Consider the following 231,150-nt stretch of genomic DNA (forward strand, 5'->3'; position numbering starts at 1 on the left):
CCTGGGTCTCTGGAGCTGTGAAGCAGCAGTGCTAACCACTGTGCCACCGTGTCACAACAAATAGCAATGCCCACATCCCATGAATGAAGAGCAACTGAACTGAGCAAAACATTGACGTGAGAATCGAGGATACCACCATATGCCACACTCATGCTGTAGATTGCACCAACTGCAAACATCAAAAAAACCCCAAACACTTTTACTAACTTAGCAACATCCATTAAAAATAAGTTCAGCAGCTATTCTGTTAAATATAACTGGTTTGCAGAAGCACATTCAGCTGTGAGAGGTTAAGAGTTTGTTAACTGAAGTGTCGATGGCAATGCTTCTACCAAATTAGCATTATGCATTGAATGGTGTCACAATAAACCTTGTCTGAACTCTTTCACATCCCAGCTAACCATGCCCCCAAAATATTATCTGGCATGGCCAACTCAAATAGTGTGTGCATGCGGTGCAAATGCCAATAGAATCACACACATAAAGGCGCCACACAACCCTTTTGCAATCGCAGTCTTATACAGAATCACATACAGTGAAGGTTCTTTACAGAGGAAACATGTTTGATTCACCCAGCAAAGAAAAATTCCTTCAACCTTTCTAATTGCAAATACTTCTGAGAATTTGCTGAGTGGCAGTGTGAGGGAGCTGGATTAACATCAGTAGAGATACAGTCAGTAACACAGGGTGCTGGGGAGAGTAGTTATTGAGTGGCAGTGTGAGAGAGCTGGATTAACATCAGTAGAGTTACAGTCAGTAACACAGGGTGCTGGGCGGTAGAGAGGTGTTACTGAGTGGCAGTGTGAGAGAGTTGGATTAACATCAGTAGAGATACAGTCAGTAACACAGGGTGCTGGGGAGAGTGGTTATTGAGTGACGCTGTGAAGGAGCTGGATTAACATCAATAGAGATACAGTCAGTAACACAAGGTGCTGGGGGAGAGGATTTACTGAGTGATAGTGTGACAGAGTTAGATTAACACGTGGAGGTACAGTCAGTAACAAAGGGTGCTGGGGGAGAGGGGGGTTACTGAATGAGAATGTGAAAGAGCTGGATTAATATCAGTAGAGACACAGCCAGGAGCAGAGGGTGCTGGGGGAGAGGGGATACTTAGTGACAGTGTGAGGGGGTAGATGGAGTGCAAGCTGCAGAAGGTGTAAATCTGGAATTTTGTTAATTGTGGAAGTTTAAGAAAAGTGGGCCAGGGAAATATTGCTGTGTCTTGTTTCCCTTACTATGTGCAGAGGGATCAGGAACAGACCAAGGCTGGAGAGCTGGGAGATAAGCCACAGCAGGCCTACAACACTGAGTGAACATACTCATATAACACCACAGATAAGTGTTTGGTGAATGAGTATGTCTCTCTTCTACCTTTTCTGACTTGCTTTTGGGATAAGAAAAAATAGTTAATGTGAATACTAAAGATCACAAATAAAAGTAAAAACAAACTGAAAACTTAATTAAGTAAAATAGGAATGAGGAACAGGCCATCTGTTGTAGCTGCAGCATGTGTGTGTTGGTAGACCCCATAGTGGTTCATGGTGACCACATCAGTCACATATGCTCAAGAAAGTTCGGCTCAGAGTTAATGATGTGGAGGCCAAGCTTCAGTCATTGCCATGCATCAGGGAGGGCAAAAGTTGTCTAGACGCTATGTTTCAGGAAGCAGGCACACCCTTAGATTAGTTACCTCGAATTCAGCCAGTGGTCAGGGACAGGAGAGTGTGACTACACGTGAGGAAAGTAGAGTGGTCCAAGAGGTAGCATTGAAGGAACTTCAGCCCTTGTCCTTGTCCAACAGGTTCGAGATTCTTGCTCCCTGAGTGGGCAAGAATGGGGACTGTAAGGATGAGCATGGCACTGTGGTACAGGGAGTCATTCAAGTGAAGGGAGGAAAGAAAAATGTAGTTGCAGTAGGGGATAGTATAATCAGGGGAATAGGCACTGTTCTCTGTAGCCAGAATTGAGAGTCCCAAAGGTTGTGTTGCCTGCCTGGTGCCAGGGTTCATGAGGAATCTGCAGTGGGAGAGGAAAGATCCCATTGTTGTCATCCACGTAGGTATTACTGATATAGGTAGCACGAGGGAGGATGTTCTGTGTAGACAGCTTGAGGAGCTAAAGCATTAAATTAAACAACAGAACCTCCAAGATTATAATCAGGGGATTATTACCTGAACTGCCTGAAGATTGGCATAGGGTACATAAAATTAGAGCAATGAATCTGTGGTCCTAAGATTTTTCTTAAGGACAGACAGGAAGGAAAGAGTAATGGGGTAACTTGGTTAGTACGAGATGGAGTATGATAGCAAGAATCTATCTGAAAATGTAGAATGTACAAGGGTTGAGGTAAACAATAACAGGGGAAGAAGACACTGGTTGGAATATTCCACAGGACACCTTTACAGAAGCTATACTGTAAGACAGAGACTAAATCAGGAGATGACAAGGACATGTAAGAAAGGCAGTACTTCAACCATGGGTGATTTTAACCTTCATGTAGATTGGGAAAATCAACATGGCAGAGGTAGTCACAAAGAAGATTTCACAGATTGTATTTGGAACAATTTCCTGGAACAATAAGTTATGAATCTAACCAGGGATCAGGCTATTTTAGATCTGGTAATGCATAATGAGGCAGGTTTATAAACAATCACAAAGTAAAAGATCCCCTAGGAAACAGTGACCATAACGTGGCAGAATTTAGCATTCAGTCTGAGAGTGAGAATCTTGGGTCAGAAAGCAGAGTTGGCTGAAGTGGATTGGCAAAAGAGTTTGAACCCGCATCTCAAAGCATTAGTCTGGATTACTAGTCCAGCATTATTGCCACCAGGCCAACATTTCTCCTAAATATTGTAATTGAGTGGCATTTTGATAGCCAACCCGCTATTAGAAATCATGTTGTAGACTTTCTGACCTTCTAACTGGAAGGTTAGTCATGATAAATTGTTCAGGAAATGTTCCAAACGGAGTTCAAGCATTCACCAATAAATATTTAAATCGCAATGTCACATTCTGCCTTTAAATTGCCGGACAGCCTATTATCCTGCGGAAAGAAAGACCTGATTTCATAATAAGAGGCGTTACATTGAAAATTGTCTTTGAAGGGGAGCAGCTACCTTGAGACATACAATGCAAGAAGATTGCTACCAATAGTGTGCAGAATCCCTTCTATAATTGCTGAGCTTTAATGTGCAGCTGTTAAGTATCCAGTGTCAGTTTAAAAATGATAAACAGGCATTTGACAGTGTTCATCGTTTATATATAATGAGATTGACAGAATATAGCAAATTTAGCTGAAAGTTTAAACGCTGTTTATCTCTGCTTGCGAAAGTGGATTAAAAATGATTGAGTAGTATCCACTCAGCCACAATTAATTCTTACAATGTAATTAAAAAAAAACTCTGTACTCGCGGATTCTGGCATTTAATGAACCGTGACATTGCTTTTATACTAAGTACAAGAACAGTTCATTAAAAGTGAGAGGAGCCCCAATCAAATATCCCTTACAGGGCTGAAATAAAACCAAAGGCTGGTGGTGGATGTTCAGAGAGCTCGCTGCTAAAAATGAGAAGCGAGAATTTCAGCGAAATATTTCCAATGACCTCCTCAAGCCCCATCCATCAGTCAGACGAGCTCATTATTCTAACTAGAAAATTCTTTGCTTCCACATTATGGCAGCATCAGTTGCAATCTGCATGCCAATTACTGGGACAGACCCCATGATACTGGAAATGGAAATGAGCTGTCAAGGAGGCCCTTCCGAACCCAAGGACCGGTCTCTCAACTCCGTCACAGACCGCTGACAGGGCCCACTGGAAAATTAATCTCGCAAATAAATGTAGCAACTTTCCACGATTTTCAGCACAATTCCTAATCCACCAGAGGGCAGGTTCTGTAAAGTTTATGATAATTGCCAAGGAAAGAGCAGATACCAACGATAACAAAAGGACACCGTTTGTGAATGTTAGGCTAAGGGCAAGCTCGAGAAAAATGAAACAGGGGCCTTTCATTGCACTTTTCTGGATCTTTCCATCCTCATGGGCTGAAAGAATTCTGCCTCCTCTCAGTGTTTGTCTCAAGAACTTTCCCTCAGTGGCACTGCGTATGATTGAGTGCTGGTGTTGTAAATACACATCACAAATTATTCCCAGACACAATTACCCTTTATGGTGCTAATTAGTCTTCTTAAAAAGGCTGTCAGCACCTGCAAACACTTCATATTTAACAAGGCTGGATGAAGGATTGTGTAATAAAGAGTATAAAAATAAAATACCAGTTCAAAGTCACACAATTATTATCGGTACAATGTTATTGGTTGCAGAACGCTGAGTCCTGAATGAAACTTTGCAGATTCATAGGCAGTTAGGTTCGCACCCACCGTTGTCTAATTCACACCGAGGATCCAGAGGTAAGAAATAAAGTCCAGAGCTTGTATTTTATAAACCTTAGGATGTTCTAAAGCACCTTCACAGGCAATGCATGTTCTTGGACTGTAGTCACAAAAGAAACTCAGCAGCAAGGTCCGGTCCATTCTGAGCATTGGCTTTGTAACTCTAAGGATGGAGTAAAAATTATGTTTAAAAATATTAAGGATGGGCAACAAACCCTGACATCTCATGAAGGAACAAAGAATAAAAAGCACTCTGGAACCAGGGACATTTTAGGCTGTGTCCCTTTTGAACGGAATTGACTGGCCTTCACTCAGAATCTGTGCAGGAAGGGTTAATTATAGTTGGGTAAAGCACCACGGGATAGGGGAAGGGAAACCAACTGGTGACTCCTGCACTAGTGATTCTTGGTGGATGTGTGAATGGGCAGACAGCATAGGAAGGCCCAACTGCTATGTTCCCAGGCTTGACCTTCTTGTACTCAGGCTCACACCTAAGCAGAAACAACTTTGGCAAGAGCTTGGAGCAATCATTGACCTTTACTCTAAAACCAGTTAACATCAGCCAAATGGTGGACTAAACTATAGAAGAGAAACTGAGGGAGGAGAAAAATCGATCACCGGATAATCAAATTAATTTGAGATTGATTGTGTGTTCTGTCCCTGCGATCCAACTAAACAGGAAAAAAATAGATTATAAATGAGTGACTGACCACCAAAAATTAATAAACTCATTTTGAAAGCTTGCAGTGTCTTCAAATTCTCCATGAGGATCATGTGCAGGCACTTTCCCACTGTATCTAAATAAAATGATTTGTAAAAGGTGTGAATCAGACTCCATCTAGATTACCGTGCGGTTCAGCCTCAAACTGATGCCAAGAAGAGGAATGGAAATTGAGGTCAAGGAATTGAGTTTATGGCAAAGGCACGAGATGATGGCCAGAATTCTCTGGTCTCACACACCCTACTGCCACTGCCAGCAAGGACAGAGAAGTTGGGACCCAGCCAAATCTCCGTTCACAGCTGCGGGACTGGAAAATCCCAGCTGCGGATGAGGTCGGAGAGTCCCGCCCATTGATGTCTTTGGCCCTCCTGGTTCTCAGTTAGAAATTTCTGCCTGTCCAGTACTGGATGTCAGGCAGGCCTGAAGCATCTTACCAAGGGAATATATTAATCTCCTTAAGATGCAGCAGAGAGAAGAAATTAGGAAAATGTAATGCTCTGTTTTCTCAGAAAAGTTTTCTTCAAGGGAACCCAATTGGACTTTACTAAATTACGAAGAAAACCAGTGAAGTTGATCCAAGTAAATTGTTCACTGTGATGAAGGACCGAGGCTCAGAGAGAGGTGTTACAGAAAACACAACTGCCCCAACATCAGCCTTCTCTAACCCTGCCTCAACTGCAATTGAAACCTTGGCTCATGCTTTTGTTACTCTTTAAGCTCAATGATGCCAATGCTCTCCTGACTGGACTCTCCATCAATTTGAGCTTATCCAAAGCTTTGATGCCAGCATGTCCAAATTTACAAGAACCATATCATCACTGCAGTTGCTGATCTATATTGGCCGTTCGATTGTTAAAGCCTCATTTTAAAGTTTTCAACCTCGAATGTAAATCACCGTACAGCCACGTCACTCTCTATCTTTATGGCTACACCCCTCTGCTCATAAACTTCCCCAGAGATCCCTCCAATTCTGGGCATCCTCAATTTCCAGCTCCCCACCACTGTCAGTTGTGCTTTAGCTGCCTACAACAACAATGTGCATTTATATAGCACCTTTAATATTACAAAACATCCAGCTAGTGCCGTAAAAAAGGGGGCGTCTCTTCCTTCACTGCGCTCTATTTTCATCTCGCTGCTGGAGCCCTGGAGCTGCTTCACTGCTCCTATCTCAACATGCCTGAGTGCGGCAGCTTGAGCAAGGCAGGCCCTTTGAAACTCCAGCAATAGTGAGTCACTACAGAAAAGCAGTTCACTGGTGATTGCCACTCTGAGGAAGTTACAGGCTAATAAATCGTCATGTAACAAAACATCTTGTAAATATGGAAATCTGTGTTTGTAAAGCGCTATTTAAAAATTTAATTTTTTTTATGTGCTCATGTACGTTTCAGCCAAACTCTACATATTCCCTATTGACAGAAAGTTCTCTGAAAACCCTCAGTCCCTCCACACACATCGTAATCACCTCTTTGCCTCTACCCAACACACACACACACACACACACACACACACCTCTCCACTATGCTCATCAGTGTCTCCTGCCAATACCTGCTCCACTCCACTCAGTGACTGACGAGCCCCTTTTTTCTCCTCTAGATCTAGTTGCAGGTGCCTGTGAAACGGAATTGCTAGCCTCAGATAGGGAAACTGTAATAACTCAGGAAATCAGACTGCAAAGGAACATCATTTAGAACAAAGAAAGAAAATTACAGCACAGAAACAGGCCCTTCGGCCCTCCAAGTCTGCACCGACATGCTGCCTGGCTTAACTAAACCCCTTACCCTTCTGCGGACCATATCCATCTATCCCTAGCCTATTCATGTACTTGTCAAGATGCCCCTGAAAAGTCACTACCGTATCTGCTTCCGCGACCTCCCTCAGCAATGAGTACCAGGCACCCACTACTCTCTGTGTAAAAAATCTGCCTCGTACAACTCGTTTAAACCTTGCTCCTCACACCTTAAAACAATGCCCCTTAGTAATTGACTCTTCCAGCCTGGGAAAAAGCTTCTGACTATCCACTCTGTCCATGCCTCTCATAATCTTGTATCAGGTCTCCCCTCAACCTCTGTTGCTCCAGTGAGAACAAATCAAGTTTCTCCAACCTTTCCTCATAGCTAATGCTCTCCATACCAGGCAACATCCTGGTAAATCTTTTCTGTACCCTTTCCAAAGCCTCCACACCCTTCTAACTAAGGTTCTATAAAGCTGAAACATGACTTGCCAATTTTTAAACTCAATACCCTGGCCGATGAAGGCAAGCATGCCGTCTGCCTTCTTGACTACCTTCTGCACCTACATTGCCACTTTCAGTGACCTGTGTACCTGTACACCCAACTCCCTTTGCCTATCAATACTCTTAAAGGTTCTGCCATTTACTGTATATTTCCTATCTGTATTAGACCTTCCAAAATGCATTATCTCACATTTGTCCAGATTAAACTCCATCTCTCCACCCAAGTCTCCAACTGATCTATATCCTGCTGTAACCTCGGATGGTCCTCATTGCTATCTGAAAATCCATCAACCTTTGTGTCATCTGCAAACTTACTAATCAATCCAGTTACACTTTCCACCAAATCATTTATATATATTACAAACAGCAAAGGTCCCAGCACTGATCCCTGAGGAACATCACTTGTCACAGCCCTCCATTCAGAAACGCACCCTTCCACTGCTACCTTCTGTCTTCTTTGACCGAGTCAGTTTTGTATCCACTTTGCCAGCTCACCTCTGATAACGCAACTTCACCTTCTGCACCAGTCTGCCATGAGCGACCTTGTCAAAGGCCTTACTGAAATCCATGTAGACAACATCCACTGCCCTACCCTCATCAATCATCTTTGTTACTTCGTTGAAAAACTCGACCAAGTTCGTGAGATGCGATCTCCCCTTCACAAAACCATGTTGCCTCTCACTAATATGTCCACTTATTTCCAAGTGGGAATAAATCCTGTCTCGAAGAATCCTCTCCAATAATTTCCCTATCACTGATGTAAGGCTCGCCAGCCTGTAATTACCTGAATTATTCTTGCTACATTTACTTACAGAACATGAAGTAAGTTCACAACCATGGTGTACACACTACAGTTCATCAGGCCCAGTCCTGAGCCTGCTGATAAAAGGCTTAGGTAATGAAATCCAGTTGAGCAAACCATTACTGGTTACCAGGGGAACCCATATTTAATGAGCTCCACAAGGAGATGAATGATTCTCAATGGGCCTTATGGGAGTTATCACACCCCTTACCGTTTCATTCCGATGGAGCCTTCTCTGTCTCTTTGCCCGTGGTCTCGTTTCCATTGTTGGTAGGGTATGATTAGAGGGCGCATGTAACAGATCAGCACACACGTCTTTCACACAGAGTGCAAAAGACCCACTACATGGGGCACGTGCTCAGTGCCGCCCTCTAATTTTGCTGCTTCTTTCTCCATATCTAAGCCAGAATCAGCAGCGTCCTGAGGACTGGCTCTTGAGGTTATAGTGGGCAGAATGTCCCATTCACAGGCCGATGTGAAGGATGCTGATGGTGGTGTGGATAGTTCCTGTTGCCTCCACGGGAGTTTTGTATCCACTTTGCTAGCTCACCTGTGATCGATGTATTTTTTGAAGGTCTGCTCCCTGGTTTGCGCCTTCCTGTTGTTTCAAGGATAATTCTCAGAATCCAGAGAGAGCCATCACCAAAGTTCATCATGAGGATCGTATCTCCTGGCTTGAAGACTATCCAGTCTCTGACCATTGTGGTCCCTTTTCAGGGCTTCTTGTTTTAACACAAATTTGGCGCCCAGATTTGGGAACGTCAGGCTAAGCCTAGTCTGAAAGTGTCGGTCCATCAATAGCTCCGTCAGGGCTATCCCCATCGTCTTATGTGCCACAGTCTGAAGAGTGTGAGCTTTGTTTCCAGGGAACTTGTGGTTTGTTTCTTTATGCCACTTTTGAATTTCTGGACTGCCGGCTTAGTCAGGACATTTGTGGATGTGGGTGCCATGTGGGTCTGCCTTATTCCTTTTTTAATCATGAAGATCTGAAACTCCCCCTTAGAGTCCCATGGTCCGTTCTGAAAACCTTGAGTATGCCATGCATACTAAAAGATTGATGCAGTTTCTCTATGGTATTGCAAAAGATGCTAAAGGCCATCCTGTGCATGTCGATCAATTTTGAATGGCCATCGATGAGAATTAAAAGCATGGAGCCAATAAATGGCCATGCGAAGTCTGCATGTGCTCACACCTACGGTCTCCCCAGCCATTCCCAAGGGGACAACAAGACTGCTATTGGGGCTTCTGGTTTTCCTGGCAGGTTTTGCACCACTTGACCAGGCTTTTTATATCACTGTCAACGCCAGACCACCAGACATAAAATGCTCCTTGCGAGCATTTTCATTTTACAAATTCTTGAGTGACCATTGAGCAATTCTTTGAAGTATTAAATGCTGGCCTGAACACAGGACAGTCACCTAGGCTTTCCACAAGATGATGCCTTCTTCCGCACTCAGCTCCTGAGAGGTAGGGTTTCAAATCCTCCGTAAGATACACTTGTGGTCCACCACTTAGGACAACATGGCATAATTACGCCAACTGGCAGAGTGTCCATAAAGTTCAGAGTCGTTACAACTTTGTCCATCTTCGGAGGAGCAGATAGGCTGATGGGTAGCTGCAGGTAGCTCAAGGCATCCACATTGGCTATATGTCTCCTTGGACAGTGGTCTAAGGTTTATTCATAGGCACACAATAGCAGTGCCCAACGTTGGATCCGGGCTGATGCATTGACTTCATATAAATTGCCATAAAAATTCAAAATAGATTTGTAAAAATCCAGGTGTGTTTTCTGTAGCCAGTCCCTCCCCAAAAGGCTGGGCCCCTGTCCTTGCGTCACTATTAGCTGGAGTTGGACTGTCCGTTGTTCATGTATAACTGGGGTTACAATGGTCCCAACAATATGTAAGGGCACCCTTCGTGACTTGTCGAGCCTTTGTGTCCCACAGACTTAAGGGCAAGATGCCCCACTGAAGCCATTTGCTCCCCAGTAATAGATACAACAGCTCCTGTCTCTACCTCCATGTCTAGGGGATGGCCATTTACCTGGAGTTTAATCTGGATTGGAACCATTTTAGATGTGGTGGTGCAATTTAGGTGCCTCAATTCCTCATCCTTGGGCTGATTTATCTGAAAAGCTCTATCCTGAGGTGGTTTCACCCTTTGGCCTTAGCTGTATGAGTTTTGGTAGTCTTGTTTTGGGCAGACTCCATGATCACAAGTGCAGCATGGATGTGCTTGCTCCTTACTGTTGTGGAAAGACTTTCCGTCGAGTTCTGGAAGCCTGCAGTTTCCAAGTCCAATTACCCTCTTTTGGCAGTAAATGGGAGACACTGGGGATTGGGTTCTGCAGTGTGCGGGTCACCCAAGGCTGAGGATGTACAGTCTATGGACCCGTGAGGCTCCTGGGCCCCTTTTCCCCTATTTTCATGGGAGATGGCCAGGTCTTTGGCTCTCTCGAGTTGGTTCAATCAGTAGCTTCCTCGCAATGTTATTAAGTTTATTTGCCGTGTTAATCCTGTAATGTTGGTATATAATAGACTGCTTAGGGTCAGAGTGGTCTGATACCATCTCTATCAATTTGTCAAATGATTTAACCTGCCGGGCAGGTTAAATCTTTTATGATGTTGAAAGTCAGGGTCCACAAGCGGCCAGGAGATGACTTTTTGCCGGTTATCCCCTTCTATCCCGTTTGCACAGAAAACATATCTAATTCTTCCAGTGTACTGGGGCCAATCCTCCACACCAGCGTCATAAGTTTCCAGTTTCCCAACCAGCAGCATTTTCAGTAGCCCCCTGTCACTGTCTTACCGGATTTGTTGAAAGCTAAGGCTATTTCATGCTCCTCGTCACCAATGTAATAGCTCAGGAAACCCGATTGGAAAGGACTATCATTTATTTACAGAACATAAAGCAAAGCCACAACCATGATGTGCACACAGTAGCAGGGAGATCAATTATTGATTCTCAATGGGCCTCCTGGGGGTTATCACAGAGACTGTACGACAGACAGATTGGAGCAGAAGCGTGGCAACATTTAAAGATGCCACTCACCCTCCCCATGACCAGTTTTTCCCTATACGCCAAGCTAACTCTCCAGTCTCTGCTGACCTTTTCCTATACCATTCACACACCTCCCTTTTATTAGGGGAGGAATTGAACATAAAAGCAAGGACATTATGCTTCAATTTGCAGTACATTTATGAGACCACATCTTGAATGCTCTGCAGATTGGTCTCCTTATTTAATGATGGATACAAATGCAATGAATGTTCAGAGGAGGTTCATTAGGTTGATACCCGGAATGTGCAGGTTGTCTAAAAAGGAAAGATCAGACAGACTGGGCTTTTCTCCACAAGAGCTTAGAAGAGTGAGGAGTAACTTGATTGAAGTATATAAGTTCCTGAATGGTCCTAATGAAGTGGACACGGAAAGGATGTTTCCTCTTGTGACTGAGTCCAGAAGTAGAGGGCACTGCTTTAAAATGAAGGGTTGTTCCTTTAGGACAGAAATGAGAATATTTTTCTCTCAGAAGGGTTGTGCAACTTTGGAACTCTTTACCGCAGAAGGTAGTGGAATATTCTTAAAGCAGAGGTAGATAGATTCCTGTTAGGCAAGGAGATCAAAAGTTATCGGGAGTAGATGGGAATGTGGAACTCAACACAAACAGATCAGCCATGATCTTATTGAGTGTCAGCCGAATGGCCTACTTCTGCTCCTATTTTGTATATTTGCATGTTTTTATAATCATCAGGGGCATGATTTTCCCAAAATAAATCTAAGTGCCCAATGGGTGGAAAAATGCAAAGTTTTCCCACCTGTTTTTTGAGTGAGCTGACTTTTGATCATTTATGGCACTCTGTGCACTACAGAGGCCATCAGGAGATTGATGCCAGTGGGGGAGCCGGGGCCTAATCCCGCTGGAGAGGCTGGCAGCAGAGTGCTTAGTGGGTCATTGGGCATACATTGACATGTCCCCCTACCCCCAGTCTGCAGCCCTTTGTAAGCCCACCCCGGCTTCCAATGGCCGGCCCTATGTCAGCCCCCACTCCCTGACATACCCAACAATATGTTAACAAATACTGCTGAAAAAAGTGATATTCTGTTGAAGCTTCTTGCCTTGTACGTATCAGAACGGATTCACAAGTATACCAATTCTCAAAGGGAAAAGCAATCTGTTCCCCTTGAGATTTGTTATCCTTGTAAATCTGTCCTGCTGAGTGTAAAATGAAAAGTTTCATTAGCATATTTCTTTTTTCAAAAACACTCAATTTCAGTATTGCCAAGTGGCTAAGCAATAAACTACAAAGCAATACCTGGAACACCTGGATAACAAAGACAGCTATGTCATGCTCCTATTTATTGACTACGGCTCAGCCTTCGACACCATTATTCATAGAAACTCATCTCCAAACTCCGTGGCCTGGGCCTCGGCTCCTACCTCTGCAACTGGACCCTGAACTTCCTAACCCACAGACCACAATCACTAAGAATAGGCAACAACACCTCCTCCACGATCATCCTCAACACCAATGCCCCACAAGGCTGTGTTCTCAGCCCCCTACTATACTCCTTATACACCAATGACCTATACACCAAATTCCCCTCCAACTTGATTTTCAAGTTTGCTGATGACACCACCATAGTGGGTCGGATCTCAAACAATGATGAGCCAGAGTACAGGAATGAGATACAGAATCTGATGAATGTTGAATGATGAAGGAACAATGTTCCTTCCGTCAATGTCAACAAAACGAAGGAGATTATCATTGACTTCAGGAAGCGTAGCAGAGAACATGCCCCTGTCTACATCAAAGGGGGTGAAGTAGAAATGATCGAAAGCTTGAAGCTTTTAGGTGTCCACATCGCCAACAACCTGTCTTGGTCCCCCCATGGCAACAGTATAGTTAAGAAAGCCCACCAGTACATCTACTTTCTCAGAAGACTAAGGAAGCTTGGCACGTTAGTTATGACTCTCAACAACTTTTACAGATGCACCATAGAAAGCATTCTTTCTGGTTGTATCACAGCTTGGTATGGCTCCTGTTCTGCCCAAGACTGCAAGAAACTACAAAGGGTCGTGAATGAAGCCCAATCTGTCACGCAAACCAGCCTCCCATCCATTGACTACCTACACTTCCCGCTGCCTCACCAAAGCAGCCAGCATAATCAAGAGCCCCATGCACCCCGGGCATTCTCTCTTCCACTTTCTTCCGTTGGTAAAAAGATGTAAAAGTCTGAGGTCACGTACCAACCAACTCAACAACAGCTTCTTCCCTGCTGCCATCAGACTTTTGAATGGACCTACCTTGCATTATGTTGATCTTTCTCTACACCCTAGCTATGATTGTAACATTACATTCTGTATTGTCTTCTTTCCTTCTCTATGAAGAGTATGCTTTGTTTGTATAGTGCACGAGAAACAATACTTTTCACTGTATACTAACACATGTGACAATAATAAATCAGATCATATCAAAATATCACAACCACTCCAGAGGACAGAGTCAGCAGCAGTGGAAATCCATCTTTCAACTAGTCTGGCACTTCATTTAAACATCCAGTTTGAGAGCTTGTTCAGTCCCTGTTGTGCCATGGTGTATGAGACTGGATTCTGGGAACCCACTGGAGCAGCTAAGGTGGTCAGTGGGTGCAGAGAATTGTGCGGGAAGCCTCTTGTCGAACCTGGTGGTGGGAATTTGGTTACTGATTATGTTGGTGGCGGAAAGCTCATCGACAGCTCATAAGTCTTATTCGCCCAGATTTGGTGAAGCCTCCCTAATTTAATGAAACTGACACAAGTCTCTTATGCCTTCAATAACCCACCCATTGAAAATTGGCAACTTAGCTTGATTCACTGTGAGAGGTCTTTTGACTTGCAGGAGAGTGAGTCACCCGGGAAGCTGCATTGTTTTTGTAGAATTTTCCTTTAAATTTCGATAATTTTGCACTCTGAAGAGCAGAACTCAGGCAGAAAATGCAGAATCCAGTTATTTCCAAATGTTAAAGGGACAACGCAGTGAAGATAGAGAGAGGAAGCACTCATTACAGTGGCATCATGTATCTGAGTCCTTAAAGGGACACACTTTGCAGAAGTGGAGAGGTTAGGACACATTGGGAATCATTCATCTTGGACTCCGTCATCCTCAAGCTCTAGAGGAGATGTGCAATGCTGATGCCACATCCACTGGTGTGGGACACCCAGCAGTGGCAATAAGAGACCGTACACCAGGAGGCCAGGCTGCAAGGCAGAGGCAGACACAGCTCCCCACATTCCCAAAGGTTTACAGGCCTAGGGTGTCAAATATCAAAGAGGCAACTCCTCTCAAGGGAAACAGTTACAGAACATTGCACACTAATGCAGGATGACCTGTACCCGTGGGGATATGGTGAACACCCAATGCCAGTGGCTTTAAAGACCCCTGTAGCTCTGAATCTCCACGTGTCTGGTGCCTTCCAGGGTTCTACGGGTGATAGTTGCAGGATCATCTGAGCAACTACTCACTACTGCAGCAAAGAGGTGACATGTCTTCAGAGGCTGCAAGTGAAGTATAAAAACAATTACAAGAATTTGATGTGAAGGTCCCGTAACATTCAGGGACGTAGCAGGTTACCACAGTAGCCACAGTAGCCAGCCCAATTCCTCCTGACTCTCCAAGTCTGCCAATTCTAACTCAATCTCCAATATGAACCACCCAGCCTACTCTCCTGTCAATTACAGTACTTCCAGCTCTGCCTTGGTCAGTGGACGTATTGTTGGTACTCCATCTTCATAGCATCTATACAATGCAGAAGGAGGCCATCCAAGCCATTGAGCCTGCACCAACTCTTTGACAGATTAGTTTACGCAGGCCCTCTCCCCTGCCCTATCCCTGCATCCCCACACATTTACCATGGTTAATCCACCTGACCTACACACCTTGGAACACTAAGAGTCAATTTAGCACGGCCAATCTACCCAACATGGACATCTTTGGACTGTGGGAGTAAACTGTAGCACCCAGAGGAAACCCATGCAAACACAAGGAGAACATGTCACCCAAGGCTGGAATTGAACTTGGGTCCCTGATGCTGTAAGGCAGCAGTGCTACCAACTGTGCCACCATGCTGACCTGGATATCTCCCTGACACTGCGGACTTCCATCCTGCAGGGATATGTGAGCTTTCCAGTGATGCTGAGGAGAATTCCTGACTGCCAGATGGTCTTTTGAGGTGTCAGATTGTCCAGCTCTATTTCCAATCCTCAGACTCTGAGGAAATCTGGATGAGTGCAGAGGATGGTGCAGATTTCAATGATGTGGTCACGTACAGCCAATGCCACTATAATGAGGAAGCACACTTCAACACCCACCCTAGCCCTTAACTATTCCATGCTCATTCTTCCCTCACTCATATTTCACCCAATTATTGGGCAGAATTTTCCTGTTCCGCCTGCCACAGAAATCATAGCAGGCAGATCAGGGCCATGCAAAGGCCTGTTGACATCGGGCAGGATTTTCCAGTCTTGGGGTGAATACGGCCAGAAAATCCAACCCACTGGCCAGAATTTTACCATCGCAATTACAGTAATTGGAATAGGTGAGGGGCGGACGATGGGGAGGTTCATTGACCACGGGCGGGATTTTACGGTTTCGGGATGAGTGAGGCTGAAAAATCTTGATCATAAAACTCATCCTTACAGCACAGATGATCCTTTCTTGACTCTAGACATTGGATGGAGCCGGTCACTTCTATGGCAACCTCCAATCAGATCACACTTGGTCATTTGTGAAGTATTTTTGCTGGAAACAGCCTGTCTCTTACACGCTTGGCAGGCCCAGAGAAGATCATAATGAGCTTTCACTGGAGTGATGTGCTGGATGGATTGTAACATTGATGTCACCACCAGGAGAATAATAAAGGAAATAAGAGAAGAAAAGAGAGAGTATGAGAAGAGACTGGCAGCAACAAAAAGATTAGGTAGGTTTAATGTAATACTGCAGTGCCAGGAAGAGAGCTATGGATAGATTTCAAAGAACAAAGACCAACACAGCACAGGAAACAGGCCCTTTGGCCCTACAAGCCCACGCCGCCCATTTTAACACTCAGTGAGTGCCTCATTCCAATCCTTCTTCTACCTACGACTTTTGTCTACATCTCGTGGACTCCACAGTAAAGAGGTGCAAATTTAGAGAATTATATGTGCGCCAGATTAAGGGAGATCCAATTTAGGGACAATTTATTAACACCAATCAGCCTAAAAGCACGTTTTTGGGGTGTGGGAGGAAACCGGAGCAAAACCCATGCAAGCACGGGGAGAATGTGCAAACTCCCACAGGCATCAACCCAAGCTGGAGATCTGACCCAGGTCCCTGTAACTGCACAGCAAACAGTGATAGTCACTGAGCTGTCGTGTTGCCCGTCACGTTGAGAAAAGTGTTTTGCTATTTAGGGGTTAACTTTAGTTCCTGTTGAAGTTCAAAGTTATCTGCCCCAATTACAAGGTTAGAAATCAGAGAGAAAGGCCAGAGATTGCTGTGTTCGTATGCATAGCAAAGGTGTGACAGTTGTGTTTTTGAGAGTTGTGAAGGAACTGGGGAACCATCTCTCTCTCTCGGTTCTGCTCAAGGTTGAGAAAGTCTGCAACAATGGAGTAAACATAAGCCAGCTCAACAGACCCAGAGAAGTGATAGAAAATAGACGTCAGAATGCTGAAGCTGAGTGAATGGAGAATAACATGTGCTCCAGAAGAAATGAAGGAAGGGAGAAATAAGAGGGCTTTGAGTTAAAGAAGCCATTCTATTTAGCTAGATTTATAATTGGGCGATGACTTTCAGAGTCAACTGAATGTTTTGAAGTAATTCTATTGAGAAGCTGGTACTTGAAAGTTAAAGCAATTGACAGTGAGAACAATAAGTCTGTCATGGCAAAGAAAACCGAATGGGGTGGATTCGAAATCCTGTCAGAATTATTGTTATAAGTGAAGTGAAAACTTGCCCATGAAAATTATCTGAGGAAATTCTAAGGAAGAATCGATAAACCACAAACTTGAGTGCTGATGAGACCAATGTAGCTTCGAATGTACTTTGTCATCCATGTTAATCTTAAAACCTGTGTGCATTTATTGAGCTAAGGATAGAATAAAGGAGTATTGTATCATAATCCATTACTTTTATGTTTAATAAATGTTTTCTTTTGTTGGTAAAAGTTAATTAGCAGTCCGGAGGCTGTTTCCCCCAGGCTTGTTAAAAAAATTATAAAAGTTACAGTCTTTGAGCCAGAGTTCTTGCAATCCAGTTATAACACAAACTGAGATTGTAACAATGTATTCTAAGTTTTCTGGAAGGGTGGGAGTAGGGGGGATTGGGCTGTGATTTCGAATCCATTCATTCTTTAACCAAAAATGATAGAAAATTATTAAGCTAGATGAAATAGAGAAATAGGCGTTGGGGACGATAGATTAATAATGGAATTTTTTTAGAAAATAATTTTTTGATATGAAGCATTAAAAAGAGACATCTTTGGAATAATGAGTATTAAGAAGGTTAGCAACAATCTAAAACTTAAGAAGAAAATACATTGGGGTGGAATAAATATGAGAGAAAAATAAGGAAAGTGCTTATAAGAGAATGAGGGAAGAAAGGAATGAGAATGTGCAGAGGATCTCAAAATTTTTTTTCAGTTTGCAATGTTTTTTTACAAATGCACATTAGTAAAAGGAGATAAATTGTTTCATATCAGAGCTTACAAAACAGAAGGATAATGTGCAGCTGCTAAATCTTGAATTGGTTAAAAATAAGGCGAGTAATGTAATAAATACTTTAAAGATGTTAGCTAAACTAAAGAAGGGAAAAGTTTCAAAACTTGATGAGGCACAGCAAAGGATCTTGAGGGAAATGGGATGAAATAGCAGAAGTTCCAGACATTATATTGCAAGGTTCTATTGCAACATGGCCAACTAGCCCATCAATGTGGATGATTACTCAGCCAAACCAAATAACAGGATGAATCTAAATCAGACATTTTTCCCTCTAATTCACTTTCTTATCAGTAAAGCAATGGAAGGAGTCACAAAGTAACACCTACTGACCAATAACCTCACTAATACTTGAGTTTCAGATCTAATCATAATCTTGATCAGACAGACATGCAGGAGCTCAATGCCAGAGGAAAGAAGAGTTTGGCTGTCCTTCTTCACATCAAGGCAGCAATCAATCAAGTATGATGCCAAGAAGCCCTAACAAAACTGAGGTTCACCGAGGTCAAAGAGAAAATATTTAAGTGACTTGTGTCAGAACTGAGTCAGTGAAAGTGGTTGTAATTTATAATTGGAGACCAGTCAAAGCCCTGTAGGAGGCCTACCAAGAAGCAAGAGATATCCTCTGTTGCTTTGTCAATGGCCTACCCTCTATAGATTCATAGAGTCATAGAGGTTTACAGCATGGAAACAGGCCCTTCGGCCCAACTTGTCCATGCCGCCCCTTTTTTTAACACCTAAGCTAGTCCCAATTGCCAGTGTTTGGCCCATATCCCTCTATACCCATCTTGCCAATGTAACTATCTAAACACTTTTTAAAAGACAACTTGACTACTACCTCTAGCAGCTTGTTCCAGTCATTCACCACCCTCTGTGTGAAAAAAATTGATCCTCTGGACCCTTTCATATTTCTGTCCTCTCACCTTAAACCTATACCTCTAGTTTTGGACTCCCCTACCTTTGGGAAATGGTATTAAGTATCTAACTGATCTATGCCCCTCATTATTTTATAGATCTCTATAAGAACACCCTTAAGCCTCCTATGCTCCAGAGAAAAAAATCACAGTCTATCAAGCCTTTCCTTATAGCTCAAACCATTAAGTCCTGGTAGCATCTTGGTAAATTTTTCTGCACTCTTTCTAATTTATTAATATCCTTTCTATAATAGGGTGAACAGAATTGCACACAGTATTCCAAGTGTGGCCTTACTAATGTCTTGTACAACTTCAACAAGACCTCCCAACTCCTGTATTCAATGTTCTAACCAATGAAACCAAGCATGCCAATGCCTTCTTCACCACTCTGTCCACCTGTGACTCCACTTTCAAGGAGCTATGAACATGTACTCCTAGATCTCTTTGTTCTGTAACTCTCCCCAACGTCCTACCATTAACTGAGTAAGTCCTGCCTGTTTCACTTGATCAAAATGCATTAGCTCGCATTTGTCTAAATTAAACACCATCTTCCATTCATTAACCCATTGGCCAGATTGATCAAGATCCAGTTGCAATCCTAGATAATATTCTTCACTGTCCACTAGGCCACCAATCTTGATGTCATCTGCAAACTTACTAACCATACTCCTATATTCTTATCCAAATCAGTAATGTAAATGACAAATAACAGTGGACCCAGCACTAATCCCTGAGGTAAACCACTGGTCACAAGCCTCCAGTTTGCAAAGCAATCCTGTACAACCACCCTCTGTCCTCTGTCATCAAGCCAATTTTGTATACATTTGTCTACCTCACCCTGGATCCCATGAGATTTAATCTTATACAACAACCTACTATGTGGTACCATCATATGGTTAGGACTGTGCTGGCTTGCCATTAATTCTGAATCACTCACTTTCATTGACAAGTCTGTCAATAACAAAGCAACTCATGCCAGCCTACTCCAAGGCCTGGATAAAAGACTTACACTGACAATTGCAGGCAATATTAGGTAATGACTATCTCTAACAAGGGCAAGTCCAGCCATATCCCCCTGATCTTCAGTGACACTACTATTGCTGAGTTTCCAACTATCAATACATTGGGATTCACCGTTGATCAGAAACCAGACTGGATGAGCCATTGTGACCACATGAGCAGGATAAAGGATTCTGCAATGAATCTCTCAGCTCCTGACATTTAAAGCTGCTTCAGTATCTACAAAGTTCAGGTGAAGAGTGTAATGGAATATTCAACACTCAATATACTCAATAGCTTCCAGGATAGAACGCTTTGCTTGATCAGTGCACCAGTTAATGTACTTAATACCATCTGCTCTGTTATTGCCCCACTGACTTGTACCACTGAGGAGAATAAGAATAACAATGCCATGTGACCACCATAACCTTCAAGTCACCATCCTGATTTGTATATATTTCATGTTATTTATTCAATCACAAGAGAAGAATGTCCCTGACAGGGCCAGTGTTTATTGCTAATCCATAAATCCCCTAAGTGGCATTTCTGAGGGCATATCACAGTGGGTCTGCTGTGACGTGTAGACCAGGAAGGATGGTGATTTCCATCCTAAAGGACATTAGTGAACCAAATGGTTTTTACAACAGCCCATAGTTTCACAGAGAATAATACTGATCTCATCTTTTTAATTGCAAACTTATTTAATGAACTGTAATCCCAGGAGCTGTGATGGGATTTGAACTCATGGGCTAGATTTATGCGTTGTGCTCAGGAATTGCACACACAGTTCCTGAGATTTGAACCATGAGCCCATCACCTTTGTTCATAGCCATTATTTTTTCATCTCCTGGAGATGTGGGTGGGCAGGGTTCAGGTTTTCCAAATCCCAAGGCAGTTTTGGAGGGTGTAGATACCAAGGTGGACTGATCAGAAGGCTATCTTAGTTCATTTGGTCATCAGCCTCACTCCCCAATATAGCTCTTATGGCCGCTAACTCTCATCCTCACCCTTCCTCAAACCCATGCACTTCAAATCCTCTTTGCCCCTTACTTGACCCCTCATATTCCCCTTGCCCCCTTCATGCTCCCGAAGTATCCTCAAAGCCACCTCATCCATTATCCAATCAACAGACCTCAGGATATCTTTAAACTGACATTAAAACAAAATAAGTGCCTAAAAATCTAACAGAGCTGTTATATTCAAGGGAATTTGTCCTGTAAAAAATCTCTCATCCATAGAAGCCATTCAAAAAAAATGTAAATCCTTTCAAGTGGTCAATCTGATGTAAAATCAAAGTAATGTTTATCCACTTACAACATCAAAGGCTTTACAACATCCTTTAATAATCCATTCTGGCAATCAAAACATGGACACAATGCCATTGTTGGGATTAGTGGTTCTAGACCGATTGAAGTTCAGCCAAGCATTCATTATAATCCTAGCTATCAAAACAAACATTGGAAAATGTCAACAATGAAGTTAATTGAAACTGTAACTTTAGGTAGCCTTTCTATCAGCTGCCAGTGGTATTCTATTCTAGATCAAAGCAGATTACCTGTCAATCAATGGAGTGTAGAGGGACTTAGATTTGTTTTTGAATATTCAACAGCGGGGCTAATTTTTCAAAGCTAAAGATCACTGGACATCTAAATTTCAGTCCAAAACATGACAGACCTTTCCAGCGCATTTTTCTGCAACTGTAATGCAGAATGTTACTTTCTCCATGAATAAAACACTATAATGTATACCAATTCTTCAGTGATGATAGAGTTCAGAGCCCTATAATGTATCACTGCATTAAAAACATACAAATTACAATACAGCACCTAATAGTAAATTTGAAGGTGTGAAAGCATTTTACACTTGCCCATCAGGATGGTCCCAACTTCTCAGCAGGCTTTCCTTCAATGGTCTTAAACTTGCCAACACAGCGTGTTTTGGTAGCGCTTCCAAAACCTGTGACACAAATGAAAAAGCAGGGGTGGGGGAAGGAATTTCAGATAGCCTATGCTCCTGACAATGGGGACCCTAACCTCAGAAGTGCTGCATGTACAGTTTGTGCTCAAGCTCTTCCCAAACCTTGAAAAGGCTAAACTAACATAGTACATGGTCAGGAAGGTGCCTCAAACTGAAATTTGCAGTCAAGAAATCGACTTTCTTTTACTTTCCTGACCCCATTATTGCCTCCATCAGTGGGTTGAGCCCCACATCTCCTAATTATTAGACCAGACTTCTAATTTAAAAGCCCAATTCAATAGCCATTATACTACTTTCATCATCACCATTACGGGATCAATATACCACAATTTCCTGCTAAATGCCATTCTGAAAGTATGGTCACTACTAAACCTTAATAAATCCAGAAGTAAACCTACACAATACTCCCAGGGAATCTAGGGCACGGCATTAGGTATAGTCTTGCTCACATCCTGAGGATAAATTAAGAAAACACCCTCATCAACACCCTGATGGACAGTACAGTGGCACAGTGGTTAACACTGCTGCCTCATAATGCCAGGGACCCAGATTCCAGTCTCGACTTGGCTGACTGTCTGTGTGGAGATGGCATGATCTCCCTGTGTCTGCGGGGGTTTCCTCCCACAGTCTGAAAGATGTGCTGGTTAGATGCCATGCTAAATTCTCCCTCAGTGTACCTGAACAGGCGCTGGAGTGTGGCAATTTCATCACAGCATTAATGTAAACCTACTTGTGATACTAATAAACATACTTTCACTGTTAGGCTATTGATTACTGCGCCGTCTGTTAGAACCTAGCCCATTATAAGGTTCATCGGGACATAGTAACAGGTGTAGCTCCATTTAGCACCTTGAGTCTGTATTCAATTCAATATGGCCAATCTTAACTCCATGGTGATTCACTATCTTCTGTTTAACACAGACCTATCAATATGAATTTTTAAACCTTCAATTGACCCACAGTGTTAAGAGTTTTTTCTGGGGAGGAATATGTTCCAGAATTCCAACGCCTATTTTGTGAGTAAAGGTTTTGTCCTAGGTCTGATTTTAAGTTTATTTATATATGCACCGAATTGAAATGCATACCGCACCCCATACCACTGAACCCGAGGTGTGATTACATCATTGATGGGATCGGAAGATCCCGCTGGCGTGAATGGTTAACAACTTCCAAACAGTTTCTCACCTGTTTGCCTATTAAATCTTTTAATCATCATAAATACTTCAATTAGAATTCAATTAATCTTCAATTCTCCCGAGAGTGCGCACACAGGGCTTGATTTTACCATTTTCAACTGGCATCACTCCTTCCCCTCCCACAAGAGAATGATGTGGCCTCACTCAATGCCCCCCTCCCATACAACAATCTGGCTCACTCCCCTCACCAACCCCGCCCCACCCCAGACAACGATCTGGCGTTACTCTGCCCGCCCCCAAGAGAATGGTCTGACCTCACGCAACCCTCCCCCCATACAACAATCTGGCTCACTCCCCCCCCCACCCCACCCCCCAGACAACGATCTGGCCTCCCTCTCCCTCCCCTCCAGAGGAACATGTGACCCGCCTCCTCCCCCCCCACCACCAGACAACAATGAGCCCTCCCCCCCCCGCCGCCAGAGATGCATCTGACCCACCTCCTCCTCCTCCTTCCTCCCAACCAGACAATGCTCTGACCTACCACCCCCCCCCCCCACCCCCCCGACCACTCATCTGAGCCAGGGAGCCGTTGGAAGCTCTGAGCGTGCTCTTCAGCAGCTGGAGCGCCCATTTCAGACTTTTATTTAGCAGGTCCATTACGGTGTGGTTCTGCATTGGCAAACGTGGTGGTAAAGGGGGAAAAGCTGATAAAGTTGGGCCGGCAGTTCATTAATTCAATTTAAATACATGCAAATGCATTTAAATCGCCGTTGCGCCCATTTTGGGCGCGAAGCAGATCGCCGCCATTCCCGGGTTTCGGTAAAGTGGCAATCTGCGCAGACGCGGGTGTGGACCGCGTTAACGGCCTCACACCCAACTTTACCACATTTTCATGCCCGAAACTGCAGGCGTGAGGTAAAATAGGGCCCACAGTCTGTGCAACATGTCCACAAGATTTAACTCTTTTTGTCCCAGTATCATTCTGATCAATCTGCACATTCCCTCCTACTCCCCGCAACCCCCCCCTACTCACCTCACTCCAAAGACAGTTGCCAAAATCTTGCTGTCATGTACACTGGTGGGCTCTTACTATCCTGCCAATGGCGTACCCCACCACAGGTCACCTGATACCAGCAAGTGGCACAGCATGGAGGGAGAGGAAAATCCTGCCCAGTCTATCTTTCTGTGGTGCAGTGCCCAGGCAACAGTACTCCAGAATCACAGGATTGTTACAGTGCAGGAGACCACTCAGCCCAATGTGTCTATGCCAGCTCTCCAAATGAGCACTGCGATTTAGGGCCATTCCCCAGCCTTACCCCATCCCTTGTCTCTAAGGCTGGAATCAGCGCACTACTTGGCATGTTGTATCTATATTACTGTGACACTCTCCAATACATGGCTTAGGGTGTTGATTTAAGTTTATATTCTTCACAATGGTTTCTGTGGCACATGCCTTGCAAGGAAATCTGGACACAGTGACTCCTGAAACCACAGCTTTAATTTTAAAAGATCTCCCTAGTAAGAGAGAAAGACAAGACTAATCATTAATTTTAGCAGCAGCTTCAAGACAATTCCTTCGAACCTTGGACATAAAGATTAATTATAGTCAGGACTTTTACAGCATAAGTGCCCCACGTTATTAATACCGCGTCAGACAATATCTAATTCTATGTAATTTTCAGTCACCTCTGATCTGCTCCAATAAAGGAATAGTCTTTTTGAAATTAAAATTTGAGGTGAAATAAATTCTGTGAATAGTTACACTATCGCATGATACAAACCCAGCCTGAAATACATTTAGAGGTTGCACAAAGGAGCTATTGTTCGACCCATGACGGGTCTCTCCCCATGAGAACTCTCCCCATGAGATGCTCCCGAGGTGGCTCAGTGACTGCAGGGCACCACTCCTCAGCTGAGCTGCTTACAGGGGGAACGTCCCAAGATACGATCCTCCCCCTCAATATGTGCCATTCTCCAGTAGCAGCAAAGTCATATCTTTGTGTCTCTGGGTGAGGGCAGGGGTTGGGCTGGTGGAGGCATCTGTTCCTACTCCTGGATGCTACTTTGAGAGTTCTGCTGGGGCATTATAAAAGGAAAGGGCTGAGAACTTGCTTGTGATGCCCCCACCCATGATTGAGCGGTCAAGCAGTTTGGGGTAGGGTGGCATGGTGGAACAGTGGTTAGCACTGCTGCCTCACAGCACTGGGAGCTGGGTTTGATTCCTGCCTCGGGTGACAGTGTGGAGTTTGCACATTCTCCCCATGTCTGCATGGGTTCCCTCCAGGTGCCCCAGCATCCTCCCACATTCTGAAGATGTGTAGGTTTGGTCAATTGGCCCTTAGTGTCAGGGAGATTAGCAGGTTAAATATGTGCCTTGACAGCGATAGGGCCTGGATGGGTTTGTTGTCAGTTCAATGGGCTGAATGGCCAATTTCTGCACTGTAGGGATTCTACAATTCTATAAACTCATGTTGTTTGGATATAGCAGAGAGGGTTACCAATACAGGGCCATGTTGTATACTATAAGAGGGAAGAGTATTTGAAAACCAACAGGTCTGCTATCATATGAAGGCCTGATAGTCAGCTTTAATCACAGGCTTTCAGGGAAGGAACTTGCTCTAAACGTTAACTCTCTTTCTCTCTCCACAGATGCTGCCAGATCTGTTGAGTATTTCCAACACTTTCTGTTTTTATTTTAGATTTCCAGCTTTCTCAGTATTCTGCTTTTAACCTATTGTTCACTCTATTATTTCCTCAGTACATCTGAAAATCATGAAGATACAAATTAATGAATTAACACTTTCAGCCATAGAGGCTGTTTTGATTGGACAGAATTTCATATGAAAGGGAATAGGTGGTATGTGAGTGGCATGGTGGCACAGTGGTTAGTTCTGTTGCCTCGCAGGGCCAGGGGCCTGGGTTCGATTCCTGGCTTGGGTCACTGTCTCTGCTGAGTCTGCATGTTCTCCCTTTATCTGCGTGGATTTTCTTCAGGTGCTCTGGTTTCCTCCCACAGTCTGAAAGGTATGTTGACTAGGTGCATTGGCAATGCTAAATTCTCCCTCAGTGTACCCAAAGAGGCATCGAAGAGTGGCAACCAGAGGATTTTTACAGTAATTTCATTACAACCTTCTTGTGACACTAATAAATAAACTTAAGCTCATGTTTGACAAATTGGTTTTTTGAGATTGTAGCTAGTTGGATGGATAAGGGAGGTACTAAATGTTCTGTATTTGAATTTCAAAACATATTCAAAAAAGAGCCACACAAGAGATTATTGCTTAAATTCAGAGCAATTGAGGATAATATATTAGTGTAACAAGTCCACAGTGGCTCAGTGTGGCTCAAAGTAACAAAGGATTATTGCCAACAATAAATAAGTATTTACAATAAAGGGTCAAATACAATCAACTATACAACTCTCCAACGGAGGATCCTCCCTGAACCAGGATTCGTGCCCTTGCTCCCAATTGGTTCAGTTTCCTGTCTCAACACTCCATAGGTCCAGCCCGATCACATGGCCCTCAGGGACTGCTCCCTTAAAGGGGCCACGCTACCACACCACAGCATTTCCACCCCCCCCCCCCCCCCACCCCCCCGCCCAACTCCAGAATTCACCAATGGAAGAAACAAAAAGAACATCAATAACAAAGATAACAATTTACCAAAGATATCAGAAATGCCCCACGGTAACTCATCATAAGGTTAGTCAATCCAGACCCTGGTAGAACACATCACATCTGTGCCAGGCTTTTCTGGAAATGAAGAATCAGCTCGGATAGATATAAAAAGCAAACTCATCCATCTGGGATCGAGATCCTCCTCTGCAGCTGTTGTATCCTCAGTTACAGAAACTGCCGGCTGCTCCAGTTCCATATTTATAACAGGGATCCCTATAACCAGTCCTGGTGAACCCAAATCTACTGCAGCGTTGCCTGTTGATCCCCTGTACCAGGCACTGCTCTCCTCCTTGGGGTGGCCAACATGTTTCTTGACATGGCAATCTCATATCTATACAATGTAGGAAAACTGTCCTGTTCTTTCCACAATCTTACCAGCCACCCAGACCAGTGCTGTTGCAAAGTTTCTGACCATGACTAAATCCTCAACTTGAAAAACTCTGTTGATTCATGATTTGGAGGGCGGTGGGTGTGGGGAGGGAGTGGTGGAACTTGCCTCTCTGCCAAATCTGGAAACATCATGTCCAACCATGTCCTTAAACGGTGTCCCATTAGTAGCTCTGCTGGCATGACCCCTTGGTCACACCTGGCATGATGTTTTAAGGCAACAAAAAATTGGCTATACGTAGAATGGAGGCCTATTGAATTGTCTCTTCAGCGATGATTTGAATGTTTGTACAGCTCGTTCCACTCACCCATTGGAGGCTAGATGGTAAAAAACTGACCAAACATGGCGAATAGCATTCAATATGACATGTTCTTGAAATTCCTCTGTCATGAATGATGTGCCATTGTCCAACACTAATGCATCTGGGGTGCCATGAATGGCAAAAATTTTCCTCATTTGTTCAATGATGGCAGTGACCATTGTGGACTTCATCAACTGGACATCTAACCAATGTGGTGTCTACTAATATAAGAAATCTATGACCCATAAATGGCCCTGCAAAGTCAATGTGCATCATTGCCCAGGGTCTACCTGGCCGCTCCTAAGGATGCATATTAGCCAGCAGCAAGGCCTTTTGGGCTTCACAACTGGGACATTGACTAATTATCTTTTCAATTTCTTTATCAATGCCCAGTCACTAAACATAACTTCTGGCAAGAGCTTTTAACCTGCTTTGCTCCAGATGAGAAACATGAAATTCCTGTGTCAAACTTTGTCTCCTTTGGGGCAGCTCTATAACCCTGTCCCCCCACGGCAACACACCATCCTTACACGTTGGGGTGAATTTTCCCATTCCGCCCACCACAGGAATCATAGCAGGTGGGAAACGGACATGGAAAGGTCCGTTGAGCTCGGGCAGGATTTTGCAGTTTCAGGACAAATGCAGTTGGAAAATTCTGCCCATTATCTCCATTCTTCTTTTTTGGTAGGGTTTAATCCGCTCTGACTTATCATATCCTGTCCTTATATCACCATCTTCTTAACATTGGATAACACTGGGTCTCTTACTGTCCACATCTTTGTGTTTAGCTGAAACTGGCAAAGATTCTGTCGAGTGCAGCATTATCTTTTGTAGGACCAGTGCTGATGCTACAGTCAGCAGCAAGGACAACTGGCTGAGTATATGCATACTTGATATTCATGCCCCCCGGTGATGCTGGAATGTATGTATAACTGTATAGTGCCAACAAAAGAGCCCATCTCTGCACCCTTGCTGAGGCAATCAGTAGCATTGGCTTATCTTCTCCGAATAAATCTAGCAACCCTTATGATCTGAAACTATTGTGAAGTGCTGTCCATAAATGCACTGATGAAACTCTTTGACTGCATAAATGACAACCAAGCTTTCTTCATCTAACTGGGAATATTTGTTTTCAGCAGCTGATAACATTTCTGATGCAAAGCCAATTGGCCTTTCCGCTCCATCAGGCATTCTGTGGGACTTGAAAACATAATTTTTAAAATACTTTTATGGAATATGAGCATGGATTACTGGGTCAGGATTTATTCCTCATCCCTACTCACTCCTTGAACTGTGTCTTGTTGAGGGCACTAAGGAGTCAGGCACAATGTAGGCCAGGCCAGCTATGGATGGCAAAGTTCTTCCCCTAAGAACATTAATAATGGGTTTTCACAACAATGGTTTATGGGCATCATTAAATTTCTAATTCCAGATTTCTTTAAGTTAAAATTACAGCATCTACTGGGGTGGGATTCAAGCCCAGGTCCCCCAGAACATTACCCTTGGCTCCTGGATTATGAGACCATGACAACAACACTGTGTCACAGCCTCTTTGGAGAATCTTTGGGTGTAAGCAGGCTAAAGATGGTACTGAATGCTTTTGTTCCAGTGATTTTTGAAGAAAAGTGAGTATAACAAATCTGTTGAGTAATTAATAGTTCTTTATTGGGAAAATGTGCCTGATATTTTCTTACAGGAAATGCATTTTGGGCTGTGAAAGTGATAACATCAGATAACATCAGAACTCTCACAAAGAATGTTACATCTGTTTTGAATACCTATTCAAAATGAATTGCTGTCATTTCTCACAGAACCTCTCAGCCTCGTGTAAAGTTCATTAGGAGCATGGTGTGGTTCTTTACGAGCAATGCTGTCTGGTTCAAAAGAAAGGTACCCAATAAACAATTGGAGGTTTTATGGCACAGTGTGTAAGGATACCTGCCTCTGAGCCAGATTTTCCAGTTTTGAGTCCCACACCAGGACTTAATGCCTAAGGAAGGTGGGCTGACAACACATCTGCAAACCTGCAAATCTTCCCAAACACACCAATGGCAGGTGGTAAGAGCAGGAGAGACTTGATGTGGGGTAACACCCCTCAAGCTAAAAGCCCCTGGTGTCAGACCAGTGATCTGTTGCAGGAATCTTAGCTTTGGAAACAGACAAAAGTCTGCCTTAGTTCACCACTAAGTGCGGGAAGAAACTTGGAATGGAAATAATTAACCAAGGTCTAACGAAAAAGCAGAAATGTTGAACAGGCTCAGTATTCGTGGAGTACAAAACAAAGTTAACATCTCACATCAACAACCTATCATTAGAACAGGAGGATACTGGAGATTAAACAACTTTTACACAAGTACTAGAGGAGGAAGACTGGCTGGCAGCGAAGGGGCAAGATAGATGGTCCATGATGGAAAGTAGGAATAAGAATATGACAAGAGGATTACATGGCAAATGATGCGAGGCCAAAGGAGATGACAATGACAAAAGTAGGTTATTGTGGATGCTGGGAATTTGAAAGAGAAACAGAAAGTGCCAGAAGTACTCAACAATACTTGGCCAGCATCAGTGGAGACAGAGAGAGACAGAGTTAATGTTTCAGGTCTGTGATCTTTCATCAGATGTTGCCAGAGATAGAGACAAGTAAAGGAACCCACCAGCTCAGAGCAGGTGGAAAGACTTGCAGCAGAATGACAGAGAGATGCATAGAAAATATGACCGGGTGACCAGGAAACGTAATGGAAGAAAAGCAGGTAAAGCCTGGAGATTCTGACCATGGGCAGGAAATGCTGCCCACAGCTCCAGCACTCACTCCCCAGGAGTTCTGGTGCAGCTGTTAGTATAGCTGTCAGCAGCAAATGCTGGGTGACAGAGGTTGGTGTGGTAAAGATCTGAAATGGTTAAACTCCAGGGCAGTGGAAACTTGCCTCAAGTCTGGAAAATCCTGCCCAAGGTCAACAGACCTTTTTGCATGGTCCGTGTTCCGCCTGCTACGATTCCCATGGCAGGTGGGACTGGAAATTCCTACCCTGGGTTTTTACAGGAAGAAATGGCAGAAGGGAAAGTTTGAGTGGAGAGTGAGATACTTAGGGTTACTGTAGAATGACAACTGAGAATCAGGGAACATATTGCCCAGATTTCCTCTCTGTTGAGGGAATGATATGGACTGTGTACATGAGCCTAAAAAGTGAATAGACCTAAAACCTAAACAATTCATTCTTTTTTAAGTAAACACTTTATTCAAAAATTAACTGTCCAATTATCCTAGAATCATATGGCACAGAAGGAGGCCAATCTGCCTATTTTTCAAGTGCTAACACAATCAATAATAAATATATATTGTTGCTGCTGATTATTAGAGCAGTATCCTTTACAGAGCAATAGTGTACAAGGGGATAAAAAGACCATTCAGCTCTCTCCCTGGGACATTGAGTGCAATAGCTGACACTCTCATCAAACGTTGCATCGCTTCTAACAGCAGAATTCCTTTCCTTCGGAAACTCTGGCCAAAGCACAATCCCTGCAAATTCCACCTGACAAGTTTTGTCCTGATAGTTGTTAGTACATGTAGAGGCGCTGGATTCCAGCCAATGTCTTAATGCGGACACTCGGCACGTGATCTGACAGTAAGTTTATCAACTCCTTGCACATCTGATTGGCGGCGGGGGATTTGGGGTAACCCGGTGGAGCATTCTGCATGAGAAAACTGGCAAACGTGACTGCATTCTCCCGCAACTCGGTCTGGATGCTGCTGAAGAAAGGAGTGCAGCTTCTGATGTAGTAGATGGTCCTGTCCGACCAATCTTCAGCCATGTGCCGGGAGGTCACCCTCAAGTAATTCTCATAATCCAGGGCGTCTTCCTCCAGCCCTAGCTCTTGGAGGTGTTTGCACATCCTCTGCGATGGTATCAGTGGGCCCAACAGGGTCAGCACCTGTCTGGAGGCCTTCCTCACCTCTTCGCTCTTGTCATTGAGATGCAGCAGCAGGCAGGTCAAGGACGAATACACGTGCTCCATGTATGCCGGATTCTGCTGCATGCTCCCAAACCGGAGCAGTTTCCCCAGGACGCTGAAGGCAGCAGCTCTCACCTTATCCTGCCGATTCTCAAAGAACGGCTCCATTGCCTTGACCATGTCAATCAGAATGCTGTCTGTATAATCATGCTGCAGACTATCTAAGATCTTGGAGACACTTGCCATTGCCTCAACTGTCAGCACGGTGTTGACTTTGGAATTCTGATCCATGACAGACACCATTGCGGGCAGCATCTTGGTGACATATTTTTCAACCTTTTGAGAAGCTCCGATGCCAGCGTTGCCCAGGCCTTTTACAGCCAACCACTGGACCACAGGAGAATCATCAATTAGACATCGAAGCAAGCTGCCTACAAGTGTATCCGTCAGCATCAGCTCGGAGACCACTGAGTGATGGAGCATCTCTGCGAAATAGGCAGTGGCTGTGATTCTCTGACTCTCGTGTATGTTGGCCAGCACAGGCGTGAGTTGCTCAACAATGCTGATCAGGTGAGGGGCCGAAATGCTGGCCATTGCGCTCGCCAGCAGCATAATCCCCTCATGGTGCTTGTCTGGCTGTTTGATCAGGTCCCAGCCTCCTTTCTGAAACATCTCTGCAGCATTTCCCTCTCCCTCTCCCAGGAGCGCTTGAAGTATCTCAATAGAGTAATGACAGGCGGTGGCATTGCACTGCTTTTGATTCATGCCAGAGGGCTTCCTATCGATCTGAATTCGAAAAAAGTCCTGAGGCAATCGAGCCTGGACACTGGAACTGAGATGAATCAGAACAGTGCTAAATATCTGAGGGTAAAGTGTCTCAATCACACCTTTCGAGCCCCGGGTACATATCATTTGGTGAAGAGCACAGATCACAGCCTGAGGCTGATGAGGTTCTGCGTTGGTCACCTGGCCGAAAAGGGACTCTTTGCTGCTCTCGTACAATAGCTTCAAATTGTCCAACAAATACTTAACAGAGTGCACGGCGACTGAACTGGTTTTGAGTAGGGACGCCCACACCTCTTTGATGTAATCGTCAAACGGAACAGGGTACCATAAAAGAGAGGGTAGTACGACGGGCACATGCTGGCAGGCCAGGTTGCAGATAGAACGCATCACCATCTGGATGATGTGCACCTGGGTAATAGATTGCAGCTCTTTGTGAAGGGCTTTGATAATCACAGGGACTTCAGTGAGGCTGCCTCCACATTTTGTGATGAGGACATTGGTGACAATTGAAGCTGCGTAGGCACCATTGGCCTTATCATCAGCAAAACCCAGGAACAACGTGAAGAGTAAACTTAACAACTGGTGCTGAGGCATGCATTTTGAAAGAACTTTGCCAATATCAGTGCTGACTTGAAACAAGGACTGGCAGTTACCGTGATGCAACCCTTCTTTGATGGCTTTCAGGTGTTCCACCTCTACGTCTTTCAGATTCTCAGGCTGCCCCTCAAAACGCAACTGGATGTAAAGTAGAACGTACAGGCATTCAATGGCTGTTTCCCTGACAACACACGATGGATCTGTGCAGCGAAGCACCATGTGCCCAATAAGAACCGCCAGGTTATGCGTTGGAACCTTATCTTTGGTGCCATTTTGTTCCAGGTAAAACACCAGGAGTTGTAGTGTGGTCTCAATCGCCATTTCTCGTGTGTGGTCTTTCCTGGATTGGATCCAGATTTCCATGTTGGTGAACACTGATTGAAGCCCAGCGGGCGACATGTCGGAGAGCAGAAGCTGCTTCAGAAAGTTCAGCAGTGACACCACTGTGTCACTAAACAGCACTTGCCTCTCTGCCAAGCTGACATTTGGGTGCTCATTGATTGCGCTGGCATCCAATTGTGGCAGATGGAAAACACTACTCAGGCACGTTTGAATCAATTGCTGGTTCTCACTGAATTGGGGCTGGAGTTTTAAGAGGGAGGTACAGGCATCAAAAGCGGACTTCCGCACAGAGGTCAAGAGTGCGTCTGTAGGCTCCGCCTTGATGAGCTCCTGCATGTAGGCCAGCAGTTCAGCCTTCCTGCTGAAACTGTAGCCAGGCATTTCACCCGATTGACTGGCTCTGGCTAACTGAGTCACTGCCTGGATCAGGCTTAACTTTAATGTCAAGTCCCGGACCTCAATCTTCATTCCCAAAATCTTGATATTGTAATGGTTGAGGACGTTCTCTATAATTTCAGTGTCTATTCGAGATGGAGTGAGGTCCTTTGGAGAGCAGAGCACAATGTGCCCATAGCACGAGATGAGTGTACTTTTCACTTTTATTATTTCAATGTCCTCCTGATCCTTAATAATCTGAAAATAACTTGCTGTCTTTTTAAAAATGTTTAACTTTGCAAATTCCTTCAGCAGATTCAGTACAGTGTCCAAATGGGTTACAGCACAGTAGCCAACCCCAGTGGCTACCCCCTCTTTCTCCAATGCTTCATTGTGTCGGACAGTCTGTAACATCTCCTGTAGACTCCTTTTTACCACTTCTTCACGCCGGCTAAGTTGCAGCACTGCGCCCAAACATTTGTACACGAACCCTTTCTCCTGGGGGAAATTATAATGGCTGTGAAGGTGGTTAAGCAGTTCTTTACCAAGCTGGCTAAGCCAATCTTCATCCTCTATCAATTCCAGTGTCTGGAACAAAACGTTCACCAGTTTTTCTTCCCACTGGCTCTGGAGCAGGGTCTTCTCGGCATTCTCCTGCAGGTAGTCAAGGAGAGTGGGAAACTCCCTTTCCCAGACTTGAGGAGCTGCCAGGTGGATGTCTATGCCCAGAACCTGCAGTAGAATCAGAGCTGGGGTGCACCTGCCTTTCCCCTGATGCAGAGATGACGACATGATCAGCAACCTTGTCAGCACAGCGTGATTCCCAGGCATATTCGGATTCTCCTTGTAACTGAGGAAGCTTTCCGTTGACCCCGCTTCTATTTTCTTCATTGCAAGCAACACCAGGGAGCTGCAGACTGTCGCTAATGCATTTGTGTATCTCACTGGAGTAATAAACTCAAAGAGGAGAGGCCAGAGAACGCTGTCTATCGGTAACGCGGTCAACAACTTCATCAGATCTTCGCACCACCTCCTCAGATCGCGATCCGTGACCACATCTGCCGTGATGTTGTAGGGCTCCTCAATGTTGTCCTCATTCTCCGTAATGGGTAGAGCACATTGCCGGATGATAAACTCCACCATTTCCTTCCCACCCTCCAAGTGGAGGTAGCTGTGGCGGGCCATGGTATATATTATCTGCCCAAGCTTCCCCTTCACTCTGTTATCACTGGCTAAGACCAGTAGCTTTATCCCAGCCAGAATCTGATTCTTCTGACTGGCCATGTAAAGTGGGACCATATTGATAAGGTGATCCAGCACAGTCAGCGTCCCGAGGTGAATTTGGTTGTTGGTGCTTTCCAACTTCCGCAGAAGGAATTCTACAGTCTGATAAGTAAAGGAAGGTGTCAGAAGCTTGAAGCAGCAAAGGACTTCCTTCTGCTGCTTCTGAGAGTAGGTGTTGATGGGTTGCTCCACGGCAATGCAAATCTGATTGTGCAAATTGACAAGCAGGCTGTCAATTTGCAGCACCAGCTCCTCACTGTTCCTCTCCACGGCAGTGTGCAGTACCCCATACAATCCCTGAGTGACACAGAAATCACTCGCCGTCTCCTGGTACATGGACAAGATAGCCGGAATTAACCTGGGTAATTCGTTCTCCAGTTTGTCAAAGGGAATCAGGTGCGTTATCTGGCCAAGAGTCTCGATCACTGCTGTGCTGACGTTGTGTTCGTTCTGGGGCAGCCACACATCAAACAGGATGTCGTAAGCATCAGAAAACTCCTGGAAAAATAAATTCTTTTTCACTGTAGGGTCTGGGGCCTCCTCTATGTCAAATAGGTAGGCAAGGATGCTCTCACTAAAAATTCCCAAAGCAAAGCAGAACACCCATTTGGTTTTCTCTTCTGTTACTGCAGGAAGCATAGACAGCACAGTATGGAGGACAGGTTTCAACAAGGGGACCATGAAATGCACATGCTCCTTACAGAGGTTGGCTAGTGCCAACACCACAAAGAAAAAGGGACACATCTTCGGCTGGAACATTGACAGCAGCTCATCGAAAGCCTCTTTAGTAAACAAATGACCCACATTCAATAGGAGCTGACTGGCAACCTCCTGATGCTCATCGGACACATCTTTTGATTTGGTCATTTCTATGGAAGCCAGCGTGATGAGCTTTTTGGCTGCCATCCGGCCCAAATCATCGATGTTATCCTTCACCAGTTGTGCCATCACCTTTAACAATGCAGTGCGGCGCTCCAGAAGCAGCCGCTTGTGGTGGTTGACGTACTTGCGACAGAACATCAGGACTCCTTCTGGGTCCACGTGTCCAAGTTCCTGCAGGGACTCAGAAACTGCCCCCTTAACCAAGCCATATTCATCCAAAGGCACCTCCATGATTGAATTCAGCAAAGCCTCCATTTTGCTACTCGCCATTTTTACTTTGAGTCACTCTGGAATCCCAGATGTTTACATTCTTTGCTGCAATTCCTGTAGTGATCCCTTTCTGCCTTTGTGTCCTGGAGCAGGGCTCCCAATCTTTCCTCAGGATTCCTTTGTTGGTAATTATATTTCTTCCTTTCTCCCCTACAGAACAAAACCACTTCAATATTGATGAATGCAATCACGGCTCTTTACTTCAAATTTCCTACTCTCTGATTCTATCGATGTATTAAATTTGGTGGATATTTTAATGACTTCTGCCATTGATTTACTCAGCGCAAAATGTTTTTGAGCGGAACAGTGAGAAGTTTGTCTTGTGACAAGACAAGAGCACAAACGAGGAACCGTGCTCTCAGCTTTCCCTCACAAATCCTTCACAAGATCCATCGAGTTTTAAAGTTTAGCTTCTTTGTGACCCTATTTGCTTCCTTTTATTTCTCTATGATACAGGTGTCTCTGATGATCGGTGCAATTCCCTGAAGAGGGCTTCCAAATCAAGTAAATTCTTCCTCAGATTGTTTCCTTCATTGTGTTGTTAAAAGAGGCTCCAAAACACTTAATTGTCTTAAAAATCCCAGAATTCTCCGAAATTGATGACAATTTCGTTCGGAGATGTAAGAAGATGAATCAAATCTTCCTATTGTCTCACCATCTTTTAGTCAATGTTTCAACAAATGACAGAAGTTATTTGGAATTACAATATCGCAGCTATGAAATTAGCTAATTCCCTCACGATTGGTCTGACTCCTGTTTCACACGAGTCCTCCTGTTTTACCTCTGTTCACAGTAATACTGGCTGTTGAAAGTTCCGAGCAGATATTCACGCTCTCTTCTTGTTAAATTTCCTCTGCTCTTGGAATCCAATTCTTTTCTGCATGTGATTTCAAACCCTCAACTTAATACCACAAGGGACTAAAGTATTTTCAATGTGTCGCTCTGCAAATCTTTGTTAATGCAACTGGTGCAAATGAAACCTGTCCTGGACATATTTTGATTTCAGACGCTGTTCTCTGATGATAAATAGTGTTCACTAAAGGCGGACAATGCTCTCAGCATGTCTTTGTAGATCTTCAAAGTGGTGATTGAGTTTTGAACCCGACTCATTTCTGATATTGAATAGTCTTCTTCATTCAGAATACAAGGGCCTGATCCTTATTTCAGATGATTAATTCCAACAAATGCCGATTATTCTTCAGATTACTGTTGTCAGCGTTTCAAACTATTTCTATCTTTTGTTCGAAGGTTTCGCCTACTTGTTTTCAGGTTTTCCAGCCAGCTCTCCCCCCAGGTGAAAGCTGGGTTGATCAGCAATATATCAGATTGCAACCAAGCTTGTTTTTGAAAAGCCGATTATGCCATCATTTCCTGCCCTCATACAGTCATGTGTTTCATTGTGATGACTGGTGACCCGAACTGCCAGCTAACCAGCATGTAAGGGAAAGTGAAGACTTCATCAATGTTAGCCCCTGTAGTTTATGCCAGTCTCCGTGCCCTAAGGTGCACACCCAACACCTAGCATCCCTTTACTAAAAATACAAACTTGCAAAATCTACTTTTGCCGGTAGCATTGCATAGCTTTGAGTCAAAGTAGGGATGTAGCAGTTGTAAATCATGGTCAGAGCATCAGCTTAATGGAAAATTTCAGTACAGATGTGGTCCATTTGTCTGTTTCCCTATCACTGTCTCAATTATTTATAAGTTTTAACTTTAATTCATATGGGTGTTAAAAATTAAACGAGAGTTGTTTCCACTGAACTGCACCATTATTGAGCCATCTAGTGTGCATCAAAAATGTCACATTAATACATGGCTCTCTCACTACCTACTAAATGTACTTCCACATCCTTGAATTAAAAATGATGTTTCTTGACTCAATTCTTACTTGTAAAACAGCACATGTAGATCGAGTGCAGAGGAGATCGACTGGATCTAGGACTTCAGTTCACAGAATCGCTGTTGCGTCACAGAAGGGAGCCATTCAGCCCATTGTATCTGCACCAGTTCTCCATAATGGGCATCATGACGTAGGTCCAGTATTTTGCCTTTCTCTATTCAAATTATCATTTAGTGTCCTCTTGAATGCCTCAGTTGAATCTGCCTCTCCACCACACTTCCTGGCAGCGCATCCAGACCCAAACCTCTCATTGCATGAAGAAGTTTTTTCTCGTGCATCATATTTGCTTCTTTTGCAAATCACTCTAAATCTGTGCCCTCTCGCTCTTGATCCTTTTGCGAGCAGGAACAGTTTCTCCCTATCTACTCTGATGAAACTAGTGAAGCTGTCATTGTCCTTCTGAGATCAGTAGAGGAGAATTAATAGATGTTTAATTAAATTAATTGGTGTTTTGAGGCATTTTGATAGCGTAGATAAAGGAAAAACTATTTCCACAGCAGGAGGTTCAGCAAATAGAGAACATAGATTTAAGGTAATTGGTAAAAGAACCAGAAGGGAAATCAGAACTTTCTTTTTTAACACAGCAAGTTATTACGATCTGCAATGCACTGCCTGAAAGGATAGTGGAAGCAGATTCAATAATACTTTTCTAAAGGGAGTTAGCTAAATAGACTTGAAAAGGAGGTTATAAAGAACGATCGGAGGAGTCGGGCCAATTGAATCTTTCAAAAAGCAGTCCAAACACAATATGCTGAAGGTCCTCCTTTTGTGCTATAGAATTCTATGATTGCATTCTCTGATTTTTTTTGTGGCCAGTACTATTAAAGATCCATTAGTTAGTGACTAAATGCTGTAAAGAAAGGAGGTAGAACTGTCTAAAGGAAGCTTTTGTTTCCATGTTTAATGCAGTTGGGATGATATGAATTGTTGTGAAATGTCCTTACAATCACCTGGCCACCATAAATCATTCTTTGTGCTCAAAGATAGCTTACCCCACGACCTCTGCCAGGTAGAGACCATGGAACCACGTAGCAGACAGTCACAAATTGAAAAGCATTGACATTAGACCATAAGACCATAAGATATAGAAGCAAAATTAGACCATTCAGCCTATCAAGTCTGCTCCACCATTCAAAAATGTCTGATATAATTCTCATCCCTATTCTCCTACCTTCTTCCCATAACCCTTCACCCTCTTATTAATTGAGAACTTATCTATCTATGTCTTAAAGGCACTTAATGATCTGGCCTCTACAGCTCTCTGTGGCAAAGAATTCCACAGAATCACCACCCTCTGGCTGAAGAAATTTCTCCTCATCTCCGTTTGAGTTTTAGAGGTCAAACATATTTTCATCCATGTCTCATCTCATGATGTTTTCCCTGAAGACACCACTTGTCTATTGTGTCACATCTCCAAGCTGTTCCTTTGGTAATCTGAGAATGTTTGGTGACAGGCTACTGATACTCAAATGTGGCTACTTGTGGTCAGTGACCTCTAGCTTAAACCAAAGTCATATCAATAGAACATCAAAGGGGAAAATTGTTTCGAACATTGCCATCTTCTCTCAATGCAAAAAGTGGCAGATATGAAAGCATGGAAAATTGATTTGTATCACATCAACTAAAGCATGGATCACATTTTTACTCCCTAAATTAATCAACATATTTTCTTCCAATTTCAAACAGAGCTTCAGACGTCAGTATTCTGTCTTAACGGTTCCTTTTAGATATCCTTTGTGATTATCGACAGTTTTTGAGGAGGGCCATGGTGAAGGAGGCCATTCAGATTGCTGTAGCAATTTGTAAAAAGTATACTCAAGAACATAGATATTGTTCTCACAAGCTGGGAGTTCTGAGGGGTTTGCTGCCTGACTGATGGCAGGTTCCCTGAGAATGGAGATGAACACGGGGCTGAATTTTCTGACAGGATCTTCCAGTTCCACTGATGGCCACCCCCTGCCCTCCTCTCCCTAACAGCATTGTTGGTGTACCTACACCACATGGACTGCACCAGTTCAAGGAGTTAGCTCACCACCACCTTCTCAAAGGCAACTCAGGATGGGCAATAAATGCTGGTCGAGCCAGCGACACCTGTATCCCATAAATGAATTTAAAAAATAGAATTAAGCAATTCAGTTTTTCAAAGCTGTTTTATCCCTTAGTCTGATAATGGCTAACCCATGCCTCAATTCTACTTAGCAGCCTTTGCTCCACATGCCTTGTTACACTTGACAGATAAATATATTTATGTACATATATAATATATATGCATACATACACATGCAAATATATACTGGTAAAAAGCTTAAAGGTGGAGAATAGCCACTGAAACTCAGTTTACATTGCTTCTAGGCAGCACTGAGTGAGTTAATGCTATACAGTACACATCAAATAATACTTCAAGTTTCAGCACAGTTTGACCTCCCTGATATTTTGTCAGTTTGATTCGCGACTTCCCCTGCTGTGATTTAGTCAAAGACTGACTCCAAACTGAGGAATAGTTTGTTTTCCTCCATCGTCTGCTGTGCTTTTGGGACTGTTTGCTGATAGTGTCATGTAATGTCATGTTGAGAAATGGCACCATTTCCGTACATCATAAATCAGAAGATTACATCTTTGAAGCATTTCTGCTTTGATTGGGTTTCGCACTAATAACACTCCTCACTACACCTGCATGGTACAAACAAAGTGTCCTGGATTTCTACAGGGAGGTTGAAAAGGAGCACCATAAATTACAGTCTATAAGTTGACCGGCTATATAAGACTGCCTCATTTTCTTGGCACCAATAATCATGCTTTTGCCAACACAGTGTATAGGCTGACCCTCCTTTTCAGCTATGAAGTGTAGTCAGTTCTTTACCCCACAAATACTTACCTCATACTGTAAGTTGGCACAGGGGATCAAGCAGGTGATATGAGCTGTGTTGCAAAAAAGACGCACAGGACTTTCAGACACATCCATACATAGAACAGGCCATACATAGCCTGGCAAGTGGCGAATGGAAATGGGTCCTCAGTAAAGTGACTGAAGCACGAAGATACTTCCCAACTAAAAGCTGTAACTTATGCTCAATCATCAAATAACTGCGCTGCAGCGAGGGAAGTCAAGATTAGAGAGAAACTGGTGCGAGATTGAAAGAAGAAGGGATCTACCCTGAAAAAAATGCATTAGACCAAAAGTGCCGTGAGAACAAGGATCAGCTTCTGGCCTGGTCATGACAAGCTTGTGTCAGAATGGGTCCTTAAAAATCAGCAGAATGGTTACACCAGAAATGAAGTGCATACATACGCACTTAAGTGGATCAAATCAAACCCTCAGTCGCCAAAGAATTCAGACTAATAGCTTGTTGGGGAGCTGCTTTGTGGAACAAAACAGTCGCATGCTGTGACATGTTGGTTGGGTTACTGAAATGGCCAGTGTTACCTTTAGACAATACAAGACTCACAAAGCCAGTATCTCTGTTTAAAGATGTAACTTTATTTAAAATCAGCGGTGACTCAGAGTTCATCAAAAGGATCACAGCAGCTCTGACATAGAGCACCTGGACCTCTTTGATGAATCTGACATATACAATTCAAAACACATCAATTATAGTTTTCCTTATGAATGACAACACACCTTCATTAATTCAAAAATCAATCATCTTTAATATACACAAATCAACAATAATACCTGTCATATACTTTAGCCAATTGCATCTTACTTTCTGGCATAACAGCATTTTATTAGTCCAGAGAATCTGGAAGCTAACTCCTGCCTTGGCTGATCCCACTCCGTCTGAGTTTGCCTAGTAACCTCGATGCTTAGCTCAAAGTTCAAATGAACATTCCCATGAGTTCTCTTAATGGTCACTGCCAAACCAGATTAACCGATGACTCCACGTATGAGCATTCATCCATCTTGTCTGGACAGTGAATAAACCTGATTCATGAATATGATTAGATGTTCTATATGTTCTTTCCATTCAAAACTTTACTGGTAAACCTTGCATATTCTCAAGGTTCAAACATTCTCTTGGAACATGGCTTCTCTCTAACGCCTGTTACCATGATACTTTGCAGCAAATTGTTTTTGACTAAAGTGAACAATATACCTTAATACATTAATACATTCAAAAGATCAGTATATGTGCTTTGAAATAATAATCACTCACTTAAATATTTTACTGCATCTCATACTTGTAACCTGCTTTCTTGTTAGCTTATAAACTTGTTTTAAAAGTCATTTAACTGAACGCTGGTAGTTCTGTAAGTGCCTTAATGTCTAAGTTTAAAAATCTTGTTAACCTATTAGGGTTTCCCACCTACATGGCAGAAGGCCAAGATTGCTCAAAGACGATCAAGAGACCTCAAAGCCAAAAAGACCAGATTCCAGCAATTCCTCACCAGCTGGCCACAAAACAACAAGGACCCATTGCGTCAGTTTGGCAACATGGATAAAATGTCCATAAATTTCAATGTATCCAGCAGCCAAACTGCAGATGGGAAGGTTCAAAAACAATTCTGGTGATACAGATAAGGATTGGATAAAGATATGAGAGGACAAGATTCACGCGTCACTTCGTCTGCAAAGCTAATGGACAAAGTTAAAACTTACGGTAATTTTCAAATGCAAAACTATGCCTAACATCAAGATCCCTGCAAGAGATTTTGTACATATTTGTGACAATGGTTGAATGATTGAAAGTGGAATGAAGTTATGCGTGGAATAAGATGTGATAATTCTGTGATTCTGTAATCCTGGTGAATTATGTAAAAAAAATTCAGTTTATCAGTGTGGAGCTTGTTCATTTCCCATGGGGCTGCACAGTGGCACAGTGCAGCCCAGTGCAGCCCAGTGCTGCTGCCTCAGAGTGCCAGGGACCCAGTGTCGATTCCTGGCTTGGATCACTGTCTGTACAGAGTCTGCACATTCTCCTCAAGTCCGTATGGGATTTCTTCTGGGTGCTCCGGTTTCCTTCGACAGTCTGAAAACGTGCTAGTTAGGTGCATCGGCCATGCTAAATTCTCCCTCAGTGCACCCAGTGTGGCGACTAGGGGATTGTCACAGTAACTGTATTGCAGTGTTAAAGTAAGCCTACTTATGACATTAATAAATAAACTTAAAACCTATAACCAATGAGATTGAGAGGACCTGCTGAAGAAATAACACCCAAATTGCAGTTATACCAGGGAGTCTAACAGTCCTTAATTCAACCTTTGTGTGTGTCCTTTGACAAAATATTCAATGTTCACAGCAAGTAGAATAGGTGGATGGTTGAGGGAGACGAAACCTTCATAAGGACAGGAAACACGTGTGTTGCCACTGCTGAATGTTTTGCATGGTTCCAGTATCAAATCATGAGATTCAATTAGTGCAGAAAGTGTCAGAAGATCATTCAGAAAATGTAGAGTATCCAATTCATTGGATGGGGAGGAAGATGACTTGTTGTGGAGGGTGATCTTGAACAAAATCATCAAATTTGATCTAGATTGGGACCCTTTTGATCAGTCATAGCCAAAGTGACTCAGAATGAATTTGATGAACTCTTTAGCTGGAATTCTTCAAGCTTGTCCACAGTTGGGATTCTCCAGTCCCACTGCACTGAATGATGGTTTAGCTGAGTGTCAAATTTGCCGTTCTCACTAGCAGCGGTGTATAAGATCGGAGAATTTAGAGAATTCCAGCCTTTGTTTCAGACACTGAATACTGTGAACTGAATTGGACAGCCTTCTAATGCTTTTACAGTGGTTAGAGGTATATTTGCATGATTAATTCATTCAATAACTCGTGCCACATTGATTTAATATGAATTATCAGTCTTACGCATTTTTCATATTTCAAAATGGTGACTACGAACATCCATACATATATTATTTTTATACTCAGCATTTCAGCCAATGGCTTGTTTTGGATGGATCTATAGAGGCTTCAAAGTTTGACTTAAATTGTCACGATCTACAGTATTAATCTGAACTAAACTGAGAACAGATTACTGGGAATGAGTTACAGACTGGAATATCATCAAAGACATTGGGTACAGTGCTCATCCAATCTCACTGAATCTCATCAAAGTCATTGAATGAGCATTTAGCACGTCGTAACATTCAGGGCTATGGGCCAAGTGCTGGCAAATGGGATTAGGTTGAAGTTCAGGTGTTCTAATGTGTTGGCGTGGACTCGATGGGTCAAAAGGTCTCTTCTGTTCTCTATGATTCTATGACATGTTAGGAATGGACACATATTCAAGTGTGAGTGTCAGGCTGGGTTATACTAATTGATATCACACTCGCCTCTGAGCCAGATGTCATGAGTTCAAATCCTACCCCAGAAATTTGACCATACAGACTAAGCTGGCAAGGTTAGGAGCGCGAGCCTGAGAATGGGGTGAAGGCTTTCACAAAGGAATTGGATAAGTGCCTGGTAATAAAATAATTGCATGGGTAGTGGGATAAGATGGGGAATTGGAGACAAGTTGAGTGTTCTTGCAAAGAGTTGGCATAGACAGGTAGGGTTGAATGGCCTCCTGTGCTGTAATCATTCTATGGTTCTATGACAGTGCAGTACTGAGGGAGTGCTGCACTGTTGGAGGTGCATCCTATCAAGGTGAGATATCAAACTAAGGCCTCAGTTATCTGCCCTCTCAGGTCAATGTAAAACATTGTACAGCTCTTTCTGTGTCAGTACAGAGGGGTTCTCCCAGACTACTGGCAACATTTAACCTTCAAACAACATCACCACAAATAGATGATCTTCTCATTTGTCTCATTGCTATTCCTGGGAGCTTGCTGTGTTCAAATTGACTGTGGTGTTTCCTACATTACAATACTAAGTACGCTTCCAAAATATTTATTTGATTATAAATGCTTGGATTGTCATGAAAAAATGCTATAGAAATACAATCCTTTCATAACTAATGGTAAAGGTATAGAATAATACATAGAATAATGTATAAAATAATGCATAGAATACATAACTTCCTGGGAGGAAGTAACAGACTTGAACAAATGCTAGCTGTGGCGGTTATATATAGAATGTTGGATAATGAATAAGATAGCTGGGAGGGAGTTATAGGCTGGAATTTAATGGATAGACTTCAGCCATTCTGGGATTGGAGGTATAAAAATAGAATTAAACAGAAACAGAAAAATACTGGAAAACCTCAGCAGGTCTGACAATATCTGTGGAGAGAAAATAGAGCCAACATTTCGAGTCTAGATGACCCTTCATCAGAGCTGAAAGGAGAGTCAGCAGAGATTTACCCTCATAATAGAAATCCCTGCTGCCTCTCTTTCCTCAGCTCTAATGAAGCATCATCCTGACTTGAAACGTTGGCTCTATTCTCTCTCCACAGATGCTGTTAGACCTGCTGAGGTTTTCCAGCATTGTTCTGTTTTTGTTTCAGATTCCTGCATCCACAATATTTTGTGTTTAGCTTAGAATTAAACAGATAAGTTTGAAAAGAAACCAGATTTAGAATTGGAAAGGCAAACTCTGAAGACTGTGAGGATTTTCAACAGAAAGGCTTTTGACTCTTGGGACTGAAAATTTTTCAGTTCGAGGGGGAATGGGTAACACCAGTCATAGGCAGAAGATCCTGGGCTCCTCGGGCAAAGTGAATTAACAAGGGGGGATACAAGGTGAAGTGCTCATTCAAACAGCAGACACAGACAAGAAGGACCAAATGACTTCCATGCAAATGCTAGACAATGAGCATATCCATCAAAAGAGAATCAAACCATCTCCCCTTGACATTCAATGGCATTACCATCGCTGAATCCCCCCATTGTCAACATCCTGGGATTATCATTGACCAGACTCTGAACTTGACCAATCAGCTAGAAGGGAAAGGGCAGCTGATACATGGGAACACCACCACCTGCAATGCCCCCTCCAAGCCACACACCAACATAACTTGGAACTATATTGATGTTCCTTTTACTGTCACAGGATCAAAATCCTGGAACATCCTTTGCAATATTGCAGGCTGTTGGTTACAGTTTAGTAGGTCTGAGTAAGGCTTTATAGACCTTATTGGCTCTTGAAACTAATTACAGAGATACAGTGAAGGGTAAAAGCTCATAACTGTCTCCATGGTGGCTGGCACACATGGCTCTGAGTGCCACTAGACTGACGTGAAGTGTAGTTCATATCTTCTCTTACATCACTATGTAGACGCTACTGTACTCAGTCCAACATTAACCCTATATGTGTCAGATCCTTATACTATATTCGTTAAATATCCTATATTTAACAATGCTGTGGATTTGCCTACACCACGTGGACTGCAGCAATTTAAGAAGATGGCTCACCACCACCTTCTCAAGGGTAATTAGGGAAGGATAATAAATGCTAAAGTAGCCAGTGACACCCACATCTGGAGAAAAAAAATGAAAAAAACAACTCTGTGATTCTGTGTCTGGGAAGTTGGCAAGCACCCGTCACAATGGGGAGAGCTTCCCAATGGTGAAAGAGCTCGCCATGCCACCAAGAATGTTGGATTAATACAGTTTGAAGAACAAGTCAGATAACCATCAGCAAATCCACAGCACGACAGGACAAGCATTGGTCAAACATGGGGGTTGTGCAGGAGAGAAGTGTTTGGGGATCTCATGAAGACAACTTCCCCTGTAAGAGATGAGAGAAATTATGAAGCAGAAGTAAAAGGCTTTTCAGATGGAAGGCGAACAGCCAGAGCTTCAGGACAAATTATACAGGAAGGAATAAGAGAGAAGGTGCACTCATGTGGCACCTTTACTAGGGTTGCCAAGAGTGTTATGGGGATAAGGTGGGAAAGTGGAGTTGATGATTATCATTTCAGATTAGTCGTGACCTCATGGAATAGTGCAGCAGACTCCATGGTCCAAATGGCTTATTTCTGCTCTTACATCTTCTGGTAACAAGCAAGGGGAGGAGGCACCTCTTTCTTCAGAACTTTGTGGACGTCTGTGCCACAGAATATGATTGCACCATTTAAAGTTAAATTAAATAAATATTTAAAAGTGAGAATGATGCAGAGACCTGGGGAGGGTGCAAAAAACTCAAATGACTTCTGGATTGTCCCAGGAAAGAGCTTGGTACAAAACTGATGGGACAAATGGCCTCCTCCTCACTGTTAACTTATTTGCTGAAGCTCTGTCAGTATTTAACAGCAGGGAAACAGGAGGAGGCTGTCTAATTCCTCTAGCCTGTCCCACCAATCAATTAGATCACGGCTGATCCATGACCTAACACCATTAACCTGTCTTGGTCGCATGTCCTTCAATATCCTTATCCAACAAAAAGCTATCAACCTCAGTCTTGAAAGCTCCAATTTGCACAGTATCCACAATCTTTTCAGGCAGAGGATGCCAGATTTCTGTGACGCTATGTGTGGGAGACAGTAATGTGCTCGCTGTCAGTATTTCGGGCCAGTTCTTTAATTGGCTTCTTTGCGATGCTTTCATGGGCCTCTGCCGCCACCTAGTGTACAACACATTTGAATCACCCATCTCAAAGCATCCCAAAGAATCTTTATAGCAGCTCCTGTTGGTAGTGAGACATGCAGGCTCCATCTGAATGGCAATGATTTTCCTAGGTGTGACTGCAGGCAGTGAGTATCAGAAGGCCATTAACAGGGACAATCTTTCCATTAGCTCAAACACAAACGGAAAATGCTGGAAAAATCTCAGTGGGTCTCACAGCCCCTGTGAAGAGGGGACAGAGCTAATGATTTGGATGATCCTCCATCGGAGCTCAACAGGTACATCCAAAATTGTCTTCCTCCATCCTGAATCCAGGAGCACTGAAGTCAATTGGACTTTCTCTCCATTGGCTCAACGCTCATGCAGTGCTAACATCCACCCTTTGCAAAGTATCACAGTGCTCCCCATTGACCCTGCCCGTGTCTATAGCGATCATCCAGCATTGTCCATTTCCCATCGCCATAGTTCATTACAAAGGCACTGGTTATGATGCAATAAACCAACTGACTGTCATGTGATTCAGTGAGCTCTCACCCATTTAGAACACTCTGCTCTAATCCGTCATACCTGAGCTGCCAAAAACTTGGGTTTCGGTGCAGCCGAGAGCAACGAGGTAAGACCATGGCTGAGTGAAGGGTTCCAATTGTTGAAAAAATTGTGAGAATCACTAAGCTCAACCACACCCTGAGTCTGGCAGAGAAAGGAAGTTAACACCCACAAACACCCCTTGTAAGCAGTATGATCTGGAGATGTTATTATTGACCAGAAATTTACCCAAACCCGCCATATGAATCTAAAAAGCCGTCAACACAAGTAAATAGTTAGTGGACAGCAATAGGTAGGATGTGTCTTACTCAGGTCAAAGTGGGTGATATATAACTGGAAGTACTGGACCAGGCGAGATTACAGAATGGGTACTTGGTATTAGCGATTACTGAGTAAGACGAAGCTGGCAAGATACTGGTAGCAGTGAACAAGGTACTGGAAAGGATGGTGTAGCTCAGACTAGATAATTAGCCTGTTCTCCGTGGATCAGACCCCAAGTTGTTACAGATCAGGAATGGGGTGATGCAGTGGTATTATCACTGGATGAGAAATTCAGAGACCAGATAATGCTCTGGGGATCCGGGTTCAAATCCCACCAACCAGAAAGGATTTAGGGAATAAGTCTGATTGGTTTGCTCAACAGCACAGAAGAGATGACACGAAAGGCACTGAACCTTTACACACAGCCCCTCACAATAACCCTGTACACACAGCCCCTCACAATAACCCTGTATACATATCCACTCCACATGACCCTTTACACAATAATCCTGTATACTCACCTGCCACCTCCTCCCAACACTGACCCTGTACACACACAACAACGACCCAGTACAAACAAACCCAACCATGGTTCTGTACTAACACATCCCCAACACTTACCCTGTATAAACACATCCTCCACGGTGCTCCTGTACAAATGCATCTCCAATACTGACTCTGTACAAACACAACTCATACATTGACCCTGTACACACACATCTCCAACTCTGATCATGTACAAAGACATTCCCAGCACTGACAAAGTGTATACACATTGTCAGCACTGATACTGCACAAACACACCCAGGATTGACCCTGTACAAACACAGCCCCAGCACAAACACACACCCAACACTGACCATGTACAAACACACCCAGGACTGACCCAGTATAAACACAGCCCCAACACTGACCCAATACAAACACATCTCCAATATTGACCCAGTACAAACACATCCCCAACACTGACCCTGTACAAACATATCCAGGACTGGCCCAGTACAAACACAGCCCCAACATTAACCCAGTACAAACATAGCCCCAACACTGACCCAATATAAACACATCTCCAATATTGACCCAGTACAAACACAGCCCCAACACTGACCCAATATAAACACATCTCCAACATTGACCCAGTACAAACACAGCCCCAACACTGACCCAGTACAAACACATCTCCAATATTGACCCAGTACAAACACAGCCCCAACACTGACCCAGTACAAACACATCTCCAATATTGACCCAGTACAAACACATCCTCAACACTGACCGTGTACAAACATATCCAGGACTGGCCCAGTACAAACACAGCCCCAACATTAACCCAGTACAAACATAGCCCCAACACTGACCCAATATAAACACATCTCCAATATTGACCCAGTACAAACACAGCCCCAACACTGACCCAATATAAACACATCTCCAACATTGACCCAGTACAAACACAGCCCCAACACTGACCCAGTACAAACACATCTCCAATATTGACCCAGTACAAACACAGCCCCAACACTGACCCAATATAAACACATCTCCAACATTGACCCAGTACAAACACAGCCCCAACACTGACCCAGTACAAACACATCTCCAATATTGACCCAGTACAAACACATCCTCAACACTGACCCTGTACAAACATATCCAGGACTGGCCCAGTACAAACACAGCCCCAACATTGACCCAGTACAAACATAGCCCCAACACTGACCCAATATAAACACATCTCCAACATTGACCCAGTACAAACACAACCCCAACACTGACCCAATATAAACACATCTCCAACATTGACCCAGTACAAACACAGCCCCAACACTGACCCAGTACAAACACATCTCCAATATTGACCCAGTACAAACACATCCTCAACACTGACCGTGTACAAACATATCCAGGACTGGCCCAGTACAAACACAGCCCCAACATTGACCCAGTACAAACATAGCCCCAACACTGACCCAATATAAACACATCTCCAACATTGACCCAGTACAAACACAACCCCAACACTGACCCAATATAAACACATCTCCAACATTGACCCAGTACAAACACAGCCCCAACACTGACCCAGTACAAACACATCTCCAATATTGACCCAGTACAAACACATCCTCAACACTGACCGTGTACAAACATATCCAGGACTGGCCCAGTACAAACACAGCCCCAACATTAACCCAGTACAAACATAGCCCCAACACTGACCCAATATAAACACATCTCCAATATTGACCCAGTACAAACACAGCCCCAACACTGACCCAATATAAACACATCTCCAACATTGACCCAGTACAAACACAGCCCCAACACTGACCCAGTACAAACACATCTCCAATATTGACCCAGTACAAACACAGCCCCAACACTGACCCAGTACAAACACATCTCCAATATTGACCCAGTACAAACACATCCTCAACACTGACCGTGTACAAACATATCCAGGACTGGCCCAGTACAAACACAGCCCCAACATTAACCCAGTACAAACATAGCCCCAACACTGACCCAATATAAACACACCTCCAACATTGACCCAGTACAAACACAGCCCCAACACTGACCCAGTACAAACACATCCCAACACTGACCCGGTACAAACACAGCCCCAACACTGACCCAATATAAACACATCTCCAATACTGACCCAGTACAAACACATCCCAACACTGACCCGGTACAAACACAGTCCCAACACTGACCCAGTACAAACACAGCCCCAACACTGACCCTGTAGAAACACATCCCCAGCACAAACATATCCCCAACACACATCCTGAACAAACAACATCTATAACACTAATCCAGTAAGAGATACATTGAACAGAGAATCCCGTTGATCACAGCTGGAGCAGATGATTCTGGTGCGAGCCAATGGTGGGAAGCCTCCCGCCACCACAAAACACATGGCAGATTGTTTGGTAAATCCCAACCTATCCCATTCAGCACAATGGGAGCACCACACAACACAACAGAGAGTATCCTTGATGTGAAGACGGAACATTGTCTCCAGAAGGACTGTGTGATGGTCACTCTTACTGATTCCATCATGGACAGATACACCAGCGGCAGGCAGATTGGTGAGTGTGATAATTCCCAGAAGTTCCATGGGGAATCTCTAATTAATCTCCCTGTCGGGCTCATTGAACGGGAGTTCCCTTGGTAACAGACCAGGTACAACTCATCACCCGAGCCCTTTATAAGCCAGACCCGGGAGGAGATGTAGAACTGTTGTCCCGACTGGGGCTTGTGTATGTACGCCACGGGGCAGCAGCTTAATTTATTGTTTGACAATAAATACCATTCCTTTCCTGTCAGGCTTCCTGAGTTATTATTGTGAAGGTGAGGTCAGGTATATTTTTCCCTCTTGTTCATTCCCTTAGCCCTGCCGCAGACCCAGTCTAGCAGGTACGTCATTTAGGATCTGACCAGCTCGGTCTGTGGTGGTACTACCGGGCCGCTCTTGGTGATGGACATTGAAATTTCCCAACCAGACTACGTTCTGCGTCCTTGGCACCCTCAGTGCTTCCTTCAAATGATGGAGCAGCTGTGGGGGAACGGTATGTGTTTATCAGCAGGAGGTTTCCTTGCCCATGTTTGAGAATTCATGGGGACCAGGTTCAATGGTGATGACACCCCAGGCCTCTCCCTCCTGACTGTGCCACCACCACTACTGGGTCTGTCCCACTGTTTGAATGGTAATGTAGTGTCTGGGGCATTATCTGGAAGGTATGGGGGATTTCTTGGGACTCTGTTAGATTGCTGCTTGACTAGTCTGCGAGACAGCTTTCCCAATTTTGGCACAAGTCCCCAGATGTTAGTAGGAGGACTTTGAGGGTTGACAGGGCTGGGTTTACTGTTGTCATTTCTGGTGCCTATCTCAATGCCGGATGGTCTGTGTGGTTTTGTTCCTTTGTGCTTTCCATGTCGTGGTTGAACACAACTGAGTGACTTGCTGACCATTTCAGAGAACGTTTAAGAGTCAACCATATTACTGTGGGTCTGGAGTCACTTATAGGCCAGAGCAGGTAAGGATGGCAGATTTCCTCCCCTAAAGGACATTAGTGAACCAGGTGGGATTGTTAAATAGTCAACAATCATTTCAAGGTCATCATTAGACTTTTAATCCCAGATTTTTATTGTGGGATTCAAACCTATGGGCCCAGAGCATTACCAATGAAGTTGCCACTGTATACCTGTGACAGGAAGAAGGTACTGCTGAGGTTAGAGTGAGAAAGGAGAAAGTCAATATTCTGGATGGGCTAAAAATTATTAAAGAGAAGGCATTAGAAAGTTTCTATGTGCTGGGATTGGATGTGATGCATCCAAGGATAAGTTTTAAGTGTATTTATTAATATCACAAGTAGGTAACGCTGTAATGAAGTTATTGTGAAAATCCCCTAGTCGCCACACTCCGGTGCCTGTTCGGGTACAGCGAGGGAGAATTTAACACGCCTAATGCACCTAACCAGCACATCATTCGGAGGAAACCGGAGCACAAAGAAGAAACCCATGCAGACACTGGGAGAATGTGCAAACTCCACACAGATAGTGACCCATGCCAGGAATCAAACCCAGGTCCCTGGCGCTGTAAGGCAGCACTGCTAATTACTGTGCCACCGTGCCCCCTTCTAAGGGAGGTAAGGGAGGAAATTGAAGAAGACTTGCCATAATCTTAAAGAAGCTCCTTAGATTTGAGGAGGCTACGGGGTTTGGGGGTGGAGATTGGGGATGATGTGCATTGCCTGCTGCCAGAAGATTGGAGATTTGTCAATGTTAGAGGGACAGTGGCAGCATAGATATGAAATTGGCTGGGTTATAGGCAGCAGAGAGTAATGGCAAACCATCATTTTCACCATGGAGGAACTGTTGCTGGAATTGTATTAAATGTATAGCTGAACAACTTATACAAATTGACACAACTACAAATAATCAAAGTGGTATTTCAAAAATTGAACTCTAATTAGTTAAGTTAAAGATAATAAAGATGGCAGCTTACATGGCTAAGTCTTTGGGTGATGAGGTGGTCGTATGACAAAAGGTTCTGCAGGTTGGGCCCGTGCTCACTGCGGTGCTGGAATGCCAGCTGACACGGAAGGATCTGAGGGGGCTTGATAGGATGGTAGTCAAGAGAATATTTCTCTATAATAGGGAATCAAAAGCTGGGGAGAAGTTTCAGAATATGTATTAAAAGTGGAGGTGGATAAATACTTGATAAACCGAGGAGTAGAGGGCAGTGGGGAAGTAGCATTGAAGGGGAGTTGAGGCCGGTATAGATCAGCCATGATCGTATTGAATGGCAGGGGTAAGCTTCAAGAGCCTAGTAACCAAATCCTGCTTCTAGTCCTTGTATTTTTGTGTTCACGTTGATCCGATACAACTACAGCACACACTGATCCTGACAAACACGGTTACATACTGATCAAGTAGAAAATCTGCCCCAAACTGATCTTGTACAAACACAGTCTCATGCTGATATCATAGAAATACAGTCTCACACTGACCCTGTATAAACACAGTCCCATGCTGATCCTGTACAAACACAATCTCACACTGATCCCAAAGAAACACAATCCCACACTGATCCTGTACAAACACAGTCTCACACTGATCTCATAGAAAGTCTCACAGTGATCCTGTACAAGCACAGTCCCACATCGATCCTGTACAAACATTGCACCACACTGATCCTGTACAAACACAGTCACACTGATCTCAAAGAAACACAGTCCCACACTGACCCTGTATAAACACAGTCCCACACTGATCCTGTACAAACACAGTCTCACACTGATCTCATAGAAAGTCTCATATTGATCCTGTACAAACATTGCACCACACTGATCCCGTACAAGCACAGTCCCATACTAATTCTGTAAAAACACATAGGATCCCTACAGTGCAGAAGAAGGCCATTCAGCCCATTGAGCCTGCAGCGACAACAATGCCACCCACACCCCATCCCTGCTCACCTCTCTAACCTATCACATCCCAGGATACTAAGGGTTAATTTAACATGGCCAATGCACCAACCCCACACATCTTTGGACTATGAGAGGACACCGGAGCACCTGGAGGAAACCCATGCAGACACGGGGAGAACATGCAAACTCCACACAGACAGTGACCCAAACCAGGAATCGAACCCAAGTCCCTAGCACTGTGAGGCAGCAGTGCTAAGCACTGTGCCACAATCCCATACTGATCCTGTACAAGCACTGCACCACACTGATTCAGTATAATACTGTCCCATGCTGATTCTGGACAAATGCCACATCACACTGATCCTGAACAAACACAGTCCCACACCGATCCTGTACAAACACAGTCCCATACCAATCCTGGACAAACAACGCACCACTTTGATCCTGTACAAACACTGTCCCACACTGATCCCATAGAAACACAGTCCCACACTAATCCTGTATAAACACAGTCCCACACTGATTCTGTACAAGCACTGCACGACACTGATCCTGTACAAACACTGTCCCACACTGATCCTGTACAAACACCACACCACACTGATCCTGTATAAACACAGTCTCACACTGATCCAGTACAAACACAGTCCCACACTGATCCTGTACAAACATCACAAAACACTGATCCTGTGTAAACACAGTCTCACACTGATCCTGTACAAATGCAGTCCCACACTGATCCCGTACAAACACATTCCCAAGCTAATCTTGTATAAACACAGAATCATACTGATCCTTTACAAACACTGTTCTGTCCCACACTGATCCTGTACACTGTCCCACACTGATACTGTACAAACACAGTCTCACACTGATCCTGTAAAAACACTGTTCCATGCTGATCCTGAACAAACATGCAGTAATTGTGTGCATGACACTGATTTCATGATAAAATTAAGAAATAACCCAGAAATGAAATAATTACAGACTCCGCCAACATAAGGTTTTCTCCTTTCCCCTTCATATAGAATTCAATGTGTGGAATGGAAGAGAACAGGCACTGTGATTGTGGCATTTTAATGGAATAACCACCTCAATGGTAATATCTCACTTAATTCAAAAGCTGTCATAATTTACAGTCTATCGGTGGAAGCACATTTCTCGATTATTAATAGGGAATCATTAATCAAAGCGTAATCACCCACTTGCATCTGTAAGAGTGTTTGATCAAACTTGTATAAACTCTCAGTCATAACTAATTGGCCAATATATCTCTGCTTGAGTAACTGTACACAGAAATAGGGTAGCCAATATTTTTACTCAATTGTCATTAAACTCACTTTCTCTCATTAGTTAATTTGTCTGTTCCTGTTTTAATGCATATGGTTTCCACACGTAATTACATTCTGCTGAAACACTTCCAATTTGGTGGAAAAGTGGGCCTGCAGGCTTCAAAGATATGGGTAGGCCCCAATGTTGAGCCAAGCCACCTGGGACTGACCATCCTTCCAAGCTGAGTGAGCTTATTGCAGCTGAGAAGGTTGTTAGGGGGCACTTTGATTGATTGTACTGTCCCAGTAGGTGCAAAAGAAAACACCATGAAGCTCGTTGACTCCTGGGAAAATAGTAGGTAGACATCCTGATGGCTTTTGATGTCAATCACATTATTTGATAGCTGCCATTTCTGATTTTATTCCAAATTTATTTATTAACAAAGTTAAACTCCCCCAGCTGCTGTGATGGGATTCAAACTGATTTGGTCCCACTTCCCAGCTCTATTCATCCTGGACGCAAATCCCATTATGACCATTAAATCACACAAGCGCCAAGAATGGGATTTACGCCAACAAGATCTCAGTTTGAGACCTTCCCTGAATCCCACTGGTGATGTGATCAGGTTCATGGCCAGTGAGAGCATAAAGGTGATTTCCGTTCATTTAAATACATTTGAATATAATTAATGGGCTTTAAACCATAACATCCACAAACAATATGCCCTCTGCCCCAGCCGTGTGATGTCACGCCAATGTGAATGACTACTCCTTTGCAAAAGCAAAAACCATAGTGACCATATCGGGGATGTCAAGGTGCTTGGAGGCCCTAGTAGTTGAGGGACAAGGCTGGGCATTGCCTCCTGGCACTCTGGAAGTGGCACTAGCAATGCCTCTGATAGGTTGCAATGCAAAGTAGGCATTGCAATGTGGGCAGTGCCAAGTATGTAGTACCAGGAGGGTACACAAAGTGGGTACTGCTAAGTGTGATCTGGCAGGTGTGATAACCCACCTCCGTTTGAGGCAGTTTCCCTATGTATTGTGGGGGGAGAGGAGAGAGAGCACCCCCGCCCCCCCCGGTTATTTCCATGGTGTGGGGTGGGGGGAGGGGTACCCTGACGCTTGTGATGATCATTGAGGTCCGTTGCTATATTACAAATGCAGATCAGTAACCCTTTAAAGATGGTGCCAAATCTCTGTGGAGCCAGCCTTGCCAGGCTCCACCCTGCTAGAATGAAAGTGTAAACCACACTCGGACATTTTCTGTGCACTAATGCCAAGGAATGAGGTCTCAAAACTCAAGTGTGCATCTGTGGAGAAACAGGCTGGTTTTCACTTAGAGCCTGAAACTCTGATCGGCTTTCAGAAAATCCCACTCATTGGGCACAATCTTACAACCGCATCGTGCCCACCAATCAATAAGGCTAATTGGCATGATTGGGTGAAAAGCAAAATATTGGGTTCTTGCCCAGTTTCCCACCTTTCTAGGCCATACTGGTCCTGTTTTACCAGTGAAATCAGCATCGCACACAGAAAGGACATGAAGCTGATTTAAATATTTATGACATGTTTAACATGTGATTAGTGAAACCCAGGTGCTGTCATCCAGGCTCACTTGCGATAACCCCCTTGCCAATTGAGCTTCCGACCAGCTGGTCTCCAATGGTGGAGACCAGACATGATGATCTTGCCAGGGAGATCAAAGGCGTTTGAAGCCCATGAGTAGTTGGTTGTAGAGCCAGGGCTGTGGCAGCCAGGTAGTGTCCATCTAGCACCCTGACACTGCCTACTGGGCACCTTGGCATTCACTGCCCACCAGGCACCATAAAAACAGTAAAACAGTCGTGTTTGTCCGCACCCTCAAATCATGTGTTCAGCTATTAAAGCATTCATGCAACCCTTTTAAATAGCGAAGACTCCCTAACTGTTGGTACCAGCTCCTAGACAGCAACTCCAAAATACTACAAAATACTTGCAAATACTTTGCAAAAACAGAAGTCCCTCAAAATTACCTTATCTGAAGGTTCTGTGTCTATCCCTTTAAATGTGCTAGCCTGGGCCCCTCTCACACCTAAAGCCTTGATCTTTGGTGACTGATGGGCAAATTTATTGAATGGACTGGCATGGTCCAAATTAGGAGAACGGGCATCACATTCAGCAGGGTCAAGATGTATGACATCAAGATAGCACCAGGTTTATTTCTTTCAGGAAATGCCCACATGAGCATCTTCTCGTAACAATGCATCATGTGGGCAAGGAGGTGAACAGATGGAGAGATGCCTCTGCTATAGGCTATGCAGTTTATGCCCCCTTTTTGATATAAAACCTTTGTGCTCTCTATTGACAATTTTTGTCTTACCCTCATTGGCACAGATGCAAAAATGCCAAACCTCAAAGAGAGCGTTTGGCATTTTAATAAGTCTGTCCTGATGAATACAGAATGAAAATCTTTGACAGTGTGTCTCTTTATAGAAATACTCAAATTCTATACTACAAAGAGACTATTTTCATGACCTGTCTTAGTTCATACAGTTAATTGTTCTCTCTTCCCAGGTATTAAAGAACAAAGAAACAAAGAACAACCCAGCACGGGAAACAGGCCCTTCGGCCCAACGAGCCCGTGCTGCCGCATCTTCCTACACCTACCCTGCCCTGTGTGTATGTGAGTGGAACCCCTAATGTAGCCAGATTCAGGGGAGAATAGTGTCAATTTGGTACACCAATCAGCCTAAGAGCACATCTTTGGGGTGTGGGAGGAAACCGGAGCGCCCGGAGGAAACCCACGCAACCACAGGGAGAATGCACAAACTCCCACAGACACAGGCCCAAATCCATGTATCTGCACAGCTAGCAGTGCTAGTCACTGAGCTGTTGTGGCGCCCGTATTGTCCCCTTCAAACCTAATATCATCACCCTCTGTTCAGAAAGGTTTGAGCCCTCTGTCCATGCCAATGACTTCTCCATCACCAACTTCTCTTTCCTCTCCAAAGCCCTTAAAGATGTTATTAGCTCCCAATTCCATGTCAGTTTCTCCCCCCATATCTCATCTGAACCCTTCTAATTAGGTTTCCATCTCTGCTGAAGTGGCCTATATCAGGGTCACACATGACATCCTACGTTAATGCAGCTGTTGTAAACTATCCCTTACCTTGACTGCAGCCTTCGACACCATAGGCCACATCATCCTCCTCCTCTTGTCTATCTGGGCGAGAGAGTCTGGTGTTGTTATCCATCATTGCCAGAGCATTGTCAACAATAGCCTGCCACACTGTTACCTCAGGTGTACCTAGGAATTTATACTTGGCCCCCTATTTCCCATCCACATGCAGTCCCTTGCTGTCACAATCTGAGAAACATTAACATCCACACACTGATGAAGCCCAGCTCTCCCTCACCACCATCTCACTCAGCCTCTTCACTCTCACTAACTTGTTATATTGCTCATCAGACATCTCACATTGAATGTGGAAATTTTCTCCATATTAAATGGTGGGAAGAACCAAAGCCATTATGTTTGGTCTCTGCCATACAGTACAGTCAAGCCACTGGCTCAGTTCACAATCTTGGTGTCTAATTGGAGCTCAGGTTGAACTTCCAAACACATGTTTATTTTATCAAGATCATCTCCCATTGTATCTGCCTAGCTCTCCTCCTGCCCCAGTTATCGGCTGCTGAAATCCTCAGGCCTTCCTTTGCTATCATCTCAATGCTCTTTTGGTTGCTGTGCCACCTTTCAGCTTCCATAAATAGAATCATAGAATCCCTATAGTGCAGAAAGAGGCCATCCTGCTCATCAAGTCTGCATGGACTCTCCGAAAAAGCCTCTCCCCTGTCCTGTCTCCATACATTTAGCATGGCTAACCCACTTAACCTACATTTCTATGGGGACACTAAGGGGCGATTTAGAATGGTCAATCGTTGTGAAGTTAGTGTTTGAAAATTGCAAATCATTGCAAAATGCTAAGAGTTATAACATTGTCTGTTTAAAAGATGGTTTAGTTTTGTCCTGTGCTGGGGAGCTGCAGGTGCATCCAATACAGACTAAAACAATGTATTAAGCAAAAACAACAGCATTGCTTTGGTAACGGGCTTCAAGTGTGTGAATCTGAACATGTTTTTAAATTTAACCAATCAATGGGCGGCACGGCAGCACAGTGGTTAGCACTGCTGCTTCACAGCTCCAGGGACCTGGGTTTGATTCCCTGCTTGGGTCACTGTCTGTGTGGAGTTTGCACATTCTCCCTTGTGTCTGTGTGGGTTTCCTCCGGGTGCTCCGGTTTCCTCCCACAATCCAAAGATGCGCAGGTTAGATTGGCCCTTAGTGTCCTGGGTTGTGTAGTTAGAGGGGTTATATGGGGTAATATATGGGGGTAGGGCCTGGGTGGGATTGTGGTCGGTGCAGACTCGATGGGCTGAATGGCCTCTTTCTGCACTGTAGGGTTTCTATGAATTTGAAACAGGCATTTGAATAGCATCAGCCTAACAAATTTTGTGTTTTGATAACCCGTAAACCAATCCTATTGTAGGGTTTTTGGTACATCATAAGAGGTATAAAACTGCTCCCAGTTCAAAACAATTTACAGAAAGATAGCTACTGCCTCTACCAGCAACTGCCACAGTCACAGCTCTCTCAGAGGGAGAGAGAGAGGCAGACAGATACAGACAGACAGCAACTTTCTGTCAGTGTGACAGCCACATTTATGTCTTAAGAGAAAGCCTCATTTCATCTAGAAGAACAGACCAATGGGACACAGGAGAAATAAACAAAGAAGAACATTCTAGAAGTCAACAAACCTGACTGCATTTGAGTGTGACTATAAATTCTACTTTCTTTTTGTTAATAAGTGGGAATTGTAATTATCTAAACAACATTCCATTAGAATAGTGTTTTATTTCTCTTGCTAATATTTAGTTAACTTGTTTACTGTTAGTTGGAAGAATAAAATGTTACTTGTTTCTTTTAAAGAGAGTCTCAGGTAGTCATTTTGATATAACCATTAAAAATTGCTATAGGCAGATTGGACTATTTCTCACATGCTCTAATAGATTATGAAAGGGAGGTACTTCTCTTTGAGTGGCTGAATGTTAGTTCTCATGAGAGGAGATAACCCTCCTCTTCGTTACACAATCCACTTAACCCGCACATCTTTGGACTTTGGGAGAAAACCAGTGGAACCAGATGAAACCCATGCAGACATGGGAAGAACATGCAAACTCCAAGGGCAGAATCAAACCCAGGTCCCTGGTGCTGTGAGGCTGCAATGCTTACAGCTGTGCCATGCATAATCTGAGTTCTCCAAAGTTCTGCTGCCCATCTCCTGACCAGCACCATGTTCCATTCCCCTCATTGACCTGCGTTTGGTCCTGTCTTGCAAAGTCCTCCATTTTAAAATTTTCATTCTCATTTTCAGCTCCCTCCATTACCTGGCCCCTCATTACCTCAGCCCCACAAATCCATGTGATCTCTATGCCCCTCTAATTTTAGCCTCTTGCACGTCACCAACTTTAATCGCTCAACAGCTGTACCTTCAGTGGCCTGGACATCAAACTGGAATTCCTTCCCTGCACTGCTTTGTCTTTCATCCTCTCTCTCCTTCTTTAACACTCTGTCTAAAGTCTACCTCTTTTAACAAGCTTTTGGTTCCTTGTCCCAATATCTCTTTATGGGGCTCTGTGACCTTGCTTCTTCAAAAATGTTTCTGTGAAGTGGCTTGCAAGATACTGATTTAAAGGTGCTACATAAATGCAAGATGTTCTATGATGCCACCGTTGGGTCTGATTGATCTCTGCTAATAGCAGGACAAATAATTCCATCCAGGTTAGAACACAGTAGCCAGAAAGAAACAGGGATAAACACACAACTTTATTTCATTGCAGATCAATTTATAAAAATTAAAATGGAACATTTGGCTAAAAATATAGCAGTGAGATTACAATATATTACAAATAATAAGATGTCTTGTATAACATTTGACATATACATTTAACATGAAAATAAAACTTCTAAATATTCAATTATGACAAACTTTTGAACACAGAACCCAATGAGCAAATTTGGTGAGTCGAGTTTCCACTTCCATCACTGGGAGATGGAAAGGTGCGAGGTTTGCACCTGCTGAGAGGGCACTTTTAGCTAACTCGCATGAGTAATTATGGAATTGGGCGCAGCATTGTGTTTCCCAGGTGCAGCCACAAGTAGCGACTTACTGCCACCAGACTGGCTTAAGTTCAGCTGGAAAGGCGCCCATTCTATGAGAGGTCTGGTGGGAACAGTTAATGCTTGTCTCAGCCACTACCTGCAGGCAGGAAACGGAGAGCTCCTCTACTGCATACCTGAAATAAAAGAGCTGCAAATACAATTCCACCTGCATCTGCAAAAAGAGATAGGACATTGAGTTGGAACCTTCCAACAGCACGGGCCAAGGAGATGATAAAATAAAATCCTAACTGATTTTGTTTTTGAGTTGATTTTCCTTCTCTCCCTGCAGCTCCTATACAAAGCAGAGCTTTTGAAATGTTTGATAGAAGATTGGCTGTTGAAATGTTCAATTCGTAACCACATGGCAGAGTCCAGTGAGCAGTGATGAACTGTGTATGTGTGAGGGAGTTTGGTATTCCCTCACTAAGGCTGAGAGCCAGCAGCCTAGTAGTCAATAAATTTGAATGGAGGTTCACAATCTGTGTTGGAACACTGACTAATAGAATTTGTCAGTGTTTCAACACAGATTCCACCTCCCACCATCCCCACACACCACCTCCACCACCCCTACTCCAATATGTAATGATTAGTGGCTTCTTCCTCAATGGGTATGCTTCTCACTTGGGACATCTCACTGGTTGAAATGCGAGAGGATCTGGATTCAAATTTGGATGAGCCCTTCTGTGTTTCAATGTGCACAGATCTTTAAAGGTGGCAGGACACACAGAGTGGTTAGCAAAGCACTTTATATTGTGTTAACAAATAGACATTGAGTACAAAAACAGGGAAGTTATGTGGACCTTTATAAAGCTTTGGTTAGGCCCAACTTAGAGTACTGTACCCAAATTCGGACCACTACATTGCAGGAAGATGCAAGGGTCCTCAATAGGGTGCAGCTGGGATTTGTCAGAATAGTTCAATGGATGGAAGATTTTAGTTACAAGATTAGGTATGAGAAGCAGGGATTGTTTCCTTGGAGCAAAGGAAATTGAGGGAAAATTTGATAGAGATATGATAGATTTAGATAAGATAGACAAAGAAAGGCTGTTCCCATTAGCTGACAGCATAAGGTCTAGGTGGACGCAGATTTAGGGATATGCAGTGGGGAATCGGAGGAAAAACTTGCTTATGCAGTGAGTAGTAAGGAGCTGGAACGTGGGAGTACTGTGTGCAGTTTTGGGCGCTGCACCTGCGCAAGGATATTTTGGCCCTGGAGGGAGTGCAGAGGAGGTTTACTAGGCTGATACCGGAGTTGAGGGGGTTGAGCTATGAGGAGAGGCTGAATAAACTAGGCTTGTACTCGTTAGAGTTTAGAAGAATGAGGGGAGATCTCATTGAGACGTATAAGACGATGAATGGGATGGATAGGATAGAGGTGGAGAGACTCTTCCTGCTCAAAAAAGACAGTAGGACTAGGGGGCACAGCCTCAAGATAAAGGGGAGGCGGTTTAGAACGGAGTTGAGGAGGAACTTCTTCACTCAAAGGGTGGTGAATCTCTGGAATTCTCTGCCCGTTGAAGTGGTGGAGGCTGCCTCGCTAAATATTTTTAAGAAGCGGGTTGATGGGTTCTTGATAAGAGAGGGGATTAAGGGTTATGGGGAGAGGACGGGAAAGTGGAACTGAGCCACGACAGATCAGCCATGATCTTATTGAATGGCGGTGCAGGCTCGAAGGGCTAGATGGCCTACTCCTGCTCCTATTTCTTATGTTCTTATGTTATCCACGAGGGCGGTGTTAGAGGAGACAGGCAGCATGGTGGCACAATGCTGCACTGCGGCCTCACAGTGCTAGGGACCTGGGTTCAATTCCAGTCTTGGATGGCTGTGTGGAGTTTGCTATTTCTCCCCGTGCCTGCGTGGGTTTCCTTCTGGTGCTCCGGTTTTCTCCCAAAGATGTGCATTTTAGGTTGATTGGCCATGCTAAGTTGCCCCTTAAGGTCGGGGTATTGGGAATGTAAATATGCGGTTAAGGGGGTGAGAACTGGGTAGGAGTGTTGTCGGTGCAGGCTCAATGGGCCAAATGGCCTCCTACACTGTAGATTCTATGATTTTCAAACTGAAACTGAGCGAAATAGACTTGCAGAGCGACGGAGATAGAGTGGCGGAAACCTGACATACTGGATTGCTCTACAGAGGGAAGGCAGGGCCTCAATGGGCTGAATGACCTCCTTCTATGTCTATGCAACCTCCAGGAATTAAAAATTAACTTCCCAGTCAAGCCAGTTGGGAGGGAAATCATTAGACCATTAAAAAAAGTCTTTTTGTTTTGCATTTTGCATGAACACTTTTGTTAGCTGTCTGACTGCAGATGTTATGGAGCTAGGAATAAACAGCTGTTGACTAAGAGATCAGTAGCATTCAACGAGTGAGTAAAGAGTCTATTCATTTCCCATTTGCAGAAGTGTGCCACAAGGACAGCAATGTCGGGTAGCCAATGGCAGAAGTATGGAAAACATGGTGGTGAGAGGTCATGAGCTGGAACCTTCTAGAAGGTGGTAAACCAGAATTGCTCAGCCTAACTGTTAGACAGTGCAACAAAGAACACAATTGACAGTTTAATTCTTCTTTCTGCACCCTCCCCAAACTATTTCCCTCACATTGGGATTGGGAACAGGAAGTGCTATGTGAAGGCCAGGAATCTCCATCCAGGCAAAAAGAAAATCAAGTTCTTAATGGAAAACCTCCTCTAGCCTCCTAGGACCCCACAGAACCTCTCCAGTGCAGAAAGACGCCATTCAATACATTGAATCTGCACCGACTACAGGCTGATACAGAAGGTGAAGTCACATGGGAACCACAGTGAGCTGATAAGATGGATATGGAACTGACTTGGTCACAGAAGACAAAGCGTAGCGGTGGAAGGGTATTTTTCTGACTGGAGATCTGTGAGCAGTGGTGTTCCAAGGGGATCAATGCTGGGACTCTTGGTGTTTGTAATTTATATAATATAAATGATTTGAAGGAGAATGTAGGCGGTCTGATTAGTAAGTTTAGCAAGACACAAAGACTGGGGGAGCTGTGGATAGTGAGGAGAATTGCCAGAGGACACAGGAGGATATAGATAGGCTGGAGACTTGGGCAGAGAATTGGCAGATGGAATTTAATCTGCACAAGCGCTAAATTATGCATTTTGGAAGGTCCTAATGCAGGAGGGAAGTATACAGAAAATGGCAGAACCCTTTGAAGCATTAACGTACAGAGGGATCTAGGTGTGCAAGTCCACAGTTCCCTGAAAGCAGTAAAATAAGTGGATAAGGTGGTGAGGAAGACGTATGGCATACTTCCTTCGTTGGTCAGGACATAAAGCATAAAAAGTGGCAAGTCACGTCACAGCTGTATGGAATTTTAATAAGGCCACATTTGGAATATTGCGTACAGTTCTGATCACACACTGCCAGAGGCTGTGGAGGCTTTGGAGAAGTTACAGAAAAGGGTTACCAAGATGTTGCCTGGTCTGGAGGTTATTAGCTATGAGAAGAGATTGCACAAACTTGACTTGTTTTCACTTGAATGTTGGAGGCTGAAGGCCGGCCTGATAGAAGTTTACAATGTTGTGAGAGGCATGGATAGAATGACTCGTCGGATCCTTTATCGCAGGGTAGAAATGTCATTTACTAGGGGACGTAGATTTAAGGTAAAAGGGAGAAAATTTAAAGAGATGTGAGAGGCAAGCTTTTTACACAGAAGGTTGTAAGTGGCTGGAATGCGCTGCCAAAGGAGGTGGTAGAAGCAAATACAATAGCAACATTTAAGAGGCATTTTTGACAGATAATGAATAGGCAGGGAATAAGGAGATGTGGATCGTGTAGAGGCAAAATGTCTTTAGAAAGGTGTCATGTGTCAGCACAGGCTCGGGAGGCCAAGGGTCTGTTCCTGTACTGTTCTTTGACTCTCCGAAAGAGCACTTTACCCAAACATATCCCATACTATCTCCACAACCCTCCATATTTACCATGGCTAATTCACATAAGCTAAACACCTTTGGAGTGTGGAGAGCACCCGAAGAAAACCCACGCAGACACGGGGAGAACTTACAAACTCCACACAATCACCCAAGGTCAGAACTGAACTCAGGACCCTAGCGTGGTGAGGCAGCAGTGTCTTGTATAACATTTGACATATACATTTAACATGAAAATAAAACTTCAAAATATTCAATTATGACAAACTTTTGAACACAGAACCCAATGAGCAAATTTGGTGGGTCGAGTTTGCACTTCCATCACTGGGAGATGGGAAGGTGCGAGGTTTGCACCTGCTGAGAGGGCACTTTTAGCTAACTCGCATGAGTAATTATGGAATTGGGCGCAGCATTGTGTTTCCCAGGTGCAGCCACAAGTAGTGACTTACTGCCCCAAGCAGCTAACAAGGAGCAGCCTGGGTCGAGAAGCTTTAACAATCCTGGGCTGATGTAAATTAAATTCAGGGAGGGACAATGAGAGCGAGTGCGTGTGAGTCTTTTCACCGCTGCAGTCCCAATCATCAGCCAGGACTGAACTGAATGGTGGAGTCAGGCCCATTGGCAGCTCGAACCATCCTGCAAGCTGCTGGAATAAGAACATTCAGGTTTTATGCAATGTACAATCCTGTACTATTCAACAGCATCACCAGCAGCAATTTCAGGTCATACGACTGACGATCACCAAATCAGGCAATCGGATCAATAGAGCAAAGATCAAAAATCCTCAATGGTCATGATTTGGAAATTAGCAGCCAAAAAGGGGAAGTCGGGTAGAACATTTGTTTTCAAACACATGAAGAACAACAACAACTTACATCATATAGTACCTATAATGCAACAAATCCTATGCTGCTTCACAGGGACATTACAAGAATGAGCTAATAAGATACTATTAGTTGTAGATAACCAAAGGCTTGACCAAAGAAGCCTGAAAGAGTGTCTTAAAGAAGAAAAGGGAGGTGGAGAGATATAGGAAGGGAATTCCAGAGATTGGAGCCTTGATAGCTGAGGCACGGCCACCTATGGCGAGAACAATTAAAATCAGGAATGCTCAACAGTTGCAGTGAGAGAGTTCCAGAATAAAATTCCAAGGTGTTAAAGAGAGATTGTGAATTCAAGAGACAGATATATTCCTGGAGCCAGAAATAAAATTGTTGGGATGTGATCAGAAGTCCATCATAAAGGAATGAATTTGTTTGGGGTTGACCACTGTCCTATAAGATTCCGATGATCTAATACTTGGAATTCCAAAGGTGATTCTCTGGTAAAGGGTAGTCACAATCCCCAGGGGTGGTACTGTGGTCAAATGGGCCATCTAAAATGGCGATTTGTAAAGCACTCTGGGACAATTGGGCAAGAACTAAAACGACAGTCTGCAGCCTAAAAGACGGAGATAAACAGGCTGCAGCCCAGACGGGTGAATACACAGGATATGGGTCACCTCCAGGGCATCTCTGGGTTGTTTACCAGACACAAGGGCACAGTAACCCCTTATTTGGGAGGGAGGTGTGAGCTCTACATGCCCCCAGCACCTGCAGACTTGGCCGTTGGGGACACACCCAGAGATTGATGTGGCAGCACCTGATTGGACTTTATCGATCAGTGTGATCAGGTCCTGATCGATTGATTGGTACTGACCAAAAGGAGCGCGAAACCCAACGGGGGGGGTATAAAGGGTGCTGCACAACCAAGTATCTCACTCTCTCTCTCTCTGACCCCACGGACGAGCTACAACACCGGTGACCATCGCCAGCGACGACCAGCACGAGGAGAGTCACCGCGCCCGAGAAGGAAGGAAGACCAGAGCCAGACCAGACCAAAAGACCAGACTACACAGAGGATGGCCGAGACCAGCGTACAGATAAAGGCCAACATCTGCTTGGGTACTTGCCAGTCACACAAAATTAAATCAAAGTCTTATACTGGACTTGAACTCTAGTATTTTCTGTAAGATAACTTATTGTTGGTTGGGTGGGTGATTATTGGTTGTGTGTCTTAAATAAATATTGATTGAGCTAACCAGACGTGTACACGCAGTTATTTGTCCACTGTATAAGGGTTAAAACAGACTGTGCAGCAGGCACAACATTCCTGGGGTCTTTCTGATGTCCTGCTGAAGTTATAGTGATCAGGAGAACATTGTGGAAATTCAGGGATGAGCATCTTATAACCACAACAGGAAAGGTTCTGCACTAACCTCTGAAGTGGGGGCCTGTCAGACAGGTTTACATTGTTGTATCTCTAAAGATACAGCAGAACATAGTGTGAAGAGTAGAGTTGTCAGTCTTCTAGGATTAATTGAAGATTAATCTCCTGAATTAAACTTTAATCTTCAGGAGACTGCTGTGAGGCACCTAGGGGGTGTGATATGTGTGATTGTTATGCCCTTCATTACAACACTGATTACTCTTCAAAGGTACTTGCATAGAAGCATAGAGAATAGGAGCCAGAGTAGGCCAATCACCCTTCAAGCCTGCTCTGCCATTTATTATGATCATGGCTGATCATCCACCTCAATAGCCTGATCCCACCTTCCCCCCCAATCCTTTGATCCCCTTCACCCCAAAGAACTATATTTAACTCCTTCTTGAAAACATACAATATTTTGGCCTAAACTGTTTGCTGTGGTGGTGAATTCCACAGGCTCACCGTTCTCTGGGTGAAGAAATTTCTCCTTATTTCTGTCCCAGAAGCTTTACCCCATATCCTTAATTGACTGTGGAGTGCTTTGGGATGGTGATTGTGAAAGGTGACAAAGATATGCAAGTCTTCAGTTATTTTTATCGTCTTCTTTGAACACTGATGTTTATCAGTTATGAAATTTTACAGCATGAGTAAACAGTAGAGTTTGTTTGACTGACGATAAAGAATCGGCACGGTGGCACACTGGTTAGCACCGCTGCCTCACAATTTCAGGGACCCAGGTTCAATTTCGACCTCAGGTCTCTGTCTGTGTGGAGTTTGTACATTCTTGCTGCATCTGCGTGGGCTTCCTCCGGGTGCTCCAGTTCCCTCCCACAGTCCAAAGATGTAAGGGTTAGGTTGATTGACCACCCTAGTGTCAGGTAATTAGCTGGGAAACTATGTGGGGTTATGGGAATAGGGCCTGGGTGGAATTGTGGTTGGTACATACTAAATGGGCTGAATGGCCTCCTTCTGCACTGTAGGAATTCTGTGATCATATAATCATCCAAACTCAGCTATGGCATCTGTTTGTTTTCCAAATGGCGCCTCAAAGTGGCACCCTGTGGCAGTGGATGGGTTGGCTGACCATTGGGAAAGGACACTGGGACACTGGAGACCAAGCCAGATGAAGCCTCTAGGATTATGCTCAGAGTTGACAACTATAAGAATCGCATTATCGAGTTAATAGAGAGGCTCACAATGAATGATCTCCACACAGCTGTCCACAAGCCCCATACGTCCATAATGAACAAAGCCTGCAAGGGCGAGGCTGAAAATCAGCATCTCTCTGCAGCAAAGCAGGAGCCGTCGGTACTCATGGGAAATTCAACTCAGAATCACTGATGTCCGTCACCGTGGCAAAGCTGCTGCTCTTCAATGATGTCACAGTGCCCGCCTCCTTCAGCCCTGAAACAAGAGGAGAGACAGTTCAAATTTCCTTCTGATCTTTACAGCAGGTGATCAGTCCTACCCTCCACTCACTAGCCACAGTGTGCCAGACATGGCTGCGCTAAATTAAACCTTCTACCAATGACACCTTACTTTTCTGAAAATTACCAGACTTTTGAAAGGTAAATGAGGAAAACACTCAGCATTAACTAATTAACTAGTGAATTTACGCTTGATTTTTCCAGAGCATGGCCGCTCCCATTTAGAGCTTCTGGAGTCTCCGAATGCCATTCTCACCCCTTGTTACAGATTTGCCCGTTCCCCATTCTTACTCCCTCTTAGAGTCTCCCGTTCTCCATTCTCCCCACGTTACAGAGTCTCCTGTTCCCCATTCTCACTGTTACAGAATCTCCTGTTCTTCATTTTGTTATAGAGTCTCTTCTTCCCATTCTCAAACCTTGTTATAGAGTCTCTTATACCACATTCTCACCCCCTGTTACAGTCTCCTGTTCCCTATTCTCACCCCCGTTATAAAGTGTCTTGTTCCTCATTCTCACCCCTGTAAGAGCCTCCAGTTCCCCATTCTCACCCCGTTAGCATCTTATGTTCCCCGTTCTCACGCACTGTTATAGAGTTCCCCATACTCCCCCTATTATAGAATCTCTTGTACCCCATTCTCATCCCCCCATTACAATCTCGTTTCCCATTCTCACCCCTTGTTACAGTGTCTGCTGCTCCCCATTCTCACCCTGTTAGACTCTCCTGTTCCCCATTCTCCCCCATTACAGAGTCTCCTGATCCCCATTCTTACCCCCGTTACAGAACCTCATGTTCCCCATTCTCACCCCCGTTATAGTCTCATGTTCCCCATTCTCACCCCCGTTATAGTCTCCTGTTCCCCATTCTCACCCACTTGTATAGAGTCTCCTGTTCCCCATTCTTCCCCCAAATTACAGAATTTCCTGTTCCTCATTCTCAACCTCATTACACAGTCTCTTGTTCCCCATTCTCACCCTATGGGATTCCTTGCTCCCCATTCTCACTCCCTGTTATAGAGTCTCTTGCTCCTGTTGTCAGCCCCATTATAGAGTCTCCTGCTCCTGTTGTCAGCCCCATTATAGAGTCTCCTGTTCCCCATTCTCACCCCATTGCAGTCTCCTGTTCCCCACTCTCACCCCATTGCAGTCTCCTGTTCCCCATTCTCACCCCATTGCAGTCTCCTGTTCCCCATTCTCACCCCATTGCAGTCTCCTGTTCCCCATTCTCACCCCATTGCAGTCTCCTGTTCCCCATTCTCACCCCATTACAGAGTCTCCTGTTCCCCATTCTCAGCTCCTGTTACAGTTTTCTGACCCACCTTACTCACACACTGTTATGAAATCTGTTTACAAGGCATCTATCCTTTTTTCTTTAGTCTTTCATGGGATGTGGTAAGGCCTATATTTGTTGCTTATCCCTACCTGCCCTTAAAGTGAGCAGTTTGATAACCCATGTTACAGGGCAGCTAAGAGTCAATCACATCATTGTTGGTCTGGAGCCACATGTCGGTCAGACAGATTAAGGACAGCAGATTTCCTTCCTTAAAGGATATTAACAGACCAAATGGGATTTTACAATGATTGGTGGTAGTTGCATGGTCATCATTACTTACATCAGCTTTATATTCCAGATTTAGTAACTGAATTTAAATTCCACCAGCTGTTGTAGTGATATCCGAATCCCCAGAACATTAGGCTGTGCCATGTGAGTCACATTATCACCACAGCACCATTTCCCCAAAGTGTTCATTTAGATAAACAGCAGTTCCTCCCTCACTGCACCAGATTCCCCTGCTCACTCTATGAATCAGTGATAAGTTTCTGGCCTCATTTGGTGCCAATGAATGCACCATTGGGAGTTCTACGTTCATCACAGGACCACAACAAACACAGTATAGGTGGGCGTCTGATTAAAACAAGGGTGCATTGGAAGGGACCCTAAACATAAATCCAAAGAGGGGACCCAGAAATTAAGTACATCACTGTGGCTTTCTGAATAATACAGTTCCCATCCTGCTGACCATTGAGACCATGTTTAATCAAAATGCAGCTCAGACAACCAGCGTTTCTTTTAGGTAGATCAGCCAAACTGGAATCTGGTGGAATGTGTCATGTTCCAGGGATTAGAGGAACTGGGGCAAGCACCTGGAGGCCAAGCCTGCAGTTTCTATTACAAAGGTGGGACAAGATAAATATTTCCACTCATTATTTGCTCATTATTTCTACGGGCAGACACGGGAATCAGATTAGCTCCGCATGGCAACAGTTAATTCTTCCTGTTTGATCTGTGAGACAGGAAAGACAAATACCCTGTCAGGGTTTCACTTAGCCTCCCACTCACACAGCCCTTTCAATTTAACCTAACCTTTTCTTTCCCCAGGAACCTCAGCTGAAAATGAGGGAATGAGATTCTTGGAGCCCATGATTTGCCATGTGTACGAAGATAATGAGAGGGAATGTGCCTTTATATAGCACCTCTTGTGGTCTCAGCTCATCCCAAAGCACCTTATAGCCGATGAAGCACTTTTGAATCGGCTTTTGTTGTAATGTAGGAAACCCAACAGCCAATTTTACACACAGCAAACTCCCACAAACAGCAATGAATAAATAGATCATCTATTTTTCAGTTGAATGTTAGATATTGACCAGAACACCAGGAGAGAGCCCCTGCTCTTTAAATGGTGGCATGAGATGTCTTAGAAAGCAGCCGTTCCTGTTGACAGGATCTTTCGATACATCCCATGGCGATACCCCTACTCCCCCCGGCACGGGGGGGGTGGGAGGTAACTGAGAGTGCGAACAATGGGAAAACCCCATGACAGTGGCAGGAACTGGGAGACTCTGGGGCCGGCCAATGGCAGACTGCCTCCACCACCTCAAGACATGCCGTGTAGCAGATGGAAATCCCCGCCCTCAGCTTCATGTCTCATCTAAAAGGTGACACTAACAGTGCAGCACTCTGTCAGCTGAGAGTGTTTTTGGCCAGGTCTCTGCAATGGGACATGAACCCACAAAACCTCTGACTCGGAGGCGAGCGTGCTAATCCTGAGCCATGACCAACAATGAAAGCATGCCTTTCAAACTGGTGTCAACTTTCCAAAACATTTTGAGAAGGTAGAGATTTGTTCTTTAGCATGCAAGTGACTGACATACCACAGTGATAAGGAGATTGCCACATTCCTGGCACACCTTAACTGACTGGAAGTGTTCACAAAGTCACGCAGAAAGAAGCTGACGTATTCTGGCAATATCTGATTCATACCCACTCTCTACTCTTTTAAGTTAAAGCTCAAGACTAGTAAGAAAGAACTATGCGCGTAACAAAGGGACAGGCTAGCATTATCCCACTCCTCCAAAAAGAGTCAATGGATACAAATTGAGATAATCACTCTCGTTATAACTTTTGTTATCTGCGAGGTTTTATTATTTATTATTGATTGTCCTATAGATTGGAAATAATTACTGGTAATATCGGCGTACCTGTTCACATGGTATTCCAGCTACTTAAACAGAGGCATTGCCTTCTTTATTTTAAGTAGGTTAACACCAGCATTGCAACAACAGGCAAAGGAACATCACAATATTAGAAACTCCAGTATTGGTTGAGCTATGAGGAGAGGCTGAATAAACTAGGCTTGTACTCGTTAGAGTTTAGAAGAATGAGGGGAGATCTCATTGAGACGTATAAGATGATGAATGGGATGGATAGGATAGAGGTGGAGAAACTCTTCCCGCTCAGAAAGGATAGTAGGACTGGGGGGCACAGCCTCAAGATAAAGGGGGGGCGGTTTAGAACGGAGTTGAGGAGGAACTTCTTCACTCAAAGGGTGGTGAATCTCTGGAATTCTCTGCCCGTTGAGGTGGTGGAGGCTGCCTCGCTAAATATTTTTAAGACGCGGGTTGATGGATTTTTGATAAGCGAGGGGATTAAGGGTTATGGGGAGAGGGCGGGAATGTGGAACTGAGCCACGACAGATCAGCCATGATCTTATTGAATGGCGGGGCAGTCTCGAAGGGCTAGATGGCCTACTCTTGCTCCTATTTCTTATGTTCTTATGTTCTAAGGTCAGGTCTAGGCTATTTTATTTGTTATCTTGCTTAGTTTTGTTGTAATTATCCAATCTCTTCATCGCCAATGGGCAGTGGCAGCGGTGCCCACCATCTACAAGGTGCACTGCAGCAACTCACCAAAGTTCCTTCAATTGCATCTTCCAAAACCATGACCACTATCATCTAGAAGGACAAGGGCAGCAGATACCCGGGAATGCCACCACCTTGGAGGCTCCCCTCCAAGTCACTCACCATCCTCAAATATAATCACGTTCTTTCACTGTCATTGGGTCAGAATCCATCAACTCCCTCCCTAACAGCACTGTGGGTGTATCTACATCTCAGGGACTGGAGCAGTTCAAGATGACAGCTCACCATCACCTTCTCAAGGGCAATAAATGCTGGCCTAGCCAGCAATGCTCACAGCCATGAATATATTTTTACAAGTTAGGTACATTAGCACACCACTTGTGGTATTTTCAATACAAGTGGGAGGTCAGAAACTGTTTTAAAGGCAGGGGTTCTACACCATAAAATGTACAAGCTGCTTCTTCATTCCCAAGAGGGGGCTGCATTTTGAAGTAACCTCATCATCTAGATCAACATAGCATAATTACTGGCACATTGTGAGGCAAATACAGATTACCAAAGAGAAATGAAGAGGATAATTGCTTTCCTTCCAGCTACAACTCTGAAACTCTGACTCATGAAATTTGCATGTATTGGAAAAGTATTTGTGACAGGACTGCAACATTAATAATGAAGTTCCTGCTCTAGCTGTAAGTGACTTTTCCAACCATTGAACCCTTTTGAATTCCTAAGAGTACAGATGGAACCCTGAGCAACATCCTTATGATTTTGCAGTATTAAACCATGAAGTAAAAGGATTATTATTACACAATAGGTACAAAGATTCAAAAACAAATTCACAGAAGTCTTTCCTTTTTCTTTTCTGTATATGTTCTCTTATTCAAGAAATACAAATGTCTTACCTACTTTTTAATCAATTTTAATTGGAGCAGTGATGCTGATCTTTTACTCTCAAATGCATTTAATACTGGGAGTGCTGTTGGACAACTGGATTCTCATTTCAGACACACACTCAAAAGAAGTACAAGCACATACACACTCACCTCTGACAAACATACACACACGCGCGCTCACCTCTGACACACACACACACACTCGCCTCTCACACACACACACTCTCACCTCTGACACATACATACACACGCACACACCTCTGCCACACAAACACGCACACACTCACCTCTGGCACACACACACACGCACACTCACCTCTGACACACATACACATGCTCAACTGACACACACACACACTCACCTCTGGCACACACACACACACTAACCTCTCACACACACACACACACACACTCACCTCTGACACACACACACACTCACCTCTGGCACACACACACACACACTAACCTCTGACACACACACACACACACACACTCACCTCTGACACACACACACTCACCTCAGACACACACACACACACACTAACCTCTGACACACACACACACACACCTCTGGCACACACACACACACTAACCTCTGACACACACACACACACACACACACCTCTGACACACACACACACACTCACCTCAGACACACACACACACACTCACCTCTGACACACACACACACTCACCTCAGACACACACACACACACTCACCTCTGACACACACACACACACTCACCTCTGACACACACACACACACTCACCTCTGACACACACACACACACTAACCTCTGACACACACACACACACTAACCTCTGACACACACACACACGCACACTCACCTCTGACACACATACACATGCTCAACTGACACACACACACACTCACCTCTGACACATAAATACACACGCACACACCTCTGCCACACAAACACGCACACACTCACCTCTGACATACACACACACTCACACACATTCAGCTCCGACACACACACACACACTCAGCTCTGCCACACACACACACACACACATATACACCCAGCTCTGACACACACACACTCACCTCTGCCACACACACACTCACTCACCTCTGACACATACATACACAAGCACACACTCACCTCTGCCACACACACACTCACTCACCTCTGACACATACATACACAAGCACACACTCACCTCTGCCACACAAACATGCGCACACTCACCTCTGACACACACACACACACGCTCACCTCTGCCACACACACACTCACTCACCTCTGACACATACATACACAAGCACACACTCACCTCTGCCACACACACACTCACTCACCTCTGACACATACATACACAAGCACACACTCACCTCTGCCACACAAACATGCGCACACTCACCTCTGACACACACACACACACGCTCACCTCTGCCACACACACACTCACTCACCTCTGACACATACATACACAAGCACACACTCACCTCTGCCACACAAACATGCACACACTCACCACTGACACACACATGCCCAGCTCTGACACACACACACACTCAGCTCTGAGACACACACATACACACTCTCAGCTCACACACACACTCAGCTCTGAGACACACACATACACACTCTCAGCTCACACACACACACAGCTCTCACACATACACACACACTCACCTCTGACACACACACTCACCTCTGACACACACACACACTCTCACCTCTGACACACACACACACTCTCACCTCTGACACACACACACACTCTCACCTCTGACACACACACACACACTCACCTCTGACACACACACACACACTCACCTCTGACACACACACACACACACTCACCTCTGACACACACACACACACTCACCTCTGACACACACACACACACACACTCACCTCTGACACACACACACACACTCACCTCTGACACACACACACACACTCACCTCTGACACACACACACACACTCACCTCTGACACACACACACACACTCACCTCTGACACACACACACACACTCACCTCTGACACACACACACACACTCACCTCTGACACACACACACACACTCACCTCTGACACACACACACACACTCACCTCTGACACACACACACACTCACCTCTGACACACGCACACACACACTCACCTCTGACACACACACACACTCACCTTTGACACACACACACACTCACCTTTGACACACACACACACACACTCACCTCTGACACACACACACACACACTCACCTCTGACACACACACACACACTCACCTCTGACACACACACACACTCACCTCTGACACACACACACTCACCTCTGACACACACATACACACTCACCTCTGACACACACACACACTCACCTCTGACACACACACACACACACTCACCTCTGACACACACATACACACTCACCTCTGACACACACACACACTCACCTCTGACACACACACACACACCTCTGACACACACACACTCACCTCTGACACACACACACACACTCACCTCTGCAACACACACACTCACCTCTGACACACACACACACACTCACCTCTGACGCACACACACACCTCTGACACACACACACTCACCTCTGACACACAGACACACACACTCACCTCTGACATACACACACACCTCTGACATACACACACACCTCTGACACACACACACACACACCTCTGACACACACACACACACACCTCTGACACACACACACACACTCACCTCAGACACACACACACACTCACCTCTGACACACACTCACCTCTGACACACACTCACCTCTGACACACACACACACACTCACCTCTGACACACACACACACACCTCTGACACACACACACACACCTCTGACACACACACACACACCTCTGACACACACACACACACACTCACCTCTGACACACACACACAGACACACTCACCTCTGACACACACACACACTCACCTCTGACACACACACACACAATCACCTCTGACACACACACACACTCACCTCTGACACACACACACACACACTCACCTCTGACACACACACACACTCACCTCAGACACACACACACACTCACCTCAGACACACAAACACACCTCTGACACACACACACACACTCACCTCTGACACACACACACTCACCTCTGACACACACACACTCACCTCTGACACACACACACTCACCTCTGACACACACACACTCACCTCTGACACACACACACTCACCTCTGACACACACACACCTCTGACACACACACACACCTCAGACACAACACACACACACCTCAGACACACACACACACACCTCAGACACACCACACACACACCTCAGACACACACACACACACTCACCTCTGACACACACACACTCACCTCTGACACACACACACACACTCACCTCTGACACACACACACTCACCTCTGACACACACACACACCTCTGACACACACACACACACCTCTGACACACACACACACACTCACCTCTGACACACACACACACACTCACCTCTGACACACACACACACACACTCACCTCTGACACACACACACACACCTCTGACACACACACACACTCTCACCTCTGACACACACACACACACACACTCACCTCTGACACACACACACACACCTCTGACACACACACACACACACTCACCTCTGACACACACACACACTCACCTCAGACACACACACACACTCACCTCAGACACACACACACACTCACCTCAGACACACACACACACACCTCAGACACACACACACACACACACTCACCTCTGACACACACACACTCACCTCTGACACACACACACACGCTCACCTCTGACACACACACACTCACCTCTGACACACACACACTCACCTCTGACACACACACACACGCTCACCTCTGACACACACACACACGCTCACCTCTGACACACACACACACGCTCACCTCTGACACACACACACACGCTCACCTCTGACACACACACACACACTCACCTCTGACACACACACACACTCTCACCTCTGACACACACACACACTCTCACCTCTGACACACACACACACTCTCACCTCTGACACACACACACACTCTCACCTCTGACACACACACACACTCTCACCTCTGACACACACACACACACTCACCTCTGACACACACACACACTCTCACCTCTGACACACACACACACTCTCACCTCTGACACACACACACACTCTCACCTCTGACACACACACACACTCTCACCTCTGACACACACACACACACACACTCACCTCTGACACACACACACACACTCACCACTGACACACACACACACACTCACCTCTGACACACACACACACACTCACCTCTGACACACACACACACTCAGCTCTGACACACACACACACACCTCAGACACACACACACACACACACTCACCTCTGACACACACACACTCACCTCTGACACACACACACACGCTCACCTCTGACACACACACACACGCTCACCTCTGACACACACACACTCACCTCTGACACACACACACACGCTCACCTCTGACACACACACACACGCTCACCTCTGACACACACACACACGCTCACCTCTGACACACACACACACACTCACCTCTGACACACACACACACTCTCACCTCTGACACACACACACACTCTCACCTCTGACACACACACACACACTCACCTCTGACACACACACACACTCTCACCTCTGACACACACACACACTCTCACCTCTGACACACACACACACTCTCACCTCTGACACACACACACACCTCTGACACACACACACACACACACTCACCTCTGACACACACACACACACTCACCACTGACACACACACACACACTCACCTCTGACACACACACACACTCTCACCTCTGACACACACACACACTCTCACCTCTGACACACACACACACTCTCACCTCTGACACACACACACACTCTCACCTCTGACACACACACACACTCTCACCTCTGACACACACACACACTCTCACCTCTGACACACACACACACACCTCTGACACACACACACACTCTCACCTCTGACACACACACACACACCTCTGACACACACACACACACACACTCACCTCTGACACACACACACACACTCACCACTGACACACACACACACACTCACCTCTGACACACACACACACACTCACCACTGACACACACACACACACTCACCTCTGACACACACACACACACTCAGCTCTGACACACACACACACCTCTGACACACACACACTCTCACCTCTGACACACACACACTCTCACCTCTGACACACACACACTCTCACCTCTGACACACACACACTCTCACCTCTGACACACACACACACTCTCACCTCTGACACACACACACACTCTCACCTCTGACACACACACACACACTCACCTCTGACACACACACACACACTCACCTCTGACACACACACACACACACTCACCTCTGACACACACACACACACTCACCTCTGACACACACACACACTCACCTCTGACACACACACCTTTGACACACACACACACCTTTGACACACACACACACCTCTGACACACACACACACACACACACACACACTCACCTCTAACACACACACACACTCACCTCTGGCACACACACACACACACACTCACCTCTGGCACACACACACACACACACTCACCTCTGACACACACACACACACACACACACACTCACCTCTGACACACACACACACACACTCACCTCTGGCACACACACACACACTCACCTCTGACACACACACACACACTCACCTCTGGCACACACACACACACACTCACCTCTGACACACACACACACTCACCTCTGACACACACACACACTCACCTCTGACACACACACACACACACTCACCTCTGACACACACACACACTCACCTCTGACACACACACACACTCACCTCTGACACACACACACACTCACCTCTGACACACACACACTCACCCTCACCTCTGACACACACACACTCACCCTCACCTCTGACACACACACACTCACCCTCACCTCTGACACACACACACTCACCCTCACCTCTGACACACACACACTCACCCTCACCTCTGACACACACACACTCACCTCTGACACACACATATATTCAGCTCTGCTCACCTCTCCCATGCACATACACAGTGGATGAGCAGTGAAACAATAAGGACATAGGAAATGTGACAAAGTGTGACATCAGTGAGGGAGATGGCTCCCTGAATTCTTTTTAAAACCAGTAAATCCCATGTGACACTATACAATGAACAACTGGAAATCCCTTGACCAGCATTGGAAAGTTTTATCTTGGGGGTGTTCTCAAACAATGGGATAAAGAATGCAGTCGAAAACATTAGAACTTAATAGGTTTTATTTAATGAATGTTAAACATGCATGTACTGAAGGTAAGAAGATGAATAGGTCCTGGAGGTTGCTTTATTAATTATATATAATTGTATATAAGGCAGAGTTATCTAGCACTGGCTGCCTGGTGTGGTGAAGAGGAATGAGCTGGGAGAGTTTGTCTCACTGCCTAATGGGCCTGAATAAGGGGAAACTAGCATTGGATTCATTCTTCTGCAATATGCATTTCCCAGAGCTAACATTTAACAGTGGATAACAAAAGCTGCTCCCAGAATTACATGGGGATTCAAGTTCATGGGGTAAACCAAGAACTTTACGTAGACCACAATAGTTTGAATCAAATATCACAATAGGTATATCAAACACGCTAACTTCAGCAGAAACCCGATGGCTCCTGACACACCGACTATACTGACTAATAATGTTTATGCAGCCAAGCAGGTATGAGAGAATCAATAAATTCATAGAGCAACAGTCACATGAACAAATCAATAACCTAATGGGGTGCTGAGCACAGGTATAATGAATAAATCGATGCAGTAACGGATACCAGTAAATTCAACAACTGCTGAAGCAGTGGGCTTACCAACAGATCAATAAGTTAATGGAGAAATGCAGGCAGCAGTGAATTAATAAGTCCACTGGGCAGGAGACACACCAACAGATCCATTTCCTTGTGCACTTAGTTGACGAATGTGGTCGGCCATAGCATTGGGGAACTCTCTCCTCCCCACTAGAAAATATCAAGAGATGGTTAAAGTCCATGGGACCATTATGTAGGTGGATAGGGGGCCTCAATGTCACCATCTATCATAAAGACAAGACTTGCCCTTTGAAAGGCTTGGAGGATAGGAAGAGAGGTAACGAGGCAAGGGGATGGAGAGGGAAAATGCCAAACGATAGGGTTGCATAGACTGAAGGATGGGTGTTTGAACTCAAGCTACATTATGAAAACTGGCCGTGACTGACTGACTGCCTGCAAACTGGTTTCCAAAGCTGTTTAGATGACTAATCAAGATCTAGAATTTTAATGATTAGTATTGTCCAATATGAATCTAGCCAAATCAATCTCTGCCCCAATCATAAAGTGGTCATTCATAGTGGCTGCAGAATTCAAATTCTATTTACCAGTAGAGAATTATAACACAGCTAATGGAAGAGGCTCTTCAGCCCCTCAAGAAATGCTCACCATTCAATTAGATTATAGCTGAGGTGCACCTCAACCTTATTTACCTGCCTACCCTACGCTGTTTTACCTCACAATCTATCAAAGTCGGTCTTGATAATTTCAATTGTATTCTCTGCCTTTTAGGGACAAAAAAGTTCAAGATTTCTACAGCACGTGAATAAGTACTTCCAGACCAGAGCAAGCTGGGGTTGCTAAAGGGAAGCTGTTGAGAAAGTGGCGATCCAAATCACTGCAACATCGGAACATTATCATCAGTTCATCAATCTCTTATCATCGCTGCCATGTAGAGCATCCCTTGGGATTTCCTGGAAGAATACACCCTCTGGCAGATGAACGAGACCATGGTCTATTCCAGCAGAATAACCAGCCAACCCACAGATTGTAAAGATCTTGTTAAGAGTCTCCAGACTCAGCCCGATGTCAGTGGCGTATCAGGTCATAGAATTACATTTATCATAGAGTCCCTACAATGCTGAAAGAGGTAATTCAGCCCATCAAGTCTCTCTCACAGAGCATCTTACCCAGGCCCACCCCATCTCAGTAACCCGCTAACCCCCCTAACCTACATACCATGGTACACTAAGGGGCAATTTAGTATGGCCAGTCAACCTAACGCGCACATCTTTGGAGTGTGGGAAGAAACCAGAGCACCTTGAGGAAACCCACGCAGACATAGGGAGAACGTGCAAGGCTGGACCCAAGGCTGGAACTGAACCCGGGTCCCTGGCACTGTGAGGCAGCAGTGCTAACACTACGCCGATCAAATATGTTGGCAGTCTGGACTTGACACCCTCTCATCACAGTTCTTGAGCTGTCCTGCAGCTGCTAATCTGATGGATTATCAGATTTCCAGAGCTCCAGCCCCATTTCAAAACCTCCAACTGGTGCAAGCCTCAAAAAGGCAACTTTCAGTGGCTTGCACCAGTTGAAAAGCCCAGTGAGAGATCCATCATCAAGTGCAAATAATAATAATCTGAATCCCTCTAGAAGAGCCCAAGTCATCAGCACAAATGAAGAGGAAGGAGTGTTTAGCAGTAATAAGGGAAAAGCAGTTGGAGGAGATGGTTTTCTTTTCATTGATGCAACTCAAAGTTACTGCAATAGCTGCTGAAATAGTACATTGTTACTACAGAATGGGGATGCATCCCAAATGCAGGTTGGAGACAATGGTCATTGGCATACTCATACCGGGCAAGTAGACCAACAACCCAGAAAACTATAGGGCAATTATCCTCTGGATAATCAGCAATATGCTAAGTCAACAATCCCCAAAGAACAAGCAAGGTTCTGACAGCTGCAGCAAAGTGCGATTCCCACTCAGCTCACATTTCTGGGGAAATCCAATGCTGCAGTTTTTGTAAGCCTGTTGTCAGCCTAAAACATGGTCTGTATTAAGGGACTGGTGCTGAAATTTGCAAGGCTGACCCCCTGCCCTTTGAGTGAAGAAGTTCCTCCTCAACTCCATTCTAAACTCCCCCACGCCCGCCTTATTTTGAGGCTGTGCCCTCTAGTCCTGCTATCCTTTCTAAGCAGGAAGAATCTCTCTACCTCTACCCTATCCATCCCCTTCATTATCTTATATGTCTCTATAAGATTCTCCCTCAGCCTTCTAAGCTGCAACGAGTACAGACCCAGTCTATTTAGTCTCTCTTCATAGGCCAACCCCCTCATCTCCGGTATCAGCCTAGTGAACCTCCTCTGCACTCCCTCCAAGGCTAAAATATGCTTGCGCAAGTGCGGCGACCAAAACTGCAAACAGTACTCCAGCTGCAGCCTCACCAGTGCCCTGTACAGTTGCAGCAACTGCTTTTATATTCTATCCCCCTCGCTATAAAGGCCAGCATTCCATTCACCTTCTTGATCACGTGCTGCACCTGCAGACTGGGTTTTTGCGACTCATGCACAAGGACCCCCAGGTCCCTCTGCACCGTAGCATGCTGCAGCTTTTCGCCTTTTAAATAATAATCCCTCCTACTATTATTTCTACCAAAGTGGATAACCCCACATTTGCTAACATTATACTCCATCTGCCAGGTCCTTGCCCACTCGCTCAGCCTATCAAGATCTCTCTGTAGACTTTACTGAGTCTTTACAGACTTTATAGAGCCTCCCCCTAAATGTATCGTTATTACTCACCTCAAAGGTAGTACTATTGTGTTAGCAGTGGTAATGTCATTGCACTAGTAATCCAGAGGCCCAGGTTAATATCATAGTGACATGGGTTCAAATCCCATCATGGGAGCTGGTGGAATTTAACTGAATTAATCAATCTGGAAGTGAAAGCTAATCTCAATAACAATGACCATAACAACAAAACGCATCTAGTACACAAATGCCCTTTAGTAAAGGAAATGTGTCCTCTGAAATGACCTATCAAGCCCCTCAGTTCAAGGGCAATTAGGGATGGGCAACAAATGCTGTAAACACCCATATTCCATGAAAGAATAAAGAAATAAAAATAACTCCCTGTGATAGCAAATTCCACATTTTCATCACTCTCTGGGTAAAAGGTTTCTTCCAAATTGCTGATTTAAATTTCTTGGTTTCTATCCTATATTGATGGCTTCTAACTTTAATATAGCATTATATAGTTATTATATGTTATATTAATGGGGAGATCTTGTGACGCGGGGGTTAGCATCCTTGTCTCTGAGCCAGAGGCTGCAGGTTCAAGTCCCACCCTAGGATTTGATGGTCAGTGAAGATGCACTCACAATGCAGCCAAATAGGTTGATTATCAATCCACTAATCCTTCCAACACATACCAAGGGTAGGCAGTAAAAGGAGTGGGAGAAATTTCTGGTCAGCTACGTGATGGAAAAAAAAAATTGGAGCCTCTACCATTATTATCCAGGCGACAACATGCCTGGAAAAGTGCCGGTCACCACAGACACCCTGGGGCCCTATTGGCTCAATGGGCTGAATGGTTGGTGTGGATCAGATTGGTGCCAACAACAGGGCTTGATCCCCATTCTGGCTGGGGTGGATTAGGGACCTGGTTGGATGGCTGGTTTGTGGTGCAGAGCAATGATTGAGGTTACTCATGAATGCCCTGCCTTTTCAACTTTGCCCCCCCGCAGGGGTGATCTTCCAATTAAATCACCACCAGTCAACTCTCCCACACAAAGAGGGGAGCAGCTGGTGGTCATCTGGGACTATTGCAACTTCACCATAGTACATCTTCATAGTTCTGGTATCATGCTGATGAATGTTTGCACCCTCTCCAATGCTTTTATATCTTTTTTATAATAAGGCAAGTGGAACTGTTCACACACCCTCCATGTATGGTCTAACCAGGAGTAGAAACAAGGTTTGAATTCTCACCCTGTAAAAATGAATCAGAGTGCTTGGTCTGCTTCTGTTCACGCTTTATTGACTCTGGTGATTTGTGCTTTTACATTTCCAAATCCCTGTACCCCATTTTCACATAATTCTCCTTACTTTCCTTATCAAAATACAGTGCGTCACACTTAACTATGTAGAAATTCATTACCTAATGATATACAAGTTCAGCCAATTCATTGGGTTTTTGTTTGCAGTTGTACTCGCACATTAAATGTTAATAATTTATGTACGTAAATACCCAAATCCTCTTGCTTCATCACCCATCATTTAGTAAGAGTATCGAGTGTCTTCCCTTGATCCAAAATAGATGACATCAGCCTTTCTCACCTTGAACTCCATTTATCAGAGCTCTGCCTACTCACTTGATCGATTAAGGTCCTCCTATAATTTCCTGCTCACCTCTGCATGATTTTCTGTGCCTCCTTACTGAGTGTCATCTGCAATCTGGGACTTACAAATCTCTACACCTTCATTCAAGTCATTGGTAAATATAGCGAAGAGTTGAAGGCCCAAATGCAAATCCATGAAGAACACCACTCATCATGTCAAACCAAACAGACTTTACTCTGACTCGCTGGCTCCAATCTTCCAACCAATTTAAAAACACCTATTGCAAAGTTGCTTCCGATCCTGTACTGTTTGATTTTTGCTAACAGACTTTTACATGTGTTAATGATTGACTATTAACACAACACAATTACACCAGAGTGGGTGTGAAGCAACTGATTTATAACTCCAATATCCAACCCTACCCAAACCGTGGAGTAAATACAAAAATAAAAGCCAAATAATGCGGATGCTGGAAATCTGTAATAAAAACAGGAAGTGCTGGAATACTCAGTGAAAAATTGTGAAAATGGGAGTGGCAGATTTAGGCTCAGACGTTTGGCAACTCAATGCCTTTTCACATCCCCATACCCCAGCAATGTCCCTTCACATTCCATATACCTCCTTAATGTCCTATCACGTTCTGCATACCCTCTCAGGGTCCCCTCATATTCTGCATACCCTCTCAGGGTCCCCTCATATTCTCCATCCCCTTTCAATGCCCTTTCACATTCCTTATATATCCCCTCAATGCCCCTCATATTCCACCATGCTCCAGTAAAAGTGGCAGGCTGGACCAGATTCTGGGTATCTTGTGCCCATTCCCATTACCAGCAATATTTACCAGCAGGGGATGAGCCTGAGTATGTTTTTCCCTTGCCAGCTCCATTGTGGGCAGTTGAAACCACACTGCCCAAAACTTGAGTGCCCCTTCAGTAAGCAGACATGGTTCATGCCCAGAAGATCCCAAAGCCACAGGGAAAACCCTGTCCCAAAAAAAACAGTCACCTGCTCCTGAATTTCATTCATTGGCAGTCTTTAAATACAAAAATAGATGTTCTTACAATTGTTAGAAGCTGCATCATAAGATGATGTGTTTTACTGAAGTGTTTGATTATATGGCTCTGTACTACAAAGATAAGTTTGACCATTAATAATAATAAACTAGAAATCTCCAACAGTGTATTTCCATTTGGTAAAGAGCTCTCATGCATTCAAAACTAAAAAAGTACCATTTAGGGTGTGGAATGATTTTAATGCCAAAAATTCTTTAAAAATGAAAAAGAATTCAGCAGATTTCACTTGGGAAAATAAAAGCTCCTACCTGTTCTTAGACAGAATTTTCCCAAAGATTGGCAAAAAGTCAGGATCTGACTGAAAGTCTCTCTTTCTGACTGAAAGAAACAGTCTCTCCAGATCTTCTGGCACTTTATGAAAGAAAGGGGGTGGGGGGGCGGTGTTTTGCACCATCATTCTTGAGGGCCAGGGCCTAAAGATATCGGCAAGGCCCATTCCAGAGAGATTGGGGTGCTGTTTGTCAAGGGCATCCCAATCTCAAAGTTATAGTTAAAGACCCCCCCTTCCCCTGGCATTGGGACATCACAGACCCTCTTCACCAAAGCAGGCATCACTCCCCACCATAATGGGAAGCCCCCAGAGGAGTTTTCTAAGAGGACCCACTCCAGGCAGGGCCCAGCCAATTTCTCTATCACCTCGGAGCTCCTAGCATAGTTACCATATCTGGTTTCTACCGGCAGAGATGTGGGGGGCGGGGAGGAGGTGGGAAAAACATATGGGGTACCCAGAAGCTATAGTGTAAAGTCATTTCTGCATATATAAGTATATTTTAATTGATAGAAATCAGATTTACACACATGCACCCTGGGCATTCTCTCTTCCACCTTCTTCCTTCGGGAAAAAGATACAAAAGTCTGAGGTCATGTACCAACCGAGTCAAGAACAGCTTCTTCCCTGCCGCTATTAGACTTTTGAATGGACTTACCTTGCATTAAGTTGAACTTTCTCTACATCTAGCTATGACTGTAACACTACATTTTGCACTCTCTCGTTTCCTTTTCTATGAACGGTATGTTTTGGCTGTATAGCACGCAAGAAACAATACTTTATAGTAATAAATCAAATCAAATTTCATTGGGCATAAGCCTGATTATGTCACTGGTAGGGGGTGGGGGGGGGAATCTCAGACCTCCCTGGCACAAATCCCATTATAACCCTCGTGACTGTTAGTGGCCATAACGTGATTTGTGTCCACAGAAAATGGAGCCAAAGAATTGACCCGTCTGGATTGCTTTGATTGATCAAACATCTGGTATAACTTAGAAAAATTACCCTTTTTTTTCCACTTTCAATAGACACCATTGTTTACACTTCCCATGGTTTGTTATTACAACTAAGCTTTATTATGAATGCTTGGCTGAGTTTTAAGAGCACAAGATCCACTTACTTATTTCTGCAGAGGTACTGTGTTCATATTTGGACTAACAGTATTATGAGATTATTGAAGGATTATCTGCATTTGATGTAGTTTGTGAAATTGACTTTTTTTTTACAACTAATAGAGGTTTATTTTATAACTACATTGTTTTAAAGTGGATTTTATGAATAAGTTTTTTTAATCAGAGGTTTTTTGAGTGAGAGCTCTTTTAGAATGTTGGAAGTTTAATTTTTATTATTTCTATTTCAAATGCATGGCTCCTGAGGTCTAGCCATAGTGAGTGAGTATGAAGGATACATAGGTTACATGGAAGGATGGGGGAAATGAGAGGAAAGGAAGAAATGGGGGAGCATGAGAAATATTAAAGAACATGGGGCTATGAGAGGTTGAGGGCTGAGGGGATGAGGAGGGTATACAGGGGATCACAGAGGGGTGCATGAGTGGTGAGGGGAGAGGGATCGATGGCTCTCCCATCATCAGAAAAAGTGGGTCTGTGTCTTTGGAAGAGGTTGCTGTTCTAATCTGCTGGCCTCACCATCTACCTGCCTTCCTAGTCACCCCAGGTCTATGAGAATAGTGAGTCTGCCTCCAGGAGCCAAACTCCATCTCGTCTCTGCCTCCCCAAACAAATAGATGATGAGTGGGAGCCTTTTTAATGGAGGTGGTTCTGCCAGGTTGGGATGTTTACCACCTCCTCCACGAAAATCCAGCCCTTGGTGTTCTGATGCAATGGTATCCTCTATGTTACTGGGAGTTAAGATGTGTTAGTTGGGAGAAGAACAATGAGTAATATTAAATCAGCAGCAATGGGAATTTGCAGGCTTGAGATGGAGGAGGGGAGAAACGAAGAAAATGGAGATTGTAACAGGAGATAAACCAGTTGAAAGTTATTTTTTCCTTTATTTTTTCATGGAATGTGGACATGGCCAGCATTTGAAGCCCACCCTAACTTCCTTCAAACCAAGTGACTTGCCAGGTCACCTTAGAGGGAAGTTAAGAGGCAACCACATTGATTTAGAGTCACAGGCAGGCCAGACCGGGTAAGGATGGCAAATTTCCTTCTGCCAATCAATGATAATTGTCACTATAACTATGACTGCTTTTCAATTCCTACCAGCTGCCATGGTGGGGCTTGAGGCATTGTCCTCACAGCATTAGCTTTGGGGAAGAGGAGAGAAAGTTCTTGGACATAAGTTTAATTTCTCCAATCTGGTTGAATTTCAAGTAACTAATTGCCTTTTAGTTGGCGACTCACTGAGGGCCTAAAGGCTATTTTTTTTTTACAAGGGCAGAACATTAAATTGCAGCAGGTGTGCACACTCATGGAAAAAATACACAAGCCCATTTTCCTTTATCGCTTAGCAACAGGTTTATCCTCATTTACAACGGCCATGTTTACCATTGCATAGTAAGGTGAAATCTGCTAATCACAGGTTCAGGCGTTTGATTATAATTTCTACCCTGGATCCACCCTTCTCGCTTGGTACTAGGAGGTACAGGTATGTATATCCAGTGCTGTTAAATGTGTATCCTTATCAGCCGGAGGCCTGAATTCATAGGCCTGAACTTGAAAGGTGTTGTTTTTTCCCAACTGAAGATCATCGTATTTACTCAAGCTCGATTAAAAATTTGCAGACTTCAGCTAGGAATAGTTTCAATAAAGAAAGTTTTCTATTAACCAACTGAATAGGAAATACAAGCAAAAAAAGAGATTAAAAGGGGAGTGGGGGGAACACAGCCAATGTAGAAGTACAAAATACGACAGGCTCATGGCATCCGAAAAAGAGCTTCAACATTATGTGCATGAAGTTTTACCTCCAGATTCACTCATAACCTTCACTCAGTATTGAATTTGCTTCCATCATCCCTTCAGGCCATGTATTCTGGAGCAAAACAGTTCACTGCATAAAAATTTTGTTCCATACCTTGCCTCTGCTCATCTTAAATTTGCATCATCTGATGAGAGAGCCATCTGCCAGTTTCCCCATACTGTATCAAGGTTTTGAACACCGCTATTAAATCTTCCTTTCACCTCTAAGGAAAAACATCCCAGCTTCTCCAGTCTCTCCACATATCTGAAAACCAGATATTTTTCTGGTAAATCTCTTCTGCCTTGACACACTAAAGTTTGGCATCCATAATTGGAGAATTTAGGGTGAATTTTGCTGTCCGCCTGCCACAGGAATCTGAGCGGGCAAGGGATGAACCATGGCAAGGTCTGTTGACTTCCAGCAGGATTTTCCAGTTCCTGGGCGAGCAAGGCTGGAGAATCTCGTCCTACGTTTCAACTGAATCTAAACTGGTATTGCTGGGACCTGACTGGTTGTTAGGCTGGTTTAGCATAACTTCCTTCCTTTTGAATTCTATGTCTCTACTTCTAAAAACTTGGATCTGGCAGGGTTCTTTTCCTGCCATCTTCAAAGATGTGTGTACACATTCCACAGTTTAAAACTGTGCCATTTAGGTTCTATTGCCTTGCTTCATTCTTGCTATTAAAGTCCATTAAGAACCTTTTTTTGGGGGAAGGTTCTAAGCTGGATCAGAGTGTCAGGACAGTTGCTACAGAGATATCTGGCTTGTGTTATTTATGGTGGTGTTGCTTCTTGATCCTTTGCTGTTGGCTCTTCCTACTCAGAAGGAAAAAAAGCACAATTCGAACCAGTATTCTTATTTCTCCATTTTATTGGAGTCCCATTTTAAAGTATTCAAGACTGATTCAGACCAGCATTCTTATTTCACCCTTTTACTGTGTTTTCCTCTTGGATATGAAGCAGAGTTCACCAAATACTGCACTGTTCATCCATCAATTGATCTCAGATTAAGTGTGGCAATGGACTGAATCTAAGTAAATCACATAGCAGAGGAAAATAAACTACCAAAGGTACCTCCCAGCCTGTAGCTGTGAGTGCAGAGGGAGGAACACAGCATTGAATGCCTGCTGTCTTAGAAGCAAAGTGTGGAGAGGACCTCTTTCTCTGACAATGCTCCAGTGTCCATGTATCAATGGATATTATAATGGACGGGGACAATGAGATATGGATGAATAACTTTGAACATACTCAGATGGTTGGAGCAGTGAGGTTAATGGAGAAACAGATGACTGAGCATAAAGTGACGGCTAAAGAGAATGGGATGGTTGCACATCAGGAGAGAGACTTTGCAAAATGATTTGCCTGGATTGAGATTGTTGCATGTCGACAGGGAGTTACCACAAAGTGAAAGGTAATGAGGTGCCACTCTTGTAGGTTAAAGTCAAACATAATGCAAGTTTATTTAAGAGACGTTACTTGTTCCAAATCCGAGATCCACACTTTGCTTCCAAAACAGCAGGCATTCAATGCTGCGTTCCTCTCTCTGCACTCACAGCTACAGGCTGGGAGGTACCTTTGTTAGTTTGTTTTTCTCTGCTATGTGATTTACTTAGATTCAGTCCGTTGCCACATTTAATCTGAGATCAATTGATGGATGAACAGTGCAGTATTTGGTGAACTCTGCTTCATATCCAAAGTCTCAGATCAAAAGTCTGAGAATCCTCTACTAACATCACTGCAGCTCATGTGGCATCATACCAGCAGAGATGTAATCACTTTAAATACATAACAGTGGTGCAAAATAAGATGACTGGGCAGAAAGATATCACAGGATATAACAAGATGGATGACTTCAATGAGATGAATGGGGACAACCTGAGATGGTTAAGTATAATTGAATTAATTCACACAAAGAGATGACACCACAAAATGCCACGGATCATAAGAACATAAGAACTAGGAGCAGGAGTTGGCCATTTGACCCCTGTAGCCTGCTCTGCCATTCAATAAGATCATGGCTGATCTTTTTGTGGACTCAGCACCACTTGCCCACCCACTCACCATAACCCTCAATTCCTTAACTGTTCGAAAATCTATCATTATCTGAAAAACATTCAACAAGGGAGCCTTAACTGCTTCACTGGGCAGGGAATTCCAGAGATTCACATTCCTTTGGGTGAATAGGTTTCTCCTCAACTCAAACCTAAATCTGCTCCCCTTACTTTGAGGCCATGCCCCATAGTTCTGGTTTCATCTGCCAATGGAAACAACCTCCCTGCTTCTATTTTATATGTTTCTATAAGATCCCCCTTCATTCTTCTAAATTCCGATATGTATAGTCTATTCAGTTTGTCCTTATAAGCCAACCCTCTCAATTCCGGAATCAACCTAGTGAATCTCCTCTGCACCCCCTCCAGTGCCAGTATATCCTTTCTCAAGTAAGGAGACCAAAACTGTACACAGTATTCCAGATGTGGTCTCACCAGCTGCAACATTACCTCCCTGTTTTCAAACTCCTTCTCTCTAGCAATGAAAGATAAAATTCCATTTGCCTTCTTAATTACCTGCTGCACTTGCAAACCAACTTTTTGTGATTCATACACAAGGACCCAGGTCCCTCTGCACAGCAGCATGCTGCAATTTTCTACCATTTGAATAATAGTCCATTTTGCTGTTATCCCTACCAAATGGATGACCTCACATTTACCAACATTGTACTCCATCTGCCAGACCCTCGCCCCACTTACTTAGATTATCTATATTCCTTTGCAGACATTCAGTGTCCTCTGGACACTTTGCTCTGCCGCTCATCCTAGTGTCATCTGCAAATTTTGACACACTACACTTGGTCTAAATCAACTCCAAATCATCTACGTAAATTGCAAACATTTACAGTCCCAACATTAATCCCTGAGGCACACCAGTAGTCACTGATCACCAATCAGAAAAACATCCTTTTATCTCCACTTTTTGCCTTCTGTTAGTTAACCAGTCCCCTACCTATGCTAATACATTACCCGTAACGCCGTGCACCCTTATCTTATGAGATGTCTAGATACAGTAAGAGAACTAGGCACAACGGGATAGTTCAAGACAATGAGACAAATGACTAAAAATGAGTTGAACAGAGACAGTGAGCTGACCAGGACAATAAAAATGCTGGTCATAGGAGGTGGCTGGCCATGCAATGGCTATAAAGAATGGTGTTTCTGGGCCTGATGATATGACTGGGCACAATGAAGAATCTGCACACAATGTTGCAAGCAATGAGGGGTCTCATAGGATCCTACGGTGCATAAGGAGGCCATGTGGCCCATCAAGCCTGCGCTGGCAATGATCCCACCCAGGCCCTACGTCCATAACCCCATGCATTTACCTTAGCTAGTCCCCGACACTAAGGAGCAATTTTGGATGGTCAATCCACTTATCTTTGGACTGCGGAAGGAAACCAAAGCACCCAGAGGAAACCCACGCAGACACGGAGAGAATGTGCAAACTCTGCACAGACAGTGACCCAAGCCAGGAATCGAAGTAAAGCAGCAGGGCTAACCACTGTGCCACCATGCTGCCCCCTAGTCTCAACATGACAAGATGGAGAACATGATGGCTTTGCACAAAGATATGGACAAACACAATGGAATGACCAAACACGTCGAATTAGTCAGGTGCAGTGAGATGACAATGGAAAGTGAGATAACAGAATAAAATGAGAAGGTCGGGTGCAGCAGGATGGCCAGACACAATGAGATGACGAGGCACCATGAAATTCCTTAGAATTACACTGAAGATACAGCATAGAAACAGGCAGTTCAGCTCGATCAGTCCATCTGAGCATTCAAAGCTCTGCTCAAAATTTCTCCCTTTGCCCATCTAACTCCAACAACTTAAACATCCATTCCTTCTCCCACATATGATTATCAAGCTTCCCTTTAAATGCAACAGTATAATTTGCCTTAATTATGTCCTGGTGTAGCAACTTCCACATTCGCACCACACTCTGGGTAAAGAGGTTTCTCCTGAATTCCCTATTGGGTTTCTTGGTGACTACCTTATATTGATGACATCTAGCTTTGCTCTTCCCCACAAGTGGAAACACATTCTCTATGCCTTCTTGATCAAACTATTTAATGATTTTAAAGACTCTGTTTTGTCACCCCTCATGCCTTCCCTTCACAGTGCCTCTGTATCCTTTACAAAAGACAATGAAGTGAACACTCCAATTGTGCTCTAACCAAGGTTTGATACAAGTTTGGCATATCTTTGTGCCAAGCCATTATGTTCTCCATCTTGCCAAGTTGAGACTAGGGGGCAGCATGGTGGCATAGTGGTTAGCCCACCTGCCTTACAGCACCCAGAGACCCAGGTTCGATTCCTGGCTTGGGTCACTATGTAGAGTTTGCACATTCTCCCCATGTCTGTGTGGGTTTCCTCTGGGTGTTTTGGTTTCCTTCCACAGTCCAAAGATAGGTGGATTAACCATGCAAAATTGTTCCTTAGTGTCGGGGAACTAGCTATAAAATCAATTTATACTTCGCAATTCTATCTCCTAGAAATAAATCTCAGTGTGTAGTTCATTTTTTTAAAATGGTTTTCTTAGTTAATGCCTGCCACAACTTCCAGTAATTTCTGTATTTCTACTCCTTTGTTCCTTGGTTCATCTGCTCTATTTAGATTCACGTTCACAAAAGAATATGAGTATACGCATTAGGAAGAGAGATCATTCAGCCCATTGAGCCTGCTCTGCCATTCAATAAGATCACGGCTGATCTGACCATTGGCTCAACTCCACCTTCTGCCTATCACAATGACCTTTGACTCCTTCATTGGTCAAGAATCTATCTACTTCTGCCTCTGAATAAAATAAGATTTCTGGATGCAATAACATCTATAGAAACAATGATATGGCAGGACACCGAGAGGCAGAAGGACACCACGTTTGATAGGATTGACTGGTTCATTGATTCTTGTACATTTGCTTGGTTGCTTAAGTGAAGCAAGAGAACTGACATTACTGAATATTCCAGAAAGGATCTAGGAAAGACCATGTGTTTTGGAAATCCTGTAAATTCTGAGATAGTTTGAATTATTATGAATAAATATTTAGATCTAGATCCATCTCTACATTGTTCTGAGATAAACATAATATTCAGAAGCCTGATAAATATACAACATATCCTTCCTCACCTAATTCATTCAGCATAAACCCCTATTCTCTCCTCCCTCGTATGGGTGTTTAACAGTCTCAAAAATGTACCCATAGTAGTAGTCATTACATCTCCTCCCTGTGGTAACGAGTTCCACATTCTCACCACTCTCTGGGTAAAATGTTTCCTCAGGATTCTCTATTTGATTTTTTTGATGATAATCTTATAATGATGGCCTTTAATTTTGTTCTTCACCATAAGTCAAACTTAAAACATAAAGCTAGCATTCTCTATTGCGCAGAATTCTCCAAAAAAGTATTCATGCCTTCAATTTTCAGTTTGTCAATTTTTCCTTCCAGCCTGAAATGAGGTACTGGGCACAGTTTTCGGACCCACACACTGAGTGGAAATTCCTAACCAAGCTCAACAGACCTTTAAATGGTCTGCCAAATTTTTTGCTTCGTCAGCTATGATTCCAATAACCGGACAGGAAATTTCTGGCCATTATCTCAGGCCCTTCAGCTTCTCCTTTGTTGTTCTCTCAACGTGGTCTTTGACTTTCATATGGGCAGGTAGAAGGGCCTTGATTTAACATTTAACCCAAAAAGATGGAATCTCTCTGACAGCACTGCACTCCCTCAGTACTGCACTCAAGTGCCAGTCAGGATAATGCATTACAGTCTCGGGTCCAAAACCCACATGATTTGGAAGCAAGAGTGCTACTGTACTGAGCGACGTGGTCATCTCTTTTGAGTATCAGGAAGAAAGAAGAAAATATGGGACAGCACAACATATGGGAGCTCAAAGAAAGAGAACAAAAACAAAATCCACAGATTTTAAAAAAACACAAAAAGAAGTTTGATATAAAGCAATTTTCCTGTTCTTAAGATGCGCAAAGTGCTTCAAAGCCAATAAAATACTGCTGAAGCATTGCAATGCAGCTAAATACAGCAGCCAATATGCACATTGCAGTGTTCAATAATTGTAACAAACTAGATGACCAGATGACTAGGTTTATGGGTGTTGATGGAAGGATTAGTGTTGGTAATGGCACCAGAAGACTTGCCCTGCTTTTCTTCAAATAGTTCCACGGGATCTTTTATGTCATCTATCTGAGGGTCCAGATAGGATCTCAGTTCTTCAGCTTTCATTCAAAATATGATTCCTGCAACAGTGCAGCACTCCCTTTGTACTGCACTAGAGAGTCAATCTGGATTTTCGACTCAAGCCTCTAGAACCCACAAACATCCGGCTTGGAGGAGTCATAACTGACGCACAATCTTTCAATAATTTATCATAGTTTCACCCACGAAAGACTAAGCGAGCAGGAGAGGGAAGCAGCTGGATTTTCCGAGTAACAAAAGATCACAAGAATTGGTCTAGGTTTCACCGTCTATCTAACGAAAACAATTTAAACAAATAAGTGACTCACTGATTTGATGCTAACAAGTACTACAGTTACATAGGTTACATCTATAGGGAGCACAGGGAACCAGGTCATTTGATCAACAGCAGACCAACTGTTCAGACGTGTTGTGTTTGTTCACTGTAACAACGATGGCTACTACAATGTGCCAGTGCCTGGGCTTTGGCGTCTCTGCTCTAGGCTTTGCCGGGACCATCGCTGCCACTGCTTTGAACATGTGGAGCACACAGGACTTGGGCCAGGATCTGGTGACTTCGGTTTACAAATACATGGGTCTTTGGAAAACATGTATGCAGCAGACATCTGGCTACACGGAATGCCGCCCCTTTTATACGGTCCTGGGGCTTCCAGGTAGGAACAAATGGACGAATGCTGTCAGGAGTGGAGGGGGGTGGTATGAAACAGAGGGGTCTGTCTGAAAAACAGTGACAGCATTTCAAAAACAAACCATATTGCAGTAAATGTGGTGCACCTGCTCATATTATTAATACCGCTTTGAATATATTGCATTGCTTGCAAGACAAAAAAGTTCCCTAAAATCTCCTTTGTGACAAAATGGCACTGGTCTAGTACGTGTTTCTTGTTAAAACTGCTTCACGATAAATGTCTGCTACAATCAGCTTGGCCAAATATTAAAGAAAAAATGTTAATGGTTATTTAAAACAAAATTATGGTACCAAGGTGGAAAAATTAACAACATCGAATAATAGAATTTAATAGGAAAGTTTATATCTTGGAAGGATATATTGGAGGCTTCAATGGTAACATTAACTTTTGAAGAGATGGGCTTCAAGGGAGGTTGCTATATTCACAGAGTGGGTTTCGATGGAGGAATTAATGTGCTAATCAGATGAGTATCGATGGGCGTGTTCATGTACTTAAGGGGTGGGCTGCAATAAGAGTGTAAATTTACTCAAAGGATGGATTTCAAAGGGGAAGTTGCTATGCACAAGAAATGGTTTTTGATGGCAGATTAATATACCAAGAAATGAGTTTTGATGAGTAAAATGGCCTTTTTTGAACTCATCTACTGTAGAGGTATCAGTTGTGGCTCAGCAATAGCACTCTGCGTCCTGAGTTGGAAGGTTACAGATTCAAGCCTCACTCCCAGGTTTGAGTCCATAATCTAGAATGGTATCTTAGGGGAGGTCTTCCAGTGTCCAGACCAAAAATTTAAGCAACCCCCCAAACAACACCACTAAAATAAATAGATTATAAAGAGAACAAAGAACAAAATCAGCCCGGGAAACAGGCCCTTCGGCCCAACGAGCCCGCGCCACCATCTCAACACCACCAGTCCCCCTCTCCACCCACGACCCCTGTCTAATGTTTTATGGCCATCCAGATTGAGGGAATCTGATTTAGGGACAATTTATTCCTGCCAATCAGCCTAACAGCACATCTTTGGGGTGTGGGAGGAAACCGGAGCACCCGGAGAAATCCCACGCAAGCACGGGGAGAATGTGCAAACTCCCACAGACACCGGCCCAAATCCATGTGTCTGCACAGCAATCAGCGATAGTCACTGAGCTGTCGTCTTGCCCAGTATCTGGTCCAGTTTAGGCACACACTAACGACATGAAGCACTAGGCCAATCTCGAACAACCAAGAGCGGCCCCAGTACAACCCATCGTGTGTATGCCCCTCGTTGGACACGAGGCGGACCGACTTAAAACCTGTGAATGAAAAGAGAAAAAACATTATTATCATACTATACCCATTTACATTACCAGGGACGCCCCAACGCTAATGACCCTTATTTAAAAGGTTCTCCTATATCCACCCATCTCCAACTCAGTCATGTGCCTGTCTAAGTTACTCTTAAATGACTCTAGCGTGTTTGCCTCCACCACCTTACTTGGCAGAGCATTCCATACCCCCACTACCCTCTGTGTGAAAAACCTCCCTCTAATATCTGTGTTATACCTCTCCCCCCTCACCTTAAGTCCATGGCCCCTTGTCCTATGTGTCCCTATCATAGGAAATAGCTTACCTCTGTTTACTCTACCTATACCGTTCATAATCTTATATACCTCTATTAGATCCCCCCTCAGTCGGCATCTTTCAAGGGAAAAGCGCCCCAATTTCTTCAATCTTTCCTCATACCCCAGTCCTTCCATACCAGGCAACATCCTGGTAAACCTCCTCTGCACTCTCTCCAGAGTCTCCACGTCCTTCCGGTAGTAAGGCGACCAGAACTGGACGCAGTACTCTAAATGCGGCCTAACCAACATTCTGTACAACTGCAACATTAGATTCCAGCTCTTATATTCTATACCCCTTCCTATAAAGCTAACATACCATAGGCTTTCTTCACCACACTCTCCACTTGCACTACCACCTTCAAAGACTTGTGCACTTGCACCCCCAGGTCTCGCTGCGATTCTATACTCCTTACGGGCTTACCCTTTACCATATAACTCCCCCCTACTTTTTTATTTCTTTTTTTCACTGAGACCCTGAGACATTATCTGGTTATTTGTCTCATTGCCTTTTGTGGACCTTGCTGTGTGCAAATTAGACACCACGTTACTCTTCATCACAAGAGCTACTACATTTCAAAAGCGCTTCATTAACTGAAGAGTGCTTAAGAAATCCTGATAATGTGAAAGACAATACAAATATGCCTTCTTTCGTGACCTGGTTGGTTATAGATGGTACTTCTTGTTTGCAAACTGCTATTCTTGAAGAGTGAGCAAGATATAGAGCACTGAGAAACAGGAGTAAGACATTCGCCCCTTCGAGTTTGCTCTACCATTCAACTAATCTGTATTTTTTGATATTTTCAGTTTCAATTTTGCCACAAAGAGATCATAATCTGAATTTATATGCATGCCAAGATGCATGTGAATGTTCTTTGTACTATTTCTAAAATGTTGTATCACCATCACATGATATATTTGATTTCTACAGACATTACCTGGACTTCCAAAGTGTACAGTTTTCCTTTAGGCTGATAAAAGATCAAATAGAATCTTTACAGTGTAGAAGGAGGCCATTTGGCCCATTGAGCCTGCCCCGACAATGATCTCACCCAGACCCAATTCCAATGACCCACGTATTTACACCCTGCTTATCCCCCGACACTGAGGAGCAATTTAGATTGGCCAATCAACATAAACTGTACACCTTTACATCATTTTCTTGTCAAAACTGTATCAGTGTCTTACCTCTCATATTTACCAACATGCCTTACCGATGTTCTTTGCAAATTTTAACCTTTAAGTCGCCCGTTGCAATTATTACAAGAGTTTATTTAACTTGATCAGAATACTTCAGTATATCACCATAAATTGTCTCCATTTGCTGCTCACTGCGATCTTGTGTCAGGATATAAACATGTGCGACAACCAAGTCAAAAGGCTTTTCTTTACATTTAATCATCGTCACTCTTTTGAGATTGCCCTGTAACCTTAAACCTTTCCTAACCTTTTATATCTTGTATCTTATATTTACTCAGATTTCTAGTCCTATGTTCCTCATCTCCCATCTGACCAGATTCTAAACATTTCACCCCTCAAGTCCAAATAAGTCAATGTAGTATTTATCCCTTACCTGTACATGGTTATCAAGCTTTCCTGCCTGCTATGAAGTCCTTATTCCGTGTTCCTATTCCCAAGAAGTTCTCTTCCTTTATGTGATGAGCTCATAGGTTGAGCTCTCTTATGAGTTTAATCAACTTTGTCATGAATCTGTTGGTTACTCCACTGGGCACAGGTTTCTCCTTCCCAACCCCAGTGGCAGGGGTCCCAAACTCTTTTCTATCTTCTGCTCTTCGATTTTGACTTTCCTCAACTAACTACGGGACTTATACTGCACAAGACTCCAGGCTCTTCACAGCTGACTGGCAATGTGGTGTTACTAAGCATCACGATCCTGTGCTTGGATATGTCAGCCATCTTGCTGGTCTCCACTTTCTGAGCCATTGCATTAATTTTTAAAAGCATTAGCAGAAATAAACACATCTGAGGCAGAAATTGAAATGCAATATAGATTTAGACCTGGAGTAGAAACGAGAAAATGAACTTTAACCAAAGAACAATCTTTGATAAGTATCTAGAAATAAACAAGAACATTCAGATATCCTTCATAGGCTATTGGAAAGTATTCAATCATTGAAAGAATATGATTGACGAAACGTGATATTGACAGTAAAGATGTGAGCTTTATACGGAGCCTATACTGGGACCAAATAGTGAGCGTCAGACTGGAAGATGGACAAGCAGACATGTTTCAAGTGAAGAGATGAATACGACAAGACTAAGTACTGTTGCTAAAATTATTCAATCTATACACACAGCAAACATTCAGTAAATTAGATGCATCTTCAGGGGCACAAGCTGGAGCCAAGAACATAGCAAACTTGAGATACACTGATAGCACAGCACTACTCGCAAAACTAGAAGAGGCCCTAAAAATCTCATGGATCAAGTAAACTCTAGAAATTTAGAATATTGATTATGAACACAAAAAAGATAAAAACAGTCAGTAGGAATACATAGGAAGAAACTAGAGTGAAGATTGAAGTGAGTGTTGTCACATTGGATGAGCCATGATCATACTGAATGGTGGTGCAGGTCCCAAGGCCCGAATGGCCTACTCCTAGGCCTATTTTCTATGTTTCTACAAACAAGTAAATAAGTTTATCTATTTAAGACAACGGTAACAATGCAGCAGACGTGATTCACAAGTTAGAAGAAAGATTGGGATAGCCGGAAGTAATTGATGATGAAAATGAAGAATGTGCTTAGAAAGGAAACACAAGTCTGCAATGAGGAAAAACTCATAAGATGCTATATTTTCTCCACATTTCTCTATGGCTCAGAGATCAGGTACAATAAGTAAAGTTCTGTGGAAGAGACCTTTGAAATGTGGATGTTTAGACACATTCTTAAAAATTCCATTAGCAGACCATAAGACAAATGGAGAGTTGTTTGAAATAGCAAAAGTAAAGAGAACTCTCACAATATGACATCCAGAAAAACGAAATGGCTGTATTTGGGACATCCGATCAGCGCTGAACACTACAGCAATCTCTCTAGAGGGGAAAGTGGACGGAAGCAGAAAGTGTGGTCAAGCTAGGCATAGTTGGATACTGAATGTCTCAGAGTGGTTGCAACGAGCCAAAGTGGATGTGTGAGGATGGAGCAAGACAGACAAGATTGACACACCGTGACTGCAGATCACCTGTGTAATAACTCGACAGAGGCAAAAGTCCCATCACCAAGTTATTTTATTTACACCATACATCTGAGCACAACCAACTCACCAGTTGCTCCCTACAGCTGGAAGTCTGACACACCTGCTTTAAATATGAGAATGAGGCTGCCTGATTTAACCATCAATTAGGACTCAACAGGTACCTTTTTCAGGTTATTAATTGAATTCAAATTCTACCAGTTGCCATGGTGGGATTTGAAACCACACCCCTTGAGTCACAGCCTACGCCTGTGAATCACTAATTCAGTGACAATACCACTATACCACCAGCAGTGGTAGACAACCTGATAGCGGTGGTAGCAAGCCAATCTGGATCTTAACTGCCCTGGTTCCATAATATCCTCGCTTAACAAACATCTATCAATCCATCCTAGATTTGAAGCTTTCAATTGATCCTCAAGAGTTTTTTGGGAAAAAGAGGTCGAGTTCCACTGCCCTTTGTGAGAAATAAAGTTTATAGAATTACTGCAAATTTTAAAATGAGATGTAAGGATTTGAGATTATGGAAATTGAAACCGACGAAAAACAGAAGAAAAAAAACTAAACCCCAGAAATATCCAAGATTCCAGCAAGTCATCATCCTGTCAAGAAGGATTAAATAGTGCCTGACGAAGACAACAAACATTCTTAACTGTTCATATGGAAGCCATTTTCTTATACAGATACAATATTTATGAGGAAAAGAATTTAGCTTAATGTTTGCTGAATAGGTATATTCTGTCGTGAATACCACAAGCCTTATTTAAGTACACCTATATTTTTGTGTCTTCCGAGTATTTTGCATGCCCAGATTTAGCATAAAGTTGCATTTAAAGGTTTTCTTGTGTGCCTTCACCTACCTCTACTAGAAGTACAACGTAAATTTAAGTGACAGGTAAAGGAAGAGCATTCTACAGGATAAGACAGCGCACTATTATTCATTGGCTATCCCTCACTAGTGAAGGTGATTAACTTCCAAAGATGAGGCCAATTTAAGATCCGCAGACTTTATGTCATATAGGGCAGTTGTCATCTCACGTGTTAGTCACGAGTTATCAGTTCAGGTTCTTTCACTGTGTTGGCTTTTCCTCTTCATTTTGTCCCCGTTGGGTCTCCAAATGCAGCAATGCTTCCCACTAATTCTGCTGTCTGTTGGTTCAGTCCAAGGCGATGGTCTCCCAGCATTGATGTCAGTGTTGCATTCACGTTGTTTTAAGCAAATCTTTGAGGTGTTTCTTTTGTCCTCCTCTGGTGTATCTGCCCTGGCTGAGCTGGAAGGAGACCACCTGCTTTGGGAGACTGGTATCTGATGTCTGAAATATAGGACCAACCCTACGATATTGATGGCAGTGGATGATCAAAGCCTCGATGCTTGTGAGAGGACACTGATGTCAATGTCTTCCCAATCATTATGCAAGATCTTCTGCAGGCAATATTGATTGGATGACTCCAGTGCCTTGAGGCATTTCCTATACATTGTCCATGTTTCAGCCCTGACCAATAAGGAAGGGTTCATAAACACATGGCAGATCATAACTGGTTCAATTTTAATGTTGCAATCGGCAAACACAGATAGTCAAAGTCTGCATCATCAGATTTCGAGCAATGCTGGATTTCTTCATCAATGTCAGCCTTCTGTGAAAGATAACTTCCAAGGTACAGGAAGTGTTCCATATTTCCCAAACGCTCATCTTGAATTCTAATCAACGGGCTGGATGTGTGCATTTGGAGCTGCTGCTGCTTTAATCTGTTGAACGTTGAGCATAAGTCCCATCTTCTCAAATGCTTCAGTAAATACATCAACAATTCCCTGGAGATCCATTTCCAACACAGCGCTTACTGCGGTATCATCAGCTCAATGGCAAGGGTCAGCATGGTCTTTCTGACTGGAGTTGTCAGAGATTATATAACTTACAGACCCTTTTAAGGTTAAAGCAGGAATCAAACAAGAATTACCCCAACTCTTTGTTCTATCTTCCTTTTTGCCTGAGTGTCTAGAAACAAACATCCTACTGAAGTGCAGTTAATATATCAAACTCACTACTACTTATTGACAGAATAAGATGCCTTGCCAATACTGCAACTAAACCCAATAATGCCATGGCAAATCTAAATCATGAGAGTAAAACAGAAAATGATGGAAAAACGCAGCAGGTCTGATGGCATCTGTGGAGAGAGAAACAGATTTAAGATTTTGAGCCCAATATGACTCAAATTCTGTGACCTGTCCTGACACTGTGACAAATTTGTTAACACTGTGACAAATACATCACTGAGGCAAAGCAGTAAATCTGAGTCATTCCTGCTAATATTGCAAAACTCAACTAATGCTACAACATACAAACAAATTTGGAGGAGTAGGCCACTCAACCCCTCAAGCCTGCTTCATCATTCAATAAGATCATGGCTGATCTAATTTTATCTTAACTTCCTGACTGTCCCCAACAACCTTTCTATCCTTGCTTATCAAGAGTACATCTATTCCTGCCTCAAAGATATTCAGACAGCACCTTTTGAGGAGACCATTACTGTACACGATACTCCAGATGTGGTCTCACCTATGCCCTATAATAACTAAAGCATAACCTCCCGACTCTTATATCCAATTCCCCTCACTTAAACAGTAACATTCTACTCGCTTTCCTAATTACTTGCTGCACCTGCACACTAACCTTTTGCGATTCATGCACTAAGACATACAGGTCCCTCTGCATCTCAGAATTCTGCAACCACTATTTAGATAATATGCTTTTTTTGGCATTTCATCATGCCAAATGGACAATTTCACATTTTCCCATTTTGCCAGATCATTGCCCACTATCTATATCTTTTTGTAGTCTCCTTATGTCCTCTTTAGAATTTACTTTCTTACCTATTTTTGTGTCATCAGCAAATTTAACAACCATTCAATGAGTCACTTCATCCAAGTCATTTATATGAATTGGAAAGAACTGAGGCCTCAGCACTGATCCCTGTGGCACACCACTTGTTATATCCTGCCAAACATTATTAAAAGATTGACATAACTCACTAATGTCGTGGGAGGAATGACTTAGTTTGAGGAGTTAAGCAAAAATTAAACCTAACATATGTACAACAGCAGGCAGGAGAAACTTAGATAATTATTCTAGAATGTAGACAAACACTGGCAAAGCTGTCTTTATTGCCTATCCCAGTTGCCTTGTGGAATTTAACAGCTAGCTGCATACCTTAGCCACACTCTATAAGGATGACAAGTTTCCTTTCTTGAAAGGCTTTAGTGAATCAATTGGGTGTTTAACAACAGTTCCACAGCTTTTGTGATCAATCTGTTTGTTGCCAGCCCAGAAGTCATCCAAACGTACTGATTTCAGTTTCACGATGTGTGATAGGCTCTGGATTGCTGATCAAATCCATAACCACTAGCCTACCACAATTGCCATAGAGCGTTGGGAGATTATGGAATTCACTACCAGGCAGGCACCAGGAACAAAGTGGGCAAGTGTGATCAGAATTAGTTATTTATGTGAAGGGTAAAAAGCAACAATGACCTGCTGTGCAGTATGGCCCAATTCCTTGTTGCAACTTCAAATTCCCTCCAATAACTGTAACAATGCCCAATAATGCTATTAATCCTATAAATACTATGCAAACCCACTAATGCTGTGACATACATTATTAATCTAGTGGTACACCCCTCTAATCCTGTGACATCTCCTCCTGACACCACAACAAACTTTACTAATGCCAGAACATACACCTCGACTAAAATGGAAGCACTGTTTGCATTTCACCAGTGTAAGTGTTTACCCAAGTATCGTTAAGAAAATGAGGGCTTTGCATGGTCAACATCAGTGGCATATTCTTGAGCATACATAAGGCTTCAATTGACCTTGGCCATTCTTTGTAACCCAGATAAAGGAACTTACATTGACACAGCCCTGCACATGATAAATAAAACACCTGCAGTGTGGGAGAGGGGGCAGGGTGACGACTGGGAGCAGGAGAGAAATGAAACAAAATAAAAACAGAAAATGCTGGAGGGGTGGGAAGGCCAATATAAACTGCCCTGATTCCCCACTCTCTACCCATTCATAAACAGAAAGTTTTTTTTATTCTGACTTTCCCTACATGAATGGTGCCGTATTTTGCCTAACCCTTAAATTTGCAATGTACCAATTTCTATTAATATCTTGCACAGCAAACTCGAGGTAAGATCAAATAAAGAGGGTTGGTTTATTTTTTTACACACACACACACACACACACACACACACACACACACACACACACACACGAGGGGTTTCATAACATCCACCCACACAATAAATGGGAGATAAGGGAAAAGGGAGAGGATTTGAGGCTTGCCTTTATTTGAAGTTGGCTGGAGCTGACGGATTGTCTGTGGGCCCACTGTTACTTTGAAAGTGACGAAGGTGTGAAGTGACCAGTTGGAGACATCTTGTCAGCTCAGCCATTGTCAATTATGAAAAGCACCAAAAAAAACTTGATAAAATAAGCCAGCTGATGAATAGATCTATTTTTTCTTTCACGTCTTGACCATGACATGGTGGCAGTGTAGTCAGGACTGCTACCTCACGGCTGTCTAGTGACTGCCTATGTGGAGGTTGCACATTCTCCCTATGTCTGCATTGGTTATCTCCAGGTGCCCTGGTTTCTGCAAAGATGTGCAGCTTAGGTGGACTGACGATGCTAAATTGGTCCTTAATGTCCCAAGATGTGTAGGTTAGATGGATTAGCCATGGGAAATGCACAAGGCTATGGGGATAGGGTGGGGGAGAGAGCCCGGATAAGATGCGTCGTCAGATTCGCTGCAGACCCAATTGGCTGAATGGCCTCTTTGTGCACTGTAGAGTTTCTATGATTCTACGATACATGCAAACTTGAAACGTTAACTCTTTCTCGCTCAACAATTGCCACCAAATCTGCTGAGTCTCTTTCGAATTTTCTGTTTTTATTTCAGACTTCCAGCATCCGCACTACTCTGATTTTATTTCAGAGAAATGAACCGAGTTGCCCAAAACCATAAACAAAGAAATTAATGATGATGAGGCATTTTGAGTTGAGTCAAAGTAGGGAGGCAAAAAGGAAATCAAGGCTCGGGGGGAGGGTTGTGGAGGTGGGACTAACAACTGAAGGCTCATCCACTAATCGTGGAACAGAGTGAGGGGTTGGAGGAGGATCCAGCAGAACAAAACTGAAGGAATGAACGATCTGAATTGTGTTGAAGGACTGGAGAAAATGAGAGAGGCCGGAAGCACTGAGGCCATTTGAGGATATGATTGATGATAATTACAATGATGTATGGAGGATGAGTTGGGGGGGTGTTGCATGAGGCTGACACACAACCGCCACAGTTATAACACCCTTCCCCATCCTGCACTCCATCATAGGCCACTGTACCTTCAGCAATCAGACCCCAAACTCTAGAATTCACTTCCTAAACTCCTCTGCCTCTCTGAACCGCCTCCCTTTAAGGCATGCCTTAAAACCCAGCTTTTGGTCATCTGTCTCACTATCTCCTTTAGCTGGGTTTAAATGTTCGTTGGACTGCACTCCTGCAAACATTGGAACATTTTGCTACATTAAAGGTGCTGCATTAATGCAAGCTGTTGTTGTAATCCACACATCAACTTTCTTCAAGTCTAACAGCTTTACAAATATTTATTTCTGTTTGAAGTCTCCCTTAAAGTGAATAAAACATACACAAACTCCAGTGCAGGGACATAGTCAAGTTATAATTTTGATACATGTCCAGAAAAAGAGAGAATAACAAAGCAAACTTGTGTCATAGACTCAGCTGAGTAAGGGCATCATGTTTGATAATGGACTATACAGAGTGAGAGAGACAGCCACAGAGAAATATCCCATAACGTTAGCCCTACTTCTCGTCAGCCTCATGCTGTAAATTAGCAAATGTTCACGCAAGCCTGATTTTGTCTCCGGCCATTTGCAATGAAAATTAAACCACTGAACAACACAGAGACTGATACTGTGGTGCAGCAATGAGGCAATGCTGCATCACCCAATGTGCCATTCTTTGGTCAAGAGACAGCACATTATGCCAATTTTGCTGATTTTGGTCATGCTTAACATTCCAAAATCTTCTGAATCAGAGGCGTGTGTGCCACCACTGAATCATGCTGACATCATCTTTCACCAGGGTCTGTGGTTGGCAAGCATGTTTCTGAACTGCCTTCTGACCTCTGTCTATGCTTTGATGACATGGTGAAATCCTTTGCCAACTTTGAATCTGACCTGGACTAAATAAATCACGTCTGGTTATAACCAGCGATGCACCAGACCATAGACATGTTGACCTCTGACCAGAAACTGCTTTTGTATCATAGAAACACCAGGTAGTCACACAATTCCTGCTCTTTAATACACAATAATAGAATGTCCTATATGGGTTTCATTCATTCCTGGGATATAGGCATTGTAGGTACAGCTGCACTTACTGTCTGTCCAAAGCTGCTGCATTCTTACATCAATGTTACCCCTAAGTGCTGGAGAATTCCAGGATCTTGATCCAGCAATAGGAGAAGATGACATGATAGGGTCCAAGGCAGGATAATATGTGATTGGAAAGGGAACATGGAGGGAGTGGTGTTCCCATGACATCTGGGATGAGAGCAGCCAATTAGTCCTGCGTACTGAGACCCGTCATTGGCCTGGGTTCAACCTGAACTGAACAAAACACCAACGCACGAGGGCGGTGCATTCACCCACTCTGTCATTTCACAGACCAGAGGGACGAGATTGGAATTGGGCACGAGTACAAAATGGGTGGGAATCGCATCAGCATCCTGTTATACACCCAGTCCCATATTCAACCACTTTTATTATCAGACATGTGACAAGATGCACAGAAATTGTGAGCTGCATTCCCTATGTCCAATTTCACCTCCCCACGATTCCTTCATCCGCTATAGCGATTCTGCCAAACTGCACTGGTTGGCTGTTTTGCTGCACACTCACTTCCACCAGGTGAGCCATCACAAAACACAGCGAAAGGCCGAAGGGGAGTGTTTGAAAGACATTGTATTTGGTAGGTTCACTAACATCTGTATTTCTTGCCAACAGCCATGTTACAGGCCGTCCGTGCACTGATGATCGTCTCCATCGTGCTCGCGTTGATCGGTTCAGGTGTCTCCATCCTGGCCCTCAAGTGCATTCGAATTGGAGGCATGGATGATGGTTCAAAGGCCAACTTAACGCTCACATCCGGGATCTTGTTCATCATTGCAGGTACAGCATCCTATCAGGAGGGAGGGAAAGCCTTCACCACGTATGGGGAAATTGAGAGCAGACACTATTCCTCACCCTCCATACCCTACACCGGTTGTAGACAATGAGTATATCAATCTTTCCAGCTTTAATCCCCTCAGTGTGTCAGTAAACCTCATTCTCTTTCTACTACTTCAAAGATGTGTGCATTCCTATTTCTCTGGGGGTTGATGGGGTTCAGTCACACAGGGATCGACAGCTAACGTCAAGCGGTGGTGGGGTATTCAACTGTGGAGGGCATCATAGCTGCATCCAATCCTACTCTAAACCACACACTATGGCTTTCTGGCAATGGAGATAGCACTGACTTACAATCAGTAATGGGGTTCTCCTATAGTCCAGGCCTCCAGCTGGAGCTTTGCCCCTGATAACTAGCCTGTCTGGGGCACTACTGCTCCTCGTGATGAATGCTTTCACCACCTAGGCCATCCAGGCAGCACGCTGTGCAGTACTCTGATATTTCAGTCAGACCAATGCCCATCTAGTGTTGACTGGACCATCTACTCCTTGCCCATGTTGTCTAGGAAGTAGCCTGGAATGCACTGGCTTTCTCTTCGACTTCTCAGCATGATCGGAAGACACCAAGAACCTTGATAACCAACGACTGTTCAACAGGGAGGGAAAAAAAAAATCAATAGAAGTCATGCCACAACATATCCCCCACTCCGCCCCCACCCTCACACACCGCTGCTATCGTGCTCTCTTTCCAGGAGTGCACTGGGCAGCAGGTGGAGACTCTGTGATGTACATGTGAGAACAAATTAAAAGGGTTGATGTCAGCAATGAATATGGGAAACTTCAGGGACGCAGAGTGCTGTATTAGGTTTCCTAACAAGAGTCCCCTTCTACTGACCGACAGGTGCTGGTCTGCAGCACAGTTCTTTCCCTAACATGGGGCTAGTCAACGATCATACTAAGAGCAGTCATATTGGCTCTAGTGTGTGTGCAACATTGTCAGATGTGCTCCTCTGATAGATAGCAGGGCATTGCTAGAACACTGAAGAGAAATCTAACTATAACTGTACCTGAGCAGACTGCACCTGGTGCTCACAGCAGCTAACTGAAATTGGTAAATGGCCTATTTGCTGGGGAAATTATCACTTACTTTTATGAACACAAAAGTAGCTCCCCAGAAAAGAAAAATCTCACTTAAATCAGTTTTGATTTTGAACATCTTTATTTAGTCTCCCCTCAACCTCTCTGCTCTAAGGTCTGGTCTCTCCACAAAACCAAAGCCCCCTCATCGTGGGTACCATTCTGGTAAATCGCCATCTTCTCCATGGCTTTGACATCCTTCTTTGAATATGGTGCCCACAAAGGGACACAATACTCCAACTGAGGCTTCACAAATGGTTTATAAAGGCTTGGTTCTGCTGTCCTTTGACTAACACATTTTTTGTTTAAACCTGGATAGGGATTTGTTGCATAGCTGGAGTATCAGTCTACGGAAACATGTTGGTGACAGACTTCTGGCAGAACAACATATCGATTCTTGGGGGTCAGGGGTCAGTTCAGCAAAGGTAAGGCTCAAGGATATAGCTCAAGAACTGGAAACTCTTTGCATGATAATAGTTTTCATGGTTTTTCCCTGGATTTGAGAAAGGGAAATTCCTATATTTATAGAACAGCTTTCACACCCAAAATGCTCCACAGTCGATGAAACCTAGTTACTCTTGTTGGTAAGCTTAACAGACAGGTTCCAGTACTATATTACCACAATGTCACTGACTCAATATTCCATAACAATAAAACGCATGAATTGTGTAAAGGCCATTTGCTTCCCCCCGCAATGGGTCGTTTACAATTTGTGCTGTTACAGATTTAGCCCCTCCACTATGGGTCCTGAGAAAAGTGACCAAAGGTCATGGACATAAAGGTCAGTAACATTTCTCCCCAACTCCCTCAGGCTACTCAAACAAGACTCCAAATATTGATTCAATGTGCCTCACAGCACCAGGGACCCGAGTTCAATTCCAGCCGTGGGTGACTGTCTGTGTGGAGTTTGCACATTCTCCCCATGCCTCCATGGATTTCCTCTGGGTGCTCTGGTTTCCTCACACATTCCAAAGATGTGCCAGTTCAGTGGTTTGGCCATATTAAATTGCCCTTTAGTATCCAAAGATGTGCCGGTTAGGTGGATTGACCATCATCAATGCACGAGGTTATGGAGATAGAACAGGGGAGTGGGCCTAGGTAGAGTGCTGTTCGAGGGTCAGGGCAGACTCCTTCTGCACTGTACAGATTCTATTGGAAAGGAAGGTGGGGTAGGGGCATGGAGGTGGAAAGAAGGGGAACTAGTCGAGGCACTTCTGCAGAGAGGGCCAGCTTGGACACAAATGCTGTAACCGTTGTATGATTCTATGACATGACGACACTTTTTGGACTAACGAGCTTGTCCTTCCCCACAGGTACACGTTTGGCGCTGCTTTATTTGTGGGCTGGGTGTCTGGAGGCCTGCTAGTTATTGGTGGGATAGTGATGTGCATTGCGTGCAGAGGGATGGTACAGGAGGAGCCTCGGTAAGTAATTGAGTGTTCAGAATAAGATGATAAATTATGGAGAGGTAAAAAAAAGTGGTTATTCAATGTCAAGCACTTGAATCTACAACATTTGGAACATGAGCTTTTCTAGTCTCCACTCATTCTGGCTCATGGTTTTTGTGGCTTTCTGGAGATGTTCCGATTGGAGTATTTGCAGCACAGAGACCCAAAAAAGAATGCTAACCTTTCATATCCCATGTTCTCTCATTCATTGTTTCAACTTTCTTTTCTCAGCTTGTTCTGTCGAGGGCAGGGGAAATATCACCAAGATGCAATAAGGTTTATTTTCAAATGCACAATATCATTGATAGCATTCCTCATATATTTCTTCTAAGTTCAAATGTGTTGCCCCCTACATCCTTATTCTGTTAATACATAATCAAACACAGCCCACTTGACATGGCATCATAAACATTCATTCTCTCCACCAACCAGGCACAGTGGCAATAGTGTGCCAACTACAAGATTCACTGTGGCAATTTCCCAAGCCTCCTGCTGTAGTACTTTTCAAACCTGAGACTGCTATCAGCGAAGGGCAACAGGGACATGGGAACATCGCCAAGTTCCCAAAGACACTTACCATCCTGACTTAGAAATATATCACCATTCCTTCATTGTCACTATATCAAAGTCCTGGAACTCCCTCCCTAACAGCACTGTGGGTGTACCTACACCATGGACTTCAGCAGTTCAAGATGGCAGCTCACCACCATCTCAAGGACATTTAGGGATGGCACCAAATGTTGGTCTAGCCAGTGATTCCCACAAATCATGAAAGAATAAAAATCTTCCACGTTCCTCTTTTGAACCCTGATGGTATTCTGCTCTAAGTATCTTGGTCCTTTCTTTAAAGTTTTCTACATATTTAGCTCTTCAATCCTGTTCTGCTATTCACTGAGATCACAGCTAATCTGTGACTTAACTCCACACACACACCCATTTGCCCTACATCTCTTAACAAAGTCCAACAATAAGAGTAAATAGAAATAGCAGCACATGACATTCAACAACGATCCAATTGCTTTCTTTATTGCCGTTTTCTCTACATTTCCTGAGCAGTATACATTGATTATGTTTTTTGTAAGAACTCACTGTGGGAAGATACTGTGCCCAGAACCAGCTTAATAAGGTCACAGATACACTTGGCAGCTAAGATGCAGAATAGTGTCTTCACAGAAATTTATATAGTATAAAAGGGTGCTCTGGGGGAGAGGGTTACTTAGTGACAGTGTGCGGGAGCTGGATTAACACCATCAGAGATACAGTCAGTAAGGCAGGGTGCTGGGGGAGAGGGGTTACTGAGTGACAGTGTGAGGGCACTGGATTAACGTCAGGAGAGATACAGTTACTAACACACAACATGGATTATTCACACAAGCTGACGAGGATGGGAACCATTCAATTAGCAGAAAAATTCCAAGTTCAATCCCTTAATCAGCTGACCACAGATAAAATGGCATTTGGAGTGCTCGAATTAGCCTTAACACCATTTGGCTACACTGTTGACAACACGGAGACTGCCCTGGGAGCCATACTGACACTGGATACAGGAATGAGGTCAGCTCTGATGCCTTACCCCATGAAATAATATACAGAATGAATGGCTGCCTAAGTGTGGAGGTGATAGGAAGGATACAGTAAACCGGAAGGGATGAAACACAATTTTTAGAAAATGAAAACATAACCGAGATTGGCTTTTAGATTTAACAATAATCGGAGCTTCCAGAGAAGCAAAGACCAGAAGGAGCTGTTATTCAATGCAGATCATCTTTTTGTGTAGGTACAATTCTACCATCTACAAGGTCCCAAGTCGTGCAACTGGCTACAAGACAGGTTACAAGGCCAACACACACTACGACACAGAAATGACCCACGTCAGGAAGAACTATCCTGAAGATGTTGAATCGAAAAGATCTGCGTACAACCGAAGCACCAACGAGGATTCCAGACACGGGAAATACGATTATGTGTAAACTTGCTGGTTTTATCAGGGAACCATAGGGTGAGATTCTGAAATGCTGCCAGAATTCCAGTCCTTAAATATTATTCCGGGTCACATTTGCACAGCTCCCATTCCTAACCAGCCACTCTTGCGTGTAGTTTAGATGCTAACAAGGATGATCAGTCAGAATTTTAGAAGATGCGATCAATTGATTAAAGGTGATAGCCCGTTACTATGGTGACTACACTTGGGAGGGGTGTTCAAATCCAACCTCAGTGGAGGCTCAAAGTGGATAATGAGAAATTGGTTGGGGTCTAAACCGTGCAGACAAACACACGACCACCATTTTGCTCCTTAATGTAAACTTTTACCCCCATGGATGGGTTTGAATCCAGCGCTAACCAACATACTCATTCATATTCCACCACCCCTCCAGGAAGAAGTAGGAATACCCCTAAACCACTCAAATATTCCCACAAACACCAGGATATAGAATCATAGAAACCCTGGCCCATCGAGTCTGCACTGACCACAATCCCACCCAGGCTCTACGCCCATATCCCTACACATTTACCCACTAATCCCTCTAACCTACGCATCCCAGGACACTAAGGGGCAATTTTAACATGGCCAATCAACCTAATCTGCACATCTTTGGACTGTGGGAGGAAACCGGAGCACGCAGAGGAAACCCACGCAGACATGAGGAGAATGTGCAAACTCCATACAGACAGTGACCCAAGCCAGGAATCAAACCCAGCTCCCCGGAGCTGTGAAGCAATAGCGCTAACTACTGTGCCCATGGAAGGTATATGGAAGGTAATTAGATAGAAGTCTCACACTTGAAGGATATGGAATGTGGTCTCAGCGACCAGTGAGTCAAACAGAATAAATGGGTTCAAGGAGCAACAGAATGAGGTTCCTCAAAGATGAGGGGGAAGGAACATGTTGCGGGGCACGTCGGTGGGAATGGGCTTACCAAAAGGGCTGGAATTATTGGACCCTAATTAGCAGAAGGATTGATGTTTTATTTCTTAATTTCATTGCAATAGAGTCACTAATTAGGAACATTTCACAATCTCACCCCTGAAGTTCAGTAGGATGTACACATTTTGTGCTCTTTTTTAAACTGTTATATGGATGTTTTTTTATTATGCATAAATGTTTTACACGGATGTGTGAGGCATATTATCCGAAGAAACAATGAATGTTGGCTAGAATTCTGGAAAATTCCAGAGGCCTTTAACAACGTCAGGTGGTACCTGGATTGGAAGCCCTGCCTCCCCCTTCCAATAGACCCATCTTTTGCCCGTCAAGTGAAGGGGGCGAGGCATGATTCACACAGGAGGGAAACTGGAACACAATGGGCTCATGTGATATTAGTGCTGAATTGAAACAGATCTCATTTTGGCTTTTCCCCAAGGCATTAACACAAACTGTGAGAGTCATAAATTGATACAGCAGACTAAACGGTCTTGAAAGACAGATAAGGTCTATTTGATGGTCAAGATCCAAAATTTGTTTAAATCTCCTGTTTTTTAAACTTAGGAAAACAACAGGGCCAAACTGTCAGTGAGTTCAAAATCATTGTCTGCTAGATTGTTTTGATTTGCAGGCCATCTGGGTAGATTAGAATAAAATTTACCATCTGCTCCTGCAATTTCAGTAGAATTCTTTGCTGACATTTCACAAGGGTACTATTATGTTATTATGAATGCATGGCTGAGTTCCAAAAATAATTATCTCAGCAGAGGGTTCTAGTTTATGATTTTATTGAATATGTAATGAGGTTATTAAAGGATCAGTTGCTTCTGAACAGTAGTTTGTTTTTATAGAAGGTAGAAAGCAGAGAAGATATAAAATCTTTGAATGAGTTTCATGAATTGCTGAGTTTCTTTTTATTTCTATGTGGCTTCTGAGGTCTGCCCATGGTGAAAAGTAGGAGAGTGGCTACGGAGGTGGGATGAATCGGCATGGGGTGGGTGGGGAAGAGGTTCATGAGTTGGCATGGAGCAGGCATGGGAAGTGGCATAGGGAGTGAAAAGGTGGAAGGAGTGAAAGATAGATGAAAAACAACTGGCACAAAGTCTCAGAATATGTATCATCTATGATTCTAAACCTGCATGGCTGCCCACTATCTTCTTCTGGACTCAGTGGGCCCAACTCTATCCCACCCCTGACTTCCCAGAGCAAAAATTGCATTTCACTGGGCCCTTTAAACCAAAGCAGGTCCATTGAGTCAGATTATTTAGGTAGCGAAAATCAGGCCCAATGTTTTGGAAGGTGATGCAAAATACACAATGGAAAGACTGTACTTTTATACCTTGTGTTTACTGGCCTCAGTCACTGGTTTCATTTTCTCTTGCAATTTGTGCAACTATCCTCGTAGATTAAGCACATTTGCCAAACAAGTTTGTATTCGTATTATTTGCTTTGATTAAATGTGATTCTATCCTTACAGAAATACCTGACTGCACAACTCTATTTTTCACAAGACTCACACACCAATCCTGACATGGAAATATATCACTGTCCCTTCACTGTCACTGGCTCAAAATCCTGGAGCTCCCCCACTAACAGCATTGTCGGTATACCTATACCAAATAGACTGCAGCAGTTCAAGATGGTGGCTCACCTTCTCAAGGGGCAATTAAGGATAGCCGACCAATACTGGCCTAGCCACTGATGCCCAGTCCTCTGGACAAAAAAAAAACTGAGCTAAATTCAGAGTATCTTGGGCTCTGAGCTCTCATCTACTTGGTACAGTGAGTTTCCAAATCTGTTCCTCACTGTCAGAAAGTTGAGACTTACATCACATCAGTCCAATTCCCTAAAGTCTCAATCTAACACCCTACATTTAGAACATACGAGTTCTCTTTCACAAAGTATCGTGCTAAGCAGAACTACAGAATGAATAGTTGAACAACACAATTGTGACATGTCACACACAGTGGGTAGCTGGGTTCCACACACGTGGAACTCAAAGCTCAGAAACCTATCTACTTAATGTACCCTCAGTGTACACAATATGTAAGGTTCTTGGCATGTTAGTAGCATTGGAATAGCTGTGTGCATTGTTCATCCATTCTTTCCCTGAAGGAAGTAAGAGTCAACTATATAGAGGGGAGTACAATTTTAAGGAGGGCAAGCCAAGAGATTTCCTTCCTTGAAGAATATCAGTAAATCAGCTGCGTTTTTTTTACAACAATCAACTGGTTTCCCAGCAACAAGCCACAAAGTACCAGCTTTGTTTAATTTTTGTTTAAAACAGTGGAACCTGAACTCAGGGCATCTGGGTTGCCACAACCAGTAGGCTACTTCACCAGGTCACCTGGAGGTGCTCAGAGCGACTGTCAAATTGTCTCAATCTCTGATGTGTTTAGATCCTTGGCTTTGTGTTAAGAACCTGGGGCATCCTCGCTTAAAATACAATTCAAGTGTCACATTGTGACTGAAAGCGAAAGTCCTAATGCTCTCAACTAGCAGGAAATGCTGAGAATTTTTCTTTAATCATTCATGGAACATGGGTGTTGCTGGCAGGCCAGCATTTATTGCCCATCCCTAGTTGCCCTTGGAGGGCTGTTGAGAGTCAACCATTTTGTTGTGGCAGCAATACTTAGCAGGTCCGGCAACAGCTGTATTTCAGATTGATGGCCCTTCATTATAACAGGAGAAAGTTATAGATGTGTCTGGTTTTAAACAGATGTACTGTCAGGGAAAGGTGTTGGAAAGAATAGAAATGAAGATCTGGGATAGGGTGGAAGGCAGGAGAGATAAAATGGCCAATCTGTTGCTTAATCGGGGATTTATCAACTCTTTTGCCATTCAATCATTCCTGCTTGAAATGGGAAACTTTGCTGGCCAAGAAAAGGACCCCAGAGAAGACAAAGGCCGGTGTGCTGTGCCTCTTCACAGTCAGGCAGGGGGACAGAGAAGGGGAAGAGAATTAAAGCAATAGAAGGATGGAAGCTCAGAATTACTACAAAGACTAAACTGAAGTGTTCCACTGAGTTTGTTCAAAACGGTAATGCCTATTCAAGACACGCAAGTCTCCTCTGCAATGGGTAAACTGAGTGAGTGTTTTGTGGAACACCTTCATTCAGTCTGGAAGTGTGACCCTGAGCTTCCAACTGCCTGTCAATTTAACTCACCACCTTGCCCTTTCTGTTGTCCTCCTCACACACTGTTCCAATGATGTTCAACACAAGTCAGAGGAACAGAAACTCATCTTTCGATTGGTCACTTTACAATCCTGCATTCAAATGTTGATCCAACAATTTCACATTACAACCGCTGCTCTCATTGTGGTTTTTCTTTCTTGGTTGGCAGCTGTTTGTGATGATTCTTTATTTGTTCAATAACTCCTCCTCAAGGCCCATCTTTTGTTTCTTTATTTATTCCCTTTCATCTTGGTCTATTATCCCTTTTGTCATTAAATCTCTCCTATCCTATCACAGATTTTCCCCGTTGTTCTATCCCCAACCCTGTTTCTCTGCCTCGGTATTTCCTTTTAAATTTATTACATTTATAACTTTTCCAAGTTCTGATGAAGAGTTGTCAACCTGAACTATTAAGACTGTTTTTACCCCAACAGATGCTGCATGACTTGCTGAGTTCTTCCAGCTTTTCCTGTTTTTATTTCTGATTTACAGCATCCATAGTATTTGGATTTTTTTGCGAAGAATAAGTCTCCTGCTTTTTTTTCTAGCCAGTCCCATGGCTGATAGGAACAGGTTCGGTCTTGGTTAAATGTCTCAGATGGCATCTGTGACAGCCCTTAAACATATAAGAAAGAGGAGCAGGAGTAGGCCATTTGGCCTCTTGAATCTGCTCTGTCCAGTCATTAAGATGTGACTGTGGCCTGAACTCCACTTTGCTGCCTGTCCCCATAACCCTAACTCTCTTACAGATAAAGCATTTTGTCTAATTCAGCTTTTGAACATATTCATCAACACAGTCTCCACCCCACCCTGGGAAGAAAATTCCACATACTAAACGCTGAGAGAAAAAAAAACCCATCTTTGTCTTAAAAATCGGAAAGCTTTTATTTTGGAACGGTGCCTGCCGGTTCCAGGTTTCCCCTCCAGGAGAAACTTCAATAAGATCACCTTTCATTCTTCTAAACTCCAATAAGAATAGGCCCAACTTGCTGAACCTTTCCTCATAAAACAGACCCCTTCATCCCAGGAATCAGCCTACTAAACCTTTCCCAACTGCATCAAGTGCAAGTATGTCCTTCCTTGAGGAAGGAGAGCAAAACTGTAGGCAGTACTCCAGGTACAATGCTCTGTACAGCTGTAGCAAGAATTCCCTATTTTTGTACTCCATCTCCCGCAATAAAGGCCAACATTTCATTTGCTTCTCCATTCCTTTAGTTTCGCACTGGAATATCGGCTTAGATTATACATACTCAAGTTCCTGGAGTGGTGGGGGGGGGGGGGGGGGTGAGGCTTGAACTTACTAACATTTGACACAGAGGAGAGCACTACCAGTATGGGCTTGGCTCAATATCTGTTCCACAAAATGGAGGCAGAGTCCAATAGAAATTGCAATAAAAATTGAAAAGGGAAATAGTTACTGACTAGTAAAATTACCTTGTACCCTGCGATCTGCCCAAACCCAGTAACTTGCTTTCTGTCCTTTACATTCAAACACCTCAGCAATACAGATCACTCTACCCTCACTCTGTACAAACAAGCCTCTGCTGAATGGAAACAAAAAATGCGGGAAAAACTCAGCAGGTCTGGCAGCATCTGTGGAAAGAGAAATAGAGTTAAGGTTTTGAGTCCAATATAACTCTCCTATGGAACTGGTTTTTTAAATACTTGTGCCGTCTTGGGTTTTAGCATTTGGCTTGAAGAATAGTGGTGCAATGAAATTCTGCAACGGGCAATTTTGTTGACCTTTTCTGCGTTACGAACTGATCTCTGATTATTGACCAATTTGTCACAAGTTCATAGACACTCAAGTCCAAAAGGAAGTGCCCACATCCTTCACATGGAGGATCTCGGAATGTAAGTGCAGGAGCCAGCACTGTATAGAGCCTCACATCAAAACAATGTGTTTGGATGCTGACCTGAGCTACTCACCCCTTCTCAGGTTGAGGCTATTATCTGGGCTGGTCGCCTTGTGTGAGGGAAGAAAAGCAGGCTCCCTGTACCCTGATCACTACCTGGGGCCCATGCCATGAACCGCTTGTCCACAGTTATGCAAGGGCAGATTCAGGGTGCAGCCTCCCACAGTCAAATATCCCAGCTGGCACTTCCAATTCTGTCTTACACACATGGAATAGGTGGGACAGAGGTAAATAATACAAGTGTTTCCCTGCATGCATAAGAGAAAGGCTGAATGCTGAGAGGGAAAAGAGGACATGGGAAGACACTAATCCAGTCAAAGCCTGGGCTGTTGTCATGCAGCACTCCAAGATAGAGCAGCCCCATGGTATCAGCACCCCATCCACCACCTTAAACATTCACTCCTGCCACCACCGGTGCACAGTGACAGCAGTGTATAATATGTACAAGAGGCACTACAGCAAATTGACAGCACCCTCCAAACCCATGGCCTCTACCATCTAGAAAGATATGGGGCAAGAGCAACAGACACATGGGAAGACCACCGCCTGCAAATCCCCCCCTCCACTATCCTGATTTGGAACCATATTGCTGTTCCTTCAGCGTCGCTGGCTCAAAATGCTGCAATTCCCTCCCTAACAGCACTTTGGGACAGCAGCATTTCCAGGCTTTCTCAAGGGTAATTAGGTGGTTGGGGGGGAGGGGTGGTATCGGATTTAGTTGCTCACAGAAGTCAAACCCACTGAAACCCATCTCCCTCAGGAAACGCCACAGGACCTCAACGAAAGTGCTGCTCCTTATCGGGGAACCATGGTTACAGGCAGGTTCCAGTTTCCAAGCAGATACCGAGATTAGATTAATGGTTTGCCTCTTTTGTATGTACCAGGCAAAACAAATATACCAGAAAGGGTGTTAAATGAACCGGTGTGGGCTTTCTCGATGCGTCACACTCAAATTAATATTAATCACTTTGCTGGTTAGGGTGTGTTGGAGTTCTGGACAGACTGATACAAACACGTACTTGTGCATAACTAAAATAGAAACAACATACTGTGGATTCTGGAAATCAGAAATAAAAACAGAAAGTACTCAGTCACACCTCATCCCCTTCCTTAGGCACCTCCCCACGTAAGCGTAGGTGGTGTAATGCTGGCCCCAATACCCTCTTCCCCCGTCCTCACTGCCCAAAGCCTCAAACACACCTTCCAGATGAAGCAGTGATTGTACATCCTTTAACTCAGCCTCTTGTACTCACTACTCACAATGAGGTCTCCTTGACACTGTGGAGACCAAACACAAACTGGGTGACCCGCTTTGTGGAACACTGCCTTTCAGGCCCCAAGAATGACCCCCCACCTCCTGGTCAGTTGCCATTTAAATTCACCACCTTGCTCTCATACCCTTGGCTTCCTTCAATACTCCAGTGAAGCCCAACGCAAACGTGAGGCTTCTGATTACTCTACAGCTTTCTGGACTCCAGTGAGTTAAGCACCTTCAGGCCATGAATTCTATCCTCCAGTTTGTATTTTTTCCCTAGTGCCAGTCTTTCTCTCGTTCCCTTGCTTTGCTTTCAGACAGCATTTATACTGCTATCAGCACACTCTGCCATTTTGTTTTCAGACAATGCTGACCTTTATTCTGCCAGTAATATCTACTCTGGATCAATGTTTTGCCCTTTAGTACTACCATCCCCACTCTCTTTGTTTTTTATCCAGTGATATCTTTGTAATTTAACCTCCCCACCTTCTAACCTGTACCTAACCTTCCCTTTTTGCTCCATCTGACCTTCATCTTTATCAACAGCATAAAACCCATCATATTTCTGCCTCTCTTGCGTTCTGAAGAAGCGTTATCTTGCACTCAAAACATTAACTCAGTTTCTCACTCCACGTATGCTGCCAGAGAGCATTTTCTGTTTTCGAGCACACTCGGGGTCAGTTGCTGTACAGGGCTGGAGAAAATCTGACAATATCTAGGACTGCACAGCACTAAGTACAAGCGTGTCATGTTAACACAGTAACTGAATGAGAACGAAGCATTTCTGACTGGTACCACACCCAGAGAAACTGTCTACCTCCCCAAACTGATGCGAATGATTTGTGCAAAAGACATGAGCCCATGATAATTATGACTTAGCAAGCACAGGGATTTTGCTGTGAAAAATTATTCAAGCCTCTTCCTCTGTTGTCCTGTGAGAAGGACATTAAGCCCCATACATCAGAACACCGCATTTTCCAAATATGTGCATTTGGCTGAGCGTTTCCGACTGACATCACCGAGACATGCAAACAAAGAACCCGATAAGAACTTATACATTAAACTGAGGTTCTGCTTAAAAGAACAGGGAGTGGTTGATAACACAGTTGACAAATGCACTTGCGAGTGTGGTATAGAGTCATGCCAGACCAGGCAGGGCCCAAGTTGCTTAACTTCAACTGGGGCAATAACTCAAGATTCTCCTGGCTGCCAAGAGGCAGGAGGTGGGTCGTAGGGGGAGAGAAAAGAGAATATTAAAGAGTATTTGGCCTGGTCTCTCTCCAGTTGGCTGTATTCTGGACATGAGGTAAAGGCAGGATCGAGCTCAACTATAACCTCCCCCTCCTTCCTGAGTCAGATAACTGGCAATGTCTGGCCTGGAATGGCAGGTGAGGCCTAAACCACGATTTATTGCTCCATTCAATGCCAGGATTCCCATCACAAAACAAGCCATAGGTCTCACCCAACCCATCAGGGTGAAGGTCCCAGGCAGAAGGGAGCAAGACAATCTAAAATCCATTGCCACATCACCCAATGATAATCACAAAGCATCCAAGGCTTGGGAGTCCATCACCTGACAGTTTTCTTGACACTAGGCAGTGGTTAGTTCACGCAGAACAAAGAAAATATCAATGGATGAGCATTCATGATGTGTCAACAAACTCTACAATGCTGAACAATGAATGAGTTGTTAGAGATGGTAACTCCACAATGTCACTGAACATTCTCACTTTGGACAATTATAACATAGAACATAGAACACTACAGCACAAACAGGCCCTTGGGCCCACGAGTTGCGCCGATCACATCAACTCCTATCTATAACCCCCAATCCCATAAAACCCCATATACTCATCCAGAAGTCTTTTAAAAGACCCCAGCGAGTTCGCCTCCACCACCACTGACGGCAGCCGATTCCATTCACTCACCACCCTCTGAGTGAAAAACTTACCCCTAACATCACTTCTGTACTTTCCTCCCCGCACCTTAAACCTGTGTCCTCTCATAGCGACCATTTCAACCCGGGGAAATAGCCTTTGAGAATCCACCCTATCTATTCCTCTCAACATTTTATAAACCTCTATCAGGTCGCCTCTCAACCTTGGTCTCTCCAGGGAAAAGAGACCCAGTTCCCTCAACCTAACTTCATAAGGCATGCCTCCCAGTCCAGGCAACATCCTTGTAAATCTCCTCTGTACCCTTTCAATAGCTTCTACGTCCTTCCTATAGTGAGGCGACCAGAACTGCGCACAGTACTCCAAATGAGGCCTGACAAGGGTCTTATAAAGTTGCAGCATTACCTCCCGACTCCTAAACTCAATCCCTCGATTTATGAAGGCCAGTACACCATACACCTTCTTGACCACATCCTCCACCTGCGAGGCCGATTTAAGAGTCCTGTGGACCCGGACCCCAAGATCCTTCTGCTCCTCAACACTACCAAGACTCCTGCCCTTGATAGTGTACTCATTCATCCCATTGGTTCTGCCAAAATGGACGACTACGCATTTATCCGCGTTGAAGTCCATCTGCCACTTCTCCGCCCAGTCCTGCATCCTATTTATGTCCTGCTGCAACTTTTGCCATCCTTCCAGACCATCCACAACACCACCGACCTTCGTGTCATCAGCGAACTTACTTACCCATCCCTCCACTTCCTCATCCAGGTCATTTATGAAAATGACAAACAGCAAGGGTCCTAGAACAGATCCCTGGGGCACTCCACTGGTGACTGACCTCCATTCAGAAAAAGACCCATCCACAACCACTCTCTGCCTTCTGCAGGCAAGCCAGTTCTTGATCCACAAGGCCAAAGGCCCTTGGATCCCATGCCCTCTCACCTTCTCAAGAAGTCTTGCATGGGGGACCTTATCAAACGCCTTGCTGAAGTCCATGTACACCACGTCCACGGCACTTCCTTCGTCAATGTGTTCAGTCACATTATCGAAGAACTCAACAAGGCTCGTAAGGCACGACCTGCCCTTGACAAATCCATGCTGACTATTCCTGATCATGTCAAACCTCTCCAAATGGTCGTAAATCTTGTCCCTCAGAAGCCTTTCCATCAGCTTACCAACCACTGAGGTCAGACTCACCGGTCGGTAATTTCCCAGGCTATCTCTGTTCCCTTTCTTGAAAATAGGGACTACATCCGCAATCCTCCAATCTTCCGGAACCTCTCCCGTCTCCATTGACGACGCAAAGATCATTGCCAGGGGCTCTGCAATCACTTCCCTCGCCTCCCACAGTATCCTGGGGTATATCCCATCTGGTCCCGGCGACTTATCAATCTTGATAGAATTCAAAAGTTCTAATACATCCTCCACCTTAATATCCACAAACTCAATCTTTTCCATCTGCTGCAAATCCGTGGCAACAGGGACTGGGATTAAGAGGACCTTTGCAAAATGCCAAATATTCTGTGGGACGCAATCAATGGAAGAGAAGGGCTGTGTCATTAGAGATATCAGGCCAGGGTTATTAGTGAGCATGTTAGCATGAATGGAATTTATGGAGGTTTTCTCAAATTGCCTTTATGGATTAGACTGCAAATCTAGAGTTTTAGGTCAGGAGATCAAATGCACAGGGCAGGGACATGATACAGGGGTGGGTCGATAGTAGGGAAGGGTGGGCTGTGGGGCAAGATTTCCAGCGATTGGGCATAGTCTGTTCTTGGTAGATATCGTCAATGAGAATGTATAGACCATGAAAAGGCAGACAGGGCATGTGGTCTGTAGAGTTTGGCCAACATGGCTTTTTCTTATTTCATTTTCAGGCATACATTTTAAACATCAAGCGATGGTGTAAAAGGAGCAACGTCAAATCAGCCTCCTGTTGTACACCATTGCTCGACTTTCCTTTCACTGAATAGGCAGAATCAGACAAAACGTACGTTAGGCGACTAGATCGATACTTCACACCATTGGCCAAAGGGAAACTCACCCCAAACTGTGGGGAACAAACCCATCATCTTCCTTTCATTATGACTGCTAAAACATAATACACAGTATTACTCTCTCCACGGACTTACTACTATGGTAGGCGGAGAGCAAACAGTAACAATGCTAGTCACACTGACAGCATAGTGAAGGTACCAATGAGGTGCAATAAACCTCTCAAGAACGCGTGTGTGTCTAAGAGAGAGAGAGAGAGAAAGCACGTGTGTGTGTGCGCCCATGTCTCAGTGTGTGCATGTCCATGTCCATATATGCGTGTCCATCTGTCCATTAGCACATATGCCACCAGCAGCAAGAGTGACGTGGCCAGTACACCATCTCTTAAAGACACTTGAAGCAGCAATGAAATATGCTGAAGAAGCAATCTGTTTATTGTGTTTCACACGGTGGGGGACGGGATACAGTTCTCGAATAATGATACAAATACAATTAGTGATTCCAGTGGAGAGCGGCCCACCGCAGAGATTCTGCTAATGAATGAACTCTAACAGGATGTAGACTGTTCTCTCAACATGCTCCCTTTCAGTACATTCCTCAATGGAGATCACTAAATGTGCCCTCTGCAAAAATCTGAATATAAATCACGATCAGCTATAAACAATCCTATCTCCATCAAAGTACAGTACAGACTGACTACAACAGTTTGTTAATAACATGGACAGGCTCCAATCTGATATCCCCCTTCAGTCCACCAGCAATAAACAGGCCAAGTACAGGTACTGCATGGGATAATAGGTGACAGTGTGAATCTTCCCTCGCAGTTGTACTATGCTGTATAAGCTCCTGGCTTATCATTCACAATGCATGAAATGAAAATGAAAGTTGCCATAGTCTAAGAGGAGCATAGGCTGCTCTCCCCTTTGACAATGGTGGTGATTTAACCTGAGGATTACCACACCTCAAGTGAGGGATAAGGTTGAGATGGCGGGGCCTTCATGGATAACCTCAGCCAGGACAAGAATTGAATTGCTGTTGGCGTTGTCCTGCATCACTATTGTAGCTTCCAGCCAACTGAACTAAACTGACCGCCCCCCCCCCCCCCCCTCAATCATTCTACATGCTGTGGTCTGAGAGGCCAAAGATACACATCATAGAGGTTTACAGCATGGAAACAGACCCTCCCTGACCTCCCACAATGTCCTGGGATGTACTTCATCAGGTCCTGGGGATTTATCTACCTTGTTGCACTTTAAGACTTCCAGCACCTCTTTCTCTAAGATGTACACTCCTCAAGACATCACTGTTTATTTCCCCAAGTTCCCTAACATCCATGCTTTTCTCAATAGCAAATATTTATGAGAAATATTTATTTAGGATCTCACCCACCTCTTGTGGATCAGCACACAGATGGCCTTGTTGATTCTTAAAAGGCCTTACTCTCTCCCTTTTTACTGTTTTGCCCTTTGTGGATTAGTAGAAGCTCTTTGCATTCTCCTTTGCCTTATCTGCCAAAACAATCTCGTGTCCCCTTTTTGTCCTCCTGATTTCTCTCTTAACTTTACTCCTATGCTTTTCAAGGAATTCACTTGATCCCAGTGGCCTATGCATGTCATAAGCCTCTTTCTTCTTCTTGACCAGGGCCTTAATATCCCGAGTCATCCAGAATTCCATACTTCTGCCAGCCTTGCCCTTCGGTCTAAGAGGAATGTGTTTACCCTGAGCCCTGGTTAACACACTTTTGAAAGCCTACCACTTATCCCAAAGGGTGGGCTGTGATTAGATTTTACAGTGCCCCACCATCTCAGGTCCCAGAATTGGATTTCACAGCTCTGAGAGGCACAGACACACAAGCAGAAACACTGACTCCAACTCTGATATCTTAGAAGAATGGATAACACCCTGACTGGGGAGAGTCCCACTGCTAGGAAGTGAGTACATATGGTGAAAGCATAACTGAATTGATCTGTGATGCCTCCCACCATTAACAAGCCTGCCAATACTCACATCGATTGGGTCAACCAGCTGAGAATGGCTGATAATGTGAAACTTTCCCCCAACAGTGAGATTTTGTCTTCAACAGAGAGGAGATCAGGAGATCAGAAGAACACTATAACTTAATTCGGCATCATCTGAGAGGGAGTAAAGGGGGTTAACAAGGTTAAGATCTGGTCCTGGATAGTCACAGTGTCAGCTGATAGGCAGAAGAGGTTCACTGACAAATACAACGTTACATCAACGGCACCATCTCTTAAAGAAACTCCTCCTCTTCCTGTCAGCTGACTCCGTTAAACAATATCACAAAGCCATTCTTATTAAAATACGTTAAAAAAATAAATTTCATAATTATTTTTTAAGCACACACATCTCCAACTTATCTTTTCACATGTCCCATATTCAGTAAGTGACAGGGTCCAAGATGAGTTACGACTGTGCAAAGGCAACGTCACTTTGATTTTAAAACTCAAAAGCATAAATAAGAAGTCCTTCTCTTTTGGTTGAATGTTAAGTTCAGCATGCAGGTAGTTCTTGCTACCAACCTGCTGCTCTGCTGGTGGATGAGCTCCAAACACTGGTTCCCTGAGAGAGAGACGGCTCGGCACTTTGCCGGGGTGCAATCGCCGGCTTCGAGGTCGACGCTTTCATGACAAACTCTTCCGACACATCCTCAAAGGACGAGATGTCCAGATCACTCTCTTCCTCGTCTGACAGCTGCCAACAGAGTGCAGAAATGTGTTAAACGCCTATCGCGAAAGGGGTGGCCCACTGGTACAGCATGAAAACCCGCTGAATCCTGAGAGTGGATGTAGCGAGGGATGAGTGCATTAGTAAGTGAATGAAAGTCTGTCTACATGAGTGACAATGAGTATGTGAGTGAGTTTACACGTGCATCTAACAAGCCCCGGAAATGTCCTTGGATCAAATATTCCAAAAGGGCTCACCCTAAAACCACAGAAAACTCAGGGCAGTGAGCGATGCCCGGTGAGCAGGGTAGGAAGGATAATAACTAAATCCCTTGGGGTTCGAGTCGAATCAAAGTAGTTTGGGCAAAAACATGGGGTTATGCCAGCAGAAGCCTTTATTCTTAAGTTGTATTTTTTTTTGTGTGTTCACCGGAAATGGAAGGATTTAAATCATGCTAACCAGTCAAGTGTTGTGCGGCATCATTTAAACTAGTTTAGTTAGTGCTCTTGTACTAGGAGCATTTTAATAATACAATTTGAGCCAAAGCCACATCTGTGTAAATCAATCCTTCATAAAATCTTAAAGTCACGGTGGTTAGCATTGTTGCCTCACAGCGTCAGGAATCTGGATTCAATTCTGGCCTTGGGTGACTGGTGAAGTTTGCACATTCTTCCCATGTCTGCAAGGGTTTCCTCCTGCACTCCAAAGATGTGCAGGTTAGGTTAATTGACCATGCTGAATTGTCCATTAGTGTCCAAAGATGTGTGGGTTAGGGGGATTAGCCATGGTAAATGCATGGATTACATCTCAATCATGTCCCTGCTCAGTCTCCGCTGCTCCAAGGAAAACAACCTCATTCAATCTAATCTCTCTTCATAACTAAAACTCTCCAACCAGGCACATCCTGGTAAATCTCCTCTGCATCCTTTCCAGTGCTATCACATCTCTCCTATAACGTGGATTCCAGAATTGCATTCAATACTCTAACTCATCCTAACCAACATTTTATAGTTTCAGAATAACCTCCCTGTTCTTTTCTAGGGAGCAGAAGATATTTTCCCCCTTGTTAATAACTCGCAGCATCATTTCCCCATTCTTTCACTCCTTTTCCCACCATCAAAAGGTCAAATAATCTGTGTAGACAGAAAAACATTGTCCAACAAAAGCCTTCTCCTACCCTAGAAAGCATCTGAATATTGACGAATTATTTATAGATTGCAATGTGGAGGGTATAAAAAAGAAACTGAACACAAAACCTGCCAATTCATGACCTTTTGGACTCATTACCTGCAACTTCTTGACGACGGTGGTGTTTTCTGGTGCAGTGCGAGATGCAGCTTGGGATGGAGGTATGAGTTTAACACCCCCGACGGGTTTCTTTGCTGGAGAGCTGAGCTGTTTCTCCAAACTCTTTGCCAAGTTTTGAACCATAGTTCCTAGGAGACAAGGAGAAAGAAAGCAGCACAATGAGGAAACACGGTGCTGAGCACACTTCATGACCAGTGGTCTCTCATCAATACCACCAAATACCACCACCACCATGGTCAAAACTGCCACCTCCACATACACTGTCAACGCCAACACCTTTGTCAACATGATTGAAAAACGTCAGCATCAAAAACCTCATCGACAAAATCAAATTCCAACTCATCAATGACCAATCCTTCATAGCCACCTTTGGTTCATTCACTCTCATTGTGAATATCACTGGCAAGGTATCAGTGGCCTATCCGACATAGCCTTGTTAGTAGGCGGTGGTAACAGATGACGTGCGAGGCCATTTTAGAATTCATGAGCCAATAAACTGCACTAATGCGGGACTGGAGTCACATGTCAACCTGAAGGACATTAATGAACTGGTTGAGTTCTTATGTCAATCTGACAGCTTCACGCCCATTTGCACTGATTCTGCTTTTTATTTCATCTTCTCTCCAAACTGAATTTAGATTGCCAAGCTTCCCGCTGTAGGATTTTGCTTCACATTCTCTGCTTTACACGATAACAAGATAACCACTTCACTACAGTACTAGTCACTGGAATTCTCGCTCATGTCGCATTGTGTGCTGTGTCACATGCTCACCCCCACAGGGCTTCCATTGATCTGGTCATACGCCTTGCACAAATTGGGTGGGACTTAGCAAATCCCAGCATCATTGCAAAAGCACACATATGCTGAGTTGTTCAAACCCACTTTGAAGAGACGAGTAACAGCAGGGCACTGGCAATACCTGGTGGTGTGCGGACCACAGGGGGTCCCGCAGCGGGTGGGCTCAGCAACTCTGTCGAGATGTCAGTGTCCGACCAATCGTCATCGTCGCTCATGGTTGCCTGACTCTGCTTCGGTTTTGATTGGATAACACGGACCTGAGTGGCATCTTTGACTCCAACATTGGTGACATAAGCACTGTCCACAACCGAGTCATCGTCAGAAGAGAACGGAGGGGTGCTGCAGAAACATTGTGGGATAGAGGGGAGAGAGGGGTTGAAGAGAAAAGAAAGGCGGAACAATGATGAGTTGCAAAACATTTTGGAGAGATCTCCACGCAATAAGATCACCAAGTGAATTTCTGTTCAGGGCCACAAGCAGAATTGCTGCATCAACAGGTTAGAAGAACCTTTCCCTTATCCAGCCACCCAGCTAACATCATGCCAAGTGGAGCTCAGGAATCTCCCCACAGGAGCGGATGACAAAGACCAATAGTTCCAATAACATTCTTCTATTGAACACTAATCAATAACATTCTTCTATTGAATACTAATCAATAACATTCTTCTATTGAATACTAATCAATAACATTCTTCTATTGAATACTACCAAGCAAGGGGCTGGCATCCACTGGGAACAGGTATACATCCACAGGTAATGGGCTAATGTACATCAAAACAGGCCAGGACCAACCAAGCAGTGAGCCAGTGTCCACCAGTACATTATTCTTCGAATAGTATCCTGGCGCTGCACATTTACGGCACCAAGCTTGCAAAACATTTCTACTGTGGAGCACACCTCCTCCTTTGACACGCTCACATACTGACCAAATCCCCATTATATGGGGGGGATGATAAGGCACCCACTAGCCCACATGCCCTTTGGTATAGTGAAGAAAAAGAGCCAATTAAGGGCCTTACTACATCTCCTCTGCAATCACTGACTGGACAATGGAAGGTGGACAAATGTGGGATGGCCATTTTTTCTCAAGAAAGTTTCCTGCATTCCCACAGTGCCAGAGCGCCAGCCTCTGCTCCCACGGTGCCAGAGTGCCAGCCTCTGCTCCCACGGTGCCAGAGCGCCAGCCTCTGCTCCCACGGTCTGTCTGCATTACATACTCAAAGTATGGCTTGAATCCACCATCTTGGATATAAAAGTGCTCCCACCCGAATGATGGCAGACACTGAATTTTACTGCCTGTTCTAAATTGTGTGAAAAAGCTCTGGAATATGACTCCTAACCACCAGCCCACAGACCCACAACAAAACCGGCCAACGAAGGAGCTCATCATGGAGACAGAGTTGTACCTGGCACTGGGCACAGCAGTGTGGACTGGACTGACCGTTCGATGCCGCGGAGCCGGTTTGGGTACCTCAGTCTGGTAAAGCTTTGTGTCAATTGCATGAGGTGTCTTCACTGCCACTGGTTGTGGCCCCTTGCTTTTGGTGGCTGCTTTCTGTGGTGGGCTGGTGTGTCTCCGTACTGTAAGTAAAGGAGCAGAGCAGATTATTGACAGGAAAAAGACTGAGTTATTCAATTCCTCCAACCTATTAGAATACAAGAACCTAGGAAATAGCAGAAGGCCATTCAGCCCCTTATATCTGCTCCACCTTTCAAAAAGGTCATGGTTAGTCTGATTGTGACCTTAACTTCACTTTCTGGTCTATACCCATAAACCTTTGATTCTCTTGGCGATCAAAAACCTGTCTAAATCAATCCCCCATATATTCAATGTGTTAGGGTACCAGAGCAGAAACCCCAAAGTATGTTATGAAGCCTGATAGCCCGAACAGTTTTTCTATTTTGGCATTAGTGTGATGATAAGGTGCTTCATTCCAGGTGTGATTCTATGGACACATTAGGAAGTTTTTATCAAAACAAATTTTATTTAACAATACAGTTTAACCGTAACAAATTAATTAGCTTAACTTTTACCAATTGAAGTACGTAAACACGGCAAGATACAATTTTTAACTGCTAACCTATCTCTATTAGTTCCAATTTAAGCAATATTCCTCTTATAGGCTTAAGCTTCTCTTCAAAAACAGTTAGCAAACAACACAGGCTTACATGTTTTCTCTTGTTAACAATCTGAGAAGCTTTGAAGTCCTCTAGAGACAGATATAGGGACATTTGCCTTCTGACACACACACACAGCAACCACCAGAAAGAGAGAGAGACCTTTTGCTTCTTTCAGGACGAGACTGAAAAACTGCTCGCTTTCCCCTGCAAACTCAGCTCCTCCTATTAGCACATAACTCTATCTCTTGTCAATAACCTAATTAACTCCTACTCTGAAGCTCCAGGCGAAAACCCAATTAAACAAAGACGTATTAACTCAGATTAAACTGAACACCCCATTATCTGAAACCAATTATTCTCCTACATTCTCAGCATGTGAGCTGGCTGGTGCAGACAAATAGGCACTGTGTAAACCAGAGCTGAATTATAAACATATCCCTTACAAGAAACAAATACATTTCCTAAAGGCACAGTTTCATCAGAAATGATCCAGCTTCCATTGTTCTCTCCAGTACAGAATATAAGAAATTATCAGTCCTAAGAGTGGGGGGGGGGGGGCTTCATTTTAAATGGGAAACTCCTATGTTTAAACTGTACCACCCCAGGGAGGAGGCAATGGCCTAGTGGTATTATCGCTAGATTATTAACCTAAAAATTCAACTAATGTTCTGGGAACCTTAGTTCGAATCCTGCCACAGCAGGTGGTGAAATTTGAATTCAGTAAAAAAAAAAATCTGGAATTAAGAATCTACCAATGACCGTGAAACCACTGTCAATTGTTGGAAAAACCCATCTGGTTCACTAGTGCCCTTTAGGGAGGAAATCTGCCATCTTTACCCGGTCTGGCCTATGTGTGACTCCAGAGCCACAGCAATGTGGCTTACTCTTGACTGCCCTCTAAGGACAAGTAGGGATGGGCAATAAATACTGGCCAGCCAGTGACGCCCATGTCCCACAAATGAATAAAGAGTAGAATCCCAACCTGTTTAACTTTTCCTCATAAGGCAATTCCTCCATACCGGGGAATCATTCTAGTGAACCTCCTCTGAACTGCTTCCAATGAAATAATATATTTCTTTAAATAAGGGAACCAAACTGCTCATAGCACAGCAGGTGTGATCTCACCAGTACCTTGTACAGTTGCATCAAGACTTCCCTATCCTTATACTCCAACCTCCTGGAAATAAGGGCCAGCATTCTATTAACCTTCCTGATTATCAGTTGTACCTGTGTGCTAGCTTTCTGTGTTTGGTGCATGAGTTCCCCCAAGTCCCTTTGCATTGCAGCTTTCTGGAGTTTTTCTCCATTTAAATAATACTATTCGTTTGTTCTCGCTTCCAAAATGAACAACTTCACATTTTCCCACCTTATACTCTATTTGCCAATTTTTGCCCACTTACTAAACCTATCACTATTTCTGTGAACTGTTTCTAACCATCTCACATCTTGCCTTTCTACCTATTTTTGTGTCATCTCCAAATTTGCGGTACACTCGCTTCTTTCTTTCAAGTCATTCATATATTATAAACACTTGCGGTCCCAGCACTGATCCCTGTGGAACCTCATTGGTTACAGGTCACCAACTTGAAAAAGAATCCCATTTGCTGTTTCCTGCCCATTAGCCAATTCTCTATCTATGCCAATATACTACCTCCAACACTATGGACTCTTATGGCTTAATATTTGTGAGGTACCTTTCCTTCTGGAAGTCCAAATACAACACATCCTCTGGTTGACCTCTATCCACTCTGGTTGAGACTTCCTCAAAAAACATGACACAACTTTGCTTTCATGAGGCCAAACTGACTCAACAACTTTGTTTTGTGACCTTTCTCCTCCATCTTAACCCTTTTTTATGTCCCATACATCCAAAATCCCTCTCCTCCCTGTCTGCATAAATATCCAAACTGGAATGGTGCATAGGCAACGATAAACTGCTCAACTAACAGTAGCCAGGAATAAATAGAAACAAGAGTGTTGCTGCTGTGTCATTCTCATTCTTGGATGTTTGCTGCCCAGGTCCCCTCACCAGCCTCCCCGGAAAGTTCCAGATTGAGGTCATTCTGAGCACAGATCAAACTGGCAGGTATCAAGGTGGGGAGGAAGTCTCGTACCTCCAGGTGGTCACTCCTTGACTGAACCCTCCTGAAGCCTGGACAACCAATACCATTGAACAGCCTGGGTGAATGTGTGCATTTTACATTAAAAAATGATTTCTCACAGCAGAGATTTGAAGTTCTGAGGAACAACACACTTGCTTTCTTTCACTAAGGGAGAGACTTGCCTGAGATTGCCAGGAGAGACAATGCATAGTGGTGTTATCGCCAGACTATTCATCTAGAAACTGGATTATTGCTAGACTATTAATCCAGAAACTCAGCTGATGTTCTGGGGAATGAAAAGAGAAAATGCTGGAAAATCTCAATAGAACTGACAGCAACTGTGGGGAGAGAATAAAGTCAATGTTTTGAGTCTGGATGATCCTTCGTCAGAGCTGAGAGCAAAAAGAATCAGCAGAGATTTATACTATGCAGGGTGGTGCTAAAAAGTGTCCATTAAGTGATCAGAATGTGAGAATGGGAGAACAGAGTGGGGAAGAGCGTGAATGGAGAAATGGAAAAATGGAAGTGAAAAAGGATGATAAAAATGGATGAATGAGATGAAAAGAAAAAATTAAATAAATAGAAATGGCACCCCATTTTGAGGGGCAGGGGGAGAGAAAAAGTTCAGACAGAGCATTGCAAAAGGCCAAGAATGGACATGTGGCAGGAGAACATGGTGGTGTGTTGAAGTGGCAAGTGACAGGAAAGTCTGGGTCCTGCTTGCAGATGGACTGAAGGTGTTTTACAAAGCAGTCATCCAGTCTGCGTTCGGTCTCTCAGATGTAGAATAGACCGCATTGGGAGTAGTGAATGCAACAGACCAGACTGAAGGAGGTGCATGTGAAACACTGATGCTCTGGGGACCCAGGTTCAAATCCCACCACAGCAGATGGTGGAATTTGAATTCAATAAAAATATCTGGAATTAAGAACCTACTGATGACTACGAAACCATTTACAATTGTCGGAAAAAACCATATGGTTCACTAATGTCCTTTAGGGAAGGAAATCTGCTGCCTTGTGCATGAGTCGCAAAAACCCAGCTTGCAGGTGCAGCAGGTGGTCAGGAAGGCGAATGGGATGCTGGCCTTCATAGCGAGGGGGATTGAATATAAAAGTAGGGAGGTCTTGCTGCAGCTGTATAGGGCATTGGTGAGGCCGCAGCTGGAGTACTGTGTGCAGTTTTGGGCGCCGCACCTGCGCAAGGATATTTTGGCCTTGGAGGGAGTGCAGAGGAGGTTTACTAGGCTGATACCAGAGTTGAGGGGATTGAGCTATGAGGAGAGGCTGAATAAACTAGGCTTGTACTCGTTAGAGTTTAGAAGAATGAGGGGAGATCTCATTGAGACGTATAAGATGATGAATGGGATGGATAGGATAGAGGTGGAGAGACTCTTCCCGCTCAAAAAAGACAGTAGGACTAGGGGGCACAGCCTCAAGATAAAGGGGAGGCGGTTTAGAACGGAGTTGAGGAGGAACTTCTTCACTCAAAGGGTGGTGAATCTCTGGAATTCTCTGCCCGTTGAAGTGGTGGAGGCTGCCTCGCTAAATATTTTTAAGAAGCGGGTTGATGGGTTCTTGATAAGAGAGGGGATTAAGGGTTATGGGGAGAGGGCGGGAAAGTGGAACTGAGCCACAACAGATCAGCCATGATCTTATTGAATGGCGGGGCAGGCTCGAAGGGCTAGATGGCCTACTCCTGCTCCTATTTCTTATGTTCTTATGTTCTTATCTGGTCTGGCCTACTTGTGACACCAGACCCACAGCAATGTTATTGACTCTTAATGGCCTAACAAACCAATCAATTCAAGGGCAACTAGGGGTGGGCAGCAAATGCTGGCTAGCCAGTAATGCCCACGGCCCACAAATGAATTTTAAAAATGTCAGATTGTGCGTGGAATTCAGCATGGCTGATCCCGGACCAGAGTTAGAGGTGAGGAGGGTCCAGTGGAAAGCGATCACTCAGGTAGGTGGTAACTGCGACCCGTCCTGAGGGAGGGGTTGGGAAGCAGGTGGGTGGGGAGTGCTCAATGGGAAGAGAAGGCCGACTGGTTGGACCTGGGCACATCACAAAGTCACACAGTACCTGATCGGGGTGGAGGGGAAGAAGTGTAGCCTTCATTGCGCCGTTTCTCTTTCACCTTCTCAACTACGACCTTTGCAAACTGCTTCCGAAGGCTGGCAAACTCACGGAAGTGCCTGGCCTTGCCCTCGCGCTGTTTCCCCACCATCAAATTCAGGTTCTTCAGTGTCTGGGCAGCAATTCCCTTCGAGCCCTGCAAGAAAATCCACAAACCACGTTAAAACTGAGTACCCAGGCTGACAGACCAGCTGGAGGGGCCAGTGGGGAAGGGGTGACCTACTAAAGAGAAAATCAGAGGCCATTTCCTCAAAGGAGAGGGGCTATAATCCCTTGTGGGAAAACAAAATTTTGGTAACTCAGTGATCACTGACAACTGGGTGGGTTATGGAGAAATTCAGGGGATCTATCTTGGTTATGCCTACTATTTTGTATGCAGTTTGTATTTGACCATAGTTTGCCTGTTAATTTATGTTTACCTCTTGTTAATTCTGGATGTTGGGAGTATAAGATGGTGTTTGCTTTGCTAAGTTTTCTTAAATGTCTTCTGTTTGTTTAAAATCCTAAAATCTCGTGGATTTATTATCTTAGCAAATACTGGGAATTTAAATTTCAGCTATTTACAACAAAAAGATAAGAGGGAAAACAGCAATCATGAAACCTTTTAAAAAGCAAAAGCAGTGTTAGCCCGAATGCTCAGTTGTTACTGAACTAGTAATTCAGTAGCTTGCATTAATAATTTAGAGTATGAGAGTTCAAATCTCACCAAGAGAACATGCATTCTGTTTTAACAAATCTGATCTCAATGAAAGTGACCATACAACTGTCAGCTCATCATTAAAACCCCACAGGTTCATTAATATCCTTTGGGGAAAGAAATGTTTTGTCCTTATCCAGTCTGGTCTACATGTGACTCCAGATCCACAATAATGTGGCTGATTCCTAGCTATCCCAAGTTAACACATTTTAACTCCCAATAATCACCCACCACATCCCTGGGGAAGGGAATAAATACAGTATTATGTTGGAAGACTATTTGACAATGGGTGGCATCACAACCGGGTGTCATCCCACTCCACCAATGCCCATAAAGCACAAGTTCCAGCGGGTAAAGCTCTGGTGCAGGAATCCTGCTGAATCACGTTAACTCTATCACTCCCAAACCTGGTTAGCTGATCTGCATTGAGATCAATGCAGCCATAGATCAAACCTAGGCCACCTGTTATGCAAGACAGTGCAAGACACTTGATACCATTGATGCAGAACCTTGAAGAAGCATTTTACAGAAAAAAACATGATACAGCACGGAAAATCAGCACTGAGTGCAGCAAGAATGTTACATTAGTTTCCGTGTGACAGGAACACAAACCAAATTACAACTCTCATTACGGTGACAATGCATACGGCCTCCAGCTGGTAAAGGGCCAGTGCTTGTCTGATCCTTCACTCTTCTACTCTCCTTCAAGGGGGCAATGGCCTTTATTGCAAGTGGAGAAGGCTTGCTACAACTGTACACAGCTTTGGTGACAACACAACTGGAGTGCTGTGTACAGTTTTGATCCCCTTACTTAAGGAAGGATATACTTACCTGGAAGATTTTGAGAGAAGGTTAACCAGGCTGATTCCTGTGATGAAGGGGTTGTCTTATGAGGAAATGTTCAGTAAGTTGGGCCTGTATGCATTGGGGTTTCGAAGAATGAGAGGTGATCTTACTGCAAACATTTATGATAGTGGATAGTGGGGAACCTATGGATGTGTATTTCCAGAAGGGTTTTGAAAAGCTGCTACGAAAAGACAGATCCAGAAGGTAAGATCAGAGGGGATTGGGTGTAGATTACAGGATTGGATTGAGGATTGGCTGACTGACAGAAAGCAGAGGGTTGGGATAAATGGGTTCTTCCCTGGCTCAGGGATCAGTCCTTGGACCTTAACTGTTTGTAATTTGCAAATGATACTAAAATAGATGGGACAGCAGGTAGTGAAGAGGAGATAAAGATTTTATAGATAGATATAGATAGGCTAGGAGAATGGGCCAAAATTTGGCAAATGGAGTTTAATGTGGCTAAGTGTGAGGTTGTGCATTTTGGCAGAAGAAATAGAAAGGTGAATTATCTAAATGGAAAGCAGATTCAAAATGCATCCGGGCAGAGGGATCTGGGTGTCTTTGTTCATGAATCACAGGAAGTCAGTATGCAGGTGCAGTATGTAATAAAAAAGGGAAAGGGGATGTTAGCATTTATTGCAAAGGGACTGGAGTGTAAAAGTAGAGAAGTGTTGCTGCAATTGTGTAGGGTGTTGGTGAGACCATATCTGGAGTATTGTGTCCAGTTTTGAGGAAGAATGTGGTGGCATTGGAGGCAGTTCAGAGGAGGTTCACCAGATTGATTCTGGGGATGAAAGGGTCGACGTACAAGGAGAGATACTGCCCTTATACTCACTGGAGTTTAGAAGGATGTGAGGGGATCTGATCGAAGAGTATAAAAATTTAAACGGGATTGATAAAATAAATGTAGACCAAATGTTTCCTTTTATAGGTCAATCTAGAACCAGAAGTCATAGGTATAGGTTTGAGAGGTGGTAGATTTAAAGCTGAGATGAGGAGGAACTACTTCTCGCAGAGGGTGGTGAATTTGTGGAACTCCCCACCCAATAACGTGATGGAGTCTGAATCATTGAATGGTTTCAAAAAGGAGATAGATATATTTCTAATAAAAAATGGGATAAGGGGATATGGGGAGCAGGAGGGGAGGTGGATTTGAGACCAGGGAGAGGTCAGCCATGATCTGATTGAATGGCAGAGCAGGCTCAAAGGGCTGAATTTGCCACACTTCTCCTCCTAACTCCTCTGTTCCTATGATTCTGAAGGGGTTTGACAGGATAGATTCAGCGGAGATGTTTATTCATGTGGGGAAATCTGGCACACGTGGGGGCACAGTTTAAAAATAAGGGGTCTCCCATTGAAGATTGAGATGAGGTTTTTTTTCCTCAGAGCGCCACTAGTCTTTAGAATTCTCTTGCAAAGAAACTGGGACATTGAATATATTCAAAGCTGAATTAGACACATTTTTGATTGACAAGGGAGACACGGGTTTCAGGGGCAAGCCACTATCAGATCAGCCATGATCTTATCGAATGGCGGAGTAGGGAGGGGCTACATGCCAATCTTGCTCTTATTTTTAATGATTTTGTGGCAACAAATACTGGAGCTTGAAGAAACAGGAAATAACAGAAAGATGCTGATTCTTTACAGCTGCTAAACATTTAGGAAAGCTGAATATAATCAATCCTAGTCAACATAGTTTAATGAACATATTTCATAAATTTGCTCAAGTTCTTTGAGAATGTAAAGGGAGAGTAGACAGAGAAGAACCTATAGATGTAGTGTATTTAGATTTCCAAAAGGGACTTGACAAGATGCTGCATAAAAGGCTGGTCTTACACACTTTTCCCACTCACCTTTCACAATCCACATTTTCACACATACCTTTTTAAGACCCATGCTCTCTAACTTCTCCTCCAATGTCTCTTCCAGGATGGGGCGAAACTGTCTGATGAATTTTGGATTCTGTCTCAAGGTATCTAGAAGTTGTTGTTTCCGATCTAAAGAACTCTCCAAATCTGCAGGATGGTCATTCACAAAAAAACAAACTGTCAGATACAATGAGTAGGGAGAAGTAGGGGTAGAGAGAGCGAGAGTGAGCTGCAGAGGGGGAGAGTAAGCGGCCGGGGGTGAGGCTGGAGAGAGAGCAGCAGAGAGAGGGAGAGAAGCAGAGGGAGAGAAAGAGAGCAACAGGCAGGAGGGGAAAGCGAGGCCACAAACAGCAACAATCCCGAGAGGCAGAGGGAGAGTGTGTGTGAGCGGTAGCGGAGGGGGCCGGGGGGGGGAGGGGAGCAGAGAAAGCAAGACGAAGGAGAGAGAGCACAAGAGGTGGAGGAAAAGGGAGAAGATGAGAGATGTGCAGGACAGAGGGAGAGTATGTGTGAAAGATAGAGAGGGAGAGAATCATGAGAGGTGGAGAGAATGAGTGCGTCTGAGAAGCAGGAGTGTGAAGCACAGAGAGGGGTGGAAGGAGTGAGTGCAAAAGGCAAAGTATGTGATTTTGAGAGACGTACAGGGAGTGAGAGTTCTCAACAGCTGGAGACCTCTGAAAGGTGAAGTACGAGAGATAAAGAGTGAGAAGTGGAGAGTGTGAGAGAGGAAAAAGGATGTGAAAGAGTAAGTGAAAGGAAGAATTTGGAAGACAGAAACAGATTGATTAACATACAGGGTGAGAGGGAATTAGCAATAGATAAGTGGAGAGAATGAGCGACAAAGAGTGTGATAAGAAAACAGGAGATGGTGAGAGTGAGAGAAGGATGAAGAGAGGTTAGGAGCAGGAAAGAGAGAAAGAATGTGGGGAGGGGCTGATGAGAAGAGGAATATGGCTCCTGGTAACAGGCACCCTCTGTGATCTCACTCCATTGTAGAATGTAAACCCAATGAATGTGTTGGCCAGCTAATCCGCTGTGACAGGCATCACAGTCAAGCCTGATACTGTCTTCACAGGAGAGTCACTCACATGCGCTGTCCACCAAGGGGCAGTCCAAAACGAAGGGGACTGTGGCAGATTCTGAGATCAATGAAATTCAGAAGTGGAGGATGGGGCCTGGGTCTCCTTGGGTCTGTGTGGATTGAGGCTATGTTAGCTAAAGAAAGTTCCTCTTACTCAGTGTGAATGGGATATCTGAAAATGGCCCCTTCAACGGGGCAGTGGATCAGGGATTCATTTCATAGCTTCAGTTGCTTCGGTTGGTTGGTTGATGAATAAAATTTGCTCGAAACTCACCATCATCTTCCTCAGATTCCAAATCTTGATTCTCAGGAACTGGAAAGCAAATAACAATTTATACAAGTCACATGGTGCAGATTAATCAGTGCCTCGATTACACACTGAAAACATAGCAAGAACTTAACAATTGCCCACTGACCTCCATTTAACTTGCCAGTCCACTGTATGAGAAACTCGAGACACAACATGACCAAGAATCCTACCAATCGGCTGCAAAGGTTCAGCGTGTGCAATGAGTCTGAATGTCAGGCTGCAGACTCCCTGCTTTCAACCACATGTCAGCTCCATTAGCAAGACCACTCCTCATCGCCCAACTCCATCTCTACCCTCAAATCGACTGCAGTGGAAACCCTCACTGATGTTATGGAGATAGAAGCAGGTGGTCTTTTCAGATGTTAAACCAAGGCTCTGTCTGTCCTCTTGTGTATATAAAGATTGCCAAACTGACAGAGACATTGCTGAAACATTTCATTTTGCACTCATCAGAACAAATGCAAAAATACCAAATTTCAAATGTTCACAACAGTTTATTCTACTATACAATTTGCTAGTGCCCGACCCACTCACCCCCCCAAACACCACATGGTGCCCCCATGTGTCACACGGCGTCCCCTAGACCAAACTTTTCTTGCAGTACAACATTCAAGTTGTGCCCTTCCAAGTGACTGTTCAAATACTATGTACTATTCCAAGAATATCAGGGGAAATCTTCCCCACTGATACTCTGGCCAATGCTTATCTGTCAATCAACACCATTAAAAAATGATCCCGACACCTCTATCAGCGAATCACTGGCTGGACACAGTACAATGATGGTGCTTTAGCCTGTTGTGACAATGCCAGCTCTCCGCAAGAGCAATTTGCTAAATCTCACTCACCCGCATTTTTCCCACAGCCCCGCAAATCTTTGTGCTTCGGATAATGATCCCATTTCCTTTGGGACTCATAATTGGATCTGCCTCCACCACACACTCAGCCAGTGCATTCCAGATCCTAACCTCTCGTTGTGTAAAAGGTTTCTCCTCACGTCGCAGCTGTTTCTTTCGCTAACCACCTTCAATCGGTGTCCTCTGGTTCTCAACCCTTCCACCAATGGAAAGAGCTGATCTCTATCTATTTCATTTCAGTTTATGAGATCACATTTCCTATATCAAAGGCAAGATGATGCTTTGGTACTTTACTGGGAGACTGTGAAAGGCACTACGTCAATGAAAGTCTTCTGTTACTTCATGCATTTTCTGATTTTGAGTTATGATCTTTCCAATCTCTCCTGGCTGGCCACCCATCATCCACCCTCTGCTGTCCATTCCCTGACACACACCCCATCCCCTCCCTGTGACCCACCCATGCTATCTGCACCATATTAGCTTCTCATGAGACCACCTAGGCCCAGCTTAATCATGGATCACATCCCACAACAAACTCATAAGTCCATCATATCTCACATCACTACAAACTCAAGGTTTTAGCTGGAAGTTTAACCAAATAGATCTAACTTTAAACATTTAAGATTTCATCTTCCAATCAAAATTCTCAGGTTTGACCAGGGAAAGCTCCTGGAGGAAACCAGACTCAACTCAGATCCAGTCCAGTCAGTGGTAATAACATGAGGAGGTCTACTTCCTTCCAAAAATAAATGATTTTCTCTGTGACCAGCCAGTTAATAAAATTATTCAGCTGTTAAAAATTACTGAAAACCTAATACCTTCTGTAAAAAAAATGCTCAGCGCCTACACTCCCACTAGTCCAGATATTTTATCGGATTTTTATTTCTAATCTGTATTCTGCTCAATGCTCACTAGGTGGTGCAATACAACAAGGAAATGAAGAACAAACTGGCCACGGTTAGAAAATCCAGCTATTCAAAATTCGACTTCCCACCACCCTCATTGTCTGTAGTCATCCCCCTGAGGGTGAAAACTAAAACATATTATTTTTATATGTCTTTAATTCAGGATTCTCTGGGAAAAGTTAGAGTGACAGTGATAGAGCTGTATCTACAACTGTACTGGTGTGGAGATGCTGGCATTGGATGGGGTAAGCACAGTAAGAAGTCTCACAATACAGGTTGAAGTGTACTGGTCCAACTGTACTGGTTACTATTGTCAATAACACAGGGTTGGGGGGTTTACAGTGAGGAACAGCTCGATTAATAGGAGTACAGACACAGTCAGTTACACAAGTTGGGGGGCTGGGGGAGAGAGGTTCCTGAGTGACAGTGTGAGGGAGCTGGATTAACATCAATAGAGATATAGTCAGTCACACAGTGCTTGGGGAGTGGTGCTACTGAGTGACAGTGTGAGGGAGTTGGAGTGTCTGTTAGGGGCTACTGTGTTACCTGGTGCATTTTACGAACTACCAAATAGTAGGATAGAGATAGAGGAGCACATTTTCAAGGATATTACTGAAAGATGCAAGAACTTCAGTGATAAGGGTAGATTTTAATTACACAACATTGAATGAGGCAGTGACTATGTTAAGGATAAAGAACGGGGAGTATTTCTGAAGTGTGCTCAGGGAAATCCTCTTGGCCAGTATAACTAGGAAAGAGATACTGCTGGATACAGCCCTGGAAATTAAATGGATCAAGTGGACAACAGTGGGGGAGCATCTTGGCAATAGTGATCACAGCATCATAAGTTTTAGGTTAGTCACAAAGAAGAGCAAGGAGCAATCTAGGATAAAAATACTTGAGTTGGGCCAATTTCAGTAAATTGAGATGGAATCTAGCCCGGATAAACTAGAGTCAAGTACTGGCAAGCAGAAATTAGGACAAAGCAATTGGGGGTGTTTAAAGAGGGAATGCTTTGGACTTGATCCATTTCCACACGGAAGGAAAAGAGACCAAGGAAAGTCAGAGTTCCCCAGAGGACAAAGGATTTAGACAACAGAATAAGCGTACAAGGAGATATATAACAGATGTCATGTTGATCACACAAAAGAGAGTCAGGCTAAATTTAAAACTACAGAGGGGCAAAACGACAGCATGAGAATAGATTGGTGATTGAGATAGCAGAGATTCCAAACATCTCCCACTGACAGACTGACAGTGAAACGGTTGTCAGAGGTGTGGTAAAGCTTATTAGGTACCACAATGGAGGTCTATTGGTGGACGCCAGAGGCTTGGTTGAGATACTAAATGAGTACTTTGCATTGTCAGCATGGAAGAGGAACTTGCTAGAGCTTTGGCTACATCAAGGATACCAAAACCTGGATGAGTTAAAGAGGAGTCATTTTTCCCTTCTTATTTCCTGATTTCGTTTCCTCTGTAGTTTTAAATTTAGCCTGACACTCTCTTGTACGATCAGCATGACATCTGTCATATATCCTCTTGTACGCTTAACCTGCTGTCTAAATCCTTTGTCCTCCGGGGAACTCTGACTTTCCTTGGTCTCTTTTTCTCCCGTGTGGAAATGGATCGAGTCCAAAGTATTCCCTCTTTAAACACGCCCAATTGCTTTGTCCTAAAAAGACTATCAGTACCTTATGTGGTTAAATCACCGTGTGGAGGGAATCATCCTGAATGCTGATGAAAGTAAGGGTGAAGTATGCGGAAGATCCGGCTGCAATCATCCAATCCTCCTCAGATACAGGGGAAGTGCCAGGGGACTGGAAAACTGTAAATGTTACAAACTTGTTCAGACAAAGTGGAGAAGGAGAAAGCTGGCAATCATAGACCAGTGGGTGTTTGGGGAGCTTTAAGAAACAATAACCTTGGATAAACATGGATTAACAAAGTAGAGTCAGCACAGATTGCTACAGAGGAATTTTGCTTGACTAACTTGATTGAGTTATTATTGAGGTAATAGGGAGGATGGATAGGGGCAATGTAGTTGATGTTGTGCATCTGGACTTTCAATGACCCAAAATGGGCTTGTTGGCAAAACTGAAACTGATAGGACAAAAGGGGCAATGGCAGAATGGATATAAATGTGGCTGAGATGAGTAGCAGAGTTCAGGCAACTGGCTAGTTTTTTTTCCAGATTGGAGTGGAGTGGTGGAGGGGAATGCAATGGAATATCCCAGAATTCAGTACCAGGCCCATTGATGTTTTTAATGTACATTAATAGCTGGGACTTGGGGGTGCAATTTCAAAATGTGCAGGTGACATAAGACTTGGAGGTATAGTAAACAGAGAGGAAGATTGCAGTCGTCTCCGAGGAGGAAATAGCAGGCTGGTGGAAAGGTTAGACACAGCGGATAAAATTCAACACAGGGAAGTGAGAGACACATTTTGGCAGGAAGATGGAGGAGATATTGTATAATTGTAGACAGAAGGACAAAAAGTGTTTGTGCACAAATCACTGAAGGTGAAAGGACAGGTAAACGCAACATCTGGAACTGTGAGCTTTATATGAGGCATAGAATACAATAACAACTGAGTTATGCTGCACCCTTCTAAAGTACTAACTCGGCCTCAGCCGGGGTACTGCGCCCAACTCTGGGTCCTGCACACTTGAGGAAAGACATGAAGACTTTGGAAAGAATGCAGAAGAGACTTGCTTATTCCAGGGACGAGGGTGTGTGCATCAATCGATGAAGCTGGGTTTGGTCTCTGATCAGACATGGCTACAAGATATTTGATAGACATGTTTCAAAACCATGAGTGGCTTTAGTAAAGAAAGGAAAACTCTTTCCATTGGCTGATGCCAACTATGGGTCTATGGGTAGTTGGCAAAAGAACTCGAGGTGAGCTGAGGTAAAGCCCTTTACCAATATGTGGTTGAGATTTCCAATGCACTGCCCAATAGGTGACGGATACGTATTAAAGAATAGCCTTCAAAAGGGTAGTTGATAAACATCCAAAGGAGAAGAACTCACAGGAATAGGGAATATGGGAGAATAAAGGAGCTGAATATTATTTAAATGGAGAAAGCATGCAGAAAGTTGCAGCACAGAGGGATTTAGGGATCCTCATGCATAAGTCACAAAAAACTAGCATGCAAGTTCAGGAGGTAATAGATAAGGCAAATTGAATGGCGGCCTTTATTTTGAAGGGCATGGAGTATAAAGATAAGGACGTCTTGCTAAAACTATACAAGGCACTACTTGGAATAGTAGTGATACCTTGAACACATCTGGTCACCTAAGCGGGGGGGATATACTAACATTGGAGGCAGTCCACAGAAGGTTCAGTAAGTTGATCCTGGGTATGGAGGATTTTCTTATGAGGAGTGGTCGAGGAGATTGGCACCATACTAACTGGAGTTTAGAAGAATGAGAGGCAACCTTCTTGTGACACATAGGTTCATCAGGGAGCTTGACAGGGTAGTTGCTGAGAGGTTGTTTCCCCTTGTGGGAGAGTCTACAGCCAGAGGGCACAATCTCAGAGCAAGGGGTTGCTCATTTAAGACAGAGATGAACAGGAATTTCTTCTCTCAGAGGTAGTGATTCTGTGGAATTCTTTACCGCAGAGGGCTGCAGAGGCTGGGTCATTTAGTTATGTTCAAGGCTGAGAGAGATAATTTTTAATCAGTAAAGGAATAAGAACATAAGAACATAAGAAATAGGAGCAGGAGTAGGCCATCTAGCCCTTCGAACCTGCCCCGCCATTCAATAAGATCATGGCTGATCTGTCATGGCTCAGTTCCACATTCCCGCCCTCTCCCCATAACCCTTAATCCCCTCGCTTATCAAAAACCCATCAATCCGTGTCTTAAAAATATTTAGCGAGGCAGCCTCCACCACTTCAACGGGCAGAGAATTCCAGAGATTCACCACCCTTTGAGTGAAGAAGTTCCCCCTCAACTCCATTCTAAACCGCCCCCCCTTTATCTTGATGCTGTGCCCCCTAGTCCTACTGTCCTTTCTGAGCGGGAAGAGTCTCTCCACCTCTATCCTATCCATCCCACTCATCATCTTATGTGTCTCAATGAGATCTCCCCTCATTCTTCTAAACTCTAACAAGTACAAGCCTAGTTTATTCAGCCTCTCCTCATAGCTCAACCCCCTCAACTTCGGTATCAGCCTAGTAAACCTCCTCTGCACTCCCTCCAAGGCCAAAATACCCTTGCGTAAGTGCGGCGACCAAAACTGCACAGTACTCCAGCTGCGGCCTCACCAGTGCCCTATACAGCTGCAGCAAGAAGGGTTATGGGGATAAGGCAGGAAAGTGGTGTTGAATGTTAGCATTCAGATCAGTCATGATCTCATTGAATGGAGGAGCAAACACAATGGGCCAACTGACCTACTTCTATTTCTATGTCTGATGGGAAATCAGAGGTGTGGAACTGACCGGATTGTGTTTCTAAAGAGCTGGCACAATGGGACAAAGGGCCTCTCTGTTGTACAATATGATACACTTGGGCTAAAGCACAACTATATCCACAGACACAGAACCCCACAGCGGCAGACATTGCTCTCTAGTGTTCGGTCATATAAATAAACATACAGTATCCTGCTGACTGGAAGCTGCAGCTCTGAATGTTGAAACAGCTATTGCAACAAGCGGGCAACGGGAGGCACACAGATGCAGACTGGAAGATCAGACATGGTGTCAACACTCCTGAGTCCCAGCACTAACCCTCCCTCCACCCATACAGAGGGCTGGAAATTACAAGTTCAAGACTCAGAGAGCAATTGATAAAGGCACAGAAAGAGAACAAGAGTTCTTACCTTGAACTGGTCGAGAGGAAAGTTTTCTGATCTGTAACAAAACAATGAGGGAGATCATGACTAGGGTTGGATAACCTGTATTTTAGGAGTAACAAAATACATTCCAACAAAAATTACTCTGCGATGCACATGATTACTAGCCCTGTATGAAACTTACATACTGAGCTCATTTTCAAAAGGGAGGGTGAGGTGAACAACCAAAATAGTGAGGTATAGTCGGTATCTAACCTGTGCTGTACCTGTCCTGGGAATGTTTAATGGGTGGAGGAAGCTTTAATCTATATGTGCTGCACCTGTCCTAGGAGCGTTTGATGCAGATAATGTAGAGGGAGTTTTACTCTTTACGTAACCCCAGGCTTTTAAGTTTAACTTTATTTATTAATGTCACAAGCAGGCTTATATTAACACTGCAATGGAGTTATTGTGAAAATCTCTAGTCACCACACTCCAGCACCTGTTAGGGAGCATTTAGCATGGCCAATGCACCTAACTAGCACGTCTTTCAGATTACCTATCCTGGGAGTGTTTGATGGGGACAGTGTAGAGGGAACTTTACTCTTTGTGTAACCCTGTGCTATACCAGCCGTGGGAATGTTAGATTTGGACAGTGCAGAGGGAGCTTTACTCTATACCTAACGCCGTGCTGTACCTCAACTGCGAGTATTTGATGGGGCAGCATGAAGGGATAGTTACTCTGTATCTAATTCCATGCTGTACCTGTCTTGAGACTGTTTGACGGGAGCAGTGTGGCAGGAACTTTACTCTATATTTAACCTGTGTTGTACCAGCCCTTGAAGTGTTTAATGGGACAGTGTACAGGAAGCTTTATTCTGTATCTGACCCCATGCTGTATCTGCCCTGGGAGTGTTTGGTGTACAATGTAGAGGAAGTATTAGTATATAGCTAATCATGTGCCCTGGGAGTGTTTGATGGACAGTGTGGAGGAAGCTTTACTCTCTAACCTATGCTCTGGCTGTCTTCAGAGTGTTTGATGAGGCCAACATTGAGAGAGATTTACTCTGACCTGGAAGGGCTCAGAGTTATAGAATCTTACAACAGCAAAGGAGGTGATCTGGTCCATTGTGATTAAACTGGTGCTCTGAAGGAGTTCTCTAATTAATCTCACTCCACTGTTTTTTCTCCTCATCTTATATTTTACCCTCAATTGTTGATCCAATTCCCTTTTGAACGTGACTATTAAATGTACCTCTACCACCCTTTCAGGAAGCACATTCCAGATCATATATCTATGTGTTACGATATATACATATATCTATATATTATGATAAATTCTCACCTCCCCAGGCTATTTTATGAATTATCTTAAATCTGTCTCCTCTGGTTAGCAAATCTACTGCCAGTGGAAAGAGTTTCAGCCCACCTAGTCTATTAAGAACACTCTCAATAATGAACACTATTGCTCTTAACTGTCTCTGCTCTAAAAGCAGCTGCACTGATTCTACTCTCTCCACCTAACTGAAGACCCTCATCCCTGGGGGTTCATTCTGGTAATCTCCCCTGCACCCTCTCCAAGGACCAGATGTTCTTCCAAAAGCATCATCCAGAATTGGTCCAGGTGAGGTCCAAGCAGTGATTAATAAAGGTTTCACATGCTTACTTTCGTATTCTCTGCCTCTATTTATAAAGTTAGGGGTGTTATCAGAGTCTTGTCAGCCTTATCAGCTAATTTAGCCAGCCTCAAAGATTTGTGTATGTTAACCCCAATGTCTCCCCTGCACCCACTTTAAAATTGTATGATTTTGTTCACATTCTCTCTCCTTACCTTTTTTTCCAAAAAGTATCACATCACACTTCCTAGTGTTAGATTTAATTGATTTGTTGGTCTATGTCTTCCTGAACTCTGTTACTACAGCCTCGTTGTTTACTAAATTTCCAAATCTTGTGTCATTTGCACACCGAAATTACATCCTTCATTCATGCACTGAAATCCTGTCCTTCGTTTACACACTGAAATTACGTTCTTCATTCACGCACTGAAATTACGTTCTTCACTCCTAAGTCTGGATCATGAACATATATCAAAGATACCCAGGGTCCCAACACTGATCCTGGGGAACACCACTATCCATTTCCCTCTGGTATTATGAGCCATTACTTTGCTTTCAGGATCAGGAATCAGCCTAGCAACAGCAGTAACAAGAATATAAAAAGGCGGTTTGCCCAGCAACAAATAGAAATCTGCCTAGCAACAGCAGTAATGATGTGGAGATGCCAGCGTTGGACTGGGGTAAACACAGTAAGAAGTCTGACAATGCCAGGTTTAAGTCCAACCGATTTATTTGACTATCAAATAAATCAGTTGGGCTTAAACCTGGTGTTGTCAGGCGTCTTACTGTAGCAACAGCAGTAGCCAGCATTCTAAAGCCATGATGAAATGCAATTTTTTCTGTAGACAGCCAGTCTACAGAATACAAAAAATCAAAGAGACTAAAGGGTATAATTGCCAGTAACTCAGAGGGAAGGGCTAGATTTACATCTGTAACCCAAGACGCTAGTTCACATCTACCAGCTAAAGAAGTAAGAGAGAGGCCAGTTTTTCAGCTATGATTCACAACTAAGGCATATTTCAGAAATTCTTCTTAAAGATACAAGTTCGAACCTTCGCTGAAACAAAAGATGGTTTCCCAGACCTGATCATCCAAGCTGTATTCTATGGTGACAATGGATTTGACTTATATAAAGTGAATATTGTTTGGATAAAGGGGTGCCTCAGTGAGTTCTGGGAATGAGGTTACACTTTGGGAACAAGAAATAATCTCAGAGAAAAGGTGTATGTTTAATCATGCATATGCTTAAATACCATAGTGTATTATAGTCTTTCTTACATGAACTTTTCCTCTTCTTTTACTTTAATAAATGCTCTTTAAGTAAAGTTTATTAATCAGAGGTAAGACTTACATTAGCGCTGTAATGAAGTTATTGTGAAATTTCCTTAGTCGCCACATTCTGGCGCCTGTTCGGGTCAATGCAGCTAACCAGCACATCTTTCAGACTGTGGGAGAAAACTGGAGCACCCGGAGGAAACCCTCGAAGACACAGGGAGAACATGCAAACTCCACACAGATACTGACCCAAGCCAGGAATCGAACCCGGGTCTTTGGCGTTATGAGGCAGCAGTGCTAACCATTGTGCCACCGTTAATTGTTTACATAAACACGGGATGGTTTTCGCAACTGGGTTATACATGGCTGGCGTTTCGCATTAATCCAAACAAATATACACTACTTTGAACCAGTGTTTCAAGTTAGAACACACTCACATAAAACATTATCAAGATTTGCAACGCTCATCTGAAACTATTTTGTATCCATGCTGTCACTGCCCCTTTTATCCAATGGGCATCGATTTTTCCATCAAATCATTTATGCGGCACTACATCCAAAAGGCCATCTAAACAACTATATTACCTTTACCAAGCCCTTTGCTTACATCGGTCAAAGAAGTCAAGCAAGTTTTTCACCTTATCAAGGCTTAATACAGAAAGGATTACAAAACTCTCTGGCTGCCCAAGCAGCATCTGGACCTTCTCCAACTAGAGTCTGGACTGTAACACTCAGGACTCAGGATAAACCAGCCACAGATTGCCCAGCCCTTCTCAAGGACAGTTAGGAATGGGCAATAAATGCTGGCCAGTATCTTGAAGACTTTGATCAGATGATCCCTTAACCTTAAAGTTTCTTGGTCTCCAGGACAGATTTTTGGTGATCTGGCCCCTCCATGCCAATGCTATAGTTAAGAAAGCTCATCAATGTCTCTTTTTTTTTAGAAGGCTAAGGAAATTTAGCATGTCCACGACAATTCTTACCAACTTTTACAGATGCACCACAAAGCATCCTATCCGGATGTATCACAGCTTGGTATAGCTCCTGCTCTAAGACCACAAGAAACTACAAAGGGTTGTGAACATAGCCCAGTCCATCAGACAAAACAGCCTCCCATACGCTGACTTTGCCTACACAACCCACTGCCTCGGGAAAGCAACCAGCATAATCAAGGACCCCACACACGCTGGACAAACACTTTTCAACCTTCTTCAGTCAGTAAAGAGATACAAAAGTCTGAAAACATGTACTAACAAATTCAAGAACAGCTTCTGCCCTGCTGTCATAGATTAAGCTGATGTTTCTCTTCACTCTACCTGTAACTACAGCAGTATATTCAGCGCCTTATCTTTTTCTTTTCCCATATGTACTTTATGAACAGTATGTTCTGCCTGTACAGTGTGTGCAAGAAACAACACTTCTCACTGTATCCCAGTACATGACAATTTTAAATCAAATCAGATATATTCTAGAGAAACAGGTCAAATTTCTATCATCTCTCTTCATAATTAAACACGTGGAGTCCAGGGATCATTCTTGTAAACCTACATTGCACTCCCTCCAAGGCCAATATATCCTTCCCTAGGTATGGTGCCCAGATCTGCTCACAGTAGTCCAAGTGGGGTCTAACCAAGGTTTTGTATAACTGCAGTGTAACTTCTACATCACTATACCCCAGTCCTCCAGATATAAAGGCCACATTCCATTAGCCTGCTTGATTATTTTCTGTACCTGTTCACAGCATTTTAAAAATCTATGCACCTAAAACCCCAAAATCTCTTTGGATACTCACTATATTTAACTTCATTCAGTCCAAAATGGACAACCTCACTCTTGCTTACATTGAAATCCACCTGCCACACTTTTGCCCATTCACCTAATCTAACAATAACCCTTTGAAATTTTGTGTTATCATCCACACTGTCTACAATGCTACGTAACTTTGTGTCATTAGTAAATTTGGATGTATGACCTTCTATGCTATAAGGTTCAACAAACAAGTACTGAAGGAAAAATCCCTCAGCAACCAGCTCAGGGTAAATAGAACATAGAACACTAGAGCACAAACAGGCCCTAGGGCCCAAGATGTGCTGATCATATCCCTACCTATCAGGCCTATCTATAACCCTCAATCCCATTAAATCCCTTAGGGGATTTAAAATAGGGAAGAGTAATTAATATATGTTGACTTGCCATTGAAGCTTGAATGCCCAGAACAAATGAGAAAGTCTGAAGAGATATTCCAAGTAGTATACCTGATCTTCCTGAGACCAGATGACTGAACTCTGCTCTTTGACCTTTGAATTGAGCGTGCTGATTTGTTTTTGGAAGTATTCGGCTGTTGTTCTCTGGTCTGCAGACAAAGCAGACCTCAGCCTCTCATTCTCAGCTTTCATCTGTAAAGGGCAGAGAACAAACCAACTTCAGAACCGATAATAATAAAAATAAATAAAAGTAAAATACTGCGGATGCTGGGAATCTGAAATATAAACAGAAAATGCTGGATAAAAGGCTTTTTTAAGTCCTTATTGTAGCTGCATGGACTCTCTTGTCTGCAACCCTCATACATCGGGATCAAAACTCCACTTGAATCACAGAACCCTACAGTGCAGAAAGAGGCCCTTCGGCCCATCGAGTCTACACCAAACACAATCCCACCCAGTCCCTACCCCTGCATATTTTACCCATGAATCCCTCTAACCTATGCATCCCTGGATACTAAGGGGCAATTTCTTAGCATGGCCAATCAACCTAACCTGCACATCTTTGGACTGTGGGAGGAAACTGGAGTACTCGGAAGAAACCCAGGCAGACACGAGGAGTGTGTGCAAACTCCACACAGACAGTGACCCGAGCCGGGAATCAACCCAACACTTGGGAAATCATCCCAAAATGTTTTGTATGAACCTGGGGCATATTAGCCATGCTGGAGAGGTGGCTTCAGGAGGGAAATGTAAATGGAAAGTTTTGATCTGGAATGGATATAAAAATGGGCAAAAGAGACTTTGGAATGGGAACTGAAAAAAAAGGAGGATGTGGTCTACGTTGCAGCTTTTGGGTGAGGCCTGCACGATTGGTTTACATAAGACTCACTTCAGGCAAAATGGTTGCCACGAACACTGACAAATATCTAATTGCCTGTCAAAGATTCTTTTCCTGCTAGATATGTAATCACATTTGGCAAATGCAGTGATGAAAGAATTAGCAAACAAATTTTGAGTACAAATTTTAAACATACCTCTTCTTTTTCAGACAGATGCTGAATTTGAAGATCTTTCATCTTCTTTTTGGATTCATTTTTCTGGAAACAAAAAGAAAATTAAGGCCCAACTTTTTAGAACCAATTTTGTAATCATAAAGGTCTGCAGCATAGAATCAGGCTGTTCAGCCCAACTTATCCATGCCACCCTTTTTTTGAAAACCAAGCTAGTTCCAACTGGCCCATATCCCTCTATACCCATTTCACAGCCTGTAGTTTTCAAACTGAAACAATTAGTGAGAGCTCCCAAACCAGCTCTCATTTTCAGCAAAACTCTGCTCTCATGTGCTAAGAAAATCCATCTCAAAGGGACTTTTATTTTTATTATTCGCTCATGGGATGTGAGCATCAATGGCCAGGCCAACATTATTACCCATCCTAACTGCCCTAGAAAAGGTGTTGGCAAGTCACCTTCTTGAAATGCTGCATATGGTGAAAGTCCATATGGTGAAGGCAACCTTCAGTGCTGGGAAGGGTGCTCTAGGAAAGTACTGGTGGATAAGCACTGGTGTGCATCTCGCTGTTGAACTTGCAAGTGCTGGTGTTCCCTCCTACTGCCCTTCTCCTTCTAGGTGGCAGTGGTTGTGGGTTTGGAATATGCTGTCAAAGGATCCTTGCTGAAGTTCTGCATTGCATCTTGTAGATGGTACACGCAACTGCTACTGTGCATCAGTGATGGAGGGAGTGAATATTGAAGGTGGTGGATGGGGTGCCAATCAAGCGGGCTGCTTTGTTCTGGTTGATGCTGAACTTCCCAAGTGCTGAGGTGGTCTTCAGAGTGAGATTCCCTTATAAGACACTCCAATCTTATAGTTATTTACTTCAGTAGCAACGACCCATTAATATATCATAGTCCCCGGAAAGGAAAATAGCTCCAGCTATTCACAGAGGGTAAAACTTTCATTTACTAACTCTTGTCTCTGGGTGCCTCTGGCCCTTTATCTAATTACCTTCTGAAATGCTTCCAAACTCATCTGCATGTTACTTTCTTTTTCATTAGACTCTGTGGAGGATCATTGTCATTCTCCACTAGTTTCAAACTGGGCAATCTTCCAGCTTCTGTTACCTCACAAAATTCAAACTGAGATTAAGCCTCACCCACATTCCATGCAGTTAAAAACGAAGTTAGGTTTTTACTTTCCTTACAGTGCAACTCGATTTACCTATCAGTTACTTCAACTACCTCTTAGTGAGTTGCAAACCACATGAGGTCCAAACTGCAATTAACTGTCTCAGCAAACACCCCAATAAACTGAAACCAGAGAATCTCCCTCAGCTCCAACTATCTCCATAACAATGTAGCCTACTCTGAGATGTCCTCAAACTGACCTTCAGATTAATTATCTCCCATTTACAATTTCTGTTTGGATCTGGTGGAGTAGGTTTTTAAAACGTTAAGGTTCATGGAATAATTATAGCTAAAAAGTTAGCTGAAATTCACAAAACAAACACATTGCTCTGTAATGCCTTTCATTGCAGACACCAAAGGCCCTATTTTACCATTTCGATTCTACATGCTGAGCGGACTTGAACTGGGGGTGTTTCAAATCCGACTTTTAGACCCATTCTGCCTGAAATGCACTCTGCCTGAAAAAACATCAGCAATTCCGAATCATGCTGCAGCAGCCTGTAGGTGGGACTTAACACACCCAAAATCCTGCAGCTCCAATCAGAGCCTCCAACCGCGCATGTGCAGAAACAAAATGATAAAATGTGGCTCCCCTGCTGGATAATGGCTCCCCCTGGCCCCAACAGAAACTGCTCTACCCCCACAACATTACTCACCCACTTATCCTCCCATCCCCTCCCTCCACCCAGACCCTTCCCCTCCCACTGATCTCAAGCAGAGTGGCAATGGACCCCCCCTTCCCCCTCATTGATCTCAAGCAGAGTGGCAGCAGACCCGCCCCGTTCCCCCTCACTGATCACAGGCAGAGGGATAGTGGAACCTCTTCCCCCCCCCACACCGATCTCAAGCAGAGAGCCACTGGACGCTCAGCACTTACCTCCTCACTAACTGGAGCGCCCGAATCAGATTTCTGTGGAGCATGTCTGTTTCACACCAATTCTGGATGGGCAAACGTGGTGGTAAAGGGGGAAGTGCCAGTAAGATTGGGCTTTGCAGCCCATTAAGTCAATTTAATTGCATGCAAATATATTTAAATGGCTGTTGTGCCCATTTCAGGCATGGTCCAGATCGCGGCCATTTTCGGGCCTTGGTAAAGGGGGAACTGGCACAGAAAAGGGCCCGAGCTGTGCTATTCACCTCACGCCCAACCTTACCAAGCTTTTGGGCTGAAAACGGGCGCAACTTGATTGTAAAAATTGGGCCCACGACTCCAGCCCTTTAGCTACTCAAACCTACCAGCTGTTAAAGCTCTAACTCTTCAATGGTGACTTTATTAAACAAACGTTGGATAGCTTTTGAACGGCCATTTTTGAAGTGTTCTGGTAATCAGTGAAATTCAGAATTTTAATTACCTTACCTTTACAACTTTAATCCTCTCAGAATTAAAGGCTACTTCAAAAATATTACCATGAACCATAAACTAGATTTGCATCAAAGAGGAGAGAAGATGTTTCCACTTGTGGTCAAGACCAAAACTAAGCCATAAACGTAAGTTGGTCACTAACGAATGCAGTAAAGAATTCAGGAGAAACTTCTTTTGGCCGTGAATGGTTCAAACACGAAAATCTGCTACCAGGTTGAGTAATGGAGGTAAATGACATAGCTACACATAAGGGAAAGCTGGATAAACAGTTTAGAAAGGAATAAAAGGGTTCAAGGGAGAAGGGTTGAAAGAATCTCAAGTGTAAACATTAGCATAGACTGGATGGACTGAATAGCCTCTTTGCCTGTTCTAATTTGAAGTAATACTGCGGCTGAGCCAGAATGCGCAGATAGATAAATGAATGTTTAGAAGAGCCTTATCTGACTTCCTCTGGGGATTCTGGAGTACTGATAAAGAACTTTCACTTGGGAGATAAAATGGTTGAGGTAGCAATATGAAGGAGCATTGGCCATGATAAGTTTGTAGTGGTTGCAGAGTTTGCGGAGAGGCCGTGCGAACAATGGCTGGGTTGACAAAAGTCTGGGCCAATGGTTCTTCCCTTGATTCGTGATTTCTCAGATCCTCCGTGAAAACTGCCCTCTCTTTCCGACCCCTTCAAGAATTGCACGGCGAAGGTGTGTTGTATTTGAGAATTAACACAGGACGCCCCCGCCCCACTGCCATTGCTGCATCCCCCGTTGTGAGCGCTCTTTATTCACCTACCAGTTTCTCAAACCTTTCCTTCCAGTTTCTCAGCTCTTCTGCGTGATCCTCAGCGTGAAACGGCCCCACGTTTGACAGAACTGGCGTTGCATCTTGAATCTCTTGCAGTTTCTAACGATAAAAAGGTCCAATTTGTTAATCTGGTTATCTAGCTGTAGTCTAACCATTTTATGAATTGATAACACAAAATCAGAATACTGCGAACGCTGGAAAGCTAAAATAGAAACAAAAAATGCTGGAAATACTCAGCGGGTCTGGCAGCATCTGCAGAACGAGAAGCAGAGTTAATGTTTCAGGTCTGTGGCCTTCCATGAAAACTAGAAAATAAGTAAAGATATGAAAGGTTCAAAACAAACGTAGAGGCAGTGGAAGCAGGAAGGGGGAGTAATAAAACAGAGGAAGGTGTTAGAAGACGAGTTTTTGAATATTTTTAAAGGCAGAGGTGGATAGATTCTTGGAAAGCCGGGGGTAATGGGTCATCAGGAGTAGGCAGGATGCAGATCTGAGGTCATCAGATCAGCCGTGATCTTATTAAATGGGGTAGCAGTCTCAAGGGGCTGAATGGCCTACCTTTGCTCCTTATTCTTATATCTGTGATAGGCTGGAAAACAGCAGAGATTAAATGTCAAACAGAACGATGGTGCAAGACAAGCAAAGGAGCTAAAGGTCTGTCTAGAGGAGCTGTAACTGGGGAAAAATAGAATCATTATTGTTGTCAAAAACAGGAAGAATGGTAGGGGCAGAGATTGGAGTCTGAAATTGTTGGACTCAATGTTGAGTCCAGAAAGCTGTAAAGTGGTGAATCAGAAGATATGGGGCTGTTCCTCCAGCTTCAATTAAACTTCTTTGGAACATTTATTGTGGGAGGCTGAAGACAGAGTGCTCAGTGTAAATGGTTTGATGATGTTGTTAAAGACAGATAGATAATGGGCATTGTTTGATGAAGGACTGGGATCACATGTGGAGTGTGTCCAGGCACCATTCAGTGCCTGTGAATTTTGATTGATTAGTTTGCTGAGAGGAATGTCGAGAGGGTCCGAAGCCCTCCGTGTGGCAGTGCTCCCCTTTCCCATCAGGGATTTGGTGTGGAGGTTGTTGCATGCAGCAGTGCCATGGAATTAAGATGGTTCACAGACTCTCAGACTCCTGTGTATTCTGCAGTCTAGAGGAGTCCACAGCCCACCTGTATACAAGCTGGATATGGTGGTGGCCCGTGGTCCACAATTTTAGGGGACTGCTTTCTTGTTGCTGATCATCGGCTCCTGCTGCGGAAGGTGGTGGACCACCTTTTGTTTACCTGCACCGGGGCCTAGACAATGTGTCCACTAACAAAACGAGGGGGAATCTCAAGCCAACTCTTTGCATTCTTTCGTGGTTACGGAAAACCTTCCCAGCAGCTTTGTCCTCCAGCGAGAGTCCATACCTCCTTCTTCCTGTACCCCAGCTCGCGATGGACACACATAGCCCCAGTTGGAGATGATCAGTGTCTCCAGCTGGCTGACAAGCAGATGAGCCTCTAATCAGAGGTTGGCAGGAATGTGAAACTCACAGCTAACAAGAAGTAGAGTAGATGCATTCAGGAGGAAGCAAGATACAAATCGGAGGGAGAAAGGAACAGGAAAATATGCTGACTTGGTGAAGGGCGGCTGATCATGCAGATCACAAACAACTTCAAGGAGCGACTGGCCTGAATGGCCTTTTACAGCCCAGTCGTAACATCCCATTAACACACTAGCTATGTTAAATTAAATCAATTTTAATCACATTTCACTCACTGCTTCAATAGACTGGTTCTTCACTGCAATATCCTGGAACTCCATTAGAAGTTGCTGTCTCAGGCGCGCCATTTCCTGGGATAACTTTTTCCGTTCTTCCTCCTTCCAGTTTTCAAACTCCTTCCTTACTTCCTCGTCTCTCCTGCGAGAATCTTCCAATTCCTGGTTGAGAGTTTTGGTAGATCAGTCTCAAATTGTTTTAATCATAGAGTCAATGGTAATGCCTCCATCGCAGAGTGTGACAGCCTATTGGTTATGATCCCATGGGGGTTAGGAGTCAGCCAGCCACCCATCTTCTCGTGCTGAGGGTGGAACAGCAGGAATCTCTGTTGATTGTTTGGCAAAAACCAGCATCACCAGGGTTTGCCACCCAGCCAGTGCCAGCACAGACCAACAGCGCCAACTTAATGCCAGTGCCTGCCAAGCTGTGGACACTGACTGACAGCAAACACCCAATTCCTGGCATAGACCAGCAAAACCCAGCCAGCAGCACCCTCGCAGCAGGGGGCACTGACTCAACACGCCCACCCAGTACATCATGAGAACCTTCAATCTCAAATATCCGCCTGGTGAACAGCTATTCTGAGTAAATCTCAGGAAGATAACAGGCCCTGGGAGCAGCTGCCGAGCCTTCACCAACCCCCAAAAACCACCACCCACCACCCCCTTCAGACTAATACCCTCATTCTACACACCCCATTCAAATTTTCTTTCACTCCCTTCCTGTTCTGTTGTAACATTTCCTGTTCACTAGCACTTTGCATTCCATCAGCTATGTGGTATCTGCCTCAGAACTTGCTCAGATTTCCAGCCTCGCTTTTTCATTTTCCAGGCCAAGTGGTAGTCCCAGGGCAGCCCCCTGCTCACATATATTCCCTCTCCATGCCAAAGCTCCTGAGCCCCTGTGGGTTTTGTTAGTTGCTGCTGCTCTGTCGCGTTGGGCCTTGGGTCGATCCAGGCTGGAATGCCATTGTTACATACCCACCTCTCACCGTCAGAAACTGGAATGAGACAGGAAATGACATCAGCAATTGTGTCACCACCGGTTTCAATTCGGATGATACAAACCAATTACTATTCGGCATCACATTGGGACAAGTGCAATATTGTTGTAACGAGGCAATGGTCACAGACATCAACTGAAAGGATGCTATCTTGTTTTTATGCCCTGTCCATGTTCATTTTCACACACACAAAGTCCAGTTGAGACGTGTATTCCCCCCGGTTTTTTTACTTCATTCTGCCTTTCACATTGTTTCCAGCCCTGGGACATTTTTAGATTTGGTGGTGGTTTTATAGCTGCCCTTCCAATCGCTAACTCTCCCCATTTACCCAGGACTGGGAAATGCAACATGGCTGACCTGGATGGAGTCTCCCCCACAACTCTTACTGTCTGCCACAGGAAGAACTTGCAAGTTGACAATCACCCTGTTTGTCCACGTTAGAAGAATGAGGGGGAATCTTTTAGAAACTTATAAAATTCTAACAGGGGGAGGACGGGGGGGGGGGGGGGGGGGGGGGGGGGAGAGAGAGAGAAAGAGTCCAGAACCAGGGGCCATAGTTTGAGGATAAGGGGTAAACCTTTTTAAACTGAGGTGAGAAGAAAAAATTTCTTCACTCAGAGGATGTGTGGAATTCACTACCACAGAGAGTAGTGTAGGCCTAAACGTTGTCTAATTTCAAGAAGAACTTAGATATAGCCTTTGAGGTCAAAGAAATCAAGAAATATGGGTGAGGGGGTAGAAGAAGGGGGAAAATTGGGATATTGAATTTGATGATCTGCCATGATCATAATGAATGGTGGAGCAGGGTCGAAGAGCAAAATGGCCGACTCCTGTTTCTATTTTCTACGTATATTTCTATACATTTTTCAGTTACCGATCCTAATCTCTCCTTATTTGGCTCACTGTCAAGTTTTGACTGATTACACTCCATGAAGTCCGTTAGAATGTGTTAGCAGCTTCAGTAGGCTATAAAAATGCAAGTTGTTGTTATAAAGAGCCTTGTGTCTGGGTGATGAGGCCTTTCCCCGCTTGCCCCTCCCTGATTTATTTGACAGGAGCTAACCTGGCCACGGCGGAGGGAATCAGTTTGCCGTTCAACCTCCAGCTGTGACTGGCTGATCCGTAGTCGCTCCCTGAGCTCTCTGATCTCGTCTTCAATCTGTTCCGTCCGATACTGCTTCTTCCTTTCTGAAAGACAATCAGAGCAAACACCAGCCTAAAGTGACAGTGACAAAAAAAGTGAAAATCTACTTAGCCCAGTAAGAAGTCTCACAACACCAGGTTTATTTGGGATCACGAGCTTTCAGAGCACTGCTCCTTCATCAGGTGAAAGCTTGTGATTCCTAATAAACCTGTTGGACTTTAACTGGTGTTGAGAGACCCCAGTCCAACACCGGCATCTCTACATCATGGCTACTTAACCCACAGACAGGCCTCATTCGATCCACATTCTCCCCATCAAAAACTGTTTGAGACTTCACTAGTTATCAATTGATGATAAAATTCCATAAAACGGGAGACAGTCTGTGGGGGTGGGGGAAGGTCTGCAGACAGCCCGTGGAGGTGGGGGAAGGTCTACAGACAGTCAGGGGAGTGGGAAGGTCTGGAAATGGTCTGTGGGGGTGGGGAAGGTCTGGAGACAGTCTGAGAGGGGTGGGAGAGGTCTGGAGACAGTTGGGGTGAGGAAGGTCTAGAGATGGAGGGGCGAAGGCAGTCGGAAGGAAGGTCAGGAGGTGGGGGAGACAGGTGGACAGTTGCAGCCCAGCTTGCTGGAGGGACTAGATGGCCAAGGGACGGCTCGGGGCATGGGGAGAATACTTGAGGCAAGAGTTGATTCATAGGAGTTCAGTCCTATACTGTGGGGTTGACACTTAATGTCCCTGTCCAGGCCAACTCATTACAATCTACACAAAACATTAAGGAAAAAGTGAGATGTCTGTGGAAAGCTACATCATTCCAACTAAATTGGACATTGAAATAATAAACATAAAAATCTACAGGTGCTGAAAATACAAATCAGAACAGAAAATGCAAGAAAAGGAGAGTTGCACGAAACACTCATTGATCTGTCGGGACTACAGGTGATGTGCCGGATGCTTCCGACACATTCTGTCCTTGTTCTGATGGAAAGTTGAGAAGGATCTCTCACCAATCTCAGTAATCTCCCGGTGTCGGCGCTCGACATGTGCCTGAAGGAAGGAATAGTTCAGGAATGCCTTGTCACAAAGCTGGCACTGCAAAGGGAAAAACAAAATCAACAGCGGAAAAAAAACAAGTGACCCCAGATAAATAATCAGGATTTATGGACCAAGTCTCTCCCAACGTACTCATCAGCTTAATGGGGGGGACATCGATGGTGGAAAATGGAATCAAGTATCCTCAGCTCAAATGCAGCAGAGTGCAGCTCTCTGTACAACACATGCCAACATTGTTTCAGAAGAGCATCCACACGGCAGCTCATTCTCCCAGCAGCCAGTTTGCGCATTCCTTGAACGTGAATACCAATTTGTCAACAGTTTGGACAGAACTAAGGGCTGTGGGCACAGCAATCCTTGGGGCCAATTTCCATGGAGTCAGAACCAGACCTTTCAAAATGACGGGCTGGACCTGGATCCAGGGATCTTTTTAAAACAAAAACTAGGCTGCAGTTGTCAGTTATAAAGTGAAAAAACATGCTGCGAAAGTGCACTGATTGACAGGCCAACTGATATATTTTAGGAAAAACCATCACCATTGCTTCAATAGACTTTGTTGTTGACATTTCCTATGGGTCATGATTCAAGCTGAACCCATTATGAATCCTCGACTGAGTTTCAAGAAATCCAAAATCCCTTATCTCAGCAGGGGGACCGGATATCAAATTGTAGTTGGCAGTTTAAGGGGCTACTAAAGTATTAGCTGTCTTTGATTTGGTTATTGTGCAAGAGTTTGTTTTTGTAACAGTCTGATCATTTGGAATCTTTAAATGGTTTCATGAATAAGTATTTTTCCTTATATTGTGTATGAGGACTAGAGGGCATTTCAGCCTTTTATAAATCTGGGCTGAATTCCTAGAGAACAGAGGCAAGCCTTCTAACCAGTCCATCTCCAAACTGCCTCCAGAGGCTGCAGGCCTGATTCAATTGCAAAATGACCTCCTTGGAGAGAAAAGTGCGAGTGACATGAGCCCTTTACTTGGACGAGGGCCTGCCAAGTCAGGCTGATCCAAGCTACTCACCTCAGTAATGAAAATCCAGCCCTGACAGTTGGACTAAGACTGGCCAAACTGACTTCATGTAAAAACATCATGTTAGAATTTGTGAACTGAGTGCTGGCTTTTTTTTTAAAATAGCCAAGCAAATTCATAGATTGATTTGTTGAGGAGCTTTGATTTAGGACCTCCAGGTTTCATTTCAACAGGTCTTCCCTTCATCACTTCTGAGCTAACATAACCAGCTCACACTCAACTTCTGTGACACATTGGGGGCGATTCTCTGAACTGTGCAACAGGCCGGGAGACTCAAATAGAGACCACTTAGAAGGCTTCTCGCTGAGCACCATGGCCTCTGTCCAATGCCCAAAATCGGTGCACAGCTGAATAAATTATTTGAATTAGGATTTGCATTTGATTAGAGGGCCCAGGACTGAAGTCTCCAGGCCCGCTAGAGTCACCACCCCCTCCCCCGCCAGTAATGTTTCAGCATGGTTTACAATAGCTCCCCACTTGCAGGGAGCTGGAGTGAAGGGGGGTCTCAAGACGCCACAGGAGGTCAGGGGAAGGGGATGCCCCTGGGCATTGCTAGCTTGGCAGTGCCAGCCTCAACCCTGGCACTGCCCAAGGGGTATAGGACAGTGCCAGATTGGGGATCGGGGAGGCTGATCGATGGAGGTAAGGAGTCCCACTGCCATTCTGCTCTCAGCAGTGACAGAACGAGGGAGGGGGTGCGCAGAAGCATAGCTGCCTGGGGCCAGCGATTGGACTGTGGGGGAATTGGAAGGGCTGCAATACAGGATTGCAGGGCTGGCCAGCAATTGGGAGGCTGACAGTGCAGGGTCATTATGGATGCTCTGACAGATCAGTGCATGTGCAGTGGCCTGCTCAGCACTATGCTGTCAGCATCTCCAGCAGGAATAGGCCCTGCCTACAGATTTTTAAAGGATTCATGCTGGTGCACTCTGTGATGCGCAAGAGTGTGGAAGATTCATTTTGAAAATCCTGCTGAAGAAGCCAGTGGGATTTACTCCAGTTTGTACTCGAATTCGATAATCCACCCATTATGTTATAAATTTGTTATTGATTATGTCAGAAATTGTGACATTCATGTTGGTTTATATAAAATGTTATGTACAAATAATTGTACATTTGGTTAATGCTTTTTTTAAAATCAGGTCTTGGCATCAAAGATATTAATGATTTTTGGATTAATATCATTAACTCATGCTGTTTGAAGTAACATATTGCCTTTAGCAACACAAATTTTCAACCTTATATCGACAAGCAAATCCTGGTTTGATTGTACCAGACAAGCTCTGCACCAGCACTATCAGCTTCCAACTTGCTGGTCACACTTAGCCAGAACCAGTTAAGTGTGGACTAATGTCAGTTGTTACGTAGATTAAATCAGAACCAGTCATGGCCACAGTCAACATTAGCCTGTCGCAGGAGCTGTGTCTTGAGTCCTCAAAGAACTGCACAAGGCTTCCAACTTCCTGACACAAGATTCATGGTATAAATGTAGCTCCAGAACTATCTGCAAACTTTTCAGATATATTCACATGTACGTGTACATGTTTGTGGTGTGTCTATATATGTGTGTGCATGTACTTCTGCGGGTTTACAATTCCTAATGTGTATACATGTGTGTGTGATCCCTAATATGTGTGTGTGTGTGTGTGTGTGTGTGTAAGATTCCTAATACGTGAACGTCTGAGTGTGCACGATTCATAACGTGTGTGAAGTTATACGTGGATGATTCCTAATGCACGTATATCTGTGTATTATTCTGAACGTGTGTATGTCTGTGTGCACGATTCTTCATGCATGTATGTGTGTGCGTGTGGAAGATTCCTAATGTGTGCATATCTATGTGTAGAAGACGTGCAGTGTGTGAATGTCGGGGGGTATAATTCGTAATGCGTACGTCTGTGTGTACGATTCTGAATGTATGTCTGTGTGCATAATTCCTAATGCATTTATGTTTGTATATACGATTCCTAATGCGTGAACATCTGTGTATGCACGATTCCTAAGTTGTGAATGTCTGTGTGTACGATTCCTAATGTGTGTCCGCTTGTGTGTGTACGATTCTAATGTGCATACATTTGTATATATGTGATTCCTAATGCATCTATAATTGTACGTGTACGATTCCTAATGTGTGTATATTTGTACATACATGATTCCTAAAGCACGAACACCTGAGTAATGTGCACGTCTGTGATTCCTAATGCATGTATATTTGTTCTTATGTGATTCCTGAATGCAAGTACACCTGCATATGATTCCTAATGTGTGTATGTCTGTGCATGTACAATTCCTAATGTTTGTAGATTTGTACATATGATTCCTAATGTGTGTACACCGTGTAAGATTCTTAAGCTGTGAATATCTGTCTATGTATGAATCATAATGTATGCCTGTACAATTCCTAATGTGTGTACATCTATGCATATGATTCCTAATTTGTGTACGCCTGTGTCTGTGCAATTCCTAATGCGTGTACATCTGTCTGCATACAATTCCTAAGATGCATACATCTGTGTGCACACAACTCCTAATGCGTGTACATCTGTATGAATCCTAGTTTGTGCATATCAGCACATACGAAACTCCTAATGCCTGTACATCAGTGTGCTTTTGATTCCTAAGGTGTGTACATCCACGCACGCACAATTCCCAATGCGTGTACATCTGTGTGTGCACGATTCCTAACTTGCGTAAGTCTGTGTGTGCAACTCCTAATGCTTGTACATTTGTGTGCATATGATTCTTTAAGACGTGTACACCTTTGTGTGTACATTTGTATGCACATGATTCCTAAGGCATGTACATCTAAGGTGTGCATGTATGTGTGTTTGATTCCTAATGTTTCTGGACGATTCTAATACACTTATACGTCTGTATACACGAATTGTAATACATGTACATCTACGATTCCTAATGTGTGTACATCTGTGTAAGGTTCCTTATCTGTGAATATCTGTGTGGCTATGAATCCTAATGGGTGTCTGTATGCATGTAAAGTTGTGTGTATACAATTCCTAAAGTGTGCCTCGATGATTCCTAATGCACATATTTCCGTGTGTATGATTCTTAATGTGCCCACGTTAATGTTTCCCAATGTGTGTACGGCTATGTGCACAATTATTCATGTACATTTATACGTATATGGTTCCTAAAGCATAAATATGTGTATGATTCCTAAAGCGTACAATTGCGTACGTGTACAATTGTTAATACATGAATGCTTGTATGATTCCTAATGTATGCACCTCTGTGTGCTTATGATTCCTAATGCAGATATGTCTGATTCCTAATCTGTGCAAGTCTGTGCGCACACGATCCCTAATGTGTCAAGACCTGTGTATGATTCCTAATATGTGTATATCTGTGTGTATGATTCCTAATGTATCTATATCAATGTGGACACAATTCTTAATGCATCTGCTTTTGCGTGAATGATTCCAAATAAACGTATGTGTTTGTATGATTCCAAATGCATGTACGTCTGTATGTACAAAACATAATGTGCGTACATTTGTGTGTGGACAATCCTAATGCACATACATCTGTGTGTATGATCCCTAATGCAGCTACGTGTGCTTGTGGATGATCCTAATTCGTGCATGTTTGTGTATGATTCCTACTTCGTGTATATTTGTACATGTACAATCTGTGTTAGATTCCTAATCTGTGAACCTGTGTGTGTATGTCTGTGTGATTCCTAATGTCTGTGTGCCTGTGTGTATTATGTACAATACAAGCCAGGTACAGGCAGGCACAGAATCTGTCATGTAGATATATAAGAAGCTTCCCTCACAATGCAGAAGACAAAACTTCAGCCAGATCAAAAATAGCCTTCTAAACACAAGGTGATTCAATAAAGGAACGCAAAGTCTGGGTTACATCACAATATCTATATCTATTATCCCAATTGTTGATGGGGCGGGGGTCATATTCACTCCTTTCATGAACAATCATTCAATGATGTAATGTCAATCGCAGTTACTATAATGTAAAGCTGAATCCTGGATCTATCTGGACTGACTCAAATTCCACCTTCCTTATGCTGAAACAAGTGAGAGACTCAATGTTTCCCCACCATTGGTTTGTAAGGTCAGATATCTTTCGACTTGTGTCCTGAACCTGCTTCTGGTCAACATATTTCATGTCGATAAGTGGGATTCAGGGCTTGGGAAATGTCAGCCATACTCCATAAAGGGGTGACCAGAAAAGGTTCTGATTGAAGGGAAAGACCTCAGCTGACATGTCATTACAAGAGTATGAAGGAGCCACTTAGGGTTTTAATTGCTCAGACAAGACCATATTGCTCCAATGGCACAATTCTCAGGCTGTAGAAGGCTTTGGCATAGCTACACTTTTGGAGTGGTGCATTCAGGTTTGGGATCCAGCTTAGAGGACACATCAAAGCCCCAGAGAAAGATGAACAAGGTGACAAGTGGCTTGAAGGCTCCAGGAACTGAGGCTGCTTTCATTAAAGAAATAAAGGCTTAGAAGGAGTAGGACAGATTGATGCTGAATTAGTTGTCATGGGAGATATTGGAACCAGAAGGAGACGGTGTGGAGAAAGATGTTAAGAAGCATTTCTATTCGCAAGGCATAATCACTCTGTCAAACAGACCAAGTACAGTGCAGCGAATTCCAGGGATTCAGGATTCCTGTAGTAATACAGAAGCGAGCTGAACACATGCTTGACAGAGCACGACATTTCCAGTTTAAAAGGGGAAGTTGCGGAAGTGCTGTAATAGGAAGAATCCAATTCCCAGGGGGTTAGAGAGTTCAGATGAAAGGTTATTAACCTGAACCATTAACTTTACTTCTCTCTCCACAGATGTTGCCTGACATGCTAAGGGTTACAGACTCTTTTTTTTTAAGTATTTCACTAAATTCTTTAAGCTTTTCCTGAATTGGCCTCTGGAACTCCTGGAGGAAGTAGAAAGAATCCCGGGGTTATGACTGATGCTGTTTGTAGCCACGCCATGGGATTTCTCCCCTGTCTTTTCCACATATTTGCAAGGTTTAAATATGACTTTCTCCAGCTCAAGGCCCTGGTCACTTGTTCTCCTAACTGGATTTAACAAATAGTGTTGTTCTACACTATTTACACTGCACAACTGGTACCAGAGTCTCGAGGGTATAATCTCGGCTGGCAGTTCAGTCTGGTACGAAGCAGTGTGGTGCTATCAGGGGTGTGATCTTTTGGGCAGAACATTAAATTGAGGCCCTCTCAGATATACATAGTAACCATGTTATTATGCGGAGAAGAACAGAAGAGCTCGCCCACTGTCCTGGCTGGATTTCTTCCTCAACCAACATTAAGAGTGGTTATCAGGTTGTAAGAGAAAGTGTTGTACAGCTGTCTGCCATTTTGGAACCCAAACAGAAGAAGACTGCAACCAAACACACTACCTCAAAGGCCTTCCTCCTTTCTGTTAGTGCACTGACAATGGTGCATTATCAAGCATGGGATTAACCTAATTGATGGACCTCTGGCATGTAGGGGCAATAGGTTCATGGGCATTAAACTCATTCTGGCAAGGGGTGGCAAGGGTGCGCCCTGATTAAATGGTTTGAACTGTATCCATTTTAAACTCGCCTAGAGGGTGAAGATATAACTGAGCCCATTATGGGCTGAGGTACAGGTTACCTTGTGATAGTTATTGGCTCCCGCCTGTACGAGCAGTTGAAGAGTGGTGATCATTTTCTTGCGGCGTCGGCCCTCCTCCTTCGCCGCCTTCAGTTCCTCCGCCTGTTTCACCATCTCCTGCCTGCTCTTCTCCAGCTCTTCCATTGCAGCCTGCAGCTGCTCCTCCAGTGCCTGGATGGTGTTTGTGAAGAGCTCCTGAGAGTGAAGGAGGTACTCAGTGTTCAGCTGGGCCAGCTTGAACACCTTCAGCAGGACTGGATCAACCGAGTTCTGGCACCACGGGCACCTCTCAGAATCCAGGCTGCAGAAGGTCACACTCATGATATTCTCCTGCAGAGTGGCAACGTCCAGTTCTCGAGCCACCCGGTCCACGTCTATAGCACTAAACCGCCTCCAGTCCACAGCTTCATGTCTTGAGCGGAACTTGAAAGCGGGCAGCCCGCCAATGCCCACCGATAAGGCACCAAAGCCCATCCCGGTTCCGTTGTAATGGCCTTGTGATGATATCATGAACTCTGGCACTCGATAATGCGGTGGTCTTGTCCACTGAAACTGAGTTGGATAATAAACGTTGCTGATAAAAGGCTACAAGAGAGGGAAGAAAGGAAATACAGTTATGCCATCCATCTTCCATTTTAGGTCAAGTCTCCAAAGTCCATGCCTACACACCCATAAGTCATGGATTGAACCCAACATCTAAACCACCCAACTATCCCCCATCAGGAAACATTCAACAAAATCTTTCCTTCCTCCCCATTCCACTCTCCTCCCACTCCCACACCCTGTACAAACTAAAGTATAAAGAATCCCTTCCAGTCCAATCTCACATCCCACACTCTAAAGCTTCCACCATTTGCATTCTATAGCACAACATTCCCACAGCAGTTCAGGTGAGTGCGTATTGCACTGACAGAAGGGCCATCTACCTGCCTGCTTGGTTGGTTGCATGTAAAAGATCCCATGGCCTTCCAGGGACAGCAGGGAAGTTCTCCTTGGTGCCCTGATCAACATTTAACCCTCAGTCAATATTTCTAAAAGCAGAATATCTAATTATTCTGACCTTGCCGTTTGGGGGCATTCTAACTGACTGTCTCATTTCTACATTATAACAGTTAATACCAGTCGAAGGTACTTCACTGGCTGTAAAACACTTCAAGACGTCCGATATTGGTGGAAAACACTACACAATTGTAAATCTTTCTATTTTCAGGAAGAATCATAATAAAAGGTGTACCCAGGTTCCAGATTCATTCAGACATTCTCAATCAATTAAGGTCTGTTATGACAATCGATGACTGTTTCATGGTCACCATTCTGGTGATTAGTTTTACATTCCAGTTCAAATTCCACCAGCCACAGAGATGGGATTCGAACCCCTGCCCCCAGAGCATTAGCCTGGGCCTCTAGATTCCCAGTCTGCTGACATGACCACAATGCCATCATCTCCTCTTGACCAGTCCACATAACTTCCTCCCTCACCCACCACAGTCTTATAAACTTTGCCCATCAGTATGGACTTGTTTCATCACACTGAACGCTCTGGTTAGGGTTATGACCCTATCCTACACAAAGACATATTGTCTCTGACTCCAGTTCTAGTCAACTGCCATTGCATCCTTGTCCAACAACACATCAAACGGAGAGCCTTGCTCCTGCAAGTTCCTCCACATCTCAAACCCCTCCCTATCTCCTCCGGGCCAATACTGCCTGTATAATATTCATCCAGCTCTGGCATACCTTTTTCTGTCCCCACCCAAGAGTTACAGAAACTTGATGCAACATCTGGATGTGCAGATTGATCCTGCACTCGAGAAAACTCTCCCTAAACCACATCTCATTCCCCACCAACAGAATCCTCCTCAAAATTCACATCTTCAACCATAATCCCGTCACCTACTCTTTCCCTTCAGTGTCCAGTTCAGCCTCTGAAGCATTTATTTAAGCATTTATTCTGTTAAATGCTACATAAGCACAAGTTGCCACTAAGACTCATGAAATTCCCCAAGGCATTGAAAGGAAATTACAGTATGGAGCAGACAGCCTTTATCTCACTTCCGTTCCTGCAGCAAAGAACTAAAGACAGGCACTCCAGCCTAAACAGGTCAGGTACCTTCAGGGCGTGTGGAAACAAATACCACACAGCACCACAATCTCCTTCACAAAACACAGAACAACCTCTTCACAACAACACCAGTGGGAGAGAGACAGTGATAGGGGAAATGGCAGAGTGTGAGAATTTGAGAATGAGGGAGAGAGAAAGACAATAAGGGGGGGGCGGGAGAGAGAGAGAGAGAATAAGGTGGGAAACAGAGAAAGAGAGAAAATAAGGGAGAGAGGGCGGGCAGGAATGAAAGAGAGAGAGAATGAGGGAGGAAACAGGAGGGAAGAGAAAAGAGGGAGGGAGAGCAGAATAGGGTAAGAGAAGGGGGTGTCAGGTGAGGGAGATGGTGCTGGGGGTGCATAAGGGCTGCTTAGAGGGGGTGGGAGAGGAACGGAAGGAGTGTGTAACAGAAAAACTGATCATACCTTTCAGAATGTAAGAAATCAACAGATGTCTTCAGCATGAGAACAAAAATATATTGATTATGGATAGTGAAAAATAGCTAAAGTTTATTTATTATTGTCACAAGTAGACTTTCATTGACACTGCAATGAAGTTATTGTGAAAATCCTCTAGTCACTACATTCCAGCAACTGTTCAGGTTCACTGAAAGAGAATTTAGCATGGCCAATGCACAAAACCAGCACATTTTTCGGGCTATGGGAGGAAATCGGAGCAAACTAGCAGTGCATTCCAATTCAAAATAATAATGATGCCCCAAACTATATTTAATACTGTTATAACAATTAGAGACTTCAGCAGGAAGGGAATGCACAACTCCCCAACAGATATGAATCTTATAAAGCCTGTACCCAGCTATAGAGTCATAGAGATTTACAGCATGGAAACAGACCCTTTGGGCCAACTTATGCATGCCGCCCAGTTTTTAACCACTAAGCCAGTCCCAACTGCTCACATTGGCCCTTTTCCCTCTATACACATCTTACCCATGTAACTGTCAAATGGATTTTAAAAGACAAAATTGCACCTGCCTCTACTATTGCCTCTGGCAGTTCATTCCAAGTACACAACCCTGTGTGAAAAAATTGCCTCTCTGGACCCTTTTGTATGTCTCCTCTTTCACCTTAAACCTATGCCCTCTAGTTTTAGACTCCTCTACATTTGGGAAAAGATGTTAACTATCTACCTTATCTACACCCCTCATTATTTTATAAATCTCTATAAGATCACCCCTAAGCCTCCCATGCTCCAGGGAAAAATGTCCTAGTCTATTCAGCCTCTCCTTATAACTCAATACATCAAGTCCTAGTAGCATCCTAGTAAATCTTTCCTGCACTCTTTCTAGTTTAATAACATCCTTTCTATAATAGGGTGACCAGAGCTATACACTGAATTCCAAGTGTGGCCTTACTAATGTCTTGCACAAATTCAATAACTCATACCAACGTTCTGACCAATGAAACTAAGCATGCCAAATGACTTCTTCTCTACTCTGTCCACCTGTGACTCCACTTTCAAGGAGTTATGAACCTGTACTCCCAAATCTTTTTGTTCTATAACTCTCCCCCGTGCCATACCAGTAACTGAGTAAGTCCTGCCCGATTCAATTTACCAAAATGCATCACCTCACAGTTATCTAAATTAAACACTATCCGTCAATCATCGGTCCACTGGCCCAATTGATCAAGATCCCGTTGCAATCCTAAATAACTTTCTTCACTGTCCACTATGCCACTGATCATGGTGTCATCTACAAACTTACGAACCATGCCTCCTAAATTCTCATCCAAATCATGACTATAAGTAAGAAATAACAGTGGACCCAGCAGTGATCCCTGAGCCACATTACTGGTCACAGGCTTCCAGTTTGAAAAACAACCCTCTACATTCACCCTTTGTCTTCCGTCGTCAAGCTAATTTTGTACCTAGCTGTTACCCAGCCGTACCTAAATTGTCAATCTGACTCATGGGAGATGGGATACAGGGAGGTTATGTTTTGGAAAATTTTGCGTTTGGCCCAAATTTCATTTCTTGGGTTAAATTGTTGTATTCTGCCCTACTGTTATCGATCTGAACAAATGATACTCACTCTGAATATTTCCCTTTTTCAAGGTACTTGGCAAATGTGCCCCTTTTCCCCTCAACTATTTGCTATCGCCACTGAGCCACTTGCTATTGGGCTTCATGATAGCCAGTGCATGGCAGGAATATGAAGGGAGGATGTTGAGGAGGGTCTCACTTCAACTTAAATAACATCAAACTTTTTCCTTTCAACACAGCGGCTTGTAACTTTCCATTGCATCCACTACCTTTCAATATCTCCTTTCATCAATGAACCTATCTGGAAGTGCACGTAACAGTTGATAATCTCTCTAAATGTAACTCTGTCTCTCTTTTTGTATGTGTAGAACAAGATTTAATGTGTTGATCCATTGGGCTGAAAGGTGGCAGATGGAATTTAACCCAGACATACGTGAAGTGATGTGATTTGGAAGGCCTGCTGCAGTAGGAAAGTATACGGTAAATGACAGAGCCCTTAGATATATTAGCATACCGAGGGACCTAGGCATACAGATTCACAGTTCCCTGAAAGTTGCAACTCAGATGGACAAGGTGGTCAAGAAGGCATGTGGCATGCTGGCCTTCATCAGTCGGGGTGTTGAATATAGGAATTGGAAAAACATGCTGCAACTCTAACAGACTTTGGTTGGGCCATATTCATAATATTCTGGTCACCATACTACGGAAGGGTGCATTGGAAAGGGTGTAGAAGAGATTTACCAGGATGTCATCCGGTTTGGATGATATGGACTATGCAGAAAGGTTGAACAAACTTGGATTGTTTTCATTTGAGCATCGGAGGATGAGGTGGGAACCTAACGGAGGTTTACAATACCATGACAGGCTTGGATAGAATGAATAGTCAGTCTTTTCCCCAGAGTTGAAGGGTCAATTACTCAGGGGCACAGGTTGAAAGTGAGAGGGGGAAAGTTTAAAAGAGATGTAAGGGGCAAGTTTTTCACACAGAGGGCAGTGAATGCCTGGGACGCGCTGCCGGAGGTGGTGGAGGAAGCAGATTGGGGAACAACGTTCCAGAGGCATCTAAATACATAGATGAATAGGCAGGGAAGAGAAGGATACGGACCACACATCAGAGAGGCATTTGTGTCGGTACAGACTTGGTGGGCAATAGGGTTGTTCTTTGTTCATTGTTCTTCCACCATTTTTATCAGGTCATTGTCAAAATGAATCCCTTGCTCAAATTTTCATACCTTTTTCAGTGTATCCCAATTTTTAATCACTTTTTCATAAATTTGATTGTTTTCATTTCACTCTTCATTTGGAATAGAAAGGTCCCAAGGCTTTGCAAATATCAAAGTCTTTGGGAGGCATGGTTTTACACAATTTCCAATTCTATTACCAGGTTACCAACTTTAGGGCTTCCCATCGATTACAGGCAGACTCAACCGGTCACCCCGGTCTGACTGCACTTAGAATCATCATCTTGTTCCCCTTCCCCCTGTAATTTACTCTCTAATTTTCTCTCCCATTATTTCAGCCACCTTTCTTTATACCAAGAATGCCATTTTTAAGCCAATCCTTAGAATTTGGAAACGATTCTGGTGTTAATTTGGCTTATAGAGTCATAGAGGTTTACAACATGGAAACAGGCCTTTTGGCCCAACTTGCTCAGTTTTTACCACTAAACTAGTCCCAATTGAAAACATTTTCAATACTCTCCCCACTTTTAGTGGACTACTACTTCTTTCTTCCCTCTATCTTGGACATAGTTTTTAATGTTTGCTCCACTTCTGGCATTAAAACATTTAAAGATCTATATGTTGATGATATATTTGCATCATTTTAACAAATTATGGACAGATTTTCCCTCCCAAAGACCCATTTGTTCAGATATTTGCAGGCAATATGATTCTTCATTTCCCTCATACTCCCCTATACTGATGCTTTTTTGACTCCAGCCCCAACTATGAGAGAAGTCACATCTATTCGGTGTTCTAAAATTCTTTCCTTTCATAGTCCTTATTATCAACTATAAAGACCTTATTGGAGCAAGGCATAGGTGAGGAGTGCACAGATGAGGCTTGAGATATAGCATTATATCATCCCTCATCCATCTGAGCTAAACATGGTGTGACACAAAAATCTTTCATCGTACCCATCTGATTAGGTGATAGGTGTCTTCAGGCCCCGATACCGTGATACATATGACTTGGTCTTCCACATCTGTTACTGGACAGCCATCTTTAAAACTATTTCTGAAATATTACAACCACCCGTTGGCACAATTCCACTGACTGCAATTTTCGGTGTGCTACCAGCAACCTTTCTATTGGCCAAATACAAAACCGACTTCATAGCCTTTATGACTTTTCTGGCAAGACATTTAATTTTACTCAGATGGAAGTCGTGTTCTCTTCCAATCCATTCCCATGGATTAAAGATGTGCTACATCTCATTAAATTGGACAAGAAAAAGTTACACATTTTGTGGCTCTACTACAAAATTTTGCAAGATTTGGCTGCCATTCTTAGCATATGTAGAGAAATTACGACTCAGTCCCACACCATAGTGAATTCCTTGTTGCTTTCACTTTTCATGAAATGTTATATCATTCTCCCAAACCATCATTTCATTTCTCTGATTCTTTACTGAGAAGACTGGCATGCTTTTTCTCCCTTCTCTACACTGTACACAAGTCCTTTTCTGCAAACACTGACTTTGCATTGTTCTCTATCACAAGACATTAAATAAACTGATGTCTATATGTTGTGTTTTTGTCTGGAAAATCTTAATAAACATAACATTGAATAAAGAACAGGTTCACAAGCCGTTCACATACATCATTCTATCAGCGTCAGAACATTCACATTGTCAAAGGCAACTTTTACACTTATTTATTTTATTAAAGGGGAAACACTGAAAAGTTATTTACTTATTAGTCACAAGTAGTCTTACATTAACACTGCACTGTGAAAGTGGCATTTGGCTGGTTTGCTGCATTGTGCAAGGAAATACATACAACCTAAAGTTGTATACACCAACAATTATCAAAGCCCAATAATAATTTCATTGTATTCTAATAGATTTTTTATTGTGCAAGTTCCAAATGACTTGCTAAATGCAACTATAGAGGTGGCAGTGGTGAGGCAGGGTCAGTGAGATACAGCTATCACAGAAACAAGAGCTTAATCTCTCTCCAACTCCCAGGTAGAATTTATTATTGGGGATCTCAAGAGGATTTCTGGGCTTTGAAGCTTATTGCCTTTTTTCTAAATATTTTTGTACAAAGCATTCCTGGCTGCTGCCAACATACCCAAGAAACAAACTTTCCAAAAGCAAAAAAATTAGGTTGTGAAAAGTGACTATACAAAATGCACAACTTTTATTTTGTCACATCAACTGTCACTCGTAAAATTACACGCCACGTGCATGTCTGATTGGCTCCAATTTCCCGATCGTAAGACACCAACAAAGCAGGCCAAAAACTACCAACCAATCAAACGCAAGAAAAGTCAGATTGAAAATGACCAAATATGGGCTTCAGTCAACAGCTCAAGGGAGGGAGCAAGAAGGGGAGAGAAAAAGACAGCTCAATTAAGTCACAAAAGGATGTTCAACCACTATGTTGTTTTGTTTGGGATAATCTTTTAGCCCTCTACAGGCCTAGTCTGCACTGGAAGCTTGGTCCTTAACTTTTATTTCAAAATAACCAAACAGTAAACTCCAAAAATGCATCAGTGTCAATGTGCAAGTTATCACCGTAATTCCCACTTTAAAGTTGCTATTCCCTTTCAATATCACAATATGGAACAAATAGGACACAACGTACGTCTGAGCAGGAAGTTACTCACCAATGGCCAGTCTCGCTATCAATCAGAACATACTCTTGTTTTAAACACTCATCTCAATTTTTTGATCCAATTATCCAATTCCAAATCAGACACAGGGAGAGGCTTTGCTTTCCCTTCAGATGGTTACTGGTCACCACAACAATGTCAGGCTGCACAGAGATCCAGTAGTGTTTCTATCTCTGTAACTTGCTGTGTGCCCTTCCACAGCTTGGGGTGAAAGAAATGCTGAATGTCAGGGCCACGCTCCACTCCATCCACAAGCAATTGCACAGCTAATTTGTTAGAATCAAGTAAATTTGGGTTTTCAACAAGTCTGCAGGGTGTGCTTTCAGGATTTTTGACATGCCTCACGTATAATGCAGAGCAGTCAAACAGTAGCTCTCTGACACATGCTACACAAATCACATCTTCTCTCCAGACCTTACCATTTCTTTAACACGCTGGGTCCTCTAAACTGCAGCCAACAGCAGGTACTCCCTTGGTGTAGCTATGTTGTATCAGTTGCTACCGAGTGCTTGGATACAAATGACCAAACAACATGCCTGGACACACCTGGTAATCTTTTCTCTTGGAACAATCACACCGGATAAATACACCTAACACTGCCGCAGTATGCATTACGGTGTGGAAGTATGCGCATTGAACCAAACTGAAACTAATAGACTAAGTGTTCATTTATAAACAGACAGATCCACTGCTGAAGTACCTCCTGGTACACATCTGACATAGACTGTGGGAAACCACAAAATCACACATCCTTTGAACTTCGCTCTCCATGAAGTTACACATTGGACGGGCTCAATACAACCACTTTGTATTCCATTACGAGTTATTGTAAAAGATTATGGGCTAGATTTTTGTGGTGTCGAGGAGATTCCACGGACTTTTAAAAATGACGGTCAGCGCCCAGATGCAGAAGTCCCGACCACACTGACAGATTGATAGATCCAACCCTTGTGAGCATGAATCACAAGACGGGAAATCAAATTCAGCAGAGCCATTTGAACCTAGTGTTGAGTTCAAACAGACCTTATTTTGTTGTGAGGGCATTAACTCACAGTGTAGAAGTCCTGAATTGATGTCTGGAAATGCTTTTGAAGAGTGTGTAAGGTCTGCTGAAGTGTCACAAACTGAAGTTTTGTAAAATCCCTGCTCTTTATATTTTGGAACAAAGGTTCAAGCTGTCAGTAACAGTTCAACAAAAGTCTGGTATAGGGTAGAAACAAAAACATAACCACCTGTTCCACAGTTTCGGTAGAATTCTTTGCTGACATTTCTCAAGGGCTTTTATTGTATCATTATGAATTCTTAGCTAAGTTTCAAAAGCTACTAAAGCACTCATCTCAAAAGGGGATTCTGCGTTCAAAGTTTGATTGACAATTTAAAGAGTCTATTAAAGGAGGAAATTCCATTGATATGTCTGCCAAAAAGAAGCATGTTTGTTTTTATGATTGATTAACAAATAATAAAATTTAAAAGTTTTAAATGAGTTTCATGGATGGGAGTGTTTTTGCTGTCAAGTCTGCAAATCAGAGCCATATTACATTTTAGTTTTTGTTTTTATCTCCACGTGGCTCCTGAAGTCTGCCATGGCAGATACTTGGTAAGTCACTTTGGGTGGTGCATGAGGAAGAATGAGGGAGCTTGGAGGTGACATGGGCTATGAAAGAGCTTAGTTTTAAGACTATTTATTGGTGTAACAGGTAAGCTTTCATTAATACTTCATTGAGGTTACTGAGAAAATTCTGTGGTCACCACACTCCAGTGACTGTTCGGATACACTGAGGGAGAATTTAGCATGGCCAATGCACCTAACCAGTACATCTTTCAGAATGTAAGAAGAACCCAGAGCACCCGGAGGAAACCCATGCAGACATGGGGAGAATGGGCAGATACTGCACAGACAGTGACCGAAGCCAGATCATGGCACCGTGAGGCAGCAGTGCTAACTATGCTGGCTATTGGGCTTAGGGATGGATAAGGGGTATGAATTGGCACAGGGGGACCATGGGGGGTAGGTGGGGTCATGGGTTGGTATGGAGGAACGCCAGAGAAAGGAGGTATGAAGGGTTAAGGCTAGAGAACCTAATGGATCATAAAACAACTGGGATAGCGTCCCAAGGAACGGATGGGGGAGGAGGGAGAAGCCTTACAAAATAACTTGCACTGGCATGTGCCCACTCCCATGATCACCTACAATCTGATTCCATTGTCAGCAGGTCACACCCTATCCCAATGCTGCCTCCCAGAATGAAAACTGAGTTTTACTGTATCCTTTAAACCAAAGCAGATCTGCCCAGTTGGGAAACCACCCAACCCGCTGTGATTGCAAAAATCCAGCTGTATGTTACCACGGTCACTTAAAAACATCCCAGGAGCACCTTTATCAGTCCCTCACATCATCAAGATCAATGGGTGATCTCATCGAGATATTTAAGATCATAGGTTTTTACAGTACAGAAGCTCATGATACATATTCCAGTTAGAATCATAGAATAGAATCTCTCCAGTGCAGAAGGAGGCTGTTCGGCCCATCAAGTCTGCACCAATCACAATCCCACCCAGACCCTATTCCCCTAATCCCACACATTTACCCTGCTAATCCCCTGACACTAGGGTCACTTTAGCATGGCTGATCAACCTAACCCATACATCTTTGGACATGGGAGGAAACCAGAACACCCGGAGAAAACCCACGAGTCTGGGGGTGAAAGTGCAAACTCCACATAGACTGTGACCTAAGGCCAGAATTGAACCCAAGTCCCTGTGAAGCAGTAATGCTAACCACCGTCCGACCTCTTTGGGAGATCTATCCAATTAATCCCACTCCCCTCCTCTTCCCTCATAGCCTCTAAGGTTTTCCTGTGCAGGGACATTTCCAATTCCTTTCTGGAAGTTACTGCAGGATTCACTTTCACAAAATGCATACCGGACCTTCACAACTCATTTTGTACAAATTCATTCACCTCGCATTCCCTCTCGTTCTTTTCCCAATGATGCTAAATCCACTCCCTCCTCTCACCATACCTTCAGCCAGTGGAAGTTTATCTTTATCGCTGCTATCAAAGCCTTGCATGATTTTGAACACCTCTATCAATTTACCCATATTTTGTGGAGCTTTGAAAAATACACAAATGTTGAAAAAATCCTAAAAAAGCCATCACAGTGCTGTGCCGAAATTTATATCAAACTTGGAAAATAGTCATTTAAACTATTAACACACCAGAACTGTTTATATCAAACTGTGTTTGCAAACTGGACAATACATTGAAATAAATCGGGCTGGTGGTTTTCCTTGCAGGACATCCTTGCCAACCTATCCTCTCTCTGACTCTCACATCAACTCAAGGAGGGAGAAAAGATGGAAGAAGCTGCTGCTCCTCTCAACACACCTCCCTGGCACCCCTCATGCATCCCCCCAGCATCCCTCAAACCCACCGGCCGCCTTTCAGCACCCCCCCCTCCCTCACCTCCCAACACCACTCCCCCTGCTTCCGTCAACCACTTCTGGCCCTTCTCAACTTTCTTCCAACCTTCCTTAACAACCCCACAGACTCCCCAGACTCCCCTCAACACCCTTGGACCCCCACCGCCCAGCCCCCCTGCAGTGAATTTCTGCACTGGGGTCATGTGAAATGAGTGGGACCAAGGATCTGGTTCAAACTTCCACTAACTACCCTACCCCAGTCGCCTTGGCTGCAGATTAGGTGACTTTGTCTCAGAAAACAGGAGGAATTCTAGCATTTTAGATGACATAACTTTGCCCCCCCAACAGAGGCAGACTGAGAATGGCATTCCCAGCACCGTCAGGTGAGATGAGAATTTAAACTGCGCCAGCGAACAGCAAGAATCTATACCTTGCAGGATAAAAGCCCAGTGACAGTAGGGTCACTTAGCCCCTCGAGCCTGCCCCGCCATTCAATTAGACCACTGCAGATTTGGACATCAATTTAGTTTAAACACCATCGCTTGATATTCACACTAACAAAAATGCTGGGAACTCCAACCGTTCCAGCACTTGGGGAGACAGGGATTCAGATTTTCACTACCCTTGTCTGAAAAAGTGCTCTCCAGGATCGCAAGCTCTAATTAAGAAGAGATGGTGGTATAATGGTGATGTCAACGCAACAGTAATCCAGAGGCTCAGGCTAATGCTCTTGGACCATGGGTTCAAATCCCGCCGTGACAGCTGGTGGTATTTAAATTGAATTAATTAATCTGGAATATAAAGCTAGTTTCAGGAATGGTGATTATCAGATGGTAAAACCCAACTGGTTCATTAACGTCCTTTAGGGAAGGAAACCTGCTGCCCTTACTCCTGGCTCCCAGCTACATGGCTGAAGCTTAACTGTCTTCTGAAATTGTGTGGCAAGCCACTCAGTTCAAGGGCAACAAATGTTGGCCTTGCCAATGAAGCCCTCATTCCAAGAAATAACTTTTTTAAACTTAAGATCGTCTTCCCTGTTTCTTGACTCCCTCCCATCAGAGGAAATAATTCTTCTGTATCAGCCCCATTACATTTTCCGACCTCATCCAGGGCCGGATTTTCCTGAGCACCAAATTTTCCATTCTCACTGGCAGCGGCAGTGGGGCATGTGAGGCCAGCAAGTTCCAGCCGTGATGTCCAGTAAAAGGCCCCACACTCTTCAGATAGGATGTCAAAGCCTGGGATAGGGTACAGAGATACATTATTGGAATGGTACCAGAGAGGAAGGATTTGTGGGGAATGTTGGCCTTGAAGCAGGGAAGAAAAAGGGGAAGATATCTAACATGCAGAATGTTCTGAGCTCCAGAACATTTCCTGCAGTGACAACCAAAATTCTCTCCATGAAGAACGTACTTTACAGCCAGATTCACGTACACACTCACATCTTGATGGTACTACACGCTTATCAGCACTACAAACGACACGGATGCTCATCTCCTTTCTGAGAATTATCCCAATCCTGGGATTTGGGATTGGGTCAATGTCAGATTGGCCAAAATGAAGAGGGAGGGGCAATGGCAGGGAAAAGGAATCCCAACGACTGCTCCCACTCCTCCCTCACTCCCACCCCTCCCCCTTCTCCTACGCTATCAGTTCCAAACAAAATTTTCCAGCTAAACTAAGAGCAAAGGACTGCAGATGCTAGAAATCTGAAATAAAATAAGGAAATGCTGGAAGACACTCAGCAAGTTTGGCTGCAACCATAGAGAGAGAAACAGAGTTAAAGAGAGCTTAACATGATGAATTTATGCAGTTGAAGAGAGGCTGGAGCAGTTGGAGCTGACTAAGTCTGGGATAGATGGGATGTCCTGGGGGAACTTGACAAAGATATCATAGACACCAAAGGGATAGCATTAAAGACTAAAGAAAGTCCTAATAGTGGCATAACAGTCAGGTAGCAGATTTGGGAAAATGCTTTTTCCCAAACAATTGAAATGGAGAAAAGTTAGCGATCTGAGGTTGTTGGAATCCATCTTAAATCCTGAAAGCTGTAGAGTGCCAAACCGGAAGGTGAGGTGCTGTTCCTCGAGCTTGCGTTGGGCTTCACTGGAACATTACAGCAGGCCGAGGACAGGAATGTGGGCACAGGAGCAAGGTGCTGAGTTGAAATGGCATGCTATGGTTAAAGTCAGGGTGACGGAATGAGCGAAGGTGTTCTGCAAAGCGGTCACCGGTCTTGTTTGGTCTCCCCAATGTCCTGTGGCCATGATATCTTTGTCAAATCTCCCCAGAGCTCTCACCTGGCCTTCCATTTTGCACCACCTGCTTCTACCCCTCTCACTAACAGTTTCAAACCCATCACATTTCTACCTCTCTTCCGGACTGAAGAGTCATATTCGACTCAAAACATTAACTATTTCTCTCTCTACAGATGCTGCTAAACCTGTTGAGTTTTTTCAGCACTTTCTGTTTTTAAGATTTCCACCAGCCTGGTGTGCAGCCTCTCCTTCTTGGGGTGCTGCAGCCCTATTATGGGTGGTAGGATGGCACAGTGGTTTGCACTGCTGCCTCACAGCTCCATCGACCGGGGTTCAATTCCCAGCTTGGGTCACTGTCTGCGTGAAGTTTGCACATTCTCCTCATGTCTGCGTGGGTTTCCTCCAGGTGTTCCAGTTTCCTCCCACAGTCCAAAGATGTGGAGGTTAGATTGATTGGTCATGCTAATTTGCTCCTTAGCATCCTGGGCTGTATAGCTGAGAGGGATTAGCAGGGTAAATGTGGGGGGTTGTAACGATAGGGCCTGGGGTGAGATTGTCAATGCAGACTCGATGGGCCAAATGGCCTCCTTCTGCACTGTAGAATTTCAATGATTTTTCTATTATCCGAGGTCTGAGGAACAGCAAACTGGTGGATCAAGAGTACAGGACCCTACAAAGATTCACCCTCTGAACAACGTTTTCAGGTCAGGACAAGGGACTAGGGGTCAGTGCTGTTCAGGATGCTCAACAGCTCCAGCTGAGAAATGGAGACTGAGGCCAGAAGATTGGGTTTGTACAGCAGGTAAGAATAGTCTGTGATGCAGACATTCACAGAGCATGAGATCCAACAGCCTCTCTCATCCAACCCCATTCTGGGCACAAGGAATCAGTCAAAGCCCTTGCCTGCGACTTACTGTGCAATGAGTGCAGTTCATAAATGTGAGGTTCACCTACGCCAGGATTCCATAGCAAGCAGCTTGGCCCTACTGAAGAACCAATCCCATCTCCAGCAGTCAACTTCCAACCCCACAATCCAGCCTAATCCCGGAAACTCAGGTAACTTAACAAAAGACGGTGGAAGCAGAGACTTTGAAATGTTTTTAAGATAGAGCTAGATAGATTCTTGATAAAGCAAGGGGCTGAGCCAGGATATGGAGCAGAGTTTATAACTAGACCAGCCATGGTCTTATTAAATGGCAGAGCAGGCTTGAGGGGCAGAGTGGCCTACTTCTGCTCGTTGTTTGATTGCTCCCAGAAACAAGCACTGAATTCAGGCAGATCTGCAGCAGCCTGACAAGGGCAGGGCAAGAATCTGCACAGTTTGGCAATGCTGTCTGGATTTGCAGCAAAATATTTGTATTTTTTAAACAAGCTGCCAAACCCAATCAGTAGTCCTCATATACACACACCCCCGTACCCACACACACACGCTTACCCCACACCCACATACACACAGATACCACGGCCACTCCCCCCCCAACACACCACACAGACACACACCCACACACATTTATAGATATATATGTATACTCACTGAGACGCAGTATCAGTTTCTGTTGCCATAGTGACAATGGTCCTGGAAACTGACACTTCAACCTGGGGGCAGACATGATATGAAGGAAGTCACCAAGTGAGAGGCAGAAGACACGAGAGAAGGGGAGAAAACAGAAAAAGACAGAGATTCAGGAGAAGGGACACAGCTACAAACCTTTCCCCAAATCTGAGACTGCTTCACACCACAGGCAGAGATTCAGGGACAGAAGCCTGTGCCAAATACAAACTGTCGACACCAGATGCTGTTTACTCCAATCACTATAGTTACTCGCCACTTCAGCAAGTCGCCACCCACCTAACGATCTACCTGCCTGCTCAAAAGTCCTGGATGGAAAACACGGGCTTATGCAGTGCTGTCATAAACACAGAGAATGCATCCAGCAGAGCTCACACACTCACCTAACACAGATGGCCCAAGGAGCAGCTTATCTCTCACTGCAGCCAGAGTGCAGGGTGGCTGTCTGAAGCTTAACTTGCCCACCTCTCCACCACAGCCTGCACAACCATACACCCAAAACCACGCAGTCATCACCTCCACCCACAGAGGAGCAGGAGATGAGATTGGAGGATCAGGTTTAGAGAATGGCGGAAGCAGTTTAGGCTGCTATTCCCCCCTCCCCCCACTACTCTAACATAGCACAGTAAGCGAGGGGATCAATCAAAACACACAGTCTCCCACACAGCAGATCAGGGAACAGGGCGACTGAGCGGCAAAGAGAGCTAATGAGATGGGTCTGGGCCAGGGCCGGGGGGGGTCGAAGGGATGAAGAGACGGGGAAATCAGTGGGAGATTTGGAGATGGAAATGGAGATTCAGGGGGGCAGGGAGGATGTTTGTGGTAGGGGATTGATGATGGGGATTGTGGTAGCAGGGGTGAGGGGGAACGTGGCAAGGGGGGTGAGGGAGATCGTGGTGGGGGTTTGTGATTGTAGTGCAGGGTGGGAGGGATCGTGGTGCGCGCTGGGGTGATCGTGGTGAGGGTGGGGGGATCATCTTGGAGTGGGGGAATTGTGGTGAGGGTATTGGGTTGGGGGTAGGAGGATTGTGCTGGGGAGGTGGGGGTAGGAGGATTGTGCTGGGGAGGTGGGGGTAGGAGGATTGTGCTGGGAGGGGTGGGGGGATTGTGCTGGGAGGGGTGGGGGGATTGTGCTGGGAGGGGTGGGGGGATTGTGCTGGGAGGGGTGGGGGGATTGTGCTGGGAGGGGTGGGGGGTTGTGGAATTGTGCTGGGGGGGTGGGGGATTGTGGTGGGGGGGATGGGGAGTGGGGGGATCATGCTGGGGGGATGGGGGGTGGGGGGGATCGTGCTGGGGGGGATGGGGGGGTGGGGATGGGGGATTGTGCTGGGGGGGCGTCGTGCGGGGGTGTGGGGGGGCTCGTGCTGGGGGGGGGGGGTCGTGCCGGGGGGGATTTGTGCTGGGTGGAGGGGGGTGGGGATAAGTTTTGGGGAACTTGCGGAAAGTGCAGTCGCAGCCCCCGGGGAAGCGGAGCTCCAACTCCGCCTGGGGAAAGAGCCCGACTTCTCCCGGGCAGAGAGACCGCGAACCCGGACTCACCCCTGAATCTAACCCCGCCAGGGGCGGCTGCAGCCCGGAGCCCCGCTCCCCGCTCACTCACTTCGCCTGCGGTCCGCTCCGCTCACCGACAGGAAATGAGCTCAGGATGAGAGAGAGAAAAGCACAAACTTCCAGCGTCTGGGAGAAAGGGAGGGAGAAAGAAGACATAGAGAAGGAGGGGGTAATAGAGGAAGAGGAAAGACAAACCAGAACATGGAGGGGGAGGGGTAGAGAGAAAATAAGAGAAGGGGGTAGAGAGAATGGGGATGTGTATATAGAGAGAGATAGGATCAGAGAGGGGGGAATAGAGAGAGAAGGAAATGGATGAGTTCAGTTCCAGCAGTGAGCTGCTCATTATCTAACTGTCTGCAATATCCCAGCTCTAATGCTGAGACTGCAATAATTGCAGCTCCAATACACAGACACGTATCTCCCAATTTGCTTTTCCTTAACTGTTTGTGATCACATCCGTAGTGAATAGCTGATAGGCCGTGAATGGGAGCAATGTTGCAGATCATTCACAATCACCCTCGTCCTGTATTAACTCACTCCAGTTACAGACTCCCTAATGACAGGAAAACCCCAAAGTACATCCACAAGGATGGCACGTTGGCACAGTGGTTAGCACCGCTGCCTCACAACGCCAGAGACCTGGGGTTTGATTCCCTGCTCGGGTCACTGTGTGAGGTTTACACATTCTCCCCGTGTCTGCATGGGTGTCCTCCGGGTGTCCCGGTTTGCTCCAAAGATGTGCGGGTTAGGTTGATTGGCCATGGTAAATTACCCCTAGTGAGAAGGGGATTAGCAGGATAAATCTGTGTGGTTACAGGAAGAGGGCTTGGGTGCTATTGTGGTCGGTACAGACTCAATGGGCCGAATGGCCCCCTTCTGTACTGTAGGGATTCTATGAAGTCAAATTTATTGTGAGAATTTGGATCACGCTGGAATGAAAGAAAGCCAATAATAAAACTAGCAGCAGTAATAATTTTTTTTTAATTGTCCCAATTCTCAAGAGCTTAAAAAAATTCCTAAGGGTTTCTGATGCACTCCTGCTATGGATCGGGGATGCGATGTCCTGGGAATCCTGACCTTGTTTTGAGACAAAAAGACTTCTCTTGATTAGAGAAAGTGTGGCTGGGGAAGGGGATGGCCCAGGCTAAAAGGAGTCTTGCATCCAGATGAATGAAGGGCATCATCTGTCCAATGGCCTGGCCAACATTGGAGTCCATCCCATTTGTTAATCAATTTTAGTCTGAAGAAGTTCATATTGTCACTCCAAAAGTTTGGTGTTCTGCTAGTCATTCACAACCAAATGACCAAACTACAAAAACAGAATATTTGAAAATGTCCTATTGAACTATTGGCATGGGTAGCTGATCACATAAGAGTCTTTAATATTTTCAAGCATCTAACAAGCTGCTTAGATAGTCAACGCAATGCTCAGTCATCCAGTGGTACCTCTAGGTAAGGGTTGAGCAGGAATTGAAGGAGACCAATTCACCCGTGAGGGTCTGAAAATGATTTGGAGAAGCTTGATCACCTTTTTCAGCATTTGCTTTGATCACCTTTTCCAGTCTGGGAGATCAGTTAACAAACATGAATCAGTACGTTATTGGACGGCACGGTGGTGCAGTGGTTAGCAACACTGCCTGAATGCCAGAGATCTGGTTCAATTCCTGGCTTGGGTCAGTGTCAGTGTGGAGTTTGCACATTCTCTCCGTGTCTGCATGGGTTTTCTCCAGGTGCCCTGGTTCCCTCCCACAGTCCAACATGTGCTGGTTAGGTGAATTGGCATGCCAAATTCTCCCTCAGTGTACCTGACCAGGCGCTGGAGTGTGGCATCTAGGGGATTTTCACAGTAACTTCATTGCAATGTTAATGTGAGACTACTTGTGACTGATAAATAAACTTTTACTTTATCAGGAAAATTGATCTCCGGATAGAAGATATGGACTGTCTGCAAATCTCATTGACTGGTGGTCTTTTCATCCATCAACCACACTTGTAAGTTATTATAAATTCTTCAGGTTTTACAACTGGGTTCATTCAGCCATTTGCCCCTTTCATGTTGCCTTATTTATGTCCATATTGGTCTTACAGATTACAAATTGTGTACTTTCCTCCCCGTCTCAATTTCTCCTCTCGTCTCTATAAAGCACTGGTCCATGTTGATGAGTAGTTTCAAGCAAGCCTGTTTTTTGCCCCCTCCACACACATGCGAGTTAGTAAGTGCCAGCAAACAAGTCAATCAAGCCATAGCCAAAAACTACCCCCAGTCACAAACGTATACACTAACAGTTTTATTCATAGGGTGCCAGCGTTGCTGGCAAGTCCAATATTTATTGCCCATCCCTAAGGCAGATTGATGGGATGGTACTTGATGTGATTAGATTTTTATCAACAGGACATATCTGGACAATTTTTCATAACATCAGGTAGTTATCAGTCTTATAGCTATACAAAATAGTTTGGCTATTGGTATGTGGATAGCTAATGCAAGTCTTCAATACAACAGCTGGGATGTTGTTCGGGTCCATAACCAAACAGTGTCTTTCTGCACCATAGGGATTTGATGACTCCGTTTGTTTGAATATCAGTGAATACTTATGTAGCAATCTATATTTTGAAAATTAACATTCTGCTACAAGCTCCTCTCAAGCTGAAACAGTTGACATTAGTGACACCTCACAGTTTGCAATTCCAACTCCAATTCTCTTCCCATATCTAATGGTGCAGTAAGGCAGACTTTCACCTGTCTCCATAGCTGGCAATTCCCGGAACAGGTTACTAGCCTGTCACCAAGGGCTTAGAGTTTGAGGGGCGTTACTCCACATCAAGTGTGGTTGATCAGGAGTCTCTCCCACCCTTATCACCACCCACTGGTGTGATGGGAAGGATTTGCAGATTGACATTCCACCCGTTTGACTACATTATGAATGTACCTTACTTGGCTATCAAGCCCTGGGGTGGGACTCGAACCCGGAGCTTCTGACTCAGAGGCAGAGACGTTGTCCACTGCGTCACAAGACCTCCTCACAGTTTGCAGTCTACTAATGTAATAATGAGGTTGGCGAGGCATTCTACACCATAACTGAAAGAACTTGCATTTATAATGTGTGTTTCAGGCCATCCCAAATGCACTCAATGAATTTCTTCCCTTTGATATGTTGTCATGTAAGGAGCGTGACAAGTGATTTTAACACAACAGACTCCCATAAACAGCTATGATCAAATGGTAGCAAAGATCTTCCAATCAAGGTCTGAACCTGACTTCTGACCATGATCAGACAGAACACACACACTTACCTTCCTCTAACATTTTTGGCCAATATTCCTGTGGAGGATCCTGTGGAAATGACTCAGTGCAGCAAACCTTGGAGGGAGCAGTGGAGAGAACCAGCACAAAAGGCAGGCCCCTTTTTACAGCACTGGCTGCCATATCCTGGTCAGTCAAGAATTTCAATGCCTTAAAGCTTCTCTGTAGCTGGGGAGGGTGGCAGGCTGGAACGTGGGCAGGGTGGCAGGTGGGTGAGGGTGTAGGCAGGACAGGGGTAGTCACCTCATGTCAGGAAGAGTTGTCAGGATAGGGGCTAGTCAGATCGGGTTAGGGTGGGGTCTGAAGAGCAGTCAGGTGGTGGGGGCTAGCCAGGTCATGGTGAGGTCTGGGGAGCAATCCGGTGCTGGGTGCTGTTAGGTCAGGGTGAGGGAGGGTAGTGAAGCTGTGGAGACCAGTCAGGTCGGGTCAAAGGGAGTCAGAGAAGTAGACGGGTTGGATGCCAATCAAGTCAGGTCAGTGTGTGGGGGTATAATGGGGTGGTGGGGACTAGTCATGTCAGGTTACAGAGTCAGGAGGGAGTTGGGGGCGCTCAGAAGGGGTGGTTGGGTGAGGTCTGGTTGGGGGTGAGCAGGTGGCATTGGTCAGGTTGTGAGCAGTTTTCAGGGGATGGGGGAGCTGGGGTGTGGGGTTAGTCGAGGGGTCAGGGAACAGTCAAAGATCAGGGATGGAGTAGGGAGATCAGTGTGAGTGACGGGGGCTGTTGTCAGATGTATAGTTACCAAGAGTTGGACCAAAATCTTTCCGCCTAACATTTCCAGGGTCACTCCTCAGGTCAGTAAGCCAGAACTGTCTGAAGTCTCCAACTCTAAATCAGATTTGACGATTTATTTAGAGGGTCCTGAGAAGCAGGAGAGTTATTATCGGAAATCCACCCTTCCCAAGGAGTTCCCATGGAGTCTTTGCATTGGGAGGAGTCCGATAGCACGGTGGATTAAGTTTCTCACCATCCGGAGACTGGAAGATCTGAGCTTCTTTGTTTTTAGTGATGTCTGTTCTTGGCTTGGACACTGGCAAGGTCATCCTCTGTTGTGTTTGAGATAGCGCCAGGAGGTCTGTATTGGCATCCAAAAAAGGCAGAGAGAGAGTGCCTGGAGTTCCTGTTTGTTTTTTGAAAGATGACACCTCAGGCAGTACAGCAATCTCCGGATTCTAGAAGGGCTTTTTCTTTTTCTTGTGACCCAAAATGAGATGTAACTCTCCTCTTGCTGCCACTCATGAGTCAGTGGCAGAACTCACCTCTGAGTTAGAAAATTTGGATTTGAGTCTCACCCCAGAGACTTGAGAGGAGGATCTCAGCTGACATGCCAATGTAATACTGCTCGTGTGATCTTGCTGTGTGCAAATTAGCTGACATGTTTCCTACATTTCAAAAGTAAAGCCCTGTGGAAAATAAAGACCTTTGAACCATCTGAAGAGTATAAGGGGCACTATATAAATGGAAGTCTTTCTTTTGTTCTTTAGGGATTGATAGCAACAGAAGAAAAAGAAGGTCAAGTGTGAAGAACCTGTGCCCAACTCCTCCAGTATTGCCACTCATCACAACCATGATTCTGCCTCTACCCATGGCACCAGGTGGTAGGGAGTGATTTGTGCAAATGGACCTCATTTTCTCCAAAGGCAGTCCTGCCATGTGAAGCTGTCGCAATGTTATATCTTTAAAAAGGTTGCAGGTCATTTGAACAACTGTTCCCATGATTTGATAGTGATGTCATTAGGCTGTGTGCTCAGGCTGCTGCTTTACTTTCAGTTTTGTATTCTGTGCTGAGCGTAGAGCAGCTCTTCAATAAAACCCTTTGTGTGTTATTGTGAATCCACAAATACAAACCAAGTTTTTTCTTTTTCTGTTTAAAGCCACAATCCCTAATATAGGACGTTACAAATCGACCTTCCTTTGCAAAGAAGTGAGCATTTTAGTGCCTTCTGAGGGCTTTGAATAATGTGCTTGTCATGGTAGAATAGGAGGTATGCAGTGTAGTAGATGTGGGGAACTGAGGAGTGAAATAGTGGTGAGTGTGTGAGCCTGAGAGGAGGGAAATAAAGTGCTGTGAATGTTGTAATTCTAGGAAAGTGAATGAGGGGAAAAGAATATTATGAGTAGCAGTGTTGGAGGTGCCAGCACTTACCTCAACAAATCTGGCGAGGTCATTTAACTTCTTTCAACTCCAGGCATTGACCAGGTTACTGAGCCATTTTAATTCAGTTCACTCAAGCATGAGTGAGGATGAATTGACTGCCCTCCTCACAGAACTTGACCAATGGAAGTAGACAGTGAAGGAATGCCTGGATATAGATCTGTGATGTATTCCCATAAGTGACAGAAGTGTTGCGAATCAATGAACAGCACAAGGTGGGATTAGCTACATGCCTGAGTCATGAATATTATGCCTGCGTGCTGCCTGGGAAGTCATGAATAAGCATTGCATTCTGTTTTCTGTATGCACATCTCTTTTGTTTTCAGATTTTTAGGACAAAGGCATTTAGAAAGAGGGGAACAGAGTGATTTCGAAGAAAGTTAGAAATTCTGTGACGGGCATAGCTAGAGATTAGATACAAACAGAAGATGTTTGAGTTGGGTGCCTAAGATCCACTCCCCCAATTTTGGAGTCCACTGATGTCAGTCAGCAGGCAATATTAATTAATATTATGTAATGAGAGTTCTAGAATGAGAGGTCATAGTTTTAGGATAAGGGGTGGCAGATTTAAAGCAGTGATAAGGACAAATTACTTCTCTCAAAAGGGTGTGAATCTGTGGCATTCACTAACCCAGAATGCAGTAGATGCTGGGACATAGAGTAAATTTCAGGAGAAGATTTTTTTCTGAATGTTGAGAGTGTCTGGAACACCATTCCTCAAAAGACAGTGGAAGCAAAGTCTTTGAATATTTTTAAGGCAGACCTAGATAAATTCTTGATGAACAAAGGGTGAAAGGTTATTGGGGGTAAGCAGGAATATGGGGTTAAGGTTTTAATCAGATCAGCCATGATCTTATTGAATGGCGAAACAGGCTTAAGGAGCTGAGTGGCCTACTCCTGCTCCTAATTCATATATTTACCTGTTGATTTGTTGAAAGTGGATGGTGAGGAAAATACAAGCAAAGAGAAGCAGGGTGACCAGGTACAGTATAATCTCTTATGCTTTTTCAGTTTTTTAAACATAATTGGATTTTACTTATAATGGATATATCAAAGGCCCTTTAGTTGTTGACATCCATTCACTCCAGTTCGAGTTACTCTGTGATGGACTTTATTCCCCTATTGTGCCATCTGTTAATTACTCATGCTAAGAAGCACAGTGTTACATCTGTTATTTTCATAAGCGACAAACCAAGTTGTTCTGCCGCTCAGTCACTCATATTCAACAGGCATCAACCAAGCTTCCTTTAAAGGTAGAAATTCAACCTAAGAGACTTGAATTTATACTTGTGTCTCAGATCTTATGCTGAAAATCTGACCTTCGTATCTTGTTAACTTCAACTGCATTGAAATATTTCAATTATTTTAAATAGTTTCTATCCTTATCAGAAAGAAGCTTGATTGCTTGCCCCCTTCATAACATGGATCATAAAAGCTTGGAAAATCACTCTGTCCACACACTTCTCTGAGCCTTTCCTGTTGCAGCTAGATCCTTTCACATGTAATGCGACAAAAAACTCAATACCGCTGAGCTAACCTTACCATTCACCAGCGCAATCTCAGAATAATTTGTTCAACCTTGTCATCTAATGTCTCCAGATGTTCATTGATACCTATTTGCCTTATTGTTGGAGTTCTGCACATAGACAGATACTCTCAAAGAAGGATCAATGATCACTCCCAAACCAGTACAGCCCTTACCCACAGTGGTTTCCACATTTATAACTATCTCCTCATCGAAATAGTCAGTCCAAACGTCTCTGAACACAATCAACCTCCTTTCTAATTGTCAACTATGCACATTCAATCGGTTAAAGACAAAGCTAGACCATAAGATGTAGGAGCAGGATTAGGCCATTTGGCCCATCGAGTCTGCTTCACCATTCAATGAGATCACGACTGATCTGATGTGATAATCTTCAACTCCACTATCCCACCTTATCCCCATAACCCTTCATTCCTTTACTGATCAAAATCTGTCTATCACAGCCTTGAACATATGTAACTCCAGCCCCCACAGCCTTCTGCAGTAAAGAATTCCACAGATTCATTACTATCTCAGAGACAAAATCTCTATTCATCTCTGTCTTAAATGGACGACCCCTTACTCTGAGATTATGTCGTTTGGTCCGAGACTCTACCATGCGGGGAAACAACCTCTCAGAATCTACCCTTTAAAGCCCCCTGAGAATCCTATTTTTATTTTATTATACATTTTCTACAGCAGTCACAGATATTTGGAAGGAACCATGGTCCAAGAACAGATTCCCGCAGAATATCACTTATTATATTTACCCGTGTGGGACATTTTTTATTTATCATCACCTCCTGTTTTCTAATTGTTAATCCAGCTAGATAATCAGTCACCTTCTCCATGAATCTTACCCTTCTCTGTGAATCAGATATGGGGAACTTCATCAGAATCCAAGCAAACAACATCTACTGGATTCCCTTGTCTCTCAGTTTTGGTTATCCCAACAAGATATGATGCATTATTCGTAAAAACATTTAATTCAGTAAATCTAGGATTCTCAGGGGACTTGACATTGTGTTTCTGCTTGGGTAATACTCAGCATCTGAATACCATGCATACCCTCAGATTGCCCAGGTTGACTGCATGAGGGGACTCTGCATGGATGCTGAATGGTGCATGATTCATTTATAAAAATCTGTGATTACACATATTGTGGACAATAATTCCTGGCCTAAATGAAGACAGATTCAATCAAGCAGATAATATTCTGAAGCAATATGTTTGTGGGCTTACAAGGCAGGGGAGTGGGATGAGATCTGACGGAGGGTCAACACAGACACTGCAAACCAAATGGCTTCATTCCATTCTGTGACCATTCTATGATTCTATTGCTGTGATCACTAATGGGTGGAAATTCTCAGTTAGGTGATAAGAATACCTCAGGCGGTAGAATCATGAAACTACAAATTTAAATCCTTCATTTGAAAAAGGTTCACTGGACTGATACCTGAGATGTGAAGCGGGGGGAGGGGCAGTTTGGACAAACGAGTGATGTAGACCGTGATGTAACAAGGACATCAGCAGTCATCTGCTAGAAACTTGGGAGAGAAGATGGAACAGTCTGTACTCAAGATAGACAGACCTACTCTATACGTGTTAATGATCCAGTTTAAAGTAAGTACAGGAGCAAGTTTCTCTAGATAAGGGAGCCAAGCAACCAGACCAGCTGTACATGGGTGTTGCTTGCTGGGCTGCTATTTATTATCCACCCCTAATTGCCCTTTAACTGAGTGTCTTGCTAGGCCATTTCAGAAGGACATTGAAGAGTCAACCACATTGCTGTGGATCTGGAATCACACGTAGGTCAGACCAGTCAAAGACAGCAGATTTCCTTCCCTAAAGGACGTTAATGAATCATTAATTTTTATGACAAAGGTCATCATTAGACTTTTTAATTCTAGATTTTTATTGAATTCAAATTTCACCATCTGCCATGGTGGGATTTGAACCTGGGTTCCCAGAGCATTACCCGGGGTTTCTAATTCACTGACAATACCACTACACCACTGCCTCCTCATTGATGGTGGTAGCGGTGGTGACACCGATCTAAGGGTCGATGCCATTGACGGGATCACAGCAAGGAAGTGTAGGAAAATCTGATAACAGATGAATCAACAAACGCACCAAAAAAGGAGGCAAACTGGAGAGCAGTAACGACATCAGTACCCAGTGAGCAATCAATGCTCCTGTCCCAGCCATTTAAAAGTCTTAAGGGCCCAAAGAGAGGCCAGAACTTCCTCCAATATCGAACAGCATTGGGCCTCCATGCTCTGAAGCTGAAAGACCAGGTTAGGTCATTCTTTTAGGCCATTGGCCCAATAGCAGACATTGTCCTCTTGAGACAGGAGCTGGATTACAAGACCTCTGCAGACTTCAAGACTGTCCCAACAGCCTCTGAAACATACTTTAGCCTGAGACAAAACCTTGTGATAAGCAAACGTGCTTTAATCAAAGGCCCCAGGGAAACAACCATCAAACCACCAAATTATTACTTGCTGACCTATATCACTTCGCTAGTTCCTATGAATACAGTGCGTGGAAAAATCAGATTATTCATGACCACATCAAGATGAAAAGCTCTTGGATTTTTTTTACAAAGATCTGCCTCACTCTAGTTCAAACGGTTCAATACGCGGGGCAGACAGAATCAAAGAGATCAAATGGTTATAGTTGGTCACCACATCGAGGCTCCAGGTGCCTCCCCAGCTGACATCCACCCATCAAGATTCCTCAGGATCTCATATGTTTCAATGGAGTCAGCTCTTACTGTTCTAAATTCGAGTGGTTAGAAGCCTAGCCTGTCCAACCTTTTCTCATAAGCCAACCTTCCCATTCCAGGAATTGGTAAACCTTCTCTGAACTACTTCCAATGCATCTTATGGTTCAGGTTAGAAACTCCAAAGTGTTCTATGAGGCCCGCCTGAACCAAAACTTTTGCATCTTGAATTTGGCTCAGATAAGCATCTGATGTTCCACTTCAGGTTGATTCAAAAGACCTACTAGGAAGCTTTATCAAACAAAGCTTATTTAAGAATAGAGTTAACATGTATGGAAAGAAAATTAGCATTAACGTCTAACAATTACAAACAAAAACAAAATAAACACAATAAAGTACAACCCTTAATGAACATATCTAAGCTGTCCCAATCAAACCAATCTCCACAAACAACCTTTTAAACACGTTCAACACAGCATAGACTAAGGTTCATATGATACAGGGATTGAAGTCATTTGTTGTATTCTGCAGTCAAATGCTCTTGAGACTGAGAACAGTTTGAAGACATGACAGCTTCCCAAAACACGAGTGCGACCCTGGTCCAGCTCCCAACAATCTTCTCACCTTTCAGAAAAGCAAGATCTTGTTTTCAGCTAACCAACAGAATTTCCAAAGCAACCGGGAGTGAGGGAAAATGCTTCTTTTTAGCTTGGTGTCCCTTCTAAAACTAAAACTCAAACCTGCAGCTCCAAATTGAAAAAGGAAAAAGCTGTCCAAAAACACATGACCCTCCTCCTATCAAATACAGGATGGTAAAATGAATTTCAGTGTAAACACAAACAACCCCATTTAAGCCATTTAAGTAGCAATAAAAGAATATTTCCAGTCAAACCAGCAACAATGACATCACTGAAGATGTGAGAGATGTAGAAATCATGTTTTAAAAAAAACTTTCTTACAAATACACTAATGTCACAAAGTACATTCTTCCTTAAGTAAGATGACCCAATCTTATATGCAGTATTCCAAATATTGTCTCACTGGTGCTCTGCACAACTGAAGTGTAACTCCCCACTTTTGTATTGTTGTGTATTTATTATACTTTACAATGATTGCTTACCAGCAGCCTTGCAGCTGAACAGGGGCACTGTAAGAGAATTCATGCAGATTGTCACCAGAAGTGATGCCATCGGCCATTTCCGTAGGTAACTGCAGTGTAAAACCACAGCCTGTAGTGTTATCATCTCCTGAATAAAGCTTTTAGTTTTGTTAACCTCCACAGCTTCCCAAGTCAATCCTGTGATGGCGACAAAGAAGACAAATAATGTTTGCAGCTATCCTGAGGGGAAAAAATTGTTGAGAAATTCAAAGAAAACAACAACTTTGAAGAGAACCTTTCCACATGCTCTGGCCAAAATGAACTTGATAGCTGTGACTAGCAAGTACCCTGCAATAACAAATTTAGAGCTGGGGGTGTATTTGAGGGGTGCATGCGAGGTGCATCCCACCATTCACAGTAGCTAGAAGTTGCCAGCATGAAGTCAACATCATTGGAGAGGGCAATTGTGAGATTGGGACAAATCTTCAGCAAATTTAGCTCCTTTGAACAATTGATGAGTGACAATGGATCACAGTTCATATCTCAAGAGTTTGAAAATTTCTTGGAGGAGAACGGAATATAACACATCATGTCTGCAACATATCATCCTGTTACGAACAGCCTAGCAGAATGTTACGTGCAACTGATGAAGCACGTGGTAAAGGTAACAAGGTCGACTAATCAAACGGTTAAGTAAATCCCTGCTCAAATACAGGAATACTGTCCACTCAATGACCCAAGCTTCGCCAGCGTTACTAATGATTAAATGACAACTCCGCACAGCATTTCAGTCACTAAAACCACTTAAGACAAAATAAATCATCCAAAAAAAGCAACAGGATCAGGTCATAAGGCAGGGAAACACAATGAAATAATGTATTTTCTGCCGGGGACAGGAGGTTCTGGCAAGAAAGTGTGACAGGAAAAAAATAGATTCCTGCCACCATCATAGCACAGACTGAACCGGTCTCCTACACCATCCAAACCTGAGATAATATCATCTGGAGGAGGCATGAGGATCAACTGTTGGTGACAAAAAGCAATCCACCCAAGACAGAGAATCAAAATCCAACAGTGCAGAGAGGCAGCCTGGGCCTTCCCAAAAACCTGACACCCACAGAACCGATTGGAGGAAACAGCAACTCAATAGCAAATCAAACACCAAGTAAATCACAGCCCATAACATCAACTCCAGTTAAAACAACATCTGACGATGTTCACATCAGGCCAAAGATACTAGAATTACCGCAAGTACTAAGAAGCAGATGCCTGAGGTTGATGCCTCTAAATCTTCCAACTTATAGAAAATATTGTTCATTGATTGTTCATGATACTGTTTAATGTGTTGGGGATGTTGATTTGAAGGGTGAGGAAATGTGCATTTATAATATTTTTAGCGATTCCTCACCAGCAGCCTTTCAGCTGAACAGAGGTACTCTAAGAAAATGCATGCATGATGTCTCCAGAAGTGATGCCATTGGCCATTTGTGCAGAAAATTATGCAGTGTAAAATCACAGCCTCTCATGTTACCAACTCCTGAATTAAACTCTTAGTCTTGCTAACCTCCACAGCCTCTTAAAGTCAGTCTTGTGAATACCACAGTAATGAGAAAGAGGCAATTGTAGCACTGACTGATCCCTTGACGGATTGAATCCTAGAGGTTTGTATACTGTTCAAATCTACTGCTGAGCCAGATGAAGCCTCTGATTTTTGGGGAGCCAGCTGTGTTTATTGCAGCCATTTAGATATTTATTCCACTGAACATATCCGAGCAATATCCTGTGTTATCATTGCAGGAGCTCCCCAGGTAGTATTCTACCTAGGCCCAAGCACCTTCAGTTGTTTCATCAATGACCTTCCTATCATCATAAGGTCAGAAATAGGGATGTTCACCGATGATTACACCATGTTCAGCACCATTCACATCTCCTCAGATACTGAAGCAATCCATGTCCAAATGCAGCAAGTCCTGGACAATTTTGTTTGGGTTGATAAGTAGCAAGTAAAATTTATGCCACAAGTGCCAGGCAATGATCATCTCTAACAAGATAGAATCTAGCCATCTCCCTTTGACATTCCCTACCATCAACATCGTAGGAGTTACCATTGATCAGAAAGTAAACTGGACTAACCCACATAAATACTATAAGAGCAGGCCAGAGGCTAGGAATCCTGCAACGAGAAACTCATACCCTGACTCCCCAAAGTCTGTCCACCATCTGCAAGGCACAAGTCAGGAGCATGACGGAATACTCTCCGCTTGTCTGGATGAGTGCAGCTTCAACAACACTCAAGAAACTTGACATTGTCCAGGACAAAACAATCTGCTTGATTGGCACCCCATCCATCATCTTAAATATTCATTCCTTCCATAACCAGCAGACAGTGGAAACAGTATGGCCTATCTACAAGATGCAGCAACCCATCAAGGCTCCTTAGACAGCATCTTCCAAACTGAAGACTTCCACACCAAGGAGGAAAAGAGCAGGGGAACACCATCACCTATAAGTTCCCCTCTGAGCCACACACCATCCTACTTGGAATTATATCAACATTCCTTCACTGTCACTGGATCAGAATCTTGGAACTCACTTCCTAATATCACTGAGGGTGTACCCTACACCACAGGTCTGCAACAATTCAAGAAAGTGGCTCACCACAACCTTCTCAAGGGTGATTTGTGACGGGCAATAAATGCTGGCCTAGACAGCAACACCTACGTTCCATGAAAGAATAAGAAAATGCCAATTTCATTTCAGATGCTGAAACAGGGTGCCAACCTTCCAGATGATTAAGGGCAGCACAGTGGCACAATGATTAGCATTGCTGCCTCACAGCACCAGGGACTGGGTTCAATTCCAGCCTGGGGTGACTGTCTGTGTGGGGTTTCGTATTCTCCTTGTGTCTACGTGAGTTTCCTCCGGGTGCTCCGGTTTCCTCCCACAGTCCAAAGGTTATGCGCATTGGCCATGCTAAATTGCCCCTTAGTGTCCCAAAATGTGTAGGTTATATAGATTTGCCATGGGAAATGGGTGGGGTTACAGAGATAAGGTGGGGGAGAGGGCCTATATAAGATGCTCTATTAGAGAGTCGGTGCAGACATGATGGGTAGAATGGCGTCCTTCTGGACAATAGGGATTTTCTATGCTGTGTGTGTGTGTGTGTGTGTTATAAGTGTTGAATCAACCTATCCCAGGACTGGTCAACATTTTGCAATTTTCCTATTGACATTCCTGGTTAAAATGAATGCGGCTAATAATTGACAGGCAGTGTTTAAGCAAACAGTAATCATTTCATGATAATCTTTAATGGTGATGCTTTCATAAATACTTTAATAAATCAGACATAACAATGCTGAGGAAAAATATGGATATTGTTAATTACTGTAATGGTTTCTACTTCATTGTTAAATGTGTAGCAATTGGCTTTAATAAAAAGTTGGACACTGGTCAACTCAGAGAAGGGGATTGACACCCTTGAAACTTGACCCTATTCCAGCTTGAGCATTCAGTATGAAACTGGATATGTTTACACAGTCTCGACCATTTTTTGAACATCCCTTTTCCAAGTTGTCAGTGCAATTAAATTCAATTTCCTTCAGGGAGATATCATTTAGCAAAAGGAAATATTCAAGGTATCAACTGCAACAGCGCCCACTCTCTGAGCCTTGTGGAAACTGGCAGCCACCCTGCAGAGACAGTGAGGTATGATGATCATTTACTTCTGACTTGTTTTGACCGTCCCATTATTAGGGATCACTCCAGAGCTTTCCCCAGATAGTTGATGGGTAAAAACGCAGAATTTCCTGCTCCTACTAACAGCGGGAATTGGGGCAGGTGGGGAGCAGGATTTAACCAGAGGCCAAATATCAGTTTCCCAACATTAGGAAATTAGTTTGGAATCTTGTTTTCCCGACTTTTGTGAAAGTGGGTCAGTGTCCCACTGATCTCTGCCGGGAACCATGTCAGCACCTCGTGCATTCTCATGAAAAGCCCAACACACCAGAGTCTTTAATGGGATCAAAGGTTATGGGGGGAAAGTAGGATTAGGCTATTGAGTTGGACGATCAGCCATGATCCTGATGAATAGCGGAGCAGGCTCAAAGGGCCAAATGGCCTCCTCCTGTTCCTATCTTCTATGTTTCTGTATCTTGTCCCCCTCTCCAAATTGAGTATGCTGCCAGCAGGAATTTGGAACATTCTGTTTTAGGATTGGTGTGGGCCTGGCGAGGTAGACTTCATCCCGGGCCTTCAGATAACGGACGCTGATTTTGCCTTCCTTTCACACCGTCTCTGAGAAACATCAGCTGCCTGGCACACGCCCTACGTCACGGCTGGGAACAGGGGAGGGGTGAGACCGAGACCGGACTGCAGGTGGGTGGGAGGTGATAGGAAGACAAGGAGTATTGTGGAAGAGTGACAGCCTTTCTGAGTACCGTTCAAATATGGTGGCCTAGACATTGGAACTTATGGGGTGACGGCAGTGCAAGCTTTACTCTAATGCGGGTGGGCACTTTTACACTCTGTCCAGTATTGCTATCAGTTAACTTCCGGAGGAACTGGGAGGTGTGGAGTGAAACCAGCATTGCATCCAAGCTCGCCAGCTTCTCCATTGGCAGGGTAGGTTAACATCAGTCTTCAGACAGCACCTGAAGCAACAGCAAACGACAATCAATCAAGGGGGGAAACACTGCTGGATCTAAAGATTAAGTTTGTTTGGCAGTTTATACGGTTTTGACCTGCTAGACTGGGTCATTGCAAGAGAGCAACACTGAGGATAGATGATGTTGAATTAAGTAGCTCTCATCAGGGGAACTTCCCTAACCATTTGGATTGTCCATGGAAAAGGATGTATTGTCTGAGAATGTTCTAACAGTCTGACTAATCATGAGTTGGTATGTACCCCCTTCCTAGTGAATATTGCCCTTTGACCCACTCAATCTGAATAGTCCTTAAGTTCTATAAACTTTTCTGCATTGGGATGGAAGTGTTTTTCAGCTGATGATAATACCATTGCATCTTAAAATAATGGAAGGAGGCCATTTGGCCCATTGTGCCTCTGCTGACTCTTTATAATAACTTCACATAGAATCCCCCTCCACTGCAGAAGGAGACATTCAGCCCATCAAATCTGCACCAACTCACCAAAAGAGCATCCTACCCTGTCCCACCTGCACCCTTCCCTTCCCTCCCACCCTGTCCCTGTAACACAATGCACTTACCATGGCTACTCCATCGAACCTACACATCTGTGGACACTAAGGGGCAACTTAGCATGGCCAATCCGCCTAACCTGTACATCTTTGGACTGTGGGAGGAAACCGGAACACCCAGAGGAAATCCACATAGACACGAGGAGAATGTGCAAGCTCCATAATCACAGTCACGCACGTCTTTTCACACAAACCAAATAAACAAATTCAAATTAACTTAGGGACAAATTAAAAGGGGCAGCTCCCCAAAAGGAAGGGGGGAGCAGCCCAAACAAAAACCGAAGTCAAAAGGAAACTTAAACATTAAATCAAAATGTGGTTGTCGGGGTCTGTAACACACCCCAGCCCCTGCGGTGCCCAGCGGGCATGGAAAGCGTCAACTGCGCCCATGGACACTGCATGCTCCCTCTCCAGGGACACCTGGCTGCGAATGTAGCCACGGTAAAGGGGCAGGCAGTCGGGATGGACGACCCCGTCGATCGCCCGCTGCCTGGACCTATTGATGGTGCATCTCACCAGGCCCAGGAGCAAGTTCACGAGGAGGTCGGCATCCCAACCCACCCCTCTCTGCACCAGGTGCCCGTAGATTAGGAGCGTGGGACTGAAGTGCCAACAAAACGTCAGCAAAAGGTGTTTAAGGAAATCAAAAAGGGTGTGCCATCTATAACACAGAATGTAGACGTGGTCCATGGACTCCACAAGGTCTTGGGAACCTGTGAACGGGAAAAACCTATGTGCTGCGTGCAGCAGCCTCCACCCCAGGTCCCCCAGGTCTCCTGACAGGGGAGAGCTGCGTCGCGAGGTCCCAGACCGTGAAGAGGTCCTGGTAAAAGACGGGCAACTCCCACACTGAGGATGGAATACACCCCAGAGTGATATGCAGGAACTCCACGTCATAACTGAAGCTGTGCAACTGGCGGAAGAAATATGTCGTCAGGGCACGCCATCGTGGAGGAGGCTCGACGTAAAGGTATCTCTGCAGGGTCTGGAGGCAGGAGGTCGCTACCTGGGTGCGAAGGCACACCAGACCTTGGCCGCCCTCCTCAAGCGGGAGATGCAGAACCTCAGCCGAGACCCAGTGCAGTCGGTTGTCCCAGAAGAACCGCACGAGGGTCTTCTGCATATTTGTGACAAAGACAGGGGGAGGGGTCAAAGCCACCAGCCGGTACCACAGCATGGAGGCGACCAGCTGGTCTATGAAGAGAACTCGCACCCTGTAGGACAGCACTCAGAGCAGTCCTGTCCAGCGACCCAGGCGGACGGAGACTTTGGCCTCCAGCTCCTGCCAGATCTCTGGCCAGGATTCCTCGGCTAGGCAGAGATGGACCCCCAGATAGAGGACGTTGGTCCCACTCCAGGTGAAAGGCCTGAGCTCCTCTGTAAGGGGGTCCATCTCCCAAGGACCGACCATGAGTCCAGAACACTTGGCCCAGTTGATCTTGGTGGAGGACCCGGCGGAGGACGCTTGGCATTCTCGCATCCTCTGCAGGTCAGCCGGGTCCGTGAACATGAGGAGCATGTTATCGGTGTAAGCCGACAGGACCACCCCTACATCCGGGCCGCGCAGAGTCAACCCTGACAATCTCTTCCGCAAGAGGCACAGGAATGGCTCCACACAAACCTATCTATCACAATCCATATATGTATATGCACAGCTACCTCCATAGTGGTTAGCATTCCTACCTCTGATTCAGAAACTCCAGGTTTGAAGGCCACTGCAGAACTTGATGGTCAAGGAAGGTGTGTTCATGACAGATTGATCAGCAATTTGCAAATCTTTCCAAGAGTGGAAGAGATTTCAGTTTTATTGTGCGGTGGAAGTCTAGAAAAGGTTTTTGGCGATTGTTCATAGTTTCAAAGTATTATCAAAACCATTACTCTTTATTTACAGCAAGTATTTACATGTTTGGACTTCTGCACAAGGTTGGAGATTCTCCTCCTTCCAGACGTCTCGAACCTATCAGATATGTGATCTGATATCATTCTTACATCTGCATCATGTATACTGACGTTATAGTGATATCAGATTTACACTGCATCTCCCCCAAGTTTTTATTCTTAACATATTTACATCCTCCTACATATCTCGCCAAAGTCTCAGACTTCACAGGGTTAGTCTTTGAGTTGCCTTGGCTGTCTAATCTCATTCTGATCTCTTTCTGAGATTGAGGATATTCCTTATCATCACAAGAACATAAGAAATAGGATAGGAACAGCAGTAGACCACACGTTCCATTGAGTCTGCTCCATTGTTTAATGTGATCATAGCTGATGTTGGGCTTCAACTCTATTTTTCCACGAGCTCCCAATATCCCTTAACTCACTATGAGACCAAAAATCTGTTTATTCCAGCTTTAAATGTATTCAACAATGCTCTGAGTAGCATCTTCCCAATGTTTGCAGCTGGGTCAAGACATTTCTCTTTATCTTACTCCTAAATGATTGGCCCCTTATCCAGAGACTGTGGTCCTGCATTTTAAATTCCCCAATGAATGGAAAGAATCTCTCGATGGTCATCTTATCAAGCCACTTCAAAATTTTGTAGGTTTCAATGAGCTCGCCTCTCATTTTTCTAATCCCAAGAGAATATAAGTCCAATTTATTGAGCTTCTCATCATGGGACAGCCCCCTCATCCAAGTGACCAATTTAGTGAACCTCAGCTGTACCACTTCCAATGTAAGTATATTGTTTCTTAAATGTGGAGTCCAAAACAGTACACACTATTCAGATGTGGTCTCACAAAATCCCTGTACAATTGTAATGAGATTTCTTTAGACCTGTGCTCCAATCCCTTTGCAATAAAGACCATCATACTATTTGTCTTCCTGATTGCTTACTACATGTAGATTCACAGAGCTATAGAGCACTGGAAAGGTCCTTTTGGTCGTGTTTGTGCTGGTCAAAGACAAATCACCTAACTATTCTAATCCTATTTTCTAGCACTTGGTCCGTAGCTATGTATGCCTTGGTAACTTTCTGTATCCCTCCCACCATCACGTCCAAGCCTCTTGAACATCAACACTTACAATTTTTTCATCTTTTAAAAAATTTTTTTTTTTTATTCTTACAACCGAAGTGAATAATTTCACATTTTCTTATATTATAGTCCGTCATCCATCTTGTTGCCCATTCACCTAACCTGTCTGTATCTATTTGCACCCTCTCTGCATTCTCCGATATCTTACTTTTCCACCTACTTTGGTGTCAACAGAAAACTCAGTTATGTTACTCTCTGTTCCTTCGTCTAACTCATTAATATAAATTGAAAATAGCTGAGGCCCTGAAGTGGATTATAACTCTAGCCACAAATGTAGACTAACCGATATCAGGAGCTCCCCCTCAACAATCAGTCTCACCTGAATCTAAGGCAGAAACTCCACACAGACACGTATTTTGGGTCTGAGAAGGTGAACTATGCCATCTCCCAAAGAAAGCAACTATTAAGAGACATTGGAGGTGATTCTCTCAAAACAATTCTAAGTGTCGAATTCGTGTGAAATCTGGAGTAAATCATGCTGCTTTTTTTCAGTGGGAGTTTAAAGAAGTATCTCCCCACTCTGTGCACTGCTGACTGTCTCAGCATAAATGCTGTTAAAAATCAGGGGGTGAGGCCTATCCCCACTAAAGAGACTGGCAGCAAGACGCTGAGCCAGCCACTGTGCATGAGCTGGTCTGTCAGCATGGAAATCAGTGCACGCACAATGGCCCCTGTCTGTTGGCATCCCGATTGCTGGCCAGCTCAATCACTGGCCAGCCCCAGGCATCACTGGCCCTCTGAACCCCTCACGGGCCGATCGCTGGTCTCCCAAGCGTGCCTGTTGGGAGACCAGCTCCCCACCCTACGCTGGCAGCCCTGGTCTCCCACACCCCCTCCCAATTCTTCCCCCCGCAATGCCAACGCCCATGTCTGAGTGAGTTTCCTCCAGGTGCTCCGGTTTCCTCCCACAGTCTGAAAGATGTGCTGGTTAGGTGCATTGACCCAAACAGGTGCTAGAATGTGGTGACCAGGGGAATTTAACAGTAACTTCATTGCAGTGTTGCTGTAAGCCTTACTTGTGACTAATAAACAAATTAAAAAATTTATTTGAAAATTTGTTTCCCCTTGGGCAACGCCATGGTGCCAATGCCTAGGGGGCATCCCTCAACACCTTTGAGGGGCCCCGATTGCCCCTCTTTCATACAAACTCCCAGCAAGAGGGGAGTTGTAGTAATCCCTGCTGGAGTGAAATACTCCTGGCTTGGGGAGAGAGAGGCGAGCAGGCCCAGAGATTTCAGTCCCGGGCCTGCTAATGATATTGAAATTACATGGAAATAATGGGCTGCATCTCTAATACAGTTCCACACCTATTTTCGCATGGAGCTGACAGCGCCAGGAGTCCAGCATTGGGAGGTTCGCTCAGGGCCAGACACCCAGCATGGATCACACTAATCAGGCACTACCTAAATTCCCTGGCCCGCTGCGCTAAAAAATCAGCTCAGTGGGATGGGAGGATCACCCTCATTACCTTTTCCCAGATAGCCTGCTAAATAATTTGTTGCCGATGCTATACTACCCGGATATTGTAAAGGTCCAGGGATCTCTCTTCAAAAATTGTTTCTTCCCTCTTTCAGAAAATAGAAGAGAAACAGGTTCTTATAGTGCATGCAGGAGACTACAAGAAACATTATACTTCACCAACATATAGAAATATTGAAGATAGGAGCAGAAGGAGGCCATTGGCCCTTCGAGCCCGCTCCGCCATTCATCAAGATCATGGCTGATCGTCCAACTCAATAGCTTAATCCTGCTTTTTCCCCATAACCTTTGATCCCATTTGCCCCAAGTGCTACATCTAGCCACGTCTTGAATACATTCAATGTTTTGGATCAACCACTTCTGGTGGTAATGAATTCCACAGGCTCACCACTCTTTGGGTGAAGAAATGTCTCCTCACCTCCATCCTAAATGGTCTACCTTGTATCCTCAGACTGTGACCCCTGGTTCTGGACAACCCACCATTGGGGACATCCTCCCTGTATCTATCCTGTTGAGTTCTGATAGAATTTTATAAGTCTCTATGACATTCCCCCCTCATTTGTCTAAACTCCAGTATGCCCAGTATGTACTAGTTTATTATAGTAACTATATAACATGCAATATATTTTAAAGTGGCTAAGCATATTGCAACATCAATGACTATAAAATATAAAAATATGGCTTAGTTGCAATGCAGAATCCATAAAACTTTTAAAATACAATGTAACAGCTAATATTAATTTAAGAATATCCAACAATATTCACAGTAATGTTTAACCTGAAACCCCAAGTAAATTCAGTTGTTGGGCAATTGGCTAGAAAAGCTGCCTGCTCTACAATATCCTCAACAACTGGAGAAACATTGAGGGGGTGCTCCAAGCAACCTTTACAATGTCTCTGATGTCCTGAAAGGAAACTCCACATTTAAGACTTCCTTAATAATAGTTACATCTCCTAAATCAGATTACATAATGTTTTGGCAGCAATGGTTGTTGCTTCTTTGATGAACTCCTCCTCTTAGATGCGTACTTATTATTCAATATGTTCTAATTGTGAAAATGCTTTTATTATCCATACTGTGAGCCTATATATGGTCATCAGGTTCTTAAATATGTTCCTAAATATCTTTCCTGTTTGCCTCCAATTGTTTCAATTTTTTTTATATGTGATTTTAAACTTTTAATAGGGGAATAGGTTTTTTAAAGTCTATTGTTTCTAATTTGTTGATGTAAGACCTAAGAATGCCTTTGGAGCAGATAATGAGAGACAATGACATCATAAAAGCTTTTACAGTTCCTTTGAAAATGACTTTAGAGCTTGGTCTTTTCTTAGTGTGAAGAGAATGTAAATGGTCCTGGTGTTATGTTATGCGTGATACAAACTGCCCACTCTGTTTTCTAGCCATTACTCAATCCCCCATCCCTGCTAATATGTTACCCCCAACTTCATGAGCCCTTATTTTGCCCATTAATATTTTGTGCAGCATTTTGTCAAATATTCTTTGGAAATCTATGTATGTTGCATCTACTGATCTCCCTTTATCTAGTTACATCCTTAAAAAAATTCTAATAAATTTGTTGAACAGGATTTTCCTTCAGTAAAATCATGACTTGTTCTAACCATACTATGTTTTTTCCTAACATTGTTAAGACTTCCATAATAACATATTTCAGCATTTTCTAACAACTGAAAATAGATTAGCCTATAGTTCACTGTTTTCTCTACCCTCTCTTTTATTAAAAGCAGTACAATATTTGCCAACTTCCAATCTAGTGGAATCATTCCTGAACCTACAGAATTTTGGAAAATCATAGCTAGCACATCTATCTCTACAGCTACCTCTTTTAGGGTCATCAGGTCCTGGGGATTTGCCAGGTTTTAGCACCTTGAATTTCTACAATACTTCATCTGTGCTGTTATTAATTTTCCTAATTTCCTCACTCATCTTAGCCCCTGGATTATTGTCCATGCCTGGAACTTGTGTCTTCTACTGTGAAGACAGACACAAAGTATTTTTCAATGCCTCCACCATTTCTTTATTCCCTACAATAATTTCTCCTTTCTATGCTTCTAAGGGGCCAACATTTACTTTTCTCTTCTTTTTTATATAAAAGTTCTTACAAACTCTTTTTACATTTCTGACTAGTTAACTCGCATTTTCTATTTTTTTTCCTTTTTCATCAACTTCTTGGTTGTCTACTATTGGTTTCTAAAACAGTCCCAATTCTCAGACTGGGGTATTTTCACAGTAACTTCATTGTAGTGTTAATGTAAGCCTACTCTTGACACTAATAAACTTAAACTTAAAACAGACTAAGTACTGTTTCCTGAAACTCTTCTTTTAATTTAATACGATCCGTAACTTCCTGAGTGAATGACAGATGGGTCATTCTCAGTTTTTTGTGCTTCAGTGGAATGTATTTTTTGTGAACATTTTAAATTGTTTCTTTAAATCTTTCCCACTTTCAATTACAGCCAAAATCTTTTAGTCTATTTATCCAGTTAACCTCAACCAATTCTCTCCTCATTTCCATGTTTTGCTGAAGTTTAGGATTTTTGTTTGTGATTAGAATATGTCATGTTCAAACTGACCATGAATCGAATAACATTGTGGTCACTTTTTCCAAGTGGATCTTTTACTATGGCATTGCTAATCAACCCTGTTTTATTACATAACACTAGACCTAAGATTGCTTTATCCTACGTCCGCTACATACTGGTCCAAGAATCTACCAAGAAAACATTCTACAAACTGGCTTCTTCTATGATGATTCAAGTCACTCACAATTATTACATTTCCTTTACTTCAGGCTCCAATACTTCCTTGTTTAATGCTGAGCTCAATGGCATAACACAATGTTAGGGAGCCTATAAACTATGCCACCAGTGTTTTCTGACAGTTGCTATTCTTAATTTCCACCCACATTGATTCTATTTCATGACTTTCTGAGGCCAGATTCTTTCTCATTAATGTCCTTACCCTTTACAATAAGGACTATCCCACCTCCTTTGCCGTTCCACCTGTCTTTCCGAAATATTGTACATATAAGAATATATATTTTCAACCCTGATCACATTAATCACTCTCCCCTCTGTGGATATGAATGTTTTTCTCCAGGGTGGTTCTGGAGCTTATAGTAAGTCTTTCATTTTCTTCATCAGGATCTGAATAGTGGTCATCTCTCCAAGGATATTAACAGATTGTGCTTTGTCCTTAGGTTACCGCTGGCTATCTCAATCTTGTGCAATCATTGTTCTGGAATCTTTTCAATGACTTTGCCTTCCTTCTGTGCGTCTCAGACCCATACTCTCTCCTCAGGCTTCAGCACTGGTAACTCATGAGCTGTATGCCTATGACTAAGTTCCAAACCTAAGTGCTTCTCTGTTGTTCCTCATGCTGCTGTTCCCTTTTGTTGTCATTCACGATGAAATCAGGTATGAAATTTTGTTCCTGGCTGCTCATGGCACGAGTAAGACAATTCAAGATAATTTATTTTTTAGAGAGAGTAAAACCTGGCCACTAGACTGATTGTTGTGGAATAGAAGGCTTGTCTTTGCTTGCTGTCTCTGCGCACTTGGAGTAAAGCTGTCCCCAGATGATGCATCTACTGCTCCTATGGTCGATAATTCTGGGTCATAATGTAGCAAAATTTCAGAGGAAATTCAAATTGTGGGCAGCATGGCGGCACCATGATTAGCACTGCTGCCTCACAGTGCCAGGGACCCAGGTTCAATTCCGGTCTCGGGTGACTATCTGTGTGGAGTTTGCACGTACTCCCCATGTTTGTGTGGGTTTCCTCCGGGTGTTCCAGTTTCCTCCCACAGTCCAAAGATGTGTAGGGTAGATTGATTGGCCATGCGAAATTTCAGTTTGAAGCATGTCTTTCTGCTTAGTAGAGAACATGCTTGATTTTGTATTACATGGAGAGGTTTGAGAATTTCTTAGTCTTTATGTTTCAGCTTTGCCATGAGTTTGCCTCTGATTTTTGAATCTGTATCATGAGGACCTTGTAATTTGATAGGAGAGAGCTGCAATGTAATCAGTCAAATGTTTGATCCATTTGACTTCATCTGATAAAACAGAAACCCTGCTTCTGCGACTAGATTTGAACTTTGTGGGGTGTACATCCACTTTGAGTTTAATACTCCAATACTTGTTTTCAATATCTTTCCAGCCCCTAGGAAGCTTCATTCCTTTGCTTGCAGTTTTTCCATTTCTTGTATATGGCTCAGTTTCAAAAATTTCTCCCTACTTTTACAGATTGCCAGCATTTTTGAGCAACCGACAACTTTGAAATGCCCTATTTTTCCACAGTTGTGGCACTGTGCCCCTGACTTCCCCTCTACCCCTATCCCCAGCCTATAGAGAATGTTGATGAATAAGTCCATGCTTACACCTGGACTTTACTTTCTTTTATTAAATTTAGCCCTTTCTGATGGATGCGAATATAAGAATCAAAAGCTTGCAGGACTTCTTCATAAGTTTAAGTCTCATCAATCCCTCTACCTTGCTACCATGTCATCGGCAATAGATCCAGTTGCATAGTGTATTGACCTGATCTTTTTGACCTCGTCTATGTAATCCTGAAGCAGTTCTTCACCTCGTGAATCTTTTTCTCCAGTTGTCCTGGTTCTGGTTCTGTTGTGAGTCCACTGCACTCTGAAGTAGTTTGGGAGTGGCTTTTCCTGAGACTTGGAAGTGTTCCTGCTTCTACGTTGTTGTTTCTTGTTTGTGCTGTCTTGTCTCAGGGTCTGAGTATCAGCTTGTATCTGCTGCTCCCACGGGTGTTCCCATATCTTGTTGAGTCTTCATTTTGTTTTGCTTTCATCCTTCCTTCGAGGATCTCTTTTCTTTCAGCCCCTGTATCTTCTTTCTAAAGGCAACTGGGTTTTTACTCATTACCATCATGATTCACTGTGTGGTCAGGATCTAGAAGAGGGTTTGGGGATTTTTCTATTTTCCCAGGGTATGCTGGTCAAGTCTGTAGATTCTCAAAACCATTACGCTTTGTTTACAGCAAGTAGTTACACATTTGAGTCTCTAAACTTGTCCTCCTTCTAGACCTCTCTTACCTCTCACTCATGTGATCTGATATCATTGTTACATCAGCACCTTGTATGTTGCTGATGTTAACCCTTTATAATTCCCAGTTGACCAAGAGTTAGAAATAATGTTGGAGTTTCTATCTTCACTATCTATAGCTCCAGACTGCAACAAAAATATAAACGTTCATATCACCACAGCTACTCACACATTATTGCCACTCCAACCTCACCTCAACCTGCTTTGCATTTCTCCCTATTCCTCCTCAGACTGGACTACTCTTTATTCCAATGCTTGCTGTCTCCCACAGTCTTCCACGCACCTGGTTTCATACCTCATGCCACCTTCCCCTATCCATCTGCCAAATCAGTTTACATGTATCCCGACAAAACCTGTTATCCTCCCTGTGGGTAAAGGCCCACCCCAGTTCACCGATCCACCCTGCACAAGTTACTCCTGGTTAAAGTCCAACAGATTTATTTGGTAGCAAGAGCCATTGTCATAGCGTCTGCATGGTCTCCACAATGTACCATGCCTCGGGACACCCTTTGCTGCAGCAAATCCAGTAGATAAAGTTGGCCAAGTTGCAAGAGTATGTACCACATACCTGTTAGATGGTGTTCTCACGTGAGATGATGACATCCATGTTGATGATCCGGCACACCTTGCAGAGGTTGCTGTGGCAGGGTTGCATGGTGTCATGGTCACTATTCTCCTGAAGGCCGGGTAGTTTGCTGCAGACAATGGTCTGTTTGGGGATGTGCGGTTGTTCGAAGGCAGAAAGTGGGGGTGTGGGGATGGCCTTGGCTAGATGTTCATCTTCATCAATGACATGTTGAAGGCTCCAGAGAAGGTGTAGCTTCTCCCCTCTGGGAAAGTACTGGACGACGAAGCGTACTCTATCTGCCCTGTCCTGTATTTGGCTTCTGAGGAGGTCAGTGCAGTTTTTCGCTGTGGCACGTCGGAACTATCAATTGATGAGCCAAGTGCCATATCCTGTTCTTATGAGGGCATCTTTCAGTGTCTGGAAGTGTCTGTTGCGATCCTCCTCATCTGAGCAGATCCTGTGTATACCGAGAGCTTGACCATAGGGGATGGCTTCTTTAATGTGTTTAGGGTGGAAGCTGGAGAAGTAGAGCATCATGAGGTTATCCATTGGCTTGAGGTGACCGTCCTTGATGGAGATGCGTGTGTCCAAGAATGCAACCGATTCCGGAGCATAGTCCATGGTGAGTCTGATGGTGGGATGGAACTTGCTGATGTCATCATATAGTTGTTTCAGTGATTGTTCACCAAGAGTCCAAAGGAAGAAAATGTCATTGATGTATCTAGTGTATAGCATTGATTGAAGATCCTGTGCAGTGAAGAGGTCTTGTTCGAACCTGTGCATGAAGGTGTTGGCATACTGAGGTGCGAATTTGGCCCCCATGACTGTTCCGTGTGTCTGGATGAAGGACTAGTTGTTGAAGGTGAAGACATTGTGGTCCAGTATGAGCAGAGGAGTTGTAAAATTGCATCTGGAGACTGGCAGTTGTCGGCGTTGAGTACTGAGGCAGTTGCAGCAATGCTATCGTGGTGGGGGATGCTGGTGTAGAGCGCCGAGACACCCAGTTTTTGTTGTGACACTATGGACTTCCTAAGAACCTCAGCATACATGGAGCAGTTGAACCAGGAGCATGCCTCATCACAATGGGTGTCTCGGCACTCTACACCAGCATCGACCTCCTCAGAAGACAAACACGGGACACAGTGAACAGAATACCCTTCGTTGTCCAATACATCACTGGAGCGGAGAAGCTATGACATTTTCAACATGTCATTGATGAAGATGAACATCTCGCCAAGGCCATTCCCACACCCCCACTTCTTGCCTTCAAACAACCGCGCAACATCCAACAGACCATTGTCCACAGTAAACTACCCAGCCTTCGGGAGAACAGTGACCACGACACCACACAATCCTGCCACAGCAACCTCTGCAAGACATGCCGGATCATTGACACAAATGCCATCACCTCACATGAGAACACCATCCACCAGGTACACGGTACATACACTTGCAACTCAACTAATGTTGTCTACCTGATACACTGCAGGAAAGGATGTCCCGAAGCATGGTACACTGGGGAGACCATGCAGATGCTACGACAACGGATGAATGAACACCGCTCAACAATCACCAGGCAAGAGTGTCCTCTTCCTGTTGGAGAACACTTCAGCAGTCACGGGCATTCGGCCTCTGACCTTCGGATAAGCACTCTCCAAGGCAGCCTTCACGACACATGACAATGCAGTGGCTGAGCAGAAGCTGATAGCCAAGTTCCGCACACATGAGGACGGCCTCAATTGGGATCTTGGGTTCATGTCACACTATCTGTAACCCCCATGACTTGCCTAGGCTTGTAAACTCTCACTAACTGTCCTGGCGGGAGACTCTTTAACCTGTGCTTAATGCTTTCTCCACTCACGTTGTCTGTACCTTTAAGACTTGATTACCTGTAAACATTCACATTCCAACCATTATTTTGTAAATTGAGTTTGTGTCTTTATATGCCCTGTTTGTAAAAGAACTCCCACTTACCTGATAAAGGAGCAGTGCTCTGAAAGCTAGTGGATTTTGCTACCAAATAAACCTGTTGGACTTTAACCTGGTGTTGTGAGACTTCTTACTGTGTTTACCCCAGTCCAATGCTGGCATCTCCACATGAAGTTACTCCTGGCCAGGAGCTGTCTTACCACCCCAGAAATCTGAACCCCTCCTGTCTTCACTCTGCAATTCACTCTGTATAACGGTTCACTCTGCCTCTCTGTGTGTTAGAGCTGGTGGGTAAGAGAGGCCTGAAACAGTCACACAGGAACTGGAATGGGTGAGGTTCATGGTCCAAAGGGCCTATTTTCTATCCAGAAATTATTTCTAAGAGTTTAACCTGATTGTGACAAATCCCCATAAAACAGATTTTTCCTTTTGTTTCGCAGCAGTCATAGAGGAAGTGTCAGAAAACATGAAAAGCCAGAAGAGGTTGTACCTGCTCACCCTGTTTCTCTTTGCTTGCGTTATCCTCCACAGACGACTGAAGTTCATCATCCGTTTTCAACAAATGATGGACAAATCTGATGCTGATCGCCTCAGCCCAGACACAACACCTGGACTCATGTTTATAGATTCCAGCAGTAAAGTGATGTCCTCAGCACTGGCCATTTGCTCTGTGGAGTCAGCAGCGCGTGCCAATCCTGATAAACCCATCTATTATTTCATGACAGGTTTCAGTGGGAATTTATCAGACTATCCGGATCAATCCATGGCCTTCCAAATTCTTTTATCAATGAAAAACATTGTCCTATTACCCTTGAACCTCAAAACACTCTTTGAGAACACCCCTTTGAATAATTGGTATCAGGAGGTAAGGAATCACTGAGCTATTATCAACTCTCAGACTAAACTGTCATTTATCTTGATTTGGATAAAGAGGTTTTTTTGTTGAAGCAAATCCAAGGGTATAAAATGACCTTGTGCTCTGTTGAAGATCTTGGCTTTGACCACCTCCCCCCTTCACCCCGTAGGTTTGAAACATGATTCACTGCATCCACAGTCTGTCCTTTCACCTCTCCCTATTCCAGAGAAGGTTCCAAAATGCACCCGCCTATTTTTTTTTCTGAAAAAGAGACATGTTGTTGAAGCTTTTCATCTTGCACTCATCAGGACAAATGCAAGAATGGCAAATTTCAAATGATCCCAACAATTTATACCACAGGAGAACAGGATGCTGATTGGTAGGTAAGTCATCTCCGATTGGCCAAGGCTTTGCCATGGAGAAAGCAATGAGAAACTCCAGGCTCCCCATTTCCCAAGTAAATCAAAAAGAAGCCTATGGCTTGAACATATTAGTTGCAGAGAACGTGTCCTTTTGCATGAATGTATAGCACTTCTAAAAAGTGTAAATAAGCCATGTTAGTTCAAATTCACTTTTTTAAAAGAATTCATTCATGGGATATGGAATCTCTGGCTAGACCAGAATTTATTGCTCATCTCTTCTGAGATAGAGATACAATCCCTTTCCTCGATGTACTGGTTGAAAACTTTGTTAATGGGTTCTCCCTATTGCCTAGCACAAGTCTACCTTCACTAGTAAATATACACTTTGGGATTCACGTAGCCCCTCTGCTATAAGATTGGCCATATCAGGTTTCATTGTTCTGGTGCAAGCAAACCATGTATCTATACTTGGAGTACAACAGATCAGGCTGGTTTAACTGGAGCTGCCATCCATTGGGGTCCAATAACTAGTCAGGTTACCCAAGGCTTATTGAATTCATTAATGCTCTAGACTAGAGGACAGCTTTGATGGGGCATTAATTTATAAAAGAACACGTGCCAAAGCTGTTGGAAATTTGAAATGAGAAACAGAAAGCAGTACTTCATATCTGTGGAGAAAGAAACAGTCAATAGGCTGGATTTTATGTGCGTGGCAGAGCAGGGCAGGGTCCCTGGTGTAGATGATGGTGACACTGCCCCTATGTGGCCAGCCTGTCTCGCAGACAGGATGTTACTTGGTTTGAGATGAACCTTCCACCTCCAGAGAGGGAAGAGGTGCTTACTTGAGAGCTACTAACCAATCAAACAGCCAGCAGCTTTTTGGTTCCAGCAGTGCCAAGGGTGTGGAAATAGGGCCTTAATCATTTTCTCAAATTGTGAATAGGTCAAAATTTGTTATCATCCCTAAACGCCCTCAAGATGGTGGTGGTGAGCGATCCTCCTGAACAGCTGCTGTCCATTCTCTAGCAGTTTGACGCAATTGATTGAGCATTTCAGAGGGAAGTTAAGGTTCGACCACATTGCTGTGGGTCTGGAGTCACATGCAGGCCAGACCAGGTAAGGATGGCAAACTGCCTTTGCTAAAGGACATTAGGTAAACGAGATGGGATTTCACGACAATCAATGATAGTTTAAGGCCGCCACTGCTTAGCCTAGTTTTCAATTGTAGATGCTTTTTAATGAATTATTTTTAAATAATTAATTGAATTTATATTCCACCTTCTGCCGTGATGGGATTTGAACCTGTATCCCCAGAGAATTAGCTTGGGCTTCTGGATTACTAGTACAGTAATATTACCAGGTGCCAATGGTGAGGGTGACTTTGAGAGGCCTGCCCATCTTAAGTCGTCAATTAATGGCTATAAAGTTGGTGGCTTCTAAGAGTGTTGCCTATCTTATAGACCTCTGTGCCCATCAGAGTGCCACCACGCACCCCCGGCCCAAAAAAAGGTCTTTAAACCCTCATGTTTCTCATGCATCCACCTTCCCAACCCAGCCCAGCCCCCACCTCTAACCCCCCACTCCTCCTCTGCCAACCCCCTCCTTACAGATGGGCTCCATCCCCAAATGCCTTCTTCAGGGCTGACTGCAGTCCCAGCAGCAGACAAGGCTCCCTTGGCACTGCTGGAACCAAAGAGCTGCCGGCTGTTTGATTGGTTGGTAGCTCTCAAATAAACATCTCTTCCCTCTCTGGGGGTAGAAGGTCCACCTCAAGCCAAGTAACATCCTGTCTGCAAAACAGGCCAGCCACATAGGGGCAGTGTCACCATCATCTACACCAGGACAAGGGGATGCTCCTTCAGAGATTTGAATCCCAAGGTCTCTCTGTTTCTCCACATTCCTCAGAATGCGAGGTGATGCATTTTGGAAGGAATAATGTAGAGAGGAGCTATGTGATTAAAGGTAGACAAATTAGGAGTATAGAAACACAGAGGGACCTGGGAGTGCAGGTTCACAAATCCATGAAGGTTGCAACACAAGTGGAGAATGTTGTCAGGAAGGCTTATGGAATGCTAGCCTTTATAGGAAGGGGGATAGAGTTTAAAAGCTGCCGTCTAATGCTTCAGTTGTATAGAACGTTGGTTAGACCGCATTTGGAGTACTGCATCCAGTTCTGGTCACCTTACTACCGGAAGGACGTGGAGTCTCTGGAAAGGGTGCAGAGGAGGTTTACCAGGATGTTGCCTGGCATGGAGGGGCTGGGTTACGAGGAAAGGTTGGAGAAACTGGGACTGTTCTCCTTGGAAAGACGGAGATTGAGGGGGGACATGATAGAGGTATATAAGATACTGAAGGGAATAGACAGAGTCAATAGTGAGAGACTGCTCCCTAGATTGGTTGCAAATACAAGAGGACATGATTTAAGGGTGAGGGGGGAGAGATATAATTTGGATGTGAGAGGAAGGTTCTTTACGCAGAGAGTTGTGGGGGTATGGAACGCGCTACTGAGTAGGGTGGTGGAGGCAGGAACATTGGACTCGTTTAAGGTTCAGTTAGATAGGCACATGAGTGAAACGAGGATGGAGAGTTATGGTAGGGGTATTAAATAAGGGTTAGAACCTCGGGAGACACCGGAAAGGCAGGCTTGTGATTAACGTTTTTGTCTTTTCACTCCGCAGGTGGAGGTCCACCTCGTTGTCAAACAAGGGGCATGCACACGGTGGGTTGTGCGTGGGCTACTCTTGGAGGTTCCAGGAGTGGCCTAGTACTTCGTGTCGGTGTGTGTGCTTGATCCTGGACCGGTAGACGGGCACCGCAACAGCTCGGTGACTAGCACTGCTAGCTGTGCAGATACATGGATTTGGGCCTGTGTCTGTGGGAGTTTGTGCATTCTCCCTGTGGTTGCGTGGGTTTCCTCCGGGCGCTCCGGTTTCCTCCCACACCCCAAAGATGTGCTCTTAGGCTGATTGGTTTTACCAAATTGACACTATTCTCCCCTGAATCTGGCTAAGTCAGGGGTTCTATTCGTAGACATGCAGGGTAGAATAGGTGTAGGGTGATGCGGCGGCGCGGGCTCGTTGGGCCGAAGGGCCTGTTTCCCGTGCTGGGTTGTTCTTTGTTCTTTGTTTGTTTTTTAACCCTGCCATTAACCCAGTAATCCTCATTCAAGTTTGTCCTACCAAAATGAATCACCTCGCACTTATCAGGGTTAAACTTCATCTGCCACTTTTCGGCCCAGCTCTGCGTCCTATCGATGTCTCTTTGCAGCCTACAACAGTCTTCTGCCTCATTCACTACTCCACCAATCATGGTGTCATCAGAAAATTTACTAACCCAACCAATTGGAGGACACCGGTTACAGATATCACAGCACCAATAAAATGCTTGACAAACCTGGAGAGAAACATGATTAAAATACATTTCTTAAAGGCACAGTATCATCACATTAGGTCAAAAATGGTTTTGGTTTTCGAAAATCAACTATCTCAACAGAGAAGGTGCAAAGAAATACAGAGAGGCTAAGTGGGTGGGCAATAAGATGGTAGATGAAGTATAATATAGGGAAGTGTGAAGTTGGAAGAATAAAAAAGCAGGGTACTTTTGGAAAGGTAAGCAGCTTGTAAGTGTTGATGTTCAAAGAGATTTGTGTGTGCTTGTGTGAGGAAACCAGAAAGTAAGCATGCAGATGCAGCAAGCGATTAAGAAGTCAAATGGCATGTTGGCCTTTAATGCAAGGGTATTGGAATACATGAATACAGTTGTGCAAGTTTTGCTGAGATATCACCTGGAATACCATGTAAATGTTATTGTCTCCACATTTAAGAAAGGAAAGATGATACAGTGAAAGTTCACTCAACTGGTCCCTGGGATGAGGAGCTTGTCCTATGATGAGAGGCTAAGTAAATTGGATTTAGAAGAATGAGAGGGGATCTCATTGAAACCTACAAAATTCTGAAGGGACTTGAAAACTGTATACATAGAACGTATGAATTAAGAGCAGGAGTAGGCAATTTGGTACCTCAAGCCTGCTCCACCATTCAGTAAGATCACAGCTTATCCAATTGTAACCTCAACCCTACATTCCTGTCTACTCATGATAACTTTTCACTCCCTTGTTAATCAAGAATCTATCTAGCACTGCCTTAAAAGTATTCAAAATCTGCTTCCACTGCCTTTCACAACCTTCTGAGAAGAAATTCTCCTAATTCCTGTCTTGAATGAGTAACCCTTTACTTTTAAACAATGACCTTAGTTCTAAATTTGCTAACAAGAGGAAATGTTCTCTCCACATCCACCCTGCCAACAGCTCCCCAGAATCTTAAAAGTTTTGATGAAGTCACATCTTACTCTTCTAAATTCCAGTGGTTACAAGCCTAGCCTGTCCAACCTTTCCTCATAAGACAATCCACCCATTCCTGGTATTTGTCCAGGAAACCTTCTCTATACTGCTTCTAATGCATTTACATCTTTATTAAATAAGGAGGCCAATACTGTATGCAATGCTCCAGGTGTGGTTTCACCAATACTCTTTAGAATTGAAGCATAAACTTCTATTTTATAATCAACTCCCCTCACAATAATTGATAACATTCTATTAGCTTTCCTAATTACTTGCTGTAGCTGCATATTTGCCTTTTGTGATTCATACCCTAGGACACCCAGATCCCTCTGAATCTCAGTATTCTGCAATCTTTCATCATTTAGATAGTAAGCTTTTTTATTCTTCTTTTCCAAGTAGACCATTTCACATTTTTCCTATTATCCTCAATTTTTCAGATCTTTGCCTATTCACATGACCTAGCTAAGGGTTCCTTAGCCTCCCTACTACTCTTCACAGTTTACTTTCCTTACCTATCTTTGTGTCAGCAACAAACTTCATAGCCATACTTTTAGTCCCTTCATTTATATAAATTGTAAAATGTTAAGACCACAGCACTGATCCATGTGGCACACCATTCATTACAGCCTGCCAAGATAAAGGGCTATTTATGCAAATTCTCTGTTACCTGTTAGCCAACCTTATCCATGCCAATATGTCACCTCCTACATCATGGGCTTTCATTTTCCACAATAACCTTTGATGTTTCACCTTATCAAATCCTTTCTGGAAATCTAAGTTAAGTACATCCACAGCTCATGTCACTCCTTCAAAGAACTCCAATAAACTGGAATGCTGACACAGACTGCTTCAGTATCTGAGTACTGAACATCATACAATCATCACAGAATATCTCTAATTCTGACCTTATGATGGAGGGATGGATATTGATGAAGCAGTTGAAAATGTCTGGCCTTTGTGCACTGCCCTGGGAAATTCCTGCAAGCAATGTTCTGGGGTTGAGATAATTGGCCTCCAACAATCACAACCATCCTCCTTTATGCTAGGTATGACTTCAACCAGTGAAGAGTTTTCCCTCTGATTTCCAGTGATTCAGCCTTGCTAGGGTTCCTCAGTGCTGCATTCAAAAGCTGCCTTGATGGCAAGTAAAATCATTCCCACCTTAATATCCAGGATTCAGCTCTTTTGTCACTATTTGGGCCAATTGGCTCTAACAAAGTCTGGAGCAATGTTCCTTCGATGCTGTATGAGTGTGCACCCACCATGCAACTGAAAATGTGCTACATAATGAATGAGTAGGTTGTGCACAAGCAATGTACCCATGACTATGCATCATTCATAAGGGATCAGGGGAGTGTGGGGTACAACAAGCCAGGAGTACATGACAAAGAGATGTTGGAAGCAAGATTTGTCTGGAGCAGATTACTCGTGAGTAAGAGCCATTTGAAAGTACTCTCAACTTTGTTTCCATTAATTTGCTGATGTTTGAGAGTACGTTAATGCAGCAGTAATTGTCCAGATTGGAGTTGCCCCGCTTCTTGAGTGTGATCTTGTTCCTGAGGCAAAAACACAGGCGACCATGATCTCAAATGGGATGCTCTTCACTGATTATGGGAGAGCTCGGAGGACGGATTCAGCAGAGACTGTGGCCTTTTCTGTAGAATGAAAGGGAAACATGCAGAGTCAGTTCACACGGGCTGCCTTCACATATCTTATATTGACTGGTGAGGGAGTGAGATTGGCAGAAAGCTTGAGGCATCATCTCCCTGTCTTCCTTATCATCTCACTTGGCAAGTGAAAGATGGCCTGAGCAAGCTTATACTTCCAATCTAACAGTAGAGGGACCTCGAGTGCAGGTAAGCAATTATATTTCAATATGAGTTTAGAAACAAGCACAGGAAGGATTAGCTAGTGATTTAACAGTGTTATGATTTTGTAAATTGTCATTTGAAAGAAAACTTATTCAGACATCTCTGCGATGGTTTTAAAGAATGCGCATGTTAAATGCTGGGTTGTGCTGAGCAATGGAAGAGAGGAACATATCGTAATGATCACCTTTAACTCTATAATGCAGGTAGACCCGTATTTTGAACAATACTGGATTCACGTGCTCTCAGATGCCTGCAGGCTCGCCCTCTTGTGGAAATATGGTGGCATATACCTGGACACGGACATCATATCCTTGAAGCCGTTGACTTTCACAAACTTCATCTGCGCCCAGCAGAAAAACTTAGCCAATGGTGCAGCTCTGGGATTTAACCAGTACCACAGTTTCATAAAGGACTGCATGATAGACTATGTCAAAAATTATCAAGGTGAAACCTGGGGTCACCAAGGTCCTGCATTAATGAGCCGTGTATTGAGGCAATGGTGTAAAACAGATGACCTTGATGAATTTGTTGGTCTAAAGTGCAAAGGCATTTCCTATCTGCCTCCAAACGCTTTCTATCCAATTCCATATAACAAGTGGGAAAAATACTTTGAACATTGGACACTGGAGAATATCAAAGCCATTTTCTTAAATACCTATGGAGCACATATCTGGAACTTTCTTAGCTCTGGAAACCAGGTCAAAATGAATAACAGGACTGGTGTACTATTAGAATACTTCTTCCATAAGTATTGCCCAAGTACATACAAGACTTTTTACACAAAGCAGTGATTCAATTCAACCTTCTATTTTGCCAGTTTGCATATAATATTTATTGAATTTACTTCGTGCTGATTTGCTGTTTGAAAAAAGTCATCAATTGTCCCCCCTAATACTCCAATAAACACACTGCCTGGCTTGGTACTGAGTCATTCCAATCAGCCTGTAAGGCTCCAGGTTTAATTCCCATGCCCCAATTGGCAAAACAGTTTCCAAATTGTTTGGAATTTGGAACATTACAATTGGCCAAAAGGCACCCAGGCTAAGCAGAGAGCAAGAGTAGCCCATTGTTGTTCACTGTCCATGCTTTCACTGGGATATGTTGGCTATAATGTGGCTATGATGTACCATTCTTTGCTGAGGCTCTTAAACTTGCATGTGAAAATTCAGCACTGAAGTGAAGTAAGAAGTCTCACAACGCTGGTCTAATGCTTACCAACGTGAGACTGTGCTTTAGATGAGAAAGGTTACAAAAATTGGACAGGGATAGAACTGTATAATTTAATCTCTAGTAGGATAATAATAATGATACAAAATGAACGTCAGAAAGTTGGGAATGGTCAAATGAATCCACTCACAAATGTTTTAGAACTGAAAATAACATTGGACAGGTGGAAGAGTGAATCCTCTCTGTCATGAGCTCCAATATATCTGCTGTTCCCCTGAGGGAGAATTCTACAGTATTTGTTTCATTGCCCTGAAATGTGGATGAATGAGATTCAATAGCATTGCAGTTTGCTTCCTACAGATGATATTTCCAGGCACCCAGGCATATTCAGTTATAAATATTTAAGCATTAGGAAATGGAGAAGTGGGACCAAAAAGAGGATTTACATAAGGAGACTGAGGACATGGCTGAGCTACTAAAATCTACATCTGTCTTTATTAAAGTCAAATTGAAATGGATAGTGTTGAGATACTGGGTGTGGGGATGGATTTGTAAAGAAACACTGTGTTGTGGTAGTGAACCCCCAAACAAGTGGCCCAAAATGCAGGATATTCCCAGAACTCAGAGTGCTGCTCCAGGAAGAGGCTGGCTAGGGTGAACGTTGGACCCTTAGAGGATGAGAAGGGGGACTTAGTGGTAGGGGATGGGGAAATGGCTGAGGTCTTGAATAACTTTTTTGTTTCGGTCTTCACGGAGGAGGATGTGAATAATTTGCCGGGTGTTAGCAATGGAAAGGTGGTAGGACTGGAGGGTCTCAATGACATTATTGTTACTAGAGAGGCAGTGCTCGACAGACTGGAGGGACTGATTGTGGGCAAGTCCCCAGGACCGGATGGAATGCATCCGAGGGTTCTGAAAGAAATGGCAGAGGTGATAGTGGATGCCTTGGTGGTTATTTTCCAAACGTCGCTGGATTCCGGGGAAGTGCCGGAAGATTGGAAAACGGCTAATGTTACGCCGTTGTTTAAGAAGGGTGGCAGGCAAAAGGCAGGGAATTATAGGCCGGTTAGTTTAACGTCTGTTGTAGGTAAAATGTTAGAATCCGTCATCAAGGAAGAAATAGTGAGGCATCTTGAGGGGAATTGCTTGATAGAGCAGATGCAGCACGGTTTCGTTAAGGGGAAGTTGTGTCTGACAAATTTATTGGAGTTCTATGAGGATGTGTCTAGGGCGGTGGATAGAGGAGAGCCGGTGGATGTGGTCTTTCTTGATTTTCAGAAGGCGTTTGACAAGGTACCTCACAAGAGGTTATTGCAGAAGGTCAGGGGACATGGAGTTGGGGGTAGGGTGTTAGCGTGGATAGAGGATTGGTTGTCAAATAGGAGGCAGAGAGTGGGGGTTAATGGGTGCTATTCGGATTGGCGGTTGGTGACTAGTGGAGTGCCCCAGGGGTCGGTGCTGGGGCCTCAGCTATTTACCATTTATATAGATGATCTGGAGGAGGGAACCGAGTGTATGGTGTCGAAATTTGCTGATGACACCAAGACTGGTGGAACGGCAAATTGTGCGGAGGGTGTGGAGAGTCTGCAGAAGGATCTAGATAGGCTGGGTGAATGGGCCAGGAACTGGCAAATGGAATTTAATGTTGGCAAGTGCGAGGTGGTCCACTTTGGTAGGAATAATGGTAGGAAGGACTATTACTTACATGGCGAAAAACTGCAGCAGGCGACGGTGCAGAGGGACCTCGGGGTCCTTGTGCATGAGTCGCAAAAACCCAGCTTGCAGGTGCAGCAGGTGGTCAGGAAGGCGAATGGGATGCTGGCCTTCATAGCGAGGGGGATTGAATATAAAAGTAGGGAGGTCTTGCTGCAGCTGTATAGGGCATTGGTGAGGCCACAGCTGGAGTACTGTGTGCAGTTTTGGTCACCGCACTTACACAAGGATATTTTGGCCTTGGAGGGAGTGCAGGTTTACTAGGCTGATACCGGAGTTGAGGGGGTTGAGCTATGAGGAGAGGCTGAATAAACTAGGCTTGTACTCATTAGAGTTTAGAAGAATGAGGGGAGATCTCATTGAGACATATAAGATGATGAATGGGATGGATAGGATAGAGGTGGAGAGACTCTTCCTGCTCAGAAAGGACAGTAGGACTAGGGGGCACAGCCTCAAGATAAAGGGGGGGCGGTTTAGAACGGAGTTGAGGAGGAACTTCTTCACTCAAAGGGTGGTGAATCTCTGGAATTCTCTGCCCGTTGAAGTGGTGGAGGCTGCCTCGCTAAATATTTTTAAGACGCGGGTTGATGGGTTTTTGATAAGCGAGGGGATTAAGGGTTATGGGGAGAGGGCGGGAATGAGGAACTGAGCCACGACAGATCAGCCATGATCTTATTGAATGGCGGGGCAGGCTCGAAAGGCTAGATGGCCTACTCCTGCTCCTATTTCTTATGTTCTTATGTAACACACTCAAACAAACTCGTATGTGGTCTGCCAAAATATTGGGCAATTAAGCAACTGACTGATCTTTGAAAGACATGATAAGCTGCTCATCCAATTACAGGCTGATTCCTCCCTGCATCTGCTGCCAATTGCAGGGAAAAACCAGCCTGCGAGGGACAGCAGCAAGGAAGGAAGGTAATCTTTGAAGAACACAAGTGCAAATGGAACAAATGAGCCCCAGGTAAAGCAGCAGGTGCCAGGTAAGGCAGTAGGTGCCAGACAAAGCAGCGGATGCAGGCAAGGCAGCGGAAACTAGGTGAGGCAGTGGGTGCCAGGCAAGGCAGAGAATCCAAGTGAGCACAGAAGTCTCACAACAGGAGTTTAAAGTCCAACAGATTTAATTGGTATCATGAACTTATGGAGCACTGCTCCTTCATTAGGTGAGTGGAGAGTTGGGTTCACAAACAGGGCATATATAGACAAAGATGCAATTGCAAGATAATGGTTGAAAAGAGAGTCTTTACAGGTAATCAAGTCCTTATAGGTACAGACAGTGTGAGTGGAGAGAGGAATGATCACAGGTTAAAAAGGTTTGAATTATCTCAAGCCAGGACAGTTAGAAGAATTTTGTAAGCCCAGGCCAAATAGTGGGGGTTACATGTAGTGCAACATGAACCCAAGATCCCGGTTGAGGCCATCCTCATGGGTGCAGAACTTGGCTATCAGTTTCTGCTCGGCGATTCTGCGTTGACGGCAACACAGTAAATGGGGTAAGTGAGATAGTGTGTTGACAAGGGGGGGAGAGAGAATGTGTGAAACGGGTGGGTGGAAAGAGAGTGTTGGGAGAGGGGTTGGGAGAGAGAGTGTGAGTAAGGGGTTGGGGAAAGACTGTATGAAAGGGATGGAATTGGAAGTGAGTGTTGTATGCAATCGCTGATCAGAATTATAGCTGAGTTAAAAGGCAGATCCCATTTTTGTAAAGGCTGAAAAAATGTGGGATTGACTGTGAAATTCAGTCAGGTATTTTCAATCTGCCCAAATTTAAGGCTTTTTTTAGCAATAACGAAGCAACACTGTGGGTGTAATTATCTCATTTCCTGCAGCTAGTTGGAAAAATGTGTCATCACTCCAAGAGCAATTTCCTCCATCATAGTTTTAGCAACTTCGGCAAAAATAAGTGAAGGGGTGGCTCCCATGGTGTGTGATTGAATCTGCACCAGTTCGAGCAGTCCCCTTTCCCGTATGGAGAAAATTTCAGTCCAACTTGATTACCTTATGCCAATTGTGGCCGAGAAGGCTTTGTTCTTTGCCTGTCACAATGATCAGTGGAGTTGGGCAGAATGTTGTCCATAATTTACAGGTACCATTGCAGTGCCCACTATTGTTATCACTTCTCCAGTATAAATTGTTAACTTGGCCTCAGTACTCTTCAAATGCAGTTTAACTTCTCTCAAGTAACAATGTGTATGCTCACTTATCACAGTAACTGGTGCCTCTGTATCAACTTCCATCTTAAGAGGCTTCCCATTTACCCAGAACATTACAGTAATAGGGGCTATCTTGGCTGCTTTTATATTAAACAGTGAGTGAACATTTAAATTGGAGGTGCTGAACTTTTCCACGTTGTATATCGGTGACGCACTATTTAATCGGTTGTTCAGTAGATTTGAATTGGCTCTGCACTTATGCCTTAAGTGGCTTCTCCTGTGACAATAAAACCTCAGCCTCCTTATACCCGCAGGGAGTGGTTACTTCCACATTGGTAACATCCCATTTCAAACTTTGCTGATTGATTACCTCTTCTTGTCTTCTGTGTGGCTGAACTTGTTTCCAGTCCCTTCTCCAGTTTTGTTGCCACTGTTGACTACAGATTCCTGCCCTAACTGGTGAACGGCACCAGTTTGTGTGCTCTGTAACTCTTGTGCACCTTCCTCAATGCTTTCCAATGCCTGTGCTATCTCCATTGCTTACTTAAAATTCATATCAATCTCTGAAAGTAATCTCTATTTAATCACCTCGTTATTCACCTCGCAAACTAAGCTGGCTGCTGGATGCAGTGGAGAGATGCAAGCTGTTATTCCCAATGGAGAGATGTCACCCAAGCGCTCGCACAGCCAATGGCATCTGGGAGGCTGTAGCTGTAGCTGTCGTTCCAGAGACCAGTGCCGGAAAAAGATCAATGACTTTCTTCGGGCAGCAAGGGTGAGTGAACATCCCATTCTGAAACCAATACATGTGCTGCGCTTACAATGTGAAACCAGCACTGTCTCCAATCTCTGTGGAACCCCCAATTAGCACCCCACAATGTGGAGGCATTGCCCCAGAGTGATCTACCCGAGCGCCCCACCCCCAACACATATTGCACCATGTGCCCTTCCATACATCACACTTTCAATTCCCCTTATATCCCTTTATGTGAGAAAGCGCACATAACAACACTGAGAGGGAGGAAACTAGTGGTGGTACCCAAACTGCGCCTGCTGATGAGGTCTGAACAGTGTGCCCTGGAGCTGGTAGGGAAGGCAGAGCATAGATTGGTCACCAACAGGTCGGTGTTCAGCATGCTCGTGAGCATCAGCTAAACTTTATTGCTAAGGTCTTCTTTGAAGTAGATGTCACGCTGCATAGGCTGTTTTCTCTCCCTTCCACTAATGTGTGTCCTTTCTTCCAGGGGATGATCCTGTTGTTCCAGGCCCTTCTGGTGTCGCCACCATGCTGAGACTCCTCAGGACATCTCAGACAACACCTCGGAGAGAAGCCCTGAAGATTCCTCTGAGGACAGCACCAGTGAATCAGCGCAGGCATCAACCACACAAATCACCAACACAGAGACTATCACAATGGTGGGGCATGTTAGTGATGAGGCTTCTGGGTCACTTACTGGTGAGCATATCACAGCCACTGATGCATGTCGGATGGAGACGGGAATATTCGAGGGCTGGGGCATGCAGAGTCTGCCAGAAACAAGGATTCAGCTGGCCCCAAGCCAGATGCCGGCCTCAGGGTTCATTCATCCCGAAGCTAGTGGAGATGCGTCAGGAAACTGGGGAGTTTTGGATGGGCTGTCAGCAACTATGCTGCGACTGGAAGGCTGTTTTGAGGAGTCAAATAGAGTGCTGTCGCAGAAGGTGGTGATGATATAGTGTAAGACCCAGGCTAACACTGCAAGGGTGGGGCCACAGTGGAAAGTCTGGCTTGGGGATTTGTCCTCATGGGTAACAGGGGTGCAGGCCATTCTGGAGACACAGCAAGCCATGGCAGAGACACAGCAGGTAACAGCCTAGGGTGTCATTGGCATCCTGGGGGCACATTGGGCCATGGCTGTGGGTGAAAGTGGCTCGTTGGAGACACTAGTGGCCATGGCTGGGATTCATGCAAGGATTCTAGAGACACAACAGACTCTGACTGTGAGCCTTGATAACTGAGCCCAGGAACACCAGGCTAATGTTGAAGAGTTCACTCACAGAATGCGGGGCTCCAGAGCTTGACCATTCTTAGAGCGCCATAATTGAGGGATCAGGTACTTCTGAGCCTCCAGGAGTATCCCGGAGGCCTATAGGCACCCCGATGGAGGAGGAAGGGCTACAGCCTACGCCAGGGCCTTCCATTCAGGAGACTTCAGATGTAATGTCTCAGGGACAGCTAGATAAACAGGGTGGCACAGAAACATCAAGGTCATCCACAGGTCGACCAGGGCCCTCCAGGTCTTGGCCCTCAAAGGGACATCCACCAAGGGCATCACAGGCAATGGAGAGCAGATCACAGCTGGACACCTCCACCTCCGATGTGCATCCTGGAGGAGCACCTAGAAGAAGCAGTAGGCTGCCCAGGATTAGGAAGTTATAGAGTCACTCAGAGGACACGGGTGAAGGTCAGCAGTTGTCAGGGTGAAGGTTTTTGTCAGTACTAAGATCACAATTAAATGTTTTTTGTACCTCACAGCTGTGACTAATCTGTCTCTGATTGTCCCCCCACAGAGCTGAGTGTACCCCAATCCCATACACTGAGGCGCCTCAGCCAAAAGCGACAGAGTGCCTACCCTGCTTTCCCCAGCATGCCACTGGACTCTTTGTCAAACACAAAGAGGAAGGGGCACACAGCACGGCAGCAACTACATGAAGCATGCTGCAATTAAAGCCCCTCTTGCAGCCCTGCCAGACCCTCACTATCGCTGCCTGTCCTCCATCCTCCGGCTCCTCGTACAGCACCTCCTCCACATCCTGTGGTTGGCGTTTCTTCTCCTCCTCCCCGCTGATGCGCTGTATTGTGCAGAACGCAGCACACAATGATGACGCAGGAGGCCTGCACAGGGCCGTATTGGAGGCACCCCCAGAGTGGTCCAGGCATCAGAGCCACATTTCCTGCAGGTCTATGCACCGCTCAACAGTAGACCGGGTGGCAGCATGGGCCTCACTGTAACAGGCCTCAACCTCAGTCTCGGGCCTCCGCACTGGTGTCATCAGCCATGACTCAGCGGATATCCCTTGTCCCCCACAAGTCATCCCGGCAGCCTTGGCTGGCCTTCAATTAGTCCAGGGATGTCCGAATGCCTCAGGATGCAGCTGTCATGGACTCTTCCTGGGTGCCACACACACATCTGCATAATAATCAGTCTGTGGTCACAGATGATGGACATTGAAAGAGTGGAAGCCCTTCCTGTTTATAAAAGGTTGCTCTTCACGGGGACTGCAGGGTGATGTGTTTCCCATTCACAGCCCCCTGTATATGGAGCATGTGAAGCCTGCAACCCAGGCCTCCTATTATACCTGGTCAAAAGTGTATATACATCAAGTGGCCTGTCCAGGTATACAAGGCATCCATGACCTGGCGCGTACACCTGTGCACAGAAATCTGTGAATTGCTGCAGACCACCCCACTGGGTGTCTGGAACGACACAGTAAGAAATCTTACAACGCCAGGTTAAAGTCCAACAGGTTTATTTTGTAGCAAACGCCACTAGCTTTCAGAGCGCTTGCTGCTCCTTCGATAGGTGAGTGACTCTTTATGAGTGACGTTTATTACTATTTAAACCTGTTGGACTTTAACCTGGTGTTGTAAGACTTCTTACTGTGTTTACCCCAGTCCAACGCCGGCATCTCCACATCATGTCTGGAACAATCCGTGGCATATCAATTCAAGGGTGCAATCACCTTCACTTTCACAGGGAGTGGGTGCCCTCCCCTCCCCTGAAGTGCCCCCCTCCCCACCACCACCCCCTGCAGGAAACTGCGCTCCCACTTCCTGGGCCTCACCAACAGCCCCTTGCCCTCCTTCTGCAGGTCTTCGTGGGTAACAGGTGACCTTGCAGTGGCCGTACGATTCCCTCCACCTCCTCAGCCTCCTCCTCTTCAGCAGCTGCTACAATGATGGCCAGCTCCAGATCTCTAAGTCCAAACTCCATCTGCGTGGTGGAGGTTACAGAGAGACAGAGAGTTAAATAGATAGATATATGTCTTTGCTTTTAACTATCCCAACACCAACACCCCCACTTTACCCCACCCCCACCAATCCCTCACTGGGATCAGTGCTCCCACTTGTGGACGCTGGCAACACAATACAATGTGGGGTACCATGCATCACCTGATCAGTTTTCTTGCCATTAGCATCATGAACACGGCAGGCAGGGAGAGGTTGGTGTGCAGGCGTGACTATTGCACACACTTGAGCTATTGGCATGGATGCTGCCACTGCATTCCCTACTAGGCATGTGTTGTGGGTCAGACACATGGAGCAGGGATATCCTCCAGATTATCACAAGTTTCCTATTCCACCCCACAGAGACAACAGTGGAACATCTCTGAGCCTGGGGACAACATTTCCAGCACTCAATGAACTTCCCCACCCCACCGAGAAAGTTTCCAGCCCCTGCCTCCACCCTCCCTTGCACTCTGGGAACTGAAGCTCCAGAACACTTACCTCCTCACTCCTCTTCAGTGCTGCCACATCAGATCCCGACTTTTACAGAGCTGTTGTAAACCCCACCGATGTGACATCACACCAGTGAGATGATGACCCACTCGCGGACTGGGAGGAGAATTCAGTCACAAACCCACTAATCATATGTAAAGGTACGGTAACACATGTAAATTGCCACCACACTGATTTTCAGCACGAATCTGTTGGCACTGAAAGATTTAGGCTGGGAAACGCACGGAGGCCTGGACACCCAGTGGGAATCCTGCGAAACAATCGCCACTGATGTCTCCCAGCCTGTTGCGACATACAAACAGCACAGTGGGCTAGAAGAATGGCCCTCCCCACCCCCTATATTTCCACATTCCCTGTAACTCCCCAATCTTACTTACTATACTCGGTGCATTCACGTATATGCACAGTAACACTGATTTAGACTTCATTACTTTCTCCCTTATTTTGACTCCATCTATTAACTTATCATTTTCTATACTAGTGCCTGCTGTAACTCCCAGTCTTTGAGCACCTTGATAGTGCTTGGTATTAATGTCTACTGTTCTCTCTTGGCTCCCAAACCCTTGCTGCGTTAGTTTAAAGCCCACCCAACGAGCAAAATGCCCCCATAATGAGCTCACTGCCGGCTCTGGACAGGTGCAATTGTACAGGTGGCATCTTCCTCAAAGACATTCCCAGGAATCTAAACCCCTCCCTCCTGCACCACCTTTCTAGCCACACGTTTATTTGCTGATGTCTGTCCTCACCTGCATGTGGCACTAGAAGTAATCGCAAGTCATTTCAGGTCCTGCTTGCTAATTTCCTGCCTAGCTTCTTGAATTCAGATTGCTGGGCCCCACCCCAACTCTAACTTAGCTGGGGTCTTTTCTTTAGCAGTCCTCGGTGTGTCAGTGACCTTGACTCTCACTGCATCTGCCCGCTATGGACACATATCTGTAAGGTGATAACCAGAGTGTGAGCTGTAGCCTAACTTCGATACATCATCAGCCGGAGTGTGTGTTCAAGGCGGGTGGAGAGTGTGGGTGATGGCTGTATGGGTGTGAAGATATGCTCATCATCATTGGAGCTGTCCTGGGGGCTGGGGCTTATTTCAGGAGCAGGAGCTGGCGTTCCCCGGCACCTGGAATGGAGACAGTAGGAAGGGAGTGACTGCTGGGACTGGCTCATACATTGCACACAGCATCACCCTCAGGTATCGATTTTCAGAAATGAAGCATGCTTCCTCACTGAATACCTGGAGAAGGCTGAACTCACCTTCAGCACAGGCATGGTCACAATCCCTGCCTGCCAATCTAGCAGCCTGCTGTTCAAATTGTGTGAGGATCTCAGGCATGCTCCCTCTGGACTTAGAGTCATAAAGTCATAGAAGTTTACAGCATGGAAACAGGCCCTTCGGTCCAACTTGTCCATGATGCTCTTTTTTTAACCACTAAGCTAGTCCTAATTGCCTGCATTTGGCCCATATCCCTCTACACTGATCCTACCCATGTAACAGTTTAAGTGCTTTTTAAAAGACAAAATTGTACCCTCCTCTACTACTACCTCTGGCAGCTTGTTCCAGACACTCACCACACT

The 231,150-nt window shown here is 44.2% G+C and overlaps 4 protein-coding genes across 6 annotated transcripts; 2 read left to right on the top strand and 2 right to left on the bottom strand.

Annotated features, from left to right (window-relative positions):
• Nucleotides 1-30,829: 30,829 nt before the first annotated feature.
• Nucleotides 30,830-35,761, bottom strand: LOC145341401 (maestro heat-like repeat-containing protein family member 1). Its single transcript, XM_080186340.1, has one exon. The coding sequence runs from the start codon at nucleotides 35,759-35,761 to the stop codon at nucleotides 30,830-30,832; it is 4,932 nt and encodes a 1,643-aa protein (XP_080042466.1).
• Nucleotides 35,762-66,822: 31,061 nt separating this feature from the next.
• dzip1l (DAZ interacting zinc finger protein 1-like) lies at nucleotides 66,823-184,914 on the bottom strand. 3 transcript variants are annotated; one of them, XM_080185293.1, is made up of 18 exons: nucleotides 184,550-184,914; nucleotides 182,914-182,975; nucleotides 167,760-168,344; nucleotides 161,042-161,126; nucleotides 159,956-160,080; nucleotides 157,889-158,050; nucleotides 156,114-156,224; nucleotides 152,818-152,880; nucleotides 151,835-151,975; nucleotides 146,737-146,767; nucleotides 140,119-140,157; nucleotides 138,777-138,910; nucleotides 135,299-135,488; nucleotides 130,397-130,571; nucleotides 129,112-129,329; nucleotides 128,171-128,319; nucleotides 126,739-126,910; nucleotides 66,823-68,876 (listed from the first exon to the last, which is right to left on the bottom strand). In XM_080185293.1, the coding sequence occupies exons 3-18, from the start codon at nucleotides 168,267-168,269 to the stop codon at nucleotides 68,785-68,787; spliced, it is 2,397 nt and encodes a 798-aa protein (XP_080041419.1). In that variant the 5' UTR covers nucleotides 168,270-168,344; nucleotides 182,914-182,975; nucleotides 184,550-184,914; the 3' UTR covers nucleotides 66,823-68,784. The 3 variants fall into 3 exon arrangements, with proteins under 3 accessions (XP_080041419.1, XP_080041420.1, XP_080041421.1); XM_080185294.1 differs by lacking the exon at nucleotides 184,550-184,914 and adding an exon at nucleotides 183,333-183,481; XM_080185295.1 differs by lacking the exons at nucleotides 182,914-182,975; nucleotides 184,550-184,914 and adding an exon at nucleotides 183,333-183,481.
• LOC145341402 (claudin-18-like) lies at nucleotides 96,136-113,005 on the top strand. Its single transcript, XM_080186341.1, has 5 exons — nucleotides 96,136-96,355; nucleotides 108,289-108,453; nucleotides 109,907-110,012; nucleotides 110,901-111,011; nucleotides 112,813-113,005. The coding sequence occupies exons 1-5, from the start codon at nucleotides 96,136-96,138 to the stop codon at nucleotides 113,003-113,005; spliced, it is 795 nt and encodes a 264-aa protein (XP_080042467.1).
• A 14,020-nt stretch (nucleotides 184,915-198,934) lies between the features above and the next one.
• LOC145341403 (lactosylceramide 4-alpha-galactosyltransferase-like) lies at nucleotides 198,935-220,835 on the top strand. Its single transcript, XM_080186342.1, has 3 exons — nucleotides 198,935-199,011; nucleotides 213,057-213,481; nucleotides 220,248-220,835. Exons 2-3 carry the CDS (start codon nucleotides 213,083-213,085, stop codon nucleotides 220,833-220,835), a joined length of 987 nt encoding a protein of 328 aa, XP_080042468.1. The 5' UTR covers nucleotides 198,935-199,011; nucleotides 213,057-213,082.
• The last annotated feature ends 10,315 nt before the right edge of the window (nucleotides 220,836-231,150 follow it).

Source organism: Carcharhinus amblyrhynchos, chromosome 3 (genome assembly GCF_965287045.1).
Source record: "Carcharhinus amblyrhynchos chromosome 3, sCarAmb.v2.hapA, whole genome shotgun sequence".
NCBI lineage: Eukaryota > Metazoa > Chordata > Chondrichthyes > Carcharhiniformes > Carcharhinidae > Carcharhinus > Carcharhinus amblyrhynchos.

What these genes read in the sequence shown, in the direction of transcription:
- LOC145341401 (XM_080186340.1), bottom strand. Translation starts at nt 35,761, where the DNA reads ATGGCGAGTAGCAAAATGGAGGCTTTGCTGAATTCAATCATGGAGGTG.
- LOC145341402 (XM_080186341.1), top strand. Translation starts at nt 96,136, where the DNA reads ATGGCTACTACAATGTGCCAGTGCCTGGGCTTTGGCGTCTCTGCTCTA. An exon ending in CAGGGGTCAGTTCAGCAAAG is followed by an intron (nt 110,013 to 110,900) that starts GTAAGGCTCAAG and finishes CCTTCCCCACAG; the next exon opens with GTACACGTTTGGCGCTGCTT. An exon ending in ATGGTACAGGAGGAGCCTCG is followed by an intron (nt 111,012 to 112,812) that starts GTAAGTAATTGA and finishes CTTTTTGTGTAG; the next exon opens with GTACAATTCTACCATCTACA.
- dzip1l (XM_080185293.1), bottom strand. Translation starts at nt 168,269, where the DNA reads ATGATATCATCACAAGGCCATTACAACGGAACCGGGATGGGCTTTGGT. An exon ending in GAGCCAATAACTATCACAAG is followed by an intron (nt 161,127 to 167,759) that starts GTAACCTGTACC and finishes TTCCCTTTGCAG; the next exon opens with TGCCAGCTTTGTGACAAGGC. An exon ending in ATCCACCAGCAGAGCAGCAG is followed by an intron (nt 68,877 to 126,738) that starts GTTGGTAGCAAG and finishes CTCTTGTTTCAG; the next exon opens with GGCTGAAGGAGGCGGGCACT.
- LOC145341403 (XM_080186342.1), top strand. Translation starts at nt 213,083, where the DNA reads ATGAAAAGCCAGAAGAGGTTGTACCTGCTCACCCTGTTTCTCTTTGCT. An exon ending in TGAATAATTGGTATCAGGAG is followed by an intron (nt 213,482 to 220,247) that starts GTAAGGAATCAC and finishes TCTATAATGCAG; the next exon opens with GTAGACCCGTATTTTGAACA.